Source organism: Antedon mediterranea, chromosome 4 (assembly GCF_964355755.1).
Source record: "Antedon mediterranea chromosome 4, ecAntMedi1.1, whole genome shotgun sequence".
In the NCBI taxonomy this organism is placed as follows: Eukaryota; Metazoa; Echinodermata; class Crinoidea; order Comatulida; family Antedonidae; genus Antedon; species Antedon mediterranea.
The window spans coordinates 9383477-9601166 of record NC_092673.1 but is presented as its reverse complement, the minus strand read 5'-3'; the positions used below and the strand labels follow the sequence as shown (position 1 = coordinate 9601166).

General features: G+C 34.3%; 3 protein-coding genes and 1 pseudogene across 9 annotated transcripts; 1 reads left to right on the top strand and 3 right to left on the bottom strand.

Annotated features, from left to right (window-relative positions):
- Positions 1–2286: 2286 nt before the first annotated feature.
- On the bottom strand, positions 2287–4977 carry LOC140046578 (uncharacterized; annotated as a pseudogene).
- Positions 4978–12665: 7688 nt separating this feature from the next.
- Positions 12666–66632, top strand: LOC140046563 (general transcription factor 3C polypeptide 5-like). 2 transcript variants are annotated; one of them, XR_011844810.1, is made up of 8 exons: positions 12666–12824; positions 30007–30226; positions 47343–47722; positions 49846–50053; positions 52161–52285; positions 56332–56548; positions 64457–64614; positions 65407–65484. XR_011844810.1 is itself a non-coding variant. In XM_072091257.1 (7 exons), exons 1-7 carry the CDS (start codon positions 12699–12701, stop codon positions 65550–65552), a joined length of 1422 nt encoding a protein of 473 aa, XP_071947358.1. In that variant the 5' UTR covers positions 12666–12698; the 3' UTR covers positions 65553–66632. The 2 variants fall into 2 exon arrangements, 1 of the variants encoding a protein (XP_071947358.1); XM_072091257.1 differs by lacking the exon at positions 64457–64614 and having other exon boundaries at positions 65407–66632.
- Positions 66633–68530: 1898 nt separating this feature from the next.
- On the bottom strand, positions 68531–199981 carry LOC140046567 (uncharacterized). 6 transcript variants are annotated; one of them, XM_072091261.1, is made up of 24 exons: positions 199962–199981; positions 173698–173741; positions 163166–163437; positions 158617–158763; positions 152157–152339; positions 150981–151069; positions 149399–149553; positions 147116–147333; positions 141385–141498; positions 140704–141068; positions 140212–140323; positions 129341–129484; positions 128560–128710; positions 119437–119698; positions 110485–110728; positions 108153–108356; positions 106885–107064; positions 98159–98253; positions 97999–98073; positions 97110–97262; positions 70725–70844; positions 70493–70589; positions 70218–70366; positions 68531–68924 (listed from the first exon to the last, which is right to left on the bottom strand). In XM_072091261.1, the coding sequence occupies exons 2-24, from the start codon at positions 173729–173731 to the stop codon at positions 68729–68731; spliced, it is 3759 nt and encodes a 1252-aa protein (XP_071947362.1). In that variant the 5' UTR covers positions 173732–173741; positions 199962–199981; the 3' UTR covers positions 68531–68728. The 6 variants fall into 6 exon arrangements, with proteins under 6 accessions (XP_071947362.1, XP_071947361.1, XP_071947363.1 ...); XM_072091260.1 differs by lacking the exon at positions 199962–199981 and adding an exon at positions 199668–199845; XM_072091262.1 differs by lacking the exon at positions 199962–199981 and adding an exon at positions 199668–199845 and having other exon boundaries at positions 119437–119686.
- LOC140047540 (uncharacterized) lies at positions 179988–182675 on the bottom strand. The gene has a single exon (XM_072092583.1). It carries the CDS (start codon positions 182673–182675, stop codon positions 179988–179990), a length of 2688 nt encoding a protein of 895 aa, XP_071948684.1.
- Positions 199982–217690: the final 17709 nt, after the last annotated feature.

The following is a 217690-nucleotide window of genomic DNA, read 5'->3' as shown; positions in this document are numbered from 1 at the left end:
AACTGCTGATTGACTTCTGCCAAGAAAATGGACTAATGATCCTTAACACCCTCTTCAAGCAGCATCCAAGGCGGTTGTATACTTGGTTATCACCGGACGGAAGCTATAGGAATCAGATTGACTACATTCTGGTCCAGAAGCGATGGAGATCTAATTTTACTTCTGCCAAAACCTATCCAGGAGCAGACTGCGGATCAGACCACCAGATTCTCGTCTCTACCATGAAGATGAAATTGAGAAGGATCAAGAAGCCAAGAAAACCAGTGAGATTTGATACCACCAAGTTAGATGATACTTATAGAGTGGAAGTGAAGAACAAGTTTCAGAAGTTAATGGAACTTGACCCGGAAGAATCCACCCCAGATGAGCTGTGGAAAGACATCAAGCAGGCAACTTTAGAAACAGCACAGAAAACGATCCCCAAACGCAAGAGCAAAAGAAAACCCTGGCTGACAGAAAAGGTATTTGCCCTGGCTGATCAGAGGAGAGAGATCAAAGAAAAAGGACTGGAAAGTGCAGGAGAAGAGAATACCGGGATTTATCAAGAGAAATCCAGAAACAAATCAGAAATGACAAAACAGAGTTCATAAGACAGAGATGTGCCGAGGTGGAGAAGGACAGCGCTACAAACAACACCAAAGACATGTATAAAAACATCAAGCTACTGACTTCAAAACCTAGCACCAGGCTCAATGTTCTGAAGGACAAAGATGGTAACATCTTGACGGAAGAAGATGAAATCAAAACAAGGTGGAAGGAATACTGTGAACAGTTGTATGCATCCAAAGATGATGATACACAGGAGGAGAGAGAACAGCAAGATTTTGAAGATGACCCAGATATTCTTCTCTGTGAAGTTGATAATGCAATGAAGAAGTTAAGAAATGTTGTTATCATCCATAGATTGTGCAACAAGATCTGGAAGAGTAAAGAATGGCCCGAAGACTGGAAAAAGGCAGTGTTTCTCCCATTACCGAAGAAAGGGGATGTAAGGGAATGTGCTAACAACCGTACCATTTCACTTATCTCTCATGCTAGTAAAGTCCTGCTCCACATTATAGCAGATAGAATCAGGAATAAGTTAGAAAGTGAATTACCACCAGAGCAAGCTGGATTTAGGAGAGGAAGAGGAACGAGCAATCAGATTGGAAACTTGAGAAATTTGATGGAGAAGACCATGGAATTTCAGCAGCCACTTTTCCTCTGCTTCATAGATTACACAAAGGCTTTTGACTAGACTGTGTTCAACACCAGAAATTGTGGAGAGTAATGCGCAAAATGGGCTTCTCAACACATCTGATTGTCTTGATAAAATCCTTATATGATGGGCAGAAAGCCACGGTCAGAACAGAGTGTGGAGATAGCGACTGGTTTACGATAGGTCAAGGAGTACGCCAAGGATGTATCCTGTCACCGTATCTCTTTAATGTCTACGCAGAATACATCATGCGGATTGCCATGGATGGCTACGAGGGGCAGATATCTATCGGTGGCCGGCAATTAAATAATCTGAGATATGCAGATGACACAACCTTACTTGCAAGAACTGCGGCAGAACTCCAAGATCTGATTGAAAGAGTAAAGCAATCCAGTGAGGAATATGGTCTTTACCTCAATGTCAAGAAGACGAAAGTAATGATAAGTGGAAGGAAGAATGAACATCGCATTCAAGCAGATGGAGAGGACATAGAAGTAGTCAACACCTTCAACTTTCTTGGCTCCCTGATTGTTGACACTGGAGGAAGCTCACAGGAAATAAAACGTCGTCTCGCTATGGCTAGAACATCCACAATAGGTCTTACCAACATTTGGAAGGATAGAGGGATCTCAAGAAACACAAAGATTCATATCATGAATGCATTGGTATTTCCGATTGCCACTTATGGATCTGAGACATGGGCTCTTGGAGCTGCAGATAGAAAGAAGATCAAAGCTTTTGAAATGTGGTGTTGGAGGAGATTGTTGAGGATATCGTGGAAGGAGCAAAAGTCAAATGAATTTGTTAACCACCAGATTGGAAGCAGTGTCAACCTATGCCAGAAGGTTGATAAGATCAAACTTCAGTACTTTGGTCACATTGCCAGGAGAGAAGGTGACAACCTGGAAAAGAAAATTGCACAAGGTCATGTAGAAGGCAAGCGAAAACGTGGTAGACAGAAGATAAGATGGACTGATGGTATTAGAGAGATCACAAGATTGGATGTGTGCACAGCTTCTCGCTATGCTCAGGATAGAGATGGGTGGAATATGTCATCATAAGCAGGAGCACAAAGGGTCAGTCATGACTCACAGGATCACGACGACGACGGTACGGCCATATAACAGTTCAAAAGGAGAAAACCCTAAACTTTCTTGTGAAGATTCCCTAACAGCAAAAAGTAGTGGGTCAGTGTAACGATCCCAATCAGTAGGCCTTTCGGCATACGTTTCAGCATTTGTTTGAGTGTTCCATTGAACTGTTCGACCAAACCATTTACACGCTGGGTGATATGGAGATGTCATTACCTGACGTATAGACAACAACTTACTAACTTGCTTCATGACTTCAGATGTAAATTGTGATCCCCTATCGGTAAGCATTTCTTTCGGGATACCAAGTCTAGAGAAAACCCCAACCAAGGCCTCAGCAACCCGTTCAGCTTCAATACTTGGTAGAGGCACTGCCTCGGGATAACGAGTAGCAAAATCTATTATTGTGAGTATATAACGATTACGACCTTTAGACATGGGGAAAATGGGACCAACTATATCAACGGCAATCCGTTCAAACGGCACCTCGATCAAAGGCATGCTTCCTAGAGGCACTTTCGTAACTCTACCTTTTTGTACAGTTCTCTGACAAATGTCACAGGATCGACAATATCGAGTAATATCCGCAGTGACCCCAGGCCACCAAAAAGTTGTCAACACTTTATCCGTCGTCTTTTTGACCCCTTGGTGTCCTCCTAATAAGGTTTCATGGGCTTGGCGCATTACATGGCGTCGATAGTCAGCTGGCACTACCAGTTGGGTAAACTTATCCCCGTGTTCAATATTAGGAGAGGAAAATTGCCTATATAATAGGTCTTTATGATAAATAAACCTAGACGTGGCTTGTTTGTTACTCACAGCTGTAGTTTGCTTCTCTGCAAGATCCTTGAATTTTGCAAGGCTGACATCTCGTTGCTGAGCGGTCTTCATAGTTACCGCTGTGATGATTTGCTTGTGTATTCCTGTAGTTTTAAGTGTTCTGAATGGTTTATCCATATTGTTAGCTTGAGACCGGGTAACAACAGAACATCCTTGAAGATTTCGCTCTGTCCATGTGGGATCTGGATTTCCTGGTGCTCGTACTCCTGCAATATTACCTAATATCAAGTTATAAATAGGGTTATTCATACATAGTGCATACGTATTTCCTGAAAAAAACGGAGTATTAACATGTATTAATGCAACCGGTAGGTTTCGGACCGTGCCATCAATCAGCACACAGGTTTTCTCCTTACCAGTAAGTTGTTCGGCTGATACCAGATCTTTCTTTACAACCACCCCACTACAGCCACTGTCACGAAGAACAGAGACGCAGCGTGACCCGACACAACCTGTATAAACGGGCATTTTACTAATTGAATTATTTAGAGCCGCTGTCATAATTGGAAGACAGTGCCCACATTGAAGAGTGACCTTATCACCATCATTATTGATACAACATTGATTTAAAGATTCTGACATTTTTGTAACCATACTGGCACCCACATCGGGAATTTCTTCTTTGGCTTTACATTCGTGTTGTTTTGTACATTTTTGGCAATCAGACTCTTTTTGTGGTGAAGTAGACAACCCAGCGCAACTGTTGGCGTCCTGTCTACAATTTCTGGCAATATGTCCTGTTTTTAAGCATCGGTAACATTTTGGAGGAGAGTTTGGTTGATACATAGTTGAAATTCTGCAATTTCTAGCTAAGTGACCTACACGATGGCATATAAAACAAGTTGGACTACGGAAACTAGAAGGGCTTTGTGCTGAGGATGTACTGGGAACATTATTAGAGGAAAGTTGAGGGGAATTCGGCTCCTTTTGTTTAAACTCTATTGGTTTACCAAATAACCCCCCACGGGCTTCCAAATATTGTTCAGCAATTTCAGCCATCGCTTGTATCGTTTTCGGTTGACGCTCCCTTAGGAACAGGGCAAGGTCCTTCCCACACCCATCAGTAAATTGCTCTCGCAGCAATAAATCTTTTAACCCCTGAAAGGTTTTCTCCCCCTCTGCTAGGTCAATCCACCTATCCAGATAATTGCTTAACCTTGCAGCAAATTGCAGTCCGCTTTCTCCGTATTCGGGCTTTGCTGTTCGTAACTTATATCGAAATCCATCGGCGGTTAACTGAAACCGTTTTAGAAGAGCCAATTTCAACAGTTTGTAATCATTAGCTTCAGCTGAAGACAACCTGGAATAAACTTCGAGAGCTTTCCCAGTTAGTAGGGCACTTAAGTTAACCGGCCACTCAATTTATTTCCACTCCTGACTAGTCGCATACCGTTCAAACCTTTTCAGATAGGCATCTAGGTCATCTGTTCGGTCATGGAAAGGGGGTAATTTAGGTTTACTGGCCTTAACCCGTGACTCAGGATTGGGTAATACTCTACCACCTGGCCGTGCCCGATTCTTTTCTTGCTCTAATTGGATTTCTAACCTTCGCATTTCTATGAGATAGGCCTGATTTTCAGCTTCTTTCACCCTTTCATTTACTCTCTCTTTTTCTTCACTCGCTCTTTTTCTCTCTGCTTCGTCCCTCTCTAGCACCTCTCTTCTCTCTCTCTCTTCCTTGTCTCTGTTTCGCTCAATTTCTTCTCTCTCCCTGTTTCTTTCTTCTCTCTCTAGTGCTCTCTCTTCTCTCTCTCTGGCAGCTTCCTCTCTCTTTTCCACAAACTCTCTTAATTCCACTCCATCTAACCCCAACGCTTTCCCTGCGTCAACAATTCTAGTGAGATCCATTTCTTAAGAAAAAAAATATATTTATATATAGGTATCCAATATAAATACAGTATATCAATAATATGGCAAATAGACAATCCAAGAATCACGTACAATTGTTTCATCTACCAATGTTCACGCTAGGTTACAAATCGTTCCCGGATGAGCCCCCATAAATGTAACACAGCCGCAACTACGGCTCTTTCGGACATGTAATTCCTGGTAACCACCGGTAAACAACGGTAAATAGCCACAACTGTACACATATACATGTAAAAAGTAACTTTAATAATCTTTGACAAACAATTCTTTCTCTTATAATCCAACCCCCCCCCCCCCAAAAAAAAAAAAAACCTCCACACACTCCTTCTCTGCACACAAACACTCTGCTCCACTGGCTTCAAACAATAGTTTCCTAAAACAAAAGAAAGGTTCAAATAATGAAAACAAAAGGAAAAGTAAGAATGACTTGCAAAATAAATACAAAACTTATGTGACTTGTGACATTTGGTATTTTTCCGTTTTGGGCTTCCTGCTTCTCCATCTTTTCTCATTCTCAATTTTGCACCGTTTTAATTTGGTTGTTCGACATGGTCTTTGTAGATAAGGCCATTGCGGTACACAACGGAGAAGGTTGTGTAGTTGATACGTGACGTAACAACTCGCGAAACGTGGTCAAGTTACTGCTATTTTTTGCCTTTTTTAGTGTTTATCCTTCAAATTCAGGAAAGTGACATAGCCTATCGTGTGCGGCCCATCAATACACATTAGTGTGCCAAATGTGAGCACATACCGTTCACTGGTTTTTGGAGAAGATACGTAAAATACGCGAAAAACTTAGTAGCATTAATATATAGATTATGTACAATATACTATATTGATTTAGATCACTTTCAGCCTTTTTTAGAAAATATTTCCATATAAAAAAGTAAATACTATAAAGGAAATAAAAATCGTTGTTTTATTTATTTTTTGTGTGAATGTTAACTTTATTTTAAACTTGCAGTATTGTGTTTTTTATATGTTTGTTAACAGACGTTTTCAGCCTTTCAGAAAGTCCAGTAGACTTATGTATTACTTTTATATTTTGGTTAAGTACGTATACTCATTCAATGGCGAATCTCGTGCATATTTATTTATGAAAACCAAATCCACAAGTATACAACAAGTCTGTATATCAAATGTAAATTTATAGCGTATACCGGTATGCTACCATATTAATTATAGATAATATTATACGAGACGAAATGGAAATAAAATGGTTTACAAAAAAAATACACTTAGTTTTATTACTTGATTTGTTACTTAATTATTATTAAATTTCAAACGTAATTGAAATGAAGAGCTCCCAAAACATGTTCTGAATCTCTTTATTACTGAAGTAAAGCATTTAATTGAAAATGAGTATAATTATGTGCTACTATTATTATAGCTCAATATAAATAATGTCTACTGTCATAACTACGTTTTTAATCAATTTTTATCATCTTTTTATTGTCATTTATATATTTTAATTAATATTATTTTTTTTAAATGTAACTGAAGGAAAATGTGGATTTTAACATCAAAATCAATAATCTTATGTATATATAATGTAAACTATATCAATTTATGGTACCTGCTTTTAACAATATATCATATAAATTAGCCGCGAAAAAACAATATGTTTAAAAATAATATTTAAATGTACACACATGTATACATATTTATTGTTATACTTATAACTGAGCATAATAAAAGTGGGACGAACCCACACAAGACAAAAATAAAAAATAAATAAATTGAATATAAAATTACGTGTTTTTTTTTACGTTTTTTTAGTAATTAATTTTATATATTATATCAACATTGCCAATATCAATAAAATACGGATTGTTAAACACCTTTAAAAACTTAATAACTACCCAAAAAAATGCATATGAATTTGGTCTAAAGTGAGACGTTTCGGCCCAAAAGTGGCCCGACTCGTCTCACCAAAAGTGGGCCAAATCGTCCCGGATTCTTCCAGAGAGGTGTAATAAGCCAAGTCTAGAGGACGTACTCCAGACTGAAAAGTGATTCCAAGAGAGATATAATAAGCCGAAGGCTAGAGGGCGTACTCCAGACTGAAAAGTGATTTCCAATTATGTTATATAGCCGAAGGCTGGATTGCGAACTACAATGTGCGTACCAACATGATGGCGGCCGTAAATGTGTTCAAAAACATTATTTAATATAAAAAATTATAATCTAATATAATACATTAAGACCACATAAATTACACACTTGTCAAAGCACAGTGAAGGTATTATAAAATTAAATATATTGTTAATCGCAATGGAATGAATAATTTCTTGCATGGTAATCTAGCATTTTTTGTATACGAGGATCATATAGAATGCGTTTGCGTTTATACGCTTTAAACATAGATTGAGAGCATTGCAGACTAATAAGCCAATCTTGGGCCATAATGTCTGATAGAATTCTACCGTGAGACCATCGGTAGGCCTACCGGGCGCTTTATTTAGTTTCATACTCCGTATCGCTTCTTCGCAAAAGAAAAGAACTTACAGAAATTTTAAAAAAAATCAACATCACAACGAATAGAATATACAGAGTTAGTAAAAACAGTGAGAAAGATGAGAAGAACTAGAAGCAGGCAGTGGAAAAGGACCAAAACAGATCACAAAACTGAACAGTAAGAAAACTAGAATTAACCAAATGAGGAAGAAAGATGGTAATTTAACCACAGATAGAAAGGAAATCCTAAACATATGCGCAGACTTTTATCAAGATCTGTACAACTCAACCAAGACAGAAACCACAATTGGAGATCAAGAATAAATCTGTAGATGAAACAGAACTTCCAAAAATAACAGCTAGGGAAGTGGAAATGGCCATCAAACAGATGAAAGATAATAAAGCACCAGGCTTAGATGACTTAGACAGCGATATATTTAAGATAGGAGGGGATGAGATAAACATAAACCTTGTCAAACTGTACAATCATAACCTGAGAGAAAAGAGAATACCAGTGAAATGGAAAGAGGCAAAAATCATAATATTACACAAGAAGGGAGACAAAGCCGATATCAAGAACTATAGACCAATCAGTCTTTTATCACATGCATACAAGATATTCACAAGGATAATTCAAAACAGACTAAAACAAATCCTCGATGAAAACCAACCAAGAGATTCAGGCAGGAATTCTCAACAAACAGACCATCTACATTCTCTAAACCAACTAATAGAGAAGTCAAATGAATACCAACTGCATCTATGCGTAGGCTTCATAGACTACGAGAAGGCATTCGACTCAGTAGAACATGCTGATCTGTTTAGAGCCCTGAGGAAAACTGGAGTAAATGAAGGCTATGTTCAGATAATTGAAGACATTTATACAGATGCCACTGCAACAATACACCTTGACAAAGATGTATCTAAACCCATCCACATAAACAGAGGTGTCAGACAAGGGGACACAATATCTCCAAAAATATTCACCACAGCCATAGAGGAAGAAATTTTCAAACATTTGAACCTGGAAAGACATGGCGTCAACATTGATGGAGAGAGTTTAACTGACCTTAGATTTGCAGATGACGTTGCTTTGACAACCGAAACAGTCAAATACATGGAGGAACAGTTAAATTATCTGAACAGAGAGAGCAAGAAGATTGGTTTGAAAATACACAAAGGAAAGACAAAGTACATGACAAACTTCCATAACGACGAGTCCATAGAAATTGAAAATGATAGGATCGAACAAGTTGATAGCTGCAAGTACCTGGGCCAAACAGTGAAAATGGCTGACAACACAAGAGACGAAATTCTCATCAAAAAGGCGGGATGGAGCTGCTTTGGCAGATATAGAGAAATCCTTTGCGACAAGAAAATCCCAATAGTTTACAGGAGAAGAGTTTTCAACCAGTGTGTGCTCCCTACAATGACTTATGGTAGTGAAACTCAGATAACAACAACATTTTTGGAACAAAAACTAACCACTGCACAAGGAGCTATGGAAAGGCAGATGCTTGGAGTGACAATTAGGGACAAAATCAGAAACACAGTAATAAAGAAATTGACTAAAGTCAAAGATATAATGAACAAAATAAAAGAAGCAAAATGGCGTTGGGCGGGACACCTTGCAAGAAGGGATGACAACAGGTGGACAAAACGTATGACAGACTGGCAACCAAGAATCGGCACAAGAAAAAGGGGAAGGCAGAAACGGCGATGGAAGGACGACATTACAAAGTATGCAGGCACCACGTGGGCGAGGATAGCGCAGAACAGATGGGATTGGCAGAAGCATGAGGAGGGCTACATCCGACAGGGGATGATACAGCTAAACTGAAGCATGGTGGGGTACTGAAGATTCTTATACATGTTGTTTGAAAAAATAATAGATGTCATTTCCGGGGACCTTGCAGCTCTATTTTAAACAGTTTTAAATGAGTTTGTGCAGGTGTAGGTATTATTAGTCATTCGCGGTCAACACGCCACACTGTTTGATGTTGTTAATCTTTATTTTAGAAGATTGTTCAAATCATGTAAATAAAACATTTTCCAGGCGGAAACTAATTTGGAAAAGAAGCCCACCCAAGAGTACAAATGAAGGAGCACATTTGGCTTCAATTGACCATAGTGCTGAGACAGGGAGAGCCCACCATAACATCTATTATTTTTCTGTGGCTTTTGCCACCTGATTTTTGATGTTGTAAATGTTATGTTTAGCAAAAAAATCTAAATTTAACAGTGTGGCGTGTTGCCTACTACACCTGCACAAACTCATTTGCATAACAACACCGACATACCAAACTACGATAAGATATACAAATTTTCTAAACACGTAACAAGAGAAATATAATTCCCTTTTTTCTTACAATAAATTGTTAGTCATTCGCGGCGGTCAACACACAACACTGTTGAATTTTTATGTTGTTAATCTTTTACATTATATTATCTTAAATTAACTTGAGTCTCTAAATATCTCTCATTCAAATAAAATAAAAACAATTTTATATTTATTTTGAAAAAAAAGAAATCCGTAGAGATTTGAACCCCAGCTAGTAGAGCTGAGAGAATCCAAACGATAGTTACTAGAGCACTACCCGTTATGCCACAATGTACATTAATAATGAAAGTTGACAATAGTATAGTCTTATACGCTCTTCATATTACGTCATTCTAGTCGTTACGTCATAAGTTTGCATATTTATGAGATAATTTTGAGGAAACGAATTTAGTTTTAACCTTGCTTTAAACCAGAGGGCCGGATAGCTCAGTCGGTAGAGCGTCGTGGAACACGGTTATCGTGGGTTTAAACCCCATGCCGGTCGGTGGAAAAGAGTTAAAGCTATGCGAGCTTCTGTGTTTGGAGTTCACAGATTTAAACGTCCCCCTTTCCATCCACCACACATCATGAGGCAATAACATCAACGCATCTGATGTGTGGTACCCCCAATGCTGTGAGAGGGCCTTACCGTGCTAGAGGCAAGGGAGCACACCATCATTTTTTTTGGCTTTCGATATCCCTTTTTTCTAACATTAAATTGTTAGTCATTCGCGGCGCCACACTGTTGAATGTTGTTGTTACTCTTTTACATTTATTATCCTAAATTAACTGGACTCTCTAAATATCTCTCTTTCAAAATAAAAGAAAAACATTTTAAATTTATTTAAAAAATGCATACAGATTCGAACCCCAGCTAGTATAGCTGAGAAAATCGGAACGATAGTTAGGCCTACTAGAGCACTTTGATTTGATTTTTCGCATAATTTTTCGCGTAATTTTGCGTGCAACACTCCATTTTTACTCCATAGAAATTTGACTCTTGATATGAATTATCATTTTCTTAAGTTTTAAAAACAAATGTCTTTTGGTCCTGAACTAAAGATAAATTTTTAAAAATCGTATATCATGCGTATGTTACGTGCGGCGCAACTTGGACTGCACCGAAAACCTTATCTTCAGATAGAGGTCAATCTTCTGATATAGTTATACAATGTTATGTTGAGAAGATTTAGAGATACACGCGCAAACAAAATTCGTGGAAAGAAAGAAGAATAAGAAAAGATAAGAAAAAAAGATCCTGACAATAACAAGGGGTTATCTGCCAAGTGCGGATAACCAAAAAAATGTTTGTGCTGAGGTCTTAGAGACACTAATATACATTTTTATTTCCTATTTTAAGTTATAAGTGCCATTTTTGGATATGGCTCTATTTTTCAAAATTTTCCAACCATGGTGGGGCTGAGGTCTTGAAGACATTAATATATTTTTATGATATTTCCGAACATATTTCAATCTGCCATTATTTGAGACAGGCTACGGCATAATTTAAATTTTATAGCTGGCAACGCTGGGGCGCAGAGACGTAACAGAGAGCGTCATTCTGACCATGGAGGTACGTATGTTCTGACGATGGATCACTCTCTACTTCTCTGCGTTTATGGTGGTTGGTGTGAGTGGCCGAACCGCTCCAGAATTAACATGTTTAGAACAGATAGTTTGTCTCCGATGGTTTTTGTATGGGGTTAATAGAGAGTGAAATAAGATCAAAATATAGAACATTTGCAAATATGCGGATTTCTAGACAAATTTCGAAGATTAGACTAATTCCGCCGCCGGACAAGGCCTTAGGCATATACTATTATTGACTGGTATATCTTTATTCAAAAATGAAAACAACAAATTTACAAAAAAAAAATCATAAAATATAGCAGCATATAGGGACGTATGCGTCCCAAGCTGAATTGCATTTCATGATAACATTAAAATAAGTGATTACAATTTTAAAAAAACAACAAAAAACAAAACAAAAAAAAAGGATCGAAGGGCGCAACTCACAAATTAAATTCGTTGATTAAGTTAATCAAATAAGGTAGAGGACTGTTACTATGACGCACTTTCGATGTCGAGTTTTTAAAGTAGAAAACTAACATTTTGAAGTCGCGTCTGAATAGTCTGTCAATTTTAACATTATCGTAATTATCATAGGTAATTAATGTATAGTAGTAAGTATAATTATAATTGGCTCTATTTTCATTATTAGCCAGCTCTGCCCCAACCATGGTGGGCTAGTACTGGACTTAATATTATTTAATTTCATATTTCAATAAATAGGTGCACTTTCCAGGGACACTAAATAAGTATTTATCTTAGAAAACGCAAGTTATTATAATCACTGATATGGCTTGAAACTAATTTTTCTTTTGCATATTACGGATGGAGTAACCGATATTGAACAATTATATACTAAGTTTGAAAGGTTTTTGAATTTTTTCTCGATGTTTTTGTATGTGACTATTTCGCTGTGCTCCACCCGCGCCAAATTGGATCCACTGGAGCACAGTGTATTAACATACGAAAATATATTGAAACTGAATTGGGTCCACTGGAGCACAGTGTATAACATACGAAAAGATATTAAAATTGAGTGACTTTATTTCTATTTTATATCACTGTGCTCCACTGGCTCCAAATTGGGTCCACTTGAGCACAGTGTATTAACATACGAAACGATATTAAAAGTAATTTCTATTTTATATCACTGTGCTACCCTGGTGCTAAATTGGGTCCACTTGAGCAATTGAAGTTAATAAAGGCATAAATGGCGCTCCGTAGAGAATGCTCCAGTCGTCAGAATTAATGACGCTCTGAATATACCTGCTGTACATTATTTTGGTATGGGGGTGGTATCCTTTTTTCTAACATTAAATGACTAGCCTAGGCCTCACACCAGAAAACAAACAAAATGAAACGTGAAATGTTGACAAATAAAACGATAGGCGTAGGCCTAGTTTGTGTTGAATTTCCAGGAAAAGTAGAAAATGTTCATAATTTGATGGAATGTTTTAAAGGCCAGGAAACCCTTTCAATGGTATGGTATTATTTAGGCGCCGCAATAATATTAATAGGCTTAGCCTAGGCCTAGGCCCTAGCCTACTACTAGCCTAGGCCTAGTCTATGCTAGGGCCTAGGCCTAGCCTTATAGAAGCCTCTAGACTAAGCTAGGCCTAGATAGACCTACCGTAACTAAGATAACTAAAAATAATATAATTGGTAATATTGTATTAAGTATTGTAACTAGCAGAGATCCAACTAGCAGTAACCGGTATCGGATCATCTCGGTCGCGCTTCCGGTAAATCGAACTTCCGGCGATTTCTATGGAACGCCGCTCAATGCAGTACTGTACACTGTAAGCTCTAATTAAAGATCGAAGTGTAGTCTCTATTGTTTTTTAGGTGTTTATTTAAAAATGATTTTATATAATAATCATTATATTTAAATAAATATTGTAAAAACAATATGTTATTAATATTAGTTTAACTTTTTTTTAAATGTTTTTATAAGCATTATATTTTGTAAATATTCTATTTGTTTCTGACGGGAAAAATAACATACAAACTCACTTTACACTTTTGTCAATGATCATTCAATCTTTTTATTTTCAAAACAAAAACATATACACAAATATTTACATATATTTAAAAACAAAACATAGATACGTTAATGTAATGCAAAACAAACTCGTTTCACACTGTTTTTCAATTCAATCCTTTTATTTTTTAAACAAAAACGCATATACAAATGTTTACATTCATCATTCAAATTGAATATTGAAACCTTTTTATTTACATCTACAAACGTTATTTAATTTATCTATGTATTTAATATTTTATTTATTAACAATGTTTACCTCTATTTACATCTACAGACGTTATTTAATTTATCTATTTATTTAATCTTTTATTTATTAGCAATATTTACATCTATCTCATCTACAAATCGCGAACATCATTTGATATAACGCGCGATCCAGCGTAAGGAGCGATCTCTCCGATCGTTGGCCTGCGCGATACTCGTCCCAGAGGTGTAAGAGCGTTCTAGTTGCACGTCGTCGCTGAAGCCGGTCAACATCTTCGCGATGAACTCATGCAGCAGCCCGATTAAGAGGTAGAGTTGAAGTTTTGCTGAAATAACAAAAATAACGATATACTATATTATCATGAGCAAGTTAACAACATAATACATAATATTATAATTGAAAAGTAATTTTCTTACCACGTCGTCCTTTTCGATTCAGTCTGTTGTGATGCGGGTGTCTCGAAAACAGAGAGACCTCGAAAACAGAGACCAGAGACCCGAGACACCCCCCCCCCCCACTAAAACGTCTAAATAATACGTTATATAGGGGGTCTCTGTTTAACAGACACCCCCACTAAACCGTCTCAATATTACATTATATAGGGGGTCCGTCTCTATTTTCGAGAAAAGCTCGAAAACAGAGGCCCCTATATAACGTATTATTTAGACGTTTTAGTGGGGGTGGAGTCCCCACTAAAACGTCTCAAGAATGATGTATCAGTAATAAACGGTAACTGATATGCCGATCAAAGAACATGCCGCAACGATAAGAAGAGATTGATGAATTCTTGAACGCGTGTAAAAAGACTGTCATTTTGGAATACAAGGTCGACGTCCCAGAAGTAAGATGTATAAATGCATGCTGTGCCTTTTAGAAGCTAAAAAGCGGGAGATTATTTAAAAAGCTGACACTAGTTTCGTAACATTTATTTACAAGCATAAAAGATAACTAGAATTTAATTCATCACTTTGACGAATTATAGGTGATCATTTTTATCATTTTAATAAAATTAACATTTTTTAAACATGCATGTACGTTAACATACGATCGTTAAAAGTTGATGTACGCCATCCTATGACATGATGCATATACACTTATAGTGCTGAGTTCTACCTATTATGTGTCATACAATATGTACAGTATATACTGTATATCTATATACAGTGAAGCATAGGTGAAATTACGGGACTCATATCGTGTTCTAATTTTTTGGTATGATGGAATTTTCAAAATAAACTCAAAGATGACAATTTAGAAAGATAATGAATTGAGGAAATAAATATAAGGATTGGAAGAAAATTTGACACGTAGAAGCGCAATGCGCGGTCTTTGAAATTTGTATAACTTTGACTAAAGAAATTTAAAAACTACTTTTTAACTTCAACTGGCCATATGATAACATCACAACATCCGATAGGCTTAATTTTAATATGAATTCATATCTACATTTCATCAGCTTTCATGATAAGTTATAATCTTCAAGGTCACCTTTAATTCTGAAGAGCTATAAGATATTCAAATGTATGGTGTAGCTGAAATTACACGACCTAGGTTTTTCAAGTTTTTACGCGTGATGACGTCATCAAAATAAAAATGTTGACAACTCATTAGAAGAATAATTAATTGAGCAAGCACATACTAAAAGTTGTGCGAAAATCGGGCTCAAATAACGGAGATGCGCTCTATTGAATGTGATAACTCACACAAAAAGATAAAAATTCCTAATTTTTAAATTCAAGTGGCCATTTGATGAAGTCATACCATTTTGTACGTCTAATGTGTATACATTTGTATCTACAACTGATTGGCTTCCATAATAAGTTAAAAAAATTGGGGGTCATCTGCCATTCTGAAGAGTTATATTCATTTTAAAAAGTCCTTATTTTTTACCATTTTTAGCACTTTTGTACAATTAGTGTGCGCATTTTGTCATTTTTAACGTGCTCGTATAGCATTATTTTAAGTCGGAATGGACTCAAAATTGGTGAATGTACTAAGGATTGTGAGTAGAATGTGATTTATACATCAAATTATATTTTTTTACGCATTTTAAGAATCGTGCGCACAAAAACGCATTTTTGCGCAGTAATTTTTTGAAACGCGCAAATGGCCTAATTCATGCTCTAAATTGATCAAAACCTAATTTTGCGCGTTTTAAATTTTTAACGCGCGATTTCACGTGCATGACCTTGAAACGCGCAACTTTTTATTTGCTAACATTTTTACCCTTGACCTGAAGTTTACCTGTAGTGAATTTCATTAATATGTCATAATGAATTATGGAGATATGATTAATAATGTGATTTCACAAAATGGCGTATAAATGACGTCATGGATGAGTGATCACGCTGGAAAGCTAATTAGGATTAATTTATATTATTTGAAAGATATTCTGAAATTTTGGTAATCATTGACATTAAACTTTTTGAGATAATTGTTACACAAAATAGTGTACAGAAACAATAAAAAGACTAGACATGTAACTCGTCACTTTGACGAGTTTGGTTATCCGCCGCGCAAGTGGTGCAACATTAACATTAAGGGGATAGGTTGAGGACAAAAGGAAGTGTTCACGTTGGCATTATGACCTGAACTGAAGAATATGATATGTTGTTATTGCTGAATTTTATTATTTAAATTCATATATAGTATACACAGTATACTCTGTATCCATATCACATACAGTGTAGAATAGGTGAAATTATGGGACCCGCTATTTATTGCAATCTTTAACATGTTGACTGTTTTAAAATGAAATGCGAAGGTAGCAATTCCGAAAGGAAATTATCTCAGCAACAACGTATTAGCGTGTAGAAGAAATTTGAATACGTGAAATATTGATGCGCGCTCTTTTAAATGTAATGAATTATGACGCAAAAGATGAAAATACGACCTTTTTTATTTAACTGGCCATATGATGACGTCACAACATCCGATTGGCAACATTTTTACATAATTTCGTATCTACAATCCAATAGCTTCCAGAAAAAGTTTTAATCGTGATTATCACATTTTATTCTTATGAGCTATAACAGATTAAAATTTACTGTAAAGATGAAATTAATGCCACACGTGATTTAAATTTTTAGGCATGATGACGTCAAAAAAATTAAAATATTTTTAACTCCTGCGAAAGATACTTGATTGACCTAGACAATATCAAAATCGGGGTGAAAATGAAAAACGGATAAGAGGAGATGCGCTCTATTCAATGTAATGAGCTATGACGAAAGATACAAAAATCCTAAATTTTATATTCGCGTGGCCATACAATGACGTCACAATGTCCGGTTAGCCATATTAATACCTGATCCGATATCTACAACTCATCTACTTCCAGAATATACCATCCACAAAAAGTTGACCGTCTAGTTTAGAAATTACGACTGTTTAAAAAAAGGCATATTTTAAACGAATTTTTTAACCTTTTCATAAAAAACGCGCGCAAATTGTCCAATTCGACGTGCTCGTATGACGTATCTTTAAATCGAAATTGTTTAAAATTTGGTAAAATTACTAGAAAAGGCTGGAAAAACATAAATCACGCGAAAAAAATATGTTTTCAATGCTACGTGCGCACCGCACACGTAAAAATGTGCGCAAGCGTGGGAATTTTTTACATGCTTAAAACGACATGAAACGCGTAGAAAGTTGATTAGAAATAAATATTGCGCATTTTGAAATTTTAAATGCGCGTGCGCGCGTAACTTTGTTTAAAACACGCAATTTTTTTTCAACAGACAGTTAGCGCATGATATAAATTAAACTTTTGCAAAGTTTCACTTTAAAATGTTATTTGGTTTTCGACATATGTTAAATACGAGAAAATCGTTAAATCGCGCGTACGTCGCGTTGCGCAATTGTAAACATCATGAAAAGCTTCGCTTGACGACGTTACGTGAATGTCAAAATGTTAACATAGTTAACAAAATGTTATGTTTGCAAGTTTTAGAGAAAAGCGTTACACAAAAATCATACAGAAAGAAAGAAGATGACAAAAAAGATGATGATGATTTCGTACAATCACAAGAGGTTATCCTGCAACTTCGTTGCGGATAACCAAAAAAAAAAATAATAATAAAGATTTCATACAATAACAATAGGTGATCATTTTATTCTAAATGATCACCTAATAACGTACAATGCAATAACAAAATGATATGAGGTCAGACTTTGAGGCAGACTGGAGGATGAAGACAAATATATTGTGTTGGGCGCGCGAGCCTTAAAAAAGAAATGAATTAAAAAAAAAAAAAATTGATAAATAAATAAACATAAATTCACGGTTTTTGCGATAAAAGTTGGGTGTTAATAATTTGTGACCAAGCTTGGTGGGTATTACACACTCACTCTTAATAAACAGGGATTATATTAGGGGGTCTCGGGAAATCTCGAAAAAAGAGACCCCCAATATAATAGACGTTTTAGTGGGGGTCTCTGTTTTCGAGTTTTTCTCGAAAACAGAGACCCCCTATATTATACAGATATTGACTGCTTAGAGGTTAAATATAAGATTTGACATCCCCGAGGGAATGATATTAAGTTCGAGGGAATATATATTCCCCGAGAACTTAATATCATTCCCGAGGGGATGTCAAATCTTATATTTAACCGATATAAAAGGCAATATCTGTTATATTATATAGCCAAGAACAAGTCTGCTGGGTTGGGTGAAGCTAGGCTAGGCCTAGGCCTCCTATAGTATTTGTATTGTATTTAAAACAAGCCTGCCTAGACACCTTACCTTGCGAAGAATAATATACAGATAATTACTAATTAATGATTCCTTGGCAATAAAATATTCACTTAGGCCTAGGTCGTTTAAATTAACAGAAGAATTTCCATCAATAAGCCTATTAATAATAATATTATAATCAGGTAGGCCGAATAAAGAATTCGTCTTCTCTCGATCTTCGAGGAGCCGAATCACCGGATGTTCAGCGCGTACTAGTTACTAGGTTACTACCGTGAGTATTGACCAATCACAAACGGTGTTTCATCACATTTAGGGTGGACTTATAACAAATGAGGGCGCTATGTATGCATAGCTTAAATAGTTTAGAAAATTAATTTCTTCAAGCAAATTCCGTGGCCCAGCGGATGAAACGTTGTCTTGCGATGGAGTGACAATTCCACCCGAGTTCAAGATCGAGTAGATGACTTTTGTTTATTTATCGGCAAACTCGAGTGTTGCACACGAAAATTACACAGTCAATATCATCGTACTCGAGAATTTATATGATTAATGACAGGGGACACGATTATTACGCGAAAATTACACAGTCAATATCATCGTTCTCGAGGATATATACGATTTACGATCCTCGCAGCGGTAGTCATGTGATGCAGTTTCAACCAATCACGTTCGCGTATTTACATAGGCTATGTAATATAACATAATATTGACTTAATATTGAGACGTTTTAGTGGGGTCTCTGTTTTTGAGTTTTTCTCGAAAACAGAGACCCCCTATATTACGTAATATTGAGACGTTTTAGTGGGGGTCTCTGGTCTCTGTTTTCGAGGTCTCTGTTTTCGAGACTGTTGTGGACCCCTCAAGGTCGTTGTTGGTCCTCGTTGTCAACAGGCAATATGGTTTCATTCTAATTCAATAGCACGAGACATAATGCGACACGTCAATGCATTATGCTTTTAAAAAATGTTACATTACATACATAATCGTAATAATATCTTTCAGTGCAATATAGTGTATAAAAAAGCTCAGTAAAGTCTCTCACTGATTTTAACTGGCACCAGACAAATATTCCCAATTTACTCATTCATAATTATTAACATATTGGAGTCGTTTTCGTAAGCTACTTGTTGTGTCCTTAAAATATAGATAAAAATCGTTACAAAATGCAAACAGGTTTATAAATTCGAACTGCTACACGTACCGAGTGCTGAAAGAGAGTTAAATCGGACAGTTAAGTCTCAATCCTACAATAGCATCCATTTTCGTATGCTTTATGCATAATTGACGCGCCATACACCACGATCGATATTGTTGAAAATTGACCTTAATTGACACGCGACCGAAATGAAACGCGACCGAGATGATCGTAATTCAGTAACCCACCATCCTACTTCGCACGGTCTTTTAAGTTTTATGCCTTAATAATATTGTATGTGGTTATATTGCATGTAGCCTAGGCAGGGAGTATGGTCGAAGCGGCCGCCAACCAAAGCGGCCGCCAGTTTAATATCGTCATTTGTATGGAACGCCATGTGCGCTTTAATCTTTGATTGTCGTTGTCAACGCCATGGCCTATGGCGAGTTGAGTTACAGCTAAATAAATATAAGCCAACTCATGTACTATCAAATCTTTATATTTCTATAATAATTAAGTTTGCCTGCCGATAAATCAATGTATATTTTATTTGTATTTACTATTAACTAATACATATATCGAAATATATTTTGCCGAACCTTTATATCTCGTTTACATACTATTGAATCCTTATACAGTATTGCAATAATAATAATTTACGTACGGTATTGCCGAATCTTTATATCTCATTTACATACTATCAAATTTTATACAGTATTGCAATAATAATTTACGTACGGTATTGCCGAATATTTATATCTCATTTACATTTAACTATCGAATTTTATACAGTATTGCAATAATTTATGTACGGTATTGCCGAATATTTATATCTCATTTACATTTAACTATCAAAATTTATACAGTATTGCAATAATAATTTACGTACGGTATTGCCAAATATTTATATCTCATTTACATACTATCGAATCTTTATACAGTATTGCAATAATAATTTACGTACGGTATTGCCGAATCTTTATATCTTGTTTACATACAGTACTATCAAATCTTTATACAGTATTGCATTAATAATTTACGTACGGTATTGCCGAATATTTATATCTTGTTTACATACTATCGAATCTTTATACAGTATTGCAATAATAATTTACGTACGTCATTGCCGAATATTTATATCTCGTTTATACACTATCGAATCTTTATACAGTATTGCATTAATAATTTACGTACGGTATTGCCGAATATTTATATCTTGTTTACATACTATCGAATCTTTATACAGTATTGCAATAATAATTTACGTACGTCATTGCCGAATATTTATATCTCGTTTATACACTATCGAATCCTTATACAGTATTGCATTAATAATTTACGTACGTCATTGCCGAATATTTATACCTCGTTTATATACTATCGAATCTTTATACAGTATTGCATTAATAATTTACGTATACGGTATTGCCAAATCTTTATATCTCGTTTACATACTATTGAATCTTTATACAGTATTGCAATAATAATTTACGTACGGTATTGCCGAATCTTTATATCTCATTTTTACATACTATCGAATCTTTATACAGTATTGCATTAATAATTTACGTATACGGTATTGCCAAATCTTTATATCTCGTTTACATACTATTGAATCTTTATACAGTATTGCAATAATAATTTACGTACGGTATTGCCGAATCTTTATATCTCATTTTTACATACTATCGAATCTTTATACAGTATTGCATTAATAATTTACGTACGGTATTGCCGAATCTTGATATCTCATTTGACATATGTATGTACTATTGAATCTTTATACAGTATTGCATTAACAATTTACGTACGGTATTGCCGAATCTTGATATCTCATTTGACATACTATCGAATCTTTATACAGTATTGCATTAATAATTTACGTACGGTATTGCCGAATCTTTATATCTCGTTTACATACTATTGAATCTTTATACAGTATTGCATAATAATTTACGTACGGTATTGCCGAATCTTTTATATCTCATTTTTACATACTATCGAATCTTTATACAGTATTGCATTAATAATTTACGTACGGTATTGCCGAATCTTGATATCTCATTTACAGACTTAATTGAATCTTTATACAGTATTGCATTAAATAATAATTTACGTACAGTATTGCCGAATATTTATATCTTGTTTACATACTATCGAATCTTTATACAGTATTGCATTAATAATTTACGTATGGTATTGCCGAATATTTATATCTTGTTTACATACTATCGAATCTTTATACAGTATTGCAATAATAATTTACGTACGGTATTGCCGAATATTTATATCTCATTTACATACTGTACTATCGAATCTTGGTTTTTATTATTAGTATTAGGGTGTGTTATACATTTAAGTGTTATTCCATTGTAATACATTGTTTGTGTTTTCAATAAAGCAACATGGGACGCGCACCTAATGTGCAGCAGCACTATTGCTGGCCGTCAGTCGAGTTATTAGCAGAAATTCGCGTAATTAATTACCGTATCAAACAGACACTTTCATCTTATTTTAGTATTTAAAACTCATTTTCAATTGATCAATATTTAAATATCTGAAGTAATAAAATAGTGTAGGGATATTAAATAAATTGCTGTCATCATGTTATTGTAATTAAATTATGATTGCGAACACTACTAGTTACTTTACTAATTAATTAATATACAATAACAAATATTTTAAATTATTAATATATTTATATATTTTGATTTACTTTATTGATTGGTTTATTTATATATAATTCTTAATAATTGGCTTATTATTATATTTTATTAATATACAATATAAACACCACAATGTATTTTATAGACTTTATTAAACATATGTATATTATTTAGAACAGTTAAAATAAGTAATCATCGACTCGCCATTTCGTTTAAAAGAACGTACGCGTATCACATTCAATCTGTAAAAAAAAGAGAATAAATTACATAATAATGTAGATTGTTATTTACGTCCGAGGTAAAGAAAACCTGTCGAAACAATGACAATCAAAGATTACAAAACAACGACAATCAAAGCGCACACGGCATTCCATACAGATTACCGTTATTGAACTAGCGGCCGCTTTAGTTGGCGGCCGCTTCGACCGTAATCCCTAGGCAGTAGGCTATCCTATACTACTGTAAAACTAAAAGCGCACTCTTAATAAAAACCTAAAGAAATGAAACCCAGAATCATTAATTCACAATGCGTTGTGTACAAATTTCAATGTGGTTTGTGTGATACAAACTATGTCTGTTACACTTGGCGACACCTTTACAAACGCATTAATGAACATAACAAAAGTATTATAGGCGATCACCTAAAACAACATGGCATAACTGGTGATATCTCAGAATACTTTAGGGTCTTATCTAAATGCAACAATAAGTTTGATTGCCTAATTAAGGAGATGTTGTGGATCAAAGAGATAAAACCTACACTCAATAAACAATCGGATTCCATAAAAGCTAAATTGTTTATCTAACTCAGTAGGAGGAGCTAATTACTTAATTAGCCCTCAATTAGCATTTCCTGTCTCCAACTTTGGTGCTTAGTGCACATAATTATTATTGTTTTGTATTCACTTGATCTTGAAAATGGTTCTATGATGGTACCGAAACGTCGATCTCTCTTTTTGTCATTAAATTTTATATTGAAATTTGTAAAAATAATACATATATATATATTACTTTCAAAACATTAAACCAGGTCATTCCTTGTCTTAAAAGTACGTTTTATTGTAAATTATGATAAAAAGTGAGAAACAATGCACTACCTAAGTTCGCGGCGAGTGACCTCTCGTTGACGGTCTTTAGGCCTAGCCTAGCTAGGCTTAGTTTTGTAGGCCTAGCTGGTAAACATCGGTAAGGTACGAACATCTTACGCTAGCTATATACCTAGCCTGACGTTGTATAGTTGCTGCATTATTGTCTTTCTATTTTTGTCAGACTCCGTTTATACAAATTGGGGAAAACCCGGTATTTTCGTTGAAAAGTTTGGAGTCTTCCATTCTTTTTGGTCTCACGATCGATCGAAAAGTGGGTGAATTACAGAAATAAAAACAAAAATATCAATCCGCGCGCAATGCATTTTGGGATTTATAGCCGCGGGCCGCTATAATTATTAGAATCAACTTATTTTTCACATTTTTAACCATTTAAAGACGAAAAAAGGTATCGCAATAGGACCATATAGTATTATTTTTACATTAAATATAGTTTGTGATCTTAAATTAGATCTAAAAAACGTAGGGAAGGTGTCTTTAAAAGATGGGACTCATAATTTCAACTATACACTGTATATAAAATATACAGTGGATTCCGTAAATACTGTTACAGTATGCTTTATGACAAAAAAGTGGTAAAATTCAGCACTGTAAACATTATTTAATAATAATAGGATGGCATAATAATTGTCGGCGTCATATTTAATGTATGTGCATGTGGCGTTTTCGTGGATAACAAAATCTTGTCATTGTCAAAGTGAAGAATTCAATCTAGTTCTTTCTTTTCACGATTTGTGTGTGCAGCATATCCCCTTGCTTGTAAACATAACTTTGTATAACTTGGTAAAAAGATTGGCCTTGAAGTGTAGATGTGCAGGAAACTTTCTTATATGATGTTAGAGTCGAACAGCGTAAGTTGCGCACGATTTTTATGAAATTTTATGGTTGATCATAAATTCTGAACAAAAATGTATTTTTCAATGAAACTTTACAACTGTGTATTTCATAATATGGAGCAACTTTTGACATGATAAAAATACTGTGCTACGCAAAAAATTATGCGAGTATGCGTATTTGAAATTCCAAAATGCGCAAAATTAACTTCTAATCAATTTCGCGTACATTTCAGGCCATTTTGAGAATTTCAAAATGTTCATAATTTGTTTCCACATTTTATGCACGCACTTGTGCGCACAGCTCATACAAAGCAGAGAAAAGGGGTTTTTGCAATTGATTTTTGTTCTTCATACCTTCTGTAGCAGATTTTATTAATTTTATTGAACTTTAATTGCAGGGGGCCGCCAAGGGCCCCCGGCCCCGGAAGCAACGCGTCATAGCGTAATTTTAATCAGATTTAGGGTAGCCAACTTTTTCCATTTTGTATGGTATATAGATAAAATACTGTGCGACGGGCCAAGATGTATATCGTTATAATCGCAGAGGCGTAGGCAGGTTGCTGTCTGATGGGAGTGCGAAAATTGTAAATGCGCGAGACTAACACCCATGGGCTGATCTGTAAGAACATTTTGAAAAATAGAGCCTCTAGGTCCCCGGAAATTGCAATTATACATTGATATATGAAAAGAAATTACAAGTCTACCAGAGAACCAGCCCACCGAGGTTGAGATAGAGCTAAGAACATTTAATTGGATTATAGTATTTCGAAAAAAAAGAAACAACCAACAACCATTAGGGTTGAGCTGCTAAGAAAATTGTGCAAAATAGAACTGCTAGGTACCTGGAAATTGCACTTATATAGGCCCATATTGATAAATGAAACGAAATTATACGTCTACAGGACCAGCCCACCATGGTTGGGGTGGAGCTAAGAACATTTTGAAAAATAGAGTTGCTAGGTCCCGGAAATTTAACGTATTATACGTCGAAGCATAAAACAAAATATATACCGGTACGTCTCCAGAACCAGCCCTACCATGAATATGGAAAAAAATTGAAAAAAAGAGAGCTCTATGTTCCCAGACAATGCACTAACTGTATATTGTACATCGAAATATGAAACGAAATGTATAAGTATCCATGACCAGCTCTATAATTGGGGACGATTGAGCTAAGACAATTTTGAAAACTAGAGCTGCAGGTCTTCAAAAACTACACTTATGACTTTAAAAAATTCAGGCCTAAAGGCCTAAAAAAGTGACCCTGTTTACCTAATATTTGGAGGGGAATGCGTCTGTAAGCGTAGACCATTTCCCTTCGGGGAAAATCAGTTTATTTCCCAGATGTTAATCTGGAACTTTAATGTATGATGAGCAGTTCATGACATACAGGACATTTTTGGAAATGTAATAACTTAGCTATAATAAGATGTTGGAAAAATGTTTGTTTAGTAATGTAGGCGAGCCTAGAGTGAAACGTCTATTTTAGGTACCCCACGGTACAGGGTTAATCGTAAATAAAAAACATAAGAAGAACATAATTCGTAACCTTTTGCTGTATAGCGTATACGTCGATACACAGTACACAACGTAACGTTTCGGTAAAGTTCGCCTGGAAATTAACAGTACACATTCTGGTCCCTGGATGGAACACTCGTAAACCGCAATGGGCCAGGCCCAATGTTAAACGATCCGTACAAAGGGACACCGGCAGACAAGTGCGTACCTATTGTTTATTAGATCGCCGGCGGCAATAATGCATGCAAAAAAGTGTAATAGCTCTCCGTCCGACGTACTAAAAAAATGGAACGTCGCGGTTTTCTAGGCGCTAAAGCTACGAAGTGAACGCGAATGATTTTTACTGTATATTATATTTCCCGACGACGAAGGGTTTACAGCCCCCGTAGCCCTCCCGCTGGCATAGGCCCTACAATCATCACAAACTGCCGACGGCGAAAATGTAAATCAGACTAGGGCCAGGCCTAGCCCGGATATGTGGATGAGAGCAGGGAGAAGAAAATGATAAATGTGTAGTAGCGCATCTTGTCAGCTCGAGCGATCCGCCACAGACGTATGACCGAGAGACGAGACGTGACTTAACATAACACGGTTATTATTTAGATAATTATCTTCTAAAATAGTTATCTTTATATGTCAATTTGATGACGTCCTCGTGTTAATAATTGGATTTAAAAGATGGGTCTCGTAATTCAGCACTGTAAACATATTTATTTCATGTCATAGGATGGCATAATAATTGTCAATGTTCATATAGTTTAACGTATAAGTGTATGTTGCGTTTGAGCGGATAAAACCGTAATGAAATTGAATAAGGCATGTCGGATGGGGGAGGTGTGCCGGGGTAGAAAAGAATGGAACTGTAAGAGGCTTTGACATGACCTTTACCACCTGGTATTTTGATATGCGATATGTACAATACTACTATGTTTTTACCAATTTGGTATGGATGACATGGGTTGAAATTAATGTGAAGGGGGTCACTTTAAGGGGGTCTGACATGACCTTTCCGACCTGATATTTTGTCAGTTTTCATTTTTTTCTTATTTCCTCACATACCACTATATTTTGACAAAGTTTAGTTCATGGGTGAGATTGGGTGAAATTAATGTGTTTGGAGGGAGTAACTATAAGCAGGGCTGACATGACCTTTCCGACCTGATATTTTATCAGTTTTTGGTTTTTTTTTGTTATTTCCTCACACACTTCTATGTTTGTACTAATTTTGGTCCATCGGTGAGATAGGGTGATCTAAATCATTAATTTTAATGACCTCATACATAAAAATAAAATATACCATATCAAACAGTTTTGGGGATTAAAACAGTTTTGGGGATTCAAACTCAACTCTACTGCATAAGAATTGATATCAATGGCCACGCATTTTACTCGGTGAGATAACCGTGAATTATGAAATACATTATGTTCCAGGAATAAGTTAAATTAATTAAAACTCCAATGCTGTTAGCAGTCGATACGGTTGGCCGGCTGCTGAGATTAAACACTGTTTTGATTTTGCATGGTATTTGTAGATCCTGCCATTGCGGCAGAAGAGGTTGATACATGACGTAGCAACTCGCGAAACCTGGTCGCTGAAACTTCAGATTACTGTCATTTTTTGCCTCTTTTTTTAGTGTTTTAATATATACCGTATGTTTTATATGTCATCAATCATATTACAAAAGTATAATGTAGGTGAATCCTGTAATTTACCTATACTGTAAATTCTATTTTATATGGCGCCCTACAAAGAACACAGCACCTAACATTAACAATACTAGTATTATACATTAATGTTAATAATTAAATTAATAAAATTAACTTTCCGCACTTGTATTTTAATATACAACATGCATGTTTCGTTTGTGCGGATAACCTAACTCGTCCAAAGTGGTCAATTAACAACAACCAACATGTTTCTGAGCATGTGCAGACTGACTTATCATAAACTACGGATTTTACAGTACATACTACCATGGATTAAAGAATAGAAGGATATGCATCGACGGTGACATCAAACGATTTTCCAACGCGCTTGCCTATACTAAAGCACTGCTGCCAATCAAACAAACATGCTCATTGAACTCTGTGTCTCTAACTGCGGCCCTCTATAGAACGCTGCGAATTGACTGTTACATTTTTTGCGTAGCCATGTAGAAATCGTATGCGCAGTTTAATTCTTCTATTGACATGTCTGCATTGATGATTAATCGACAACAACAATATATTGCTGAACAATTCTGTTTTAATTTCATCACAATCGGACAAGAAAAGTTCACTTTCTTACGACGGGTAATTTTAAGTAGTTGGTAATATTAATAAAATATACAATTTTTATATTTGAATTATCATATTGGCATTCCACCTCCTGTCATTACAAATTGCGTTAATCTATAGAGTATTAAATTATGCATTTCACCATGTATGTTTTTACTGTGTCACAAGTACAACAAACGTGTTTTAATATATTGCTAAGCAGTGGTTTCTTCATGAATCTCCTTAATTATCGATGTGATTATATTTAAATTGTAGTGCCTGGTGATTGACTAGGGGTTATGTCATCCACATCACATCCAATCACCAGGCCTAATTGAATAAAAACTGCGATCCCTGATCTGGGATTGGCTGGCTATGTATAGTTGCGATACGTCACCACTGACTCTACTACTCTCTAGCGCTCGTTTCGTTTTGAAAAGTAGATGAACAAATGAAGCATAAAAGTACCTTGTCTATTACTGTATTATTATTCCAACAAGAAGTAGACAACGATGAGTATGTAGATTATGATTACACGTTGTAGCTACTACACCTAAGATTAGTCTAACAATAGGCATACCTACAGTAGGCCTACATCGATGTCGGCAAATCATAGGGTTTACTAGTAAGCCTAAAAGGCCTGGGCCTAGTATCCTTGCCGTAATTTAACATGTAGGCTGAGACAACAACTAGTTGTTGTTTTCTACTACAGGTCATAAAATGCTAAAAACATTAGTGTAGATCAATCGCGGCAGGTTTCGAACATGGCAAAATTAATGTTTTTTAAACCCAAAGGATACTACAATTTACAAACAATTTGTATTTACCGTACTGACGCGGGTATAAGCCCATACTCGGGTATAAGCCCACCCCCGACTTTTGACTAATTTTCATGAAAAATGAGGCACTCGGGTATAAGCCCACCCATTAATTCGAAGATCTACAGTGTGTGTCGTAATACATATTTTTGTATTTGGCGACGTCCATACACCGAATACACCTACCTTTGATCATAACCAAGCTAGGCTAATATACGCTAGGCTAATATACGCTAGGCCATATGAGGCCTAGCGGTCCTGTTTTGTTTACACTCCATCGCGGTCGAAGATCGCTTCACAGACGACGCTACATACAAGTCGCCAAAACGGAAAACCACTATTTGGTATCGGCTGCCATAAACAAGCTTATTAAATTTCTTTGGTACATTTCTATTTAACGAACATTGTACACTTGCTTTTCTGCTTGATAAAATCTTGTTCAATTGACGTTTAAAATAAGATATTCTACGATAAATTACACGAACTAGGCTATAAGCTTAATTTTCCGACACTCTACACCTCGTGTATTTAGAGGCAACGTCGTACACGTGAGGGCGCTCGCTCGCTCGCATGGTGGAAATACACAGTGTACATGTGCTGTTTTTGACGATCTGCATTTTTGGATCCTCGGGTATAAGCCCACCCCCCAAACTTGACGTGATTTCATGTTCGAGGGGGGTGGGCTTATACCCGCGTCAGTACGGTAATCTCGTAATTACATTTATTAATAATCTTGTAATATTTCTGGGAGATCAGAAAAGTTATATTAAGTTCGTCGCATAAAGTTTTGTTCGTCGCCATAGCGGCTAGCGCTAAAAATATAAAATATTAATCATGCTACAAAGATAAGAGCGTACGAAAGCATGGCCATTAAGATTAAAAGTTGTTGAGCATGTGCAGTAAACAATATATTAGGCACTTGACCGTTTCATTGTTAATGACGGTTAATTAAACTGTGTTTATTTTATAAGGAGGACAACAGGAGTTGGATAGCCGAGTGGTTAGGACACTTGACTGTCGTACAGATAGACCCGGGTTCAATGCCCGACAACTCCCAGTTCACTCAGCTGTAAAATGAGTACCTGGTTGAAAATACTAGGGAGAAAAAAGGCGGCGTGGAAAGGAACTGGCCACCCTACCACATAATGCCGAGGCTTAGTACAATGAGCTCCTAACAGCTCATTCCCCTACGTTCAGAGAACACGGGACTCACCTCCTCACCTTATTTTATAACATTGTGGGCAGTCCGCGCTATGTCGGCAAGAGTCATGAAAGGTTTGATCTCAAACTGATGCATATCCTTCTATTCCTTAATCCATGATACTACTAAATTGATACAAAGCATTGTCTGGTTTTAATAATTTTAAAATATCTTTTTAAAGGTTCTGGCAGATAAGAATAAGAAATTAAGCTTATATTTTCGACCTAATGATCCATATTCACATTGTTGTACTGGAGAGGTGGTGCCAACAGAAAGGATCCTCTTGAAGGTTTATCACCGAAGATTGAAAAAAGGGTCAAATACTTCTAATGAGAGAGGGGTAAAAGATGACATTAAAACTGAGATTATTGGAGTTATTGAAACAAGCTACAAGTTTAAAAGTAAGAATATGCCTTATTCATTAAATACATAAACCTGTATATGTCACTATGAGGAATTATAGGCTATTTATAAAATACATATACCTATTGATTCTGTCTAATGCCCGTATTCTTAAACCGGACTTTAGTCGTAGTTCGAAGTTCGACTTGAAAAAGTCGTAGTTCGAGCTATTACTTCAAATTCGATTCAAAAACGAAGTCGAGCTTTTAGTCGAATTGCACACGTCTGGGTAACAAAGGCTATACATTGGCCAATGACAAGAGAGTATTTGAGGAGCAGACGAAATTTTGCGCATTGATATCACTTTCCATTTTCTTACAACACTTTTTACGCATCAGGACTATACATGAAAAATAATTTTAATCGTTTATTATTAGAACAAGATCAGTATTAATTTAACAGTGAAGTACTTTTGATTAACAACAAACAAAATCTTCAAAATATATTTAGGAACCATGGCGGTACGGTAACTTTTATATTTTCTAGGCCCCCAACAAAGTATGATCGCGACGAACCACGCACTTCATAGCGTGACAAGAAAGCGCTAGGCCCCCTAAACATTCCATCGCGTGGTGAATTTCCGCATCTGCCATTGTCGCTATGGCGTGACGTAGTTGAAGTCGGACTTGCGCAAAGAAAATTATGTAATTTGTATACAGTTGTAAATAAAGATGATTTTCATTATTATAACATATACCAATGTATATTTAATTAAGCTAATATAAAAATAGATATTTCATTCTTCAATATCTGGCCAATATAACAACTCAATGACTGTTACGTTTTTCATAAACATCGTTTAAAAACCATTTAGTCGACCATTTAGCCTGCCCCCTCCAGGACTAAAAAAATCGATCAAAATCCGTCTCGATTTAGTCGAGGTTGGCCTGAATTAGTTGGCGATTTAGTTGAAGTTCGGTTTATGAATTAAAATGACGTAATTTTTTTAGTTTTAGCTCGAACTACGACTAAAGTCCGGTTTAAGAATACGGGCGTTAATCTTTATTTATAAAAGAAAGGAAGAAAAAAGATCCACTTTTTTCAGCCTAGACTGACATTTTTTCAAAATTGTCTTACGAGGCCATAAGCAGTAAATCGTATCATTTCATCTCGTTCCAGTGTTAGGGATCTAGAATTTATTACCAAAGTCATCGCATCAGACCTCGTGCAATCTGTTATATAGAATTTTATAAAAAAAAATTCTATACAATTTTCTATAAAGTTTTTTATAGAAACAATCTATAGAAATTCTATGGAAACTCTATGAAAACTCTATGGAATTTCTATAGATATTTCTATGAAAACTCTAAAAATTCTATGGAAACTCTATAAAAATTCTACTGAAAGTATAAAAATTCTTTGGAAACTCTATAGAAATTCTATGGAAACTATATAAATTCTATGGAAACTCTATAGAAATTCTATGGAAACTCTATAGAAATTCTATGGAAACTCTATAGAAATTCTTTGGAAACTCTATAGAAATTCTATTGAGACTCTATAGAGATTCTATAGAAACTCTGTAAAAACTATAATAGGTCTATACAGTATTTTTTTGTGACGGACGGGACATTTTTGAGAATATAACTAGCCATATCTTAGAAATGTGAATGAATAGAAGATCCAAAGTAGAATAAATATTTACGTATATGTCAAATGTTCAATATGGGAAAAAAAAAATTCAAAAAGTCCCACAAAAATATGAAATATTATAAAAATTGTATACGTCGCGGATGAGACAGCAAATGGACATGACTTTTAAGAAGGTTTACGTATTCTAATATTTCTCCTCAATTAAAAGAGATTACAACAATTTTTTGTTGCCAGATAGTAGACTGGTAATTATAAAATCATAACTGTAAATTTATTAATAAATATGAATTATATGTCGTTACGGACGGGACATTTCCAACGTCGCGGACGGGACACTTTTGTCCACGGTAGAAAATACTACATATTTCAATGAAAAAAATAAAAAAATATAGTTTTTCATATCAATACAACCTTTTATTTTACAAGTCAAAATATAATTCAACCTTTGAAACACTGATAAAGACTGTTTTGAATAAAAATATGAAATTCATAATATTTTTTTGTTTATTTTATTTTATTCAATTTCCAGGTAACATACAAAAATCATAAACAAGGCACGGCATCATTCAACAAAACAGAACAAAAGTACTATCAGCACCTGCGGGTAACCAAAAGTGGATCAGTTCAAAAGAACTGCACTGTCGAGTGGCTTTCCCAACTAATAGTACGAAAAACGCAATAGGCATATGAAATATGATTTTTGAAATTAATTTGACATATAATTGTACAGAGAAATTTATTTTAAAAATAGTGAACATACAAATAATAAAGTTAATGTACAGTATGTACAGTATAAAGTATTTACTGTAAATAAAAGTGATATTATTTCATACAAGGCATAAAATGAAAATTTCACTATTGGATGTTTATGTATACAGTATTTTGTTAAAAAAACAAACTCTAAAATTACTTGTCCAATACACAAACAAATTATATTATCAAATATTACAATTATACCATAAAAGAACAGTTTTCTATAGCATCAGAAATGATTTTGTTTTTTAACAATTTATTTAACAAGATGATAATTATAAAGTAATGCGAATTAATTATTAATATTTAATAATTTCATGAAAAAGTATACTGCTTTAAAGTTATTACAAAGTGCTCAGTTTCATTGTCTACAGTTCTTATTTAGCACATATCAAGGGGACGTTCAAAAATGTATCGACCCCTTTCATCAACTATTGGCATTGCCGTTTGCCCTCTAACATTGTCAGTAGGTATCCAAGATACATCTGGTATTTGTGCAAAAACAAAGGTTTTTCTATCCTTACTTGGGTTTCTTAAACAACTAATTTCAATTTCATTTCTGTCTATATTGGTAGTTATCTGGCTTAAATAGTCTTTCTTTGTTGCAAATTCACTGAGAACAAAATCTCCTACTTTTAGTTGAATGGTTTCATCCTGAAGAGACATAGAACTTGAGGGGTTTGACGCTAACAGCGGAAACAGAATTTAACATAGCATTGATAGTATATACAGGATTTGCATTTGAGAACTGTGAGTTTAGTGAATGTTCAACTTGATAATCATTAATTGGCTTGATAAAATGCAGAAAACGAGTTCCAGGTATACTAGTTGACTAGATGTTCAGTTGCAGAGATGATTTCATTGGCATTTATATATAAGACATTTATTTTCTTATACAAGTCCTTTGCAGCCAAGTAAAATTCTTTAGCATCAGCTAAAACTAACTTGCCCTGGAAGACAGATCTCCATACAGAACGCTTCACTTCACCACCGATACCATACCATCTATTGGTCCCTTTCCATGAGCGGTCCCAAAGAAACTCCAATCTGCCGGATATCCAAAATCATGAACATGAAATAGCAAATTGCAGAACATGAAACGATTCTTAAACTGACTTCCAGCTCCATCCGACCAGTAGTGAACCTTGGTAATATCAAATGGCAATTTGTTTTTCAGTATGGCCTTGTTAAATGCAAATACAGCTTTCTTATCATGGCGCTGCTCATCTGATATTACTGTGTACGAGATATGCTTGAGTTCTTCGTCTAGTCTGATTCTAATGTAGATAATAGCAATAAGTTGGACCAGTGAGCCTGCATGATTTCTCTTTGATACTTCAAGGCATAGTTCTCTGAAAAATCTTCATGTAATATAATTTCACCGGGTTTCAATTGTGCTTTCAAGGTTCTGAGCTCCATATGTTGTCGTTTTGCATTATATATCCTTCAATAAGGCGACGTTTTGCAGCTCTTCTGTCTATGACATCTGCTATTCTCTTACGTTTTGTGGGTGTCATATCTTCAATGATACCAGCTACACTTGTTGCCTGTCTGTTTGGAGTTGTAGGAAGAGCTGCACGAGCACAAGCTTTGGCCTTGCCATAACTGCTTCTGCTACCATACACTGTGTTGACAATTGGAGACGGTGTTTCATTTGCGTTCAGCTCTCTCAATTTCTTTGCTCGATAAGCTTTCTTCCTTAACCGCTCTTCATTCCTTTTCTTTACCCGTTCAATTTCAGTTAACTTGTCTTTGTTTTTTGCTTTTCTCTCCTTTCGTTTTCGTTCTCGGTCTAATTTGAGACGCACTTCATAGGCTGGTATATTATTTCATATACGCAGTCTGCAAGCTCTTGTTCTTTCTGCACTAGTCTTTGTGTTTTCCATGATCAGTATGTTTTCATGACTAACATTTAAACAAGAATGATTTAAGAATTAAATAGCAATTTTTTGTAATCTTTACTTTTCAAATAAATGTAGAAAAACCCACTCACACGTTGCGGACGGGACAATTTTAAATTCAAAAGGCCTGTATGAAATTAATAAAGAAATATTTTTAATAAATTAGTTGATTATGTACAATAAGCACACAAAGTAACTATCTGAAAAAAAATTGTTAAATAATACATTGTTTATGAAATAACTAGGTTATAAAATGTCTCGTCTGTAACGCCATATATTCATTTTCATATTTAATATTCAATAACTTGAAAAATAATTATCAGAAAATAAAAAAAGAAATTATTTATTAAACTTCAACATATCTACTTTGGGAAATGGGCAAAAGTTTCATAGAAATCAGCAAATGAAATTTTTCAACTCACGGACCAAATAGGCCTACTGTGGAATGCCCCAGAAACTTTATAGAAATTATATAAAGCTCCATAGAAACTCTATAGAAATTATATAAAGCTGTATACACATTCTATAACATTTTCTATAGAACTTCTATGACAAGTTTCACTTTTCTATAGAAACCCAACAAATTTCTATAGAAAATGAGTAGCCAAACAATGTTTATTTTCTATGGGTGGTTGAGATCTTCAGCTTGAAATAAATACAAGTCCGCTATTAGATCTTCTTTCATGCGACAGCAAATCGTTTGTTAGGCATAGGCGAAAATAGTACTGTAATAAAATCTAAAGTCAATTTTTCATCTGTTTCAGTGCGTACTACAATTTATTGAAACATCAATAAAATATTTAGGATAAACATATAAAAACGAAATTACACATATACACATAAAAATATACTATTATACACTATTAAATATTGTTTTTGCAGTTGAATAACTAGTAGTTGGTTCGGTGTCTTTTATATTCTGGGTTGTTTTGGTTGTACCTTGTGGGAAATAGGGAATATATCACTTTAAAAAGATCAAGGTTGTGGATAAATTAAATAACTAATTAGAATTAAAAATATAAAACTAATAATTACACATCAGCTGAGCATATACTTTACTGGTCAGTTATGAGTTGGAGTACGGTAATGAATAAAAGAATTAATAACAAGGTGTAACAAAATATACAAAACATAAAAACTATTCAGTATCTTCTTCCTGCTGTGGCTCCTTCTGTGTTTTGTTCATCTATTTTACTTTGTTGGTCAATGACTGTCGCAGCAAAAAAACAGCTTACAGTATAATAATATAATAGTAACGATGGCAAGATCTATAAAACAATAGAATAAGAAAGGACAGAATTGTTTATATCATGATATAGGCTTGAAACTTGTTTTTATTTAGGCAATGAACTAGGTCTTTTCTTTTGAAGGCACAAAACGAATTAAATTCTTAATTAACTAGGCCTAGCTTTTCTAACCAATCCCAAGTCACCATATGTAGGCCTAGTAGGGAGTATGGTCGAAGCGGCCGCCAACCAAAGCAGCCGCCAGTTTAATATCGTCATTTGTATGGAACGCCATGTGCGCTTTAATCTTTGATTGTCGTTGTCAACGCCATGGCCTATTGCGAGTTGAGTTACAGCTGTATGTATGGTCAAACCAATAAATATATATATATATATATGTACTATCGAATCTTTATATTTCTATAATAATTAAGTTTGCCTGCCGATAAATCAATGTATATTTTATTTGTATTTTAATATTAACTAACTAAATATATTTACATATACTATCGAATCATTAGTAATTTACGTTTGCATCATAATCTACATACTATTGAACCTTTATGTCTCATTTACGTACTATTTATTTGTTTATTTATATCTCCTTTTTTTTTTAAATACATAAAAAATAACGTTGAACTGACCCGATGTTTCTTGAGTACTCTCCTATCGAATCTTTATACAGTATTGCATTAATAATTTACGTACGGTATTGCCGAATATTTATATCTCATTTACATACTATCGAATCTTTATACAGTATTGCATTAATATTTTACGTACGGTATTGCCGAATCTTTTTATCTCATTTTCATACTATCGAATCCTAAATACAGTATTGCATTAATAATTTACGTATGGTATTGCTGAATCCTTATATCTCATAGAATCTTTTTACAGTATTGCAATAATAATTTACGTACTCTACGGTATTGCCGAATCTTTATATCTCATTTACATACAATCAAATCTTCATACAGTATTGCATTAATAATTTACGTACGGTATTGCCGAATCTTTATATCTCATTTACATACTATCGAATCTTTATACAGTATTGCATTAATAATTTACGTACGGTATTGCCGAATATTTATATCTCATAATACATACTATCAAATCTTTATACAGTATTGCAATAATAATTTACGTACGATATTGTCGAATATTTATATCTCATTTACATACTATCGAATCTTTATACAGTATTGCATTAATAATTTACGTACGGTATTGCCGAATATTTATATCTCATTTACATACTATCGAATCTTTATACAGTATTGCATTAATAATTTACATACGGTATTGCCGAATCTTTATATCTCATTTACATCGAATCTTTATACAATATTGCAATAATAATTTATTGCCGAATTTTTATATCTCGTTTAGTTTACACTGTACTATCGAATCTTGTTTTTATTGATTAGTAATAGGGTGTGTTATACATTTAAGTGTTATTCCATTGTAATACATTGTTTGTGTTTTCAATAAAGCAACGTAAAGACGAAAACGCGACCTTCTACAGCACTATTCCTGGCCGGCCGCCTGTCGAGTTATTAGCAGAAATTTGCGTAATTAATTACCGTACCGTACGGACACTTGCATCTTATTTTATTATTTAAAACTCATTTTAAATTGATCAATATTTATATCTGAAGGTATAAAACAATTTAGGATATTAAATAAATAAATTGATGTCATCATGTTATTGTAATTAAATTATGTTTGCGAACACGTACTACACAGTAGTTACTTTACTAATATATTAATATACAATAACAATATATATTTTGTTATACTTTATTGAAAAAATATATATATTATTCTTAATAATTGGCTTAGTATTTAATATACAATACAAACACCACAATGTATTTTATTGACTTTATTAAACGTATAGGCCTATATCATTTAGAACAGTTAAAGTAAGTAATCATCGATTCGCCATTTCGTTTAAAAGAATGTATCACATTCAATCTGTAAAAAAAGAGAATAAATTACATAATATTAATAATGTAGGTTGTTATTTACGTCCGAGGAAAAGAAAACCTGTCGATCGAAACAATGACCATTGACAATCAAAAATTACAAAACAACGACAATCAAAGCGCACACGGCGTTCCATACAAATTACCGTCTTTGAACTAGCGGCCGCTTTGGTTGGCGGTCACTTCGACCGTAATCCCCTAGTAGTAGGCTGGCTTGTTGGCCTGATTATTCTCATAGGCCTACTACTATTTAATATGAGTTACATATTTATAAGATGCTTTTTGGCCTAATAGGCCAAAAAGCATCTTATAAATATGTAACTCATATATGGTACGTGTAAGCTAGGTTAATAATACAATACTAATTAACCAACCTTTGGCTAAGACTGTACATGATTCAAAGTATTCATCTTTCTTCAAATAAAATTAGAGGCTATCTTGCTCGGCTACACAATTCGAATCCTCCCGCTGATTTCTTCTTGCAGTTGCACCAAGCTATTCCAGGAGGCACTGCATGCATGGACCAATCCATTATGGCTTGGAATAGTGTTTGTTAATTAAACCAGGGAGGTGTTAATTAACCACTCCAATTAATTAAACAATGAAAAATGATAATAATTGATGATATACAGTAAGCAAAAGTTGATATAATTCAAATACACAGTATTGATAATTAATTCATGTTAATATTACAAATGTGTTCTATAGAATTAAATACAAATATTTTTATAGAATTTATATCAAATATTCTATAGAATTTCTATAGAATGATTCTATAAAATCTCTATTAAAATTCTATAGAGATTTCATAGAGTTTATATAGAAAAGCGTTGTATTGTTTTTCTATATTTTGTCCAAGTTAATTAGGTTTTCAACAGTCTATAAAGAAAAATCCTATTCTTTTACATGCAAAATTGCTTATCATATAATTTTTTTGTAAGCGATAGAAAAAAATGTTAACGGTATTATTGTTACCTGTTACCTTGCTGTGAATGTCATCACATATTTCATACCAAGTGCATACCTATGAGCAAGATTATCAAGATAATCCATGGGCGTGTAACATCTGCTCCCTACCACAACTATCGGACTCATTTTTTTAAAACTCATTGAACAACAACAACAGTATATTGTCACTTGCATCCAGCAATACATCAACTGATTCTTCCATCTTTGAAACTAACCTTATTCAAGTTGCTTTATTTAACACCAGAAGTGTGGTGAATAAGATCGAAGAATTCCATGCGCGTATCGCAATTGATGAATTGGACATCTTGATTGTCACAGAAACGTGGCTGGACTCCTCTATTGATAGTACGGAACTGTTTCCAGACTCATTCGTTGTGTACAGAAAAGACCGTTCAAGACACGGTGGTGGTGTTCTGTTAGCTTTGAAGAACGCATTTAAATCCTCTATTGTTGACTTTCCTACTAACATTGAGGTCAAAATTATTGAAATAACTGTAAATAACAATTTTAACGTTTTAATGTGCTGTTTATAGGCCACCGAGTTCAAATGACGATTGGCTCAATCAATTCCACGATGTCGTTGATTTTATCCTATCTATTTTACATAAGTACTGTGGTATAATTTTAACTGGTGATTTTAATTATGATTACGGTGTTGATAGTCCCTTAGTTTATAAGAAATTTAAAGAAATTATTGCTCCACCTGATACTATACAATTTGTTGATTTTTTTACTCGTGTATCTAACACCAAAAGTAGCATTATTGATCTGGTCTTGTGCAATAACCCTGACATTGTATGTAATTTCAGAAGTCATCCCGGTCTCAGTACAAGTGACCACCTTGGGGTTTATTTTAATATTAACGCTAGATGCAGTAAAGTTAAACCTGTAGATAGATATTATTATCAATATAGTAAATGTGACCATGACGATCTTTTTACAACGTTGGGGGCGGTTCCTTGGGGACTGTGCCTGGAACAATCAGACTGTGAGGAAATGTGGGAAAATTTTAAAGACCTCTTTCTCGCCACTATCAACGATTGTATCCCTAAAGTCAAAAGTAAGAAAAGAAACAGGCCAGCTTGGATAACTCAAGAAATGGTTACCATGGCTCGTAAAAAGAAACGAATGCTAAAAGAGGCTTATCGTCATCCTCATAACCCAAGATGGACAAATATAGAAAGTTTAGTAATAAATTAAGAAACCTAACAAAAAAAGCTCATTTACAATATATTAGGAAATTAAGTGTCGCCTGTGTAAATGGTGACTCCAAACGTTTTTTTAGTTATGTTAAGACAAGGCGTAAGACTGGACAAGTCAAAAACTTTGTTTTTAACGGTATACCCTTGGTTTCCGATATCGATGCGGTAAATACATTTTCCACATTCTTTGCGTCAAACTTTAACGAACCTAATCGTAATTTCAATGTTAACCATGAGATCTGTAATTGTGTTCACCCAGATATTGTTCCCCTTAATAACATTAATATTACTGAAAAAACTATTTTCGAGGCTCTATTGCCATTGAAACCCAACAAATCCCCTGGACCAGACGGGATTACACCTAAAATGTTATCCATGTCAGCTCCAATTATTGCCCCAGTGTTGTGCAAAATGTTTAACAAGTTCTTAACGGATGGCTTTGTACCAAAAGATTGGAAACTCGCGAATGTCACTCCTATTTTTAAGTCAGGTAATCGTAACGATGTTAATAATTATCGACCCATATCGCTATGTTCTATTATAGGTAAGGTTTTTGAACGTATTATAGCAGATAACATTCTTTTTCATCTTCAATTTTTTGGATTTATAAGTCCCATGCAACACGGGTTTTATCCAGGTAGATCGTGTATTACACAGGCCTCAGCGTTATATCATGATTGGTCACAAACAATGGATGTTAGACAACCTCCTGTAATTGATGCAATATTCCTTGATTGGGAGAAGGCCTTTGACCGTGTTCCCCATGATTTAGTAATCAAGAAACTGCACAACATGGGAGTATGTGGATCTCTCCTAAAGTGTCCTTTCTCAGTGACAGATTCCAACGTGTTGTTCTTAATAAGGAGCATTCTGATTGGGATAGAGTGGGCTCGGGTGTTCCTCAGGGATCAGTGTTAGGCCCGCTTCTATTTAATCTCTTTGTTTATGACCTACCTCTAAATACCTCTTCTGTTATGAAGCAGTATGCAGATGATACTGTAATTTATAAACCTGTATTCAGTCGTCATGATGCACTTACCTTACAACAGGATCTTTGTAAAATTTCCAAATGGTGTGAGGATAATAAAATGAAATTAAATGCAAAGAAGTGTAAAGTCATGCACATAACTAGGAAACGTAATTATATCCCTCATTTTATTTATACAATCGAATCCAATCCCCTTGAAGCTGTTAATTCACATAAATATCTTGGTATTAACTTCTCACGTGATTTAACATGGTCTGCTCACGTTAATGATGTATCGATGAAATCTATGAGAATGCTTGGGTTTATCAAACGGTTTGTAGGTTTCAATGACACCGACATTTTACTACGACTTTTTAATGCACTATGTCGACCTGTTATTGAATATGGTGCTCCTGTGTGGGATCCACATCAAAAACAACATAATATAGCTATTAACAAGTCATTAAAGACGGGTTACTAAATTGTGTGTTGAAGGCGATTTCACTGACAGGCTTAAGATACTAAATTTACCAGATATGGTTCAAAGAATGAAATTTCATAGTATAATTTTTGTAGTTAAGTGTTTGCATAATTTAATTGATTTTGATATATTTGAATACCTTACAATTAATTCTCGGTATCCAGAGTCCCTCACCTTTAAACACATGTATGCTAGAACTAATGCATTTAAATACTCCCGGTTTGTTAATTTCCCTCGAATATGGGAATGTATCCCGCATGAAGTTCGTAACAAAGTCCTGTTTAACTTTGGGGGATTTAGAAGGGATTTGAAAAAATGTATTACTGATATCGAATTCATCTAGACTATCACTGTGTTTTTTTGTCTTTTGCGTTTTTCGTACTATTAGTTGGGAAAGCCACTCGACAGTGCAGTTATTTTGAACTGATCCACTTTTGGTTACCCGCAGGTGCTGATAGTACTTTTGTTCTGTTTTGTTGAATGATGCCGTACTTTGTTTATGATTTTTGTATGTTACCTGGAAATTGAATAAAATTTAAAAAAATTAAAAAAAATTATTGGCACAATAAAAATGTAATTATCAATCCACTTCATTCCATAATCTTTCAATAATGGTGAAACAATGTATTAATCACATATTATAAATTCATAAATAAATTCTATAGAAATTCTATAAAATTATAGGTTCTATAGAAAAAAAGAAACATTCTATAGACACAAAATAAATTCTATAGAAATTGAAATATGTTTCTATAGAAATGTTGTACTTCTATAGAATACCATAGAGCTCTATAAAATGTTCTATAGAACTCTATAAAATGTTCTATAGAACTCTAGTATAGAATTCTATAGAAAACATTAATTTGCATAAGATATCTTGTATTTTTGTGTTTAAAATTGAAATTTATAAGCTATTTTAGAAGAAATTGCATTTGTGATTGAGGGTCAGTGATCTTTTGACCTCTAAAGATGTCAATAAATGCAGGATTCATTTTTAAAAAGTATATTACAATTAGGCAATCTATACACTACATATTGATAGCAAGAAAATGCAAATCTGTTAACTAAATTGTAAGTTATATGCAAAACTTTTACCCCCTACCCCATAATTGTAAACGATTACAAATGACTAAAAACAACAAATTTCTTCATAATACACAGCATATTCATATTTTGTTAATCTTTAACTTCAATTTTCTTTTTTATTGGGTCTATATGTTCATGAAAACATTAGTTTGCAAAACATCTATTGTATTTTTTTTGTTAAAAACTGAAAGTTATAAGTTAATATTTATAAAAAAATCATTTTTTATTAAAGTTCAATAACCTTTTGACATTCTATGTATTGACGTAATTCATGTTATATCCTATACCTTTATTGTTACAGATTACAAAATGCATTCGAGGTTAATGACTTTCAACAAATTAAAGAAATATGTGAAAGAAAGCCAGATATTTTGAAAACCAAAAATTTCCAAGATATGAAGGTGCTAAGTTATGGAAAATCTTAAACATAGTAATAGTTTAATTGTAAGAAAGTTTTGATTCAAGTTCATCCATTTAAGATCCTGCAGAGCTTGAGAACTGGAGTCGTAACATGATTTTTGTAGTATAATTTTTGCTGCTCTATTTTGGAGAACTTGCAATTTTTTACTTAATGTACAACATTACAGTAATCAAAAGGTGGGGTGATTATTGATTTATATATCATGCTCTGAAGATGTTGGGATATTAGGTTACCGTATATTTCGGTTTATAAGTCGCACCTATGTATAAGATGCACCCCCTAACTGAGAGTAAAATATCGGTATTTTTTATATCGTCGATGTATAAGACGCACCTTATATTTCATCAAAACAATGTTTTTTTTAAATTGTAATCAATATTATTGTAATAATATATTTTGTTATATCTACAACGGCGTCCTTTATTTAGGTTTTTTCTTACCTAGGCTTGGCCGCGCCCAGCCTCAACAAGTTGTTTCTAACTTGTTATTCATGAGTTTCGCACCCGCAACATCGTGTGCATGACCGTGTGTGTAACACGCACGTGTGTGGGCTAGCCTCGCTCGATCATTTCGAGAGGGCGCACGTTTTTACGGACAATCGTATTCGATTAGTATCTATGTATCCGAGAAGTGTGTTCGCTAGGTCCATGCTAAAATCACCTGGAGAATATACTAGTTGAATACCGTACAACATGTGGCCGCCAAGAAGGGCTTGCGCTGGGGGTACGGCGGTCGGCGATCGTGCGTATAACTATAAATAAATACTACGCCTAGGCCTATTCCAATCGTAAACGTTTACAAAGGAAATTTTATCGGAACGCCTAAAACAGCTCCATAATAAACAAATCTTTTCATCATATTAGTATAACCAGGGAGTTGTAACTCCCTGGTATAACATCACGCTAAAATGCCTTGAAAACTAGGCAGAAGCAGGTTGCCGTTACGTTAGTACACTGTAGCTAGGCCTAGCCTACTCAGGCCTAGCCAACGAGGTGACGATATGTACACTCTGTGTGGTGAGGCATTATGTTCGGTGTATAAGACGCACCCTTAATTTAGAAGTCAAATTTGCGTGTCAAAAGTGCGACTTATACACCAAAATATACGGTACATGTCTTTCTCAAGTAAAACAAACCAGGCAGGACCTTTTATTTAACATGATTAGTTTGCTTTTTCCATGATAAATTTTCATCAATATAGACACCTATAATGTTTACAACCCTTTTTAAACGTTCACCATTGATATTTAAGTTAAGATCCTTATCTATTAATTTTGCTAATTTGTTGTTAGTCCCAATAAACATACATTCTGTCTTCTTTACATTTAAACTAAGTTTGTTACATGATAACCAATTTTGTATATTTCCTAAATCAATATTAATTTTGTTGATGACATCATCTATATCATGAGATGTATAATATAGAAGGTAAAGGTAAAGGTATTCATATTTGTCCTCAAGCTTAACTGGAAACTGAGGTAATTCGGATTAGGCCCTCCACGGACCCACGGCAGCCAGCAGTGCAGCGCCTACCAGATCAGCACACCGGGAGACGATCCCCTACTCTTTTCGAATAGTGTACCAAGTTCTTTAATGTGCACTGTTAAGCACACGGGACCAACGGCTTTACATCCCATCCGAAGGACGAGGCAATGAGAGTAAAGCATCTTGCCTAAGGATGCAATTAGTATGGTACAGATAACCTCGAACCCATGCCTATCACATGCTAGTCCGATATTACCATTACACCATCACTCTCCAGTATATACAGCACCCGCCGCGATTTCTAGACGGTCTCCCATCCAGAACGCAACCAGGCCCAACGTTGCTTAACTTCGGTGATCTGACGTGAACCGGTGTTTCAACGCAGTATGAGCAGTGTCATCTGCATACATACTGATTTTTACATTAAAAACATGCTTAGGTAGGTCATTTATATAAAGAAGGAACAATTGTGGGCCTAGAATGGAGCCTTGGGGTATTCCACATACACTATTGCATTGATTTGAACTTAATACACAATTTACATTTGTGATTTGCGTACGATTTTGACCTTTATTGGTCACATGATTTGTTTTATTGCGCAATTACTATGTAACTATGCGTTTATTGATATGGGTGCAATGGAATAAAATGATCAGTATTACATTCCCATTCCAATGATATCATGGATGACCAACTTTAGTGTGGAACGTCAGCCATTTTGAATACAAAATGGCGGCTGAAGAAGTGGGCGAAAAAAAATTGCACCTAACTTTTGGGGATTCAGCATCTCAAGAATAACACAATTAGCTAAAAAAATCTATTTTGGTACAAATATCGAGCTAGAAGACAATCCGTACTAAAAGCGTGTAAAGTTGTTAAGATACCATTGTTATCAATTTGCGCCTGTAGCTCATTTTAATGTCTTATTTGCTCGCAACATAATAATACTAATAATACTACTTATACTAATACTACTTCATCAGCACGACTAAAAAGTTGAAACATAAAACTTAAAAGTTGTGTTGGAGTGAAATATTTGCATAAACCAGCCTCGCCACTTTCAAAGCAATCTATGGAATGTGTTGGACTCGATTTATTTTCGTATTGAGTCGTGCTGATGAAGTAGTATTAGTATAAGTAGTATTATTATGTTGCGAGCAAATAAGACACTGGGATCGAGTAAACAAAATTCCTTGAGGTAAATGAACAATAGTAAATGTAGGTAGACTATGTGTAATAATGCATTCAGCTGGTGTGTCACGTGAAATGTTTGATTTCCAGGAGCGATTATTCAACACGTCTTACTCGCATCGCTTCTTGAAAAGAAGCCCAGGGGGCTTTATTTTCGAGAGTACTTTTGCAAACTGTAGAGGGGGGCTTCTTTTCGAGGTTTAAGCCCATGGGCTACTTTTCGAGGTTTTATGGTATATTAATTTTGAAATTTTAGCATATTTTTACCATTTTGTTAACTTACACATGCATAGCCTGTCACTTTTGACATGCTCGTATAACATAACATGGTTTTAAGTTGAAAAGTGAATAAAATATGATGAAATTACTAAAGAAAGGTTGTGTTACACCCAATATGCACTAATAGCTAGAGGGCGTTAGGTTCAGTAATCGAAGGTCACAGCAGCATGAGGTCAGCACCCTACAAAACAATAATGATACACGATTTACAGTATTAGATGTCGAACCACAATGCAAGAAACCTCATATCGTAGATTACTAGCAGAATTTACATTATTCCCTTTCTTTCTCTTAATATCCAAAAACAACATGTTAAACACATTCTTGATTAAATATATCTTTCCCTCATAGAACAATACCGTATAATTATTCCGTGCGTCATCAATAGTACTGTAATACCCATCTCTATGCCTAACTATGCATTATAATCTAGGCCTGACAGCAAAGTAAACAACAAGTGCGCCCTCCATAGTCGTACCACCGCGTACGCTGACCGTCGACACAAATTACAGTAACGGAATTCATCTCACACATGCGAGTCGAATCAATGAACAGTAAATACATTAGGCTTATCTGAGTACCGTATACATTATAACTTATCCTAGTATAGTGCCAATAATTATAACAACGCATAAAGTAATCGCTTACAGTATTTGTTACCCTACTGGTAAATTACCCGAACATTCCTATCCAGACATAATTTATCGTTACCTATGTTGTCACATTTTATAATCATTCACGGCAAGATACAGGGTGATTTATCCCTTAAAATACTGTTTCTAAAGATTCATGCTTCATCGTTCGTTCCTACATAATTTCTAAATAAGTAGACTCATCTCCGTTCTACTTCCTGACAATTTACTTAATGAAATAACCCAGTTATCTTTACATACCTACAAGACAATAATGATACACGATGTACAGTATTAGATGTCAAACCACAATGGCCGCATCACTCATGTTATCGTCTTTTCATTGTTTGGACGGTACCAATCGCTACGAGGGGTATTCCTTAATGGTACAAATTGTTAGGGGGCGCTATTTTTATATCTTTATTTCAGACTATAACAGTTGTAAAACTGAAACGTACTCTAATTCCATCGAAAATAAATTTTGACAATTTTAAGCATGCGTACGCATGCGTTATATACGCTATGCACGTAATTGTGTTGCCATATGATGAAATATGACCAGAAATTTATGAGTACCAAATTTGGTTGAAGGGAATCGTATGTAGACCGCGTAATTTTTAATTACATACCGTGAAAAGATAATCACATCGATTCCTGGAAATAAGGAATATACTCTCAAAAATTTACATATCTAGATGAAACTGATATCAAGATAATTGATAAACAAATTAATGTTAAGGAAAGAATAAATAAATAAATAAATAAAGATTCTGACAAAATCAATAAGGTTATTACGCATGATAATGCATTTAACCTAATAAGCAAACCCAATAGAAAAAACTTGATGTTTTTACAAAATGTTTTTACAAAAAGCAAAATGTTGTACGTGATACATACAATTTTTAAAGCCATGTACATATTTTTTTTTTCTTCCAGGTTTTGTTGATTTTCAGTACCTTCCAATGACAAAAAGTAGCTCTAATACTTGTGAATCAATTCTCGATAAAATTGTTCCTAGTAAATTAGAAGACTCATCTTACTTTAAACGAGATGTGCCTCTATTTCTTTTACCTGAAGTATTCTCGCGCACTGATGTTTCTTGTGATTACAACTACAAACAAGAGAAACAAGTACAAAGAATAAAAAGCAAAATATTACACGAGGCTCATTTAGTTGGAACTGATAGAGATCGAAGAAATAACAATGCAATATTTTTGAAATTTGAAGACAAAGGGATTCCCATTGAACCAATGCCAGCTGCTGTAGAAGTGCTGAAGAGGTATAAACTTAATGATGATGTTAATATGGTAAAGAAAGTAAGAAACCATTTAATTTAGTTCTACTGTAGTCACGTAGGCCTTTTCTCAGGAGGTTGTGGAGGGTGAGCGGGTAATCAAACCAGACCGCTTGCTAGTTTAGTAATTGTTGGCGCAACGGTAAAATAAAACAACTACTAAATGTATAAAGTAAGTATGCCATTTATTCCAAACGAATCAAGTGAGGATTCTCAATAAATAGATAAAATATACAATATACAATGTTTGATAAGACAGAGCAATAAAACGGTGTAGCTACATGACTAGTTGAGAAAAGATTGTGTTAATAATGTGGTCAGTGCATGGTAATATTGGGCTTGGCCCATCTCATCTGACCAATTAGGATTAAGAGAATTAATGTGGTTTTCTGTTAGAGTCATTAACATTCTTAAAATCCATTAGCTAGAAAAGTGAAGGTAACCTGTCAATGTGAGGTTAAATAAAGAGATATATAGAGGATTAAATCAAATTAAAAGTAAATGTTGAATTGTTTAAAAGATATGTGGTAGGTCTGCTACACTAGTAAACTCCACTTGGACAATAAAAAAATTATTAATAAATAAAATGAATTAAAAAAATTAAGAAAAATAATTAAAGGTCCATATTTTGGTCATTTATTTTCTTACCTCAGACCCAACCATAGTGTTGCTGTGGTGGTAGAGTCCTCCTCAATCCTACCACTACTGAGGCGAATGCAATATTTTGTTATAGTGGCTGCGAGGAAAAAACTATAAACTCTAAACAACCATGGTTTGGGCTGAGAGGGTGGCATGAGGTAAGAAAATGTGATCCACTGGCCAATGTAGTTTAAATTGCCAGAGTGTCTTATATACACTTTTCCTACGTTTTTTTTTTATAATTTAAGGTCTCAAAGTGCATTTTATGTAGAAATAAATACTATATGGGCCCATTGCGTTAATTGTTAAAAGCTTTTAAAAATGTGAAAAATAAGCAGATTCTAATATTTTGAGCAGCCTGCTATAAATACCAGCATGCATAGTGCACGGAGTGATATTTTCATTATACTTCTGTGATGCTTCCACTTTCGATCGATCATGAATGAAAAGCCAGTGGAAGAACAATAACAAATACCATTTTCCCCAATTTGTATTAATGGATGATTCGAGACAACGCCGGGCTAGGATTATAACCAGCGTACAATGTTTGTACATTACCACTGTTTACCAACTGGGTGTACAAAACTATAAGCCTAAGACTGTATGAGAGAACATTCAATGCAAGCTACTTTAGGTAGTGCATTACAAGGAATGACCTCAGTTAATGTAATATAATCATTTTTACAATATGTCAACAATTTCAGGGAAAGTGTCTAATCATTGGGAATATTGACTTCTCTTAAGGGCTCAAAATAGCATTTAATGGCAATGTAACAATGTGATGACCAATCAGATGTCATAATGTCATTCTATGACAAGACACCGACCAACAGAATATAACATTAACAAACAATTCAATTGTCCAAATGTACCATAACATTTTGATAAAAACTAAACACTTTTCAAATAAAACCAGAACTTCCCCCAATTGTTCTTCGCCATGAACCAAATCTAGACAAAAAACACAATTGTATTTTTTAATAATTGTATTTTGTTGACCAGTTAAGTTGCACAGACTGGCTAGTACATAACTAAGTATTTTCAGTTTTCTGAGTACCTAGACAAATAAAAACAAAACTAGATTTGAACTCGTCACTATGGACGAGTTAGGTTATCCGCACAACAAATGCTACGTGCACGTCATACGTTAGAATATTGCGCACAGAAAAACGATTATGCCATTGTGACCTGAAAAAAAGAAGATGTTGTTAGTGTGCTTTCTGTTTTGTGTCTAAGTATATACGCAGTATACACTATAAACTGTATATTATACATACTATAAACAGTGCAGCATAGATGAAATTACAAGACCCATCACTTAATCCAATTTTTAACATGATAAAATGTCATCAAAATGAAGCACATAAATAGCAAATTCGGAAGGGAATTATCTGAGCAACAACATTGAAAGGTGTTAGAAATTTGGATACGTAGAATATGGATTGAAAAAGCAGCATTTTATTAAATAATAACATTTTTGTTAACATTTTCTCTTTTGATCTATAGTTATTTGAGGAGCGGCCTATCTGGTCTCGAACATCTTTGATGGGCATTGCAAACTTGGAATTCAAGAACATAAAAGTGGTTTTGCCAACCATTGCATATTATTTTGTGACAGGTCCTTGGAGGGCGCTGTGGTGTAAAATTGGATATGACCCAAGGAAAGATCCAAAGGCCAAGATATATCAAATGTTGGATGTCCGGATTCGCCTTTGTAAGAATATTTGACTCATCATATTTCCTTATTTTAAATACCTTTTTGTTGTGTACTAACACCATTTAAGCAGGGAGTTGTAAAATAAATTCAACTCCCTGATTTAAGGTAGAATATCCGAACAACAATATAAGCACACCATAAGACATGTGAGTCCGAGCTTAAGCTACGTTCACATCAAGTCCGGGTCGGTGGCCGGAGAAAAATTTGGTCCGCGCTACTTTTTTTAAATTAGTGCGTTCACATCGGTGCACGAATTCCTTCTTCGGTTCGTGCGCTATACTAATTATAAATCATTGAAGTTGAACGATGTAAACATTGACAATGGCAGATTACAGCAACGACGACGACGAAGATGTTATTCTGTTGTATTATTTGTCAACCGTCACCAGAAAGAGAAAAAGACCGGAATGGGTAAACATAATCAACAAAAAAAGAAAGACCCCATGGTCTATTCCAAACATTAATCCGTGATGACTTTTTCTCAGGCTAGGTCAATATAGATATATAAGTCTACTAGCAATATACCCGGCCCAGGGCGGGTTTCAAAATTAGTTTACAGCCTTCTCAGTACATAACACCCGACGCCAGTATCTGTCTATACTCACCAACCTCCACCCCTCTTCAATAACACCCCATACTCTTTCATAAAAACAAATTCTTCCCAGCTTCAAATTGAGATGAGTATGCATAGCTATGATGGGTCTAATAATGGTTGAAGTACGTTGTAAATTGTGTAAATGAATAGGTGTCATATTGGCAGATAATTGAAATATGTAATTTAGATACTGCGGTCCCCCAGCCTTCTTTCTCCTTTCACCACCCCAGCCACCATCAACAAACCTTAACTCCTCCCCTGGACAGTTCAAATATAGTAACTTTTCCTAGTACAATCCAATCATATAGGCTACTTCATTACGCTAGTATTTTCGCTCTCTTCCCCCTACAAACACAGGATCAAATTATTTTGGACCTCCATAATAAGTTGTTCCATCATAGAGTCATGCATTTTTTATAAAGTAAACAAAATAACTTTATTAAAACTACCTACCTGCCTTCCTACTAATTAATAATAGGATCTAGCTAGTAGTTATAGAATGAACCTTCAAAATACCACGGAAGTAAGAAATGGACCTTCATGATGCAACTGGGTCGCTGTCATTCATGAAGCATAACAGTGCCTAATTGCTCTAGGACAGGTAGGCCCTCCCCTACCTCACATACCTTCTCGTCGTCTTCAAAAAATCTCCTTTCCATTCCGACTTTTAACACTAAAACGTATGGCATAAGCACCTTTACTTCTGCTGCCTCTAGCTTATGGAATGACCTACCAGCCTCTATTAGATCATGTTCTTTTACTATCGCCTTTAAATCTGCCTTGAAAACTCATCTTTTTCTTTCAAATTGAGCTCTCTCATACACCGCGCATTTGATCACTTACTGCTAGAATTGGCGCATTACAAATTCGTATTAATATTATTATTATTACCTAGTTAGGACCTAATAAATGTAATAATATGAATAATAATAATAATGGGGCCTAGGTCTAGTCTAGCCCTTTTTATATTATTTATTAATAATAATAATAATAATAAATTTACAATGTGACTACGTATACAGTACACAATTCCTACGCTGCGAGAGGAGAGGCGAGCTCTTATTTAACTCAACAGACAGCAGTCTACACCAAATACGAGCTTGTGCTAGATTAATTTTGAAAATTAATAAACTGTATTACAGTAAAAACATAATACTAGCTACTTAGCATCACAAATGGTTTATTTTTCCGTGTAGTTTTCAATTATCTTCATTTTCGTATATGTCCATAATATTTCCGTAGTAACAGAGAATTATACCGGTAGCAAAGCAAATTTTGCTTCTTTCTGCAAATTTCCTATCATTATTTTCTTTGATCTATTATTTATTGTACAGTTTATAGTGGATAAATGAAAATGAATTTTGGAATATTTATAACAGCAGCTTCATATTTTTGTTGTCTATGCATTTGTTGCCTTATTTTATTATAATTATTAATAAGTTCAAAATATTGTCAATTTACTATACGAGTGGGATATTGCATCATTGACGCACTCATTTATCATTGCAGCTGCAAGAACCTACAATTCAGATATTGCATTTAAAGCGGCTGCAGAAAATAATTCTACCAAACTTCCACGTTCATTATTTAGTTCAAGGCGTTACAACCATACCTGCAGATTATCCAAGCTTCCTGTAAGTTTTTTTAACATTTTTATTTTTGAAAGGTAGAAGAGACAAGTGACTGCGAAAAATTTGCTAGCATCTTGCTATTAATGAATTTTTATAGATACTGTACATATGATAAAAAGAATAATAAAAACTAGCATTCTTTTCTGTGGTTGATATGTGGACCAGGATGAGGAATCGCCTGCTTAGAGGTAAAATATAAGATTTGACATCCTTGATATCTACTGGGTTGGGTAGCTATAGTCCAGTCCCTAGGGGAGAAAAAGAGGTGGGATGTTACCGGACTGGATACAAATTTTTCAACATAGCAGTTTGGTAGAGTATAGTGTGGAGATGCCAAAACAAAGTTACTGGAAATCTGATTTGACCTCTGTGACCTCTGACCTCAATTTTTATATTTTTCTATTATATAACTAAAAATCGCCATATCTTGACAACGCATGGACATTTTAAATTAATTTTTTTTTTCAAAATGCTTGGAAGATATACGGTATATTTATATTCGCTTTAATGAAAACAATTGTACAAAAATGGCCGCAAAGGCTTTATTTTTCAGGTTGACCTTTGACATTGATTGCCTAATATCTCAATAACACGCAAAATGTTAAGAAAATTAATCTAATATTTAGTCTAATAGAAACTTTTTTCAAAAAATTACCATAAATTAAACTTTTTTGACCCTTGACCTCTAATGTTTGAATATGTCGATATCTCGGTAACTATTTGTCCTAAAAAGTTCAGTTTGGTGTCAAATTGTTCAGAATATACACATTTATACTTGCTCTAACAATAAATTTTGTCAGAATTCAATTGGAAATGTCAATTTGAGCTATGACCCATCGTTTTGCATATATTTAGCAACTAAATAATCTATAAAAAGAGAGCAAGAGAAGGCAGGTGGATGGAGAGACACATATTTTTTTACATGTTACACAAATGTTAAACTCTATCTACACTATAAAACTTTATGTGACAAAAAAATTTGATGTGCCCATATATAGACACAATGACATATCACTACCATATTTGGACACATCATACCTTTTTTGTTAAACTAGTTTGATAGTGTAGACAAACATGTAAAAAATATGTGTCTCTCCATCCACCCCAACCACCTCCCCCTCTCTCGCTATTCCAATGATACTGCATGCATCTATACACATCAAAATGGCCGGAATTGTACTGGAAAGGTTTTTCGCTACATTTGAAAATGTCCCAGAGGATGGGTGTATTGTAATGTTATCAGAATTATGGCAATTGTTTGTAATGGAAAAGTTTCAAAACTACATTTGAAATATTTGCTAATAATATCACATGCTATTAAAGATATACTTATTTTACCTCTGACAAAGTAATTTTTACAAATATTTTTGTTGAATATGCAATTTTAATGTCACATAATAGTTATTCACTATTTCACCAAAAATTTGATTGAAAAAAAATGATATAGTGCATAACCCAAAAAAAATTCAAAGCAAAAAATAGGCTGGAAGTTAATGTGGTTTTTGTTAAATTAACTGTTTATTTTGTCTTTTTATAAGTGATATTACTCTATTTTTTAGATTAGCTATTTGATTAAACATCTCTTCCAAGGCAGTGGAGATCTTAAGTGTCGCCTTGTCTTACTAATCTTCCTTAACTTCTCTTTGAACGATCGTAATCAATATTTGTTGAGGTATAATAATTCCCTCTAATAGGGTAATGCCTGTTTTATTGAGTCAAATGCTTTCTGATAATCTCTAAATCAAAGATTTGGTGATATTCAGTTCCTTTTTATTTTAGTTGATTGACAAACTGTATAAGATGGTCCTACTGTATGAAGCCTTATGTCTTGGTTTATTTACTTCTAGTCGGTCTCTGATTTTGTTTTTTGATTACTTTTGTAAATTATTTGTGTACATGTGATAATGTTTGTTTGGTCGGTAATGGTTGATGTCAGTTTTGTCATGTTTTTGTGGATTAAAGTATATCATTGCTTCTCTTCATTTCTTCTGGTTTCAAAGATTTTGTTGTATAGTGTTATGAGCTGGATGTGTTATTGCCTCATCTTCATCATCAGTGTTGGAGCTTTGTTTTCTTGCATTTGCCAGCCTCTTTCACTTTCTCTACAAGAGTACATGGTAATTTTTTTTGACTGCTCACTGGTTCGTTTTCCTTTTATATTCCACTCTACAGTATGTTCTTGAAAAGAAATCGGCTTTGTAATTAATTTGGCTTTGATCCTTTTCAGATTTCTAATATTTTAAGCATATGTTTTTATTTTTCACTCTTTCCTTCGCTTTTTCCTCACTGTTTTCAACATTTCATTTTTTCAGCGTACTTCAAGCAATGAATTGGTAATTAGGTCATATGTTTTATGATTGGTTAATTCTTCTTTTCTTTCTTTAAGATCTTGATTTTCCTACTGTTTTTTTAATGTTAATCAACTTTAAGTTTATCTAATTTTATGTTGATATTAAGTGTTGCTCTTACGGTGTAGGCCTACCATGCGATGGAATTATATATTGAAATTAAATTAAAAATTAAATTTTAAGAAAATTTTAAAAGGTAAACTAAATAGGATATTGAATGTAGTTCATTAAATCTATATTTTAGGTATATTATCATAAGTATGACACACGCACGCTTAACAGTATATCCTGGTCATACCTCAAACTGCGATAACTGGCATTTCCAGTAAAAATATGATAACATCTTCTATTAGAGCTAATATAAATGTTTACATTCTGAACAATTTGACACCAAATTTTTATGACATTTGGTTACAGAGATACAGACATAAGGTCAAAGGTCAGTAAATGACATTTCCTGTGAATTTGGAAGAACATGTTTAATTAGAGTATATATAAATATGTATGTTCTTAACAATTTGAAACAAATTTCAAGAAAATTTGACCAGTAGTTATTGAGATATAGTAAGCCAAGGTCAAAACATCGAGAAATTACATTTCCGGTCGTTTTTTTGAAAAACTTCTATTAGAGCGAATATAAATATGTACCCTCTGATATATTTGACACCAATACCATTTCAATTGTCAAATCCGTTGCCGACATATGGCTGTTTAAGATAGAATCCTAAAAATTGAGGTCAGAGGTCACAGAGGTCAAATCAGATTTCCAGTAACTTTGTTTTTGTATCTCCATATCATGTTCTATCAATGGTAACATCATTTCCCCTTAGGGACCGGACTACTAGGCCTCCTTTGTAATAAGCCTGCCTAGTTAGGCGTTGCATTCACTTGCGAAGAATAATATACAGATAATTACTAATTAATGATTCCTTGGCAATAAAATATTCACTTAGGCCTAGGTCGTTTAAATTAACAGAAGAATTTCCATCAATAAGCCTACATTAATAATATTATTATTATCAGGTAGGCCGAATAAATAATAATTCGTCTTCTTCAAGCCAAATCACTGGATGTTCAGGGTGCAGTGCATACCAGGTTACTACTGTGACTATTGACGAATCATAAACAGTCTTTCACCGTATTTATGCATAGTTTAAATAGTTTAGTTGAATTATTTCTTCAAGCAAGTTACGTGGCGCGGCATGTTATCTTGATGATGTGTACTAATCTTCGTGAGTTTGAGTCCCAGTAGATGACTTTGCGAGTGTTGCCACATGTAAATTGCACAGTCAATATCAAACTCCTCGAGTATTTACTGGATTTTATATGTTTATTGACAGGGACACAATAATCACGCAAAAATTACTCACTTAATATCATCGTACTCGGGGACATAAACGATTTACGATCCTCGCAGCATTAGTCATAATATGATGCAGTTTTAACCAATCACGTTCACATATTTACATAGGCTATGTACTATAATGCCTCACTTTTGAGGTTTATAAACAAACTATTAAAGAGGATTTTTTCAAATCTATTTAAGGCCATTTAACATATTTATAGACCTAGTATTTGATGGTGATAATTAGTAAATTATCAATGGGCAAAGCGTACTGAATACTTTCAGCAAAGAATAATTATTCGATAGGTAACTATAAAAAAAGTAATTATGTAAACTAGTTTTTGCTTAAATTACAGGAAAATCATCATATATTCAAAAGAGATATTCTTCCACCATTTCATCAAATGTATTATCAAGTCTGTGATCTTAAAGATGATGAACTTCAGAAATTTGTACATGCCAATGATGGATATGAGCAAAGTTGCGATGAACGTGATGGATGGTTACTACCAGATACATTTCAAAAAATGAGAGACCTGATACACACACTGATCACATTGAAAATACAAGAAAGTGAGTTTAATAGAACATCTTGAACCTAACCATAATTATATAATGTTGAAATTAATTCTGGTTCTAATAGAAATTTGAGAATTTCAATGGAACTGCACATGAGAATGAATGTTCGCAAAACGTCAGTAAGTTTCACCTTGTTAAAAATTCTCAAAAAAAAAAAAAAACATAAATAGTTGCTATGACATGACATACTGTAAGCTGAAGACACTGTCCCTACAATTGACGTTTGTAAAAATAATGCATTTATATTATTATTATTACTTTTGTCTTAAACCGAATGTTACGTTTTATGGTTAAATATTATAAAAAGTGAGAAACAATTTAACTACTTAGCTTGTGTCGAATGTCCTGTTGTGGATGGTTAAGGCCTACCAAGCTATTTACCGACAAAATTAGTGTCATTACCTGTACATAGACCGGGCGCCCGGAAGATTTATTCATGTGAAAAGATACAAAAGGTTTGATGATGTAGTTAGGTGCGTATTAGGGCGAGATGCAATATTCGATATTGCTGCCGGGTCACAGCCTGTACATGGGGCCTGTGGGGATCATAACATAGGGGGGTAAAAATGCATTTATTCATGTGAAGCGATACAAGGATAAAATTTTTTTGATATCATTCGCAGTGGGCTACTAATGATTACATCAGCAATGACAGCAACTTTATCCTGTACGGGGCGCCAAACAGCAACATTTTAGGGCCACGCCCAAATGGGTTTATTCATGTGAAGCGATACAAGGTTGAATCTTTTTTTAATGGCAGCAGTACATATTGGGGATGACAAAAACACCAATGACAGCAACTTTATCCTGTACATAAGCTCAGACAGCAGCCCTAAAGGTCCGCAGATTCCCCCTATTCGGCTATATACTCGGCGCGTATGTCGTCTTATGGCGTTCAGCTGAGTTAGAAATACGTGATACGGACTCGGACTGACAATAAATACACAGCAGAATGATAAAACAATAAATAAAGAGAGCAGTTGTTTGCTGTACCAAATCATCAAACATCAAACTCTTAGGAACTCGCCCAAAATGGGTTTATCCATGAAGTATGAATCATTTTTTCTCTCTTTCTCTCTTTTTTGCTCCATTCGTGGTCAACAATGTCGATAATACAAACACATTTACGATAACGAGTGACTTTTATTTTATAATTGAAATATATCTTTATTTTGGAATAATAAATAACACCAATAAAAACACTTAAAAATAACCAACAGCAGATTTGTATTTTAGGATAACATTTTGAACAATCAATATTATATCAAAATCATTATTTCGATCAAAATAATATAATTTAAGAATATTTTTCAGATAAACTAAATAATTACACTCATAATGATTGACACCGGTACCTATTAGTGTACATTATTATTATAACTCGATTTAAATATTGTTTTAATTACACACTAGACACTAGTGATATGTCTATATGAAAAAAGGCAACGAAATCTAAATTTGCAACATTTTTTAACATAACATAACATAATAGTAAAGTAAATAATAGTTCGAATTCAACATAATCACTTAGAGAATTGGTAAGGTATAGATTAGACTATCGATTGCACACTATGGGTACTAAAAAAAAGTAATCGTTTTCATGTGAATTAGAATGATAATAAAAACCAACAAAAAACTTAATCTGCCAACATTTTAAACGTCGTTACTTGTCCATAATGGATCGACTATTGTATCGATTACTGTACATTGTTTTACTTTAACTGAACCAAAGTCAAACTTTTAATTGTTACTGTACTAACATTAGACAGTGATATCTGATAAAAGGCAACATTAATTAATATTAATAATACTGAACCAAATTAAATATCGTTACTTATCCACAATGGATCGACTACTGTATTGATTATTGCACATTATTTTACTAACTAACATAAGAAAGTGATATCTGATAAAACGCAACAAACTGAATCGAATTAAATATCGTTACTTAACCATAATGGATCGACTACTGTATTGATTACTGCACATTATTTTACTATAACTGCCCAAGTCAAATTTAAAATTGTTACTGTACTAACATTAGACAGTGGTATCTGCAACATACTCAGGACCAAATTAAATATCGTTACTTATCCATAATGGATCGACTACTGTATCGATTATTGCACATTATTTTACTGCCCAACTGCCCAAGTCAAATTTAAAATTGTTACATTAATAACACTGGACCAAATTAAATATCGTTACTTATCTCCAACTGAACCCAGGTTGAATATTTTGCATACCGACACACTGTAAAAGCACAACGAGCAAAGACATCGAGTTTACTGGCTGTATGCATTAAATAACTAAATATTGTACATTCCTCATATTCCATTACTAGCTGAACAGAATACACGATATAATAAAACCAATAGGGGCTATTGGATTTCATTTTACATGATTTGTGACAGCGTCATTTATAAATTTGATTATAATCACACTGTAATGATACTGGATTTTACCGCAAAGGCAAGTCATTGCGATCGCTTTGTGGTGACAGGATGGACAAACCCGCAGTCACTGCCTATGTATGCAAGATATATGGGTTTAAAAGCATGAACAGTATTAATGAGGCCAGGTACCAATCGTTTCGCAAAATGACAACTGGAAAGAAGAAAGTCAAGAAGATCAACTGTTCGTCATTGCCACCATGTGAAATCACAATCACTCAGCATCTGTTGAGGGCAAATTATGTATCTATTATGTGGAGACACGCTCATACTCCTCAGCCAACACAAAACCTACGCCCATTAAACTATGGATGGGTTGATAATGGTGATGGAAGGTATGTACCGAAATGGTTTGATGGAAATGCTCTACCAGATCCGTTGACTAGTGATCCACACTCGGAACAAAGTTCTTGACGATACTGATGCAGGAATATTGGAACAAACTGATGATGAAGAACTTGAAATAATAGATTTTGAAGCTGAAATCGATGATGACCAACCTTGGAGTGATGACAGTGAAAGTGACTGTGATGATGACGAATAGATAAACTAAAAAGATTATGCATTACGGCTGATTTAATAGTTTTTAATCGTTTACATGAAACATTTGACAGTTTTGAAGTAAATATTGTATAATATATCAAATGTAAATACTGAACTATTTGATCCATAGATAGTTGGCAAGCAGAATCCAGTATCATTACAGTGTGATATAATCAAATTTATAAATGACGCTGTCACAAATCATGTAAAAAGAAATCCAATAGCCCCTATTGGTTTTATTATATCGTGTATTCTTTTTAGCTAGTAACAATGGAATATGATGAATGTACAATATTCAGTTATTTAATGCATACAGCCAGTAACCTCGATGTCTTTGCTCAATTGTGCTTTTACAGTGTGTCGGTAGTTACATTGAATTTAAAATATTCGACCTGGGTTCAGTTAGAGAAAAATAATGTGCAATAATCAATACAGTAGTCGATCCATTGTGGATAAGTAACGATATTTAATTTTGTCCAGTATTATTAATGTTGCCTTTTATCAGATATCACTGTATAATGTTAGTACAGTAACAATTTCAAATTTGACTTCGGCAGTTATAGTAAAATAATGTGCAATAATCGATACAGTAGTCGATCCATTATGGATAAGTAACAATATTTAATTTTGTCCTGAGTATGTTTTTATTTATTTATTGTATGTCTTTAGGCAATGTGGCCAAGGATTACCAATAGTGAATTAATCACTGTCCTATCAGATAGGTGGTAATCCCCCTGATACAGGGGCTATTGTGTGAACCAGTTCACCGGGGTAACCCCCTACTCTTTTTTGAATAATGAACTGGGTTTCTTTAAAGTACACACAGGTTATAACTGTGTACACTGGACCTACGGTTTATAGTCCTTATCCGAGAAGACTTGTTCCACCACCAGAACTAGGAGCGAGTCGGCCTCGAACCCTTGCCGATGTTGTTGTTGGCTCTTTAGGTACGGTAAACGGCGCCCCTGCCTTAACCGCTCGGCCATATGACTCACTCATATGTGATATGTTGCATTTTATCAGATATCACTGTATAATGTTAGTACAGTAACAATTTTAAAATTGACTCGGGCAGTTATAGTAAAATAATGTGCAATAATCGATACAGTAGTCGATCCATTATGGATAAGTAACGATATTTAATTTGGTCCTGAGTATGTTGCATTTTATCAGATATCACTGTCTAATGTTAGTACAGTAACAATTTTAAATTTGACTTGGGCAGTTATAGTAAAATAATGTGCAATAATCAATACAGTAGTCGATCCATTATGGTTAAGTAACGATATTTAATTCGATTCAGTTTGTTGCGTTTTATCAGATATCACTTTCTTATGTTAGTTAGTAAAATAATGTGCAACTAGAATTTAATTCGTCACTTTGACGAATTATAGGTGATCATTTTTATCATTTTAATGAAATTAACATTTTTTAAACATGCACGTACGTTAACATACGATCGTAAAAAGCTGATGTACGCCATCCTATGACATGATGCATATACACGTATAGTGCTGAGTTGTACCTATTATGTACAGTATATACTGTATATCTATATACAGTGTAGCATAGGTGAAATTACGGGACCCACATCATGTTCTAATTTTTTGGTATGATGGAATTATCAAAATAAACTCGAAGATGACAATTTCGAAAGATAATGAATTGAGCAAAAAAATATAAGGATTGGAAGAGAATTTGACACGTAGAAGCGCGGTGCGCGCTCTTTAAAATTTGTATAACTTTGACGAAAAAAATGAAAAAACTACTTTTTAACTTCAACTGGCCATATGATAACGTTATAACATCCGATAGGCATAATTTTTAAATAAATTCATATCTACATATTATCAGCTCTCATAATAAGTTACAAACATCAAGGTCAACTTTAATTCAGAAGAGCTATAAGATATTCAAATGTATGGTGTACCTGAAATTACAAGACCTTGGTTATTCAAGTTTTTACGCGTGATGACGTCATCAAAATAAAATGTTGACAACTCATGAGAAAGATAATTAATTGTGCAAGCACATACTAAAATGTCTGCAAAAATCGAGCTAAAATAACGGAGAGGCGCTCTATTGAATGTGATAACACATACAAAAAGATAAATATTACTAATTTTTAAATTGAAGTGGCCATTTGATGACGTCATACCATTTTAAACGTCTAATGTGTATATATATTTATATCTACAACTTATTGGCTTCCATAATAAGTTAAAAAAATTGGGGTCACCTGCCATTCTGAAGAGTTATATTCATTTTAAAAAGGCCTTATTTTTTATTTTTACCTTTTTCATCACTTTGATGCAATTAATTTGCGCATTTTGGCATTTTTAATCTGCTCGTATAGCGTTATTTTAAGTCGGAACTGACTCAAATTTGGTGAATGTACTAAGGATGGTGAGTAGAATGCGATTTGTATAAAAAAATCGTATTTTTTACGCTTTTTAAGTATCGCGCGCGCAAATATTTTTTTTTGCGCAGTAATTTTTTGAAACACGCAAATGGCCTAATTCATGCTCTAAATTGATCAAAACTTAATTTGACCTTTTTAAATTTTTAACGTGCGATTTCGTGCGCATGACCCTACGTGCACGTGCATTTTTTATTTGCTAATATTTTTACTCTTGACCTGAAGTTTACGTGTATTGAATTTCATTATTATGTGATAATTAATTATGGAGATATGATTGATAATGTGATTTCACAAAATTGCGTATACGTGACGTCACAGGTGAGTGATCACGCTGAAAAGCTTATTAGGGCTAAGTTAAAGTATTTGAAAGACATTGTGAAATTTTTGTGATCATTGTTATTCAACTTTTTGAGATATTTGTTACACAAAAAGTGTACAGAAAGAAGAATAATAATAACAATAAAGATTTTGTACAATAACAATAGGTGATCATTTTATTCTAAATGATCACCTAATAATCAATACAGTAGTCGATCCATTGTGGATAAGTAACGATATTTAATTTGGTTCAGTATTATTAATATTAATTAATGTTGCCTTTTATCAGATATCACTGTCTAATATTAGTACAGTAACAATTAAAAATTTGACTTTGTTTCAGTTAAAGTAAAACAATGTGCAGTAATCGATACAGTAGTCGATCCATTATGGACAAGTAACGATGTTTAAAATGTTGGCAGATTAAGTTATTTGTTGGTTTTTATCAGTCTAATTCACATGAAAACGGTTACTTTTTTTAAATTTAAATTGAATTAAAAATACAGTAATAGTGTGTAATCGATAGTCTAATCTATACCTTACCAGTATTTATTGTCAGTCCGAGTCCGTATCACGTATTTCTAACTCAGCTGAACGCCATTAGACGACATACGCGCCGAGTATATAGCCGAATAGGGGGAAACTGCGGACCTTTAGGGCTGCTGTCTGAGCTTATGTACAGGATAAAGTTGCTGTCATTGGTGTTTTTGTCATCCCCAATATGTACTGCTGCGATTAAAAAAAGATTCAACCTTGTATCGCTTCATATGAATAAACCCATTTGGGCGTGGCCCTAAAATGTTGCTGTTTGGCGCCCCGTACAGGATAAAGTTGCTGTCATTGGTGATGTAATCATTAGCCCACTGCGAATGATATCCAAAAAAGTTTACCCCCTATGTTATGATCCCCACAGGCCCTATGTACAGGCTGTGACCCGGCAGCAATTTCGAATATTGCATCTCGCCCTAATACGCACCTAACTACATCATCAAACCTTTTGTATCTTTTCACATGAATAAATCTTCCGGGCGCCCGGTCTAACATGGTGGTGATCAATATGTTCTAGGATTGCATAATAGTCATGTTGTCTTATAGGGATTACGATGCAAAATTAAAACCAAATTAAACATTATCTGTTAGTATGTTGTATTAATATTACAATAAAGAAAGAATTACGAAAATCTGACTTTTTGAAATATAGGGTATAAAACATCGCTGAAAATGATCGTTTTTAGCCACGAAAGAAGTAAAACAATTTGAGGCCTCACAGTCGACAATTGTCTTAACTACGCCATTTTTGGTTAAAATAATTACACATAATTATGTCATTATTTTTACGATTTTGCCCCAAAACTTTGATTTGTGCATAATTGTTATAAAACAATAAAAATAATTCAATTTAGTTTATATTTTTATTTGTTATACGTATCTTCATCAATATCCAGTTGGAAAAATGTATTCCATAAGAATTTCTTATAGAAAATATAGTTTTTATCATTGATTCGATAAAAAACATGAAATGATGTCATCAATATGCAAATTACTTTTTTCACGCTGCTGCTCTAGCCCGCTACGTCCCATTAAAAAATGGAAACTCCACTATGATTTATTGATTCCAGCTGCTACAGTAGACCCAACAAACGGCTGGGAAAGAGTCTATTAGGACATGTCATGCTAAAATTACAAATCCCTATATTCACTGTCAGTGTCAGATATTCATTGAATTATTATCGAAACAGTCCATTAAAGTTTGTGTTTGTAATAGGATACTTCACAATTGAAATATCTAGGGTGATGAAGTGACCCCCAGATTTGAACTTAGCAATAAAATTAACTAAAGTGACAGAAATTGAGTATTCACTTCTGTAACAAAAAAAGTAATATTTATTCACATATAAAAAATGAAAAGAAACCCAAAAACCATTGTCTGACAGACAATTTAAGTATTTGTTGCTTTAAATTACATTTTTTCAGGTAAAATAACTATCTATTATGTGACAATAAAATGACACATTCAAAAACATTTGAAATAAAAAATATTTTTCAATAAGCGAGCAGCGTTTTTTGTAAGAAATATTTCTTGTTTTATACCTAACTGTAGACTAACCTTTTGCCCATCACACACCACAAAAATAATCATGTTTTTCTTAAATATATTACGCACAGAGGTGGGAATAATGCTCCGCAGTAAAAGGGTTAATGAGCTTAGTGGCTTGTACAAGGCCAACACATAGTCAGCATCATCTATGTGGCAGATTCTCAATTACAGTATAGTGCACTAGCAAACACAAGGATATAAGATAGATCTCAGTCTTAAAGCTCAGGTAGAGGCATGAATTTTAAATATAATATTTGTAATAGAAATCAAGACAAAAAACATGCATTTCCCTTAAAATACAAAATTAGTCAAAATTCTGCTATAAAAACCAGGAAGACTTTTTTCAGTAGTTAGGTGAAAAAAGATGGTGGATATACGGTGGATAATTTTTGCTATAGCATGAAAAAAAAAATAGAAACGTAAAATTCAAGTTATATTACTTATATTTAGTCATCTAATAACATTTTTTACCACACCGTTTATTTTTCACAGTTTTTTAAATATGCCTCTCTATTTACAAGATTGTGTACGAACGAATAGAGATTTTACTGTGTAATTTGAACTATCCCCCCACTGATAACAAAGTGCTTATTTTAAACGTGCTTATTTTAAACAAGCTCATGTAACACAAATAAAATCCAAACAATTATGAAACATAGTGAAAAATATAGATCGATAATTATTGGAATGTATGATCAATAGAAATGTGTTGCCTGCACCTGGCCTTTCAAATTCTCTTGTATATAGTAGTGAATAAAGTTCCATATCTTTTACTTGAATCTGTTGTCTGTGTGTTATATCGGATTACATAATGATAAAATAATTCAACCAAAAATTCAATTTGACTATTTTTCATTAAACTACAGTTTTTTTCAGGTAAATCATTTTTTAACCCAATTTTTTGTCAAAGTGAACTGAAAATGGTATATTAAACGAAAACATTTTTAAAAATCTCTTTCAGGAGGATATATCTTTAAAGCTTTTCACTATTACACCTGCTGTTTTTTTTTTTTTGCAGTATCAGATAAAGAAACTCAGGAAATTGAAAGAAATGAGGACGAGGATGGAGAAGGGGACGAGGACGAAGAAGGGGACGAAGAAATTGATGATGAAATGGTAAACGAAATTATGGAATATTTCCAGCCAACACTTCAAAATACATAAAAATAAATGTATCACTATCATGTATGATTTTAGGTTTTAATTACATTGGTATGCCAAACTGTTAAATTCAGCCTATTTAGAATAGCAGGGCAGAGCTGTGTATGCAAATTAAGTATTTGTAACAATGTAAAGGAGGATGAAAGGAAAAAATGGACAATGCACATTTCCTAACCAGAGATATACATCCGTAGTTACCAACAATTTGTTACTCCGCCATTGGTTTGGACTAATTTGGCTGTTTCGAACGTTTATCTGAAAGTGTTTATTGACAATACCGGGTCTTTAAAATTGCAGCACCAAAATTAGTCTCAATGCACTATATTTAGGCACTAGACAGTCTGATGTGTACGATGCGGTAGGACACTATGGCATGCGGTAGGACACTATGGCATGCTGTAAACCACACCCTTGTGCACAATCTATAACTGCTCTACTCTGCTGCCAACTATTCAACATTGATAGAAGATGGAAGCAGCAGATAATTAAACATTTATTCTACAACTACCTTATCTCTCTTTCAACTCAAAATATCATCAACATCTGTCATAAACATGAATAGAAAGTAGTACTTCTGCATCATTTGACATTATTTTCGTGTGTCTAGGATTTACGGTTTACGAGTTCTGAGGAATCGGACATTATCTGAGGTCAAATTTGAAGTGGCCTCAAATCTTAAAAGTTGCGAATTTTCGATACGAGTTGTCATACTAAATTTCATGCTTCTACCCAAATTTGAAGTACCGGCCCTTTTTTTGGAGCTAAAAGGAACCCCACTATTCATCTATAATTGTTCTTTACTGGTCGTATTTTTTTTATATCAAGAATTAAAGATTTGATCAAGAAAAACTATTAGTTATGGCTATTGTTATTACAATGTGTGTTTATTTTGTGTCATATAGTTTACAAATAATTAATGTTTATGAGTGGAATAGTGAATGATGAAAGGTTATTATTTCAACAAGCTGAAGCCGAGTTGAAATTTAACCATTCATCATTTCCCCTATTGGGTGTCACAACACCCAATAGGGGGAAAAATGTCAAATATTTATGTTAATGTTTTTTCCTCTTGGGTGAATATTACGAAACAACAAAAAAATGTTTACATTAATTCATAATTCATGATCACCTATAATAAGTTAAAACATGATGCTGACATTTCATTTGAGAACAGATTCATATACAGTATAGTGAACAATAAAAATACTGTAAACATGATGACATCTTCAACATGAAAATAAATAATTAATATTGCACATTTCTTATTAGGTATTGACCAGGTACAGTGAATGAAACCAAATAAAAAACAAATTCATAGGAAAAAATATTAAGCCAGACCTTGAATTTTTACCTGCAGTAGGTTCACGGAGAGTTGATTTCATTGTTATTGCAAATATACAATTCAACTCTGCGCACTATGTTTATTGCCATCATTCATCAGATTAAATATATTTTATTTCCATCCATTGAGCCTACATTCAACATCCATTTTGTAATAACAGTATATATGGACACTGATGCTTGGTAACTGTGATAAACATATACTTTATTCAGTGTGGCTGTATTCCGCCATGTTCACATAGTGGGGCTATATACTTTATGTATGGAGCACAATGAAGCCACTCTGGATATTACAGATTTAAATTCCCATAGGGGGCCTGTAACTTAGTGTCAGCTAATTTTAGGTTAGGGCATGGGAAGCATGTTATCTCCCACATTACCTACTCATAAAATAAAGATCAAATTTTGAACAGGTATGTTCTTAATAAAGTGTAAACAATTCTTTTTATCAAACCAATTACGAGAGATTAGATGGTAAATACCTTCTTTTCTTGACGGTTTCGTTGTTCCTTTCATGAACAACTTCTTCAGAAGAACGACTACCTGTAATTAGGCTGACTGACCTCTAGAGGGCCATGTCTGTCTACAGGTCAGATATGTGACTCAGTTGGTGTGCGCCTTCATCTCGGTTTTTTCTTTGTTTGTAGAATTTCATATATGCAGTTTAACTTTAGTCTTATCAATCTGATCTTTGTGGTGGACAATAATTTGGTGAAGTGAAGAATGAGGTGAATGGCGGTGTTAATGCCAAACTCTTTAAACACTTTACTAACTCGTTCAGATAGACCTGCAACATACGGTATGACATCAAAATCTTTTTTATCTGTGATGTTAACTTTCTTCTTGGATGTTTCTTTTTGTTTTACTTATTTGTTGTTTTGCTTCTTTGAACTAAGATATAGCAATGCTTTGTATTATAGATCAAATGTCAAAAATAGTATTTTATTTTTTTCCCAATTTTCTTATTGGACCAAATAAGATTGTTACTATTCTGTGTTTGTTACATAGACAAGAAAGCAGAAGGCTATTTGATCAACTCCAATGCATTCGAAATGCATGGCATCCATCTGTGGGAGAGCTTCTCTCTAGTCTAAAATATGGCTGCGTCAAATCAAATAATCAGACACACCAATATCACTACGCTGTGCCAAGAAAGCATAATCACCACAGGGATGTATTCTAAAACGATCCTTGTATACAAATTTCATAATTTTTTTAAAAATTGTTGATTAAGCCCCGTGGCCATCTTTTAGAGAACTTCTTCATAAGATCCACCTTCAACCACCATGTTCGCCCTCCCTTACATAATTATTGTAAAAATGGCGGCCATTTTGAATTATGCAAATTAGCCGCTCCCATAGGGTCAAATAGCATCCAGCAGAAATTGAAATAAAGAGTATGGGGAACCAACACGACATTTGGTGATATTGCAAAAATTTGAATCAAACACTCTCATTTGAGCCCTAGCAGCCTCCACTGCAGATTGAAGAACACATTTGTATTTTTAATTGTAATTTAGTGTTGAAAATACCAAAAATGTAGGGATTTGTGGTGGTTATGGTGTACAGCCCATGAACTGTTACTTCAGAATGTAATTCATTGATTTTTGTAAATCAAATATGAATAAATACAGCAATAACAACTTTTTGATTTATTTTGTTCAGGGGATTTGTTTAAATAATACATTTATTATTAATTACATTTGTTCATCTGTTACTAACTTAACCTAGTATAGCAGAATAAAATACTGCATTATTTATTAATACAGAAACATATATTTATTGTTTAATAAAAACTAGTGGCCAAAAAATATTTTATTATGTTTTTAGTATTTAACATTAAGGTGTAGGCCTACTATGGTTCGGAGTAGATGTGCGCATATTAGTGCTTTTAATTGAGAAGTCTGGTGCTTGAAGGCCACCATGCTGTGAATTTTCAAACAGGTAGAGAGGGCTCTCATTAAGATTCATTGCATACGCTCGTACTTGAGCACGAGTGAGAGCCTGGCAGATGTCACTTGATGTATCGCTAGTCCTGAAAGATTTTAAATATAATATTAATATTGTATTTATTTCCACCAAAATACACAACATATTGAAATATATAAAAACATCATACAGCAGGAGCAGGGCAGATATTACTGAGGGAAAAGTTCCCATTTCCTAAAAGGTTTAATATAAACTAGATTTAATTCGTCACTATGACGAATTATAGGTTATATGCATTGATTTAAATAAAGATAATTTATTGATTTAAGATATTTTGATTGATTGATTTTCTCAGAATCTTTAGTTATTTATAATATATTATAGGATTTTGCTAACGCAAATACAATAGCCGGTATCATAATCCAATCAAAGATCCTTCTGCGTATACAATGTCATAAACCACATTTGTGTTTTTAAATAAATTTCATTATAAATCATCTGTATAATCTATACACTAAAAAATACAATTGAACAAACAATACGGATAATAAAAAAAAATCTTATTTCGTTTCGTTTCCCAAGGTGAGACTCGAACTCGGTACCTTGAATGCTATAGACACGAGCAAAGACCACCGAGCCATACACAACTGACTAAAAATTATGGAAATATTCCTCCGTGTATTTACTATGCAGTAACCATTTTGGTGCAGATAGATTATTACATACCGCAATGAATTATAATGTTTTACTATGATGACATCTTTAAAGATTTTTAAAAATAATGCACTGTCAAACTATATACTTTTAACTTTAATATATGAACTTCTTAAGGAAGAAAGTTAATGCTAAGTTTGTTATTTCGGCCTAAGAAAATGTTATAATTTGTTTGATTGTCGAAATTAATTTTTGTAAATTTAATATGCCATTAATGATGACTTAATCAACTTTTGTTCTCTTAATTTCATAATAAATCATACATATGATACATACACTTCAAGAAAATGAAATAAAAAATCGGTGTTCCCGAGCATTCTAACGATGTATATAGTCGAGTCAAACTGTTTCATTACCCCAAAAAAATTGCAAGAAAATGTTTTTTGATGAATTACAATAAAAAATGGTCTCAAAAAACATATATCAAAAGTTTACCAAAATCGGACTACCGCAAAGGTTCAAAATTTGACGTTAAAAAAGATGGCCGCCAATTTTTGAAAATCGGTAACCGCTTGTAGTAGACAGCTGTATTTGGTGTCAAATTGTTCAAAATATATATGTTTATATTTACACTTTTTGAACATTTTGTTGAAACATGACCGGAAATAGAATTGTTTTGCCTGCTATAAATTTTATATAATTGTCTTTTGGTTCCATGGCATGTAAAATGATGGTTTAACTGTACCTGTCATTCTTTGAACTAATGATGCCATCTCGTCTGTCTAAGAATTTGCTGATAACATCTTTAAGATTATCCTGTAGATGGCCGATTGTTTCTTGATCTGCCAATCGCTGCATGTGAATAACATGAAGTTTCCATTCAAGTTCTCTGATCTATTGATTAAGATTTTATGGAGTATATTTAACACCTAACTCTAGATGCCAGAACTTCTTTGTAGTCAGTATTCATAAAACAATAATGTTAATATTGAAGATTGCTCTTTTTACCAAGTTAATTACCTTCTTTTTATCATCACAATCATTCTCCTGCGGCACAGATTTCATTGATTTGACTTCTGAGCTTAATTTCTTTATCATAATCTCTAGGTCTACAATACTAATAAAACATTACCAAATAGACAACACCTGAATTCTGTCAATGTGGCAACAACAAATTTATTGGGAAATCAGTGGTAGTGTGAAGATGAAGAACAAGTAAGCCTTTACTATTGTTATACTTTATGCAGCTTACCTTTGATCACTTGTATTTCTATCATTTTTAAAATGTTTTGACTTTACTTCCTTCTGCTTTTCTTCCCATTCTAAAATCTGCTTTTTTACACTACAAAGTTCCTGATCCTTGTCATTACAACTTAAAAAATAAATGTTAAATGTGATGATCCCCCCACTTTGAATTATCATGGGTGTTTATTTACGATGGTGGTCCATCCAGCCAAAGCTGATCATTAGGGACCAAACCCAAAAATACATCATGACGAGACATAAACATGTTTTTAAAATAAAAATTAAAATAAAATAATTTAAAGATAATGTAAGTGCCAAATCCAAGCTAGGTATACTGTGCTTGTGTTCACTGAAGGGTGTCAAGTGAACAGGTGACCAACCATATGGGTTATGCTAATGAGGGCATAGCTTGCTTGGGCTGTGGCTGGCAGTTGGATAGTTAGGCTTGTTGGGTAAGGACCTAGCAAGCACAAAAGGCTTATTTAGAAGCCTAAGCTGGCCTAGCTATAGAAGTGGTAGATGTACCAAGGCTTACTTAGAAGCCTAAGCTGGCCTAGCTATAGAAGTGGTAGATGTACCAAGGCTTACTTAGAAGCCTAAAGCTGTAGTACAGTAGTAATTGAGATAGTGTATAGCTATAGCTGCACATGTTATCCAGGCATATCTTTGGTAAGCAATTGAGACTTATCTTATTATTATTATTATAGTTGTAATTATTTTAAACCAAGAATTATTTATATTGTATTGTTTGATCTATGACTTATTTAGATACTTATGTAAGGTCTATTATTATTGTATGGAATTATTTATGTTTAGATAGTATATTTAGATAGTCTTTAATAGAAATAGCTCTATCCTTAGTAGGCTTAATATTAGTTAGTAGTTTTTTTCTCTTGGCTACTAAGGATTTTATCATAATTTCTTTGACTACTTTCTGACTACATAAAATAGATAGGTGACATAATAGGTACTACCTATTAAAAGTACACAGTAAGTAGTTGTATCATAGTTGATGTAGCACTATTTAAAGTAGGCCTTTAAGCTACACCATTGTTAGTAGTTTTTAATAGATATTTTTCACCTTAAGAGTTTTTATGTAGACAGGGAATAGTCTCCATCTATCTATATATAATAGATATTTAGTAGGTATGAAAAAAAAGTTAAATGTAGTTTGTTAATAGGTTATAGATAGCTGCTGTCTATCTATTATAAATAGACAGTTGATAGATAATAGAAAACTGTGTTACTCATAGATTTCTAATAGACTTGTAGTAGTCTCCATCTATCTATATATAATAGATATTTAGTAGGTATGAAAAAAAAGTTAAATGTAGTTTGTTAATAGGTTATAGATAGCTGTTGTCTATCTATTATAAATAGACAGTTGATAGATAATAAAAAACTGTGTTACTCATAGATTTCTAATAGACTTGTAGTAGTCTCCATCTATCTATATATAATAGATATTTAGTAGGTATGGAAGGAAAGTTAAATGTAGTTTGTTAATAGGTTATAGATAGCTGTTGTCTATCTATTATAAATAGACAGTTGATAGATAATACAAAACGGTGTTACTCATAGATTTCTAATAGACTTGTAGTAGCCTCCATCTATCTATATATAATAGATATTTAGTAGGTATGGAATATAAGTTAAATGTAAAATGTAAAATGTAGTTTGTTAATAGGTTATAGATAGCCGTTGTCTATATTAGTGCGTGTGTATAACAATTGTTACACCCAAATTCCCGCTTCTTTTTTTTGCAGCAGCAGCAGGCACGATGCAGATGATCAGAGAAAAAAGGAGCATTCGCTTGTTGTAGGCCTTTTCGATCAGACCATGAATGTTTATTTTTATTCCAACCACAATGTCAGTTTAGTGGTAAGTGAATCAATCCATATCTTTACATTTTATTTGTTAAAGTTAAAGTGTTCCTTTTTGATAGGCTAGAAGCTAGGCGGGTATTGACAAACTGCAAGCCATGGATTCATTGGATTCATTGGAGTCAACGGCCCACGTGACCATGTTAATTGCAATTCAAGCGAGTCAGTACGAAGTGTAACTGCACTATTGTACCAAAAGTGCGAGGCACCATAAAACATATTAAATAATTTTAATATAAATTAGTATGTTCATATCAAACATTAGAGGGGAGTAATTAAAATATCCGTAATCCACTGTATTCGTCCATTGTTGACAGCGTTGATAAAGAAGCTACTGCCAGGCCTAGACTGTACTAAGCATACAGCGAATAGCCGTCTCTACTCCGGCGGGCGGGCTACCGTATACTATAGGGCCTAGGCTAGCTAGCTAGGCTTCTTAGACGGTGACCAGGCACCATCTAAAACTAACTGTAAACATCGAAGTTGCATCTGGATATTCAAAATTGTTAACATAATTACATTAACGGTAGGTGATTCATAAATGTTTATGAATTGTACACAAAATATTAACGAAGGCTTATTATTATTCGAAGGCTTGCACTTGTTGGTATTTTTTCCGTTGAATTACCGTCGTGGATTGCATGCATTGCGTGGATTGCGTGCATTATGCCTGCATTGCGTGCCTCGTTGACTCGCACTTTGGCAACACTCAAGCTAGGCTAGTAGGCCTCTAGTAGGCTCTATAACCTAGCCAGGCCTGTATTAGTTATTAGTTAGTAGGCCTAGGCTAGGCTACTAAGCTAGGTAGGCCCTAGCCTAGGCCTAGTCTTTTTTAAATTGCACTAGGCATTTTTCATTCAAGTTATAATAATAATAGCCTAGCCTAGGCCTAATATACTTTATAGCCTAGGCTTATAGGCCTACTACTAGTTAGCCTAGGCCCTACATTGCCTGTTTGTTGTTCAAAAAACATTTATTTATTCAACAATGGCATTATACAGTATAATATAATTATAGGTGTGTACATAAATGAAAACATAGTAATAAGCCACAAGTTGTAGGCCTACTTCCCAGGGTTCAATTATAAAATAGATTTTTTAGTTTATAATATTAATACTAAATAGTTATACTGGGCTGCCTAGGCCTATTATCAGTTTGTTAATAGGCCTAAGCCTAGTCTATTAATAGGTTATTATTGGTAGCCCTAGTATAGCTATTGTAAGTATGCAGTTGATAGATATTACAACTGTGATATTAATAATAGATTTCTAATGCAGTATCTAGGCCTAGAGGCCTAGGTCATCTAGCTATATCTACTGTATCTATTTGTAATAATTCTTAGTAGGCCTAAGTATATAAAATAAATAGTTTATTAATAGTTACTGGCTATTATCAGTTTGTTTATAGTCTGTTAATAGGTTACTGGTAGGTAGCCCTTGTATAGCAAAATTCAAATGGCATATTCAACAAAAAAATGTTTAAACAATCTTTAACCTATACTAGTACAAATTTGATGGTCAAGTGCAAAGATGATTAATTTATGGTGAAGTGTGCTTTTGCGTAATTAATTTTTCATGTCAATAGTGACAATATTTGGTGCATTTCTTATTATTGTCTGGTCTAATTCCATTCAGGAATTGTTTTGAATTTTGAAGTTTAAATAAAATGTATACTGTATATTTGGATACTGTGTCTTGTTTCATTTGATAAGTCTAGATTGTTACAAAAGTGATGAGTGTTGCTCTGTTGCTCGGTATTCTTTCTGTCACATGTCCAACTGAGTTAAAACATGTGCAATGTTATGGTTAAGATATTAAGGTTTACAAATACTGTACTATCTTAATTTTATGTTAAATAAATTTATAAAATGTATACTGTATATTTGGTTACTAATGTCTTGTTTCACTTAATAAGTCTAAATTGTTACAAAAGTAACTGTTGTTGTTGTTTGGTATTCTTCCTTTTACATGTCCAACTGAGTTAAAATATGTGCTTAAAGTTTTCGGACTCACATATGTATGGACAAGATTAAGGTTTACAAATACGGGAAAAAAATTAATTTGTTATTTTTTTAATGATTATACATTTGTTATTTGCCAATAAATTATGATGAATTATTGTTCTGTATCTGTATTTTAGCCAGAAAAGATTAGATTTTAAATTTCTGTAGATTTTAAGTATCTAAATTAACAGTAGTTAATTTATGTAGATTTTTAATAGCCAATTTATATGTAGATTTTTAATAGTCCAATAATATCTATATGTAGATTGTTAATAGTCCAATAATATCTATATGTAGATTGTTAATAGCCCAATAATAGTTATATGTAGATTTTTAATAGTCCAATAATATCTATATGTAGATTGTTAATAGCCCAATAATAGTTATATGTAGATTTTTAATAGCCAATTATTTAGTAGATTTTTAATAGCCAAATAATGTAGATATTTAAAAGCCCAATAATAGCCAATTTATGTAGATTTTGAATAGCCAAATAATGTAGATTTTTAATATCCCAATAGTCGCCAATTTATGTAGATTTTTAATAGTCCAATAATAGCCAAATAATGTAGATTTTTAATAGCCTAATAATAGCCAAATAATGTAGATTTTTAATAGCCCAATAATAGCCAAATAATGTAGATTTTTAGTAGACAAATAATAGCCATTTTTAAATAGATTTTTAACAGCCCAATAATAGCCAAATAGTGTAGATTTTTAATAGCCGAATAATAGCCAAATAATGTAGATTTTTAGTAGACAAATAATAGCCATTTTTAAGTAGATTTTTAATAGACCAATAATAGCCATTTTTAAGTAGACCAATAATATCCAAATAATGTAGATTTTTAGTAGACAAATAATAGCCATTTTTATGTAGATTTTTAATAGCCCAATAATAGCCAAATAATGTAGATTTTTAGTGTCACATATCTATCTATATCAAATATATGTGTGTATGACGTCACAGTCAGGAGTTCCCAGCAGGCTTTGAATAAAGTTACTCTCTCTCATTGATCTCATTACAGTCGTCTGTCATTTTATTTCTTGCAACTAATAATTGCAATATATACGTTTAACAACGTCACATGGTGTCAGAAGTGGTGCATTTTATTGTATAAAATAATTTGCAATGGAATCATTCAGGTTTAAGACCCCTGAAAGTTTTGATTTTGACGGGCCAAGCATTTCCACGCAGTGGAAACAATGGAAGCAGCGCTTCGATTTATTCATGACAGCCACCGATTCAAACGGCAAGGGCGATAAAACGAAAATAGCGATCCTGCTCACGGTGCTCAAAAAACGAGGGCTTGAAATTTTCAACAATTTTACATATGTTGAGGGTGAGTCAAAAGATAATTATGACAATGTATTAACCAAGTTTGAGAACTACTGTAAAAAGAGAGATCCAGTCATGGCCATGCGAGCCAAATTTTGGTCGTATCCACGACCAGAAGGGCAAGGTTTAGATGAACACATGAACGATTTGAGAACAATGGCCGACGACTGCAAATTTCAGGACGTAAACGCAATTTTAAGAGATAAATTATTTTTCGGGATCTCAGACGCAACAATGAAACTTAAGGTTATGGGAGATGATGGTAACGCATCTTTAGAGACTGTAGTCAAACGTATGCGTAATTATGAGAGTTCTAAGCGAGAATTGACACTGATAATGTCTGATAAAGCTAGTGTAAATGAAGTAAAGAAAAGCCACACACACGCGGGCAGCGACAAGGCGCGTACACGTAACCATAGCGAACGCGAAGTTCACGCGAATTGTATGCGTAAACATCCACCAAGGCAATGCCCAGCCTGGAACGAACGCTGTAGAAAATGTAATCGCTTGGGACACTTCAGTAGATCGACATTGTGTCCAGGCAGACAGAATGGTGTTGGTAGTAGTGGTAAGCGTAATTATAATTTTAATCCATCTAAGTTTAATAAGAAAATTGACAGTATCAATGCTAATGAATGTACATCTGATAGTAAATACCTTGTAGAAGAAGACGATATGTCTTTAACATTTGGTAGTTTTTATATTGATAGTGTTGGGAGAAACACTAATGACATGTGGTTGTATAAGATAAAGGTTAACAACACACATTTAATCAATGTCAAGGTAGATACAGGAGCGAATGTAAACTGCATTCCTAAGAGCTTATTTAAGAAATTAGATATTAAGACGAAAGTCAATGAGAGTAAAGCCAAGTTGTATAGTTACAGTAACACTGTAATCCCACACTGTGGTGTGGTGAGTTTGAAGATTTCACGGAACGATGGCATGCAAACAAGTGCTCATGAATTTTTCATTACTGAGGTAGATAGTCCACCTATTCTTGGACTAAGTTCGAGCACAGCATTAGGCATCATTAACCGCAATGTAGATTCAATCAAAATGGATAATTTAATGAGTAAATACTCAAAGAATTTTGAGGGCCTGGGTTGCATGGGCGAACCATACAACATTAAGATTAAAGAGGGCGCCGTACCGGTCGTGCATCCACCCCGGAGAGTACCAATAAGTTTACATGATAAATTAAGAAACAAATTGGACGAGATGGAACGCCAAGGCGTAATCTCACGCACTAATCAGCCCACTGACTGGGTGAGTAGTTTAGTAGTTGTAGAAAAGAAGGACGGTTCTCTGAGGCTATGCCTCGACCCTAAAGATTTGAACAGGGAAATTAAAAGAGAGCATCACATGATTCCTACAACAGAGGATGTAATAAGTAAATTGTCAGGGCGTAAATTGTTCACGCACATAGATATGAAAGATGCATACTGGCAAATACCATTAACGGAGCACAGCACTGAGTTGTGCACCTTCAACACACCATTTGGGAGGTATTCATTTAACAGATTACCCTTTGGTTTATGTAGTGCCAGTGAGGTTGTTCAAAAGAGAAACGAACAAATATTTGGAGGTATTGATAATGTATTTGTAATTTCTGATGACATGATAATTGCTACCGATGACGATGAAAAGCATCATGATAATGTGATAGCCAAAGTCATGGAGCGTGCTAAAGATGAAAATGTAAAATTTAATAGAAATAAGATTAAGCTTAAAGAACATGAGTTGACATACTTAGGTCACATAATTAGTAGAGATGGTGTTAAGCCTGATAATTCTAAAGTAAAAGCAATTTATGATATGCCTACACCTTCTTGTAAGTCTGACCTGAGACGTTTAATGGGAATGATCAACTATCTGTCGCCATTTATTCCGAATATGTCTACCATCAGCGCTCCTATAAGAGAGTTATTAAAGAAGGAAGTAGCATGGTCTTGGGAAGAACGCCACGACCAATCGCTAAAACATTTGCAGAGTTTGTTAAGCTCAGAGCCAGTACTTAAGTACTTTGATCCGAATAAAGAAGTAGTAATCCAATGTGACGCATCATCTTTTGGACTAGGAAGTGTTTTAATGCAAGATGGTCACCCGATACGCTATAGTTCGCGATCACTAACGTCAGCCGAAATGAACTATTCTCAGATAGAAAAAGAAATGCTAGCTATTTGTTTTTTACTTGAAAGGTTTAACAACTATGTCTACGGACGTTCAGTTACGATCCAGTCTGATCACAAACCTCTTGAGTCAATTACAAAGAAACCAATTCACAAGGCGAGTCCCAGACTACAGCAGATGATGCTACGACTATTAAAATATGATATAAATGTCACATATGTTCCAGGTCGTGAAATGTATATCGCAGACGCACTGAGCAGAGCGGTTCCGATGGAAACTGTCACAAATGATCCTGAAATTCTACAATATCGTATACATGCCGTACATGAGCTGTTGAGTATGAGTAAAGCTAGAATAACGAACATACAACAAGCGACTAACGAGGACGAGACACTAAAGGAACTATCGAAACAGTGCCATATTGGCTGGCCTGAGCGACGTCAGTCAGTCAGCGTAAAGATAAGACAATTTTGGCCGATGCGTGACGAAATTTATGAACACGAGGGACTAATGTTTATTGGGCAGAAATTGATAGTACCAGAAAGCAAGCGAGAATTCATGCTTAACCGCATTCATGATGGTCATTTAGGAATAGAGAAATCCAAGGCCAGAGCCAGAGAGTTGTTGTACTGGCCCGGTATCACCAATGCTATTCATGACATGGTATCAAGATGTACGACATGTGCGAAGTACAAAAGGAAAAATCAACGTGAACCAATGATACCTCACGAAATACCTGAAATACCCTTTTATAAAGTTGGGGCAGACATTTTCAACTTTGGAGGAAATGACCACTTAGTAGTTGTAGATTATTATTCAAAATATCCCGAAGTCGTCACGCTACGCAACAAAACTGCCAAAGAAGTAATCGGCAGGCTAAAAATGATTTTCGCGAGACATGGCATTCCAGCAACATTTGTAAGCGACAACATGCCTTTCGCAAGTTTTGAAATGAAAGAGTTCGCTAAATCATGGGGGATAGAACTAATCACATCGAGCCCCACCTATGCACAAAGCAATGGTCAAGCTGAACGGTGCATACAGACAGTCAAGCAATTGTTAAGGAAAGCCGCTGATGACTTTCACGGAGACTTTCATTTAGCTTTACTCGCTTATCGAGATGCGCCATTGGGAGGTATCGGCAAATCTCCAGCACAGTTGCTGATGAACAGAAGGCTTAGAACACGAATTCCTATCGCACGCGAGCAACTTAAGCCTACACTGATTCCAGACGCACATAATTCGTTGATCGTTAGACAAGACAAACAGGCGGAATATTACAATCGTGGAACGCGAACGCTACAATCACTGAAAGGAAACGAGATAGTCCGTCTCAACAAAGGCCGAGAATGGGTCCCCGCGAAAGTGTTATCTGAACATGTTACCCCGAGATCATATATGGTCGCTACGCAAAACGGACAAGTGTACAGACGCAATCGCCGACAATTAAATCAATCACATGAAGAAGATATTAATGTTGAAGGGGAAGTGGATGAAACTCCTATCGAAACTCCGCCGAGGACACCTGATCCTCAAAAGGAAGAGGTAGTCATCACCAGACCAAAGCGAAATAGACGTGTACCCAAACGTTTCGATGACTTCATAATGGACAAATACTAATTAAAAGACTCATTGTTCATAATTTCTCTGCCAGATATCCATGTTTTATTATACCCAAATGTTTACATCATCATAGTTTAATTGTTTCATTAACAGTTTGATATTTTGATTACGATTATTGTTGTTGTTAATGTTTAAGAAAAAGGGAGATGTCACATATCTATCTATATCAAATATATGTGTGTATGACGTCACAGTCAGGAGTTCCCAGCAGGCTTTGAATAAAGTTACTCTCTCTCATTGATCTCATTACAGTCGTCTGTCATTTTATTTCTTGCAACTAATAATTGCAATATATACGTTTAACAACGTCACATTTAGTAGACAAATAATAGCCAAATAATGTAGATTTTTAGTAGACAAATAATAGCCATTTTTATGTAGATTTTTAATAGCCCAATAATAGCCAAATAATGTAGATTTTTAGTAGACAAATAATAGCCATTTTTAAGTAGATTTTTAATAGCCCAATAATAGCAAAATAATGTAGATTTTTAGTAGACAAATAATAGCCATTTTTATGTAGATTTTTAATAGCCCAATAATAGGCAAATAATGTAGATTTTTAGTAGCTGAATAATAGCCAATTATTTAGTAGATTTTTAATAGTATATTAATAGCCAAATAATGTAGATTTTAAGTAGACAAATTATAGCCATTTTATGTAGATTTTTAATTGCCAAATAATAGCCAATTTATACAGATTTTTAATAGCCCAATAATAGTCATTTAATTAGTAGATTTTTAATAGCCCATAAATAGCAAATTAATGTAGATTTTTAAAAGCCAAATAATAGCCAATTAAGAATCCATTCTAGATAGATTATTGGTAGTCTAATAATAGTTGTATTTAGTAGGTGTCGCCTACTAATATCATCGCGAAATATGCTAATGAGGCAAAAATCTACTAACGACTATAAAAAATCTATCAAATATCTATCTACTAGTAGGTGATAAATAGGCGACAGCTCTATATCTACTAAGCCGGATAGACTATAAGGCTAACCGCTATAGAGCTATAACTACTAAGACTTTTTGTTATGGGATAGATACAGTATATATTATTTTGTAATCATTATTTATTTGTTATAGTAAATCGGATCAAGTCGGAGAACAATTAAATTCCGCATTTGCAAGAAACTTGTTTGTGCAGTTATAGATAAAATAAAGCACAAACAATTTAGAATAAAAACCTTTTTTCATCTTTACAGTAAGTTTCAATCTGTTATAGCTCGTCAAAATAAAAAGTGATAATCATGATTAAAACATTTTCTGAAAGCTATTGGATTGTAGATACAAATTCATGTGAATATTTTGCCAATCATATGTTGTGACGTCATTATATGGGCAGTTGAATTCAAAAGGTCATATTTTAATCTCTTGCGTAAAAGTTCAAACGAGAGCGCATCTCTCTTTTACGTGTCCAAAATTCCTCAAATTTGTATTAATGTAATTATTTAGATAATTATCTTACTATAAAATATCTTTATATGTCAATTTGATGACGTCATCGTGTTAATAATTGGATTTAAAATATGGGTCTCGTAATTTCGTCTATGCTACACTGTATATAACATACAATGTATTCTGTAAATACTGTAATATGCTGTATGCTACAAAATAGGTACAATTCAACACTGTAAACATACTTAATTCATGTCATATGATGGCATAACAATTGTCGAAGTTCATATAGTTTAAAGTATGTGCATGTTGCGTTTGCGCGGATAACCCGAACTCGTCAAAGTGACGAGTTCAAATCTAGTTAGTTTTTTTTGGTTATCCGCACTTGGCGGATAACCCCTTGTTATTGTCAGGATCTTTTTTTTTTTTTTTTTTTTCTTTCTTATTAGTTATCCGCTTAGTAGCGGATAACTCCTTGTAATCATCCTGTTTCATCATATTTTTTTTTCTTTTTGGTTATCCGCACTTGGCGGATAACCCCTTGTTATTGTCACGATCTTTTTTTTTTTTTTTTTTTTTTTTCTATCTTATTAGTTATCCGCTTAGTAGCGGATAACTCCTTGTAATCGTCCTGGATCTTTTTTTTTTTTTTCTTTATTAGTTATCCGCTTAGTAGCGGATAACTTCTTGTAATCGTCCTGTTACTTTTTAGTTATCCGCTTAGTAGCGGATAACTCCTTGTGATTGTATTGGATCAATATTTTTCTTTTTCTGTATTATTCTTCTTTCTTTCCCATTTTTTTGTGAGTCACGTTTCTCTAAAATGTGTAAACGTAACATTTTATAACTTTGAGAACATGTGGGCATTTACGTGAAGTTGTGCATCTCCTATTTTGAATGACGTCAGAGTTGCGCAACGTGACTTGCGCGCGATTTTATGATTTTTAATGATTGATCATAGCTTAAAAACCAAGCGTAATTTTTTTTTACCCTTCATGAAAATTTGAGTCATATCAAGGACAAACTTTTAGTTAACTAAAAATGGCGTGTTTTACAAGAAGTTACGCGCGCACGCGCATTTAAAATTTCAAAATACGCAAAATTAATTTCTAATCAACTTTCTACGCTGATCTTGACATTTTGAGCATGTCAAAAATTCCCAAGCGCCCGCAAATTTTTACGTGCGCGGTGCGCATGTAGCGTTAAAAACATATTTTCTTCGCTTGATTTATGTTTTTCTAGCCTTTTTTAGTAGTTTTACCAACTTTTAAACCATTTTGACTTAAAATCATGTCATACGAGCACGTCGAACTGAACAATTTGCGCTCGTTTTTGATGAAAAAGTTCAAAAATTCGTCAAAATTATGCCTTTTTTTAAACAGTCCTAATTTCTAAACTGCACGGTCAACTTTTTGTGGATGACATTTTCCGGAAGTTGATGAGTTTTAGATATCGAATAATGTATTAATATGGCTAACCGGATATTGTGACGTCATCGTATGGCCACGCGAATATAAAATTTAAGATTTTTTTGTCTTTCGTAATAGATCATAACATTTAATAGAGCGCATCTCCACTTATCCCTTTTCCATTTTCACCCCGATTTTGATATTGTCTAGGTCAATCAACTATCTTTCGCATGAGTTAAAAATATTTTAATTTTTTTTACGTCATCATGCCTAAAAATTTAAATTACGTGTGGCATTAATTTCATCTTTACAGTAAATTTTAATCTGTTATAGCTCGTAAGAATAAAATGTGATAATCACGATTAAAACGTTTTCTGGAAGCTATTGGATTGTAGATACGAAATCATGTAAAAATTTTGCCAATCGGATGTTGTGACGTCATCATATGGCCAGTTAAATGAACAAAGTCGTATTTTCATCTTTTGCGTCATAATTCTTTACATTTAAAAGAGCGCGCATCAATATTTCACGTATTCAAATTTCTTCTACACGTTAATACGTTGTTGCTGAGATAATTTCCTTCCGAAATTGCTACCCTAGCGTTTCATTTTGAAACCGCCAACATGTTAAAAATTGGAATAAATAGCGGGTCCCGTAATTTCACCTATTCTACACTGTATGTGATATGTATACAGATTATACTGTTTATACTGTATATACTATATGACACAAAATTGACAGAATTCAACACTAACAACATATTGTATTCTTCAGATCAGGTCATAATGCCCTAATCTTATTTTGTGTGCAAAGTTCTAACGTATGACGTGCATGTGGCGTTTGTTGTGCGGATAACTAACTCGTCAAAGTGACGAGTTTTATGTCTAGTTTTTTTTTTTTTTTTTCTTATTTCTTTCTCCTCCATTTTTGTGCCTCACGTATCTCAAAAACTTGTAAACATAACATTTCATAACTTTGTCAACATATGGGCAATTACGTGAAGTTGTGCACCTCCTATTTTTGAATGACGTCAGAGTTGCGCAACGTGACTTACGTGCGATTTTATGATTTTTTATTATTGATCATAGACTAAAAACCAAGCATAAATTTGTTTTGACACTTTATGAATATTTAAGTCATATCAAGGGCAAACTTTCTATGGATTAAAAATGGCATGTTTTACAAGAAGTTACGTGCACACGCGCATTTCTCCTCCATTTTTGTGTCTCGCGTATCTCAAAAACGTGTAAATATAACATTTCATAACTTTGTCAACATATGGGCATTCACGTGAAGTTGTGCACCTCCTATTGTGAATGACCTCAGAAATGCGCAACGTGACTTACGCGCGATTTGATGAATTTCGCGTATTTAACATAGATTGAAAACCATATAACAATTTAAATTGAAACTTAGCAAAAGTTTAATTTATATCTTGCGCTAACTTTTTGTGCACTAAAAATGGCATGTTTTACACGAAGTTACGCGCGCACGCGCATTTAAAATTTAAAATGTGCAAAATTAATTTCTAATCAACTTTCTACGCTGATCATGACATTTTGAGCATGTCAAAAATTCCCACGCGCGCGAACAATCTTACGCGCGTGGTCCGCACGTAGCGCTAAAAACATCTTTTTTGCGTGAATTATGTTTTTTCAGCCTTTTATAGTAATTTTATCAACTTTTAAAATAATTTAGACTTAAAATTACGTCATACGAGCACGTCGAATTGTACACTTTGTACGTGTTTTTAATGAAAAAATTTAATATTGTCTAGGTCAATCAACTATCTTTTGCATGTGTTAAAAATATTTAATTTTTATGACATCATCATGCCTAAAAATTTAAATTAGGTGTATACAGATTATACTGTGTACTTTAAAATGTATATACTATATGACACAAAATAGACAGAATTTAGCACTAACAACATATCATATTCTTCAGTTCAGGTCATAATGCCATAATCTTTTTCTGTGTGCAACATTCCAACGTATGACGTGCACGTGGCGTTTGTCGAGCGGATAACTAACTCGTCAAAGTGACGAGTTTCATGTCTAGTTCTTCTTTCTTTCCCAGAATTTTGTTGCGCGTATATCTCTAAATCTTCTCAACATAACATTTTGTAACTTTATCAGAAGATTGATCTCTATCTGAATATGTCGTAATAAGGTTTTTGGTACCGTCCGAGTTGCGCAGCGTAAGTTACGCGCAATTTTATGAATTTTGCGTATTTAATTTAGATCGAAAACTATTAAACCATTTAAATTGAAACTTGGCAAAAGTTTAATTTATATCATGCGCTAACTTTCTATGGAGAGAAAATGGCATGTTTTAAAGAAAGTTACGCGCGCACGCGCGTTTAAAATTTCAAAATGCGAAAAAATCAATTTCTAATCAATTTTCTACGCGTTTCATGTCATTTTGAGCATTTCAAAAATTCCCACGCGTGCGCACTTTTCTTACGCGCGCGTGCGCACGTAGCGCAAAAACATCTATTTTTTTCCTTGATTTTTGTTTTTCCAGCCTTTTCTAGTAAATTTACCAGTTTTTAATCAATTTCGACTTAAAATCACGTCATACGAGCACGTAGAATTGAACAATTTGCGCGCGTTTTTGATGAAAAAGTTAAAAAATTCGTGAAAATTATGCCTTTTTTAAAAAAGTCATAGATTCTAAACTCCGTGGTGAAAATTTTGAAAATTTCAGTTTCTGGAAGAAGATGAGTTGTAGATATCAAATCATGCATCGATATGGCTAACCGGACATTGTGACGTCAACGTATGGCCACTCGAATATAAAATATAGGATTTTTGTCTCTTTCGCATAGCTCATCACATTTAATAGCGCGCATCTCCACTTATCCGTATTCCATTTCTCCCCATTTTGTTATATTGTCTAGGCCAATCAATTATCTTTCGCATAATCTACCATTTTTTAAATTGTGATGACGTCATCATGTCCAAAAGCGTCAATAACTTGGGTCCCTTATTTTCACCTATTCTGCACTGTATGTAGTACGTATACAGAATATAGTGTATACCGTATATACTTTGACGTGACGCAAAATAGAGAGCGCACTAACATTTTTTCAATGGCATAATCGTTTTTCTGCGCGCAATATTCTAACGTATGACGTGCACGTGGCCTTTGCGCTGCGGATAACCTAACTCGTCCGAAGTGACGAGTTCAAATCTAGTTTTTTATTCTTTCTGTACACTTTTTGTGTAACAATTATCTCAAAAAGTTGAATGGCAATGATCACAAAAAATTCACAGTGTCTTTCAAATACTTAGTCATAATAAGCTTTTCAGCGTGATCACTCATCCATGACGTCATTTATACGCCATTTTGTGAAATCACATTATCAGTCATATCTCCATAATTCATTTTCACATATTAATGAAATTCACTACACGTAAACTTCAGGTCAAGGTAAAAAATATTAGCAAATAAAAACTCGGGCGTTTCAAGGTCATGCGCGTGAAATTGTGAGATAAAAATTTAAAAAGCTCAAAATAAAGTTTTGAGCATGAATTAGGCCATTTGCGCGTTTCAAAAAAATTACTGCGCAAAAATGCGTTTTTGTGCGCACGATTCTTAAAATGTATAAAAAATAAAATTTGATGTATAAATCACATTCTACTCACAATCATTAGTACATTCACCAATTTTGAGTCCATTCCGACTTAAAATAACGCTATACGAGCACGTTAAAAATTACAAAATGCGCACACTAATTGTACAAAAGTGCTAAAAATGGTAAAAAATAAGGACTTTTTAAAATGAATATAACTCTTCAGAATGGCAGGTTACCCCCAATTTTTTTAACTTAATATGGAAGCCAATAAGTTGTAGATATAAATGTATATAAACATTAGACGTACAAAATGGTATTACGTCATCAAATGGCCACTTGAATTTAAAAATTAGGATTTTTTTCCGTTTTGTGTAGGTTATCACATTCAATAGAGCGCATCTCTGCTATTTGAGTCCGATTTTCGCACAAATTTCAGTGTGTGCTTGCTTAATTATTTATCTTTCTCATAAGTTGTCAGTGTTTTCATTTTGATGACGTCATCACGCGTAAAAACTTGAATAACGTAGGTCGTGTAATTTCACCTTCGCCGTAAATTTGAATATCTTACAGCTCTTCAGAATTGAAGGTTACCTTGATGATTATAATTTATTATGAAAGCTGATGAAATGTAGATATGAATTCATATAAAAACCAAGCCTATCGGATGTTGTGACGTTAACATATGGCCAGATGAAGTGAAAAAGTAGTTTGTAAATTTCTTTAGTCAAAGTTTTACAAATTTCAAAGACCGCGCATTGCGCTTCTACGTGTCAAATTTATTTGCTCAATTCATTATCTTTTGAAATTGTCATCTTCGAGTTTATTTTGAAAATTCCATCATACCAAAAAATTAGAACACGATATGAGTCCCGTAATTTCACCTATGCTTCACTGTATATAGATATACAGTATATACTGTACATATTGTAGGACATATAATAGGTAGAACTCAGCACTATAAGTGTATATGCATCATGTCATAGGATGGCGTACATCAACTTTTAACGATCGTATGTTAACGTACATGCATGTTTAAAAAATGTTAATTTTATTAAAATGATAAAATGATCACCTATAATTCGTCAAAGTGACGAATTAAATTCTAGTTAGTTATCCGCACTTGGCGGATAATTAGTTATCCGCACAATTAGTTATCCGCACTTGGCGGATAACCCTTGTTATTGTCACGTTTCTTTTTCTTCATCTTTATTCTTCTTTCTTTCCCGGATTTTTGTTGCAGCTATATCTCAAATGTTTGTAGATATAACTTTGTATAACTTTGTCATAAAATTGACCTGTAGCTGTAGATGTGCAGGAAACTTTGTTATATGACGTTAGAGTCGCGTAGCGTAAGTTACGCGCGACTTTATGCATTTCAATGATTGGTCATAGATTATAAACCAAAAGTCATTTTGTATTGACACTTGGTGAAAATTTAAGTCATATCAAGGGCAAACTTTCTATGGATTAAAAATGGCATGTTTCACAAGAAGTTACGCGCGCACGCGCATTTAAAGTTTCAAAATGCGCAAAATTAATTTCTAATCAACTTTCTACGCTGATCATGACATTTTGAGCATGTCAAAAATTCCCGCGCGCGCGAACAAATTTACGCGTATGGTGCGCACGGAGCATGAAAATCATGTTTTTTTCTCTTGAATTATGATTTTCCAACCTTTCCTAGTCATTTTAAAAAAGATTGACATCATTTGAAATTAAAATGACGTCATACGAACACATTGATTTATACCATTTGCGCGCGTTTTAGTTGAAAAAGTTATAAATATTGTCAAAATAATGCCAATTTTGAATCTATTATAGCTCCTCAGGATCATCCACGACCCCCAATTTTTTTAATTTTATATGTAAGTAGATATGTTGTAGATATGAATTCATGCAGAATCTTTACCCCTAGGATGTTATAACGTCATCGTATGGCCACACGAATGTAAAATATAGGGTTTTTTACTCTTTCGTTATTGCTCATCACATTAAATAGAGCGCATCTCACTTTTACGTGCCCAAAATTCTTCAAATTTGTTTTAATGTAATTATTTAGATAATTATCTTCTAAAATTTGATGACGTCATCGTGTTAATAATTGGATTTAAAAGATGGGTCTCGTAATTTTGTCTATGCTACACTGTATAATATACAGTTTATTCTGTAAAATACTGTAGTATGATATATGCTACATAATAGGTACAATTCAGCACTGTAAACATATTTATTTCATGTCATAGGATGGCATAATAATTGTCGAGGTTCATATGGTTAAGTATGTGCATGTTGCATTTGCGCGGATAACCCGAACTCGTCAAAGTGACGAGTTCAAATCTAGTTTTTTCTGTATTATTCTTATTTCTTTCCTTCCATTTTTGTGTAGAGCGTTTCTCTAACATGTGTAAACGTAACATTTCATAACTTTGTCAACATATGGGCATTTACGTGAAGTTTTGCACCTCCTATTTTTTAATGATGTCAGAGTTGCGCAACGTGACTTACGTGCGATTTTATGATTTGTTATGATTGATCATAGACTAAAAACCAAGCATAAATTTGTTTTGACACTTTGTGAAAATTTAAGTCATATCAAGGGCAAACTTTTTGTGGATTAAAAATGCCATGTTTTACAAGACGTTACGCGCGCACGCGCATTTCTCCTCTATTTTTGTATCTCGCGTATCTCAAAAACGTGTAAACATAACATTTCATAACTTTGTCAACATATGGGCATTCATGTGAAGTTGTGCACCTCCTATTGTGAATGACGTCAGAAATGCGCAACGTGACTTACACACGATTTTATGAATTTCGCGTATTTAACATAGATTTAAAACCATATAACAATTTAAATTGAAACTTAGCAAAAGTTTAATTTATATCATGCGCTAACTTTCTGTAGAAAAAAAATTGCGTGTTTTACACAAAGTTACGCGCGCACGCGCATTTAAAATTCAAAATGCGCAAAATTAATTTTTAATCAACTTTCTACGCTGATCATGACATTTTGAGCATGTCAAAATTTCCCACGCGTGCGAACAATTTTATGCGCGTGGTGCGCACGTAGCGCTAAAAGTATTTTTTTTTTATTGAATTATGTTTTTCCAGCCTTTTATAGTAATTTTACCAATTTTAAAACAATTTTGACTTACAATTACGTCATACGGGCACGTTGAATTGGATACTTTACGTGCGTTTTTGATGAAAAAGTTCAAAAATTTGTCAAAATTATGCCTTTTTTTAAACAGTCATAGATTCTAAACAACGAGGTGAACTTTTTTTAAATTACATATTCTTGAAGGTGATGAGTTGTAGAAATCGGATCATGAATCAATATGGCTAACCGGACATTGTGACGTCATCGTATGGCCACACGAATGTAAAATATAGGATTTTTGTCTCTTTCGTTATTGCTCATCATATTCAATGGAGCGCATCACGCCTATCTGTATTCCTTTTTCTCTGAGATTTTAATATTGTCTATGTCAATAAACTATCTTACGCATGAGTTAAAATATTTTAATTTTTATGACGTCACCATGCCTAAAAATTTTAATTAACAGCGTCATTAATTTCATCTTTACAGTAAATTTTAATCTGTTATAGCTCGTAAGAATAAAATGTGATAATCACGATTAAAACGTTTTCAGGAAGCTATGGTATTGTAGATACGAAATCATGTGAACTTTTCGCCAATCAGATGTTGTGACGTCATCATATGGCCAGTTAAATAAACAAAGTCATATTTTCATCTTTTGCGTCATAGTTCATTACATTTAAAAAAGCGCGCATTAATATTTCACGTATTCAAATTTCTTCTAAACGTTAATATGTTGTTGCTGAGATAATTTTCTTCCGAAATTACTACCTTCGCGTTTCCTTTTGAAAATTAAAATAAAATATGGGTCCCGTAATTTCACCTATTTTACACTGTTTGTGACATGTATACAGATTATACTGTGTATACTATATGACAGAAAATATACAGCATTCAGCACTAACAACACATCATATTCTTCAGTTCAGGTCATAATGACATAATCTTTTTCGGTGTGCAATATTCCAACGTATGACGTGCACGTGGCGTTTGTCGTGCGGATAACTAACTTGTCAAAGTGACGAGTTTCATGTCTAGTTCTTATTATAGTTGTAATTATTTATATTGTATTGTTTGATCTATGACTTATTTAGATACTTATGTAAGGTCTATTATTATTGTATGGAATTATTTATGTTGTACTGTATGATAGATACCGTATATATTATTTTGTAATCATTATTTATTTGTTATAGTAAATCGGATCAAGTCGGAGAACAATTAAATTCCGCATTTGCAAGAAACTTGTTTGTGCAGTTATAGATAAAATAAAGCACAAACAATTTAGAATAAAAAATTATGAATGAAGCAAATCGGATATCTAAAGGAAGAGAATTAAGAAAAGTTGGAGCATTGAAGCTGTTTTAAAAACAGTGATAGTGATCTGGCGTGTGGCCATGTGGCCATTAGATGTGATCTTAGCAAGTAATTGAGAGAAATTGAGGAGCAAGATTATGGAGCGATTTAAAGGTAAGAAAGCCAAGTTGATATCGAAATCTGTTATGAAGAGGTAGGGTATTAGCAATGGTGAAGTGAAAAGAAGTTAAATGAGTAGTAGGAGGAAGATGGAGAAGGATAGAAATAGCTTAGTTTTGAAGTTTAATGATAGAAGTCGGTGTAGAGGCACACTCAGACAGAGCAACAGTAGTCAAGCCTGGAGAGAAATAAAAATACCGTTGACAGCAATTTTATCCTGTAAGTTGTCGCAGATAGTAGGCCAATGATTTTTCTATTCTGACCCCTACAAGATTTAATAACTTGAAGAGTCACACGGCATTGCCGGTGATATACGAAAATACCATTAATAGCAAATTTATTCTGTACATTGCCACTACAAGATTTAACCACACCACAAAAATGCGAGGAGGCTTCGCATTTTCCTATCTCCTCCTACGATAATTGTTTTTAATGGCTGAAAACCGGTTGAACATCTAGAGTACAGCATCATAATGTTGAAGACAGGCCGATTTTCTTTAAAAAATACTATTTTGATAGATTTAATATACGTTTATACAAATGTATCGATTTGCGATGAATGGAACATCCCAATCTCTCAGTCTGCCAGAGTTTGGTTTAACACAAGTAGGTAAATTTATGAGCCCTTGGTTTAATACATGCGGTAGGTAAATATATGGGCCCTTTGAGAATAAACTTGCAATACTTTGACAATACTGTAAATACCTATTAACTATTGTTGGTCCTCATTTGAATCGAACATTCGGGCGAACATTTCTTACTGTGAATGTTCGTATTTAATATAAAAATATATACAAATAAACTTTATTACTGAGATTGTGGATAGGCTCTACTGTTAGATATATAAACACATTATTATATACAAATAAACTTTATAGTGACAGTTCCTTCTCAACGTTTGTATTAATTAATAATTACCAAAAATATAAACGTCGTAGTGGTGTATCGTGACACGTACTTTAATATTTCAATCGATTATGACAGTGACAGTTTTAACAAAGTATTATTTATTAAATCGCAAATGTTTTACTGTATTTACAGGTATAGTATTTATAGGCCTATAAAACATGAAAAAAATATTTCGTTACTGAGTGGATAAAGAATATATTTAAAAAGTGTTCCTCTTTGTACCTATCCGCTTTCCCATCCCTCAACCCTAATGTTACATACAAAACACAAATTGGGTTTCTTTAAATGAGTCCAAATCAAAAATTTGGACTCATTTTGATAAGTTTCTCTTTCGGAAGTAATTCCCAGGGTGCTAATTTTAGTTGACTACATAAATCATCGTGTCTATTTATTCGTTTCTGTAAACGACAATGTATTATAGTCCCGCGGTACGTACATTTGAAATCGCCAGTTTTGCTACGCGGAAATTACTGTGTATTCGAGAACCATCTGTGGGCACGACCTAGATGGTACGAAAGTATGAAAGAATTTCATGATTGAATAAACATTATTTTGTGTCAACAGATTCCAGGACCAACCAAAGGAAACAAAACACCAAACTGGATGGAAAATGCCATAATTATTATTAATGACGAAAGATTATGGTATTGACATTACATATAATACCTTACATTATGTGAAGGCTGCCCCTGTTGAATATATAGCATTAATAATTAGCATTCACCATTTGTTATCTATACGGGTCTGATGGGATGGTCACTAAGTGCCTCGATGGGCCATCGCTACAACTAAACATTGACAGGAGAATAAGAGCTGGGAAACGTTATATTTGATGTGATGCTGATAACTTATATGAAGCAAATGCAAATAATGTGGCCTGTAGTCGGATTTTGGTTCTGATACAGATAGTTATGTACTATAACATAGATACAGTATGTAAGCAATCCATGGAATGATGATGGCACAAAAAGATGATAATTAAGAAATTTAGTATGTTTTTAAATGATTTATCTTGGAGGAGGACGGCCATTTTTGGGTTAATCTGTGACATAATGTATCCCGAAAGGTCAGATCTAATGGCGTATGTTTTCACATAATTACCATATATCTATACTGAAATTAATATAATTTCGTATAGCTCAATGTGTAATAGTTAAGAAAAAGAATTAGCCATTGACTTTAATTTATTAAATTTTGTAGGGGACCGGAATCGGAAATTTGAGGCATTGCTGTCAAATGGTATTTTCGTATATCCCAAAGTCATGGGTAATTGATACTGTAGGATTTATAGCAAATCAGAGTTGTAGCGCGTACCCAGGAATTATGTCAGTTGCTATCCCGGATGTTGAATGCGCGGTGAATAATGTCGTAGATTGAAAAGGACTGTAAAGAAACTAAAGTTAATAAACGCTAACCAGTGAATACTAAAGTTTATGAATGCTAACCAGTGAATACTAAAGTTTATAAATGCCAGTACCAGTTTAATATGTTTAGGTACGTAGAACTATATTTAAGGTGGGATCTAATGTAAATATAGTTCAAATGAGGGACAATCTCAAAGTTGTTCACACGTTGGTTGGCAAATTGTCCGCTTTTAGGCCTAGGCCTAGAACTGTTGCTGAGCCTAATATTGATATAATTGTTGTTTAAAGAAATGCAAAGTTTGTCTGTAGTTGCCTTATTGTTGTTTATTCCATGTTGGAGATGTATATGCATAGAATCCAAAAGGGATATAAGTGATGCGGTATGTTGTGTAAATCTATTTACCGTAGTTACGATTTTTAATTAGAACATACAATGTCTGCCAGAGTGTTGCTCTCGCTAGTTGAGTCGGCAGCTTATGAGTATTCATTAGTGGTTTAGTAATACAGCGAATGCTTGTACAGTAAGACTTATATAAGAATACATTGAACTTGTTTACTACTGATTGTAGCGGATTAAGTTGTTTATACAATTTGGGATCAGAAGGTTATAATTATCATGGATTAATAATATTTTGTTTCAGTTACTAATGAGTGTATTTTGACGGATTGAAAGTATGACAGTATATAGGCTTATGCTAGGGATTTGCCTGACAAACAGCGAGTTATTGAACAAATGTTAAGAAATAATGTTATAATAGCTATTCAATCATACATCAGTTCTTGTTTCTAACATGTAAGTTATGACTTATATTTCATGCTTTCAGATTTGAATGAAATCTTGTTTCTGAATAAATCATCTCAAACCCAAGCGAATCTCAGTGCTTATTGTTCATTATAAAAGATACTTTCCTTACAGATACTGTACAATGCAAAAGGAACTAGTCGTGTGACTCTTCGATTTATTAAATATTGTAACGGCGAATCGGAAATTGTTGGAATACTGTCTGGGCCAACTATACACGGTAACATTGCTGTCAATGGTATTTCCGTATATCCCAAAGGGTAATAGGCCTGTTACAATGTAAAAGGGATTTTGTCGTGTGGCTCTTCGCATGATAATAAATCTTGTAGGGCCTAACAGGCATTTTTGGGCTACTGTCTGGACTTACAAGATAAAGTTGCTGTCATGAGTATTCTCGTATATATCCCAATGCATAACAGTTCCAATGAATTTTTTAAATTTTTTTTAGTAATTCACACACATTTATTCACAATTCACAATTACATTTACAATATTTAATAGTAGATCTATACCAAAAGAAGTGAGTGCTTGTCAGTTTGGTAACCATTAAAATGCATTTAAATGTACGGTACATACTGTACATGGCAAACATTCAACAAAAATTATGTAAAAAAAAAGTAAAAACATTGGTCGCCCATGGCCGGTCAGCACCCTCTACTTTAATAGTGACGCACATAAGCGCGACCATCAATCAAAGTGACCACCACAGGTGAGGTATAAAAGGACAACAAACAGGATGAACCCTGTTTGTCCCCCGGAAGCACTATACCAATCATGAGCGATTTGCCGTGTGGCTCTTCGTGTGAGTAAATCTTTTAAGACACAACAGGCATTTTTGGGCTACTGTCTGGGGCAACTTACAAGTTACAGGATAAAGTTGCTGTCAATGGTATTTTTGTGCATCCCAATGTGTGACAGTTACAATGCAAAAGAAATTAGTCGTGTGGCTCTTGACATGAGTAACACCATTTTTAAGTGGTCACTTTTGGCTACTGTCTCGGGCAACTTACAGGATAAAGTTTCTGTCATTGCTGTTTTAACATTGTATACACATGGGGACGATTGTCAAACAACTTTTATCCGTGAACATGGTTAAATCCATTTTTTACCCCCCTTATTTGGTGTCCCCAGGGAAAATTTACAGGATAGGACCAGTAGCAGCAATATTGATTATTGAATCTACATATATCTACATAATCAGTCCATCAAATCTTTTGTGGCTTTTCACATGAATAAATTCTCTGAGTGCCCGGTCTATTAGGGTTAGGGTCCTAAGGTAAATCGTTGAGGAACACCGGTAGAGCAATATTCAATAGAAGACCCGAGAGAGAGTCTGACCCGAAGAGGAATTTTTGGGAGCGACCAGTAAGATAAGAATGAAGCCAATCGATAATTGTTTGAAGGAGAAAAACCATAGTTAGTAATAGTAGGGTAGTTATCAAGTAAAATGTTGTGGTTAATTGTGTCGAAGGCTTTCTTAAGATCGATGAAAAGCGTGCCAGTAAGTTGTTGACGATAGTTGTTGAGATCATTTTTCTTGCCTGATTTGAAAATAGGAATCACATTGGATTGTTTCCAAACAGAGGGGAAGCAGTTAATTTGAATGGAAAGGTTAAAAATGTACGTGAGATGCGGATAAATAAAAGAAACAGCAGTCTTAAGAAGTCATCAAAGGTATTGGGATTAATGGTTTTCAACTCGGATAACACAAAATCTTTGTTGATATTACCAATTGCAAAAGGAGAAGTGCAAGCACTAAGATAAGGAGTAGGATTAAGACAATTAGAAGAATCAATCACAGAAGAAATAGTAAGAGTTTTAAAATATTAGCAAAGAAGGAGTTATATTTAACAATGGTTTGAGCATCAGAGACATCAATGCCATTGATAGAAAAGGAAGGGGGAAGAGGGTTAGATTTTTTAGAAGGGATAAGTTCTTTCAGGCCATTGCAAATTTTCTTTCTCTTGATGTTTTAAATCCATACAAAACCCGAAGCCGAGAACTTAAGAGTATTAGAGACTGTATTTAAACGTTTCAAAGACAACAATGTAAAACTAAAAACTTCCAAGTGCAAATTCTTGGAAAGCGCAGTAGTGTATCTGGGATTGCGAGTCGACAAACATGGTACAGTATATCTCCAGTTGATAGCAAAATCAAACCGATTAAAGAGACTCCACAGCCACAAAACACCAAACAACTAAGATCCTTCCTAGGGATGGTACAGTTCTATTCGAAATTCTTACAGAACTTACCTACAGTATTAAAACCATTAAATACACTTTTGAAAGATGACGTAGAGTGGAAATGGATAGCGGATCACCTAAACGCATTTGACTGGTGTAAGAAACTAACTTCAGATTTGTGTTTAACAGTAACACATTATGATGTAAAGCGACCATTAATTTTGTGTACCGATGCTAGTCCTTATGGCATAGGTGCTGTTATATAAATATTCTAAATTTAAATTGGCCATATCAAAGTAATATTAAAGTTATCCACTTTAAGTAGAAAATTTGATCCAAAAACAACAAGTTTACGTAATAAACAGGTAAATTAATTTGATTACATTTCGTCTGGAAAATCGTCACGAGCGAAAGTGAACAAAGATTTCAAACCATGAGTATGCATTATGCATGATGCTAATTAGGATTGTTTACAACTCGTCACGGTTGATAAGGTGTTCTCACAGATCGCAAGGAAGATTTATGATTATGCATACAGAGTAGCCAAACTTTGACTGGAAGTCAAAGTTATTATTTGAATAAAAAAACGTCTGTATTTCAATTAAATGATTTCTTTTTCGACTAATTTTTGGTGAAAGTTAATATCTATTATGATACTTGTATGATGACTTATTATAAATGACCCAATCTTTTTTTTTTAAATGTTTTAGAATTAGTCAAAGGGACAATTACATCTTTAAGATAGGACGATTGGTTAAAATAATACATCCTAATCACATGATGTTGGATACCACATCTATGTAAAGAGAGTGAAAGGAAAAGGGAAATAAGATGTAATCATTATATAGTTAATTTAAATCTAGAAGATCTTGTTTTTGTTATATGCATTTAAAAAAGGAAACGCTACATGTTTATTGTTACTTAGTTTTAGAATGTGATGTTGAATAGCCACTATAATTAATACTGTATTTTACAAAACCAATACCTGTATCACTTGATTCATATTTTAAAAGAAGGAAGTAATGTAATATATTGATATTAGCAATTTAACGTCTGGATTAGAGACAAATAAAGGAGTTCTACAAGATGGCTGAACATTAGCACATGGTCTAATTTCTTAGTGAAATACTTAGTGTTGTCATTCATTCCCAGAGCACAATATATAAAACTATGCATATTAAAAAATACCTTTTCTCTAATTTATGTTGAATTTGCTTTTCTGTCAAGAGCTCTTTTGTTAGTTGTTCTACTTTCCATTGTCTTTCTCTTTGTTTTACATCATTGTCATATGCAGATGATTGAAGTTTAGAAAACTCTATTTTCTGTTCTTCCATACATTTCCTGATGGGAAGAGAGAAAGATAAAGGTTATTTGATTCTGTCCCTACTGAAAAAAATACAATTTATTTCACTTTTTGGGTGAATTTATCTTTATGAATTACGTCAATCAATTTCACTTAGGTAGGCTGTATGGACAGCGAAGCATGGTCTCCTTGTGTGAAGATTTAACATTTAAAAAACATAATTATTACAGGATTTACGATACAATACGATAGGATAAACCTTTTTTTTCCTGAATAAACTTCCTGCCACATGCATTATGGTACCACAACACATTTCTATTTGTAGTAGAATTAATTGACTGCCATGATATACAATTTACTAAGTATTTTGATAACATTTTTACTGTTTTTTCCACTTCTTGATGTTAATTAATTGTATTATTGTATTTTTTCATATCTAGGTGCATTTATTTGATTATACATGTTACCATATTATACCCTCTAATAATCACCCAACCTAGTAGAAGCTATGAAAATAATTTGTTGCATGTGATAAAGAGGGGGCGCGCCAATATAGAGACACAAATGCATTACATTACATCTGTGATGTTTAGACCTATCAATTCTTGTCATATACAATAGAACCTCAAAATCTAGGCTTCTCGAAACGAATCCCAGATTAAAATAAATAGATCCTGTTTAAAATATTATATTCAATATTATTAATGACCTTACAACTATAAACAATGAACCCCATATATTTGTTTCAATTTTAATTGCATTTTGTAAACTTACATGACTGTTGTTAAATCTTGTTTTAATCTAGCATTCTCTTTCACCAGAATCTTGTTTTCATTATTTAGATCATCACTATAATAAAGAAAAGTTCACAAATATATGTTTGTTTGGTAATATGTGTCATTCAAAACTTTAAAAAGAATTAAAATTGACTTACATTACATTTTGCTTCTCATACATTGTTTCATTGTTGTTTTGTAAAATATCTTCTTTGGCTCGATGCAATCTTAGTTCCTCTTTCTTTAATCGGTTCTTATAAAGAGATAGATTGATTGACACATGATAAAGTAAACTTTAAATTTTAATTCAAGTCAACTATTTTATTTATATCATAAGCTAAAAAACTTGATTAAGTAATAGTTTTATTCACTCAATACAAATTGTTTTGTATGACTAGCATAGCTATAGCCACATTAAAAATGAGTAACATATTTTTATTGTTTTAATCTAAGTGCAATCTAATATTAATTAATATGTGTTTATACACTCTACATGCTTAACGCAAATGTAATGCATGACTGTGTAAAGACGTAGCGAATGGTCGATTGCATCCTCCATATTGTGTGATTCCTCCCTCCATGAAGAATCACTTTTTGAACTGTGTTGAAATATTGAAATATTTTATTTATAATTATACTGGGCGACCTCTTCAGTCAAAGACTGGTCTCCCAGAGGGCCCTGTTATGATCAATGGCTGTGATGTACTAATACACCGGGTGACTAGCGAATGGTCGATTGCATCCTCCATATTTTTTGATTTCTCCCTCCATGAAGAATCACTTTTTGAACTGCGTTGAAATATTGAAATATTTTATTTATACTGGGCGACCTCTTCAGTCTAAGACTGTCTCCTAGAGGGCCCAGTAATGATCAGTGGCTGTGATGTACTAATACACCGGGTAACCCCCTACTCGTCTCGAAAGATGAACTAGGTTCTTTAAAGTGCACATGAGCTAGATGTGTACACTGGACCTACGGTTTATAGCCCTTATTCGAAAAGACTCGTTCTACCGACCAGAACCATGGAGTGAGTGAGCCTCAAACTCCTGCCGATGTTATGGCTACGTATATTACAGTTCCACTGTCTTAACCGCTCGGCCACTCCAACATTGGAATTAGAAAAAAACGATTTTGTATGTCAACATGTGCATAGAATATCACATACACTGCATTCATTTTATGCAAATTAGTGCTGCCATTATATATCTTGACCAATATTAGATACCTAACCAATTTGGTGTCTAGACCTATGTTTTCATGGTCAAGGATCAAGGATCTTTTTAAGACCATTCGTGGATTGATCACATAATAAGTTATGCTAATTTTATGAAAATTAAATCAATTTTTGCTATCTCAATCAATACTAATGATAATCAAACTATTTTAGTGTCCATACCTATGTTTTTATTATGCAAATTAATGCTGCCATTATTAAAAAATCAACTTAAGCTCTATCTACACTACCAAATTTTATGTGACAAAAAAATGTGATATGCCAATATATAATGACTTAATATCACTACATCACACGTTTTTTGTCAAACTAGTTTGATAGTGTAGACAAAGCTTAACTTGGTTTTCATGGTCAAGGATATTTTTAAGATGTGTCAATAACCACTGTGTTAATTTTTTTAACAATGATTCTGAGTCTTATATAATCTAAATGCAAAAAATACATGTTTTAGTGGAAAACAAATACAAATACTGTCACTGTGCATGAATTAAGGAATAGAAGGGTATGCATCGACGGTGACATAAACGATTTTCCAACTAGTTTGCCTATACTAAAGCACTGCTGCCAATCAAACAAACACGCTCTTTGAACTCCATAGAAAAACGTAGACATGTAGAAATTGTATGCGCAGTCTGATTGTTCTATTGACATATCTGTGTCAATGACTAATTGACAATATATTGCTGAACAATTCTGTTTTAATTCACAATTGGACTACGAAAAGTTCACTTTCTTACGACCGGTAATTTTAAGAAGTTAATAATAATAAAAGGTTATATTAATAAAATATGCAATTTTTATATTTGCATTATCATATTGACTGTTATCCCTGATCCTGGATTGGCTGGCTATGTATGGTTGTGATACGTCACCACTGACTCTACTACTCTCTAGTGCTTGTTTTGAAAAGTAGACGCAAGGCAAACTTAACCATCAACAAACGAAGCATTGATTAATGAATAAAAGTACCTTGTCCATTATTATTATTATTCCCACAAGAAGTAGACGTGAGGTGAGGTGAGTATATACAGTAGATCATGATTACACGTTTTAGCTGCTACACTTAAGATAGCCTACCATAGCCTATATCAATATCGGCAAATCATAGGGTTTACTAGTAGACTAGCAGGCAAAAGGCCTGGGCCTAGTTTCCTTGCTGATTTTGTAATTTTACATGTAGGCCACTACAGGTCATAAAATGCTACTCTAAAAACATTAGCGTAGATCAAAGATCTTATACTCTCGGAATTTTACGTGCAATTCATGTAACACACATGGAGCTCATTTTATAGGGCGCCCTCTCGCTCAAACAAGTAGATTTATGGATCAGATATGTCTACTGTATTGTAACTGAATACTCAATTTTTTTCATCACAATAATTGTGGTAATGTGCGATTAAATTATAATGATAGACTTATTTCCTGTACTTTGTATATCTATTTGTTTTAATTACTGAATATTGTTGTTATTATTGAATGTTTATCATCATCCTCAAAATCATCATCTAGGAGTAATCATCACTCACATCACTACTACTTCATTAGGTGTACATCCCCATTAGAACTTTTTGGTCAGAATCCTTATCAGATAAATCAACTAAGCAGGTGATTAATGACATGAATCCTATTATACCCCTGTGATTTTATTAGCTCTCTTGTAATTGATTGATTAGGACAAGTTACATTCTTCAGTATGCAAGGTCAATGGTCAGGCAAAAACTAGCAGAATTCGGCAATGATCAAATAGTTTAACGACCTGCCTATCAAAGTTGGACTTAAATAAACACATGTCACAGTAGGAGGTCAAGTGACATTTACCCGAAGTTTTGAAAAACTTCGGGTAAAAATGAACACATTCTCTAATGGGGCTGTACACGTAATGTTATTTATGCGAGTCGGTCCCTCTGGTATTAACACTAAGCGCATCGTATTCCGTTTTTGTTCTTGATGTGTTGTTCTTTTTCATCCAGCAGCAAAACAGTGCAGATTAGGAAAATATATTAGTCAAATAGTGTGTTATAAACAATTAAAAAAGAACAAGAAGTCACTTTTTAAAATCACTACTTCGACTATTTTATTGCAGTAATTTTTCGGAATATATTTATAAACAATCATAGGCTTAAGCCTCCTACAGGCATGATATGAAACAGATTATGATAGTCAATTCTGAGACAATTCAACAAGAAAGTACAAGAAGCAGTTAGGAAACAAAAGCCTGCAAAATATTTTCATTGGCGAGCAGGACAGATTAATGTTAATACCTGCTCAGATGACTTCTTACTACATGAAACCCTCATTCAAATTAAAGCAGCAAACCTTGACATCGTGTGTATGCAGGAAGTGAGACGGATTGGTACCGGTGCAATCTCACATGAGGGCTACAATGTATACTGGACTGGACTGAAAATCAAAAAGATGTATGGGGTTGCTATTGCCATCAAACAGTCACCCCATATCAAAGTGTCTAATGTTTATTATGTTTATGAACGTTTAATGGCAATAGACGTCACAATAAAAAATTGTAAATTAAGAATTGTGTCTGCGTACTCTCCTACGGAATCCGGTTCAGAATCATCAAAGGATATATTCTAAGAGTCGAGAACAACACAAAACTCTTACTGATGGGAGACTTTAATGCAACATCAACAATAACAACCAGAAAATCACTCTTTGATGGAAACCTACATAGATTTCAAGACACAGATGACACAAGACTCATCAACTACTGCTCTGACTTCAAGCTATGCATACTGAACACCTGGTTTGACCATCCAAACGTTCATCGGATCACTTGGCATAGCAACGATGGTGTTACAAAGAAAATACTAGATTACAACATATGTGATCACTGGTTGAGGAAGTATGTTACTGACACAAGAGTCTATAACAACTATTATCTTTCGTCGGATCATAGAATCCTTGTGAGTAATATGACAACACTAGCCAACAAAGCAGCCAGGTTAAGAAGCATAAAAAGAAAAAACAGAGCAAGAGAGCCAACATGAGTAAACTTAAAGATCGAGAAGTAAGAAATAATGTTAAAACAAAGATAGAAGAAGAAATTAATAAAATTACTTCTCCTGAAAAGACAACAACCACTACATCAACTGAGCGCTATACAACACTTATGACAGTGCTAAATAAGGCAGTTGAAGAAGTCCCGAAGAAAACAAGAAACCAAAATGCTCATCCCTGGGATGGTGATGAAAGACTACAACAGCTTATAAAAGAAAGAAAGAATATTAACAAAAGCACAGTTACCTACAAAGAAGAGGAGATCAAGGCTATGCAGAAAGCAATTAAGATAAGGGTGAAGACACTACGGAATGAATATTTGTATGAAGAAGCAAGCAAGTTAAATGAAGCCCACCAAAATAGAAAAATATTTGATTTATGGAGAAAAGCTAAGGAGCACGGTGATGTTATAAGAAAAGCACCAAAGCCTATAAAATGTCCTGGATTACGTGAACACTTTAAAGATCACTTTAATCCAGACCAATCTAGCCTTAAAATCCCAGATGAAATTAGCACACCTCCAGAATATATTATCAACCTGAGACAACCAGAATTTGAGATAGACAATGAACCTCCGTCCAAGAAAGAAATTATTGATGCAATCGGACATCTAAAAGGTCGCAAAGCTACCCTAGATGTCGCTTCTGAAATGTTGCAAGTCGCCACAGAGAACCCAGTATTCGTCGACCATGTACATAGACTGTTTGAGGAAATTTGGAGAACGAAAGAAGTACCAAGTGATTGGGGACTGTCCAAATTAACAACCATTTGGAAAAAAAAGGCAGTCCACTTGATCCATCAATGTATAGAGGAATATCGATTGGGTCTACATTTTCAAAGATACTTATGGTTATCATTCTTTCACGTTTTTCCATCTTTTATGAAAGTCAACTTCTACGCACACAGTTTGGATTCAGGTCCAACAGAGGGTGCAATGATGCTATATATGTAATCAAGCAGATCCAGGAAATTGCGTATCGCTTAAATCGCAAACTCTATACATGCTTCATTGATTTAACAGCAGCATTCGACCATGTGAATCGTAATCTTCTTTTCCTAAGCGTTCGTAATAGGTTTCACTTAAACCAGTCTACTACTATGATTGACATTATACAATCACTGTACAGCTCAACGAAAGCATACCTTGCTGACGACGATCCGAGTGATGATAAGTTCGAAACATCTTCTGGGGTGCGACAGGGTGGTATTGAGAGTACCAGCATGTTTAACCAATATTTTGATTACGTTATTAGAGTGTTCAAACAACGCTGTAAAGATGCTAGTTTGGATGGCCTAATGATACAATACCTAATTCCTATTGAAGCTACAAATCGTGCTCAAAGATGTAAAGCACCATCAAGGGGCATCTATGACGACTTTGAAAGTGGCTATGCTGACGACTTTGCTGTAAGCTCCTGGTCACAGGAAGAACTGCAAACCATTGTGAACATCTTGAATAAAGTTTGTCTGGAATTTGGTCTAAGAATTAGTGCCCCCAAAACAGAAACCATTATATGGAACTGGAAAGAGGAAGTTGAAGAATACCCAAGATGCATCATACAAATTGGCGGCGTACACATTAACAACGTAACACACTTTAGATACCTTGGTGTATGGGCTACCTACAATGATGTTCATATTGGAGATCAAGAAGTAAAATACAGAATCAATTCAGCCAAAGGAGCATTTGCAGAGAATAGGGCATTGCTTACCAACAGAACGATCCACCTACAAACAAGAATGATGTTTCTTAATGGTCTAGTTAGGAGTAGACTCACCTATGGTTGCCATGCTTGGAGGGCAACAGGAAGTGAAATGTCCAAACTTAGCACAACATACAAAACCTTCCTAAGAAGAATGCTAGTGAATGGCTTTCAAAGAGTCTGCCCACCAAACCATGTAGACATATCCTCAGATGAAGAAACAGATGAAAACTATATAGACTGGCGTTACGTAATTGATGACGATCTCTACAAAATTACTGGCTGTCAACCGCTAGAAGAATATGTCTACAAGCAACAATTCAACTGGATCGGACATGTAATTAGAAAAGAAAATGAAGATCCTACAAAAATTCTTACTTTTCACACAACACAAAGTAAACGAAGAGGTCGGAAGATACCATCAGTACTTGATAGAGTTGTACAACAAAGTCAACTTACTAGATGCAACTTCATTAGAGCCTGCTTCAACAGAAATTTATAATTCCCAGCAATGTTTTAACTGTATATATGAACTGTTTTATAAGTTGTTTTGTGACTGTGTAATTTGGTAGTAGTCACTCTCATACTGTAGGCCTACATTTAAAAGTAACACATCCAAATGCCAACTTCAAGTCAATGGCTACCAGATGTCTCTGTGAGACGGTTATTTGAACCAGTACCAGTACCAGTATTCATACTAGGCATACATGTACCCATCATTCGCCATGACATTCATTTATTATTATAATTTATTTAAAACCTGAGATAACAATAAGTTATGTTATAGTAGTCTCAGTTTAAAATTAACTCAATAACTATTGCGAAATGAAGCACGGGCCACCCAGAGGAAATATAAAAAATGTAGAAACATTGAAATAAAATCATCATATTTACAATTATTCAATCATCATACCAGACCGTCGTAATGATCATCATTTCTAGCAGATAATGCACAGACCGGGGCGCGTACAGACCTCCTACAACTTTACCATACCTCATAAATGTGATACTTTAATTAATTTTTTACTCTTCTTCTTATCACTGATTATGTCTCTGTTGAAGAATATGCGTATGTTTACGTACGTTTCAATTAGCAATGTTTCAATTGCTGGTGAACAAAGATTCAACTTCATACCAAATCTATGTAACATGGTAGCGATTTTTAACTTTATTTTTCTGCTGATGTTTGATGTATGTAAGTATTTGTTACAGTTAGAAACAAAAATCTTTTCACAGATAGTTGGACATTAACTACTTGGTGTGGTGGATTTGGGACATCAAATATTGTAGGGAATGCATTCCATACAATCTTTTTGTGACCATCAGTATTTGAGATTCTAATTCGAAATGAATATTGCACAAGTGGCAATTAGGTGTAAATAGGAACTTGGTTTCGTTCTCAAATCCGCGCGTCGTGTGTTCTGGGCCCATTTTGCACACCTGTAAATTAATAATTGTCTAGTGAGTTTTTGCTTTATCATAATTAACGTTTACGTAATTATAGGACGTCTACGTGCATGCTAATTGATTTTCAAATTGGTTAGGGCCTAAAATCAAATACTTAAGCCTAACCTAAAACCACTAACTAACGGTTGAATTTCATAAATATTAAGTATAAGATTCAATTAAAAATTGTTTGTTAGGGCTACTCAACGGATAAGTAATATAACCAGGGAACAATACAAATAGTGTAATTTCACTGTTATTATAACTAATGTCCTAGCCTAATAATGATAATAATAATCATTTCATGCGTTAATATACTGTAATGTATGTAACGGCTAGTTAAATTAAACAAAATAAAATAACCATGAGACAGAAAGCAAATATTAACCATGAGACGGAAAGCATGAAATAATCAAGATCACAATTTGTTTATATTAAGTATTATTATTATTATTATTTGTATAATGTAAAAAGAGGGACTAGGGCCTAGGCCTACAGCGACATGCCAATTGGGCTTCTTGTAGTCTTTCGACCAAATTTTTACTTATATGCCAACAATTGTAATGATATATATTTGGTCAATAAATGTTTCTTGAATTGAAAGTTTTAAAAATTTTTTGTTAAGGGTACTAAATTTTAAAGGATAAGTAATATAACCAGGGAACAGTGAAATTAGTGTAATTTCACTGTTATAACTAATGTACTAGTAGTAGCCTAATAATGATACTAATAATCATTTCATACGTTTAAATAATAATTATTAATAATAGGCCTACCTAGCCTAGTTTATTAATATATGTATAAATTGAATACAGTAAAGTAAGATTAGTCCCTAGGCCTACATAGCATATGTTAAGATGTAGGCTACTTATTTAATTACATAAATTTACCTGTTCTTGTCTTTGGGAAAATTGTAAAGCTTAAGTTCTGGGTTGGCCTTTGAATTGCTTTTACAATTAATTGCAGCACAGTACATCCCTCCACTTTTTCTCTTTTCATTCATTGTTTCTTAACCATACAAACTTTGGCACGACTCCTCAATCCCATTTTCTAAAGAATACTGCGATCATCTTCACGCAAAAGTTTGTTACTTGTTTAAGCGAGGGGGCGCACTATAATTTGACGCTTCTAAAGTGTTACACGTAAACGCGGGTAGTGTCACATCTTTAGTATATAAGATATTTGGCGTAGATCAATCGTGCCAAATGTCGAACATTTTGGAAAAATTAATGTTTTATTAAACCCAAAGGTCAATATTCAATTTTCTTAGTTGACGCATCATATAAAGTTTTTGTTGACTGAGTGTATCTTGATTCCATTTTAACCGATCATCAACAGTGGTACCTTTTTTAGGTTAGTGTCCCAAAAGTGTACCCTTAATATGTGGTTCTACTGTGATTAAATGCATGACCTATATGGTATACAAGCGAAGCGAACATACCATCTAGTATTAGTAATTAGATTGGTTTGTATTGACCAACATACCTTATAATAAGCCACCTGTTCATTGAGTATATTTACCCTCATGTCATAACTTGTAATTTTTGTTTCCAATTCTGAATCATGTTCTAGTAGTAATTTAACCTTGGCTAATTCCGCACTGTATTTGCTGTCTAAGTCTAGCAGGGATGAGTTAAGGCTATTGTTACTTTCCTGCACTTCATTCTAAAATATTAACATCAAACAGATAACAATGTTCTTTTAATCAATTATTGGATGTTACTGGTCAATACTACCATGACCTGAAGAAAATAATATGTTGTTAGTGCTATTTTGTGTCATACTGTATTATTATATACATACTAACTAATTGTTAACACAAGGTTTTCAAAATGAAATGAAATAACAGCTTCCAAAATAATTATCTGAACTTCAGATACGCAAAATATGTTTTAATCACGACTATCACTATCACAATTCGGAGGAGCTATATAAGAGATAGGAAAATACTGTAATGATAAAATTAAGTGACCCAGGTTATTCAAATTTTTAGACATGACACTGACAGACGTTATCAATATTAAAATTACGAAAGGTAATTGATTGAGCATGAAAAAATTTTAATATGGGGAAATTGAAATATGGATAAGCGGGATGCTTAGAAATTAAATTTAATTAACTAGCATAAAAAAGAAAAAAAATATTTTAAAATATGATGACATCAAGACACTCACTCGTCAAGCAAAATATACTCATTAGTTTTCATAAGTTGAAAAAATGGTGGGTCACTGTTGAGGATCACGAGGAGCGATAATAGATTCAAAATAGGCATTTTTTTTCTACAATTTGCATTAAATTAGCCACATGGGATGAATTTGATAGCCTTTTGATCCAGGGGTATTTTTTTTATTATTTAAGAACTCATAATTCAGTAAATATTTTGTTTACAAACTTTTTATATACCCTATGACCATCTCCGTAGCAAGATGGATGTTGGGTGTGAATTTCAGACGGATCGGATGTTGAACGGCGTAGTGCATAGCGGACAAACATTTTGTGTTTGCCTTTTATATATATATGGATTTTTACACATTAGTGTATCTTCCATGTCTGAAGGTATGAACCATCAAACAAACAAAAATTAGATTGCCAAAATAACAAAAAGTGGATTGGATCATTGTTTAGCTAACACAGCATGCAGCATTACATAGACAGAGGTGATCTTACTTGCTTGATATCAATCGTTTTACACCGTTCTGCATTACAATTTTCACAGAAAACATAATAGCAACCATGTGTGTTATAGTACATACCAGCATCTCTACTGTTTTTTCATGTTTTGATTCTGTGTTAGTAAAGCTCTCCTGAATTAATGCAAGTTTGGTTTTGTCATCTTCCCAAGCTTCTCTGAGAGATTCCAATTTGGCCTGGAGATCAGATCGTTCTCTTAATAAGCTGGCATTGTAATCCTTGGAATTCTTAAGTGCTTCATGGACAGTTGCCAATGAATTCTGTGTCTATTGGAATAAATTACAGGTTTAGAGAAGGATGTTAACATGTTTTAATAAATAATGATCATTGTGATCTGTAGAAAATAAAATGTTAATGTGCCCTCTCTATTTTGTGTCTATGTATAATACAGTACTAGCAGTAACCCGTGCTCCACACGGTCTTTTTCTGCCTTAGTATGTTATATACTTTGCATGGGCAAATATAATAACAGCGCACTTTGATAAAAGTACTTTTGACAAATTATTAAAATAAAAACAAATTGTATCACGAATAAAATTCGGAACTACTGTATTTACGGCCATTGGTTTGTTATACACTATTCCTTCACTTCAATATATGTAGGCTAAAACATTAAAGCAATAGTAGTACAGTGTATATGGAACTTTAGACTTTACTTTTGACTGGAAAATAAAAGACGCTAAGGAAAAATTGTGCCGTGTAAATTAGATGATGCGCGCAAATACATAACGAAAGTATAAAAATGCCAAACTATAATTATTTTGGGTGTTTTTTGTGGTGTATTAATTATTTGATACGATAATAAGTTGATAAATCAATCAAATGAAAACACATTGCTACATTAGCAATGAGCTAACAATTCGCTAATACAAAGGTTTTCTGTCGAGCCGTCTGTGTAGTCGAGTGGATTAGGCTATGGACTTTACATGTTGATGTATGGGGTTCGAATCCGATGAGCAAGTTCTCTTTACTTTATAGTGAGAGAGAGATTATTTAGAGGGTTAGGTTTAGTTATATTTAGGAACTTAACTATCTTTCACATAAGGGGCCCCAACCTCTGTACGAAATAAAAAATCGCTTCCCGGCCCCAACAAATTGGTTTTTTTTTTAAACAAACAATACAATTCGGAACTACTTACGGCCATTGATTTTGTTATACATGAAGTACTTTGAAATATCTGTAAGCTACAATAAAAGCAATACTGGATTTGGGGTGCGCCTCAGAAAGTGACAACTTGCAGAGATTAAAACATTTTAATGTTATCGAATTATTAGAATAATAAAAATTTAGTCGAAAATTTGGGTGTATTTTTCGTTGATATTTGATATTTAGCGGGAACACGACACTCATTTGGATTCGTTTTATTTGTGTGTGTTTTTTTTTTCAATTTTTATTTTTTTATTTTTTGGTATCTTTTTTGCTAGTTTTGTAATTACATTACAGTTTAGTTTTGATTTTTAGCTTTAAACGGTGATACTTAATTATTACACATGTCGCGGATTGAACTCGAACCTACTAAGCATTGATATCAATGGTCATGGCGATTTGCTCACTGAGCCAAACCGTGATTTACAAAATACATTCTGTTCCAAGGATAGGTGTAAACGGCGCTATCATTCGATACGGTTGACTAAAGACTCAAATATTAACAAAAGATGTAATTTATGTACATGAAAAGTATATTATTATTATAACCAGAGCTATGCTCACTGAACCGTAAGAACGAGTTAATTTCGACTTGCAGACATAGGAAAAAGTTCTTACTAAATTGCAGATCCTAATAGTTTATCTAATTGAAACAATAGGCTATTGTATACGACTTCCTGATGACTCACTTCAATTAATCCCTGTGATATAACTGTGTCACTTATGTTTTATATTTCGCCTGAAGACTGCGGCCAGCTACATGCTGGTCATACGAAACAGATTTGTAGCAATTAAAACAATGAAGTAACCAAGTTTTCTGCTGTTATTTAATTTATTTATTGATGCTCTACCTTGGTATTGAGCACTCTATCCTAACGGTCAGATACTTTCAACCTGAATATATATATATATATATATATATATATATATATATATATATATTAAAAAAAATCAAGATCAAATAAGTTAAAACTGCCTCAATATAGATTTATTTTTACGACATGTTTCGGGCATAGCCCATCATCAGGTGAAGAGAATTGTAACAAAGAATAACATATATAAGTCACAAAATTACATAATAAAACAAATCAGCCAATCAAAGATATTAACAAACAAAAGTTAAAGGCATAATTTTAGTTGACTGCAGTAAGTACATTTGAAATCGGCAGTTTTTTTAACACTGAAATTACTGTGTATTCGAGAACCATCCGTTGGCACGACCTAGATATTACAATTATTATGCTTACCTTTTGCAATTGACTATTTAGGCACGAGTATCTTACAGTTTGGCTATACAGAGTTTTTTCTTTCTCACTGATATGTGATTCCAGAATTGCTTTGTTATCCTCTGCATTATGTAAAGTTTTCTTAAGCTCTGCTGTTTCCTTTACATACCCATCTCTTTCAATGCTCAATTTCTCCATTTTTGCATCCATGTCCCTCAGGCTGGTCTTGGTAGATGCCAATTTGGTTCTCAGATCTATATTCTGCCTTTAAAATAATTTAAAGTAAAATATATTTAAATAACGCCTACAGTACGCTCTGACTAATAAGAAATATGAGTTAATGCTAAAATGGTTTTTAATTTTTTATAGCGCAAAATACAAATATAGTCTCTATGCTCTGATTAACACTAGTGTAAAAAGAACGTGTTATTGTTAAATAAATCAGGAAAAAGCCTAATTAACAGAACAAATTGACCAAGGCAACAGAAAAAAGTCTGAAAACAGAGTCTCACATCACCACACTGTTTCACTAACTTGGCAAGACAAGATAGCTATTTATTCACAAGTGTCATAGTAACGTGAGCAACAGACTATCCTGCATAACAAAAAATAAAAAAATGCAAATAATAAATTAGCACGGAACGAAACAAGTAAGTCTTCAAGTGAGCTTTGAAGATCGAAATGGAAGGAGACTCACGAAAAAAATATTTTATTTCGCTACGGATCCTGTTGCGCACGCGCACGCGCACGTCAGTTCATTGGATACGCACAAAATCAGAAGTCTTCAACATCGGATATCTAAAGAAAAATTGATTATTGATTAAGCATTGTTTCGTGATGGACAACTTATCACTTGGTATTAGGAATAACGAACAATCACAAAAAATAGTTGACAGGTTTCGCCAACCCTGTGGGGCCAGGCGTGCTAATTAATAGCAGGAATATACGAATACGAATACGAATAGAACTTTATTGCAATCAAACGAAAGATTGAAGTTTAACAAAAGCGTTTCACTCAGAAAAATAAAATGCAATATCAAAATATAAAAGACATTTAGAAAGGTAGAACATACAATCAAAATATTAAAACAAAATTACAATTAAATATCACTTATTATAAAAACAATAAAATATATTCAAAATGTTAAAAACAAGTTTAACTGAAAACATCAGAATATTGATATAGGCCTGCATTATAAAAATGTAAAAGTTTTAAAAATTTTTACAAATTAAAAAAATGTTAAAAACTTCAAAAATTTTCCAAAATATTTACACACAATGGTACGGAAGGTCGCGGAAACATAACACTAAATGTTTACCATTTTTGGAATAGTCCGTGATTAATAATAAACGTTTTTGAACGGTTAGTTTTAACTCTAGGGATACAGAACTCACGGAGTCTTCTAAGATTATAAGCAGCAGAAGGAGCCTCTGGTAACAAATGATTCAATCTGTGACTGGGGTCTTTGATTTTAACGAAAAAATCCTTGCACAGTCGAACACGGCGGTCTTCTAAGGTAGAAAAACCAAGGAAGCTGCGGGCATCGGAATAAGTAGCATGCGGAAAAATACATTTAAAGGCCCTTCTCTGAATTTGTTCAAGTTGTTGACTCTGTTGCTTCGTAATATTTGATCCCCAAACTGGGGCCGCATATTCTAATATTGGTCTAATGATACTAGTATAAAATTGGACAAGTGCGGGGGAATCCAGGCCTGCCCTCCGCACCTGTTTGAGAAAGTACATTCTAGAATTACATTTACTAATCACTTTGTCAATATGAGGTTGCCATGACAAATTATGAGAAATAATTACACCAAGGAGTTTAAATTCGTCCACACGTTCCAGATTACAATCTCCAACATGAAGTGGCTCAAAAGCAGTCTTTGACCTTTTACAACTAATTTTCATCTCTTTCGTTTTCTTAATATTAAGGGACATATTGTTATCCTTAGCCCACTGGACAGTTTCATCAAGAGTGGTTTGGAGTACAGTTGCCCCATCTTTGCTAACGCGTTCATGGATGGAGGTGTCGTCCATGTATTTCATGCACGGCACCCCATCCAGAAGATCGTCGACAAAGATGATAAACAACATGGGCCCCAACCAGGATCCCTGGGGGATACCGCCCTTAACGACTGTCCAAGGGGACAATTAATCGCCTAGTTTAAGACGTTGTTTTCTATCACATAGAAAAGCATAGATCCAAGAGATTAGATGGTCTTCGACCCCTAAATTATACAACTTATCAATTAATATATTATGGTCAATTAAATCATAAGCCTTTTTGAAATCAAGCAATAATAATCTCATTTCATCTCCTTGGTCAGTAGCAGTAAAGCATTCGGTTAACAAATTTATAAGAGCGTCAGTGGTAGACACACCCTTAGAGCAACCAAATTGATTTAACTTGATTTTATCTTTAATTTGGACCCAAATCATTACCCCTACGATCCCTTCAATAACTTTCATGGTGGTGGAAGTCAGCGAAATAGGACGCAAGTCATTCTCAAGAACCTTAGGTGGGTTAACCTTTGGAATGGGGATTATATCGGCTGACTTCCAAAGCATGGGGAGAACCCCTTCCCTTAAACTGGAGTTAACTATTGCACTTATCGGCTTGGAAAGGACATTGGCAAAATCACGTAGTACCCTTGGAGGGATTCCGTCCGGGTCTGGGGCTTTATTACATTTCACAAGTTTAAGCTTAGACTCAATTGTCTCTGGCGTGATAATTAAATGGGGTGGAACTACAGTGTTACTATCATTGGTTTTTGGTTCAAAGGGTTTGAACTCAGAAGTAAGGGACTGGAAAAAACCACTAACTTTCGCGGTAAGATCGTATACGTTACCGTTACATAAGTCATTAGTCATAATACCGCGCCCGCAGGGCCGGTAAGTATGAAGCATAGTGGAAAGCATAGGAAGGTCGCCCTGTCCGGGCCGTGATTTTTTTTTTCGTATATAAGTTGGGGACCCCTCATGAAACGTCACAAAATAAACATGAATAATTCATCAGTTAAATTTTCTTGTTCCGTGTTCATGTTTATTTTGTGACGTTTCCTTATGTACGAAAAAAAAAATCGCGTCCGGGCCGGCTTCTCCGTACATACTGTTATTGCCTACATTGATGATACAATTATAATTGCTAAGAATAAAAAAGCTGCTAAATAAACAGCAGAACTATTTTCTAACTTGGGGTTTGCCATCCATCCATCTAAATCTGTAATTGAGCCAGTGAGGGAAATAACATTTTTTGGATTTGTAATAAACTCTCGCATCATGAAAATAAGCCTCACAAAAGAAAAGGCCCAAGAAATATGTAATCAATGTAAATTGCTGATTACAAAAATTAGGCCCACTATTCGTTTTGTCTCATCGGTTATAGGTAAGCTCGTGTTCAATATGGACCATTACCATGGGCTTGAAAAAGACAAAATCTATGCACTGAGACTAAATAAGGGCCACTTTGATAGAAAAATGGCCATCACACAAACCGCTAAAAGGGAACTCAAATGGTGGAGTGAAAATGCTAAATCGGCAACAAAGAAAATAGATCATGGGGTACTCTCTGTGAACCTAACTAGTAATGATTCGGGCCTAGAATGGGGTGCGTCAAACGGTTCTATTCACATAGGGGGGAGATGGAATTCCAAAGAAATAGAAAAAATCAAGTCAAATGAAATAAACTATCTAGAAATGAAGGCTGCCTTGTTTGCACTAAAAGCCTTTTGTGTAAATAGTTCAAATAGCCATGTTTTGATAAAAATTGACAATACCACTGCAGCATGGTGTATATAAATAACATGGGGGGGGGGGGGGAATAAAATTACAGGCTTGCAATGCTATGGCAAAAGAAATTTGGGAATGGTGCATACCCAGAGATACCCAGAGACATATTTGTCACTGCTCAATACATACCTGGAATTCAAAATGTTATTGCTGATACAAAATCTAGGAAGTTTAATGACCAAATAGAATGGGAACTTGATGGGGCAGTTTTCCAAAAACTGTGTATACAGTATGGAAAACTTGATATAGATTTGTTTGCATCGCACCTCAATGCTCAAGTGAGAAGATTTGTATCATGGAAACCAGACCCAAACGCAATTGCTATTGATGCGTTTACACTTCATTGGGGAAAAACAATTTTCTTTGCATTTAATTTCCCCCATTTTGCATCATTGCAAAGTGCCTTTGAAAAATAGAGGTGGAAGAATCGGATGGGTTTATGGCCTTCACAACCCTGGTTTGCTAAGCTACTCTCATTAATTGAAGAGCCAATAATACTTCCATCTGGGAAAAATATAATTACTCAACCGGTTTCCAGTCGAGACCACCCACTTTACAAACGATTATACCTTATGTGTTGCAGGTTGTCCGGGAAATCTTCAAAGACAATGGCTTTTCAGAAGAAAAAAAAAACAATACTATATATGTTAACAAATGACTGGAATTTTCGCATCAACGACAGATTAATTCTATGCATACCACTGTCGTAAAATTTCTGGATGTTTTTACTGCACTATATCCTACGTTAGGATATCATTATATCCTACGTTAGGATATAGCGCTCTCAACATCGCAAAAGCTGCATTGTCATCGTTTGTGACCCTCAAAGATGGCACTCCGTTAGGAAAATTCATGAAAGGCGTCTTTAACCTGAAACCACCTGCACCTCACTCTAACACTACATGGTATGTAAAACCAGTACTTAATCTTATATAGAAACAGTCTCCAGTTGAATCTCTCAACCTTCGAGATTTGACCCTAAAAACATGCATGCTGTTAGCTCTATAGTCACTGCAAAACGTCAACAAACACTCCATTTGCAAAACATAGACACCAAGCAAGTGACGACGTCGTCGGTAAATTTCAAAATAAATGAATTATTGAAACAGAACAGACCAGGAAAGCCGACGGGTTGCCACCTCAATATCAAGAAATATCTACCAGACCCTAATATTTGTGTTTACACTGCGTTGGTATAATACATTGACCGCACGAAATACCTTCGCAATGGTGAAGAGTATATATTTATAAGCTATAAAAAATCTAAGAGAGTTTCAACTGACACTATAGCACGATGGATTAAATGTGAGATTCAAATTTTAGGAATTGATGTTATACAGTTGAAAGCTCACTCAACTAGGTCGGCAGCAGTTTCAAAAGTAAAACGATCTATGCTTCCAGTCTCTGATATTTTGCAACATGTGGGTTGGAACAGTGAAAAAACATTTGGATCATATTTATGATAATAAACCCATTTGTGAAGACAGTTATAACTTTGCTCTCGCACTAATTACCATAACTAACAAGCGCACACTTTATTGAGTTAGTTTGATAAATTGTTATAACTGTAGTACAGTTACATGTTGTGTTTGTTAATTGAGTTTAATATTCCATGATGGGATTGTTATACACAGAAAAATAGTTCCTACAAAACATTATATTTTAAATGGCTAATGCTAATAACTGTTGCTCTAAATGCTATACTTCATAGCAAGTTGGAGTATAGGTTGTTAAAAGTGTTTTTTGCAATACAAGTTGTGTTTGGGATTAAGTTTGAAATCCCATGTTGGGAAGTTATACCCAGCAATCAAAATGTTATTTAAATAATAAATATCAATGTTATTTAATTACATGTGTCGTTATTATTTACCCAAACAAACTGGTTGTTGAGGCAAGAGTTTCTTTAAACTCTCATGTGATCTAGAACGATCACCGTAGCAAAATAAAATAAGAAGATTAAACGAGAACTTACCTGTTCGAAGTTTGATCTTTATTTTATGAAGTACTGGTAGGTGTAAGTGAGAGATAACATGCCCTCCATGCCTTACCCTTGAATTAACTGAGCTTTAATAAATGGAAGACAGCTCCAATATGTTATAAACTTGATTATTGAGTTTCGCTCCACTTAGTCAGAAATTCCATACAGATGCAACTCTGGCCTCATGTTGAAGACCGATGTGCGCGTGCGCAACGGGATCTCATGTTATCACTCACTTACACCTACCTCATAAAATTAAGATCAAACTTCGAACAGGTAAGTTCTCGTTTAATCTTCTTATTTACTGGGGTTTTATCAAGACATGGTTCAAAGTATAATCAAAGGAGGGATATTAAGTATGGTCTCCAGATTACTTGGGCTATGTGAACTATTTTTATACTTGGGCCACCTAGTAACAGTAGCAGAATGAAAATGACCAAATCAATGAGAAAGATAATTATTTGAGCAAGAACATTACAATTTGAGAGGAAATCAGGTATAGATACCGGTATATAAATAAATATAAAAAATAAAAGATGTGCTTTGTTGAATGTGATAATTTATGAAAATCCTATTTTTAAAATTCAGGTGGCCATATGATGAAATTGTACATAAACTCATATCCACAACTCAATGGCTTCCATAATAAAGTTTAAAAATGGGGTTACCTTCTATTCTAATGAAATATATAAGAGATTTAAAACTGGCATGTTTCTACACAGATTTGCATTAAATTGCCTATTAACAATTGCTCATGAGTTTTATAGTTTAATATGCATGTGTTTGTTGTTAAGAAAGGAATTCATCATGTAGGGTATGAAGGGCAAAAATCAAGTGGAAAAACTGACCTTTTGTGTTAATGCGAAAAAATTGGACAATTTTTATACACTCAAAATTCTTTAATTTGATTTGAAATTAATTTTGAGCATTTCAAATTTTTTACGGGCAATTGTGCACACATTTCTGCGTTCGTGTATGTTTTTTTTACTTTGACCTGAAGTTCATGTTTCGTGAATTTGATTGGTATCTGTCTGGCAGGCGGTTATGGATTGTAAATGGTGGTTTTATGACTATGAATAATCCTTCTCATGGGCTCCCACTATTCATTCAATGACATCATCATATCATATTTCCTCCATGATCATATTTATCTAAAAATTTGAATAAAATGGTCACATAATTTAACCTATACCGTATATTTGAACCTGTTACAGCTACTCAAAATTGAACCTTCATGTTTATAATTTGTTATTGAAGATAGATGTATTAAATAAAATGTTGTTCATATCGTATGTTGTAACATCTTTTTATGACCAGCTGAATGAAAAAAGTAGCATTTCCATCTATTTTGTCATACTATAGTAACACCCTGACGAGAGAGGTGTACAGTAGCTGATCACGCCTGTGGTGTAAAATTGATCAATTGAATGATGTATCTATCTCTACGTGCAATCATTTTGTGATCCTTTAAAAATCAACAATCACAAAAGATCACGATCATAAAGATATGCAGTTACTGCCACATTTTGGTTCGGAAACAATCAAACATTAATTTCCAATCTTAGTAAATTAGATGGAACAAAATCTGCAGGCCCAGATCGTTCTTAAAAAGTTTATTTTATATTTCAGAGATTGTTAAATGAGAGATTGGTACCCAATATGGAAAAAAGCCATAGTTTTCACATTATTTTAGAAAGGCTACCAACTACCATCCAGTAAGCCTATATCAGGTGTATGTAAGATTTTTTAAATATTTGTTAAAAGATAGTATCATGACACATTTGGAAACATAATCTACTATACGAAGCTCAACATGCCTTCAGAGTAAAAGATCTTGGTCATCCAAAATGGATAAAACACATATGTCCTTAGCCTATCGCAAAGTGATTGATAGTGTTCCTCATTTAATAGGCTTGTGTCTAAACTGGAAGCATATGGAATTTCGGGTAAAATTCTTGGATGGATTATTTGTCAGAGGGGTTTCATAGAGTAAGAGTTTGATCTAAATTATCCTCTAAGATTTCAGTGTTAAGTGGTATCCCGCAATGCCATGCTCACGATCTTCAAACATGTTACTGTTTGCAAATAAAAATGACACAAAGACATATATGACCTGACCTAAAATATTGATGGATGTAATTGTAAGGTAGCCTTGAAAAACTAAATTAAAATCCATTAAAAAAAAATATGGTTGATAATATAAATTAATTTTATTCGATTAGGCTAACTTACTTTTCCAAGAATAAAAATATAAAAGAGATAAGTAATTAATACCATGCTTTCGCATCAATCAATGATTTACTGAAAAATTCCTATCTCTGTAATACAAAAATTGTTATAAGTGACGTCACAAAAAGATTTTTACACAATGCCCAGGGGCGTTTTGAGGGCGTTGTCGTCGTCCAAAACATTAATTATGACTATGGCTTAAAACTGATTGATCTACAAGTTGAGCCAATAAAATGATATTGCTAGGAATCCTTTCATATCCATTTTAAGTAACCACGTTATTCAAAAATAAAATGTTTGAGCAAGAAAATGTTAAAATCTGGGAAAAAGATAAGGCGAGATGTGCTCTATTAAATGTGATTTCTAGTACAAAAAAGAAAAAAATCCTAGTTTTAAAATTTGAGTGGCCGCTTGACGATGTCACAACAATAAATTCATATCTAAGCTTCCATTATTAAGTGAAACAAATTGGGGTCACCTAATTAAATCTAGTTCATCTGCAATGCAAGTTTTTTCATTACCATTATATTTACGGACAAAACTTCTTTCCGTTCTATTAAGGCTGAACTGAATCTTAATTTATAATAAATAATTATACAAACTCTTCAAAATAATTCTTTAAAAAAAAAATTGTTTTTGAGTATGCCATTTTAATGTCACATATTTATCCACTTTGACCAAATTTTGATCCAAAAAAATTGTATCTACCTGAAAAAACTGTAATTTAAAGCAAAAAAATAGTCTAATAGGCTGCCAGCTAATGAGTTTTTGGTTGACTTTTTTTGGCCATTTTTTGATCATTTTATAAGTGAAAACATAATTTTCGGTTTATCCCCTACGTAAGTATTAAAACTAAAAAATAACCTATTCAAAGTCTGATTTAATTAATCTTAAGTTTCATGTTTTGGGGGAAACTACATCTTTAAAAGAATAAAATGATTAAAAAACAATAGGATGAAGTAGCCATTAGGTTTACCTTTTATCTTTTTTCATTTGTTTAACAGAATCTTCCAAGGTATAAATTCTTCCTTCCTTTTCCATTACCATTTTCTTCATTTGCTGTGCCTCTTCTTTCAGCAAATCTCTTTGCTTTTCTAAATCTGTCTTTTCCTCTCCCCATTGTTTCTTTATATCATTCAACTGGCCTTCATATTTCTCAGATATTTCTGACTGTTGCCTTGTAGCCTCAATGAATAAATCTGTTTGGTGGTCAGCATCTTGTTTTCCTATGAGAATTTCTACATTTAAAACAATTGACAGACTGAAAAATGAATATCAAACAGATCTCAAATTGTTTGCATGATAGAAATAATAGTTCATAAAATTACTTTTATACTGCATTTATTTTTTTTTAGTTCAGATTATCAATAACATTAAAAACAATGGATGGTGCTCAAAAAGCTTTAAAATGTTTAGAGGTATAAGTTGTCCTTTATCTGCGCTTCTGTTCATTTTGGTCGCTGAAATTATGGCGTTAAAGATAAAACAGGATAAACTTATTAAAGGTATACTTTTACCAAACCCAGTTGTCGAGGTCAAAATTGCACAACTTGCAGACGACACGGTCTTATTTATGAAAGATGAGAACAGCATAAAAAAGTGTATTGATGTTGTTATCAAATTTGGTAGTGTGTCTGGGTTAAGACTTAACAAAGAAAAAACAAATGCCATGTGGCTTGGAAAATGGAAGAAAAAGGACAACCAATTGGACATTAATTGGATTTCTGACGGTTTTAAAGTTTTAGGTATTTATATTGGCCATGACAAAGAATTTTGTTTTGCTAAAAATTGGTCCGAAAAATCTATTCGTTACAAAACACGCTTAAATCGTGGCGAAAAAGAAATTTGACCATTTTTGGAAAAATAATTATCTTAAAGATGCTTGGCCTGTCTAAACTTGTTTGTGTTGCAAGTATTATAGACACGCCTGAAAGTGTTCTAAAACGTGTTGATAACATAATTTTTGACTTTTTGTGGGATGGAAAAAGAGAAAAGGTTAAAAGAGTCGTTCTTATAAACGAATATGAATGTGGTGGTGTTAAAGCGCCTGATTTCAGGTCACAGGTTAAATCTTTAAAAATATCTTGGCTTAAAAGATTGTATAACAATGAGGATTCAAAGTGGAAATGTCTGCCAAACACGTATTTTAATAGAATAGGCCCAAAAGATATTATTGAAAACATATCATATATTGATGCTATTTTTAAAGCCATACCTGATTTCTATCTATATTATGTATTTTAGTCAAACTTAATAGTGATATGACTAAACGTCAATTATGTTATGATGATATATTGCATCAACAACTTTGGTATAACAAAATGATTTTATACAATGACATGTCATTATTTTTTAGAAACTGGATAAGGTCAGGTGTGCGAAATATTAAGGATATTGTAATTGAGAATAGGTTCATTAACGCAAATGAATTACTTGATATGCTTAGGTATAAATCAAACTGGATTGCTGAATGGCACACGTTCGATGTTTGAACATGAGTAGCAAACAAATATGTTCTTTCTTTATTAAGGAAAAATGTCTAGAACTATCCAAAAGTAAAACAAAGTGGGAAACATATTTTAACATAGAGAACGATTGGACTCTAACATGGAAAAGAAAAATTAAAAATATTAAAGATAATAAACTTAAACAGTTAAACATCAAACTACTGCATTGTATAACACCTACCAAAAGAAGGCTCTTAAAATGGAAAATAAGCAACACAGATACTTGCCTACAATGCAACGTCGTAGAGGATGATGCCCATTTCTTTTATGAATGCACCGAAGTAAAACCCTTATGGGAATATATTAACGTTTACACCATACACAAATTTGGGATCGAGGCAAATTATCGAAACATTGTACTAGGTACAGGAAACAAATATGTGGACCACATGTTCTCTATTGGATGCTTCTGCGTTTACAAGGCACATACTTTGAAAAGTGTAAACAAATGGACCGGATCACTGTCTCGTATTTTTATGGCGGAAAAAAACAGAAGATCTTACCTTAACCGCCTGTTATAATTTATATTTATGGGAATGTGATTTTTTTAAATATATATATATCTAAATAAAATAACAGTAGAAAACTTGGTTACTTCATTGTTTGTAAATTTGTTTCGTACGGAAGAAATTATTAGAAATAATTGTATTAATCTGTTGAAGATGAAATGAATAAATAGTGGTTAACGCCACAAAAGAGAAAAAAAAAACATTAAAAACAAGATGGATTTTGCAATTATTATAATTATGCAGTTATATACTTAGCCTATTCAACAAAATTATTAAATTGGAAGAAATTTATGAAGATAATAGTTCTGTAGGATTTGGAGATATGGACACAGAATTCTTCAATATTCAACAGGGTGTAAAGCAATTGGTTGTGTACTTTCTCGAATCCTATTTAAAATTTTCATAAATGAATTTAAGAAAATGCTAGTATCAAACAATGTTGGTATCAAAATAAATAACACTTTGATAAGTGGGTTATTCTGGGCAGATGATGTTGTATTAGTTGCCGATAGCAAACATGAATTGTCAAAAATGCTTGATCTTGCAACATTATTTGCAAAAAAATAGAAGTTAAATTTTAACTTAGATAAATCCAATATTCTGGTTTTTGGGAAAAGAATTAACAGCCATAAACAATGGAAGCTATGGGATAGATTTATTGTTGAAGTAGAGACTTACAAATACCTTGGTGTCCATATTTCTAGGAAACTAATGAAAATGTACAGTTCCAAAATGTAATTACAAAATGGGCTTATATAGCTTATATCAAATCGTTAATTGACAATTGCAATCATTTTAACACTTTATAACAGGGTATTTTTTTTAGATATATTATGGAGGACAATCGGTCTACCTGCAATCAATTACGAATCAGCTGTTTGGTGTTCGTTAAATAAAGTTGATATTGATAAAATAGAAAAATTACAATTGCAAATGGCTATATTCTTAAGGCGTCTAGAAACACGCCGCGTGCAACCTTATATGGTGAACTGGGTTGGTTCCCAATAAATGTACACATGGAATCACATCGTTGGCCAAAGGTTTTGCTTAATGCTCTGCTTCAACTTAATTGTAATCAGAATGATTTTCGTTTTTTAAATTTTTAAGTTGTTTACATACTACTTTTTCTAAATGGGGATTAGATAATTTGTTTGAAGACATATGTAACATGATGGATAAACCCACCGTAGATCTGACCAGCTTTATGTTGTCTAAGATTAAAGAATGTGCTTGTATTGATTGGAGGAGTGATCTTGCATTAAAATCTTCTCTTTTAGACTGTAAAATTATTAAAGAAAGCCCCTGCCTAGAAAAATATTTACTTTAGTCATTAGCCATTAGCCAATAATAAAAAGTAATTTAAATTGTATAAGAACAGTCTCTAAAAAGAATAAGGTAGGCCTATTAAACGGCCTAGTACACGAAAAGACTATTTACATAGTTTTAAAAATGATATTAACGACAAAATTGACACATATAAATGGACAACTTGAAATCAAGCCATTAGACTTCAAAAGTGCAAGCATAAAATTTAAATTGCGATCTAGTACGTTACCATTAAACATACATAGCTCAAGCTGGTCAGATAAAAGCAATAATGACGGTCATGTACCCTATGTAACTCTAAACCAAAAATTAATGTATGTTCTTGGTTCACCTGTACTTGATCTTCCTACAAATATTGAAGGTGCATTCGATAGATTTTGTAAAGGTTTCACCAAACGGGCATGGAAAAAGTGAAGGAAAATCAACAATGAAAATGATTAAATGATATATCTTGTACATAATTTATTTTAAGTTTCCTTGTACTGTAAATAGGCCTATTGTTAAATAATTTTTTTATTCTCTAATTTTTATTTTACTTACTGTACTATGGACGCACCTTCATTCAAGAAGTGTGCGACTGTTTCAAAAGTATTAGTTTTGTTATAAACCCCTTCCCTACAATTTGTAAAAATAATACATATATATTACTTTAAAAACATTAAACAAGGTCATTCCTTGTTTTAAATGTTTGTTTTATGGTAAATTATGATAAAAAGTGAGAAACAATGCACTACCTAAGTAGCTCTTGGCGAATGACCTCTCGTGGACGGTCTTTAGTTTTGTAGGCCTAGCTGGTAAACATCAGTAAAGTACAAACATCGTACGCTAGTTATATACCTAGCCTGACAGTGTATAGTTGCTGCATTAAAGACCCCTTCCCTGCAATTTTGGACGTTTTTTGGAAAATAATACATATATATCACTTTAAAAACATTAAACCATGTCATTCCTTGTCTTAAATGTACGTTTTATGGTAAATTATGATAAAAAGTGAGAAACAATGCACTACCTAAGTAGCTCGCGGCGATCGACCTCTCGTGGACGGTCTTAGGCCTAGCCTAGCTAGGCTTAGTTTTGTAGGCCTAGCTGGTAAACATCGATAACGTACGAACATCGTACGCTAGCTATATACCTAGCCTGACGTTGTATAGTTGCTGCATTTATTGTCTTTCTATTTTTGCCAGACTCCGTTGATACAAATTGGGGAAACCCCGGTATTTTCGCTGAAAAGTTAGGAGTCTTCCATTTGTTTTGGCTTCACGATCGATCGAAAAGTTGGCGAATTACAGGTGAAAAACAAAAATATCAATCCGCGCGCAATGCATTTTGGGATTTATAGCGGGCCGCTATAATTATTAGAATCGATTTATTTTTCACATTTTTAACCGTTTAAAGACGAAAAAAGTTATCGCAATAGGACCATATAGTATTATTTTTACATTAAATATAGTTTGTGATCTTAAATTAGATCAAAAAAACGTAGGGAATGGGGCTTTAATTGTCTTTCTATTTTTGCCAGACTCCATTGATACAAATTGGGAAAAACCTGGTATTTTCGCTGAAAAGTTAGGAGTCTTCCATTTGTTTTGGCGTCACGATCGATCGAAAAGTGGGTGAATTACAGAAGAAAAACAAAATTATCAATCCGCGCGCAATGCATTTTGGGATTTATAGCGGGCCGCTATAATTACTAGAATCGACTTATTTTTCACATTTTTAACCGTTTAAAGACGAAAAAAGTTATCGCAATAGGACCATATAGTATTATTTTTACATTAAATATAGTTTGTGATCTTAAATTAGATCTAAAAAACATAGGGAAGTGGTCTTTAATGTTATTTTGTATCGGACTTGCAGTTTTAGTCCAGTCAATCTAATGATATACCCACCACAAATTGCAATAGTAACAAAGCAAGTATTTTTTAATTCCATATAAAGTGTAGAACAACATACTAAAAGTCACCGAATTCCAAGCATTGGGTCAAGGGGTCAGAGGTCAATAAGGTCATTTTAAGTCAAAATTAATATGCTCCATTAATTACATATATTTAACCATTTGAAATACATTATATACAAGTGTGATTTATGTCATCCGAAAGCTTATTAAATTTCCTATTCAGTGATATCAAACTTATAGTCATAACATTTTATTCAGCATGTCATTTTTGCGGAAAAACACAACATAATGTGTCAATTTTGGCTAAAAATGTTGTTTTCGCTGTAAACAACAATGGTATACACACAGGGATACCCTGGGGTGAACATTTCAGTCCAAAGCGATACACATGACCAGCTCAAGATGCAGATGAGTTCCTGTTCCTGTTGCTTCTGGATGATCTACATTCCATTTTTTCCAGATGGCATTTGTGTTGCCATGGTTACAGTATTTATATTGGGATGTGTAAGTATTTTAACGATTTTTTAACCAGTAGAAATACAAAGATGTTCAACAGCAGTTTGATAATGACCTCCATGTTGTATGACGTTCGGACCATCTGGGCTGGATTGTCAACAGACCTGGTGATTGAAAAAGTTTCTATGAGAAGCCTCAAAGAAAACCAGAGGTTTGACAAGAGATTTAGGAATGAGTACATCCAGACCAAATCTGCGCTGAATGTAATGCCTCGCAATAGTATCAGGGCGTTACTCCAGTAGGCCTACATTCTGGATGGTAGTGCTCTACTGCACAGCATTCCATGGAATAGTGTAGAGACTTATGATACGATCTGCAATCATAGTCTTTGATGATTTTGAAAGTGGCTCATCCACCAAAGACGGCGCACATGGTAAGGCGGGTCAGGTGGTAGTATCCCTGTACATTTTACCGGTGACATGTTCCACAAAATAGAATCACTTTCTGTAACAAACAACAATTTATAAATATTCGTAATTAGTATTTGAACAAAATGGCAATGAGTGAATGCAGCTGCTGATACAGATGTTATTTCGGATAGTACAAAAAACCATTGAATCAGCAAACAGGAAAACATCTGTCATTATCCGATGACACGGATCTATCTAGTGCTCCTCTGCAGTCAAGCATTTAAAACATCTTGTGATATTCTTTAGAACTATCAAACTGGTTCAAACAGTACTTTTGAGAGACATCTGTGATAACCTTCTGTTTGCTCATGCGATACTGGTGACAAAACATCCAGAGTTTTCGGAATTGGAAAACAAGTGGCTCTAAAAAAAGCTTGTCATTGCACTTATTTCTGACATTATGCTGTAGTCTTCAGATGCAAACAAGCTACAAAAGATGACATTGTGGTTGCTAGAGAAAATGATTTAGTGTGTCTGTACAATTTGAAGGATTAAACAATATCATCCCACACGGGGCAATTCAAATAAAAAGGTCTGGATTAAAATGATCTTACAAAATATACAAAAATATCACAATGCACAGTACAATATAACAAGAGTCAAAGTTCAAGAATTTAAGAATTTAACTGGCAAAAAAGAATTTCTTTTACGGTGTGTTCTACATGCCAGGCATCGAAAGTGACGCCCATGAGGCACCTGAGGCACGAGCTTGAAATCACTGAACGGTTAACATTTTATTCACTGAATGGTTAACATTTTTTAGAATAGCTCTATTTTTTTCTAGAGTTTGCATGTCACAGAAGGAAGATAATCTACAAAGTTGACAACCTATTAATTTAGAACTTAAATTAACAATTCTTTGTAGTGAGTTTTTCTTTTTGACCCTAAGACTAAAAAACCAGCATATAAAGTAAAACAGTTAAAACGTTCTCAATAAAGGAATTATAAAAAACCCTGAGAATTACTTTATCGACATTAAAATGGTTCAGCTTCCTTAACAGATAAAGTCTCTGGTGCCCTTTCTTTACTATTGCCTCTGTATTTAATTCCCAGCTGAGATTGTCCTAGGTATTTAAAGGAATGGACAATTTTGCTGGTTCGTCATTTATGAGGGATACCAGAGGGCTGCGTTCTTTCTCCTTCCTAAAATCTACAATCATCTCCTTGGTTTTGGTCACATTGACTTCCATCTAATGCGGAACCATGGCCGTCCTGTGAATTTTTAAGGAGAGACAGCAAGACAGTGTCGTCAGCAAATTTGACAAGATGACTATTGTCCTGTTTGCTGCGACAGTCACCCGTGTATATAATATACAGGAGAGGAGAGAGGACGCAACCCTGGGGAGATCCAATACTTGTCATTACGTACATTCGTTGATACTAAAATCATAAAAAATCTATCTATAGTAAATCATGAGTTGATTCCAAATTATCAAGACTCATTAATCAGCAATAGTACATACCGCTAATGAATTTCAATGTTCTACTAGCTAGCATCATTTTTCCTATTTCATGATGATACAATAGGTACAGGAAAAACATTATTTGCACCAAATACTTCCAATATATAAATAAACATAATTTAGTTTTACACTATTTTAAGAAAATTTGAGTTTTCGTAAAAGGTCACTGACCTCTATAGTTACATAACAACTGTTGTATCAATTAGTTTTTAGAGTAAGAAATACATATTATACACATTTGTAGTTATTTAGATTTTATTGGCAGGCATAAATGTTACCTCTAAACACAAGTTTCATCAAATGCATCGGCAATTATGGAATAAGACATTGCAGTTAATAATTTTGTTAGGAAAAATTTGAGTTTTTATAAAAGGTCAAACCTTTTGACCTCTAGTTACGTATAACTGTTGTATTAATTATTTTTTTAATGTATATTAGTAGGATATATATACTATACACATTGGTACTAAAGCTATTTAGATATGATTATAAAACAATGGATTATAGCATAGGCATAAACGCTACCCCCTACCACAAAATTGTTTACATTACATTTGATCAGAATCAATTTCAATAAGAATAGTACATTACTTTTAAAATTCTTCTAGTTAACATCATGTTTCCTATTTTATATATCGATAGGTACAGAAAAAACACAATTTTGATTAAATGCATCCACAATTATGGCATACGATATTACAGTTAATCATTTTTTTATGGAAAAAAATGAGTTTTTGTAAAAGGTCAATAACCTTTTGACCTCTAGTTATATAAATAGGTGTTGTATTTTGGTTTTTTTTAAATTGCATATTAGAAAGAAATATATATTCTACACATTGATATCAAGATTATTGAGATTGGATTATAAAACCACAAGTTATGGGCATAAATGTTATCCCCTACCCCAAAAATATTTACGGAATAAAATCGCTATATAGTTGTTGAGATTACGTAAAAAATAATGTGTTCCAATGCTTCAATTTTCGGTGACTTTTAATATGTCATTCTAAAGTACATTTGGAATGAAAAAATCAATGTTTCGTTACTATTGCAATTTGTGGTGGGTTTACCTCTAAATATCACTAGATTGACTGGACTATTTGGGAGGAGATAGAGTAACAAATTTTGGCTCAGTGCTATTATATTATAGATTATTGGTGAAAGATGACCACTCGAGTGGAGTTGTGGCTTGGTGTTTATGATGCTTGGCTACACCACTCCAGGGGTTCTGGGTTCAAGTCCCGTCTTATGTCAGGATTTTTTTCTAAGGACCAAATTACAACTCCACTCCCAAAGGCTTGTAATAAGACTTTGTTTATGAGAGCATCTTGTGTATATGTTTGTCTTGTAAACCTCTGAGGGTCCCTAATGATCAGCATTAAAAAAAAAAAAAAAAATGAAAAAACATATTCAACATTAAGGTGTTCCACATACTATGTAAGAATAAAATGTTTTGTTTCATGTTTAATACCTTGCATATATCTTTCTTGTTCGTTGCATAGCTTATCAATTTGTTTGTTCAGTTCATTCTCTGTGTTGTTCCATATCCCCTTTTCAACTTCTACCAAATTTAATGCTCTCTCCAAGCTGCACCTCTTTTCATTTGACTTGGCTTGCTGCTCCTAAATTTATTTTTCTAAAATTTATTACATTCAAAAAAATCTTCATTTTGAGCAGTTTTCGACCTTCAAACACCATTTTGAGCACTAACTAACAAGACGTTTAAAACAGAAAATAATTGCTAAAGCATTTTCCATTTGTAACAAATGTATCATAATGCCAACAGTATGACTAAAAATAGGGTATTATTATTTTCATTCTTAAGGATAATAGGGGGACTTTGATTTACATGTCCACTACAGTATGTTGTCATAACACTGAAAAAGTTAACCAAAATTATGGCAGAGAATGATCTCTAGTAAAAGGTATTTCAGTTAAAATTATATTACAAACTGTGAATTATCAAGTTTTTAGTGATTATTTTAAATGAAGATTTTTAGGTTAATCCCTTAAAGCATTTTTACAAGGAAATTAGAATCTAGGCTAAGATCTTGCCTAGCGTATTACCAGCCCATCAAATGGCACCATGCACACACAATTACAAAGGTCATTACATTATGCATTGCACTGGCGTATCAACATGAATGTCATTTCATTTGAAACATTCATATAACTGTGGATGAGTCTCGGTTGACTATTCACCGTTTATTACTCAAATAAAAAAGTCACTACTGATACCATGATTCTATTACCGTCAAAGACTTGTTCATTGTTTGTTCAACTAAAAAGTTGTTCTCAGCTGTTTGTAGCTTATGTTTAATTTCTTTAATTTCAATTCTGGCCTCAGTAAGGTTTATCATCAGTTCTTCTTCAGTAGTATAATCTGTTCTTAGCTTCTGAAATGACAGAATAAGTACTCTTTAAGGTAACCTTTTTTCTACTACATCATCACATAAAAGAAGAATATGCTATACTGTAGTACCTTGTTCAACACACAAATGTGAAAATGGCTGTAATGTGAAACAACCACAAATGAGGAAACCCATATTAACCCACAAATGTGAAAACGATTATTGCCCACAAATGTGATAATGGCCACAAATGTAAAACAAAAAATACCTGTTTGTGCACAAATGTAACAAAATATTTTATAATCAAATTTATGCATAAGATCATAAACACCAAACATCAACTTGGAACAACATGTAAATTATAGTCAGCCAAAGAGTAAACTATAAGTAAACAATAATAACAAACATGCTCACAGCAAACACCGAACATTGATTTGGAACTAGTATTTTGGTAGGCGGTATTCCTCCATTACATGACCAGTCCAATCTAAGCATTGTGAATATCAGTTGTACCGTCAACAAAAGTACATGATCACACACGATACACCTAAGACGGAACACAGGTATCCGTACACATCTGGATGTGATCACTAAGATTATTCCAGTAGCAAAGGCATTTCTTGTTAGACGCTGAACCATGCTCTTTGCTGCCTATCTGTTCTAAACAAAACCAGGACCAAGCAGCTACTGGACTATTAGGCCTTGTATTTGTAAAGTGACCTAAGAAGGTCTGGATATTTTTTGTAGAAGGGACATCAATTGTAGGAGGGCTTTTGTTTGGCAGTGTGATCTTAAACTATGTTAATGGATCACCTCACATCGTCTCCAAGACAAGATCGTTCGTGGCTAGACTTCCTACACAAGTTTCTATCAGAGAATATGCTTAAGGACTGAACATTCCAGCATCCTAAAACTAAACTAAAAGAGGAAATAGCAGAATGCTGACCCGGCCCACGCCCCTTGCACGCGAAACTTGCCGAGTAACAACTGTCATTCTTAAGAAGATGACTCCCAAGTTTCCAGTTGATGAGAAATATTAATACTTTTGTCATTATCATGGTGTCATTACCAAAATTATTGTAGTTATGCGTTTATAGATTACACATAATTCCATAATTCTATTTCTGAACACATAATTTGTTACTTGTAAAAATGAGTATGTTGGCAAATTAAAAGCCAAAATTAGTACAAATTGTCTTTTTCCAATTAAAAAAATTATTTCACAGCAAGTTATTCTATTAAATTAATTATGACACTTCCTGGATTTTTGTTTAAATGAAACATAAGTATATTATACAGTAGAATGTGTCGATATTCAAATTCGTTTCTCTAAGGTCTGGTGATTAATTTCTTCTAACATTACCAAAATAATCCACTGCTGTAGAAGGTCTTTTGCAGCAATAGCACCTTCATTATGGAACAAACTTCCACACTTTGTGAAACTTGCTTCTCAGTCAGTATTTTTAAATCACGACTGAAAGCCCATCTGGTATTTAATTAACTTATTCATTCATTCATTGCTTCACTGAAACCTTGACTCAGAAATACCGGGATGGTGTCCGGCAGGGGATAGTTTAACCCTAGTTAAGTTAGTGCATGCTTCATTTACTCTCTATTCTTAATTCTGGCCCCGAAACCTTGACTCGGATATACCGGGATGGTGTCCGGCGGGGGATAGTTTTACCTTAGTTAAGCATAGTTACATTCTTTCACATTATTGATTGTTTCCATCCCCGAAACCTCGACTAAGAAATACCGGAATGGTGTCCGGCGGGGGATAGTTTATTACCATTAGTTAGGGTCAATGTAAAGCACCTAGAGGGGTCAGTGATCCATTAGGCGCTATATAAATATTGTTTATTATTATTATACAAATTTCTGTTTCTGTACGTAACCATACATATGGGGTATCAAAATAATCGCAATTGTACCCGGAAGGTTTTAAACTACATTTTAAAAATTCCCCCAGTCCTGGGGATTTTGTTGGGGGTGGGGGGGGGGGGGGGGGTTGTGATGTCATTTTTACTTGGGCTCGAGGTTGTAGGCTATCGAATTGTAAAATTGTATTACAAATGTTTTACAGTATTTGAATTATCCTCCGGAAGGCGTCTAGGATCTAAGATAGAGGCCACAATGTGGTCAAAATGGCCCACTTTCGATGTTTGTTATACAAATTTCTGTTTCTGCATGTAACCATACATATGGGGTATCAAAATGGTTGCAATTGTACCGGGAAGGTTTTAAACTACATTTCAAAAAGGATTTGGTGGGAGAGGGAGATTGGGTGTGGTAGTTAGGGTTCAGAAAAAAGTGGGGACTGCCACTGAGGGCTAACATAATTTTTACTGGAACATTCTTAAACACATCACCCAGCATATGGGGTGTGTTTGAATGGGGAGGAGAAGGAGCGAAAATACTGGCATAATGAAGTAGCCTATATGATTGGAATTGTAATAGGAAAAGTTACTACGTTTGAACTGTCCAGGGGAGGAGTTAAATTTTTCTTAATTGTGGCTTGGATGGTGAGAGGAAGAAGGCTGGGGGACCTCAGTATCAAAATTAGATATTGTAATTATCAGCTAAAATGACACCTATTTATTTACACAGTTTACAACGTACTTAAACCATAGGCCTATAGTAGCTATGTAAACTTATTGCTCTTTGACAACCTCAAACTTTGGTTAAACAAACATCACAGCCACAGCCGTTCATTCGTCTTACTGTTGACATTAACAAGAAAGACTACACCCTCCTTGGATACTCACTCAACACCAGACCAAGATCAGCCAACATCTTGGCCATGGCCGACACAAGTTGTTAGAGTTGTCTTGCAGACATACAGGTCTTGCATCATCTCGGTCTCAAGCGGAAAGACATTATACCTGTCACTCTGAAGATGGATGCTGCCAATAACAAGGGAATCAATATCCTTGGTGCCGCTATCCTATGATAGTTGATACTAAGAAAAGACAAAACCGCCAAGTAACGTACGTCACCGCCAAGTAACGTAGGTCACCGATAACTCAGATAAACTATTCCTCAGCAGGGAAGAATGCATCGCCCTCGGTATGATCACTAATACCTTCCAGTTACCGTACAGTTGGCTAAACAAAGTTACAAGAGGAATTGATAGCCGACACCATCGGCATTCAACAACCTCATATCAACACCCAAAGTGGACATGACGTATCAGAACTATGCAGCTGCCCTAAACGCCAACTGCCTCCTAAACCACCAACAAGGCTTCTTTTCCTAGCTACGACAATCGTAGTCATTTACAACAGTTCATTCATCATCATTGACTACTACAGATCTAGCACATTCAACACATCTGAACACCAAACACTACCAATGACAGAAGGCCCTCCAATGAGGCTCTTAGTGGACAGCAATGCTGAACTAATTACACACCACACCTCCATACCTGTTTTTTTGGTTTTTTTTACTAGAAACGAGTTAAATATAGAAATATTATTAAACTATCCTTTGTAAAAACGCGTAAACAACAACACGACCGGTAGCGCCCAGTTGATGAAGCGAACTGTTTATTCGGTAGTTTTTTAATAAATAAATTGCATGAAACGAACAATTAAATATTCAAACAACATTTAACATGATGTTGGGATGTAGTTGATAACATTTTTTTATCATGAAAACACTACTGGTGGTCCAGGCTTAGATTAGTGTGACCGTCACAAAAAGTTGTATACATCCTGACTTATGGCGGCACACTACTGCATGGACAATATTACTGTTACAGGGAAAACCGCTGATTACTCATTCTTGTGATATATATTCTTTGATATCGCCGCATGCGCTCGCCGTACAGCCGTCACCGTAAATTGCTGTGACGTCATATGTGCATTGCAAAATTTACGTCATGAGTTTTCACTGTTAACATACAAGAGATACAAACAGCAACTCAATAAAGTTTTAAGGGACTTCTATAAGACCCTTTATAATAGCAACCAATCGGACTGGAGAGAGAATGAAAATTGGTCTAACAGAGCTGATGTGGTTCCTCCTATCCTACCGGGTGAAGTGAGCCATGCCCTTAAGAAATGAAAAATTGAAAGGGACCAGGTGAAGACCAGCTAACATCTGACATAATCAGCCTGAGGGATGAAGAGGCAATTACAATAGTCACGGATCTATTCAACAAGATCATACTAGAAGAGGAAATCCCTCACCAGTGGGATGAAACCATTCATAAAGTCATTCATATATTCAAGAAAGGAGACAAAAAGTATGTTAAAAATTACAGACCAATCAGCTTGCTTCCGCACCTGTATAAAATCTTTACCAGGTGATACTTGCTCGTATGCAGTCACAGCTGGATGATAACCAACCAAGAGAGCAGGTGGGGGTTAGAGCAGGGTTTGGTACATCAGACCACCTACACACACTCAGCCTAGTTATTGAGAAATCAATGGAATATAATTTCAACTTGTTCTTGAGTTTCGTGGACTACAAAAAGGCTTTTGATAGCCTTGATCATCAGTCACTTCTGAGAGCTTTGAAACACAAAAAAATTGACGAGAAGTACATCAAACTTATCAAAGCTATCTACAAGAACCCCACTTCCAGGATTCACCTTGATGTGGACTACAAAAATGCTTTTGATAGCCTTGATCATCAGTCACTTCTGAGAGCTTTGAAACACCAAAAAATTGACGAGAAGTACATCAAACTTATCAAAGCTATCCACTTCCAGGATTCACCTTGATGATACCATCAGAGAGAGAGATCAAAAGAAGAATTTAACTAGGTTTGGCAAAGTTCGGTTCCTTAAGATACATATGCCGCGACACATCATTACCTATCTCATTGAAAAGAAAGGTCTTCAACCAATGCATCATACCAACCCTTATCTACAGTTCGGAAACATGGACCATTACTAAGCGTCTCGAAAAAAGGCTGAGAGTAACAGAAAGGGTAATGGAAAGAGTACTAATAGGTGTCACAAAGATGGATAAAGTGTCAAATACAAATCTCAGATTTAAATCAGGAGTTCAGGCCATAATAAGCAGCTCAAAGAAATAGAGGTGGGCATGACATCTGGCCAGGAGATGTGACAACATCTGGACAGTCAGACTGACAAATTGGACTTCAAGAACCTACAAAAAGAGGCAGAGGGAGACAAAAGATGAGATGGAGGGATGAACTAACAACACATGGTGGCATGGCAAAGAGTAGCTAGAGACAGAAGTGAATGGTAAATTGGTGAAGAGGCCTTCGTCCTGCAGTGGAAAGAAATAGGTTAAGAAGAAGAGAACATACAAGAGATAGGTACCGTCACTTCAATTGCTTATTTGACCTGTCTTAGGGTTAAATTTGCCAAAATGTTTAGCCTGGACATTTTCCAGATAAACAAAAGAAACAATAAAAAAAATTAACATTTATATTTTTTACGATTTATTTACAAAGTGTTAAATACTAGAAATTTTCGCGATTTGCCAGACTTGTCTATTGACCCAAAGAATAGCTACGTTTTGATGCTGCCCCTCCCACAAATAACATTGTACTGTTTTGTCCTTTCCACATGTATTGTTTTGATACAGGTCTTTATGATTCATTTTTAGCTGTACAGATAAAATACTCTATACCAATACATAACATACACCCATTTATATTGCGCCTTATCAAACAATTTCAAGGCGCTTACAGATAACTAAAACTAAATGTTAATAGAAAGGAATGTATAGTTTAAGGAGTTTTTTTATGCCTCATGAACTAATGATAGTTGATGCCTCATGAACTAATAATAGTTGATGTCTCATGAGTATGCTGTGGAAGCATGTTCATTTATGAGTGTAATGATACAAATGGCATGAGGTGAATGATGAAAGGTTATTATTTCAACAAGGCGCAAGCCGTGTTGAAATATAACCTTTCATCATTCACCAAATGCCCTTATGTACTATTACACGAATATAAATTCATTATTTGTTTTATATAACATTTAAATAGATTCCTCTCATTTGAATCACATAAAAGGTAGGCCTATCCAATGTCTACATTTGATTCACATTGATTAAAACAGTAACAATAACATTTGGTTTTTAATAATTATATTAAATATTATTATTTATATGGATTTTATAAACAAACCTACTGTAGTGTTAATTATGTCAACAAACAATCAAACAATCCTAGGCCTTGCCAGGCTAAAACACCTAGTCCTAGCCTAATACGAACAGGCCTAGGCCCAGCTAGGCTGCAGCAATATGAAACTTCGACAGGCAACTGAAACTCATATATAGGCTAATTATGTTTTTTCCAACGATTCCACGTCTTGTAGGGATGTCCCCATTAATTAATCAAAATCCAAAAACGATCTAAAGCTAAATTTAAATGCCTTTTTCAATGAAATTAGTATATATATATCTCCAAATCGTACACAAAAATCTGCTGCTGCTGCATATCTCAGTGGTGTTTACAAACAAAACAGAGGCAAGGCAATAGGTGGCGATTTTTTTTTTTACCCGCAAAATGTTTTTTTTTCGTACACAAAAATGTTTAAAAAGTACTATTAAACGATCGTTTAATAGTGCGTACTATTGCACACCATGTGACCGACAATTGTCCAATCAAATGAAAGGAATTTATTTATTTGCTAAATTCAACAAAATTAATAACAGTTTCTATTTGTTACTATTTTATTTATTACAGTCATGGTACAGTTAATAGATTAAAAACATTAGCCTACCTTAGGCATGATTGTACATAATTCATTCGAGTGGTCCTGACCTACCACTTCTTTGTCTTTGCTAACTAAGGATAGCATGTGCTCTAACTCAAACCTAGTTTTCTTGTTTCTAGGTTTTGCCTCCTGTAGGTGTGTTGTTAATGCTCCAACCTCCACAAACTGTCACATACATCAATACACTATCAGTTTTAATTTCAATCAATAAATTCAATAAGTCAATCTATAGACCAGTCGTATTTGAGGTATAGGTGTCACTTTTTGCAGAATTTACTTCATCTATTTTTTCTGGGGTAATTTTGGCTATAGAATACGAATATGAATGTTGATCGTGACGGAGAGGGGCATTTTCGAGATATGAAGAGTCACTTGAGTGGATTATATGCGGTCATCGCGGTTTAAACGTCCTTTGCTTACATACGTCGTACGCTGGAAGCATTCGTCTTCGGGGACTAGACAATATCAATTTTGATCGCTGAAAATGCAAAAATGGAAAGTTCTAACTAACTTTATACTACACAGTGTATTACTAAAACAATTCCAGCATATAAAGCAGACCCGAATTATAACTGATTTTCACATTTTACGTGAATAAAGCTAACAGCAACGAAACCTCTTTTAATCAAACTTACTTTAAATTATCATAAATTATGTAGAAAGTGCACCCTCTATTTTCTAAATATATATTATTTCGATTAAATTAGGTTTTCAAAAAAACAAGTTTTTAAATGATTATATTTTAGTCCGATCAACAACCAGATTCGTAATCTACGTCAAAAAGTGCATAAGGTTGGTTAAGAACATTCTGCAGAAAAGTGACACCTGCCTCCAGATCCGACTGGTCTACTATATCTATTTTAATAGTGGATTACAATATTTTATTATTATTTAATATTACTAATAGTAATACCATAACTAATCTGTTACATTTTTTAAAAACCTTGTTAAAAAATCATTAGTCGGCAATTTAGCCTGCTGTTCAAAATATATCTTGATTTAGTCAAGGTTGGCCTAATTTAGTAAATTTTAGTTGAAGTTCAGTTTATGAATCAAAATGACATCCACGAACTACGACTAATGTTTGGTTTATATTGTTAAATATTATTGATTATTACCAATTTTAGGCATATTGACCTCAAATATATGTTCCACTAAACAGATTTCCTGGACTAATATATTAACCAACATCATATGTTATTATAGTAATTATAGACTTGTGTCATTTGTAAAAACATTTATTATGTAAGTCTACACCCTCAAATATAATACAAAAACATGAAAAGAGAATTTATCACATAATCCGACAGAAAACTGAACATACCACTCACTCCATTAATCACATAAAAACCTGGATAAATTAAACATATATTATATTTATTTATTTTAGCAAACACTTAGGTAGGCCTCTAAATGAAATATGATGAATTCAAAGGCATAAAATATCCAGGAATACAGGTTTGAATCTAAATAAGTTTGTTGACAGTAATCCACTACAGTATTTGGACAGTGAGTTGATGATAGCTGATGTCTGTTGATGGTAAACAGACTCTTACGACCGTATTCTTAAACCGGACTTTAGTCATAGTTCGAAGTTGGACTTGAATAAGTCGTAGTTCGAGCTATTACTTTAAATTTGATTCATAAACGAAGTAGTCAAGGTTTGCACTTCAATTTAATGAAGTCGAGCTTTTAGTCAAGTTGCACACGTCTCGGTAACAAAGGCCATTGACAAGAGAGTATTTGAGGAGCAGACGAAATTTTGCGCATTGATATCACTTTCCGTTTTCGTACAAAACATATACATAAAAAATAATTTTAATCGCTAATTATTAGAACATGATCAGTATTAATTTAACAGTGAAGTACTTTTGATTAACAACAAACAAAATATATTTAGGAACCATGGCGGTACAGTAACTTTCATATTTTCTAGGCCTCCAACAAAGCAGGCCCGTAACCAGGGGGGGATCGGGGGATCGTACGATCCCCCGCTGAACAGCGAGTTCCGCTTGGCCTCCCACTTTTTTTTTGCTGGGCATACTAACACAACACGACGATTGTTCACTACAGGCCTAGTCAAGCCTTAATAAATTTAATTAATATATATATATATATATTTTAACTAAAATATAAAAACCTAACACTAAAATTTACAAGATAAGTTCTATTTGATAACTGCTGAACATCGTGGTTCTGGAGCTAGCGCGCTGTACACAGAGCATAGTTGTTGTTTGGTTGACATAACAGGGTATTCCCCTACACAGGTCTCCGCGTGCGTGTGTGACGTGCCCAGTCAGCTGCTTGATAGAGAAAGCATGCAGCTCACACGCAAGTGCAAGATGCAATGGTTGAGTGAATTCAGGGATCATCTTAATTCCATGGTTTTTTACCTAAACACCACATGATGGTGAATATGCCTGTTAAAGTCTCAATGATACGATCCCTAATGTACCATGTTGTTGCTAGGAGGCTTGAAAGGAGGAGGGATCTAGCCTAATTTCGGTCGGCAAGAGAATGCCGTCCTCTAAGGTCGGCAATATTAAGGTCGGCAATTGAAATTTGTGGGCTGGAAATTACACCAAAAATATAGTTCATAAACAAAAAAGAATAGCCGGAAATGCGATTTGCGGCCATAGGCCTATAGAGAAAAAAAACTCGAGGGTATGGTTCCAGTGGCGGATCTAGCGGGGGCGTATTTAAAAAAAAAATTAAATAGATTTTAAAAACACGTATCGTTTCGACGGTCATCAATCACCGATGGTTTGCACATTTTCATAGTGAAAATAGTACGTCGGAGGACATCGTCAGCTTGATCGCATTCCACCAAGCATGTACGTCGACATCCTTTGTGTACTATCAATCTCTAGCGTAACAGCGTTACCAACGATCATTCACAGTTAAGTGTAAAAGGAGCAAGTTGATAAAAGCCACGTGGTGAGCTTGGTTGCGTTCCACTAAGCAGGTCGGCATCCTTTGTGATCGTCACTCCCGTATTGTAGAGTAGCGGTACCTCAGACGATCAACAGAGTTGATGAAGCCACATGGTCAGTGCTACTATACTACGCGCCCATTTATTAAGTACAATAAAAACAAAGGCTAGGACTGTAGTGCCTATGAAAATTATCCCGTTAGGGCTAAATTTTATTAAAACGTATTACTATTAAAATATTAACAATGTTGCAGCATTTCATGACCCTTGTTGTTTTATTTGCTTTCCCGTCGATGATTCTCATAAACACATCGCGATGACATCATGACAAAAGAGGTGTTTTGTTTTTTTCAAATCACTAAATATAATGTAATCGAGCCGGACCGCTAATTTTTAAACGATCGTACCAGGTCGTTGAATATACCGTGATTTTAATTGTCAAAAACATGACCGTCAGTCGATGGCTCGGAGTCGAGTTTCGATAAATCTCGCGTCGCATGTGTTGCGTGGTGAAAACACTCTCAGCAAGTTTGCTTCATTAATATTCATGAGACTCTGTGACGACCCGCTTTAACTTGACGTCATTTTACTTTAGCTGCATGCCAAGTACAGTGACCGCGATCGACCCGGCGCGCGTGTAAAAAAATAATACCGGCCTAGGTATTATATAGTTTATAATATAAAGCGAACAAATTCGCCTAGTGGAAAATCGGCTTAAAAGGTGAAAAACATCGTCGCGTTGTAAAAATTTAGATGTAAAGTACAGGCAAGTTGTTAGCTTGCTTTTGGTACCCTAGGTAAGTATCAGCTGCATATTCCACATGTCGTAATTTGCGAGCTTTAGAGTGTTTGGTAAATGACATTATGAGATGTTTGTAAATCGTTTTAAACGACTTACAATGCGCTAGAACGCCAAAATTTCCAGGGGCCGTCGGCCCCTGGATCCCGACCGGGGGCCCTTGCCGGCCCCCTGGCCCCCAGCCAATGTTTGCTCGCTTCGCTCGCAAAGCTACGCCACCCCTATTTCAATATCCTGGATCCGCCCCTTGGTTCCACTAAACAACTTAACGATCCACCCGCCGTCAAACCTGGTTACGGCCCTGCAAAGTATGATCAATGTGACATGTAACTGTTTACCTTATTGTTGTTGTCAACTGTAATTGTCTCTAGAGTTTGTTTTATTTGCACATTTTCGCTCAACAAGATTGCTAGTTCTTGATTTAAGCTGCTCACCTCATTTTCCTTTGATCTAAACATAATTTTATTGAATTAATCATACTATTTGTTTCAATTTCTTCTAAAAAGTTAGCTATTTCAGACGTTTTGATAATAGGCTTTTGAGAAAGAAAACTTAAATGAAATATAGATGATGAATCCCAAGAATCTTTTTATAGCCTTTAGTCGGGTAAAAATATGAAAATATAGGGCCTATGTTTTTTTAGACAATATTTTATTATAATTCATAAAAAAATATTTTCTTGCAATTTTTTTGGGGTCATAAGCAGTTTGACTCGACTACTTTGTTTTTGAAAAAAATGTGTTTAACATCAATGATCAATATGTTGTTTGGAACACAAAGATTCACATTATATTTTCATTCAATATAATAAATATAAAAAAATGGCCTACCTGAGATTATTTTGCAACTGATTTATCATTATTTCACTCTCATGGATAATTCTCTTCTGTTCATCAAGCTCCTTCTTCAGTTCCTTTTCTTTTATGGATGATGACCTCAACTTACCATCCACATCAACTCGAAGCATCATTTTCTCCTCTTCTAATTGAAGTTTCTTCTTCAAGCCATCCATTTCAGACTTTTGGACAGCAAATCCCAGTTTGCTTTGAACATCTTCATGTTCCTGTTGTAGCTCAGATAATTTTTTGGATTCCTCAAATCTTTTTTCTTTCATATCTATCAGCTCTGTTTCAAGTATCAGTTTTTCTGAAAGCATGTTATTCCATGCTTTATAATCAATCCACTTTGGAACATGCTACATCAGAAGATATCAATTAGTAAATTACATTTTTTAGTGTCAATGTTTCAGACAATACTGAGAGGTTAGACAATTTTAAAAAACAAATTCAATGTGAGCAAAAAACACAACATGCTTTCAACAGTTTAAAAAACAAAGAAACTGGATAGAAAAAATGATAGTCAAACAACTGTTTTGATTTCTACCTCTAGGCCTACGCCAAGTAAAATTTTGCTTGATGAATGAGGTGGTGCATTTCTAAAAGTCCAATTTTCTAAACTTTAGTCACAAATCCTTTGAGGATGTGTACTTGTGTATGTGTATTTATAAATACCTTTAACTCTTCAATTTGTTCTTTTGCTTCTTTTAGCTCAATCTCTAACTCTGTAATATATTCTTCAATCTTTAACTGCTCTGTTGTTTTATCATTCATATTAGGATTTTGTTCCTGGATTAAAAATTACAATTTTCAAAAGCTATACTTATTTCATATATATATATATTTAATATACAAATCAGGCAAAGAACAGTAATTCTAAACCGCCCGGTGATATACTAAAATTTAATTAATTAATTTTAAACGATAAAGATGAGGAAATCTGTGAGAATGAGAAAAAGTATAGTGTTGCCCGAAAGCTCTGCTAACTTTAACATTCTCGGCGTGGTACGGAGGAACAGCACTCATTCTCTCAGATTTCCACATCCGAAGCGCGAAGCGCTAAGAGAAATATATTCCATCGAATAAAATATCCTTCCCAAGGGGTTGTAAAATCTTATATTTTACCGATATCAAAACGATAAAGCTTTCGGGCAACACTAGCCCTTCACCAGTGCAAGCGGGCAACACTAGCCCTTCATCAGTGCAGGGAAGGTTCTTGGACGAAGATAGACAGATATATTATAGTAAAGGTGGAAAAAGATAGCTTGGTAATGGTAGTAAAAAAATGTTGGAATAAAACTAAGAAACAGCTTTAAGGGTCTTTCACACCTGTTCCGGCACGGTTCCGGTCCGGCGAATCAAACATCAATGTTTCGTTTTCACGCGGCTATGCGCCAATCGATATGCGCGTAGCCGCGTAAAAACGAAACATTTTATGTCCGATTGGATTTTCCGGCGCCGGACTGGAACCGTGCCGGAACAGGTGTGAAAGACCCTTTATGGTGGTTAATATTGGAACTGAAATTTAGGTAGTCATTGGAGTAATTTTACCGATCTGAGAGTTTTGTGGTTTTAAGTAGTAATTCACAGTGGTTTTCTTTGTGTTTGCTAGTTTTGTCTCCATTTAACATTTGACGTGGTCTATATTGCAATAACTCTGAAATTTGCAATCGAGTGACCAGCTGAATTAAAATATTCGGCTACAGGTTGATCAAGCTTCAATGTTTTGATAGCTGATCTGTATTGTGTCATTCTCATACGGAGCATGTTTTTTGTTTCCCCGACATACTGTTTACCACAAATATTACAGTATACTACCTCTTTCACACCAAAAGCAAAACTCCAGAGACACTCCGGAGTTGACGCCCCACTGTTTCAGTGTAAAAGGTAAAATCAAGCAACTCCGGAGTTTAAAACTGCGGGGTTGAACAGCTGAACATTCTCCAGAGAGCGAACTGCGGGGACACCCCTGTGTTTTGGTGTGAAAGGTACCAACATCAAAACTCCGGAGTTTTAGGTCAAAAGGTCATCCTCACACGATCACTCAATGCTTTATTTTATTTCAAAATACTTTAAATATTTGTACAAAATATATAGCGGGTTTAAAAAATAATAAGTATAGTATCAATAAAACATTATATTACTTTTGAATTAAATTAAAAATATTAATTAAAATGATTCTAATGATCGTCGCTATGTAAACAAACAAAATAGAGGGCGACATTTACAATATTATTTTATAAACCCCGGTGTTGCTAGGTTGGTGTGAAAGGGGTATCTTCGGAGTTTCTCGACATTTAAATGGTCATAAACCCTGGGGTGTCTCCGGAAATCAGTCCGGAGTTTTGGTGTGAAATGATAAAATGATGAAAAAATGTTAATTTGTTAAAACCAACATGGCCGACTAAATGGGTCAGAAACAACCCCACGATTTGAAAATGTTAACAACCTGATCTGGTTACTAGACATACTTGGGATTATAGAAAAACAACATTAAAAAAATATACCACTGGGGTGCATGGGAACCCCCATTTCCTACTCTACTATATAATCTGTCTGTTGTAGGCTAACTGTCAAAATAAGCCAGGTATAATAAATACCATTAATTTATCATTAAATATACATAGCCTATGTAAATACATGAACGTGATTGGTTGAAACTGCATCACATGACTACCGCTGCGAGGATCGTAAATCGTATATATCCTCGAGTACGATGATATTGACTGAGTAATTTTCGCGTAAATATCGTGTCCCTGTCATTAAATATATATACTGTGTAATTTTCATGTGCCAACACTCGTGTTTGGCGATAAATAAACAAAAGTCATCTACTGGGACTTGAACTTGCGATGAAATTGTCACTCCATCACAAAACAACGCTTCATGCGCTGTGCCACGGAACTTGCTTGAAGAAATTAATCAACTGAACTATTTAAACTATGCATACATAGCACCCTCATTTGTTATTAGTCCTCCCTAGATGTGATAAAAGACTGTTTGTGATTGGTTAATACTCCGGTAGTAACCTGTTACACACGACGCGGCAAACATCCGGTGATTCGGCTCGAAGAATTATTATTCGGCCTACCTGATAATATTATTATTATTAATGTAGGCTTATTGATAGAAATTCTTCTGTTAATTTAAACGACCTAAGACCTAAGTGAATATTTTATGGCCAAGGAATCATTAATTAGTAGTTATTTGTATATTATTCTTCGCAAGGTAAGGTGAATGCAACGCCTAACTAGGCAGACTTATTACAATACAAGGAAGGCCAGCTACACCTGACCCAGCAGTAGATATTCAACTTGTTGTTGGCAATGTAATATAACATATATCGAGTTTTATATCGGTAAAATATAATGCATGCAGATGATGCCTATGACTTGGCCATCGGTTTTTTTTTACATTAAGACTCTTTATTATAGTTTTTTTTGTGATGACATCTTCAACAATTGGTTGCTGTGGATTTTCCAGCAGTAACTGTTGATTAGATTTCTCAGACAGTATTCGATAGTTCTTTTATACGTGTATCAGCTCCTTCATTTTTCTCAATAAGAATAAACAAGAGTGGCCCTTATCTAATATACATTAGTTTTTTTTTTGAAAGATGGAAAGTTCAATAAACTAGACCTACACTTTTTGACATTTTGTAAAAATAATGCATATAATTTTAAAAACATTAAACCAGGTCATTTCTTGTCTTAAATGTGCGTTCTAAGGTTAATTGTGATAAAAAGAGAAAAACAATGCACTACTTCGGGTAACTCGTATCGACAGTTTACTCGTAGACGTTTAGGCCTAGCTTAGTTAGGCTTAGTTTTGCAGGCCTAGCCTGAAGTTTTCGCGTTGCTGAATTAATTTTCTTTCCTTTTTGGCAGAATCCGTTAAATACAATTTGGGGAAGACCTGGTATTTTAGCCGAAAAGTTACGGTTCTTTTATTTGTTTACACTTTTACGCGATCGATCGAAGTGAGTGAATCACATCATAATATGAAAATATCAATCTGCGATGCATGTTGGAATTTTAGCGGGCTGCTAAAATTATTAGAATCGACTTATTTTTCACATTTGTAACCGTTTAAAGACGATTATCGCAGAAGGTCCATATAGTATTTTAATATAATATTTTTACATAAAATGTAGGTCTAGTTTCTTTAACATTTTTGCATTCCATTCAGTTCTTGTTGGTCAATTTCTATGAAATTTCCATTGAGTTTGGCATTCCTTACCAAAGCTGAATGCCTTCGCTTAACATTTACAAAGCATTCGAATGCTACTCCTGGAATGCTATTATTGGCATTCGAAGGGCTATACTTAGCATTCGAATACTAGTGGTATATAAGCATTCAATGACTGAATTTAGCCTTCGAATGCTTAGCATTCGCTAAGCATTCGCTAAGCCTTCCAGGGAGCCGAATTATTTAAATGAGCTTAAGCATGCGAATGGTAGCACTAGCATTCGAATGCTAGTGGGTGAATGCTACACTAGCATTCGAATGCTAGTGGGTGAATGCTACACTAGCATTCAAATGCTAGTGGGTGAATGCTACACTAGCATTCAAATGCTAGTGGGTGAATGCTACACTAGCATTTGAATGGTAGTGGGTGAATGCTACACTAGCATTTGAATGCTAGTGGGTGAATGCTACACTAATACTATGTAAACTAGTGAGCAAATTACATGTTAGCAGGGAAATGCTACATAGCATTAAGCTATATCTACACTATCAAACTAGTTTGACAAAAAAAGTGTGATGTGCCCAAATATGGTAGTGATATGACATCATTATGTCCATATATGGGCACATCACATTTTTTTGTCACATAAAGTTTGATAGTGTAGACAGAGCTTTACGCTACAGTATTGTAATAGGAATTAGGGTTGCAACAAAACAAGTTAAAACTCTCATCAGACTACTGTACAGTATGTTATGATGTTAAACTAGGACCTAAAATAAAAGGCAATTCAACACAATATTCGGACAAAAAGTACAACCCCTTTTTACTTTAATTGTTTTGATATATTAATAAGCTTCATTTATCATCTAATGGGGTAAGGATGTTACCTTGCTAAGGTCTTATGTCCCACATACCCTACCGTGTTTAATTAATTGTTTAGAAGTACATCTATTCAAACTTTTATTTATTGTTTATTTGTTGTTCAAGCAACTCGCTTCTACTTTGGCATTCTTCTCCGAGAATCAGTCTGAAAGATAACAAAAATCAAGACACTTATTTGCAAAGGAGACCTGTTCCTTTGTACAGTCATTATATAGCAGATAAAACTGAATTATGCACTATTCTCTAGTCTGTAGGAGGACTATTAATTTATTTAATATTTACCCTTTAAAATCAATACTTGTTGTGTGGTTACTATGTTACTGTTTGTATTCATTTCAAATGTTGGAATTAGGAAATAATCTGCCATGGCATAAAAAATGCCTCCACCATCCCATGGTCTTATAATAAATGATGCCAGAGTTAAAACTGCTTTTATTTAAAACTGCTTTTATATATAGTTTAGTTAGCCCTTCTCTTTGATCAGTGATACAATGTGGTTAGCTAGATTATAATATAACTAGCCTAGCCTAGCTACACAATATAACCAGGGAGTGACTTAGGGGATCCAATTTATAGGTACCACCACTGAATTCTCCCATTCCTCCCAAACCACTCACTATCTACTGTAGCCTAGCCCTGGTCCCTTTCTGCTGAATCAACTTCCTCCTATTATTAGGCCTAGCTAGTTAGTAGCTAAATACAGAATGATAAAAGAGCAGGTATAGATACTAGTTACAATACCTTTTATATCAGCAAAATCTGTGTCAGGGTTGCCAGCAGGTAAGCTGTGAAAAGAAGGAAGGCTGCGGTCTATAGGCCTCCTCACTCAACTCAGCCTTTCTCTAGTCATTAGTCTCTTGAATTTGAATTGGTTTTTGTTTTTTGGCAGTTGGTGAGGATTGATCCGATTGGTTGAGCATTCAATTATTTCCCTGTTTACCATTCAAAATCTCTTCCTGAATGCTACCAATGATCTTAGCATTCACACTACCATTCAAAATATCTTCCTGAATGCTACCAATGTTCTTAGCATTCACACTACCATTCAGAATATCTCCACCGAATGCTTGCAATGATCTTAGCATTCACACTACCATTCGGGATAGCTTCTGAATGCTTATTGACTCTTATAAGCATTCCTAAAGAATGCTTGGAAACTTTTCTTAGCATTCCATTAAGTTGTTTTAACCATGAATGCCTAAATTCTAAAAATTACCTGTAAATTAGCATTCCAATGCCTAGCGAATGGTTAGCGAAGGCTATTTAAGCATTCTGCTTTGGTAAGGTATAGTTACAAATAATAACGCAAGATCATTTTTTGTGTGAAATAGTTACCTGTTTCTCTAGAGTTTTGAATTGAATCTGAAGGTGATCAAGCTGAAATTGTTTAGTTTTAAGCTGTTCTAAGTATTGCTGTCCTTCCTCCTCCATCTGAGTAAGCCTAGCCATTAGATTCTCATTGCGTATCTTGGTGCTGCTCAACTCTTCTTTTAATAGACTACAGTGCTGATGGATACATTCAAACTCTGCTTTTACAGTACCTACTTGTGAATCTGATCAAATAAATTGTGAAACAAATTTAAAACTAGACATGAACTCGTCACTTTGACGAGTTAGTTATCCACACGACAAACTCCCCACGCCAGATGCACTTCATACGTTAGAATATTTCGCACAAAAAAAGATTATGCTATTATAAGCTGAAGAAAACAAAATGCTTTCTTCAGTGTGCTCTCTATTTTGTGTCCAAGTATAATATAGGCCTACAGTATACACTATATACTGTGTGCATACTACACACAGTGTAACCTTGGTAAAAAATAAGGGACTCGCCTTTAATTCTAATTTTTAACATGATGATGTCATCAAATGAAAGAAGAAGATACCAATTTCAGATGAAAATTGTCTGAGCAACAACATATTAACTTGTTGAAGAAATTTGGATATATAGAATATAGATGCGTGCTCTTTTAAATGTGATGAACTATGACGCAAAATATGAACATATGACTTTTATAATTCAACTGGCTTTTTTAGCACTATTCGGGGTCCCAACGTCTATACGCAGACACCCATTTTTATTGACTTTAGGTAACCCTCTACATGATCATATAGTTAGATATTGGTACCTAGTTCATCTAACCAAATGTTTCTGGGCTGCCGGTTCAATTCATGGCCATAAGGAATATACTCTGAAAAATTGATAGCTAATTGACATTATGATCTCAAAATAATTGACGGACAAAATAATGCTAAGGAAAGTATAAATAAAGATTCTGAAAAAATCAATAAGGATATGCATTATCATGGGGTTTGGTAGCTATATTATTACTTTTAAAACATTTGAATCTGGAAAATGTCATTTGTCAAATGTACGTTTGTTTTTTAAATTATTTTGGCAAAAATATAATAAATTATATGATCTTAGCTGAAAGGACACGTTTCATGTCCCGCTGTCAATTTTGTCATTTACGTTGTGAAACGACCAATTTTCTAACCGACAAACTCCAGCTCGTACTACATTAATTTATTACGAATTTATCATTGACTGTATATTGAATTTTATGTACGTTTGAAAGTGCCAATCGTGGTCTATAATTCAAGAAAAACACACATTTTGAATGTATCGATAACAACGTAAAAGTCATTATTTTTAAGTATTTAATTACAAACGTATAAAAATAGCGTAAGACTGGAAGAAGTAATTGCCTGATATTTGTTGATGGCATGATTAAATAGGGCGTGGATTTTCCTCGGATTTCTTAATAGGCTTTGCGTAATATTCTACTGCATTGTTTTCTTCGTCGTACAGGGTCAGGGCAATTTTGGCATGTAGCCTAAAAACTCACAATGTAAAACATCGACGGAACTTGAATTCAAAACTTTCTGTTTTAAAGTTAAGATTTACATGATATACGCTAATAGATGATAGGTTGGTGCTCTGTAGATAAAATTTTTCTTTAAAGTTTTGGTTCTAGGGACCAACTGACACTTCGAGTCCATCGATTTGGAATTCTGGCAAGATGCAGGGCAAGGTATTCCAGACAGACAGAGAGTTTCATCCAATTTTAGTCGCGTGCATTGGACTCTACAGCTCACTATGTCGGTCGGTTGGTCGGTAAACACTAACTTGAGCACGCAACTGCAGGCATGTATATGGCCTTGTTGAACAAAGGGTTTACCAGAGTTTTAACACCTAAATTTACAATGATATTAACATTGTGAACCAGACAGAAGTAATTAAGTAACAACAACATCGGCAAGGGTTCGAGGCCGACTCGCTCCTAGTTCTGGTGGTGGAACAAGTCTTCTCGGATAAGGACTATAAACCGTAGGTCCAGTGTACACAGTTATAACCTGTGTTACTTTAAAGAAACCCAGTTCATTATTCGAAAAAGAGTAGGGGGTTACCCCGGTGAACTGGTTCACACAATAGCCCCTGTATCAGGGGGATTACCACCTATCTGATAGGACAGTGATTAATTCACTATTGGTAATCCTTGGCCACATTGCCTAAAGACATAAAATAAAAAAAATAAAAAAAAAAAAATAAATAAAAAATAAATAAATTTAAGGGGATGAAAATTATCAGTTAAAGGTAATTCACTTCTAGTTCACCTGTCTTTTTATCAACATTTGATGAATGATGATCCATGATTTTGTCCACTTCCAACCTACATAGGTTGTTGTCATGTAGTGCACATATTGTTTTCTCTAAGTGTTTTATTGTGACATGCAGTTCTTTGTTCTCACTCGCAAGCTGATCAATAGTTCTATAAATTAAAGCAATGACAATAATAATGATTTTGTACATAGATTGCATTCATGTGTAGTCATCAATTTTAACTTTAAAATATTAATGTTATAGCTATATCTATACATTACAAGATAAGATGATTTAAAGACACTAGACCTACAATTTTTAACATTTTGTAAAAATAATTAAATTTAATAAATTAAAAACATTAAACCAGGTCATTTCTTGTCTTAAAAGTGGCCTTTCACGCGATCGATTGAAGTGGGTGCATCACATCACAATATGAAAAAATCAATCCGCACACGATGTATGTTGGGATTTATAGCGGGCCACTCAAAATTATTAGAATCAACTCACACTTTTAACAAGTTATCTTGTATCTTGTATCTTGTATTGAAGAACAAAATATTGCAATACTATAGTATTTCTTTTTACATAAAATGTAGTGTGTGAAATTAAATTAGGTTAAAAAAACAGAGATCTAGTGTCTTTAACGCCCGTATTCTTAAACCGGACTTTAGTCGTAGTTCGAGCTAAAACTAAAAAAATGACGTCATTTTAATTCATAAACCGAACTTCAACTAAATCACCGACTAAATCAGGCCAACCTCGACTAAATCGAGACGGATTTTGATCGATTTTTTTAGTCCTGGAGGGGGCAGACTAAATGGTCGACTAAATGTTTTTTAAACGATGTTTATAAAAAACGTAACAGTCATTGAGTTGTTATATTGGCCAGATATTGAAGAATGAAATATCTATATTTATATTAGCTTAATTAAATATACATTGGTATAAATTATAATAATGAAAATCATCTTTATTTACAACTGTATACAAATTACATTATTTTCTTCGCGCAAGTCCGACTTGAGCTACGTCACGCCATAGCGACAATGGGAGATGCGGCAATTCACCACGCGATGGAATGTTTAGGGGGCCTAGGGCTTTCTTGTCACGCTATGAAGTGCGTGGTTCGTGGCGATCATACTTTGTTGGGGGCCTAGAAAATATAAAAGTTACCGTACCGCCATGGTTCCTAAATATATTTTGAAGATTTTATTTGTTGTTAATCAAATATACTTCACTGTTAAATTAATACTGATATTGTTCTAATAATTAACGATTAAAATTATTTTTCATGTATATAGTCCTGATGCGTAAAAAGTGTTGTAAGAAATGGAAAGTGATATCAATGCGCAAAATTTCGTCTGCTCCTCAAATACTCTCTTGTCATTGGCCAATGTATAGCCTTTGTTACCCAGACGTGTGCAACTCGACTAAAAGCTCGACTTCATTAAGTCGAACTGCAAACTTCGACTACTTCGTTTTTGAATCAAATTTGAAGTAATAGCTCGAACTACGACTAAAGTCCGGTTTAAGAATACGGGCGTAAGTTTAATACAGTAATTATTTAGTAGTTGTGTTGATTGTTATACTTACTCATTGAATGTTGTCCCCATCATAGAGGTTTCGGATACAGTATTGGTTAGTTGTTTTTGTAACGTTTCTACTTTAAGTCTATCTGGAGTCTTTGGATACAATTAGTACAGCTAATATTATTTACGTCTTTTATTATTAACAAATTAAAACTACAACTACAGCATGATATGTTTCATCATGGAGATACCTTCTCTGTGGTTTCATAAATTTAACAGAAAGTAATTTTGCATGTGCACGAAATAGTAATCAGTAGAGGGCAATTGACTAAGCTACAAGATTGGTTGATGGACCAATAAATTCAATATATACAATTATTAATTGAATATTTTATTTACATTTTTTTCAATATAGTCCAGATCCCTATGCATTTTCGTGTGCAGATGGGGAAAATGTAAACATTGTTTTTTATGAATATTTGATCATGCTGGTTATAAAAACCCATGTTGTCAAAATTTCTAAAATTCATCTAAAAAAAAATGACCTCAATTTGAATGTTTTGAGCCATTAAAAACAAAATGGTCATATCTTATTTTAGATTAAATGAAATAATTTTAGTGTCAAATTATTTGGGAGATGCATATGCAGGTATGTTTCTATTCAGTCTAATAAGAACTTTTTCAAGAAAATGACCTGAAATCTTTTTATTGATCTTTGACCTGTACTGGTAGTACACATTCCTATAATCTCAAAACTATTGGCCGTAAAAGGTTTTTTTTTGTGAAATTGTTTCGAAAAATTTACATTTATATGTTGTATAACAACTTTTATAAAAATGTAAAAGAATTATATTGATGATCACTAACTTTGTAATTTATTAACATCACTAGCGTCTGTTTTTTTAGTATTGAAATGTGTTATATTTGCTGATTTTAAGCACTTAACATGAATTTATCAGAATTATGTGTATTTAATATAAAGTTTTATTTTTTTTATATAAAGAAAATTTAATTATCTATCCAATAAGACCATAGATTATAAATATATAAAAATCTAAAAAATCATTATTTCCGACACTGTGCCGATTTTGTGATGCCATGCCTCAAATAATACTAAGAAAAGAATAAATAAAGATTCTGAAAATCAATAAAGTTATATTGCATAAGATAAGATAATGCATATAATCTAATAAATGAAAACAAAACAAACAGTTTTAAATGTTATTTGTCTTAATACTACCTGCTTTTCATCTAAATTTTCCTTTTTCTGTTGTAACTCAGCAATTTTGTCTTTGAGCTCATTTCTTTGGTTCCAAATGAACAGAATAACCTTCTGGAAAAACACATGGTCTTTAACAAAGCCATCTGGTCCTCCGTCCATAATTTCCAATTCATGAAATATATGCAGGAGAATGTTTTCCTGCTGTAAAAATGAATAATACCAGTGTTTAAAGGAGTAGGATTAATTCTTGTATTCTTGATCTGAATTAGCTAATTAGCTTCTTATTGCGCGGCCTAAATAAATGTTTTGTGCCTAAATATGGCACAAAATAGACAGAATTCAGCACTAACATCATATTAAGTTCTTGATCTCTTTTCATAATAGCATAATCTTTTTCTATGGTCAGTTTCAAATGTATGCGTGCATGGCGGTTGTTGTGTGAGGATAACTAACTCGTCAAAATGACAAGTTCAAACCTAGTTCTTCTTTCTTTCTCCCTCATTTTTTTGTGTCTCGCGTGTCTCATGTAAACATACATTTCATAAACTTTGTAAACATATGGACATTCAACGATGTCAGAGTTGTGCAACATGACTTATGCATGATTTTATGAATTTCAATGATTGATCATAGATTAAAAACGAAGTCATTTTTAATTGACACTTAATAAAAGTTAACTATCAGCCCATTATCGCTAAATTTGTTAAAATGGCTGATCGTAACTTAGTACTGACATGCCCGAGAGAAAAACTTATTACTATTAATAACAAGAAGATTGGAATCGCCTCTCATCTACCCATCATGATGCAAGAAGAAAGGAAACGCCTGACCGAAATCAACTGTTTGCTTAAACGGAAAGCAAGCAAAAATTAAAATTACTGAAACCAAAATAAAGCTGATGGTTGATGGAGTCAATATGGAGAATAAATAGAAAATTATGCTGTAACAATGTTATGAAAACCTCCTTTCCTTTTTATTTTAATTGAAGATGGTTGAATCTAACATTATATTTATAATTATAACCGACGCTTTTAATGATTTCTTTTCTAACATTGGAAATGAATTAGCAAACAAACCAAATGTAAACAATTCTGACTTTAAACAATAATGAAAGAGAGTCAATCCCAATCCATATTCTTCAATCCTACGAATAAAGAGGAGGTCAATGAAATAGTAAGTCAAATCAAAAATTCAAATTCAGAAGGTGTTGATCACATTCTAAAACATATTATTGCTGCTGTGGCATCTCCTGTTGTAGATATCTTTAACCTCTCTCTTGAGACAGGCATGCATGGTACCTGATAATATGAAAGTAGCTAGAGTAGTTCCAATTTTTAAATCGGGCGTCAGTAATAATAGGCCAATCTCTATTCTGCCTACCGCTTAAAAAATCCATGAAAAAATTGTTCAAATAAGAGTAAATAATTATATCACAAAGTTTAACATCCTCAACAATGCACAATATGGTTTCAGAAAAAACAGTTCTACTTTTATGGCCGTTATAGATCTGGTTGAACGAATAAAAAAAAACTATCGGAATATTTGTTGATTTGTCAAAGGCTTTTGACACCATCAACCATGATATTCTTCTAAAAAAATTGGAACACTATGGCATAAGAGGTACGGCACTTAAATGGTTTAGAAACTATATTAGTGGAAGGAAACAATTTACGTCTATTGATAACACAAGTTCGTGTTTAATGGATATAAATTGCAGTGTACCATAGGGTTCAATTCTTGGGCCTCTACTTTTTATTTTGTACATTAACGATATATTTAATTGTTTTATTTGCTGACGACAAACATTTCTGCATCTCACGAAAACTTGGATATGCTCATAGAGCTAGTTAATGCTGAACTAAAAAATGTTTCGGATTGGTTCATGTGCAATAAACTATATCAATCAACGTTAAAAAAACTAATTACATAATTTTCATCACAAGCAACCCAAAACTCTCTGTTCACTGAGTAAAATGTTTATCATAATAGATACGGAACTTTCGCCAATGAGCTATGCTCGACGCGATTATGAGATCATGTTCCAAATATGAGTACTGTTCTATAATTTACAGTATCATAATAGATGTATTTATCCGAACCTTGATAAAAGAAAACTGGTTTTGCTTCAATTGTACTGGAGAGATATTACCTTTTAACCATTATCTAGATGACAATGAATTTAAATTTGCTTTGTATTGTTAACACAATTAACTACAATAAAATGTTAAACTTAAAACTTATCCCGTTTTTGTATGAAGACGTTATCAACTCTGCTATCCACCATGACAACCTAAATATGTCAAATACCGACTACAATACTAGCTGTAAATACCTATATATATTCTGAGTATTTTGATACTAATATCTTGTCAATAGACCAAAGGGTTATAGAGATATGGCCATTTGGTCCCCATTTTAAACTTGGGGCTGTTACCATGGTTAAATTTGTTACCTAGCATTTTTGGTATCCTAGCACCATAATAAAGTAAACCAAGTGAAATCTCACTTTGGGCATTAAAATCCTACGGAACCCCTATTTTCATACATGAGGAACAATAACACCCACGTCGTGACAGAAGAAGTGGCGGAGTGGCTTTGTATATTCATAATTCTATTTTACCGAACATATCTGAATTTAATTAAAAATAACTTAAATATTAACGATCATTCTGAATCGATATTTGTGGAAATCATTAATCCTGACTCTAAAAATATAATTGTTGGAAATGTGTACCGAGCACATAGGACGGACACAGATGTATTTATCAAAAGTAACAGAAGAGACAAGAAATGCTATCTGAGCAGGGGTCGTGAAACACACGGCCAGTCTGTGGTTCTTTTTTGGCCAGCCTGTGGTCAGAGGGTGCTAGACTTTTGGCCAGACTGTGGTCCCGAGGGCGCTAGAAATTTTCAGTAGCACGCACTTTTTCTTCAAAACTATAGAGGGCGCTACCCAACGTTTATTAACACAGTTTTATGTCGCCCGGCAATCCCATCCAAAATTGGCATCAGTTTATGGACTTATGATATTTTTTGTTAAATAACGATAGTATCAATGTTTCAATAACAATTATAAATCGTTAGCTTTTATAGGCATACTCTAGTAGCTAGATCAACTTTCGTATGCACTTTGAGGTCCAGAGAATTTGACTTCAGAAATTGGTTTAGGGTGGTCAAACAATCACATTTGGCTTGGTTACACATTTTGAAAATGTGGCAAAAGGTCAAAAGGTCAAGGTGAAAGGTCATAAGACCAAACATAAATATGTCCTTAAATCTCAACAACCACTGGTCACAACGAGGTAATTTTGGTCTTAAATTAATCAGAAGGTATACATTTATATTCAGTCTAATGGGACATTTTAGTAAAAAATGACCGGAAATGCCATTTATGACCTTTGACCCACAACCCAGGGCATGTATGTATCTCCGTAACTACTGGTCGTAGACACTTGAATTTGGTTTTAAATTGTTCGAAATATATGTTTTGTTATTTGTTACACATTTTGAAAAATGTTACAAAAGGTCAAAAGGTCAAGGCCAGGGGTTATATGAATAAACACAAATAGGTATTTGTATCTCGGCAACCACTGGTCACAGCGAGTAAATTTTGGTCTCAAAATGTTCAGAAGGTATACATAAATTTATAAATTTGGCAACATGGGTTTTTATAACCAGCATGCTTCAAATATTTACTTACTTTCCTCATGATTTGCACACGAAAATACATAGGGAACTGGGGCCGGATTTATCAAACTTGCTTAGCAAAAAAATCGTCTTAACTTTGCCTTAAATCCTTGAAGTCAGATTTATTAATATATCTAAGCAAAAAAATTTGCTTAATTTTGTCTTAAATCTAAGAGGAACAACACCCTGCCTTAAGATGAAAAATTTCGTCTTATCTCATTTCTGCAACAGAAACATTCTTTTTTGGCAACGCGAGCGCGCTAGGCCGGAACATTGAACATTCGGAAAGGCTATGCTAGTGCGTTTTACGCTGTACTACGGACGCTAAAATAATGATATCGATCTTCATAAAGATTGCCTAGAAATTGGACGAGCAAAACTAATATTTTCGGGATAGGTACGACCCAATTGACTAGCTTTTAGAAAACTGTATCGGCTGCCAAGGGTCGCTGTCATTGATAAAAATAAATAAATGTTGATTTGATTTAAGTTTAGAGCGAATGATTTTCGTATGTATTTCCGACTGTTGTGCTCTTTCTCTATTTCAAGTAATAAAAACAATAGTAGCTCTCTTGTTGGGAGTGAAAATACGGAGATAAAATGATAAAAAGCTAATACGCATGCGTAAGCAAGAATTTTTCGTCTTAAGACATAATTTGCTGCCCTCTAGAGTTTAATTTTGCGCATGTGCAAAGTAAAATTTACCTAAGACAATTTTTCTGCTAAGACATTGCTAAGACGGTTTGATAAATAAGATTAAGTTATTTGCTTTAAGCACTTCTTAAATATTTCAGCTTAAGCAAAAATATAAGCAAATATTGATAAATGCCAACCCAGCAATCTAAAATCATAAAAATATCCTCTATAAACATTTATTAGTAATTACTTCAGTTCAGTTTTATTGACATTTTGTTTTTGCGTCATTAAAAATGTAATACTTGAATTGTCATCTTTGGTTATAGTTTAGAGATGTATACATCCAGTTTGTAGTTTAAACGGAACAGCACGTACAAACAAGCAATTATTTTGAAGTAAATCTAACGTGGTATGATATAGCAGCCAAGAACACAAACACAATTTATTAATTCATTTTAAACTTAATTTCCTTCTTTATAGTTTAAGTTAGCTTTTACTCTAGAAGAATGAACAATCAATTACTAAGAATATATGCAAATCATTCTAATAATTGTTGAATTGAAATATGCTCTAAAGTTAGCTTTTACTCTAGAAGAATAAATAATCAATTATAAGAATATATGCAAACCATTGTAATAAACGTTGAATTGACATAAAATGTTGTACGTTAGCTTTTACTCTAGAAGAATGAACAATCAATTATTAAGAATATAGGCAAACAATTTTAATAAACTTCGAATTATTACATATAATAATGTTCTAACGTAAGCTTTCACTTTAGAAAAGCATGGAAAAGTTATCTCTAGCGCCCTCGGGACCACGAGCTGGCCGATATGTCTAGCGCCCTCGGACCACAGGCTGGCCAAAAGAAGAACCACAGATTGGCCATGTATTTCATGCTAGCGCCTTCGGGACCACAGGCTGGCCAAATGTCTAGCGCCCTCGGACCACAGGCTGGCCAAAAAAGAACCACAGACTGACCGTGTGTTTCCCGACCCCTTTAGATGTATCTGGGGACTTCAACTTCAATTTACTCTATATGAACAATATGTTTCTCCTTATTGGAGCATATACAGCATATAATACATTTTCAGATAAGATTAAAAATACACACAATATTCGAGTCATTAAACTGTTTCATTACTCAAAAAAAATTGCAAGAAAATGTTTTTTGATGTATTCAATAAAATATGGTCTCAAAAAACATATATAAAAAGTTTACTCAAATCGGACTACCGCAAAAGTTAAAAATTTGACGTTAAAAAAGATGGCCACAAATTTTTGAAAATTGATAATGTCTTGTAGTAGTAGTATTTGGTGTCAAATTAGTCAAAATATATATGTTTATATTTACACTTTATAAACATTGTTGAAACATTTTGTGACCTTTGAAAATTCAAATTTAGGGGGAAATAGGGCATGGATGAGCAAGATGCTCTCTGTTGAATGTGTTGATCTATGAAAAAAAAACAATCATATTTTTTTTCAATTCCGGTGGCTATATGTGATGATGTCACAATCCGATCGACCACTATTTTACATGAATTCATATCAGCTTCCATAATAATAAAATTAGGGGTCACTGTTGATCGAGAAATAGATTCAATAAAGGCATATTTATACACAAATTTTCATTAAATTGCCTATTTTCAAGCATTAAGTTTGATGTGTATGTGTGTTATGTTGCATATAAAGTTTATGAAAATGAACATAAAGGGTCTTTGTACATTACAGTACGCGAAAAATGTGCATGTAATTGTAATGCAAATAAATTGTGAATTTTTTAAATGCTCAAAATGACCTGAAACGTGCAATAAGCTTAGACTTTTATTTTTCGCACTGCAAACTTTTAAACACACATTTTTTGTGCAACATGCCATTTTTGCCTTATAAAGTTGACCGTTGATATGAATAATTTTATTAAGTTTTATTTTTTATTTGGGTTTTTTTTCATAAAATCATGTATAGTTACGCTATGCAATCATTATAAAATCAGTTTTCTGCACACCTACACTTAAAAGTTATACAATTTTCTGTTCACAAAAATTTGAGATAGGCTGCCAAAAAAAATTGTGGAAAGAATAGCGAAAGTAAAAAAAGATCGTGTTATCCCCAATATCAATTAGATAAACATTTTCAATAAAAATTAGCTTACATCTAGTGTGAGTGATAGAGATGATTGGTCTGCAAGTTGCTTGAAACACCAGTTATGTTCCATATTTTCTAATTCAGCTTGATTGTGAACAACTGACAACTTCGCTTTCATCTCTTCTAAGGATTCGGTAGCATTTTCTAATTCTTCCTTTAAAAAATGTAATAGTAGTATATGGTACAAATAATTCATTTGGTGAAATATGAAATTCTATTTTCATGAGGGGAATCCCTCGTGAAAATAAAATTTCATAATTCAAGGATACATGCAATGCGGCGAGAGTTGGATTCGAACCTCAATCTCACGATCAGTAGTCGAGAGTCCAACACACTGCGCCACGCACTCTTACAATGAATTAACTCCAGCCTATCTATGAAATAAATTTAAACACAGACCCTCTAAAGTTAGAAAATCAGGCCCTCTATAACAAAAATTGAGAGAGGTCAATTGGGAGAGGTCAGGGAGACATGTGTTATTGGGTTTGGTGTCTGATCATTTCGGCCGCCAGTCATTACGGCCGCCGGTTATGGAACGCCCAAAATCATGAAACGCCAAAAAAGACAAAATATGTATTGTTCATTTCGGGCCGCCAGAATCGTCAATATTGTTAATAACGTATTGTTACTTACTTACTTGTCAAAAAGGGTGTATACATGTGCCTATCGCCTGAATAGACGTGTGTAAATGGTGTCAGATGAAATCGGTCGCGCTTGAAATCGATCGCGTTTGAAATCGGTCGCGATAAAATAAACATCCGGTATTTTGTATGGAGCGCCGCTAGATACGATTTTTATCCTATTAGTTACGTTTGATATCGGTTACGTTTTATTTTGGTCGCGCTAATTTGTATATGGCACATTAGATACATTTTTAATGAAAACGGTCATTATGTTTTTAGTTAATTATGAATATTGGAATTTCTAATAATACTGTTTGACATTTTTTTAAACCTCGATCGTTATTTTTTAAGTACAGTAAATATAAATATTTATCTCATTATTTATAAATAATTTGTGTTTCCATTTTATCTTACAGGTTTTAATGAATTGTAATGTGTTCTTTTAGCATGCCGTTGTTTAAGGTTTTGAAAATAAATAATAATTTAATAGTTAAACAAGTAGACGCGCCTATTGCGTATTTTTTAATCACAGTTAATTACGAAACTCGTTCTATACCTGCAAGTGGATACCAGGTCAATGAGGTTTATGCAATAAAGGAATTTGATGCATGATGATGATTTTTGCATTCGATATCCGCCACTCTGACGTGAGCATGGTTTAGGATAATAATAAAATATATAGATAAAATTTCGTTATAAATCAATCTACCAGCCCTACAGTTTATGATGTACAATGAATCTTTGATAGATGTGAGAATAATGTATGGATAATAATTATTTTATTTCACAGTGGTTGTTGTGGGGGGGGGGGGGCTGAGAGGTTGTAGGGCTCAGTCAGGAAGAAGCCGGCGAATGACAGTAAAATAGCGCAACTCTATACAAAAATCAAAAAGTATGATCGTTTTTGTTGATTGCTGCTTGCTGTTTGAATACGCACGTCTATTCAGGCGATAGGCACATGTATACACCATTTTATATTTTGTCCTTTTTGGCGTTTCATGATTTTAGGCGTTCCATAACCGGCGGCCGAAATGACTGGCGGCCGATATGCACTGTGACCTTGGGTTGCTGGCCTGTTTTTTTTTTGTTTTTTTTTTTTGTTATTTAGAATTAAACCGTGGTTAACCATTAACAAGGAACTGATGATTATCCGGTAGATGATTAAAGGAATATAAGATCGTTTACAATTAAAGAGAACAGATGTGTTAATCCGTTGTTTTTTGTTGATTCATACTGTGTACGGGGATACTAAATTCACTTAGGAACTATTGTTGAGATGTCTTGGAAACCTGTGTAAAAATATGATACAAAGATCTAAAAATGTGTTTTGTAAAGTAATAAATCATCATTTATAATCATAATAAATAAAATAATATCAATACTATACTTTATTATTATTACCTTTAATGTAATATAATTAAAGATTTATTGAAAGTAATTTACGAAAAATAATTTACTGAAAATGCCAGGTCAATTTTGATAAATAGCAGTTTTTAAAGTCCACTCTCGTTTTGATGTTACCTGTACGCTAGGCCTAGGCAGCCAAGCAACATATACCTGCGCTTCGTTCAAATTTACCGCAGTCATATTTTGGACGGCACACTCAATATTTCGTAACCATGCGAAACAGATTTGTACTAGCTAATACGTTTTCAATATCGTAATGAATGTACACCTTCTGATCAATTTGATACCAAAATTACCTCGCTGTGACCAGTGGTTGTCGACATTTTAAGGCCTTATTTATATCTTTCATCACATTTTAAAATGTGTAACCAAGCCAAAAATGATTGATTGACCACCCTAAACCAATCTATGAAGTCAAATTCTCTGGACCTCAAAGTGCACACGAAAGTTTATCTAATGTAGTCTACTAGAGTAAATATTAATACAAAAATGACTATAAAAAGATAATTTTACAATATGGCTGAACCATTTTCTAAAATTTACCTGACTAGTTTGTATGCTAATATTCTCATTTAATACTGTAGTTTCCAGATCCCGTAGAATACAAGCCTCTGGTGCACTCTAACGCCCGTATTCTTAAACCGGACTTTAGTCGTAGTTCGAAGTTCGACTTGGAAAAGTCGTAGTTCGAGCTATTACTTCAAATTCGATTCAAAAACGAAGTAGTCGAAGTTTGCAGTTCGACTTAATGAAGTCGAGCTTTTAGTCGAGTTGCACACGTCTGGGTAACAAAGGCTATACATTGGCCAATGACAAGAGAGTATTTGAGGAGCAGACGAAATTTTGCGCATTGATATCACTTTCCATTTCTTACAACACTTTTTACGCATCAGGACTATATACATGAAAAATAATTTTAATCGTTAATTATTAGAACAATATCAGTATTAATTTAACAGTGAAGTATATTTGATTAACAACAAATAAAATCTTAAAAATATATTTAGGAACCATGGCGGTACGGTAACTTTTATATTTTCTAGGACCCCAACAAAGTATGATCGCCACGAACCACGCACTTCATAGCGTGACAAGAAAGCGCTAGGCCCCCTAAACATTCCATCGCGTGGTGAATTGCCGCATCTCCCATTGTCGCTATGGCGTGACGTAGCTCAAGTCGGACTTGCGCGAAGAAAATAATGTAATTTGTATACAGTTGTAAATAAAGATGATTTTCATTATTATAATTTATACCAATGTATATTTAATTAAGCTAATATAAATATAGATATTTCATTCTTCAATATCTGGCCAATATAACAACTCAATGACTGTTACGTTTTTTATAAACATCGTTTAAAAACCATTTAGTCGACCATTTAGTCTGCCCCCTCCAGGACTAAAAAAATCGATCAAAATCCGTCTCGATTTAGTCGAGGTTGGCCTGATTTAGTCGGTGATTTAGTTGAAGTTCGGTTTATGAATTAAAATGACGTCATTTTTTTAGTTTTAGCTCGAACTACGACTAAAGTCCGGTTTAAGAATACGGGCGATACTCTCGTCAAGATGCCTAGCAATTAGACTTGCTGCTGGGACACTGAAGGACAATCCTGGTTGTTCACTAACACTGTTCTCAGTATTTGTAGATCTTGTAGGATTTTTTTCTTCCATGGGAGGAAATTTTATTAAAGGACTGTAACATTCCTCAATAATGACCCACTCATCTTCATCAGAACTGTTGGTACAAAGTTTTTTATTATATGGTTTTTTCAAAACTTGATCAGGATCTATCAGTCTGTCTGCATAATCTGATATAGGTGTTACAAAATTCGAAAGAGAAGCTTTGAATACCATTTCCATAGATGAAATTTCAGTTTTGGCATCACTATTTTCCTCTGGATTAGTTTCAATCAACACTGAAGGTGATGTGAAACTTTGAAAGGATCCAACTCCTGCAATACTTTCATTCTTCTCCCGATCAGTTCTCTTTCTCAATAGCACTGATGGTGTTTTACTGATAATACTGTCTTCAGCATCAAGTAATAGTTTCGCCATCATCTTTGAAGGAGTAGTGTAGCTTGAAAAAGAACCAACACCACAGACAAGGTCACCAACTTCTCTATCTTGTGCTTTCTGTATTAATTTTGATGGTGTGCTATAATTGGTCAAAGGTGAAGTAAAATTGTCAAAGGAGCCAACATCTAAAACTTCATGTGTTGGCTCTACTATAGCAGATGTGGCATCGGAATCAACTATAGTATGATCCCGACTTTTAAGGTTGTTTTTCTGGTAACTACTGTTCTCAGGACTACTTGAGTTGGTTGTAGAACTTTTACAATTTAATGACAGACAGCTTCTCTTTTTCTTATCCTTTTTTGCAGACTTGTTATCTACAGACTGTGTTGAAATGCTTGAGGTTGACATGGTTTCACCATTGTTTCTGGAGTAATCATTTGATATGCTTTCATGCAACTTTGGCTGTAATAGTGAATCATTACCATTATTTTGAATATACTTATTAATTACCATGCTGCCACCTTCTTCTCCTAAATTCCTAACATCACTTTTCCTAGTTTCACCACTAGCTAACTCTGAACTGATAGCTTGCTGATCATCTTCTCTAGTTTTCCTATTCTTGTCGTTCTCTGAAGAACATACCTTGGTTTGTGGTAATACATTGGCTGCATGATCTACAGATGTTATCTGGTGACCATCTTGATCTTCCACACAACCAGATGATATGACATCCAATGCATCATGTGAGGACACTGGATGGATACTTGGCTCCAAAGAAGAATCTGAAGAAAACAATCACATTATATTTTAATTTATTAATCATACACCGTCAACAAAATGCAGAGTTGATCCGGAATTGTGTAACCAGAAATGTGAAATATTAAATTTTAGGTCAGTATAAACATCTTAAAATTAACCCGGGTAGCTCTAGTACAAGTAAAAGGGATGTGATAAAAGGGATGTGATAAAGAGGAGCTAAAACTTTTTATCAATTACACACTAATCTAAGATGTGAAATGTTCTCAGTTTTGTAGAATCTACAAAACTGATCTACAAAACTGATTACATTTTAAATCTACAGTTTTTTACCAGATATAGTTTGCAAAAGAGTACAGTATGTAGCTTGACTGAAAAACTGCAAACTTTGATGTACCAGCAGTGGGAACTTTTACAATGAACATTCAATAGAAACAGGTCCAGCCCAAATGATGTTACACTCACAGCGATGTTATTCAGGCCTTAGCAGAAGAATCCCTTGACGTTGAACACAAATTATGTTATTCTATAGCATGTGTTTACCAGCAGAAAAAATATGCTATGATCGTTTTACCAATTGTGAGTGCGCTATTCTGAGAAGAGTCATTTCCAGCCAAATAATATCCCTTTCACACCAAAACTCTGGAGTGATCTCCTGAGACACCCCGGGGTTTATGATAATTCAAAACGTTGAGAAACTCCGGAGATATCCCTTTCGCACCAACCTAGCAACACCGGGGTTTATAAAATAAAATCTATTTTGTTTGTTTATACCGACAATCATTAGAATCATTTTAATTATTAATATTTTTAATTTAATAATTACTTTCAAAAGTCTCAGAAGTAATATAATGTTTTATTGATACTACTTATCATTTTTTAAACCCGCTATATATTTTGTATAAATATTTAAAATATAATAATAATATTTAAAACTCTGGAGTTTGATGATTGAAAATGTTCATCTGGTTTGTAGGTATAAGTATATTGAAAAATATTCTTTTTTCCAAACCAATAATTAGTAAAAAGTAATTCTGATGGTAATCCTAATTTAGGAAGTGCATATCTTAAAAAATGGGTCGTAAATCTATCCAAGTACAAGTTGACAAACTCACAATCGAGCGTGTTAGCGAAAGGCTTAAATTTTGCACCGTCACCAAGCAAAATACCAGTGGACGACTACATTGTAGCGACCGAATACGCCTGCAGCAAAATCAGAGGCAACAACACAGCTAGTCTCCGGTCATGCATGGCTAACATTCTCCGTAGTGCTAAAACACCGAAGCCTAACATCACGAAGGAAGAACGCAAAGCCATTGTTCAACTTAAAAAAGAAGATCCTATTCTTATTTTACCAGCCGATAAAGGAAAGACCACTGTCATAATGGACAAAGAAGAATATGAGCAGATTGTAAAAACGATGCTTGCAGATGAAAGAACCTATGAAGTTTTAAAAAAGGATCCTACCCGCAGATATAAAAGTGAGTTGGTATCCATTCTTACTAGGTTAAAAAAGCAGAATAAGATCAATAACAGACAGTATTACTTGCTATTTCCTACGGTAGAAAACATCCCTCGTATTTACGCTACACCTAAGATACACAAAGAAGGTAAAAAAGTTAGACCTATTGTGGACTATACAGGATCCATAGCATATGAAACCGCTAAAGCCGTTGCTGATATTCTCTCCCCCTTAGTAGGAAGCACACAACATCACATCAACAACTCAAAACATTTAGCTCAAGAACTTACGGAAGTCATGATAGAGGAGGATGAAATTTTCAATTCCCATGTAATGATGTAATGATGTTGTTTCTCTGTTTACCAACATTCCAATAGAAGATTCCCTGACCGTCATAACATCTCGACTACAAGAGGATAATGACCTTAAAAACAGAACACTATTGGAGATAGATGACATCATGGAGTTATTAAAGTTCGTCCTAACTACCACCTATTTTACATTTCGAGGGATTATTTACCAACAAAGATTTGGGGCAGCCATGGGGAGCCCAGTCTCTCCCATTGTAGCGAACCTGTATTTAGAATTTCTAGAACAGAAAGCTATAGCGTCAGCACCCTTACAATGTAAACCTCGGTTATGGAAACGCTACGTGGATGACGTTCTTGAAATTGTTAAACAAGACCAAGTTGAAAATCTCACACATCATCTCAATTCATCTGACCCAGCTGGCACCATAAAGTTCACCTACGAGAAAGAATATGAAAACAAGATCCCTTTCCTCGATTCTCTCATCATTAGAAAACCAGATGGATCTGTCAAACTTTTAGTATATAGAAAACCGACACATACGGACCAGTACCTACATTTTAATTCTCACCATCCTGTACATCAAAAACTGGGAATAATCAGAACACTATTTGACCGTATGAATTCCATTGTCACTATGGATGCAGATCGTAATACAGAAGAGGCCAATATAACATCAGCCCTTTCCAGATGTGGCTATCCCAAGTGGTCATTCAACCAAGTAAAGAAAAAAATGAAAGAAAATAAAAAAGTAACATCCAAGAAGAAAGAAAACACCATGGAAAGCAAAGGATTTGTAGTCGTCCCTTATGTAGCAGGACTTTCGGAGCGAGTTAGTAAAGTGTTTGGCATCAACACAGCTATGAAACCCCACACTTCATTACGACAACTACTTGTCCACCCAAAAGACCAAGTTGACAAATTGAAAGTGGCTAATTGCGTCTACGAAATCTCATGTTCTAATTGTGATCACACCTACATTGGAGAAACGGGTCGTTGTTTTGGCACAAGGTTAAAAGAACATAGAAAAGAAACAGAAAAGATAACCCAACAGAGAAAGAACTTCACTCGTCAATCACATAGAGAATCAAAAAATGAACTGAGCAAATCAGCTATAGCAGATCATGCCGTCAAGCTAAATCACATAATAGACTGGACACAACCTAAAATCATCGACAGGGAACCAGATACAAACAACCGACGCATCAGAGAAGCCATCTGGATCCGCAGACGAGGAAACCAAATCATCAACAGAGACGAGGGCACCCACCAACTCAGTCACGTGTATGACCCTGTCATTAAACAGAATAGGCCCTCTAGAGGTCAGTCTGTTTGATGATAGATCGTCATTATTTCTGAAGAAGCTGTTCGATTAGGACAGCGAAACTGTCAAGGTTAGTTTTTACTAATTATTGGTTTGGAAAAAAGAATATTTTTCAATATATCTGGAGTTTGATGTTGGACCTTTCAGCAGTTTGCTCTCCGGAGAATAATCAGATGTTCAACCCTGCTGTTTTAAAATCCGAAAACAGCGGGGCGTCAACTACGAGGTTTTGCTTTTAGTGTGAAAGGGTTACTAGAGGTGCCATTCTAGACATGTGAGACATTTTTGGATGGATCCCCATCTTAGTGTACTTCCCATGTAACAAAAGTTGTATCTTGACAGAAATTAACACTATGACTAGAAAGCATCCACAGCTTTTAATAATTGGCTATTCGCAATTGATATTGTGTTTGAATTGATGTTTTTGGTTAATTAATTATTCCCATTCATTCAATTGATGACATCATCATGGCTAAAAGATTTGAATAATGTATGTGATGTAATTTCAACAATACAATATATTTGAATATGTAACTGTATATATTTGAAATTATAACACCCAATTGTATTCTTGCCATTTGATTGGTCAATACGCATCATTGTCATTTGGAATATAGCCCTATCTAATGAAAAAGTGATACGTAATGGTGATTGAATGGCTCTAATGCATGTTCAGCTTTCTGTAAACATTTTGAGAATTGTTGCGATGCGACATTGTTGACAGCGCGTTCATAAATCAGCTTTCTGTGCGCGTCGTCTATAGCTGTTCTACTCCGTGTCTAAAGTTGGAACACTGCCCTTTTTAATGGCCTAGCTTCCCGGCCTAGCATTCGTCAATGATTTACGATGGATAACTTGAATAAAAGTAGGTGTCTTATGTAACTCTGCCATGGTTTACCATGTTTTCCTTATTAGATTTTTAATCTTTTTATCCTTTGTTGTTGAGCCCAAGTTTTAATTAGTTGTTTATCTTTTGTGGTATTAAATGCATGAGAGCTTTCTGTTTTTTCTATAGACACTGACCAATAAGGGCCAGTTTACCCTTTGCTTTTTCCCCAGCAACATGGATTGACCAATGGGATTAGCCTTGGTCAGGTGACTGGGCCAATATTAGGGTATGTTCCCATGTTTCATTCTCTTTTCCTGATTATGCCATCTGAAGTGCTGGTCATTTCTAAGTGTTACAAATTAAAATATATGACTTTATTTAAAGCTAGCTATATGTTTTACTGTACTACAGTATAATTACATTACCGAACTAAGTTTTAAGTTCGCGTTGATTGGAAGTTTACATTACCGAACTAAGTTTTAAGTTCACGTTGATTGGAAGTTTGTGCTAGTTTGGCATATTGCACTAAAAAACTATATTTGATCGACTGTATTGTACATATTGAAGACTGTTCGTTTTATTTTGAATATTGGCTCTTTGTATAGATGAGTGTTTGAACACCAATTTATTTTGTTCTATATTTAAAGTTCATTATTGTATAAGTATATTATTATTACTGTTGTTATTATTTACAGTTAATGCTGTTTTAATGGAAGTCATTACAGTATAGTATATAACTTAACGTGACATTACCGGTATTATTAATGTTTAAACCTATTTTTACAAATGGAATGTTTCCATGATTGGTCTGTTACTGTTAGGGTAAGCAGGCTCAAGATAGACCTATTATATCATATAGGCATTGTATAGATCAGCAAATTGTTATTTTCCTCTTTTACTTATTTATTGTTCTTTAAGACAATGTTTTTATTTTCCTTTTTCATTATGTGATTTTTTAGACAACGATTGCCATTATGAAGTCGTTTTATGACTATTGCCATGTAAGGCTGATAATGTACTTATGGTACATTCAATGTTAAACTATTTTAGACAGTATACTGTATTATTATACTGTATTTTGACTCTTTGTATAGGCTACCGAAGAACCACTGGTTCTCGGACACCGAAATTATCTGTATAGACTGCTATATAAATCAACTGTATTCATCTACCGTAAGGCAAAAAACGCAAGACGGAGGTCAAGGTCGCCGTTGGAAGCGGTAGCTACCTTATCGGCGCCTTAGATAAGTCATACTTTCCGTTCTCTTTTGTTTTATTTTTATTTTATTCTAGTTTGGTCGAATAAACCGTGTTTTGTTCCATTTAAATTTATGTTCTGATGTTTTTGTATTTGAGTTACGTTTGCGCTATATTTATTCGTTAAGATTAATTATAAAGTTGCGGAAACAAACCTGGGTTACACTTATAAAACAAATTATTAGGTGATCATTTAGAATAAAATGATCACCTATTGTTATTGTATAAAATCTTTATTATTATTATCATTAAATAATCATTTAGAATAAAATGATCACCTATTTTTATGTATGAAATCTTTATTCTTATTATTCTTCTTTATTTCTCTCTGTAAACTATTTTAACTTAATCCTAATAAGCTTTTCAGCATGATCACTCATCCATGACGTCATTTATTATAGGCCTTTTGTGAAATCACACTATCAATCATATAACTCTAAAATAACATATCAATCAAATTCACTATATGTAAACTTCAGGTCCAGGGTAAAAATATTAGCAAATAAAAACTTACGCGTTCCAAGGTCATGCATGTGAAATCGCACATTAACAATTAAAAAAGTTCAGAATTACGTTTTTATCAATTTAAAGCATGAATTAGATCATTTGCGTGTTTCAAAAAATGGCGAGCGCAAAAACATGTTTTTGCCCGTACGTTACTTAGAAAGTGTAAAAAATATGTATTTTTGTACAAATCGCATTCTACTCGCCATCAATAGTATATTCACCAAATTTGAGTTAATTCCAACTTTTAGGTTGGATTAATGCGCACATTAATTGCACAGAAGTGCTGAAAATGGTTGAAAATAAGGCATTTAAAAAAAAGAACTCAATTTACAGAATGCACAGTAACCCCATATTTTTTTTAAATATTATGGAAGTCAATGAGTTGTAGATATGAATTCATGTACACATTGGATAGTACAAAATGGTATGACATCATCATTTGGCTACCTGAATTTAAGAAATAGGATTTTTTCATGCCTTTTTTAAAAATTAAATAGTAAAATTAAAAATGATCACCTATAATTCGTCAAAGTGATGAATTAAATTCTAGTTAATGTTTTGTATTTGTTTGAATGGAATATTTCATTCGTTGAAAAATTGACTGCTCTATTTAATTTTTCAACTCATGAAATATCCTCACCATTCAACTCATAAACAGTAATTATTTGTACATCAACTTGCTCAAAAGAAAGTAGGTAGTATTAGAAGTTAAGTAAATATACCAAGAAAATGACAAAGATCAGACACAAACTGTATTCAGAATTTAAACAATACAAAGTCAGGCGCAACCCTGCCCCAACCCCCTCCCCCTATTTTTTCGGTGGAAAAAATTATTATCGGCCTAGCCCTGGCTGCTGAAATGTAATGAATCATATAGAAATTGTGCCTTTCGGATGTTGTGATCAAATGGCCAGTTCAATTTTAAAAGTTTTTATCGCTTTTGTCAAATTTATACAAATTTTAAAAAGCGTGCACTGCACTTCTGCATGTCAATTTGTTTTCCAAATCCTATATCTTTTTGCTCAAATCAATATCTTCTGAAATTGCCATCTTCATGTTTGATTTTGATAACGTCATCATAATAGTCCAGATCCCTATGTATTTTCGTGTGCAGATCATGGGGAAAGTGTAAACATTGTGTTTTATGAATATTTGAATCATGCTGGTTATAAAAACCCATGTTGTCAAATTTCTAAAATTCATCTTTACCTCTGACCTCAATTTGATAGTTTTGACCCATTGAAAACAAAATGATCATATCTTTGCAACGCTTACATTAAATGAAATAATTTTAGTGTCAAATTATTTGGGAGATGCATATTAATATTCGTTCTAATGAAAAAGTTTGTCAAAAAATGGCTGGAAGTATGATTTTTGGCATATTTGACCTTTGACCTACATATCATAACTCCGTAACTAATAGTTGGATAAACTTTAAATAGGGTTCAAATTAATCTGAAGGTATATGTTTCTATTCAGTCTAATAAGAACTTTTTCAAGAAAATGACCCGAAATATTTTTATTGACCTTTGACCTGTACTGCTAGTACACATTTCTATAATCTCAAAAACTATTGGCCGTAAAATGGTTGTTTTTGTGAAAAATTTACATTTATATGTTGTATAATAACAACATTTTATAGAAATGTAAAAGAATTTTATTTATGATCACTAACTTTGTAATTTATTAACATCACTAGCATTTGTTATAATATTAAAATGTGTCATATTTGCTGATTTTAAGCACTTCACATGAATTTATCAGAAAATATGTGTATTTAATATAAAGTTTTTTTTTTTTTATATAAAGAAAATTTAATTATCTATCAAATAAGACTATTTTCAAATTATTATGGCTAAAACTTAATTAGATACAGGCAAAAAAGTGTATTTTTACTTATGTGAACAGCGCCCTCAATCTTCATTTTTTCCCCAAAAATACCACATTTTTATGTGGTTTCATAAACTTAGCTGGTTGTAACTTTTTAAAAGATTTGTTGTCAGTGACGTGTAACTTACATACACCTTCTACCATATACTGTACTAAGTAAGTTTCTGAGATAAAATGAAAACAATATTTTTATAGCTTGATATTTTTCCTGAGGTGCATGGTGCATGCTAAAAGAGATTTTGATTTTGTGCTAAAAATCCATCTTTTTGGTCCAGTACAAACAATCTTGTACAGCCATTCTTACACAAACAGCATATTTTATTGGAAAGATAATCATAATATCTATCCAATAAAATATGAATTTTGTGTATTAATATCTGCTAGATAGCTTTTATTAAACCAAAAAGATGGACTTTTAGCTCAAAATTAAAATATTTTTTTTTTTGTGTGTATCATACACACCTCAACAAAAATATCAAGCTATTGGAATATTTTTCTCAATTTTTTCAGAAACTGACCTAGTACGTTATGAAAGAGGTATGTAAATTACAGGTTACTGTAAAAAGTCTTTAAAACAAAGTTATAACCTGTTAAGTTCAGGAAAACACATAAAAATGTGGTATTTTTTGGAAAAAAATGAAGATTGAGGGCGCTGTTCACACAAGTAAAAATACACTTTTTTGCCTGTATCTAATTAAGTTTTAGCCATAATAATTTGAAAATAGTCTTATTTGATAGACAATTAAATTTTCTTTATATAAAAAAAAAATAAACTTTATATTAAATACACATAATTCTGATAAATTCATGTGAAGTGCTTAAAATCAGCAAATATAACACATTTTAATATTATAACAAATGCTAGTGATGTTAATAAATTATAAAGTTAGTGATCATAAATAGAATTCTTTTACATTTCTATAAAATGTTGTTATTATACAACATATAAATGTAAATTGTTCGAACCATTTCACAAAAACAACCATTTTACGGCCAATAGTTTTTGAGATTATAGAAATATGTACTACTATGTACTACTAAAGGTCAATAAAAATATTTCGGGTCATTTTCTTGTAAAAGTTCTTATTAGACTGAATAGAAACATATACCTTCAGATTAATTTGAACCCTATTTAAAGTTTATCCAACTATTAGTTATGGAGTTATATGATATGTAGGTCAAAGGTCAAATATGCCAAAAATCATACTTCCAGCCATTTTTGGACAAACTTTTTCATTAGAACGAATATTAATATGCATCTCCCAAATAATTTGACACTAAAATTATTTCATTTAATGTAAGCGTTGCAAAGATATGATCATTTTGTTTTCAATGGGTCAAAACTATCAAATTGAGGTCAGAGGTAAAGATGAATTTTAGAAATTTGACAACATTTTATTTATTTATTTATTTCCTTTATTGCATCAAGTAAGCAGTGATGAAGTTGACATAAATATAATAGTAAATATGTAAACACATAATATAACACAGTCCAAACAAGTAATACTAAAATAAATCATAGTCCACAAATCAGTCTTTCAATGGCCATCATAGTACATCCAGTAACACAAACCAATAGGGGTTCACAATTTGCTTATCATAACTCAGTTACTGATCATTCACCAATCATTGAAAACTCCGTGGAAAGTAATGAAGTTTTTTGTGCGTTGTGTCCGGACTTTGGGGAGGGTGAACGATCTAACGCGTCGGAGCTGATGGTTGTGTGTGGGAGGTTTAGGTAAGAGAGAGTGTAATATATGATCTTCTTTTTTCATTTTATCAAAGAATTTTCTTGACAACTTCTCGCGGCGTTCAGATAGAGTGATGATGTTAAGGTATCTGCGGGTATCAGCATACGAGGTACCATCGGGGCATATTATGTTACACGCTCTTCTTTGGACATGTTCGATTTGGTCAGATTGTGCTTTGGATAAACTCGGGGACCAAACAGCACAGGCATATTCGAGAACTGGTCGTATCACTGCTTGATAGTATCGGAGCAGTTCCAGATCTAGGCCAGACCTCTTGAGTTGCTTAAGAAAAAACAACCTTGGTACAACGCGCTTGATTAAACAGTCAACATGCGTCTGCCACGACAATTTACGGTCAAGATTGACACCTAGTAACTTAATTGCATGCTCAACACACTTGACTTCAGATCCATTCACATGGGTTTTTATAACCAGCATGATTCAAATATTCATAAAACACAATGTTTACACTTTCCCCACTTTTTCTGCACACGAAGGCACTTTTTTTGACATAGGGATCTGGACTATAACCAAAAAATAGAATATACAGTATGTAGCTACGCTGTATATAGATTTAATTTGTCAAAGTGACTAATTCAATTCTAGTTTGTAAATATCTTGTGTTGCAAACAAATTTAATGGTTTTTAAATGCAATAAAAAAATTTATTATATTTCCAAATGAAATTAAAATTAACTGAATGAATTTTAATGGATCAAATGAATATTTTATGTCAGAAAGCTTATTATCTACCGCTGACATTTTTTATATTTTGTAAACTCGATTAAGTGATAGGTCTAAGCACCAAAAAAATCTGGGAAAAGAGAGTCAGTGAGTGATCACGGTTGAATGATTTTGGATTCTTGTCCTTTGATTAGTTGACTTGTCGCGAATCAACACAAAGTGAAGTCACGATGTCCAACACACAGGAAAATAATGTATTGAAATTCTTTCTTACCATTTGCTGATCCCTCTAATTCATCCATAATCATGTCATCAAATCTATTAAAAAGAATAATAAATGTAAATAACTGAGCTATATTAGTTTTAAAAAAATTACTTACAAGGATGATAAACTACTACAATGTAAATTAATGCCCAATGAATGTATGTCAAAAATAGTGCAATTTAGTTGTCACTAGCCGTTCTTATTTTATCTCCATCTTAGGCCTAAAAAAAAAAATTGTTTGTTTGCTGTCAAGTTTTTTTTTTTTGGTAGGGGGGGGCATATTTTTTTTGGTTTTTTTTTTAATGTTAATTTCTCTGTTAATTGCTCGCGAATTTGAGAGTAACAAAACACACTGAATAAAACAACGAGCTCAAACATCTATTCATAATTTGTTTCACACTTTAATTCTGTTTTGGGCGCGTTAGGCCCCGTGTCGTTGTTAGCAGGCCTAATTAAATATTTTAATTTTTAGAAGTTAGTGTACCGTATATTTCGGTGTATAAGTCGCACCTGTGTACTGAGAGTAAAATATCGGTATTTTGTATATCGTCGATGTATAAGACGGCCGCGCCCAGCCTCAACAAGAAGGGAAGTCCCCCATATTCCGTCAGTTCTTTCTAACTTGTTATGAATGAGTTTAGCATCCGCAACATCGAGTGCATGACCGCACGTGTGTGTGGGCTAGCCTCGCTCGATCCTTTTATCGAGAGGCGCACGTTTTCACGGACAATCGTATTCGATTAGTATCTATGTATCCTAGAAGTGTGTACGCTAGGTCTATGCTATAATCAACTGGAGAATATACTAGTCGAATACTGTGTACACAATGTGGTTGCCAAGAAGGGCTCGCTCGCGCTGGGGGTACGACGGTCGTGCGTATAACTATAATACTATTCCAATCGTAAACGTCGTTTTAAAATGAAATTTTATCGGAGCGCCTAAAACAGCTCCATAATGAACAAATCTTTTCATCATATTTAGTACAAAATCACGCTAAAATGCCTTGAAAACTAGCAGGTTGCTGTTACGCTAGTACACGTAGCTAGGCTAGGCCTACTCTTTAGACTTTAGTAATACTAATAGGCCTAGGCCTTACCTTAAAAAGCCCAGGCCTAGCCAACGAGGTGGCGATATCTGTGTGTTGAGGCATTTATGTTCGGTGTATAAGACGCACCCTTAATTTAGAGGTTAAATTTGCGTGTCAAAAGTGCGATTATACACCGAAATATACGCTACGTTATTATTTTTATTGTTTTATCCTCGCACACTCGATTTTTACACCTTTTCGGCCAAAAAAAATCATTAAAAAAACTTTTTTTTAAAGCGCCCTCAACGTAAAAAAAAAACTTTTTCTTATTTCCGCCCCAAATTTTTGCCGAAATTAGGGGCGGCGGATGACAGCAAACAAACTATTTTTTTTTTTTGGCCTTATAATGATTTGAAGTTCAGCAATCAAAAAGATAATACAGTAATATAATACAATGCAGTATACACAAATCTATAAATAGATAGGTACAGCACCTAGCATTTATATTAGAAGATAAAGTTAATAGGCATACTGTATTCTTATATATTTCAGTGTCTATTTTGTTTTCAATAATTTTAAAAGCAAGCAATTTAAACACAATTGCAGAGGATCATCACAAAAAATATTAGTGCTCACTGTAAAATGAATGTTTGAAACATGCAGTAAAAAAAACAGAATCTTGTTATTATATTAGTTTGTTTTTTTTTGTCTTGTGTGGGTTCGTCCCACTTTTATTATCATACTCTGTTATAAAAATTATATTTTTTAAACATATTTTTTCCTCTCGTTTATATCTTACAATGTTAAAAGTAATTGTAATAAAAACATTGAATTCATTATTTTACATTTAAAAAAAGTAATTTAAATATATAAAATAATTAATTAATTATACATCAATATTAAAATATTTGTACAGTATTTCAATTCAATTAAATATATACATATTATACATATACTCATCACAAGCACAGAAAAATTCAAAACGATAAAGATGGAAAAGTCGCTAAAATCGAAATTCTAAACCGGAACAGTTTGCTTGATATGCAGATTTGTCTTAACCTTTAGACCACTGGGGTTTTTATTGTAATTTTCATCTTCGATTGGGTAGCGAATCTTTTTCATCCTCGTCGTATTACGGAGGAGCATAGATATATATTTATCACTATCAAAACGTACTAAAATAGTCTATCAGTTTTTCTTTTACGTTAGCCCATTTTTTTTTCAGCTTTGATAAAGTTACATGCGTGTTCATATTTTATTAAATTGGAAAGTTCCATTTTGTATACGTTCCATATTGTTTGTGAAACATTTTCTTCCTTTAATAAATTATTATAGGTATTAAAACCTGACTTATAAATACAAAAACAGAAAATAGAAATAAGTTCATTTATGAGGCTGTTAGTATTCCCTGTAACAATGTTTATCCAACTGGAAAATTGATGGCGTGTTTCGTTGGCAGGGAAACACGTTACAATCATTAAATCAAACTTTCTCCAGACTGGTTGAATTGTTTTACAAAGAAATATCATATGTTTTCACGCTGCTGCTCTAGCCCGCTACGTCACACGAGATGACTCATTAATTAGATGAAATCAAGCAGCAGTATAGTACTACACTTTGACATTTTTGTTAAAATGGAAACTCCACTATAATTTATATAGGTAGCAGCTGCATTTCTGGTATTTATGAGTCCCATGAAAATACTGTATTTCGCTGTCAGATAATCATTGAATTATTATCAAAACAGTCCATGAAAGTTTTTGTTTGTAATATGATACTTCACACTAGGGGCCTGTTCGTAGGGGTTGAAAATACCAGCTTATTCCCGATTTCTGTTCGCGTGACCCAATTAACTTTTGCCTCAGGCTACAAAAAATTCGAGGCAAAATGTTCACCAAATTTGCAGGTTATTTCAGCGATAATCCAATTATACTCGGCCTTCGAGGATAATAAATCTCCGATAGAGGCAATGTGTCAAATTTTGACAAACGTTCGCTGCCTAGGCCCGTCATTTCTCCTACGAAGCTCTGCTATACACGCTTCGAGAGCGATCGTCAGCTGGTGCTGTCCTTGTTGGTGTAGACCGCTTAGTAGGCCTAGCTGGTCGGTGGTGTTTCGTGTAACATTGGGCTCAAATTCTTCGTAAAGGAGTAAAATAATGGTCGTCAGGAGAAGGCATATTTCGGCAGAATTATCGGCGTTAAGAGGCATAAGGTTTGTCGCAAGGATAAGCAGTGTAAAAGGTAGCAAGTAATTGTTATTGTAAAGAAAGATCGCGAGTAAAAAATATGCAACATGGGGTCGTAGGTTGTAAAGACAACTGACCTTAAAACGTAATTTCCGGTTTGTGATTCGTCGATTAAGCATTTAAGCGGTTAAATATTTCAAGTACGAACAACGCTCAATTTATAACCCGAGGCATGGGTGAAATTAAGCGCTTATTTTAACCACTGTACGAACACGACCTTGATGTATCTAAGGCATGATGAAGTGACCCCCAGACTTGACCTTAGCAATAAAATAAACTAAATTGGGTCTGTTTCATATCAAAGTTATTCACTTCTGTAACAAAATTCACATTATAGAAAGAGAAAAGAAACGTTTAATTATAACTCAAAAATCACATTGTCTGACAGACAATTGAAGTATTTTTTGCTTTTAATTACATTTTTTCAGGTAAAATAACTAATATGTGACAATAAAATGACACATTCAAAAACAAATTTGACATAAAAAATATTTTTCAGAGGGACAATATATCTTTAAAACTGTTACGTCAATAAGCGAGCAGCGTTTTTTGTAAGAAATATTTCTTGTTCATTTTCTATTTCAGTTTTACATTTTTGGCATATGTCAGTTTCCACTAACTTCCATAATTTCAGCTTTGCACTACATGCTAAAATTCTGTGCAACAGCTTGAAATTAAATTGGCAAACTTTAACTATATGTTTAGAGCTAACAACTTTATTAAACCATATTTTATGCCAATTTAACTCAACACCTAATTCAAATTCCCACTTTGCTTGCTTGATTTATTAACAATGTGTCTATAAAATATTGAAGATTTGTTTTTCTTATAAAATAAACTTATATCTACATATTTATCATTTACATTTTCAACAATTGGTGATGTTACTATTTGTTTCCATTTATTTGGTATAGCATTGATAATTGAGAAATATTCTATGAAACCATTTTCTTTATGAATCAACTTGGGAAGCAACTCTTGGTATGTTATTAGTTCATTATTAATAATGATATCATTTATTGTTCGGAATCCCGAATTTAACCAATTGCTAAGGTACATTGAATTACCTTGCAGAGTTATATATTTATTTTCCCACAGCTGTTGAGATTTGATTTCATTTGCAGTTAGTGGTTCTGAACTTATAATATTGTTTAGAATCACAGCCACATTTAATAATTGTAGATAAAATATTGGCATGTCTTTTAAAATAGTATGGTTTTCTTTATTCATTTTAGTAATTTAACTGTACATTCAAATGGATACATATAGTATTTCGGAATGAATTTCCATTTCCCAGGGTCAGGGCTTAATAGCCTCTTGATCCAACTCAGTTTTAAAGACTTAGCTAAAACATTAAAATCTACCATGTTGAGACCACCGTCTTCAATTTTATTGATAAGCGTTTTTCTTTTAATTTTTTTCTTTTTTTCCTCCCCATAGGAAATGAAAAATTTCTTTTTCAACTAGAGGAAAAATATGTGTGGGTACATCTATAATACTGGCATTGTATATAAGTTTGGATATAGCCAGTGTTTTAATAATTGTTATTTTCCCAAGAAAGGATAAATATCTTTTTTCCCATAATTTTAATGTATTTTTTGAGTTAATAATTTTGTCATCCCAATTTTTTTTTTCACAATAATTGGTATTATAGCCAAGAAATTTTATTGGTTCCTTCGTCCATGAAATATTGAACGGAATGGAGTTACTAAATCTACTTGAACCAATCCAAATGCCTTTTGTTTTTTTTTTATTCAATTTTAGACCTGATAAGTTACAAAACGTTTGTATTTCATTAAAAAAAAAATTCTAAACTGCGTCCTTCACTTGTGAAAATTACAGTATCATCTGCCAATTGTGCAATTTTTACTATATTATCATTGTTTTCTGTGCTTGGTAGTTTAATACCTTTGCAGTGTCGATTTTCTCGTATGTTAATTGCCATGATTTCGGCAACTCAAATAAATAACAATGCGGACAATGGGCAGCCCTGTCTTACTCCACAGTTCATTTTAAAAGTTTTGGATATCCAACCATTATTAGTTATTTTACACATTGTATCTGTGTAAATTATTTGTATCCATTTATGAACAATTTACCAAATCTAAATTTTTCCAGAACTTTGATCATTAGGTTTCTGTCTTTAATTGGATCTACCAATTAGGTCAGCTGCTGTTGATTCCTTGTTTTAATGTATGCAGCTCTCACAACATACAGAAATTAAAAGAGTAAAATTAATGTTTAAAGTACTTCCTTTAATATGCACCATCCACAATAATGTCAACATTTGCAAAGTAATTCCAAAACAAAGTAAAATCCCAGAGATATCCAATAGTAATAAAGTATAAATAATAAACTGTAGAGCTAGAGCTGGTAAAAGAAAAATAATGGCTGCTGTGCACTTGCACAGACCTGTACCCTTGCACAGGCAAATAACAACTGAACAGAACAAAAAAAAATTAGGACAAAGGAAAACAAAGGAGAAACAGAACACTGTGCACACTTGGAAAATAATATGTAAATGAGAATGCAAATAAGAAAGTAACAGAATAAATGAATATTCATAGGGCAGAAACTTCTATAATAATAGGAAATAAAGTAATATAAAATAAATACATGCTCTCTGCAGTAACATGGCTCCCTCAAGGACGTAAAGTAATTACATTAACATTGAAGTCCTTGTAAATTAAATATAAAAGTTCTTGTTGAAACATAACATAAAAGTACACTCAAAAGTTCTAATGCATATCCAAGCAAAACGTTCATATGAAAATAAACAAATTTCTTGATTCCATTTTCTCAATACGCATCAAACGGTTGGCTCCCTGACTGGGATTGGACCACTTCAAGAATCACTAGCCACTAACAATATCAACTTGTGAATAGGTCGTTCGTAATGACCACTCTGATGACGAAGTTTGACCTTCCTTACGAGATCATCCTTGCTCTTCATCACTTCCACAATTCGACCAAGCTTCCAATCATTGTGTGGTGCATTTTCATCCTTGATGATAACTATGTCACCTACACAAAAATTCCTTCTAGTGACGTTCCACGTTTGTCTGGTTTGAAGAGTGGTGAGATACTCGTTACGCCACCGATGCCAAAACTGATTGGCCATCTCCTTCGGCAATATATATCACTTGCCTGGAATTCGCCTGGTGGTGGTAACAGAATATTTGACTTCATTGTCAATAAGTGATTCGGTGTGAGTGCTTCTGGAGCTGTAGGATCTGAAAGATTGTTTACAGTTAACGGACGAGAATTTACAATACTCTGTACCTCACACAAAAATGTGCGAAAAGTTTCGTCACACAGATGATCTCCACAGCTATTCAATAATGGTGTCAACGCACTGCGCACAGTCCTTATTTGACGCTCCCATACGCCTCCCATGTGACTTGCTGAGGGAACATTAAGTATCCATCTACATTGCTGGTCACGTAGAAAGTTTTGCACTTTAGAGAACTCGTTGATCGCCCCAACAAAATTTGTTCCCTGGTCCGATCGCATCTGGTATACTGGACCTCTTATGCTTAAGAAACGTCGTAAGGCGTTTATGAATGAATTTGTTTCTAGTGAGTTGACTGATTCAAGATGTATAGCCCGAGACGCCATACAAGTAAATATTACACCATATCTCTTGACTCGACTCCTTCTCTCTTTGATAATAAATGGGCCAAATAAATCAACTCCATAATATGTAAATGGAGGCGATTCCGACAGTCTATCAATAGGTAAGTCGGCCATTTTTTGGGCACCTAGTTGACCTCTGGATCGTCTACATGTCACACATTTTCGTAAGTATTGTGAGACAGCGGATACTGCGCCAATCAACCAGAAACCACCTTGTCTTAGACTGTTTAACGTGGCACTTCTGCCCATATGGTTTACTTTCTTGTGGTGGTGATCAACAAGAAGAGTCATTAAAGGTGAGTATTTTGGTATGATTATAGGATGTTTTATTTCCATAGGCATAGACGAATAATGTATTCGACCGCCAACTCTCAGAATTCCAGATTCATCTAGAATTGGATGTAATTTACACAAACGGGAATTCTTGAGTGCAAATTTCTTGCTTTTAGCCACATCTCGGTCCGGTAAGTCATCTTTAAAGTTTTGCAAAACATTAAATTCAGGTAAGTAATGTTCACATTGTACAGAACGAATGATTATTGTCTCTGCTACCTGCAAATCATCAACAGTCGGTATGAAGTCTCCAGATAACTTGTTCATGATGCCATAGGTTTTAAGTTTGATTTTTGCTGCAGTAATTAATCTTGTCTTAAGGTTTAAAAGTCGAGCAATCACTATCTTTACCATTTTCCATTTGGAGAACTTCTTAATTATTCTACCAATCACATCATTCTTACTTGTAATTACAGCTGTGACAGCAAACGAGCGTTTAAATTCTGTGGAAACAAGTTTTGTTGCTTCCTCGTCGACGGCATTTTGTCTCAAACATTTTAATTCACCATCCTGCTTCAGAAAATCCGGTACACCGATCCACTTTGAAGTTGTGAGAAATTTGAGAGTTGTCAGCCCTCGGCTTGCCTCATCACTTGGGTTATCTAAAGAATTGATGTAGTGCCAATCATCAACATCAGTTTGGTCATGAATTTGTTGCACTCGATTACCAACAAACATTTGATACCGTGTAGCTACATTCTGTATGTACCCTAGTACAACTTTACTATCGGTCCAAAAGTAATCCGTTATTGGTACTTTAATATCCATCTCATTCTTCAGAATATGACTGACTCGAGCTGATACCACTGCTGCGTTCAACTCAAGGCGAGGTATCGTAATCTTCTTATTAGCAGGAGTTACCCTGGCCTTGCCAAGCAAAAAGGAGACGGCTGCCTTCCCATCTCCATCAATTAATCGCAAGTATGAGCATTGACCGTACGCAGCTTCACTTGCATCTGAAAAATGATGACATTCTGCGGTCACTGCTTTAAAATTGATTGGTTTATAACAACGTGGTATGCTTAGTGTATTTAAGTTCTTAATGTCTTCGCACCATCTCTCCCATTTGCTCTGCTCTTCGGGACCCAAAGGATCGTCCCAATCAAGATTCTGTGCACAGACACTTTGCAGAACCATCTTTGCAACAATAAGGACAGGAGCGATAAATCCTAACGGATCGTAAATGGAGCATACGGTCTTGAGAACATTTCGTCTGGTAGGGAGATAATCATTTAGTTGCACCCTAAATTTGAACTCATCACTTTCGATGCACCACGATACGCCTAACACTCTTTCAATAGGTAGAGTGTCAGACTTCACATTGATGTTATATAATGACTTGCCTCGTTGTCCTTCTGGAATACAGCTGAGAACTTTCCTATCATTTGAGATCCATTTATGCAGTCTCAAACCGGCTTTAGCACATATACCTGTACTATTTTGTATTAAGCTTATTGCTTCATCAGCTGTAGACAGGGACTTTAAACCATCATCGACGTAGAAGTCATTCTTTATGAAGTTTGCTGCTTCTTTTCCATAGAATTTTTCTCCATCTTCAGCTGCTCTCTTCAAACCAAAATTAGAGCAACCTGGCGAACTAGTTGCTCCGAACAGATGAACCATCATTCTATATTCAATTACTTCATTGCTTGGATTATTGTCTTTAAACCACAGGAACCGCAGCAGATCTCTATCCGCATTAGCAACAAAGAATTGATGAAACATCACCTTGATGTCAGCCATTATTGCGACGTTTTCCTGTCTAAACCTCAGCAAAATTCCAAGTAGACTGTTAATTTGGTTCGGACCGGGCAACAAACGTTCATTCAATGATGTACCTTAATATATGGCAGAACAATCAAATACCACTCTTATTTAACCAGGTTTTTTTGGGTGATATATTCCCGTGTGTGGTACATAGTTTATTCTTCCGATAACAGGCTTTGTGTCTTTAGGAACTTCATCAGCCAGTACATCCTTCATGAAACCTAAATAATCTCTCATGAACTCTGGTTGCTTTGTAAATCGTTTCCTCAGACCGTTGAATCGTTTAACAGCCAATGGTTTATTATCAGGAAGATTTACATTTGGTGAACGGAGTGGTAATGGCATCTCGTAATGTCCGTCACTTCTCTGACGAATATTATCACTTAGGATATTCAGAAACCGTCTTTCGTCAACTGACATGGAAACGCCAACACCTCTATCTGAAAAATCAACTTCCATCATTTCTTTAATGTGAATTGGTAATATTTCTTTGTGTTTAACCGTGTTAGTAATGTAGGAGACCAAACGATGAGACGTAACATCCTCCGGTTTACAAATGGTGCCAATTATTCCCCAGCCAAGTATAGATTGTTGAGCATATGGATGGTTTTCTTCACCAGCAATAATGTTCCGAGGTCGTAGTACACAGGGCACATTATTTCCTATCAACAAGGCAACTGGAACATCTTGCATATGAGGAACAATTTTATCAGCAATTTTTTTTAGGTGATCCCACTTGCTCGCTACCTCTGGTGTCGGTATCTGCAACCTTTTAGCTGGTATGCTGTCTCTCGTGTAGACGGCTGGTAGAGGATTTACTTCTTTCCTGTCAAAGCTTACTATTTCGAGATCCGCTACCCTCATACAATCTATTAAGGAACATGAAGCATGCATGGTAGAAAGTTTAAGTTGTGCGGGATGAGATTTCACACCCAGTTTACCAACCATATCTTCTTTAATGAAGCAGGTATTGCTTTGTGAGTCTAAGATACAGTAAACCAGTCTTTCGGATATACTACCTCTACCTCTAACCCATACCGGTAAAATCATAGAGTTATCATTGCATACGGTTTCATCTCCGCATACCACAGTGCATTTGCCATCCACACTCGCTAGCTTGTCGAAGTGAAGACAGGATATATGTCCTTTGCTATTACAGTGATGGCATTTCACCTCAGTCTTGCAGTGCGCTGCAAAATGACCACCAGCACCACACCTAAAGCATAATTTGGATGCAAAGATAAATTTCTTCTTTGTATGCACTGGCTGAACCTTAAAGGAATCACATTTGTCTAATGAATGCGAGGACTTACAAAAGGGACATGTAGTAGGTGCCTCACTCTTCTTTTGGTCTGTTTTGATGTTCTCAGTTTCCGTCGATACATCTGTTTTCAAAGTCAAATGGCTGGATTTTCTTGGTTTGTGGTCCTCCTTTGCATAACGAGAAGAATCCTTCATCTGTCTCGTAGCTTCCAGCATAGGAAGATTAGCTTCTTCTGCCTTATTTGTCAAAAAGACAGCAAATTGCGCAAAGGATGGACTTATTTGATTCTTTTGACACGAAGCCACTATCCCTCTCCATTTGGTCTCAATGTAAACTGGCAACTTATTAAGAATCTTGCAATTCTCCGCAGAGTAGTTAAGTATGCCTAAATCTGGGATTGTGGCCTGAGCAGTTACAATTTCATTTATGTAGTCAGAAAAGTCGCGTAACCCTACGTGATCTCTTCCATTAATCTTGGGCCAGGAATCCAACTTCTTCAGGAATGCCTGTGCTAAAACGGAGCTGTGACCATACCTATTGCGCAACTCTTGCCTAGCCTTCAAGTACGCATTTTCCGTTCCAAGTAACAAGTAGTTCTCCACCAAACTTTTTGGTTTACCATCCAGATGTTGTCTTAGCAGATACAATTTTTCATTAACTGAGACCACCTTACATTATATCAAGGAAGAGAATGCTGCTTCCCACGTAGGAAACTTCAGTGGGTTTCCATCAAATTTCTCCACTACAACAGGCGGTAGCTTAAATGAATCGGTAAGTTGACGTAAAATGTTAGTGTCATAAATGGATACTTGATCTGGTCGCACATCAGCTGCAGGCACACCTACAGTAGACGACTGAATAGATACTACAGGTACACTCTTAGATGATGATATAGAAGTTGTGTTAATTGATGAAGTATATAGATGCGTCAAAGGTGTAGGCCTACTGCCAGATGACACACACACCAGAACAGGAAGGTAAGTCATTGGTACATTCACTGGTGCTGCACTAAATGGCACGTAAGTACTAGGTACTTCTGACGACGCACAAATTGGAACGTAATTTGACGTGGGATGTATACTCACTGATGCTGTACAAACTGGTAAGTAATTCACAGGTACACCAACTGACGACGCACTAGTAACGTAATTGACGTCGCACACACAGGCACGTAGGTAGAGGTGTAAATTGGAACGTACAGTGATGGTACATTAGCATAAATTGAACTTGCAGGAACTGTGTACGCCTGAGAAGCTGTTGAATTAATAGTAAAGTTAGTTGCAGGCATTGTACTAGAAGCATTAATATTTGGGACCTTGGTAACAGTAGTGTTGCGTACATCTGCAAATGATAATGGTTGGTTAATGTTAGTGGAAATAATATGGGTGGAAGTGTCTATTGCCGACTTTGCAATATAAGTAGAAGTGGCAGAGGTACGTACAGTCACACTCGTGGTTGTAGATACATTTGAGGAAGGAATAGTAAATTGAGCTGATTCTGCAACAGATTTAGATCTTGCCACAACTGCTGTTGGTTCACCAACCGCCTTTGGTAGATCATCAAGGAATTTCTGCAACCCAAGAGGAATGTAATCATCGTCATCGCCACTTAGCAATGCCTGTGAGTCATCACTCACTACATCCTCCTCACGCAAGACATCTATTCTAGCTTCCATCTTTGCTAACTCCTTCTGTTGCTCAATCAAAGTAGTCTCAAACTCAATTTCTAACATCTTCTCCTCCATCTTAAATTTATGTTCTGCCGCTTCACGTTCAACCTTAAATTTATGTTCTGCCGCTTCACGTTTAACCTTAAGTTTATGTTCTTTAAGTTTGTGTTCCATTCCACTAAATTCTAATTCAGCTTTCAATTCTGCCCTTTTGGCTTCTTCGAGAACTCTTAAGTGTTCCCTCCTCCGAAACGAATGTCTTGATGAATGAGAGTGATGTGAAGAATGTTGTGTTGAGTGCCTAGAGGAATTACTTTTCACTGAACGACATGGTTTCACACTAGCTTGTACATTACCAGATGTATCTACACCTAGATTCTCAGCTTCGGTAACTTGACCTCGTCGATGCAGATCTTTTGTCACTTCATTATGCGACAACTGCAACATATTAGTGTATTCTTCTCTTTCAACAACATTCAAAAGTGGACAGAGCTCTGAGTATACTTCACGCAGTATTATCTCCTGATCTACCATGTCACTTATGATACCCTCATTTGGTTCTACGGCATCACTCACAGCGTCTATAAGTCTGTGCAACCGCCTCCTTTCACTAGTAAAGGCCCTAATCTTCACATCACGATTATATTCGAGACCCTTCTCGGTTAACGTTCTCTCTCTTTTCTCCATAATTATTACTATATAATTATTTTTCTTTTACTTTAATTGGATCTACCAATTAGGTCAGCTGCTGTTGATTCCTTGTTTTAATGTACGCAGCTCTCACAACATACAGAAATTAAAAGAGTAAAATTAATGTTTAAAGTACTTCCTTTAATATGCACCATCCACAATAATGTCAACATTTGCAAAGTAATTCCAAAACAAAGTAAAATCCCAGAGATATCCAATAGTAATAAAGTGTAAATAATAAACTGTAGAGCTAGAGCTGGTAAAAGAAAAATAATGGCTGCTGTGCACTTGCACAGACCTGTACCCTTGCACAGGCAAACAACAACTGAACAGAACAAAAGAAAATTAGGACAAAGGAAAACAAAGGAGAAACAGCACACTGTGCACACTTGGAAAATAATATGTAAATGAGAATGCAAATAAGAAAGTAACAGAATAAATGAATATTCATAGGGCAGAAACTTCTATAATAATAGGAAATAAAGTAATATAAAATAAATACATGCTCTCTGCAGTAACACTGTCTATTGAATCAAAGGCTTTGACGAAGTCAAGGAATATCATCGCACCTGGTATATTTTTATCTATTGTATAAGTTAATAAATCTTCCACTAATCTTATATTTTCTCCTCCAAATCTTCCTTTTATATAACCCTTTTGATCGAAATTTATTATTGATCCAATAATTTCATGCATTCGGTTAGTTAGGGCATGTGCCATAATTTTATAGTCTACATTAACTAAAGTAATTGGTCTCCAATTTTCAAAATTTTCTCGCTCTCCACATTTAAATAATAAATTAATTATTCCTAAACGTTGTGTGTTAGATAATTTATTTTGGTCATAACAATAATTTAGTGAATTGCATAACATGTATTTAACATCATCCCAAAATGCTCTGTAAAATTCCACACTTAATCCATCTTAGTTTTTAATATACTGTTTTATCTTTCTTCTTGTTGTCTTTGTGTAAATATATAAAAATAATAGATGTTTATTATTTATTAATACTATTTTTTTGTTATGTTAGTTATTTTCCATCCTCATGTTTTGGTATAGGACATAATACTGCATTTCATAGTCGGATGGTAAATTATATTTTGTAAAAGCTGTAATAAAGTATGTTAATATCAGTTCTCACTGGAAAACAGCGAATTATACCCTTTTCACATCTGCGTCAATTGTTACAACTTGCAACCAGGTTTAAACTCCCGAAATATTACACGCTTTCATACACGCATGCAAACCCTGAGAAATCTCAAGGAATCAAGTATTGTCATTGCATAGTTGGGCGTGCTATTTAATTATTAATTTACTGTGATTAGTAAGTTAAATTCCAGGGCAACACACATGCGCAGTACAAACTTGAGACATCTCGTCGGTGTAAAATCTCGGGAAATTTTCCAAAAAATTGTCTTCACACTACCCAAACCTGGTTACAAGTTGTTACATTTTGCAGACTTTATCATTACATTGTCTTCCCACCTACGACAGTCGTGAGCAGCTGTGTCTCGCACAATTACTCTGAAACCATGTTGGAAGTTACTAAGGGCTTGGTGATGATCAAGATGCTTTATTAAATGACTATAAATGATGTTCCAGTGGTGGCGCCAGGGAGCCAGCTGCCGCCACACAAAACCCCCTCCATCGGGGAGGATTGACCATGTTTGTCGGGGAGAAAAATATGATATTTCCTAAATAAAACAATACCCAACTGAGTGTGTGAAATCAAGAATTTTCAACATTAAAACCGACTAAAACTACCCTTAAACTAATGTTTAATATCATCTGGGGAGGATTGCTATAAAACAGTCTTAAATGATGCTCGCGTACCATCTAGTCTTTTAAATTAGGCCTACTATGCTTTTATCTTTCTGTATTTTTATATGTTATTGTTATAATTTTTCTTTACTTTTAAACTTGTACTGCGTTAACTGAAAATGCAATCCAGTCAAACCGTGGTATAGCAATGGTCTATAATAAAGACTACTTGCTACGTCAAGAATTATAGCCGCCTAAGACCGTTTATTGACCGCTTATAGAAATCTGCACCTGGGGCCGGATTTATCAAACTTGCTTAGCAAAAAAATCGTCTTAACTTTGCCTTAAATCCTTGATTTTGCCTAAGTCAGATTTATCAATATATCTAAGCAAAAAAAATTGCTTAATTTTGTCTTAAATCTAAGACGAACAACACCCTGCCTTAAGATGAAAAATTTCGCCTTATCTCATTTCTGCAACAGAAACATTCTTTTTTGACAACGCGAGCGCGCTAGGCCGGAACATTGAACATTCGGAAAAGCTACGCTAGTGCGTTTTACGCTGTACTACGGACGCTAAAATAATGATATCGATCTTCACAAAGATGGCCTAGAAATTGGACGAGCAAAACAAATATTTTCGGGATAGGTACGACCCAATTGACTAGCTTTTAGAAAACTGTATCGCTTGCCAAGGGTCGCTGTCATTGATAAAAATAAATAAATGTTGATTTGATTTAAAGATGTATTGTCCCTTGAAACACAAAAAAATGAAGGTCAAAATATTCTAAATTTAAAGTGGGCATATCAAAGTAATATTAAAGTTATCCACTTTAGGTAGAAAATTCGAGTCAAAAACAACAAGTTTACGTAATTAACAGGTAAATTAGTTAGATTACATTTCATCTGGAAAATCGTCACGAACGAAAGTAAACAAAGATTTCAAACCATGAGTACGCATTATGCATATGCTAAATTCGGATTGTTTACAACTCGTCACGGTTAAGAAGGTATTTTCACACAGATCACGAGGAAGTTTTATGATTATGCATACATAGTAGCCAAACAAGTGCGTTTCATTATGGGATATGTTTTGATTGAAAACTTTGACTGGAAGTCGAAAATTTTTTGGTGATAGTTAATAACTATTATGATACTTTAAAATGACCCACCTTTTTTCGAAATCTTTTATTTTTTATTTTTTTGGAATTAGTCAAAGGGACAATACATCTTTAAGTTTAGAGCGAATGATTTTCGTATGTATTTCCGACTGTTGTGCTCTTTCTCTATTTCAAGTAATAAAAACAATAGTAGCCAGAATGCGCCCTCTCTTGTTGGGAGTGAAAATACGGAGATAAAATGTTATAGCGCCGCCATCGCTAAAAGAAAAAAGCTATTACGCATGCGTAAGCAAGAATTTTTCGTCTTAAGACATAATTTGCTGCCCTCTAGAGTTTAATTTTGCGCATGTGCAAAGTAAAATTTACCTAAGACAATTTTTCTGCTAAGACATTGCTAAGACGGTTTGATAAATAAGATTAAGTTATTTGCTTAAGCACTTCTTAAATATTTCAGCTTAAGCAAAAATATAAGCAAATATTGATAAATGCCAACCCTGGAGTTTCCGGAGTCTCCACCCATGTTGCGTAATAGGCGAGGAGGCAGGGAGAATAGCAAATTCGTACCTACCAGGCTGGGTATAAGAAGATAAAAGAGAGTATGTGGGAAAGACAAAGAGAGGAGAAAGGATTTAGGAAATAAAAAATGGGTTGATTGTATAGTCCAGGGTTGGCATTTATCAATATTTGCTTATATTTTTGCTTAAGCTGAAATATTTAAGAAGTGCTTAAGCAAATAACTTAATCTTATTTATCAAACCGTCTTAGCAATGTCTTTTAAAAAAAATTACACTCTAGAGGGCAGCAAATTATGTCTAAAGACGAAAAATCCTTGCTTACGCGTGCGCATTAGCTTTTTTCTCTTAGCGATAGCGGCTCTATAACATTTTATCTCCGTATTTACACTCCCAACAAGAGAGGGCGCCAGGCTACTATTGTTTTTATTACTTGAAATAGAGAAAGAGCACAACAGTCGGAAATACATATGAAAATAATTCGCTCTAAACTTAAATCAAATCAACATTTATTTATTTTTATCAATGACAACGACCCTTGGCAGTCAATACAGTTTTCTAAAAGTTAGTCAAATGGGTCGTACCTATCCTGAAAATATTAGTTTTGCTTGTCCAATTTCTCGGCCATCTTTACAAAGATCAATATCATTATTTTAGCGTCCGTAGTACAGCGGAAAACGCACTAGCATAGCCTTTCCGAATGTTCAATGTTCCGGCCTAGCACGCTCACGTTGTCAAAAAAGAATGTTTCTGTTGCAGAAATGAGATAAGACGAAATTTTTCATCTTAAGGCAGGGTGTTGTTCGTCTTAGATTTAAGACAAAATTAAGCAAATTTTTTTGCTTAGATATATTGATAAATCTGACTTAAGCAAAATCAAGGATTTAAGGCAAAGTTAAGACATTTTTTTGCTAAGCAAGTTTGATAAATCCGGCCCCAGTTCCCTATGTATTTTCGTGTGCAAATCATGAGGAAAGTAAGTAAATATTTGAAGCATGCTGGTTATAAAAACCCATGTTGCCAAATTTATAAAAGTCATCTTTGACCTCTGACCTCAATTTGAATATATTGGCCCATTGAAAACAAAATGGTTACCGAACTTCAACTAAATCGGCGACTAAATCAGGCCAACATCGACTAAATCAAGACAGATTTTGATCAATTTTTTTAGTCCTCGATGAGGCAGGCTAAATCGCCGACTAAATGGTATTTAAACGAGGTTTATAAAAAATGTAAATCAGTCATTGAGTTGTTATATTGGCCAGATATTGAAGAATGAAATATCTATTTTTATATACCTTAATGAAATATACATTGGTATGTTATAATAATGAAAATCATGTTTATTTACAACTGTATTAATACAAATTACATTATTTTCTTCGCGCAAGTCCGATTTGAACTACGTTACGCCCAGGCGCGGATTTAAGGGGGGGCCACAGGGAAAAAAAAAATTGTAAATGAAAAAGTACAAAAAAAAGTTTTTAGATTAGAAACTGGGTAACTTCTTCTGTCAGTCTGTTTTATTGCACGTTTAATATTTGTCTAGACAAAACAAAGCACACGTGCTGTTGTACAATACATCCAACAGCGCGCGCTCGTCTGCGAACTATCGGTTAATATGCGTGTACGTAACAAGTTTGATTTGCTTGCTGCCTCCACCGTCGTGACACACACTATTCATCATGTCCAAAAAACAGAAGGTGCAACATCATTTACCCTACTATTACTGTATAATAATAATACTGTATTTAGGCTATACTGCGATATTTTTGCTATAAAATAAGAGACCCACGGATAACTGATATGAATAGTCTAGAGTAGTAGAGTACTCTCTATCTGGTACTAGGCCGGCCTAGTAGTAGAGGAATAGGCGCGTGCGCAATGAGCGGGGGAGGGGTTTGAGGCCGGGAACAAAGGTGAACGATCCGAACTTATTTTCATTGCGGTCCAAGCAACTCCCTGGTCCAAGCGTCGATATCTAGACTGTATCAAGTTACAAGGGCTTTGTACGAATTAATTAAAGTTACAATTCTTCTTATTTAGAAGTTGGCCCAGCTCACGCCGCCGCGGGCGTCAATATCTGAATGCTACATCCAGGGACCAATACGCCTTTTTCACGAAACGATGACAAACAATGCCGTGCAACAAAGCGTAACCAACAGAAATAACATAGCGTTTTCAGCCTATGCTTATACACTGTGGTGTTTTTTTTTATGGATTTTAAGCAGTGAAAAAAAATTTACAAATTTTTTTCAATCACACAGTGATGTAGGCAAATCTTTTAAGAACATTTTACAGTAATTGTTTTTCTCATACGATCCTCCGTTAAAGAGTTACGATTTTTAAATTAACATGGTGTCCTGAAATCCCCTGAAAACGTTATGTTATTTCTGTTGGTTACGCTTCGTTGCACGGCATTGTTTGTCATCGATCGAAGATGTCTTCCGTTTCGTGAAAAAGGCGTAGGCCTATACGTAGTTACAACAAGGCGATATCCTCCCTTATTTGTAAGAATCGGCAATTCATTCGGAAATATTTTTTTTCTTTTTCATATCTTTTAATTATCTAATTCTCTCTCTTCCCCCATCCCCCTCTCTCCTATTTTCTCTCCCCCATTTTTTAGAAGGGGAGGGGGAATGGCCCCTGTAGCACCCCACCCCTGGATAAATGATTTAAGTTTAGAGCGAATGATTTTCGTATGTATTTCCTACTTTTGTGCTCTTTCTCTATTTCAAGTACAGTGAGTGAGTGGCCGAGCGGTTAAGACAGTGGAACCGTAATCACGTAGCCATAACATCGGCAGGGGTTTGAGGCTCACTCACTCCATGGTTCTGGTGGTAGAACGAGTCTTCTCGGATAAGGACTATAAACCGTAGGTCCAGTGTACACAACTTGCTCGTGTGCACTTTAAAGAACCTAGTACATCTTTCGAGACTAGTAGGGGGTTACCCCGGTGTATTAGTACATCACAGCCACTGATCACCAACTGGGCCCTCTGGGAGATCAGTCTTTGACTGAAGAGGTCACCCAGTATAAAGATAAAACAAACAAAAAGTAATGAAAGCATAGTAACCAGAATGCGCCTCTCTTGTTGGAGCAAAAATGCGGAGATAACATATTATAGCACCACCATCGCCAGGGCCGTAGCCAGGATCTGTCAAGGGGGGGTTCGGACACTAAATATTTGGGTCAACCCCCCTCCCCCCCCCCCCCCCCCCCCTCACCCAGCCTGATGCGAAGCGAATTTTGTTAAATGACACCCCTAGATGGCCGGAAAAGACACTCTCGTGCAGCATGCTATATAACCAATGAGCAAAAGATCATACTTTTTTCCTCCTCCTCAAACACGTCGATAATTTAAATGACGATAACTATTTGTTGCCGTATGTTAGATGCGCGTGCTCTGTGCGGAACCGCCGATTGTTTGATCATTTACTCCGTATTTTGTTTTGCGTTCAAGTTCAATGCGAACGTATATCTAGGAGCAGCCCCGAAAAAAGCACACTGGGTGAAGGCAAATGCTATTTGCTAGCTCTATCTATAATATTTATTTACAGCAATTTGTTGAGGAATATAAATATGTAAATAGGTGATATTGATACATTTTAGTACGTATCGGCTGGTGGTCTAGAAAAAAATAATCGGATGCCATAATGTGAACTACGTCAGTACTTGATACCATAGAAATTATAGTGTAAAATATTAAAGCCCCATTCCCTACGTTTTTTAGATCTAATTTAAGATCACAAACTATATTTAATGTAAAAATAATACTATATGGTCCTATTGCGATAACTTTTTTCGTCTTTAAACGGTTAAGAGCCATTGTCTGTAAGAATCAAAGAAATATGAAAAAGAGTGGCAGACTCAAAAAAATGGATTTCTTTCAAATTTTGCACATGGCTATATATGTGTTGAGAGAAATCAAATATGAAGTATTTTTTATTTCACACGTATATTTCCATGGCAACGGCCAAATTTGTGTTTTTGACAAATTTTGTCCTTTTTTAAGGTTTTTTAAAATGGATATTGGTACTACTTTGATGAACGATATTTTTGTGTTGTTCATTTAATTATAAAAAATAATTAGTGTATGCATAATAACAATGCATTGTGTACCTGTTTCAAATTTTTTTATTTTTTTTTATTTCATACCTTGGGAGATACCATTTATTTAAAAAGGGGTGTTTTTCACTTTTTTTAAATTGTTCAATGCAACTAAACTTTACTTCACCATAACGCCCAAAGTGGTGTTTTTTTTTAGCTGATTTATTACAAATAGGTAGTTCTAATGTTTAATAATTGATTTCTAAAATAAAATACTGGGGTAAATTTAAAATCTACAAGCAGTGTTGCGAGAAACATAGGCATTTTTATAAAAAAAAAAAACATGGTATATTAGTAAAAACATTTATTTTCTTTGATTATTTGATTTGAAACTCATTGGTCAGAAAAATTCTTAATGTTTTATATAGTTCTAGTTGTGTTGTGAGAAAAAAAAAATTAATTTTTAATTATAGATTCTGTAATTCCCAGTTTTAATGTCATTTTATAGGTTATATCCTCTGAAAATTTGAATAAATTATCAGATCGTTGTGAATTTTAATCTTTGAAACAGATTACTCCACTCTTATTTTGAAGCTCCTCTTTCATTTGTTTACTTCTTTTATTTGCTAACCTAAGCAGATCCCACATGCCCATCCACCACCACTTTCGACTACCCCCCCCCCCCCACCCCCCACCCCGACCAACTATAACCACAAAAAGATAAACTGCAACACTTTGGTCGATCATCCACTATAGAGTGTCAAATGCATGCATTCAAGCACCACCCACACTGCCGCTACTATCGCCCCAATGAATAGACGGATTCAAACTCCTCTATCCCATCCCCTCCCCCTTTCTCCAAGCCCCCACCCACCCCAAGTTAAAAATTGAAATGCAAAAGATAGGACATAAAGTTAAGTTTTTAGACCCTCGCCTTCAACCTTCTAACTATTTAAAAGTCCTGGATCCACCACTTTCCCCTCCCCAAAATAGAACCAATCAAAAGTCAATGATATACTCAGGTATGTTAATGCTACATAACAAATATTGAAGCCCTGATTTTTTGAAATTTCATTTCATTTAAGGTCAGCATGTAAAATATCACACTTCATTATTAAATATTGGTTTTAAATTCTATATTTTTTTTTACTGTGATGGTTGGATTCAGTATTAATTATTAATTAATAATTATCTGATAATTATTTAATTTCCCTTAGTTATGCATAGCAACAGTTACTATGGTAACTAAAAATGAGATATTCTTTAGATTTTGCATATTTATCTCATACAAATTTAAATTTATAGATTATTAGCAGGCATGCCTTATTTGCATTTTCAAATTACCGTTTCACAAGGTCATATTCGTAAGCACTTTCTTCTGTGATTATTTTTATTCATGAAAACCCCATATTTTATTTACAGCGGCCACCTCCCTTAACGGACGCACTTTGAAAAGCCTGTTTGTTCTTCCTATCTAATTAGTGCATTTGGTGCTTACCGTAAGCAACTGCGGGCACCTTTTTATACTAAAAATGAGATTTTTTGTAAGCGGCCAATCGAAAAATGCGATACTTATTGCATGGACCTATGAATTAGAGGTGCATGTTTATTGTATTTCTTTATATATTAGCTTTATTTTGAAGAGGTTTTAAAAACATTACTGTGAAGAGATGAGAAAACTACACAGATTTTGACCGACCATTTTTCATATAATAAAGTTTTTAAAATTTGTCTGAAAATGCTAAAAAATACTAAACCACCTGATTATAAATAATAATAGGCCTACAATTAGCTGGAAAATTGAGAGGCTCGTTTCGTTAAGAATATCGTATATAGCCATAATAAGTGATTTTGGCCCTTTATCGGCAGAACCTCCCGTAAGGGGTCACCGCCCGTAAGCGGCCACTTTTCCAGGTCCCAAGGGTGGCCACTTACGGGAGGTTCAACTGTATTTAAAAAAACAATTATCCTTAGTTATACATAGAAACAGGTTCTAAGATAACATAAATAATACATTTTGACATAACTTGACCCAACAAATGACCCTTTCACAAGGTCACACATTTTCTGGGATTCAGTAGATAAGTAAATTTGGGAAAAGGTAGTATAAGTAATCAATTGTTTGTAGTCATGAAACCCCATATTAAAAATATTGTACTTAGTTACGTATAGAAACAGTTGCTACAATACACTATAGGTAAAATGTTGATGTCATTTGACCTCAATATGTAAACAATTTTTTTTTTCATGAAACTCCATATTTAATTTTTTTTTTAAATATCATTTGTTACGTAAAACAGGTTTAAGATAACACTAAAGGTCATTTTTTTACCTTTCATCAGATTCGTCAAGACTTTATTTCTGAGATTATTAGGATTCAGTATTTAAAGTAAAATGTTGACCTCAAAATGAATGAATTTACAAGGTCAAGTTTGTCATTAATGGAATGCAGTAGAAGTAAAATTGAGAAAAATTAAAAATGCAATCAATTCTTTGTATTTATAAAAACGCCATTTTTTACGTTTTAAAAAAAATTACTTTCCTTAGTTACACATAGAAATGGTTGCTAAGGTAACACTATAGGTAAAATAAGAAAATTGTTGAGAATTGTTATGAACTATCTTGTAAATTTTGATCAAACATTAATAGTTGTAGTAAAGTGGGGACCTGTCCTGTTTTGCATTCTGACCCCTTTTGACCTCAAATGACCTATTTACAAGGTCAGATTTTTTGGGAGGTCTTTCTGTATCTCTTTACACAAAATAGATTTAAAAATTTATAAAAACCATTGACGCAATTATTTCCAAGTTTAACATTATTTTCCATCAACTACATATTTCAATGCAAAATACTGTTTTTCTGGCAATTAATTGAAATAAACCTGGCAACACATTCTCCTATTTTATATAAAATATTCGTATGACTCTAGTAGCATTATGACAAGCCACATATACATTTTATTATTGGATTAGCCATATTTAAATTGTGTTTCATGAGTTTTGTTTGTTGATATTTTGTTATATTTTTTGTATTTTTCGTATTTTCCTGGCAACACAAAACCTATGTACGAAATTTACCCCAGTGTTTTTTTCGTGATTATTGTTGACAAACCTATTGACTATCCAATTAAAAAACCTCATTGATTTAAAAACACCACTTTGGAAGTTATAGGTACGTTTATGAGGTATACTTTTATAAAAAAAATATTTTTTAAAAACACCCCTTTTTAAAATAATGGTATCAACCAAACTCCATTTTGTAATTTATTTTTTTTCTACATTAAATGGAACTCAATACATGTTGTTTACACTGCTATAAACTAAAACTGTATACTGTAAGTATTTTTGGTTAAAATAAGTATACAAGTTTGTACTTTTTCACTATAGAAAATCTGTGAAAAATGGCAAAAACATCAAAATTTGGATAATTGACCGTTGTCATGGCAACGGAGGCTAAAAATTGAAATGAATGTTGTAGATATGCTTTTTATTGAAATGTCTATTCATGGTAAAAATTTGAGAGAAATCCATTTTTTTACATCTGCCACCAAATCTTTGATTTTTACAGACAATGGCTCTTAAATTGTGAAAAATAAATCGATTCTAATAATTATAGCGGCCCGCTATAAATCCCAAAATGCATTGCGCGCGGATTGATATTTTTGTTTTTCACCTGTAATTCGCCCACTTTTCGATCGATCGTGAAGCCAAAACAAATGGAAGACTCCAAACTTTTCAGCGAAAATACCGGGTTTTCCCCAATTTGTATCAACGGAGTCTGGCAAAAATAGAAAGACAATTAATGCAGCAACTATACAACGTCAGGCTAGGTATATAGCTAGCGTACGATGTTCGTACGTTATCGATGTTTACCAGCTAGGCCTACAAAACTAAGCCTAGCTAGGCTAGGCCTAAGACCGTCCACGAGAGGTCGATCGCCGCGAGCTACTTAGGTAGTGCATTGTTTCTCACTTTTTATCATAATTTACCATAAAACGTACATTTAAGACAAGGAATGACATGGTTTAATGTTTTTAAAGTGATATATATGTATTATTTTCCAAAAAACGTCCAAAATTGCAGGGAAAGGGTCTTTAATATTCACTATAATCCTCTATGATACATTATACTTCATAGTCACACATAAATACTGATGTACGTCGGAAGGCTATATACTTTATGCATGCTGCCTGACTGCCAGTGATCTAAACAATTATAGGTACGCAGTTGTCTGGCGGTGTCCTTTGTACGAATCGTTCGTGCGCCAGCTCGCTATGAGACGCGTCAATATCATGTTACATGCAGGGACCAAACATTTATTTTTCAGGTTAAAATCGGAAATTCATTTGCAGCTTTTAGAAATTTACAGACACGTATCACTAGTTGACGCTCATACAGAGAAGAAGGTTCACGAACAAGTTTACGAATTTTTCAATTTACAAACAACTTTTTGTACTGTGGGGCACGTATTTGGAGGATTTTTGGAGATGAGGGTGAGGTATTGGGCATGTCGGGGATGGGGGTTCGCAGTTGGTTAAGGGGGGTTCGCTGTAAAGGGGGGGTTCGCCCGAACCATAAAAACCCCCCCTGGCTACGGGCCTGATCGCTAACAGAAAAAAGCTAATGCGCACACGTAAGCAAGGATTTTTCATCTTGAGACATAATTTGCTGCCCTCTAGAGTTTAATTTTTCTGCTAAGATGGTTTGATAAATAACCTTAAGTTGTTTGCTTAAGCACTTCTTAAATATTTCAACCTTGGGGCAATTGCAATATAAAGACCTAGGCTTACTTTAATCATAGAGATATTATATAGTGAACTATAATATCTATATGCTTTAATCTAAGACCTAAGACCACGAGAAAGTCTCAGTTAAGCCTGCATTAAGATTATGTAAAATATTAGGAGATTTTAATACGGTAATTAAAAAAATTGGCAAAAAAAGTTTATGTAATTTGATTAATGTAAATATTGGTTAATTAATACAACATGTTTTCAAAAAAAATTATTCTAAATAATACTATAGGCTGCTATGTAGTATTTTATTGGTCAAAACTAGAGGCCGCGTATGGAGGACATGATGAGTTTATACACGAATCATGTGTATGGAGGCACTAGGCCTACCTAATAATAATAGGCCTACTACTAGCTAGCTAGGCCCTAAGCTAGGGCCCTACTACTACTACTACTACTAGTACTAGAGAGTCGAGGCCTACCTAGGCATGCCTAGGCCTAGCTAGCTGGCCTAGGCAAGCCTAGCTAGGCCTACCTTCTAGGAATTTAGGCTAGCCTCTAGCCTAGGCCATATACCTAGTAGTAGTAGTAGTAGGGAGGCCATGGCTGGTGGCTAGTAGGCTAGCTAATAATAGCTAGCCTAGCTAGTACTAGTAGGCATAAAATCACCAACATCACAATGACAACTAGGCTAGGCCTAAGCCCTAGCCTAGTACTAGGGCCTCCTAGTAGGCCTAGCTAGGCTAGTACCAGTAGTGGTCTAGCTAGGCCTAGCTAGTAGGCCTAGGCCTAGTTAGTAGGCCTAATAGGGGCCTGGGCTTAGCCTACTAGCTAGGCCTAGCCTCCTAGGCTAGCTAGGCCTAGCCTAGCCTAGGCCTAGTAGGCTTAGCCTAGCTAGGCCTAGGCCTATCTAGGCCCAGCCTAGCCTAGGCCTAGTCTAGGCCCCTAGGCCTAGTCTAGGCCCCTAGGCCTAGCTAGGCTATCTCTAGTATGCCTAGGCCTAGTTAGGCTAGCCTAGCCTAGTAGCTAGGCTAGGTCTACTAGTAGGAGGGCCCCTGCCTAGTTAGGCCTAGCCTAGGTAGGCCTAGGAGGTAGGCTAGGCTAGCCTTGGCCAACGCTGTCTCCTCAATAAAAATACTGTACCTGTCTCCAGTACGTTACTTATCTTACCTAAAGTTCGGCCTACTATACAATGCCTGGGCTATTTATAATTAATTATTGTATTTAAAAATATCTCTAGCTGACACGCGACATATGACACTGGCCGTCCGCCGTGTGAATGTGATGATATGCGCTGCTGCCGCCGCCTCCTCTCCTTCTCTCCGATCCTCCTCTCCTAGCTCGACTCTACACGTACACCACAAACGGCGCGCGCACGATCGGAAAATTAAATGTAAATAAATAAACAAAAAGGAGCAACGCGTATACACAGCGCGTATACTGTGTAGTACGCCTCTCACATACTTAACTGGTTACCACCCAGCGTAACTTCTGACCACCAATGAACAAAAGTTGTTTAGTAGGCATAGATTGTATAGCGCCGCTACAAGTACCCAAACTAACTAAAGGCCCATTTACAGTTTACACTAGGGCGATAATGATCGATAATAAAAAGATAGGCCTAAATATGCATTTTTCATACCTAAAACAAAAGAAGTTTTCATCATAGAACTATAGGATTATCATCTATGCTGCCTTTGATGAAAAACAATTTCTCACCACGTCCAATCAAATGACGCCATGAGCAACAATATCGTTACAATATAAATTATCGTTAAGATTTTATTGGGTTTTTTTTGGTTTTTTTTCATTTCATTTATTTCAATATCGTCATCGCAGCCTTAGCTGAATTACAAAGATATTTACATAATTCTCAATATTAAAATTTGTATAAATAAAAGTATAAAACCAATGGTAACTAGAAAGCCACTCCGAGAGTGCATACCTCCGCCTACTGTAAAATTCTCCTACATAAGATTTCTCCGGTAAAAAAAAATATACTGTATATATATTTGTGTGTGTCTTAATGCTGTTTGTGATTTAGGCTAATTTCACTACAAGCATGTGTATGCGAGTTTGGTGTAATGGTTATGTAACAAGCCTTTCAATTAACAATGGCTTCAGTTGACTAACAATAGAACAGCAACGCGAAAATCAAACGAGTGAATTTGAAAAGAAAATAGGTTTTTTAAACTACTGGAATCAAAAAACGTGAACATTAAATCAAATTATGTTTTAAAATTACAAATCACAAATTATAACTCTTGCCTCTTGTACAAAAATGAAGTTTTTTGGACAAGTAGTTCTCGAGAAAATGCAATTTCAGTTTACTTGTTAATTTAAGACTGCTCACCGGCTTTTGATAATTCTGTCCTATCTTTTAACACTAGCAGGTCTGAAAATAATTGTTAAAAGTGGTCCAGAATTGTGACCGTGGTCCAGATTTTAACCAAAATTGGGCAGTGTCGTCCTTGCACCAGGTGACATGTATGGTAGTAATTTGGAGTCATTCGAATCTAAACTGTGAGCGCTAGAGTGATGACAAACAAACAAACACACACACACAAACACACAAACCAACATATCAACATACTTGGCCAATTTTCAATTTGGCCAAGTAACAAACACACGCTACCGATTACATATACCTCCGCCACATACCTCCTTGGCGGAGGTAAATTATATATAAAAAAGGATGAAATAGACACCAGAAATACTATACAGGAACATTATAAAAGTTTAGCTTAAAATAGTAAAATTTTATTTAAAAAAACACCTAAAAGGACCAATTAAGACTAACATAGACATTAAAAATAGTGAATAAAAGGAAACAATAAACTGCACTGAATATTGGGTGATACATAATGATTATTCATTTAGAAGCGAGGTAAGGTATGGTATTGCACTTTTTCTATATCTTTCAACTCTGCATTTGGGTTGTTGATACTTTACACGTCTTAGTTTCATGTTACTTACATTCTTCACTGGAAACAATTTTCCAAAATGAATACTTTTTGAACAATTCAGAGCAAACTTATAGCTTTAGTTTTTATTGATCATGACGTCATTTGATTGGATTTTCAAAAATATTATCTATAATATATATACATAATAATAATAATAATAATACAATAATATATATAATTATCTTATAGTTCTATCTAGTTCTTTCGTTTTATCCAAGATAATGTATGTTTATCTATTTAACACCTGGAGACATCGTCATTTCAACCCTAACCGCATAACTCGATACATTCCACTGCAGAGCGAGGACGTACTGGTCATTTTTCGACAAGCACATTTGGTGAGTGTACTTTTTTTCTTTTCCATTTGTGTTTAAGGATACGCGATCGCTTCATCATTATGTTGAAAGGTGTTATTTTATCTATCAGTTTCTGGCTCATTGCAGTCAAAGCGATCTGCACAGCCACACCTAATAACGCCGGTAACTTACAACTTAACGAATATTTTGTTGACGTCTCCAAGCCTAATGATTTCGGAGAATTTGCAATCTACAACCTGACATGTCGTATGCATATATGCACATTGCCAGAAAAATGACTTTCAATAAAATGGTTATCATCTGTCTACTCTGCAGCAGCGGTGACATTGGGCCTAACCCTGGTCCTATATCGAATAACATGAACCCAAGTACCCGAGTTGCTCTAAGGGTTTCAACAGAAGGAGTCGAGTAACCAAATGTTCAATTTGCTCTACTGTGTATTATCAACGGTGCCGTCGATCATCTACAGACAGGACTTTCGTTTGTGACTCTTGCATTTTTGTCAGTCTTCCTTTCTCTGGAGAGGATGAGATTCATGAGTTGACCACGACGTCCAACCCGGTAAACGTGCCTCCAAGTAGCGAAAACGAGCAACCCGTACCTGTATTCGACTGCTTCAAAGTAAGAGGGTTACATTTTGTTCATATCAACATTAGATCTATGCTACCTAAGATGTCCGTTTGTTTGCTTCACGATCTAAAGCTCTAGCTATTGGTATCTCTGAAAGTTGGCTTAACAAAACGTTTATTTCTAAAAGGTCTTGACGAAATTTCCCCATTAAACTTGGATGACTGATGAGATTTTAAATAATATACATCAACGAGATAAGTACTTATATTCTTTTAGAAAGAATAATAGCCAGGTAGACACTTAAAACAATACACCAAATTGATGAATAAAGTCCTAAAGGATATACAAAAGGCCAAAGCAAACTATTTTAAAAACAAGGTTGATGAATGCAAAAGCGACTCTAAAAAAACTTTGGAAGCACCTGAAAAATCTGGGCTCCAAACAAGCTAAAAAGTCTTTAATCAAAATAGTTCTTAATTCTAATGGTGCCCTATACCACGAACCTTATAAAATAGCTACGGTAATCTATTGAATAAGTTTTTCACAAACAATGCCTCCTCACTTGTAAATAAGCTCCCAGTTGGTAAGGGTCTTTTTAGTACGTCGTCCATGATTTTTAAATCATTCTATAAAAATAAGAAAGTGAAGCCCAATAGTTTCACTCTTAATAATATAGATGAAGATGATGTCCGTATTGAGAAATGTAATTCTAATAAACTAGATGGTACGCTCGCTTCGCTCGCGTACCATCTTGGTCGTGCCCACAGATGGTTCTCGAATACATAATAATTTCAGCGTTAAAAAACTGGCGATTTCAAATGTACGTACCGCAGGACAATAATACATGTCGTTTACAGGAACGAATAAATAGACACTGTGATTTATGTACTGAACTAAAATTAGCACCCTGGGAATTACTTCCGAAAGAGAAACGTGTCACAAAATGAGACCAATTGTTTAAATTTAAACAAACTTAATTTGTGTTTTGTATGTAACATTAGGGTTGAGGGATGGGAAAGAGGATGGGTGCAAAGAGGAACAATTTTTAAATATATTCTTTATCCATGTAGTAACGAAATGTTAATAGTTTTCATGTTTTACAAATAATATACCACTAAACACAGTAAAACATTGCGATGTAATACTTTGTTGAAACTATCACCGTCCTAGTCGATTGAAATAGTATAGTACATGTAACGATACATCACTACGACGTGTATAATATGTTTGTATAATGTAAAACAATTTGTGAAAACCACCTCTATTCGTGGCAAATCATAAATTCGATTTAATCGTCAATAAATATTAAATTATCTAACTCAACTTAATTAGTAGGCCTAATGGTTTTCAATTGTTTCTTAGAGCTAATTCATACTTAAGTTGGTTCCTAACCCTAGCCACCAAAGTTGTTCTGCGTTTAGGGCATGTGATGCACCGTAGGGGGACCGTAGGCCTATCCTCTACTGGCTTTACAACGCTACTCATGCCAGCGAGGGAAGGGTGATGATGTCAATAATAAAGATTTGTACATATATATATACGGCGACTGAAAACGCTAGCTCATTATCCGTTAAAACAAATCTATATCCAACCTCTGCAGCACAGATTGAAAAAAAAATGGATCGAATTTCTGTTATGAGTATGCAGTACTTGCCTTTACGACGCCTGAGGGAATAGACACTTGTGGAACAGAGATTGGAATGTTCCATTCATTTCAAATCAATACATTTGCATAAACGTATATTAAATCTATCAAAATAGTATTTTTTAAAGAAAATCGGCCTGTCTTCAACATTATGATACTGTACTCGAGCTGTTCAACCGGTTTTCAGCTATTAAAAACAATTATCGTAGGAGGAGATAGGAAAATGCGAAGCCTCCTCGCATTTTTGTGGCGGGTATTTTTCAAGATGGACATCCATTAGACAGTGTATACCACGATCGGAAAACACCCCTATTTGGGGCAAATCGTTGAACCTAAATTTGTTTTAATCGTCAATAACTAATTATCTAACTTAATTTAATTAGTAAACAGGGTTACATCAGGTGGTTAAAATCAGTACCGAAAGTACGAACCAACTTTATATACCATCGAGTAAAAATTCTAAAAGTAAGGCGCGATTTACCGAATTTTGCCCTTACGTAAATTTATATATAGAAGTACTGATCTTGACTCAATTCCTGCTAGATTTTAAAAAGATGGCTTATCTATTCTTAAGATTCCCTTAACAAGTGTGATTAATTTGTCAATACAATCTGGAATTTTTCCTAACGAGTTTAAGCCTCTTTATAAGAAAAATTGTGGAAACTAGATGGTACGCTCGCTTCGCTCGCGCACCATCTAGGTCGTGCCCACAGGTGGTTCTCGAATACACAGTAATTTCAGCGTAGCAAAACTGGCGATTTCAAATGTACGTACCGCAGGACTATAATAAATTGTCGTTTACAGAAACGAATAAATAGACACGATGATTTATGTAGTCAACTAAAATTAGCACCCTGGGAATTACTTCCGAAGGAGAAACTTATCACAAAATGAGTCCAAATTTTTTATTTGGACTCATTTAAAGAAACCCAATTTGTGTTTTGTATGTAACATTAGGGTTGAGGGATGGGAAAGCGGATAGGTACAAAGAGGAACAATTTTTAAATATATTCTTTATCCACTCAGTAACGAAATATTTTTTTCATGTTTTATAGGCCTATAAATAATATACCTCTAAATACAGTAAAACATTTGCGATTTAATACTTTGTTTATTTTTTTTATTTATTTTTTTTTAAATATTCATTGTACACTAATTTTCCCCGTGTATGGCAAGAGATTCCTTATTATATTAGAGAACATTCTTTATTTAGTTTAGTTAAAACTGTCACTGTCATAATCGATTGAAATATTAAAGTACATGTCACGATACACCACTACGACGTTTATATTTTTGGTAATTATTAATTAATACAAACGTTGAGAAAGAACTGTCAGTATAAAGTTTATTTGTATATAATAATGTGTTTATATATCTAACAGTAGAGCCTATCCACAATCTCAGTAATAAAGTTTATTTGTATATATTTTTATATTACATCTAACAGTACGAACATTCACAGTAAGAAATGTTCGATTCAAATGAGGACCAAAAATAGTTAATAGGTATTTACAGTATTGTCAAAATATTGCAAGTTTATTCTCAAAGGGCCCATATATTTACCTACCGTATGTGTTAAACCAAGGGCTCATAAATTTACCTACTTGTGTTAAACCAAACTCTGGCAGACTGAGAGATTGGGATGTTCCATTCATCGCAAATCAATACATTTGTATAATCGTATATTAAATCTATCAAAATAGTATTTTTTTTAAAGAAAATCGGCCTGTCTTCAACATTATGATGGCATACTCTAGCTATTCAACCGGTTTTCAGCTATTAAAAACAATTATCGTAGGAGGAGATAGGAAAATGCGAAGCCTCCTCGCATTTTTGTTGCGGGTATTTTTCAAGATGGACATCCATTAGACAGTGTATACCACGATCGGAAAACACCCCTATTTGGGGCAAATCGTTGAACCTAAATTCGTTTTAATCGTCAATAACTAATTATCTAAATTAATTTAATTAGTAAACAGGGGGTTACATCAGGTGGTTAAAATCAGTACCGAAAGTACGAACCAACTTTATATACCATCGAGTAAAAATTCTAGAAGTAAGGCGTGATTTACCGAATTTTGCCCTTACGTAAATTTATATAGACTAGAGGGTGAGCTCGCTTCGCTCGCTCCCCCTCTAGGAAGTGTAGACGATGGTTCTCGGAATGATAATGTTCTCCTTATACATTTTCTGTCGGTTACCATTATTGAAAATGCTTGACATTCGTAAAACTAAACTACTTTGTTTCACAGTGTTTTAGATGATTAATAACATTTTAAAGTATAGTTTTTATTGTTTGGTAAGGCCCTTTGGGGAGGCGGAGGTCATTTGAGGGAGGTGCTTATTCGAGGGATATATGTTAAATTTTTTAGTTCTAATAATATGGTAACATTTATAATCAAATGAAATCCTCTCATAGATATGAAAAGTGGTAAAAAAGAATAACAAATGCTTGGTAAATTGCAGATAACAGTGCGGTGAATTCTACTACAAATAGTATAATTGTGTTATTATAATGTGGATGGACGTTTATTAGATAGTTGGGTTGTGGGGTGGGGGGGGGGGTTATTATTCAAAGTGATGTTTTATTGGAGAGGCGTTTATTCAAATGAATACCATCCTAATAATTATTAATACATTATTTAATTTAATCATCTTTTGAAACTAACTGCCGTGACAGAGTGGGCCCAAGAAAGAAGACATTACGGCTTGCAACATGGGCAGACATTATTCAAAGTGATGTTTTATTGGAGAGGCGTTTATTCAAATGAATACCATCCTAATAATTATTAATACATTATTTAATTTAATCATCTTTTGAAACTAACTGCCGTGACAGAGTGGGCCCAAGAAAGAAGACATTACGGCTTGCAACATGGGCAGACATCTCGGTCCTAACGGGACACAGGAAGATAGCCTACAGTTATTCCTGCAAGCTTACTCAATAAAACTCAGCTATCGGGATTTCACTCGAAAAATGTCTTATCAAATCTCCCTATGTAATTTTATAATACTATTCCCCACAATATATTCTGATTCTTTATGGCGTATATTTAATTTGATCTTTATTAATTTGCAGTATAATTCCTATTATTTAACTACTGTACCTTCACACACGTGTGGTATGTTTTAAAATAAACAAAAAACTGAAATGGCTATGATTAATGGCCAATTTTTTTTTCGTCTTCCAAAGGGACACTGTATTGATTGATGGAAAGTGCCTGTTTCCAGTCACCTTTAGGGTCAAATCTATTATTTTAACTGCTCCCTTGTGTATAAAAGAGAGGAAATATTTGAAACTAAGGTGAACTTATCTTAAACCCGGAAATTACTTTGACCGGGAAGAATTGAAATTGAGAGGAAAATCCAATGTTGAAATCATAAATGTTGTTAAAAAACTCTTTATAATATCTTCCGAAGATATAAATATGGAACAATAGCGTCGGCGTGCACACTAATGTTATCAAATCTACGTTTCGCGGTACATATCGGATAGATAAGGTAGGTATCCAAGGCGGAGATTTGTAGAGAAGTTTTTGCATTGTGCTCGCCTATGTCAGAATTAACCATAATTTATATATAGATGAGGTTGGAACCGTCCCATAAGCATTCTTCCATGTGTTTCGAAAATCATTGAATCGGTTGTAAATGAACTACTGCACTCTCATTTACTAGATAATGATATCCTTTTCGACCATCAATCTGGCTTTAGGGGTAATTATTCTACAGATACCAGTCTTATTAACCTGCAAGATGAATTGAAAACTGAGGCAAGTAAAGGAAATCTTGCAGGTATTATTGATGTTCAGAAAGCTTTCGATACCGTAAATCACAATATGTTGTGTAAAAAACTGATGGAAATGGGGTTTGATAATAACTCCTTTAAATGGTTCAGATCATATCTTAGTAATCGTAACCAGGTTGTTGAAATTAATAGTGTTAAATCACTCGTTCCACAAGGAAGCATTATTGGTCCAACTTTATTTTTGTGCTATATAAATGATTTACCTTCCAGTGTAACTTGTAAAGTTCTCATGTATGCTGATGATATAGCTCTGATTGCTTATGGGAAAGAGTATCTCAGATTCGCTTACTCATAATCTTGAAATGGTTTATAGATAACAAATGTAACCCTGCCATGGTTTACCATGTTTTCCTTATTAGATTTTTGCTATACTTTGTAGTGTGGTAGAATAATCTTTTAATCCTTTCTTTGTTGTTAAGCCCAAGTTTTAATTAGTTGTTTATCTTTTGGTTAGAACTTCCTTTGCTGTTTATGTCATTATGTCATAAACTATGTGGTAATGCATGAGAGCTTTCTGTTTTTTCTATAGACACTGACCAATAAGGGCCAGTTTACCCTTTGCTTTTTTCCCCAGCAACATGGATTGACCAATGGAATTAGCCTTGGTCAGGTGACTGGGCCAATATTAGGGTATGTTCCCATGTTTCATTCTCTTTTCCTGATTATGCCATCTGAAATGCTGGTCATTTCTAAGTGTTACATGACTTTATTTAAAGCTAGCTATATGTTTTACTGTACTACAGTATAATTACATTACCGAACTAAGTTTTAAAGTTCGCGTTGATTGGAAGTTTACATTACCGAACTAAGTTTTAAGTTCGCGTTGATTGGAAGTTTGTGCTAGTTTGGCATATTGCACTAAAAAATTATATTTGATTGTATTGTACATATTGGAGACTGTTCGTTTTATTTTGAATATTGGCTCTTTGTATAGGTGAGTGTTTGAAAACCAATATACTTTGTTCTATATTTAAAGTTAATTATTGTATAAGTATATTACTGTTGTTATTATTTATAGTTAATGCTGTTTTAATGGAAGTCATTACAGTATAGTACATAACTTAACGTGACATTATTATTAATTATGTTTAAACCTATTTTTATAAATGGAATGTTTCCATGATTGGTCTTTTACTGTTAGGGTAAGCAGGCTCAAGATAGACCTATTATATCATATAGGCATTGTATAGATCAGCAAATTGTTATTTTCCTCTTTTACTTATTTATTGTTCTTTAAGACAATGTTTTCATTTTCCTTTTTCATTATGTGATTTTTTAGACAACGATTGCCATTATGAAGTCGTTTTATGACTATTGCCATGTAAGGCTGATAATGTACTTATGGTACATTCAATGTTAAACTATTTTAGACAGTATACTGTATTATTATACTGTATTTTGACTCTTTGTATAGGCTACCGAAGAACCACTGGTTCTCGGACACCGAAATTATCTGTATAGACTGCTATAAAATCAACTGTATTCATCTACCGTAAGGCGAAAAACGCAAGACGGAGGTCAAGGTCGCCGTTGGAAGCGGTAGCTACCTTATCTTGAATAACCTTATCGGCGCCTTAGATAAGTCATACTTTCCGTTCTCTTAAAAGAAGAAACCGCCATTGAGCATTTTTTTTCAAAGTTTTACCGTATTGTGATGTATAAATGTAATTAGAGGCAATAAAAACAAAATATCAGCATAAGCACGCAAAATGAAATTGGGCGAGTGCCTACGCTTTGGTTTTGCCGATGAATTAAGGATGTACCCGAAATAGTCTATACAATGTAACAGTGGGGCTCCTATAAAAAGGCCCAAAAACTACGAATTATGCACAGTGTTCTTCAATCTTCGATCATGGAAACCTGTATAGTATGTGATGAGAATGTTATGTTTAATCAAGAAGCACTGCAATGTGATGGTTGCGAAAGATGGCAGCATAGGACCTAGAACGCTCTTGCGCCTCTGGGACGAGTATCGCGCAGGCCAACGATCAGCAAGATCGCTCCTTAACGCTGGATCGCGCGTTATATCAAATGATGTTCGTGATTTGTAGATGAGATAGATGTAAATATTGCTAATAAATAAAAGATTAAATTAATAGATAAATTAAATAACGTCTGTAGATGTAAATAGAGGTATTGGTAATAAATAAAAGATTAAATACATAGATAAATTAAATAACGTTTGTAGATGTAAATAAAAAGGTTTCAATTTGAATGATGAATGTAAATGTTTGTATATGCGTTTTTGTTTTAAAAATAAAAAGATTGAATGATCATTGACAACAGTGTGAAACGAGTTTGTTTTGCATTACATTAACGTATCTATGTTTTGCTTAAAGAATTGAATAAATGTAAATATATGTAAATATTTGTGTATATGTTTTTGTTTTAAAATTAAAAAGATCGAATGATCATTGACAAAAGTGTAAAGTGAGTTTGTTAATTTTTCCGTCAGAAACAAATAGAATATTTACAAAATTTATCAAAATATAAGGCTTATAAAAACATTTAAAAAAAAGTTAAACTAATATTAATAAAATACTGACTGTATTTACAATATTTATTTAAATATAATGACTATTATATAAAAACATTTTTAAACACCTAAAAACCTTAATAGAGCCTAGACTTCGATCTTTAATTAGAGCTTACAGTGTACAGTAATGCATTGAGCGGCGTTCCATAGAAATCGCCGGAAGTTCGATTTACCGGAAGCGCGACCGAAATGAAACGCGACCGAGATGATTCGATACCCATAACTTAACGTGACATTATTATTAATTATGTTTAAACCTATTTTTATAAATGGAATGTTTCCATGATTAGTCTTTTACTGTTAGGGTAAGCAGGCTCAAGATAGACCTATTATATCATATAGGCATTGTAGGCCTATAGATCAGCAAATTGTTATTTTCCTCTTTTACTTATTTATTGTTCTTTAAGACAATGTTTTCATTTTCCTTTTTCATTATGTTATTTTTGAGACAACGATTGCCATTATGAAGTCGTTTTATGACTATTGCCATGTAAGGCTGATAATGTACTTTGGCTCTTTGTATAGGCTACCGAAGAACCACTGGTTCTCGGACACCGAAATTATCTGTATAGACTGCTATATAAATCAACTGTATTCATCTACCGTAAGGCGAAAAACGCAAGACGGAGGTCAAGGTCGCCGTTGGAAGCGGTAGCTACCTTATCTTGAATAACCTTATCGGCGCCTTAGATAAGTCATACTTTCCGTTCTCTTTTGTTTTATTTTTATTTTATTCTAGTTTGGTCGAATAAACCGTGTTTTGTTCCATTTAAATTTATGTTCTGATGTTTTTGTATTTGAGTTACGTTTGCGCTATATTTATTCGTTAAGATTAATTATAAAGTTGCGGAAACAAACCTGGGTTACACAAATTATCTATTTATCCGGGAAAAACTGAATCTATACTCTTCGGATCCCATAAGCGACTCAAAGCTAAATATAATGACTTTAAAGACTTTGGACAACAAAGAAGTTGTAAATAGATCTTATGTTAAATATCTTGGTTGCATACTTGATAATAACCTAAATGGTACTTCTATGGCATATTCAGTTATCAAAAAAACAAATGGTCATTTCTTGATCAAAGGACCAGAAAATTACTATCTAATGCTCTCATCCACTTCTTGGTTGGCCTCAATCAAACTCCAAATTATCCAAAATAAGACTGTATGTTTCATTTTTGAGCTAGATTCCCGTAATCATATTGGTAAAATTGAACTAGAAGGTCGGATATATAAATATCTAAAGCAGGGTTAAGTTATTACAACTATCTCATGTCCATAAGATTTTTTATAATAACTCTGTACCGTACCTTATATGGCTGCCCATTTCCACACGAGAAATTTAAAAAAGGTGATCGACATGATCTTAATAACTATCGTGGTATCACTGTAATAAATTACAATTTACAGGAACATTCCAGAAGTGCTATTAATAGAAAATGTAATCAAATAGAATAAGAAGTATAAGGAATGATCTTGAAGGTTATGAACATATTGTATATACGGGGAAGTATGACAATTGTAAGAAGGGAGAAGGATTTTTGATTGAAGCATTTTTAATATTTCTACTGTATTTTGCCATAGATTAGTGGCTGTTTTAAGATCAACTGTACTGTTATTGATATATATTTTGTGGAAGTGGTACTTACGATACTGTGATATTTTACGGAAGCCGTGGTGCTACGTTTTGTTTAATCGGAAGTACACAAACATTGTTTTAGGAACAGTGCATTATTTTATTTGGAACAGTAGACTGGTGAACGTCTCGGTAACTACGATTAACTAGTAACAAGACCCTCATCCAGCTTTAAATATGGCTGATAAACAATCAACAACAAGATCCGATAGAGAATACAACGGCGGCGTTGAATCTGATTCTGATGTAGAATCGGTTCAGTCATTAGAGCTCTCTTTGTTCTAAAAGATAGACTCAGTTGGAAATGGCTCCAAAAGATTGAATCCATTTTAAACAAATTTGATTTGCAAATGTTTTTCAATATTGATTATTGTAATAAGTGGCTTAATGGTTTTAAAGAAAAAAATATTATAGACGATAACATAACATGGTTTAACAAGGCTCAAACTAAATCATCCTTAACAAATTACTTAAGATATAAAAATGAACCTAAAATGGAAAAATACTTATTGAAAAAATGTAGCTACCATGCATCAAGTCTAAAATTCAAAGCTTGTTCTAACTCATTACCACTCGAAGGAAGAAAGGAAGCTTGGTCACCACAACATTTAGGATCATGTTTGTTATGTAATTGTCGTGAAAAAGAAACAATTTATCATTTTGTATTCAATTGTACTAGATTAGTTAATATTAGAAACTCAATATTTAAACAACTTAAAGAAGATCTATACAACAATGATTTGCATAAAATATGGACTTATTCACGTCAAGCTCACCTGAACTTAAATATCACCTTTTTTTTGACGACCTAGAAATTCATGAAGAATATCAAATCCAATGTATAAACAATATTAACTATGTATTAGCAAGTAACATCTTTGACAAATATTGTAAATTATTTTTAACAACTGCATGGAAAGAACGCAACGAAATTTATAATATCCGTCCATAACACAATCTTTTACTTTTCGCTCAAATGTATTGAATGTATTTTTATAACCTAATGTGTATATACTTTTTAATGTAATAATTTATAATGTTTGTATTTGATTGTGTAGTAAGATAAGTCCATATTTATTAGTCGCGTGAACGCGACTCTATAGTTCACTATGTCAGTCGGTCGGTCTGTCGGTCCATCGGTCTGTCTGTCGGTCCGGTATCACTATGCGTTTTATCGCTTTCTGACCTTATCTTGATATCAGTTTAATCTAGCTAAGTCAATTTTTCACAGTATATTTTTTATGGCCAGGAATCGATGTGGTTATGTTTTCACGGTGCGCAATAAAAATTTACGCGGTCTACGCACGATTTAACGAAATCACGTTTGTAATCATATCTTCACAACCATGAATCACAATTAAATAAAATTTGGTATAACTCATAAATTTCAGGGCATAAATCATCATATGGCAATACAATTACATGCGTAGCGCATGTAACGCATGCGTAGCGCGCTTAAAATTTTCAAAATGTATTTTCGATGAAATAAGAGTACGTTTCAGGCAATTTTAAGCGTTTACAAAATTGCCATGAGTGCGCAGATTTTTTGCGCGCGCACTACGCGTTAAATATTATTGCGCACTCTATTTGCCCGATTTCTGTTTTCTTGACTTAAAGGCCTTTCACACCTGCTCCGGCACGGTTCCGGTCCGGCGACGGCAAATCCAATCGAACGTCAATGTTTCGTTTTTACGCGGCTACGCGCATATCGATTGGTGCTTGGCCGCGTGGAGCGTCGTGAAAACGAAACATTGGCGTTCGATTCGCCGGACCGGAACCGTGCCGGAACAGGTGTGAAAGGCCCTTTACTTTTCAACTCGAAATTACGTTATACGAGCATGTTAAAAGTGACAGGCTACGCACGAGTAAATTAAAAAAATATAAATTTTTTTACATTTCAACATCTTTAAACATGTTCAGTAATTTCGGTCAGTTGGTAGGTTGGTCGGTCGGTAAACACTAATGAGCACGCGACTGCAGCCATCTATATGGCCTTGTTTTTTTGTTGTTGCACATCTCTTGAGAATTGTGCCTCTGTTATAAAAGAGAAACAATCAAGTTATTATTATTATTATTATTACAACCTCAACAACAGGCAGAAGAGTCTGGACCAACCAGTGGACATAACCGGCCCTACAGGGGCTGACTCATCTTCAAAAGATCTGTTGTTGTTGTTGATGCAGCAACAAATGCAGCAACAAATGCAACAACAGAATCTTATGATGCAGCAGATGATGGAACACCAAGAACGTTTACGTCAAGAAGATATGGTAAAACATAAAGAAGTTTTAGTTATTGTCGGCGCAACGGTAAAATAAAACAACTACTAAATGTATACAGTAAACAGTTACTATGCAATTTATTCCAAGTGAATCAAGTGAGGATTCTCAATAAATAGATAAAATATACAATATACAATATTTGATAAGACAATGCAATAAACGGTGTAGCTAAGATGCTGGTTGAGAAAAGAGTGTGTTAATAATGTGGTCAGTGCATGGTAATATTGGGCTTGGCCCATCTCATCTGACCAATTAGGATTAAGAGAATTAATGTGGTTTTCTGTTAGAGTCATTAACATTCTTAAAATCCATTAGCTAGAAAAGTGAAGGTAACCTGTCAATGTGAGGTTAAATAAAGAGATATATAGAGGATGTATAAATAATCAAATTAAAAGTAAATGTTGAATTGTTTAAAAGCTATGTGGTAGGTCTGCTACAGGAGCCCCCTTCCAGTGAAAGTATTAATGATAGAACGAGACAAAACGTTGAGGGAAATGAACATGTCTACCAGAACGAGTAGTACGGGGAGGGGTTGCCAAAATGGGTGACGGGTTGGTTGGTTTGACTAGGGGTGATGCTTGTAGCTTGGGAGTGAGGGTTTGCTCTTGGCTCAGTATCCAAATGAGCTACCTTTAAGCGATCAATACTGACTGTGTCCTGTCGACCATTTAGATCGAGAACAAAGTGTTTGTCTGTTCGACTTAATACCTTAAATGGACCATCATATGGACGTTGTAAGGGTTTTCGAACAGAGTCCCTTCAAACAAAAACATGGGTACAATTAAATATTTCTTGATTGATATAGGATTTACGGTTAGAGTTACGGGTAGGTGTGGGACGTAGTTTACTCATATTATCACGCAATCTATCAATATAATTAGAATAATCACAATGTTCAGAGTTTGAATTAAAGAATTGTCCAGGTAATCTTAAAGTAGTGCCATAAACAAGTTCAGCTGCACTATGACCTAGATCAGCCTTAAGGGCTGTACGAATGCCTAAAAGTACTATAGGTAAATGCTCTGTCCATTTAGTGTGATCATTATGTGCTTTGAGAGAACCCTTCAAATGTCGATGAAAACGTTCTACAAGTCCGTTCGCAATAGGATGGTATGCAGTTGTATGAATGTGCTTAGTTCCTAGTAAGTTGGCGAGTGAATGAAATAATGCAGATTCAAATTGTCTTCCTCGATCTGTTGTAATGGTTGAAGGTATTCCGAATGAAGCGATCCATCGATTGACAAATGCGTGTGCGACAGTATCGGTTGTGATATCCGGAATAGGTACGGCTTCGGGCCATCGAGTAAAACGATCGATAAAAGTGAGTAAATAAGAAAAACCATTTGACGGAGGGAGAGGTCCAACAATATCTATATGTACATGGTCAAAACGGGCGTCATGTGCAGAAAAAGTAGAGAGTGGCGAAACGGTGTGCCGGTGTACTTTGGAACGTTGACATTGAATGCATGTTTGAGACCATCGTCGTACATCACGATTGATTGCTGGCCATACGAAACGGTCAGTAATTAAACGTTGTGTTGCTCGTATACCAGGATGTGATAGCGAATGTAGAGTGTCAAATATTATGCGTCTGAATTCTTGTGAGATATATGGACGTGGATTGCCTTTGGAAATATCACAAAGAATTGTAGAGTCAGAAGTTGGAATTGGAAAGTTTTGAAATTGTAGTGAAGACGGTGATTCAAGTAGCTTGTGCAATTCATCGTCATTCTTTTGTGCAGCAGCAATAAGACTAAAATCAACAATGTTAGTTGTGTTGTGACTGAAAGTATTAAGTTCGATTCGCGACAATGCATCAGCTGCTGCATTAGCTTTTCCACTCACATGGCGTATGTCCGTTGTGAATTGAGATATGAAATCGAGATGACGGATTTTGCGTGGCGAGTGACGATTTGGTTTGGCGAGTAAAGCATACACAAGTGGCTTATGGTCAGTAAAAATATGAAATGAGCGTCCTTCAAGTGAATGACGAAAATGTTTAACTGAAAGGTATGCCGCCAAAAGTTCACGACCAAATGTGCTGTATCGCGTCTGCGCTGGTTTCAACTTCTGTGAGAAAAATGAAATAGGTTGCCAATTGTTGTCAATGCATTGTTGTAGTATACCCCCTATGGCCACATCCGAAGCGTCAACCATGATACTTAAAGGTGCATCTGGCTGCGGATGGGTGAGAAGTGTAGCACTTGCGAGGGCGACTTTAATATGATTAACTCCCAATAAAGCTGCGTCGGTCCATACCAGATCCTGTTTCTTACCTGCCCCAACAAGTAGAGCTGTGACAGGTTGTAAAATCTGGGCACACTGCGGTATAAATCGCCTATAAAAGTTAATAAGTCCAAGGAATTCACGTAGTTTGCGTAAAGAAGTTGGCTGTGGAAAGTTTTGTATCGCTTCGACCTTTACTTGAAGTGGTCGGACACCTTGCGAATCAACATGATGTCCAAGAAACTCGAGTGACGAAACTCCAAATTGGCATTTCGCTGGGTTGAGAACAACGCCATACTCATTAAGACGTGTGAATAGTTGATGAAGATGAGTTTCGTGTTCCTCGGCGTTGGAACTTGCAACAAGCAGGTCGTCGATATAAGCGTAGCAAAAATCCAATCCACGCGTTACCTGATCAATAAAACGTTGAAAAGTTTGAGCGGCATTGCGGAGGCCAAATGGCATTCTAACAAATTCAAAAAGTCCAAATGGTGTAGTAATTGCTGTTTTATGAACATCAGCAGGTTCAACTGGTATCGGATGGTAAGCTCGGACGAGATCAATCTTAGAAAATATAGTGGATCCGTGCAGAGATGCTGTAAAATCGTGCATGTACGGGATAGGATGCCGATCTGCAACAGTAGCATTGTTCAATGCTCGATAATCCCTACAGGGACGCCAATCCCCAGGAGTTTTTTTAGGCACCATACCAGTTACTTTTAGAGGGGCGTATAATTCCAAGCTGTATCATGTGTTCAAATTCATGTCTGGCTGTTTTGCAGCGGTCATGTGCGAGCCGTCGAGGATGTGACGAAATTGGTGGACCATGGGTCTGAATATGATGTGTCACATCGTGTTTTAGCGACGCTTCCTGATAACAAGGGCGTGTAATGTTTGGGAATTTTGTAAGAATGTAGTCCCAATTGGACTTAGCCTCAAGGGTGGTAAATATAAGACCGAGAGGCGAAGTTTTGGAGGCGACACCTTGAATACTCAGGTTGGTGGTAGTGTCAATGAGTCGTCGATTATTCATATCGACTAACAGTCCAAAATGTCTTTAAAAATCAGCCCCTATGATGGGGTGTGTGACGTCTGCGATAACAAATATCCATTGAGATATTCGTCTCAAACCTAAGTCTAAGGTTACAGAGCGATGTCCATAAGTGTTGATAGATGTATTATTTGCGGCAGTCAAAGTAGACTCTTGT

What these genes read in the sequence shown, in the direction of transcription:
- LOC140046563 (XM_072091257.1), top strand. Translation starts at nt 12,699, where the DNA reads ATGAAACGTGAAATGTTGACAAATAAAACGATAGGCGTAGGCCTAGTT. An exon ending in GGATGTCCGGATTCGCCTTT is followed by an intron (nt 50,054 to 52,160) that starts GTAAGAATATTT and finishes TTATCATTGCAG; the next exon opens with CTGCAAGAACCTACAATTCA. An exon ending in CACATTGAAAATACAAGAAA is followed by an intron (nt 56,549 to 65,406) that starts GTGAGTTTAATA and finishes TTTTTTTTGCAG; the next exon opens with TATCAGATAAAGAAACTCAG.
- LOC140046567 (XM_072091261.1), bottom strand. Translation starts at nt 173,731, where the DNA reads ATGATTATGGATGAATTAGAGGGATCAGCAAATG. An exon ending in ACAAGAAAGATATATGCAAG is followed by an intron (nt 119,699 to 128,559) that starts GTATTAAACATG and finishes TTTTAAATGTAG; the next exon opens with AAATTCTCATAGGAAAACAA. An exon ending in CAAATGAAAAAAGATAAAAG is followed by an intron (nt 110,729 to 119,436) that starts GTAAACCTAATG and finishes ATTATTTTAAAG; the next exon opens with GCAGAATATAGATCTGAGAA.
- LOC140047540 (XM_072092583.1), bottom strand. Translation starts at nt 182,675, where the DNA reads ATGGCTGACATCAAGGTGATGTTTCATCAATTCTTTGTTGCTAATGCG.